The following is a 267277-nucleotide window of genomic DNA, read 5'->3' on the forward strand; positions in this document are numbered from 1 at the left end:
CCGAATAGAACTGACAGTCCAGAGAGAAACCCCACCTGACTGAACGGGGAGAGAACAGCCTTTTCAAAAAGGAGTCCCGGGACGACTGGACGTCCACATGCAAGACAATGAACAGGGCCCCTTCCTCACATCATGTGCAAAGCCCAATTCAGAAGGTGCCACAGATCAAAATGCAAGAACAAACTATAATGTTCCTAGTAAAGGGGCACCCGGGAGGCTCAGTGATTGAGCATCTGCCTTTGGTTCAGGTTGTGACCCGGGGTCCTGGGATCAAGTCCCACATCGGGGACTCGATTTTTCTGCAGAGTCATTTGCATCTGGTACTACTTCTGAACACACTTTTTTTTTTTTTAACGCATTAGTCATTGCTGTAAATCTTTTCCCTAACTAAGCCTATTCCTGTTTTCTATCAGTTTGGTATCTTATTAACTCATATTTCAATTCCTATTTCTAGAGTCCACGTTTTCGTGGCACCCCGCAGGGAGCCTGCTTCTCCCTCTACCTGTGTCTCTCCCTTTCTCGGTGTGTCTCTCACGAATAAATAAATAAAATCTTTTTTTAAAAAAGAGTCCTAATAAAAATCACAGGGATAAATCTGTATGACCTGATATTAGGTCATAAATACGATACCAAAAGAGTAAGTTATTTTTTAAAAATTGGTAAGTTGGACTTCAATCAAAACATTTGTGCCTCAAGGGACACTGTCACTATCAAAAAAAAAAAAAAACAGTGAAGAGTTAACCTGCAGAATTGAGGAGGGTATTTGCAAATCACACATCGGATAGAGGTCTACTACACAGAGTGTATAAAGCACTCTCACGACTCAAAAATGTAGAATAATAGTAACCCAATCAAAAAAGGAGGAAAGGGCTGGGTACACATTTCTCCAAAGAAGATATGCAAAGGGCCAAAGAGTGTATAAAAGATGCTCGACATCACTGGAATGAAAGGAGTGCAACTCGAAGCCACTGTGAGGTAGCTCATTGCATCCCCTGGGGCCACTAAGATTTAACAGGACAGACAGCAGCAAGTGTTGGGGAGGAGGTGGAGAAAGTGAACCCTCATACACCGCTGGTGGGAAATGTGACATGATGCCTCCTTTTTGGAAAATATTGTAGCAGTTCCTCAAAATGTTAAACATAGAGTTACATAAACCCAGGGATTCCACTTCTAGACATGTGCCCAAGAACGCTGCAAACATTTTCCCACCTGGCGTCCACAGTGCACACAGATATTCTTGGCGGCATTAGTCACAGTGGCCAACAAGGCGAAAACAGCATGTTTGTCCCTGATGGGTGGGTAAACACGGCGTGGTCCGTCCACACAATGGAATATTTGTTAGTTAGAAAGAATAAGGAAGGAAGTCCTGATAACGTGCCACAGCGTGGGTGAACCTTGAGAATATTGGCAAGTGAAACAAGTCAGCCGCAAAGGGCCACGTGTTGTGATTCCATTCATAGCAAATGCCCAGAATAGGTGAATCCATAGAAACCAAATGTAGATGAGTGGTTGCCAGGGGCCGGGGAGGAGGGAGTGGAGAGGGACTGGTGAAGGGTACAGTGCTGCTTTGGGAGGTGACAAAAATACTCTGAAATCTGTAGTGATGGTCGTGCAATTCTGTGGTATACAGAAAGTCCCCGGCTGGTATACTTTAAAAGAGTAAATTTTATGATAATGAATACGATATGAATTTAATGTGAATTACATCTCAATAAAGCTGTTATTTAAAAGAAAACGTGGACTCTAGAAATAGGAATTGAAATATGAGTTAATAAGATACCAAACTGATAGAAAACAGGAATAGGCTTAGTTAGGGAAAAGATTTACAGCAATGACTAATGCATTAAAAAAAATTAAAAGTGCGTCCAGAAGTAGTACCAGATGCAAATGACTCTGCAGAAAAATCGAGTCGATGCCTGGAAGGAAGGCTTGGGGGGCTGGCCCATGATGCAGGAGGGCAGAACAAAGCACCAAAAGCAGCGAGGAAGGAGATGCTGAACACACATAGGACGCACACGTGGGGGGAGAGATGAAAACACAGAAGAGAAGTGCCATGGTGCTGGGAGCCCACGGGAGGACGCTGTCCTGGGAGCAGACAGACAGACAAACCTGCACTTTGGTGGACACTGCATATCTCTGTTATAATCGATGGTAAGATTCTAACACCTGAGTCAAACCGGGCAATTGTGACTAAATTTGCAGATAAAGATTCCTTTTAAAAATCCAGGAGGAAAAATAGGTTTCTTTTCACAAATAAGTAGCAGTTGGGCCTCACTTGCCTTTCACAACAGGAAATACCAGGAAATACTAGAAAACAATGGAGCAGAGACTCCAGAGTTAAAAAGGACACTTTGTGACTCAAAATTCTATACCCAGCTGAGGTGTCAGAGCCCACATCCACTGGCATAGAATGTGTCTAGGTCATCAACAAAGCAATCAAGGAAAGTCCCTCAAATATTAGACGTCATGGCATCCAAGACGGGCATGTGGTGTTAAAACCACGTCATCAAACAAATCTGAATGATTGTATAAATTAGATGCACCTGCCACATATAATTCTTGGAAGTGAGAACAGTGATTATACAAAAAAAAAAAAAAAAAACAAAAAAAAACAGCCTGGTGACATTGTAAGGGGGGAAACACACAGAAGACAGAAGGAGAGGTAAAGGAATATAAACGTACCAGTTTCCTCCATTTATCTAGGGAAGATCAATAAATACATTTCATTCTTGATGTTGATATTTAAGCAATATATGCTTTTCTCTTCTCTAGAGAAAAAACGAGCCCTGTAATTGAATCAATAAGCAATACACAAAAAAAAAGCTGTGTATGAAATTGAAAATGTTATTCAAGAATTACCTCTCACAGGGTACCGGACCCGGACATTTTACGCGCGAGGCTCTCAGATCGTCATGGAGCAGATCATTTCCATGCCACATAAATGTTTCCAGAGAACACAAGAAGATGTCATGCATCCCGGGAATTCATTTCACAGAGCGAGCGTATCCTAGAGACCCGAGCGAGGAAACGAAAGGCAGGTATCCATTATGAATACGGATGCCAAAAACTGGACCCGACCCACCACTTTAGGATGTTAAAGCTGGGGCACGGGCGTCCCCGGGCAGGAGTCTGCAACACTGTGATCGTTGTGTCTACTCACCGCAAGTGTAAACGGAGGAGAAAAGCGCTCTGCACATGTCAGTAGATGCTGCAAAGACGCTCACCAAAACTTTTAAATAAACTAATAAAACATTTTTTCAGTTATATTTTTTATTTTTTATATATTTTTATTGGAGTTCGGTTTGCCAACATCTAGTATAACACCCAGTGCTCATCCCATCAAGTGCCCCCCTCAGTGCCCATCACCCAGTCACCCCATCGCCCTGCCTACCTCCCCTTCCACTACCCCTTGTTCATTTCCCAGAGTTAGGAGGCTCTCATGTTCCATCTCCCTCTCTGACTTTTCCCATTCAGTTCCCCTCCTTTCCCCTATAATCCCTCTACTATTTTCTATAGTCCCTGTATGAGTGAAACCATATGATTGCCCTTCTCTAATCGACTTACTTTACTCAGCATAAACTAATAAAACTTATCCAAATATGATTAAAAACATCTACCCAAGGGCACCTGGGGGGGACTCCGTGGTTGAGCATCTGACTTCGGCTCACGTGGTGACCCCAGGGTCCCGGGATTGAGTCCCACATCGGGCTCCCCGCAGAGAGCCTGCTTCTCCCTCTGCCTGTGTCTCTGCCTTTCTCTATGTGTCTCTTATGAATAAATACATTTTATAAAGAAGTCGACTGAAACCACAAAGCATAGGCAAAACCCAACAGTCCATGAGGGGTGGCATTCCCTCTGAAACCAGGGAGAAGACAAGGCGGCTCACTGTGCCAGCGTTTCCCCAACCCCACAGCAAAATAAGAAAAAGGGGGAGAGGATCTATCTATCTATCTATCTATCTATCTATCTATCTATCTATCATCTGTCAAAGGTAAAGTTGACACAATTCAAACATGCCTATCTGAAAAAAAAGAAAAGATTCTGAAAATACGCAAATTTATAAAATTCCATTAACACAAGTATAAAAAGCAATAGTTTCCCTACATGCCAGCATTAACGGGGCAAACATGAAAAAAGAATCCTATTCATAACAGTAAAACGGAGTATCTAGAAATCAACCTTACAAAAACTGTCAGGCTCCGATGATTAAAGCCACAGGCCAACGAGGTGCCGTAAGAATGGATTTGAACCAGTGAGTGAAGCTAGCGCACTCCGTGTCGGAGGATCGATGTTAAGCCGATGTGCGCCCTCGCCGAACTAATACATGAATTTGATGCAACTCATGCAAAATTCCAATAGAATTATTTATGTAGGATTGATTATCAGGGCCACCTAGAATAACAAAAAGCAAGAAAAGGCATGGAAATTTTTTTAACAGAATAGTAACCTGGATGCCCACGGGACCCCTCACGTGGAAAGATGGCTGCAATAAACACAGGGGTGAGGCCCGAGGGGCTAGAATGGGGAGACCCCGAGGTGCGCCCACCCCGTCTGGACCGTCAGCACACGAGAGCCCGGCGCCCGGACTGGAGGGGCGGCCGCAGGGATGGGGAGCCCAGCCTGCCTGGCCGCCCAGCCGCGCCTGCTTCCACCCGCGCGGCTCCGGGACCCCGAGCAGCGTACCCGACTCCTCTGTGCTCTCATTTCTTCATCAGTGAAATGAGGATGTGATGCTCCGTGAGGACTCAGGGAGGTAATACGTGTAAAGCCCTCACGGGGTCCTGGCACACGCTAAGTTCTGACATGACTTCACTAACTAGGTGGTGGCGCGGCCCGGGCTCCTTGGGTGTGGCGCGGGATTCCCAACCTCGAGGCTCTGGGCCCCACGCCGGTGCAGAAAGGACTCAAAAGTAAGATCTTTTAAAGAAAAAGAATTTATTAAGGAAATTTATTAGGAAAGTTAGTTAATGGGGGGGGAGGGCTGTGAATGAGACCCAGCCACGTTCACACCACACACCCACGGAAGGGGCAGATGGGACACAGAGTTAAGTTAGGAAATATAGTTGTGAAGTCACTCGAGTGTAGACAGATCTATGGTCTTCGGGGAGTAAACCGTTTCTAACCTGAGAGAGAGAAAGGGGCGGCGGGGGGGAGGAGAGAGGGAGAGACGGAAGGTGTAGGACCATAAATGCCCACCTCGGGACACAAGCCCTCGACGGCGAGGAGCTCGGTGCGAGCTCGAGACAAACGGGAGGATAAAGCATCTACACAGGTGCATCTACACATCTACACCTTTCAACTTAAGGCGAAAAGAAACAGGTGAGAGCACAATCGTTTCTGGCAGGAGTTCCTACGCTCTCCATCCTATGCGACCCTTCAGAGAACAAAAACAGGACAACTACAATGTCTGCAATAAATGTCATTTCCTTTTTACATTAAAAAGTATTTTCTAAGGGACAGAGTCTCCTCATTAGAGCTACAGAACCCACACGAATACCAGAGAATGCATCGTCTCTAGTCCCGCGGGAGGATCCGCCTGAACACAAGCACCGCCGTGTCCTGCCGGGATCGCCATCTCGCCTTTGCACACGGCTGCCACTTCACCAGAGTGGGGGGGACATGCTGGGGGGCTGAGCCTCACTGTGGGGCCTGGGGGGTCTGAGCCTCACCCTGGGGGGGCTGGGGGGCTGAGCCTCACTCTGGGGGGGCATATGCTGGGGGGCTGAGCCTCACTGTGGAGCTGGGGGGCTGAGCCTCACCCTGGGGGGCTGGGGGGCTGAGTCTCAATGTGAGGGGTGATGAGGGGCTGAGCCTCACTGTGGGGGGCCTGGGGGGCTGAGCCTCACCCTGGGGGTGCTGAGGGGCTGAGCCTCAATGTGAGGGGGGCTGGGGGGCTGAACCTCAATGTGAGGGGGGCTGGGGGGCTGAGCCTCACCCTGGGGGTGCTGAGGGGCTGAGCCTCACTGTAGGGGGCTGGGGGGCTGAACCTCACTGTGGGGCCTGGGGGTCTGAGACTCACTGTGAGGGAGCCTGAGGAGCTGAGCCTCACTCTGGGGGGGGCACATGCTGGGAGGCTGAGCCTCATTTGGGGGGCTGGGAGGCTGAGCCTCACTGTGGGGGGGCCTGAGGGGCTGAGCCTCACTCTGGGGGGGGCACATGCTGGGAGGCTGAGCCTCACTTGGGGGGCTGGGGGGCTGAGCCTCACTGTGGGGGGGGCTGAGGGGCTGAGCCTCACTCTGGGGGGGCACATGCTGGGGGGCTGAGCCTCACTGTGGGGGGCCTGGGGGGCTGAGCCTCACTCTGGGGGGGCACATGCTGGGGGGCTGAGCCTCACTTGGGGGGCTGGGGGGCTGAGCCTCACTGTGGGGGGGGCCTGAGGGGCTGAGCCTCACTCTGTGGGGGGCACATGCTGGGGGGCTGAGCCTCACTTGGGGAGCTGGGGGGCTGAGCCTCACTGTGGGGGGGGCCTGAGGGGCTGAGCCTCACTCTGTGGGGGGCACATGCTGGGGGGCTGAGCCTCACTTGGGGGCCTGGGGGGCTGAGCCTCACTGTGGGGGGGCCTGAGCGGCTGAGCCTCACTCTGGGGGGGCACATGCTGGGGGGCTGAGCCTCACTTGGGGGGCTGGGGGGCTGAGCCTCACTGTGGGGGGGCCTGAGCGGCTGAGCCTCACTCTGGGGGGGCACATGCTGGGGGGCTGAGCCTCACTTGGGGGGCTGGGGGGCTGAGCCTCACTGTGGGGGGGGCCTGAGGGGCTGAGCCTCACTCTGTGGGGGGCACATGCTGGGGGGCTGAGCCTCACTTGGGGGCCTGGGGGGCTGAGCCTCACTGTGGGGGGGGCCTGAGCGGCTGAGCCTCACTCTGGGGGGGGCACATGCTGGGGGGCTGAGCCTCACTTGGGGGGCTGGGGGGCTGAGCCTCACTCTGGGGGGGCACATGCTGGGGGGCTGAGCCTCACTTGGGGGGCTGGGGGGCTGAGCCTCACTGTGGGGGGGGCCTGAGGGGCTGAGCCTCACTCTGTGGGGGGCACATGCTGGGGGGCTGAGCCTCACTTGGGGGCCTGGGGGGCTGAGCCTCACTGTGGGGGGGCCTGAGCGGCTGAGCCTCACTCTGGGGGGGCACATGCTGGGGGGCTGAGCCTCACTTGGGGGGCTGGGGGGCTGAGCCTCACTGTGGGGGGGGCCTGAGGGGCTGAGCCTCACTCTGTGGGGGGCACATGCTGGGGGGCTGAGCCTCACTTGGGGGCCTGGGGGGCTGAGCCTCACTGTGGGGGGGCCTGAGCGGCTGAGCCTCACTCTGGGGGGGGCACATGCTGGGGGGCTGAGCCTCACTTGGGGGGCTGGGGGCTGAGCCTCACTGTGGGGGGGGCCTGAGGGGCTGAGCCTCACTCTGGGGGGGGCACATGCTGGGGGGCTGAGCCTCACTTGGGGGGCTGGGGGACTGAGCCTCACTGTGGGGGGGCCTGAGGGGCTGAGCCTCACTCTGGGGGGGGACACATGCTGGGGGGCTGAGCCTCACTTGGGGGGCTGGGGGGTTGAGCCTCACTGTGGGGGGGGCCTGAGGGGCTGAGCCTCACCGTGGAGGGGGCTGGGGGGCTGAGCCGCACTGTGCAGGGCTGAGCCTCACAGGGTGGGGGGCTGCTGGGGGTCCGAGCCTCGCTGGGGTGCTGCCGGGTGGGAAGCCCCGTCCCTGCGGGCGGCCAGCTGACTGCAATCGCCTGCAGGAATTATGAGGCACTAAAACTCTGACACCACCTTCCTTAGGAAGAATTGCGACAAGAAGGAGAAATGGCACAACATGAATCCAGTCTCTCCAGCGCGACGGCCGGACCTTGACAGTTGATCTAGAGCCGCGGTGATTTATCCCGAGACGCCGACCCCAAAGTCAAGTGTGCACCCAGACGATCCAGACGGTGCCGTCAGACCAGGGGCTCGGGGGAGCCGCGCCCTTGACAGGACGTGAAGGGGTTTGCAAACCACCAGACAGGAGCCACCGCCCAGCGTCTCCTCCGCGAAACCGAGCCGTGGGAGCGGTTTGCTTCTAGTGCCTTCCGTGCGCACCCCCAGGCCCGCCCTTCCCCGCCTCCCTCATCCTCCGGCCACGGCTCCTGCAGACATGAGGTTGGAGCAGCGATAACCCCGTAGCAGGTGCCTCCCCAAGTGTCTCAGCACAACACCCTAAGGCAAACGGTGCTGTGCACCCCGAAACCAAACTCCCCAGGACCCGCTTGCCACAGGTGGCCCCACGTCTAGCACCGCCCTGCCAGGCTCCGGAGCCCAGGAAGCAGAGGGCTGGGGACGCGCTCAGAGCCCTGGGTCCGGGGGTGGCAGAAAGAAGCCCCCATGCCCACCAGCCCCACGGTGGGGTGCACCCCCGCCTGCCCACAGACACCCTGCCTCCTCCCTCTGCCTCCCGCCACACCCCTGCTCTGGACTCCCCATGTCGGGGCCGGTGTCTGCAGGGTGACAGCGACCAGAGGCAGAGGGGCGCTCGGGGATGACCGGTGCCCTCACCCCCACCCTCACGGGGCCAGGCGCAGGGTGCTGTCCCACCACCAAAGAGAGGCACCGTGTGGACTCCAGGGGGGCAGCAGGAGGGGGCAGGGAGGGCGGGTGCGACAAGAAGACTGAGCTTCCCTTGCCCCTCCGCCCCCCGAACACGCAGGCTTGGCCACATTTGTGCACCTGTGAAGCTCTCCGCGTGCGGGATCTGCCGCTGCTCGTTCCCAGTGCTCCCGCGGACCTCTCCGGGCGGGGGTTGTTGGGGTCAGAGAGGGCAGGTGTGCAGGTGAGGCGGGCGTGCAGGTGAGGCAGGCCTGCAGGTCAGAGGGCGGACATGAGGTAGGGCAGAGGTCACACAGGTGCGGGGCCCCCAGCGTGGATCAGAGGGCGAGGGCATGCAGGTGGGGAGAGGCAGGTCACGGAGCGAGGTCGCGCAGGTCGGGGCCGCGTAGGTCGGGCACCCCGAATCACAGGAGCGGGGCATAGGAACGGGCAAAGGGGAAAGGAGGGCCCTCGGGTTTCCAGGCGACCAGACGCATGAGGAGCTGGATGGGCTGGAGACGCGCTGCGGGGAGGTCACAACGCTATTTGCCTCGAGACGTGACTCTTCTCATTTGGCTGGAGCAGCCGGCTCGGGACAGGACACGGATGGGCGGTTACCAGCGGCGGAGAGGACATCAGGGCGCGCGTCCCCAGCTGCTGGCCTGCCTGGGAGCTATTGGCAGCAGGCAGACTCCCGGCGTGGAGGACGAGTGAGGGTCCGAGGTCCACGGGCGCGCGGGTGGGCACTGCCGGGGGCGCAGGGCACCGGGCTCCGCGGCCGAGCAGGGGGCGCCGGGGGGGCCGGCGGCCTCACCTCATCCTCGCGGGGAAAGCCCTCCTGCTGGAAGGCCATCGACAGGGTTCCAAAGGCCCGCCGCCCGGGTGGGGACCTGCGGGGACACGGGCCTCGCGAGCACCCGGACGGAGGCCCGGGCAGACAGCTGCGGGGGTTCGAGGGACCTGGCGACAGACGCCGCCCGTCACAAGCGGAACGGGGCTCTGGGGCCTGACATCTGCCGCCGCGCCCGTGATGCCCCCCGCGGGGCCCCGCGCCGCGCAGCACACGTGAAACACGCGCTTTGCAGAACGGTTTTATTCGGGTTTCTCCGCGGAGCACACACTGTTTCTCAGCTTCTGCAATTTCTTCCGTCTCTGGGAAGGCAAAAATCATCCCTCTGCAGAATTGGTTTTTGATTTGCTGCTGTTTACCTGACAGGGAGCATTTCCCAGGAAGAAATAGCGCTCTGCTCGGGGCCCGGCATCGGCCTCTCTCCTAAATTCCAAACCATCTGCTCGCCTGGGCCCCGTGGAGACCATCCGGAGAGCAGACATCACTCCAGCCCGGAACAAGTCCCCCGGCAGCTCAGACAGCGCCTGGAGAAACCGGGGGGTGGGGGGGCTGCTGCCCGGGGGCGGCGGGACAGACGTCAGCCGGGTGCGGGGGCCGCGGAGGCCTCTCAGAGGGCTCTCGGAGGAGGCGGCACCCCGTGGGTTCCAGGGCCCCAGCAGGCCTGCAGCCGGTGGTCGAGGGCAGCTGCGTCCGTCCCTGGGAGCGACCTCGGGCTGCCCCCACCCCTCCAGGGCCTGCGGGTCCCGGCCCCCAGGGAAGAAGCCGAGCGCTCAGGGGGCCCCAGGACGATGCCTCCACGAGCCGCGCCAGATGAGCTCGGGATGGGGCGTCCGGGGCACAGCGGTCAGCGGGCCCTCCGCCCGCCAGAGGCCAAAGGTCTGGGCCGTGGGCATGCGGGGGGCCGGGGGCCCGGTCTGCAGAGTCGGGACCCTCCCTCTCCGTCCACGGGGCAGCTCACCGAGAGGCCCCCGGGGACGGGGCTGCATCTCTGAACTGTCAACAGCACAAGCACAGATTCGTTTTGTGCGTGATGTTATTTATTTTGGATGGCGTAAAGAGGTTTAATAAATCATACATATTTATTCGCTAACAAATCAGATTTATTACAAAAATAAAATACCGTGAAATCAGAAGAAAGCCACCCGGTGTGTGCTGGTCCGGGTGGCCTCTGCGGGCACCTCCCCTGTGCACACGTGGCCCCAGGGTGAGCAGGGCCGGGCCTGCGGGTTCACGTTCTGGCTGGGGACGGAGGCGCTGGACACAGATGAGTGGACGGGACAGGGTCACCGTACCTCAGAGGATAAGAGCCATGGAAAAAGCAGGAAGAACTGGTGAGGTCAGAGACTCACAGGTCCCTACGGGTTTCTGTCGCCGCCCTAACGAAGTGCCACCAACGGAGCAGCGTGGCCACGGAACACGTTAGCCTGGAACGCGGGTCAGAAACGTGGCCCAGGCTCCAGACCCCCACAGGGCCCGTGGGTGGGGCTGGGCCCGAGGGCTGTCTCCCTGGCCGCCGCTCCCAGCCCCCAGGGGTCGTCACCATCGCCCAGCCCGAGGCCCCTTCCCTTTCTCCCCATCAAAGCCAGCAGGTCAGGGTGAGCCCTGTGTCGTAGGGCATCTCTGACTCACCCTCCTGCCCCCTTCCCTCTTCCAAGAAACGCGATGACCTCCTGTCTGCCCTCGGCCGAGCCCTTGAGCCACACATGGGTCAGTGTGAGAAGTGGGGCACGGCGTCTCGGGGTCCTGCACGTGCCCTCCGTGTGCCCTCTGCGTACCTCAGCGTGCCTGCACGAGCTCTCCGGGAGCCCTCCGTGTGCCTCCGTGTGCCTCCGTGTGCCCTCCACGTGCCCTCTGTGAATCCTCCGTAAGTCCTCCATGTGCCTCCACGTGCCTCCATATGCCCTCCACGTGCCCTCGTGAGCCCTCTGCATTCCTTCCACGTACCCTCCACATGCCTCCACGCACCCTCCACGCACCCTCCACACACCCTCCACACACCTTCCGCATGCCCTCCACATGTCCTCCACGTGCCTCCATGCACCCTCTGCGTGCCCTCCGCGTGCCCTCCACGTGCCTGCATGTGCCCTCCATGTGCCCTCTATGCACCCTCCACATGCCCTCCGCATGCCCTCCGCATGCCCTCTGTGAGCCCTCCACATGCCCTCCATGTGTCTCCGTGTGCCCTCCACATGCCTCCACGTGCCCTCCATGCACCCTCCACGCACCCTCCGCGTGCCCTCCATGCACCCTCCACGTGCCCTCTGCGTGCCCTCCACATGCCTTCCGCAGCAGCCACCCTCCTCGGGCTTGGGGAAGGGCTCCTGCAGGCCCCGTGCTGCCTGGACTAGGACGTGGCGCTGAGACAGAGCAGCGATGTGCAAACTGGGAGGGTGTCCCCGGCGGAGGGGCAGCGAGTGCCCGGCCCCCGGGGCAGGAGGAGCCAGGCCTGGCCCAGGGGTCCCACCGGCCAGCAAGCTGGGCACCCCGGGGGGGCTGGGGCAGTGTGGGGTGGGCCCCGTGTGGGGGCCCCCCGGCTGTGTGGAAAGGGCAGTCGGAACCATTAAAAATTTTAAGCACGAGAGTGACATGATCTGATTTATATTTTTTAAAGATCACTCTGTTATTTGACATTTGAAATGATATTTGAGATGTGTCTTGAGAGTACAGGTAGGATTTAGACAGATGAGGGGGTGAGATGTGTGCTCCAGGTAGAGAGCTGGGCTGCTGGGCTGCAGGCGGACACACGTGGAGACAAGAGAGTGTGTGTGTGATGGAAGGGCAGCGGGGAGGAGGGGAGGGCAGGTCAGGGAGGACGGAGACCCGGAGAGGAGGGGAGGGCAGGGCCGGGAGGACGGAGGACCCCAGGGAGGAGGGGAGGGCAGGGCGGAGAGGATGGGAACCCCAGGGAGGAGAGGAGGGCAGGTCAGGGAGGACGGAGACCCCAGGGAGGAGGGGAGGGCGGGGCGTGGAGGGCCAGAGACCCTCGGAAGGGGTCTTGGGAGCAGCGCAGGACCCCTGGTCAGGCCCAGGGCGCAGCCGGGCGTCCCCTGCTCCTTAACAAGTGGTCGAGAGCCGGAGGCGCCCAGCGGCAGCTTCCTTCCAGCATCCTTAGATGCCGTTAAAGAATCAATCCTCCGAATAGGGCTGTGTGTGGCAGGTCAGACCCGGAGCCGTGGCGACCAGCCCACCTGGGCACACCTGCTCAGGGCTGGCCCACCCTAGCCCGTGGGGTCCCTGCCTAAGCACAGGAGTCCGTGGTCACTCGTGCTCTTGGAAACCCTGCAGGAACCAAGCCCTTGGCTCCCCCACTTGTCTGCTTTCCTTGGTTCCAGCACAGGCTCCCCCACCTCAGGACAGCAGGGGCCTGCAGGGCGGCAGCCAGCGCTCAGGGCGGAGGGGGTCCTGCCGGCTGGTGGGGGCTGCACCTTGGCTGCGGCGGGGACCCCAGGACGGGAGGCCCCTGAGTCGGTGGGAGACAGCGCCGCTCACCCAGGTCCCACCTCTGCGGGAACCAAAGTGTGCGCCCCGCCCGGGGTGGAACCCTGTATCCCGGACGCAACCAGGAAAACGGGAAACAAACGAGAGCACGGCCTCTGCGTCCTTAAGTCCTGCCCTCGGAGCGCCCTTAGTACTGACTTCACGCGCAGCCCTCCGATCCCCCAGAATCACAGCCAACGGGCCCCGCGACCCCCACCTCATTTGGGGAGAAACCCCCCGCTGTGACCCACAGGCCTGTGCACGCTCCTCAGGGCCGCTCAAGCCTTGGGTTACACGAGCCTCGGATCCAGTGAACCTCCCGGGAGGCTCTGCTCCTGCCTGGCTGGCCAGGTCCGCACGGGGTTTGTCAGGGAGGGAGGAGGGGAAATGACTGTCGGGGGAGCCAGTCCTTAGCGGACAGAGGAAGTCTGGCGTCCTGTCCTCCAGATACACAGGCCACACCAGAGCCCCCGAGGCCAGGTCCTGGGCCGGGACGTGGGGCCCTCGCCCTGCCGGCCACGCGGGCAGCTCCAACGGGCCTCCTGCCCGGGAAGCGGGGCGGCTCGCTGTCCCCTGGGCGCCTGGCCCCTTGTCCTGGGCTCTGAAGGAGCGTCCGGAGCAGACGCTGTGCTTCTGGTTCCAACCCCGCTCATCCACGACCCCGCGCGGCAGCCGTCCGTCCTCCACGCCACCCGCAGCAGGCACCAGGCGGGCTAGGGTGGGAGCACCCGGCCCTGCCGCAGGGAGGAGGTGGGAGGGCCCAGAGCCGATGAGCACACGCCTGGGCCTGAGTCGGAAGGGAAGCGCGCAGCTGCCAGGAAGGAAAAGCGGGAAGCAAACAGCGGGCGGGGTCCGTGGGCCGGGACACGTCACTCGTGAGCGGGGCAGAGGCAGCAGGTGCAGAAGCCTGCAGGACGCAGCCGAGCTCTCAGCCCCGAAGCTGTCGCGGGGACCCGCGGGGTCAGGATCCGGGCAGACACTCGAGGAACGGAGGCGGGGGCGGGGGGACGTCTGTGCACCCGCGTTCGTACCAGCGTTGGTCCGAGAGCAAATGGTGGAAGCGACTGAAGCGCCCGTTAGGGACGTAAAGGAAATGTGGTCCATCGCACAGGGGAGGACGGCTCGGCCCTAGACGGAAGGAGATCCTGGCCCCCGCCACCGGCATGCACCCTCAGGACAGGACGCCAAGTGACCAAGCCATTCCCAGAACGACAAGCGCTGCTAACGCGGCTCACACCAGGTCCCCGGGGCCGTGGGACTCAGAGAGACGCAGAGGGGACGGCGGTGCAGGGGGCTGGGGACAGAGGTCGGGGAGTTCGGGGTCATGGGGACGGGGTTCCCTTCCGCAGGACGAAGTGTCGGGGGCGACCGCCCAGCCCTGGGGACAGGCCTGGGCCACGGAGCGTCCTGCGAAGAGGAAAAGGAAAGGCGGGCCAGCTCTTCCCCAGACAGCGGGCTCGTGCTCCTGGGCCCTGGCTGCACGGCGCGCCCGACACACAACCACCGCAGGACGGAGGCCGCCCCTTGGTCACCGAGTTCCCCCGTTTCCTCCCGCACAAAGGTGGGGGGAACCCCAACCCCCCGTGGGCCGAAGGGAGACGCGCACCAAGCCCCCGCCGCCTGCCCTCACAGTAGAGGAGAGCGAGGGGTCCCGGTGATGCCCCTGTGGCCCCGGCTGCCGTGTGGACCCCGACATGGGGCCACAGGCCTATGGGGACCACAGCCGCCGCCTCGGAGCCATGCACGGAGCAGCCCACGGGTGCACGGCCCCCTCATCCGCTCGCCGTCCGGGACCGTCACCGAGGCAGGTGTGAAGGGCCCCCTGTTCGTGGCACTTTTTAAAAAAAGGAATCTGACTGAGGAAGATGCGCAAACGGCCGGGAGGCACGTGAGGGGTCCTCGCTGTCCCCAGCCCGCAGAGAGATGCAAATCGCAGCCACACCCACGGGGACAGCTTTCTCGCAGACCGAGGGAAATAACAAGCTTGTCGAGGGTGTGCGACGCTCGGACCCGCGCATGCCCTGGAGGGAACAGAGGTGGCGCGGCCACTGCAGGACACGCTGCGGCAGGTGTGCCTGTGCGACTGCGTGTGTCCCCAGCAGACGTGCCCTCACACGTCCACGCAAGAGCTTGCACGCCAGTGTGGGTGGCCGCACCATCCACGGCACCCCCCGCGTGGGGACGACTCAAACATTAACATCCAGGGGCGAAGTGCTCAACCAGACCTGCTGTGTGTGCCCAGCGCAGTTGTATTTGGTAACAAAACAGGACCAGGTGCCAATACGTGTTACAACACGGATGATCCGTGAACACGTGATGCTGAGGAAACGAGGCCCGTCACACAAGGAGGCCACTCGGTGGCTTCATTTATATAAAATGTCAAAAAAAAAAAAAAAAAGAGAGAGAGAGAGAGAGAGGCAACTATTTAGAGACCAAAAGTAGATTCACCCTGAATTGCCAGGGGCTGGGTCAGGCTGGGGAGTGAGCGTAAAAGGTGAGCGGTTGCTTTTCAGGGTGACGACAGCGTCCCAAAATGAGATGGTGGGGCTGGTGGGACAGTTCTGCGAACACACTAACATTCACTGATGTGGACACCTGGAACAGGTGAGTTTTCCGACGTGCAAGCTGTGTCTCGGGAAAGCCATTTTTAAAGGCGACCTTAAGCGGGGGCTCCGGAGCCTGCCCGCTGGGCGCAGCCCCCCTCGCATAAGCACGGCACACCTGTGCGCCCCTCCCGTCGCATGACAGCCTACGGGGTGGCGGCAAAAAACAGAAGAGCAAAACACACAAAACCAAAGTCGTGAAACCCACATATTTCCTGAGATCATCAAGAGCTTCTGGAGAGAGCGCCGAGCTCTGCGGAGTCCTCAGGTCCCAGCTTCCTTCCTCACCGACGATTTTCTTTCCTTCTCGGCTGCCGTGTGGATTGTGTGTTTTGTGGGAGGAGAGAAATAAGCGAGAGCCCAGGGTCCCGGGGGGCTCAGCGGTTGAGCATCTGGCTTCGGCCCAGGGCGTGACCTCGGGGTCCCGGGATCGAGTCCCCATCGTGCTCCCTGCAGGGAGGCTGCTTCTCCCTCGGCCTGGGTCTCTGCCTCTCTCTGTGTGTCTCATGGATACATAAATAAAGTCTTTAAAAAAAAAAAAAAAGGAAGTTAGAGCCCAAATCGTGCCATTGGTCGACAGGAGGGAGGGAACCAATGAGGCCTGGCCTCCTCCCGAGTCAGGGCCCGGCCCCGGAAGGCCATGCATCTCCATGTGCTGCGCTGTCACTGAGACGGAACAGAAGAAAAGGTGGCAAATTGGTGCTTCCAGAGGCAGGTGGCCCCGATCACAGACACGGCGCAGCGCTCAGTGGTGACTACGCTCGCTAGGGGCTCCTCCGGCCCCGTGAGTCCGAGCTGGTCCTCGCCCCCGCATCCCCGGGCTCACATGCTCACGGAAGCACACACGCGCACCCATGTCCACATACCAGCACACACACACACCCATGCCCACACCAGCACACACGCACGCCCACGCACACACCAGCACACACGTGCACCCATGTCCACACACCAGCACACACACACCCATGCACACTAGCACATGAGTGTGCACAGCAACACACCAGCATATATGCATTCCATGTACACTAGCACACAAGTGTGCAAGGAGCATACCAACACCCATGTGCACATGCACACATACTAATGTGCACATACCCCCCCACAAACCCATGCACACATACCAACACATGAGTGCATAGGAACACACCAGTACACACGGATGCCCATGCACACATTAGCACACAAGTGTGCGAAGAACACACCAGCACACAGGCATACCAGCACACACGCACACCCACACACCAGCACCCACATGCCCATGCACACACACGCCAGTGTGCACACACTAGCCCACTGCACACTTGATTTCCCTGCTGGTGGCCGGTGGCCGCGGGTGGGACTTTGTAGCCCATCAGGGAACAGAGACAGACGACCGCCGTGGGGTTAACGGGCCAGGCCCCTCCCCTCGCTGCTGAGGCGGGACCACGCGAACCGGCTGCCTCCCACCCGGGACTCACGAGCCCTGCCACAGGGCACATTGCTGGGCCAACGCGAAGGGAGGCCGCAGCCCTCTGCATCAGGCCGCGCCTGGAGCCGTCGGAGCTCGTCAGGAGCCCATCTTCAGGTCCCAAAACAGAAAATGGTCCACATGGAGGGAAGCTTGTATAAAGGGCCCCACACGAGAGCGGAATCATACACCAAGTTCTGTCCAGTGAGGAGCGTGGGCTCCGGAGCCCGGAGACCTGGATTCAGAGGTTAACCCCAGCTTTGCCGACCGTGCGGCGTGGCTCTCCTCAGGCAAGCCCCCGTTACTCGCCCCGCTTCTCTCCCTCGACCCTAACAGTGTCAGGGAAGTACCCAGTTGTGGACTCGCCGAGATAAGTGACTAAATTGGGTACAACTCGTGCAGTCTCCAGGACAACTCCTATCACACTGAGGTGCCCAGCGCACATCCCTCCGCGTCCTTTGCAACAACGTGCAGCTGGCTGGAGAATGAAACCCTAAAGGAACAAGGGGTCTGTCCCCACAGGAGAGCCGCTGTGGGGTCCCGTCTGCTCCCACGTCCCCGGGGGCCCTCCGTCCCCAGCCTCTCACGACACAGGACTCAAGTCCCCACGGACAGGGACACAGGAGAGACCGGAGCAGGCAGGAGGCCAGGCTGGGCGTCCGCGGCGGCGGGTCCGGCCAGGGAACAGCCAGGCTGCATTTAGAAAAAAGTGGCAGACATAGTAGAAAACGGGGAAAAAAAACGTTTCATTTTATTTTAGATTTTATATTTTCAAAATGTGCCAAGGAAATGAAAGAAGAAAAGAGAGAAGAGGAAAAGGTTCACACTGAGAAATAATTAGATGGGGGCGCCTGGGTGGCTCCGTCAGTTGAGCATCCGACTCTTGATTTCAGCTCAGGTCGTGATCTCAGGGTCGTGAGGTCGAGCCCTGCGTCGGGTTCCATGCTGGGCGTGCGGCCTGCTTAGGGTCCTCCCTCTCCCTCCGTCCCTACCCTCCACCCTCTCTAAAAAAGAAAGAAAGAAAGAAACGAGGAAAGAAGGAAGGAAGGAAAAAGAGAGAGGGAAAGAAAGAAAGAAAGAAAGAAAGAAAGAAAGAAAGAAAGAAAGAAAGAAAGAAAGAAAGAAAGAAAGAAAGAAAGAAAGAAAGAAAGAATTAGAGAATTGGATGAAATAAACGTTATGGCATAGAGAAGGCCGAGGTCTTGAGGGGACATCAGAAAACAGACCAGACGGTGACGTCCGAGGGCGCTGCTCTGGCGGCCTCGGAGCTGAGCGGCCGTGGGAGGAGCAGGTGCGGAGCCGGCGAGGGCAGAAGGGGCAGCGGTGGGGAGACCCCGGGAGAACAGGGGCCGGGCAGAGCCCGGGTCCGTGAGCTCGCCGTGCCTGGGGCCGGGGCCGCGAAGGCAGGTCGCGCAGCCTCGCAGGCGGTGGAGCCCGGGCTGGAACCCCTCTGCCCCCCAGGGCTGTGCAGCGCGTGCTGGAAAGGGAAACGCGTCTGTCCACCCTGCTTCCCCTGTGAACAGAGGCCGCTGTGGGGAACGGCGCACGCCCAGGCCGCACGCCCAGCACGGCCTGGGCTCGTTCACTCACTCATTCATTCATTCATTCATTCATTCATTCATTCATTCATTCATTCATTCAGATGTACCTGGACACTTCTCTGGGAGTCACTTAGCTGGACAGGGTGGGACAGGGTGACCAGGCTACTCGCCCTGTGCCCAGAGCTTACCTGGGGAAGGCGGAGTCAGGCTGCCACGTGGAAATCCGGGCACTACCGCACTAGGTCATGGCTGTGGGCAACTATGCAAACCTGTCTCCACCGAGGACGGGGACGGTAGGGACCCCTTGGGACTATGCGAGGGGTAGAAGAGATCGGGTCCGGGAAGGGCTCCCAGCAGGGGCAGGCAGGTCGAGAGTGTCACCAACGCACCTGTCATCCTCGTGGACGTGTGACGGTGAAGACGGGGAAGCTTCCCCGGTATCTCTCCTCTGACCTCTGACCTATGTCCCTGCTTCTCACTTGCGCTCCCCCAGGCCCGGGGCTTCGTCACCTATTTATACCGCGTGGCCTTACGCCCAGGGCGCTCGCTCAGCAGCCGCGTCCTCAGTGAATCGAGGCCCCACAGAGACAGGTGGACACACACACCGTGAAGCTCCGGTGCGTGGAGCTGAGCCAGCGCCGCCCCACGGGGACCTCGGCATCACCCCCCGGCGTCCTCTGAGCCCTGGCCCTGACCTCTGTGCTAGGAGAGGGCAGGCGTCAGCAGCCTGGTTAGATCTCCACTCCGTTTCCATCTGGAAGCATGTCCTCCGTTCTGCTGATTTATGTCGCCCAGCTCTGTCAAGTCGCCCATGACCTTGGTCGCAGGGACTCAATCTCTCAAAGGCTGACTTGGATTTATCGTGAGAAACGTCCCTGCCTAGGAATTGCCTTACCGCCCTGCGCAGGAAGGTCAACGGCCCCACGTCCCCGTCCCACGCCGGCGCCTCTGTGCCACGGGCCGAGCCAGCGGGGTCCTCTGAACCCCAGCATCCCGGGGTGCAGAGCGTGAGTGGCACCAGCCCCCCTCGCTACTGAGAAACCTCGGGTCCCTCCAGGGGCGTCATCACCTGCCACAGGAGGCCAGAGGGTGACCAGGAGTAACCCGGGTGAGCCTCCTGGCGGGACCCCACGAGCACCTGCTGCCAGAGGATGCGGGGGCCCCTTCCCGGGGTACAGACCTCCCCGGAGCCGAGACCTCGTGTCCCTGGATCTCTAAGCCAGACGGACAGGAGCAGGGGCCGCCGGCGGGCATCTGGAGCTGGATGCGCTGGGACGCTCACATCTTCTCCATTTTCTCTGCAAATACCGCAGACGATGGCGAATCCCTGCAGCAGCCGTGCTCCTGCCCCCTCCTCCCGCGGCCGTCGGGGCCGCCCTCGCCTCAGAGCAGAGCTGAGCGCCCCGTTACCACCACCGGGACTGGGACGTGGGGTGGCTCCAATGCCGGCCAGCACCCCGTGAGCCTGGGCCCCGGGCACCCCCGACCGTCTGTCACGCGGTGGTGCAGCTGCGGGATGGAGGGAGGCGGCCAGCCAGGGAGCAGGTGCGGGTTCTGTGGTTCCAGCTCCGAGCGCGCGGGGCAGGGCCGCCCCGGAGATGCTAATGAGGAGGACCATGGGGAGGACTATGGGGAGGATCACGGGAAGGATCACAGGGAGCATCATGGGGAGCATCACAGGGAGGACTATGGGGAGCATCACGGGGAGGATCACGGGGAGGACTATGAGGAGGCTTATAGGGAGCATCACGGAGAGGATCACAGGGAGGACTACGGGGAGGATCACAGGGACGACTATGGGGATCATCATGGGGAGGACTACAGGGATCATCACAGGGAGGACTATGGGGAGGAACACAGGGAGCATCACAGAGATCATCACAGGGGGGTCCAGAGGAGCCGGTGGCCAGGATGTGGGAGTCCCTCCCTGAGTCCCGCTCCAGGGCGGGCAAGGCCGGCATCACCCCAGCGCTGCGGCCCCACATGGGCTCTAACATCCGGCTCCCTCCACTGGGCTCTTCCAGGGTTCGATTCCGCCTCCTGGATTTTTGCAGACTCGGTGCGTGTCCTTCCCTCCTGTCCCAACAGTGGCCGCGCCCCCTCTCGCGGGACCCTCGTGCAGCACCCGCACCTGGGGTGGAGGCCACGGAGGGAGATGCAGGCTTCCCGGAACCTGGGTACCCCCTCTGTGCCGCCCCAGGCGGGCACGTGACCCACCGGCACAGGCACCTGCAGCTGGTACACACAGGGGTCCCGAAAACGGCTCTTCTTCCTCACACCGGGTTTGGCCCCCATGCCCGGGGCTGCTGGGGGGTGTCTGACTGCCAGTGCCCCCTGCTCCCGGCCTCCCAGCCCTGCTTGTCCCCCCGCGACGCCAGCCTGGCCTTCGGGGCAACCTCAGAGGACACCTTCCCAGGCAGCGGCCCCACGACCTCCTCCCCCCACGGCCCGGGTCGCGGCAAGGGCCCGGCGCCCTGGTCCACACAGAATCCTGTCCGAGCAACCTGCAAACGTGATTTTTCCCGACCGGGCCCCGCTGTCAACCCTCCCCACGCTCTAGCTCACCCACTTGTTCATGTTTTTAATGCAACAGATGTAGGCCCAGTTACGCTTTATAAGATCCGAGTAACCGCTGGGGCCCGAGCCACCCGGTGGCAGCCATGGGAGGGTGAGAAGCCGGACCCGGGGCGCCAGTCGCAGCCCCCGCTGTGTTGTTTCCAGGGGTTTCCAGGGGTGGCCAGTGGCCCGCAGAGACTCACCTTAGAGCGTCTGAAGGCCCCGCGCACAGGGGGGGCTTGAACGAGTGGATGAGAACGGGGTGCACGGCGCTTTCAATGATTAATAATTGAGTGGCCCTCAAGTACTAGGAAAAACTCTTGTTCTCTTGAGTAACCTAATTCCTACTGTTTACTTACTTAGCAAACCTTTAAATATTTTAAATTTCAATAAAAGTAATGAGCACACACGTTTAACATAGAAAATAGTAGAAGGGAGAATGGGGGAGAGGGGAAGGGGAGGGCGGAGGGGAAAGAGAGACCCCGGCCCTGGCCCGCCCCCCTGCTCTGGCTCTGGCGGCAGCTCCCCCCAGCACCCCCCACCTCCAGAACGGTAGTGCGGCCCCCGCGCAGGTGAAGCCGCGACGGCCCGCGCGCAGCCCTGTCTGACCTCGGCGGTGGCCGGTGGCCTGTGGCTTCCCCGCGCCACCGAGGGCGGCATCCTCGTGCCCCCGCTGCTCCCTCGCCGCCGCCTCCGACGCTGACAGCGACGCTTCACCTTGTTAAGGTTGGTACCGCCACCTTCTATTTTTACTCATAATTGAGTCTCCTGTGCTTTGTCTACAGTCTAGAAAGTTGAAAACCAATTAACCTGAATTAGTTAGCATAGCTCATCGCTGTACCGGATAAGCCCCACGTAAAACGGGGTAATCACCATCTTTGTTTCCTGGGTCCGTGCAAGTGGAGGTAGACGGTCCATGAACAGACCCTGGGGCCCCAGGTGGCTCTCGGGGCCGCTGCCATCCTGACCATGTGACCTGCTCAGCCCTCCCGGTCCAGCCGGGGGGCCGGGGGGATGCGGAGGGGCCCGTGCAGGTGCGCTCACTCCCCTGGTCACCTGGACGCCCCGAGCGGCCGGCGCTGGGGGGCTGCTGTGGTGGGCAGCTCCGCCCGGGCCCCCCGGCTCTCTGGCATCAGACCCCCATACCGTGGACCCTATGGCTTCCTCGTTCTTGGTGTGCTCCCCATTCCCCACCCCCAGTACCTCCAGAAGAAAGGACTTAGCTTAGTCAACGCTGGTCGACAGCTGGCTGCACGAGGTGACCGGTGGCGCGGGCAGGGTGGGCACAGGGGGCCCCGGCCCGGGCAGGGGGATGGCGCTCTCTGCACTCCCGCACTTACCTCCTGCACTAGTGTTTTCCCCGATTGGAAAGGTAAGGAAGGGGCCTTGGGACCCCGCTGAACCTACAAATGCCTGGTGGGGGGGCTCTGGTTCCTGAGAGTCTGACGACCGCATCGCCGCTGCCCGCCAGGACACTGGCGCACTCTGCTTTTCAAGACCGAGTGCTTAATTTTAACGTCTTTGTAGCCGAATCTTTTTTTGTTTGTTTGTTTCATTAAATAATTCTTCAGTGTCTCTGCACCTGGTGTCGTGTGTCTCTCGGCAGAGACAGCGCCGGGTTCCACCTGCACGGGCCTCCTCCCGCCCCGCCGCCCGCGTTCCCGCTTCCCCTTTGGAGATTTCCGCTCACTGGACATCGATTCTCTGTGTTGATGCAGTTCTTTCACTTTTCTTTTATAGTGTCTCTCATTTGCTCTACTTTCTAGAAATTTTCCCCAACTTTATCCTTTTTTATTGACTTTTCTTTTTAATTTCGGCAAGCACACGTCAGGTTTCCAGGAGCCGTCTGGAGGCACAAGTGTTCCCTTCTACAGCGCACCGTTCACGTCTCGTGACTGTGTCGTACCCAGACCTCTTGAGGTACTTACTGGGGTTTTTAAGTCTTTTCCTAAATTGTCTGTGTTTCTTCATATGTCATTTGTGTCCTGCTTATTTATTTTGGGTTTTCTTAGACGCTTCCATTTAAGAGCGAGACTCAATAGCCCAGAGGTCTGTGGGCTGTCAATGGGCAAATGCTGCGTTAGGGGGTGAGCGGAGGCCCAATCACACAGCCGCCCGGGACCCCCCAGGGCAGCCGGGTCAGGAGCGGCGCCCAGCCCGGCCCCCACAGCACCCACACCCGCAGGCTCCGCCCGGCAGCGCACCCCCTCCACCCGCACCCTCACTGCGCTGTTGAAACTCCTCATCTGACTTCCACTCGCTCCACTTCGTTGTTGTGAAGAGACCGAAGTGGGAGGAGCAAGATCCGAGGCGGGTCAGGCCCCCGGACCCTGCAGGCCTGCCTGTGTCCCGGGACCGGATTGGCCGAGCCACGCCGGCAGGGCCGAGGGGGGTCGGTCCAGGCGAAGGCACGGGGTGGGGGACTCAGGGCAGAGACTGCTCACGGCCGGGGCACGTGGCCCAGGGAGGCGGGGAGGGACTGCGCAACGCGAGCGCTGCCTCTGTAGCCGGCCCCGCCAGTACTGGGGCTTGTCCCTGCTTCCCGATGGAGAAACCTGGGGGGCTGCATCCGTTGTGCAAGAACCCGTATGTGGGGGAAGGTCTCGGCCCCTCGGCCCCTCCCCGCTCCGCAGGAGGGCCGGTGGTGTTTCCGCACCAGGCAGGTGAGGCCTACGGGACGGTGAGCCTGACTCAGGACACTGTCGTGCCCGCGGTGGCCCGTGCTGCATAGCGTGCTGCCCGGGGACATTTCCACCCCTGGGACACCGCCGCTGCCCTTCGCTCCCCTGACACGGGGGTGCCGGCCCCCGGTGCAGGCCTCGGCCCCGAGAGGCACGAACGCCTTTTGGTTTCTGTTGGTTGAGGGTCAGATGATTTGAGCTCCTCCAACGATAAACCAAGCCCCGTGTGGCACATGCAGAGTTTGCCCCGCTGAGTGCAAGTCCGCAGAGGGCACCGTGCGGCCGCAACGGGCGGGAGCCGGCGCACCGAGGGCTCTCACACGGCGGTCAGCGGTGCAACCAGGACCTGACCATGTGTCTGTCTGGATCCAGGTCACGGCTCTTCTAAGCACCTGGAGCTGTCCCCAAGTACCAGTCGCCGCAGCTCGCATCTATGACGCCCGTACCGTGTGGGTACGACATAGCCACACGCCGACCATGTGCCTGCCGCGTAAGGATCATGCTGTCATCACACACCTGCCGCACAACGTCCACGCCACTTCCGTGCAACGACCATGTGAGGACCACGCGAGGACCACGTGCCCACGTGCCCACCACTCTCCTGTGGTGCAGCTAGCACGCAGCCACCCCCAAGCTGCCGCCGTGTCACTACCCTTCTACCCTCACAGCGTCGGCTGCGGCAGCGGAGGAGCCTGCTGCGGACGGAGCGCCACCGAGAGCATGGACGGCGTCCAGGCCTGCGTGCCACCCGCTGCCCAGGACACGTGTCTTGCAAACCAGTAGGAGCTGCTGTGACGTGTCCCAGGGCATGGCAATCGGAGGCGATGCCCTAGAGGCTTGGAAGCTCCTCATTAGAGCCCTGAGGATGCTCCTGCCCACGGTCCTCCGGCATCTGCGTCACTCCGCGAGAGGAGGCCGTCACAGCACCGGGACTGGACGCCTGAAGATGCTTCAGATGCTCGAGATGCGACGATCTGCTGGCAGGCCCAGCCACGCGTGTCTCACGTGCGGACAGACGCGCCCGCAGAGAGCCTCCGCTGCTGTGCTGCCGGCATACGCTCTGCTCGAAGCCCTTGGCTGATGGGACTTTGCCAGGGCCTCATCTATTTTGACAAATGCTTCCTTATCACGTCTCTGATTCGGCATGAAAGTCCTACGGTTCCCTTCAGGGGGAGTTGAACAGTTCTTCAGCGAAGATTTATGGAGTCCTCGCCACATCCCTGCCACGCTCGGAGAGCAGAGACAGCGAGGCCGCCTCTCCAGACCAGGACGGCGAGGCGGAGGCGCCTTGGCCGAGCCGCGAGAGCGACACGCACACACAAGCACGCACAAAGGGGAGCGGGAGACCCCAACGGGGCCGGGCTTTGCATCCGGGCCGACAGCCTGGCTGTGCGATTTGCCGCGGTCCTGCAGGGTGTCCTTGCAGAGGGACACTGATGACGGAGAGGGCGCCATCCCCGTGCGTTACGTCTTACAGCCAGGGTGAACCTATGACTGCATCAAAATAATAAAGGGGGGGGGCAGACTTCCCTGCCTTCCCAGGGATCCAGGCCCCCTCGGCCTGGCGGGGCCTGCAGGTGGGTGCACGAGGAGCCCCCGGGGCACCGGGTGGCCCCAGCTCCTTGCCCCCAGCACCAGGTCGGAGGCACCCCCGCCCGGGAACGCCCTCCACAAAGTGTCGTGTGTCTCAGCTGCTCCGCATCTAACCACTCAGGTGAACGACCCCCCTCATTTTTACCACCTGGTCTCTTAAAGGAGCTTCCAAACGTTTCAACCATCTCGCAAATCAAATCGTGGGCAGAGCAGGCTTCCCCACGGTGACCCTCCTTGCTTAATTAAACCACATCTAACAAGTGACAGAGACAGGCCGAGTGTGCCGCTTCCCAGAACACTGTGCCAGGGAGTCCTGTCGCCGGCGCGCGCTCTCCCCAAGCACACTTGCCGCCGCGGCGCCTCGGCTGCGTCCTGGCGGCTGTCATGGGCACGAGGCCTACCCAAGGACACCCCGGTAATCAGGAGGGAAGGCGGCAACTGGTAGGCTGAGGCAGCGTGCTTTCTAATTATCTGCAGATCTCAATTGCAGAAATGATAGTTGTGTTCCGTCAAAGTTAAGGGATGATTAATAATTTCTCTGTGTACTTGGCAGAGTGGTGCTCAAGATTATGATGATAATGATGCCTTGTCTTTATACACTTTCTTTCCTCCAAAGAGTTCAAAATCTTCCAGAGATTGCTTCAATTTATCTTTCAGCATTGCTGCGAGAAGAAAAGAGTAACACCAGTGGGTCAAATTAATGCACGCCAGCGGGTAGGGGCTAAGACGGGATCAGAGACGGGAAATCATTCATTAAAAGTCCAGCACGTTCCTCGATGGTCAAGCCAGGCAGAGAGTCTAATTGCCCCTTAAAGATGGTATTTGTCAGCGTGATAAACTCTCACGGCCGTTGCAGACTTGGTGTGACTTCAACCAGGGAAATCTTAGTGCTGCTCACATCACAGCCCGGGGTGGGCCGGGCACCCGCCACAGGCGCATCCTCTGCACACGGTGACTCGGGGACCCGGGGCTTCTCCAGCCTGCGGCTCAACCGGAACGGCCACAGAGGCCATGCTGGCCCTCGGCGCTCAGCTAGCTGCAGGGAGGCCGGACGGACAGCCCAGGGCCTGCACGGGGAGCACGGACAGTCAGCCCGAGGACAGTATGGGGAGCATGGGCAGACAGCCCGGGGCCCCCACAGGGAGCATGGACAGATAGCCTGGGGCCCTCACGGGGAGTATGGACGGACAGCCCGAGGACAGCACGGGGAGCATGACGGTCAGCCCTAGGACAGCACAGGGAGCACAGACAGTCAGCCTGAGGACCACACCGGAGGGGTCCAGGCAAGGGCTGCACGCAGTATGGCTCAGAGCTGCACGCACGTGGGGTCAGTCGTGTGGCCACAGCCCACAGCAAGGGGGGCTCCAAGTGCAGAGGACGCCTGAGCACGGCCGAGCCTCTGAACCTAGAACCACGCTCCACTGTCCTCTCCGTGTTTGCGCTCTACCCGCCCTCTTCACAGGGACGGCGGAGGAGAATAAAATAAAACTGTCCCATGCCAACCAACCCAGCACTCCAAGGATTAGGAGAAGCTACACCGGGCACCGCCCAGACTCTTGTTTTATCTTCCCTTCTCTCTGTCTTAAAAAAGGAAACCAATCACCTCTGGTGTCAGCCACGATGGAGCGGATGCACCACAAGCCACCTCCAGGGATTACAGCTAATGCTCTGGACAGAAGGCCACACGCCGGCATCCGAGGACCCTGACAAGGACCCTGACAAGCCCACAGCAGTGGGAAGACGGGAAAGGGCAGGTGAAACCGGACAAATGACCAGTGTGGTCCTGAGCTTCTGGGTTTTCCTCCATTTCCTATCAGGCTGGCTTCAGGCAGTCTGGGCCTCTGAACCACGCGGGAAGCAGGACAGAGAAGGCCGAAGGAACCCCGCTCTCTGGCCAGAGGACATGAAGAGGGGCCTCGGAGAGCCAGAGGGTGCTGGGGGCAGGTCGAGGGGATCCTCTTCCTTCATGTCCTCCCCTGGCTTTGCTGCAAAGCCACCGCCCACCACGAGGCTGCGGCCCCGGCCGGGCTGTAGGCTCCTCAAATGCCCAGGGAAAAGCAAAACAAAATAAAAAACACTTCTCTTGTGGAGAAGCAGGAAATCAGGCCTCTGAGTTCCAAAGAATTTAGGGAAATCCTGCTTATTCTTTCTTTTTTTCTCTTGCCACCTTGCCCCCAAAGCCAGCCCAGTTATACGAGATCACAATACAGTGCACGGAGGGGAGGACAAATCTAAAACTCGGGGAAGCCGGAACCATCCAGCCCGAGGACTGGGAAGTGCCACTGTGGTCCAGAGCACGTTGGGGACACCCTGAGGGAGGCAGTTCAAGAAGAAGAGCCACCAAGGACCCACGTGAGCCAACATGAGCTCCAGGCCTACTTCCCAGCCGTGCCGCGTGGAACAAATCCAAGGAATCACAGCAAAGGCTCGGAAGGCTGAGCTGACATTGAAACCACTTCCCGCAGATGGTGGGACAGGACTCACAGTCTGAACCTTATTCTCTACAATCTAAGCAAAGGTTCCTCAGCCTATGCACTGTCGATATTTTGGACTGAACAATTATCTGGGGGGAAGGTGGCTGTCCTGTGCACTGTAGGGGCTTTAACAGCATCCCTGGCCTCTACCCACCAGATGCCAGGAGCACTCCAGACATCACCAAATGTCCTCTGTGGGGCAAAATCCCACCCAACTGAGAACCACTAATTTAAACAGAACTAGAGGCACCTGAATGGTTAAGCATCCGACTCTTGATCTCAACTCAGGTATTGATCTCAGGGCCGTGAGTTCAAGCCCCAAGTTGGGCTCCATACTGGGTGTGGGGCCTACATAAATAAATAAGTGAGTAAATAAATAAAAAAAAACAACAACAGAATACCTCACAACATAAAATTCAATATATCCAGGATATAATTCAAAATTATTCAACGTACTAAAATCAGGAAAATACGACCAACTTTGGAGAGTAAAGACAATCAGCACATGCCAACTTTGAGAGGATCCAGCAGCAGTTATAGCCGTGGTCTATGAGAGCAAGGGGAACACTTGAGACAAAGGGGAAAACAGATGTCTCAGCAGAGAAGGAGACACTATGCAAAACAACAAAAAAAAAAAAAGAGAGGATGCTTTAGAACTGAAAAATAAGATCTTCGAAGTGAAAGTAAACATCACCAGGAAGATTCAACAGTAGAATGCAAATGGCAAAATGAGTCCGAGAGCCTGAATACAGATCCTCGTAAACTATTCCACCTGCAGAACGGAGAGGAAAGCAGACACGGGAAGAAAGGGCAGAGCCCCCAAAACCTGGGGGCACGATCAACCCCCCAACAAAGAAAACTCCAGAACACTTTATTGGCAAACGCGATCGAACATTCTACCAAATGGGCTCCACGAAACTGCTTCCTAAAAAAGAGAAGCAGGAACACCTGTCAACCCATTCCAAGAGGCCAGCATTATTCTGATGCCAACCCCAGACTGTGACGTTACAATAAAAGAGCAGACCAATATCCCTCGTGAGCACAGACATGAAAGTCCTCCAGAAAACTTTAGCAAATAAATTTTAGTAAAGATAACAAATCATAAGCAAGCAGCTTTATCCCAGGGTGTGAGGCTGGTCAGCATCTGAAAATCCATCAACGTGACTCCCCACATCGACACACCACAGAAGCGCTACATAATCACATCTATAGATACAGGAAAAGCATTCAACAAAATTCAATATCCAGTCATGATAAAAACTCTCAGATAAACAGGAAGAGAAGGGGACTTCTTCAATTTGATATATGGTATCTCTACTTAATGGCCAAAGACCAAATGACTCACTCCCTGGGATCAGGAACAAAGCAAGCACGTCACCTCCCAGCCCTTCTTTTCAACTGGGGTCCGTGGCCCCCAGAGAGATGGGGTAAGATACAGAAATAAAAGGCATACAGAATGGAAAGGGAGATATAAAACTGTCTCCATTTTGCATAGAATATGATTGTCCACCTGGAAAACCCCAAGTGTCCTACAAAAACAAAGAAAGCTCCAAGAACTAGTGAGTTAGGCACATGTAGTATTAGTGAAAAGATAAATACACAGATCAGAATAGAGAATCTGGTACCCTTGCACAAAAATGTTCAAATGACTTTTCAAAAAATTGCAAAAGCAACCCAAAGGATCACCTTTTCAACAAGTGGTGCTTGTTTATTGATATGCATATGTGACAAAAGAAGCCTCATTATACCTCTCGTAGCACAAGAAAATTAATTCAAGTGAGTCACAGGCATGACTGTAAGAGGTAGATCTGTAAAGGTTTTAAGTGAAAAATAGGAGAAAACCTTTTAGACTTTGGGTTAGGCTATTAGATTTTAGATATGACATCAGGAGCATGATCCATAAAAAAAAATAATAGATTAGACATCAGCACAATTAAAACTTTTTTGCTCTGTGGAAGACACTGTTAAGAGAATTTTTTAAAAAGCCACCAACTGGGAACAAATATTTGCAAATCAAACACCTGACAAAGGACTTACATCCAGAAGATATAAAGAACTCTCAAAACTCAAAAATAAGAAAACATACAACCCGATTTTTTTTTAATGGACAAAAATGTGAACAGATGCTTCACCAAAGAAGATTTATGGATGGAAAATACAGACATGAAAAGCCAGCCAACATCATTAGTCATCAGGGAAATGCAACGTAAAACCACAATTGGATAGCCTGTCCACCGACCACAGTGGCTGAATTTAAATGACAGATCGCACACACGCTGCCAAGGATGGAGGTCATCTGGGACTCGGATAACTCTGCTAGTGAGATGCACCATAGGAGAGCCACCTGAGGAAGCGGCTTGGCAGTTTCTCGCAAAGTTAAACATACATTTACCACACGGCCTAGAATCCTCCTTCACAGCAAGTGAGTAATGCGGGCTATGATTGCACAGAACCCGTATAAGATGCTTATAACAGATGTAGTCACACTCACCGAAATAAGGAAAAATCCAAATATCCATCGGTGGTGCTGTCCTTGTACACAGCGGAGTACCTCTCAGCACTGACAAGGGGTGGATGCAGCTCCGATGCATCACGCTAAGTGGAAGGCGCCCAACCAAGAGGCTACGGGCTGATGCCATTTATGTGACGTTCTGGAAGAGCATAGGGACGAAGGTCAGATGAGCAGTTGTTGGAGTGGAGTAGGAGAGACTGACTCCAGGGGGATGCATCAGGACGTCAGGAGGATGATGGACTCTGCAAGGTGATTGTATAGGAGCCACACAGCTATGCATTTGTCAAAAACCAGTGGACTGTGTGCTAAAAAAAAAAAAAAAAAAAAAAAAAAGTATATTCAAACATTAAAAACTAGATTTAAAAAAAAAAGAAAACAGGTTTTAAGAGGTCCACGTGTAAGCAACAATAAACTGCCTATGAAAACCCAAAGAGGAGCTCCTGTGCATGCACATGGTCACAGAAGGGCTCGTGCAGGGGAAACACTCCAGAAGCCATACAAATGCAGTAAGTGGAGGGAAGGTCTCTGTGAGGGGGACACTTCAGAAGACTTACAGAGTAAGAGGAGGGAAGGGGAGAAGCGTATAAGCGGTCAGGTCAGCTGGAGAGAGCCTAGTTTGTGGGTGGACGGGTAGTGAGGAGCCAGCGTGCCGGGTGGGGAGTGGCCCCATGGACACAGCGGGCGGGGGTGGGGGGTGAGGCTGGGTTTAGGCCAAGACGTGAAGGGCCCTGGAGCCCGACATCTCCCTTCGCTTGACCTCTGAACCTACCAAATTCTCTTGCTCTTTCTCCGTCCAGACTTAGGTGGAAGCTCGAGATGTGCTTCCCTTACTGTGACCGCAGAGTCTGTCTCCTCGCAGCTGAATGCCATCTGCAGAAAGTTTTAGTGGCAGTTACGACATAACAACAGGAAAATGACCCTTTACGAATACGTTACCCACCACACATGTAGCTCAAGTCTCCTGCCGTCAGGGAAGCAGAACTTCGGGAACCCAACCAAGGGCCTCCTGGGTCCCCAGGCATCCCTCCCCCACGTTGTGACTTAGCCACAACCACAACCCTCCACCAAGGACCAATATGAGAACCATCCGTCCTCGCCAAATACCTCTTTTTTGGGGAAACGGGTTCAGTAGATTGTCTGCCATGCTGCTCCAAGACCATTTCAGAAGAATGTGGTGCCAAGAACTAGAATTTAGTCCCGAGAGTAAGTTCACTTGTGCAAATGGATCGGTTTGTGTCTGTGCTTTTGTTTCTTTCCCTCTATTGTGTAGTCTGCTGAAAGATGAAGCCTCTTGTCTGAAAGGGAAAAGTAAGTCCATGTTGTTATCCCTCTGAACGAGCGGCCTTAGCCAGAGAGCACAGGCGAGAAAGCTGAACGCCAACCCCAGCCTGCTCGGACCCAGAAGGGAGGTCCCAGCCCAGGTACCTGCGCCATAGCAGGGGGACTGTCAGGGCGGAGCAGCGAGTGAGCGCCAGCTCTCAGCCCTCCAGGGAGCTGCCCAGCAGGGACGTGTGGTTCAGCCAGTTCCAACGAGTAGAAAGGTAATGGTCCGGACCAAGCAACGGCCTATGGCCTCAGAAGGCCCCGGAGCTGGCCGGCTGCCACCAGCCATGCAGGGGGCTTGCCCATGGGTTCCAGGTGGCCCTCCAGTCCTTTCGATCCTAAGGGTCTCATGCAGAGATATGGCGACCAAACCAAGCTTCTGTGACACAAGCAAGTGTAGTCCCCTGCTATTGAGCCACTTTATCAAATATCCTGAGCATGAAAGGGAGAGGCCATGCAGTTGTCATGGGGCTGGGGGCGGGGGTTGTGGAGGGGAACGGGCTGCAAAGGGAAGCTGTCCCCAGCACCCCTCAAACACCTGCCCTCCCAGGGTATGCCGAGACAACCACACCGTCTGCTGGGAATCTGGACCTCCTACCCTCTTCACAGCTTCTCGTGTCTGCTCGTGCCCCCAGTGCCCCCCGTGTGCGTGATCACTCACTTTACAAGCCGCCGCAAGTGCCCACGTGGGGCATAGGAATGAAAGGCGGACAGACAAGAGAGACATAGAAAAGAAAGACGCAGGGAGGGCCGTCGTAGGCCTCTCCATAAGCACAGAACTGGTAACGTACCAGGGAGACACCAGCACGTTTCTGCAAGATGTCACTCGAGTTAGGGCGTCCGTGGGAGTACGGCGCCTCCCACCAGCCTGGTAAAAGCACCCCTCACGTGGGGCTTCCTCGCCTCCAGCCGCCCCGCAGCAAGGTTTCAATGCTGCACCCGGTGCAGTGCTGCGGGTGAGCCCATTCCCGGCCTATGTGTACACGCGACACCAGACCACACGGCCTCGAACGACAGGGAAAATGCTGCCAACCCTCATGAATACGTCTTGCAATTCAGCCCACGTCTTGCCACACGTGGGTCTTACTTCGGGAAGCCTCAATGTTAGTTCTTAAAAGGCCGTCCCCCCCCGCTGTGTCACCCTTGCACCCACCCCGCCAGGCACCCGGAGGACGATGAACCGCCGCCCCCTCGGGGCACCTTCCTGGCCATCAGCGTGCCGGGGTGGGCGCTCGGACGTGACGAGTCTCAGGGACAAGCAGGCGGCCGGTCCCCTTGCCTACGACAGGCAACGGGAGTGACGGGCGAAGTGCTGCTTGTGCGGAGCCCGGGTCCTGCCTGGTGCCACTCCAAATGCGCCGCGAGCACAGGAGCTTAATTTATCGTCGTTGGCAGCTTCAGTGACCGCCGCGCAATCCGTGGCCAAGGTCAGCCGCCCCTCACTCTGCACTCTCCCGGGCGTGCTCCGTGCACTGAGGCTTCGCTCCTTGGCGGGTCCCAAGGCAGCAAATTAGAATCCCCTTTCCTGTATAACAAGAAAAAAAATGAGCTTATTACACAGAAGGAAACAGAAATAAATGAGAATTCTCCGTCTTCCTCACAGAAGGGGGGGGGAAGGAGCGAGGCTGTGGCCCACGCGTGAGAACAAGGCCCGCGGATCTAGTTCTCTGGTCCGAATCCGGAAAGGGGGCGCGAAGCCTTGGCGCTGGCGGCTGGGGCGAGGGTGCCGGCCGGCTGCCCTCCAGGGCTCCTGCTCGCGGGCACGTAAATCTGGCAGCTTATTGACCCCGCTCGTTGGCGTCTGGCGAAGCTTGGCGGTGATCGCGATGGCAACGGCCAGCGTGGGCCTCGGGCGGGAGGGGCCACAGGCTGCGGCTCTGCCCGGAACACGATCCTGGGGCATCTCGTCAACCGGGAGAGCAGGTGGGTGCGGGCGAGCCTGGAGACCGGTGGGCCTCCCTTCATCCCCACGCCCGCCGCCCTTCCACGACCCGCCGCCCCAGACCCACGCCGCGTTTCCCCTTTATTTCCACAAATCCACCCGCGGAGACCAACCCAGTTACCCGTGACTGGCAGAACAGCCCCCTGGCGAGTCCCGTTTTCCCAGGGTTCGGCGTGCACGCGCCCGAGAACCCCGTCGTTCGGCAGTCCGGGCCGCCGTCTGCCCGGGCGGGTCCCCGACTCTCCCGAGCAGGGGCCCTTCTGCCCCAAGGAGCAACGTTCCAAGGGAAGGGTTTTGGGAAACGGCAGACGGGCGTCGAGCGGAGCGTCTCCTGCTTACAGGGGGTCGGTCGGGCACGTTGGCCACCGGCTGCGGACACGTGGACACACGGTGTGAAGGGGGACGTTCCAAAGAGCTCGGTGGGCTGGGCGGCCGGGGCCCTGCAGCCCTGCGGCCCACCACACCTCCCTCGTGGGCTCGGGGGCCCGCGGGCTGCGCCCGTCTCTGGAGGAGGTGATTTAATTGTCCAGGCTCCCGTCCAGAGCTCGACAGGATGACTGCTTTATGGCACCCTATAACGGATGCCACCCCACACTGCGATACATCACTGCGCCAGCCGCCCCGCGCCCCGCGCCCTAGTGGGCTTTTATACACGTTCAGTGCCTTCCCTCGCCGAGACGACCCCGGCAAGCCAGAGCTCAAATGAGGCAGTAACTCACCACCTTTCCTCGGTCTAATATTTCAAAAGCGGCGTGTGTTAACGGTTTTTAAACAAGGAGGCAGGAAGGTCACGCAGACCCTGCCCCCCACGGGGTCTGGGACGCGGCCTGGCCCCCTGGAAGGCACCTGCCCCGGAGGCCCCGGCTCCTCCTCGGCTCCTCCCGCCTCTGCTGCTCCCCTGAGGTCAGGTCCGTGCTCACTGGAAGGGCACACGTGCCTGCACACACTCCGTCCCCACCAGGGCTCTCAACCTCCGGGGCGTGGGTGCTCCAGGCATCAGCCTGGGACCTTCCTGATGCTGCGGGGACTCGCCTGTGCTGCAAGCAGGCCCGAGGCGGCTGGGGGAGCGGAGCCCTGGGGCTCCGGGCCCCAATTCCTCCCCCACCACCACTGGGGGGTGCAGGGTCCCCACACCCCAATTCTGCACCAGGGTGTGAACCCCCCTCACTGGCATCGCTCCCCTGCGGTTCTGAATGAGCAGACTGCCCTGTGGGCTCTTCCAGGGCAGGGCGATGCTTTAGTTGCTCTCTACGCCCAGGGCTTGGCACACACAGCAATCGGGCAGGAAGAGGAAACGAAGGGCATCCAACCTGGAAACGAAGAGGGGGAAGTGGTCTCCGTTCCCCAATGACGTGGTATTATACAGAGAAAACCCTGAGGACCCGACCCCACACCTGCTGGAACTGTAAGTTCAGGGACACTGGAATACGAAGTCAACAGACAAAATCAACTGGATTTCTTTCTCTACAACAGAAACAAACTACCTAACAAGGAAATTAGGAGGACAGTCTCATTTACAACAGCATCAAAAAGGATAAAAACACTTAGGAATAGGTTTGACCAAGGAGCTAAAAGCTCAGTGCACAGAAAACTAGAAGACGTTGATGGCAGAAATGGAAGAAGAAGACACAAATAAATAGACGTACTGTGTGTGAACCGGAAGACTTGGTAGCGTAAAAATGTGTATACTACCCGAAACAACCTACAGATTTGATGGACTCCCTCTAAAAAAAAAAAAAAAAAAAATCACACCTCCTCATTTAAAATCACTACCCACAAAAAGTGATCAAAGTGGAGCGATGCCGGTATTGAAAATACGCACCCCACACTCAAAAGGGAGCCTGCTTGAGATTCTCTCTCCCTCTGGCCCTCCCCTCCACGTGTTCATGTGCACGTGTGCTCACTTGAATAAATAATTAAAATCTTTTTTAAAAAATATTTTATTTATTTATTCATGAGAGACACAGAGAGAGAAAGGCAGAGACACAGGCAGAGGGAGAAGCAGGCTCCATGCAGGGAGCCTGACGTGAGACTCGATCCCGGGACTCTGGGGTCATGACCTGAGCCCAAGGCAGACGCCCAACTGCTGAGCCACCCAGGTGCCCCCCAAAAATAAATCTTTTTTTAAAAAAATACATAAAACATTGGGATAAAAATAAATCCAAATGCGTATGGTCGACTAATGTTTGGCAGAGTCTCCAAAGATACACAAAGGGTAACGGATGGTGTCTTCAATGAATGGTGGTGGGAGAACTGGATATTCCCGTGCAGAAGAACGAAACTGGACTTTTGCCTCACACCACTCACAGAAATTAACTCGAAATGAACCGAAAATTTAAATGTAAGACCCGAAATTGTAAAAATCCTAGAAGAAAACATAGGGAAGAAGATCTTTGATATCAGTTTTGGCGATGTTGTGTTTTTTTTTTTTTCTTTTTTAATATGACCCCACACAAAGGCAACACAAGCAAAAATAAACAAACGGTATGACATCGCACTTTATACAATTAAATCCTCTGTGCCACGCAGGAAACCATCCTCAAGATGAAAAGGCAGCGTCCGGGGCGGGACCGCGTACCTGAGAAAGGACCGCCCTTTGGAACACACGAGCCCCTCGCACAGCTGACAGCCACCAAGCACGCGGGCAACACGAGACATAGACGACTGGATTTAAAGCTCAGCCAAGAAGACACACGCCTGCCCCGCGGGCACGCGCAGGCTGCTCACCGTCACTCATGGTCAGGGAAACGCCATCGGGCACCCCCCACCTCAGGATGGCCGTTACCCGAAAGACAAAGGCTCCCGGCGTTGGCAAGGAACCTCACCCCGTGTGCCGTTGGTGGGGGTGCAAACGGGCATCGCCACTGCGGGAGAGGACACGGGGCTCCTCAAAAAGTGAAACGCAGGAACAGCCCTCGATCCAGCAGGCCCCCTCTGGGTGCGCATCGCCCCGGGGGAGCGCAGGTCGGGTCTTGACGGATCTGCCCTCCCAGGTGCCGAGCAGCGTGACTGGCGGCGCGGTGGCTCCATGGCCAAGACGCACGGCGCTCCACGGCACAATCGCGTCCAGGCCCCCAAAGCAAGAAGGCAATCCCACCATGTGACAATACAGAGTGACCTGGAGGACATCACGCTGATTGATATGAGCCAGACCCCGAAACTCAGATGGTGTAGGATCTCACTTATACGGGGGATCTAAAATACACCCACGGTGACAGGAGAGCGGTTGCTGCGGACGTGGGGTCACTGTGACAGGCCTCAGGACTCCTCTGGGAGCAGAGGCCTTTCAGGAGCCCTCACGGGTGACAGTCATCTAGATGGATGCGTTCCGTCCTCAAGGACGCTGAACGAGATGCCCTCCTGCGTCAGCAAAGAGCCTCAGCCTGGAGTTCCTCCTGCGGGTGTCTAGGAAGGCAGGTGCTCCCGTCGCCACAGGCTTGCCACCCATGGGTTTGCCACCCTCGGTGGACAGGGCAGCTGCTCAGGGTCTGCTCCCTGGAGCACCCTGGCCCCCAGGATGGACAGTGCGGCCGCTCAGGGGTCTGCTCCCTGGAGCACCCTGGCCACTGGCCACCGGGATGGATGGGGTGGACAGGGTGGCTGCTCGGGGTCTGCTCCCTCGAGCACCCTGGCCCCAGGCAGAGGCCGTCACACCATCCCCAGAGGCTCCACCTGCCCCCGGGGAACACAGAGACCATGTGCTCACTGCAGCCCCCGCGACCGGCCGGGACCCTTACGTAGGCCCGGTTTCTGCGGGCGACGGCAGCAGGTGCAGGGGCGCGGCAAGTCCCGGGGGCAGCGGCAGCAGGAAGCAGCGCGTGGCCCAGCAGCCTCCCTGTGTCCCACTTCACTGGGGCGGCTCCTCATCTGGCGGCTCTTCCTCGTCCTGTATTTCCTGTAATACCTCCCACGCGACACGGCCGTGGGGAGGACCCTCCTGGGCGCCCAGTGGCCACCGCCCAGGACACCTGGCCGTGAGGGACGATAGTCTGGTGCCCCCCGGGGGCTCAGCTGCAGCAAAGCACACTCTGCTGTTCACCAGGGTGGACACGCCCTGAACTCCGCGCCCCTGTGGCACGGACAAGCTCAGGGCCTCTGTCTGGGTCCCGGGCCCGGCAGGCGGCAGCAGGTCTAGGCCGTGTCACAGAGTCACAGAGGCCCGGTGAGCCCGCCAGCAGAGGACCGGGTGGGGGTGGCCCAGGATGCCCCTGCCCCCAGGCGCCCGCACAGGGAGACTCGCGCGTCACCCCGCAGAGTCAGCCCTGCACACCCTCGCTTCCCCACATCTTGCACGCGGGTTTCTCACGTGTCCACAGTGGGTGGGCAGCGAGCTCACGACGATGCCCAGTACTGCCCGCCCCGGCCCGGCCGGTGTCACTCCGTCATCCTGCCCCGACACGCTGGTCCCCCGGGAGGCAGGGCGCAGCCACAAGGACACCGCTCTGCTGGGCGCCCAGCCCCATGGGGACCGGCGCCCGGAGGACGTCCCCTGCCTGACCACAGCTTGGTGCCCGTCTGTCTGTGCTCAGAGGTGCCTGGAGCAGGACACCCGCTGAGCGGGCCTGAGGCTGCCGCCCAGGTCAGGCCGCAGAGCCGGAGCACCAGGCCTGTGGGAAGCAGGAGCGGAGTGAAGGCTCGACTGAGTGTGGCCCCGGCTGGGGGCCTCCTATGCCGTCCCCCTCCCCGTGTGTCCCCACAGAGGCCATGACCCGCAGGCTCCCGCTCATCCAGGGGCCCAACCCCGGCCCGTGCTCAGCCGTCCCATTCCAGGCACCGTGCGATGCTCAGGGGGTGGGCGACAGATGGGTCCCCGAGGCTGACGCCCGCCCCGTGCACAGGGTGCTCCCAGGCTGGGGAGGCGGGGACCGCTGCAAGGTCACCCAGAGGCATTCTGGAGTTGGCGACGGGGTGAGCCCAGGGGTGTGGCCGGCTTGTGCCTGGACCCGCGGGTGGGCTGCACCAGGGACGCCCCCCCATGCGCTCGCGGCCCCGCAGCTGTCCTGCTCGGTGTGACAAAGCGTGAAACACATGAGCGCTTCCCACGGCCGGGGTGTCTCCCGGACAGAAACACGTGCATGCGCACCGCCGCTTCCACGCAAACCTGACCTGCGGCTCCTCTGCGGTGACCAGGACAAGGTGGCCACCCGCACACCCTGCGGCGGTCAGGCCCAGGGGGGCCCGAGAGGCGGCGGCCCTGGCTGCGCTAACTGGGCGACCGGGCCGGGCTAAGGTGCAGGGCCGCACACAGCTGGCAGAGCTCCGGGTCGCTGGCTCCTCCCCCGTTGCACACAAAGGCCCAAGCGGGACGGGCTGGGTGGTGGTGCCTGGGGCAGCAGTGGACACACAGAGTGGACTGGGGCGGGCACCCTGGGTGGGCCGAGCACACTCACAACAGCCCGGAGGCGCCCTGGGTCCGGGGACCACGGAGCCACCGCGTGTCATAGCCCCGGCCGTCGTGAGTGTGATCGGCCCACCCAGGGTGCCTGCCCCACAGCTGGGCCTGCGGCTCCACGGCTCACGCGGCAGCCTCCTGGGTCAACTCCCCAGAGCCCGAGGTACTAACAGCGCACACGTGCCGCTGCCCACATGTCCTGTGCACTAGCAACACACTCGGCCCACGGGACGGCGGGGCCTGAGTCCAGGGAGCACAGGAGCCGCGCTGCCCCGATCTGCACATTTCCTCCCAGAGCGTTCCAGGTGCTACGGGCAGCTCGTGGGTGCTTCTTGTCCCCCCCCCCGGAAGCTGCATCTGTCCCTCGGCCCTCCCTCCCGCCGACCGGGGCACACTCAGAACACAGCGACCCAGGGAAAGCTTGTGGGCTTCGTCTGAGATGCCCATGCACCAAGTGCCTGAGCCAGGCGAAGCACGCTCCCCTCCCCGCAGGGCCCACCTCCCCTCCCCCCTCCCTCTGACCCACGTGTCCTCCCCTCCCCCTGGGGCCCACCTCCCTTCCCCCTCCCCTCCCCCCGGGGGCTCACCTGTCCACCCCTCCCCCCTCCTCCCTCTGGCCCACCTGTCCTCCTCCCCCCACTTCCCCTGGGCCCACAGAGGAGGCCCAGGCTAGAGTCCATGTGCTGGGTTCAGGGTCACCTGGCAGTGGGGGTCACACCTCGACGTGGGATTTCCCGAGTGGGAGCGTGCTGCTGGGTGACCGGACGCGTGGATGCAGCTCCCAGGGACAAGAGTCCAATGCCATCGGCATAACATGAGCAGGACCCAGTAGGGAGCAGCACGCGGGACTGGGTGCCCAGGCTGACGGGCCACCTGGTCACTGCCGAGGTCCGCGCATAGTCGGGTCAGCCCAGGATGCAGGGTGCAGGGGCCCGTCTGCCCGTCAGCGCCCCTCTGGGCGGGGACACGGAACATGCACAGAGACCAGGCGACAAGGTGCGTGGGGCAGAGTCTTGAAAGAACGAGCCAGGACTCCGTGTAGCACAGCCTTGCTTGTTTTATTTTCAATCTCAAGAGAAAAATGAGTTAATGTTATATAAACAAAGATTTTTTTCTTTCTAATGAAACTCCCAACACCCTTAAACAGATTAGAGAAAGCCGAAGCCAGGAAGACGTGGACGCCGGGAAGGGCGGCTCACGCCCGGCACAGGTGAGGACGGTGCCCGCCTCCGGGAGGGGTGACGTTGCACAGGGTGGGCTGTGCAGTCGGCAGGAGCGCCCTGGTGTTAACGCCCACCCGCCCGCCTGAGAGGCAGGCGACCTGGTTCTCCCCACAGGGACCCGCTGGAAAGCGACCTCCAAAGAGCTGCACGTGTTCAGGGACCTGCCAGGAGGTGCATCAGGACGGGCCTAGAGCAGTATGTGATACTTGAGCGCCCGGGGCACCCTGTTGATGACGAGCCTCCCGTCGTAACTCAGGGAGGCAAACAGCCAGGGGTCGGCGGAGGACCAGTCCACGGCATACACGCTGTCCTCGTGCTCCTCGTAGGTGGCGATGACGCTGTCCTGCGGCGGCTCCTGACTCCTGCAAGGCACCAGAGACACGCGTGAGCGAGGCGGGGGCGGCCTGCAGGGGCCGGGGCCTCACTCCCCGCACCGGGCGGGCGATGGGAGGAACCAGGGCAGGCGCGCTGGGCCGCCAGGCTGCTCCGGCACCTGCACACAGACGCTCACAGGGCCGCGGGGCACGGGCCTCCACCGCGGCGTAGGGGTGAAGAGCAGGCGTCGGGAACCTCCCGGGGACGCCGAGGTTCGGGGGGCAGGGGGTGGTGACCACAAACACCCACGAGGGCTGAATAAAGAGTGACGAGAAGCAGAAAGGGCCCTGGGGACGGCCAGCGTGACCCCAGGACAGCGGGTCCCGCCGGCGGGGCAGGAAGGGGCTCCTGGGCCTGGCCTCAGGCTTCGTAGCGTGCTCGGCCGGGACTCCCGTGTCACCTCCCTTTAAACTGGAGTGACCGCGCTCCTTCCCCAGGAACCCTGACCCGATGGTGCATCACATGTGACACCGCGCATGATGGGAGGAGCGCAGACCTGGCCCCTGGGCACTGACGGGCCATCACAGGCTGTCCCCCGAGCGGCCACACCAAGACCCACCCCGAGGGCAGGAGCCATTTCTCCCCGTGGCACTTTGTTCCCGTCTCACAGAAAGCATCTACTCGGTCCCCACTCTGTGCTCCCGGACCCTGCGCAGGCCCCTCCGTGTCCAGCTCTGCGTGCCATCGACCTCCTCCCGCGACGTGGACCCGCCGTGCCCACTGGGGCTGCGTTACAGACACCACGTGAGGATCCTCTTGAGGATTCGTTCTCCGGAGTTTGGCAGGTCACGCGGACAGACCATGGGAGCAGGACCATGGGGACACGGGGGTGTCACCGCACCTGCCAGCCTCCCCACCTCAGGCGCGTCCCTGAGGCCACCTGTGTGGAGGGCAGCACCCCTGGGCCACACGGCGCCAGCTGCCCCCCGGCGAGGAGCCAGAGCCCATGACCCCGACGGCACGGCGGTCGGCAGGTGTTTGCACCAAGACGGCCGCAACCGTGTTCCCAGACTGCAGATCCACGTGCTTGAACGGAAACCAAACGAGGACAGAGATGTCTTCTCAAAAGTGAAGCGGGGCTCAGCTGAGGTGGGGGAAGAACCTCAGAACGGATGGGGGAGGCCTGCTGCCTGTCGGCTTCAACCGTTCCCCCACCCGGGGCTGACCCCGCTGCACGCAGCTCCCCCTCACCAGCAGGCGTCTACTCAGAACACAACAGTCCCCTTCCATGTCGCTGACAGACGACACGGCTGCCCCCCCTCGCCCCGGCGCCCAGGAGCCACAGCCACACTCCGTCGCGCCTGGCCTGGGGCACCCCGGCTCTGCACCAACCAGGAGCGGGCCCCCAGGAATCCAGCGGTCTCGGGGGCGCACACCGGCTGAAGAGCTAGCCCCCGAGCAGACGCAGCTGCGATGGGAGACCGCGCGTCCAAGAGGCGCGACTGCTGGGACACGCACCGAGGTCTCCCACGTTCCCTGAGGAACCTCAGGCTGCAATGGGCTGGGGCCGAAGGTGCTCACCTGGAGTCCGTGCCCCGCCACGGGGAGGGCCGCCGGCCAACGACGGAAGCACACGTCTCAGACCCAAGCCCACGGAGAGGGTGTCGACGATGACCTGTCGCTCCAGGGACTACCAAGCCCTCACTGCCACCGAAGGGCACATCTAACCACGAGTGACCGCCCCTCCCCTCTCCCGTACGGCGTCCGACGAGAGTGGACAGACACTGAGTGGGTCGACGCAACACAGCGTGAGCTCCCCTAATGCAACCCCCATGCCCCCGCCGCGGTGCCGACGTCCCCAGAACCAGGGCCCCCTGACCCCCATCCGGACCGCTTCTGGCGAGAGCCACCTGGACCGCGAGGTAGGAGGAGGAGCCCCCTCCGCCAGGAGCACGCGCCCTTACTTCTCCTCCGGACGGCGCTCCTCCTGGTCACTCAGGTCATCGTCGTCCACCAGGTGGCCGAAGGGCTCGGAGGAGATGGACACCATGTTGGTCAGGATGACTCTGCTGTCGCTGCTGCCCGTGAGCACAAGCTGGTCGTGCGAGTGGTTGTAGCGGACGTTCCACACCCTGGGAGGCAAGGAGGCAGTTCCAGCGGCAGGCGGGCCTTCCTGGACGGGGCACCCTCGGGCTGGCCGGGCCTGCCCTGACACGAGGACGTTCCCAGCAGAGGGCCAGGCCCACTGCGTGCTCCTCTCCAGCCTTCCTTTAAGGCCCGGCACCCAGACACGAGAGCAAGCGGACGTGCAAACCTCACAGGGGGAGGAGGGCCTGCTGCTCAAAACGCCCCCTGGGCTTTCCGAAGTCCTAACGGCAACAACTGCCCCAGAAGCAAAGGACACATTAGAGAGGACCCAGCGCATGGAGCCAAACCCCAGGGCGACTTCCAGCACCAGCTGCCGCGGGGCCGGGGTGCGCTCTGGGTTTGGGCCACCGCACACACTCCCAGGGAGCGCAGCGAGCTGAGCGGAGGCCCGGGGGTGGGGGCGGGGGTGGGGGTGCAGGCGCCTCTCCTCGGGCTGCGGCAATCGCAGAAACCTACCGACTTGGGCAGAACCGTACCCTGGCAGGCCGGGTTTTTAAATGTCCCGATCCCAGAAACAACATGGTTTCTGGTAAGTAATTCAAAGAAATCAGGGACACAGACCCGAAGAAGTCACCTGTCCTGTGAGGTGCCCACCCTGGCCTGAGCAAGCGCTCCTGACGGTACTTCAGTTCCTACTCCTCTAGGACTTTCTTACACACACACGTGTTCACATGCACATAAGAACAGGGACACACGCCCACGCACAAACCAGCATGCTCACGCCCTCACAAGCACACGTGCACACAAGCCTGCACTTACACACACACACACGTCTCACTGGAAAGAAAGCTAGCCTGTACGGGCACGCAGGTCTGGAGCAGACCCCTCACTAACTCAGCACCAAGTACCTGGCACATGGTAAACACGAAATAGTGAGCAAGGACGGCTCTCGGGCACCGTCCGCCCCCGCAGAGCTGTCCCCATCTCCTCCTCACGGCGTGGGTATCACAGCCTGACTTAACCCGTCCGCTACCAACGCGCATCAGGGCGCTCTCCAGCTCCCCAGCCTGGCAAACAATGCCTCCTGAACATCTGTGCACGCTGCGTGTGCATATTAGAACTGGTACTATTTCAAGAGAACACAGGATGCAATGTTTTTTCTTCTTTTCCTATGTTTATAAATCATAAACATTCGGATTTGGGATTAGTGTTTCTTTAGGAAAAATAAAACTGGGTTGATTGAATGATTCACAGCAGCACAAACTAAGCTGGTCTGTGCCTTTCCAAATGGGAAAGGAATTAGCAAAATAAATTCTAAGACCCCCCTACCCTGGACCAGCATGCAAAGAAGTCCGTACCAGTGGGAGTGCTCCTCCAGGGTCTTGACGGGCTCGGTGACATTTCGGGTGTCCCAGAACTTGACCTTGCAGTCGTCCCCGCAGCTGGCTAGGTAGTACTGCTTGTTGGGGTTGAAGTCCAGGTCCCGCACCAGCTGCCCGTGGGCGTTCTCTATGCAGTATATCTGGCTGCGGGAGAGAGCGAGAGGCACGCACAGGACGTGCAGCGGTCAGGACAACTCCACCCACGGACTGGCCCAACTCCCGTTCCCCAGGGCACGCCGGCCTCGGGGGACTGCGAGTTGGGCCACGGCCGTGCAGGCTGAGGCTCCTGGGTTTGATGGTGGGTGCCGGGGGGCCTGCTACCTTCCACCCCCGTGCCTCTCCCAGGGCCCAGGCTTCTCCAGGAGCACACCTGTGATCCCTGCAAGCTGCAGAGGCAATGCTGCTTCATGGCTGTCACAGACGTGACTTGGCACTTCGAGAAGAGAGCAAGTCGGCGGGACTGTGACAGCCATGAGGGCTGGGGACAGACTCGAGAGAGCTGACCGAGTTCTAGAACACGGAGAGAGGGAAGCAGAAGGTCGGTGGCAGGCCAGGAGTACAGTGCTGCTGGTGTCGGGAGACGTGGACAGAGGGAAGGAAGAAAACACTGGAAAAGCAATCAGAACCAACGACGGAGACGGCGTGTGTCATGGCTGGGCTGCCTTCACCCGTTCACGGCACCTCGCGGTGCCAACACTGGAGGCGCCTCCACCATGGCCCAGCGCAACACAGGAGACGCAGGGCGGTGTTAAAACCAGTCACATGGCTGCTTTGGTGTGTGTGTGCGCCCATATGCACACAAGCACTCTGTACACATCTTCCATACACATGTGCAAACACAAGGCACAGATACACACAAATGTGTGCATCCACTCCTGTGCACACACACGCACAGATGCACACACATCTGCACACCTTACATACACGTATGTGCACACAAAGCATACATACACACAGACGTTTGCATCCACACTTGTGCACGCACTTGTGCACAGGCACATATGCACAAGCATACACACCTACACACATCTTACGTATGTGTAATACCCCCATACACACGTGCAAAGACAAGGCACAGATACACACAAACGTGTGCATCCACTCCTGTGCACACACACAGATGCACAAGCACACACATCTGCACACACCAGTACACACACATGCACACAGACATGTGTGCATCCACACCTGTGCACGTACTCATGTGCACACACAAGCACAGATGCACCAAAAGCACACATGCACACACACATGTGCGGATGGACCCAACGGAACCTTGACCTCCACAGCTCCAAGCTCAAAAGATGTACAATGAGAACATTCCGTCAACTAGATCCTTCTGTTGTCAGAGAGACAAAACCAGAGGGGCCAGGCACCCCCGTGAGGCTGGACACTGGCTGGACCTGAACATCCCCGCCCCCGGTCGGGAGGGGGCAAGGCCATGGCTGCCTGCACTGCTCCCCCTGGTGTGGGCCCCCGGCCTGGTCTCCCCGGCTTCCGTGCGGTGGTGAGCCAGTGGGTGGCCCTGCTCCTTGTTATCAGCGTGCACACGTGAGAGTCGTGCTGTGTGCAGCTGCTCTGCCCTCGAGGTGGGTAAACTCCCTTCCACCTTCTCCCATGCTGGACTCCTTTGACCCCAAACCACTGCAAATCTTGAAACGGTTTTTATATCCTGCACCTTACCAATACCCTAAAACTTCTTCCTAAAATAAGATACCCCAAACCTGAAGACCTGCCATGTGAAACGGGCAGATGTATAAAACTACAACCCCGCAGGCCCAGGGACACCGGGCGGACAGTCCCACGAGCACGGAGCACCGCCCAAGGGTTTTCTGTGTGCCCTGGTGGCAGTGATTTTAACACGAAAGCACATGTTCCAGAAGCAACATTAAAAGCACCCTGGTTAAGTAAAACCCAAAGTCATCCTCAAAAGGAGAAATAACTGTCAGCAAGGGGTCATCCCGGACAGACCCAGGGGAGCGGAGGTGCCACCGCCCAGAGCCACCTGTCATCTTTGTGTGCCATCTGCAGTGTCCTGTCTTTAGATATTGAAATTCCTCCCATCCTTTAGAGAACAATGCAGAGGGAAAGATGGCCTCGGGACCACAGAAGCGGGTCTGCACTGGCACGTTCCTCGGGCTCGTCGCCCTCGGCTCTCAGCTCTGGGCTTCTGGCCGTGAAACCCCCCACACACACCCCTCAAGCAGACACACACACCCTGAGGAAGGAGGGACTGATTATTTATTAGCTGCTGAGTTTCCAGAGGGGCCGCAGACCTAAATTTAAAGTCGCCCCCCCCCCGCCCTGAAGGCAGTACACGTTACTTCGTGACGTCCGTCTCTGCAGCTCGGTGATAAATTACAGCGTGCTGAGGGGTAAACTGTATCTTAAGAACGATTGCACGGCTCCCGTTGCCATGGCAACAGATGTGCACACCATCACTCCTTTGCCTATCAAACCACACCTGGAACAGAAAAATCGCTCTTATTTGTTCCATTAGAACTGCTGGCTGCTGCGCATAATGACTTACATGACAAACTACGCTTACCCGAGAGGTGTGTATCTTAAAGGCACAGAATCGGTCACAGGCCAGTCCTCTAACTTAACCTGGGGGCTGTGCCTGGCCACCTGCGCTCGCCGATCACAGGGAGCGAGAGCCCGGCCGTCCCCCTCACTGCAAAGTGCCACCACTGAAGGGACAACCACACGGAACAGTAAACCACCAGCTCACCAACGCCGTCCACCCCGGGGGTCTGCTGGCTCCGGCCGGGCCAGAGAAACGGAACGAGATGTGTGCCTTCCTGCCCAAAACCAGACCAACTGGGACACGCCAGGTGCCCCCAGATGCATCTGCCTCGGAACCGCCCCCTCAGGGATGGAGAGGGGCCGAGACGGGAGGCAGCGCCTGGGCCCGCCTGCAGCCCACGCCCATCACTGACCTCATGCTCCGCGTGTCCCACCCTCGGATGGTCGTGTCGTTCGCCGTGGCCACCTGGGTGCCAGTGTGGTGAGGGCTCCACCGTCCCGAGGTGAACTTCAGCTGTCCCTTCCCTTCCAGGGACGCCGAACTGGCCAGCTGGGAATTGGATGGTGTTTTGAGGGAAGAAGGAAAAAACAGTAATGTTTAAGAGGACATCCTATACTCACAGGATATTATTGAAAATAATTACTGAAAATAATTAAGCAGCTCCGTCTTTGTTTCCTTCCCTTAAAAGGCAAAAATGTTAGAACCTTATTTGGAAAAAAACCCCTTAAAACTGAGTACAGCAAAAATAGAAAGCGTATTAATAGTGCCTGCATTGAACGTGGCCTGCCAGGGTGTGCGCCCAGATCAGCTGACGCTCCGACCTGAAGGCAGCGCCACCCAACCACTCAGACACCTGGCTTCACCCAAAGGCACACAGGGCCGGCGGGGTGCCCTGCTCAGATGCTGCCCTCAGGACGCTGGCCTCCGGCTCCTTCCCCTGGGGGTCTGACAAGACCTCGTGAGACCCACTGGGGCTGTCTTGGGGCAGCACCACCGTGTCCCAAGAGATGAGGGCTCCTGACGGCGAGTGGGGGGGAAGGGCCTCCTGCCCCTCGTGTCCTGCCCACGCGCCCACTGGCCCACGTGGCACTTTACGCACAAAGACGCATCACGGTGGCCACATCACTATTCCAATTTTGAGGCCGACTGCGCACTCAGGGACTTCTGAGGGCAGGGGGACGGTACAGGCCTTTGTCCGCAGCAATGCCACGCATCCCCGCGGCGTCACCTCACTCAGGCTACCTTGAACACCAGCCTCATCCTTTGGGGCACTGGCAGGGCCGAGGGAGTCGGTGGGGACAGTGAGCATTCCCTGGGACCAGCCCGGGTCCTGCTGCCCATCTCAACGCTTTATCAGGGCCCCTGGAGCACAGGTCAGGGCAAGACCCCAGGCTGGAAGAGGGCAGGCGTGGGGCGGCCCCCTAGACTCTGCGGGCAGTTCAAGAGGATTTGAGCTGAGCCTCAGGGAGAGAGCACCTGTTTCCTGTCTGGCGAGACCGGCCCAGGTAAGAAATGTGACAGAGCAGAGGAGGATCTGTGAGACCGACTCCTCCAGATCCCCTCATTCTAGGAAGCAGCGTGGCAACAGCCACCCACCCGGGACACGCTCCCCTGCCCCACGCAGGAGGCGCTGCCCCTCTCTGCAAGGTTTCCTGGCTCAACGTGTCCCAGAAAATCTTTCTCCAAAAAAACAGCATTTTCCTGCCTTACTGATGAGGCATATCATGCAGACGATGAATCTCAGGGACCCTCATGCCCTCACTAAGCTCCTCCTGGCTGCACGGGGGCCGAGAGGCCCAGGGTTCAGCAGCAGGAAAGAGGTGAGGTGCGTGAGGACGACACGCCGCCGGCAGCCGATGCTGGCATGCCCTGGGGGCCTCCGAGCAGAGGGAGCCAAGCGTGCCTTCCTGGGAATCGGAGGGGCCCTCCCAGGTGCCCGCAGCCACCTGCTCCGGGGCCGCCCTCGCCCCCCACCTGACGAGTCCCAGGAAGTCAGGTGTGCCTCCTCGGAAAAGCGGGGACCTTTGGTTTATACTTCACCCCAGTGAGGGACCCTGTTCTGCCCTCACATGAGCAAGTTCCACTTACTAATCCTGTCTCCACAGGAAGTTAAAGCGTCATTTCCGTCCCACGCAAGAAATGGGTACTGCGTCCCTGCTCAGGGGGATGCGCGCTAGCGAGGGCGACAGTGCAAAGCAGAGGAGCGACTGGCCCCGCACTCTGGGGACCGGGGGCCTGGCGGGGATCAGGTCACACCACTAGAGGGCACGGTGGCACCCAGGGACCAGCTGACCCCACGGAGGCCTGGGGTGTGCCTGGGATGGGAAGGGTCAGAAACGGAAGGGACAGCGGCTGGGGACAGAGGCAGAGGCCAGGAGTGCAAACCTCTCGTCCCAGGGCCTCCCCAGGCCAACCGTAGCAGGGCCAAGGGAAAGCTGCTGGTGCCCAGGAGTGCCAGGCTGAGCAGGTGCCATGAGTTCCTGGCAGGCCACAGAGAGCCACCATGGGCATCAGCGTGGGGCAGGCCCAGAGGACAAGACCTGAGGCCAGCCCCTCAGTGGCGACAAGAGGGGCAGAGGGGCCGCGGGAACAGGAAGGAGGCCTCTGGTGAGCCGGGACCTCAGGGCGTCTGGGGGAGAGGTCAGACGTGCACTGAGGACTCCGACACCAGGGCCCCCACACCTCACTCCTGCACCCGTCCACACCCACTCGGAGCTTCTTGGGCACCCTCTGGACCGGCGTCCTCACGGTCCCCAGGCAGGGACAGGGCACCCAGAGCTCCAGGGCATGACATGCCACAAGCAGACACCCACACAAGGCCACGCTGACCCTGAGACTCATGGCAGAATTCTTGGGGAGGGACGTGGCCTGGCTCAGCCTGTCCCGTGTCACCATGACCAGTCGGGCAGGTGGGGTGACAAGAACACAGGGACTGTGTGGTCCCCGCACGCCAGGGTCAGGACAGCGCACCACCCTGATGAAGGACGTGGCTCTGCCCTCTCTTGCTCTCCGGCCATCTCAGCGGCCCAGGCTCCAGGATCCGAGCAGAGCACAAGGCACGTGGGTCTGTGGCAGGTGGTCCCGCGCGGAGCCCACGGGGACCCCACAGGGCGCGCAGGCCACTGTGCCAGAGCTGCCACCAGCAAGCCACAGGGGAGGACAGAGAACTGCCGGCAAGAGATTCACGATGGGGACCCGCGCCTGAGCCACACGACGGTGTGCAAGAACAAGCGGGCAGGAGGCGAAGACGAACGGCCCCAAGAGCAGCGACGAGCACACGTTCCTGAGGAGCCCTGTGACCTCAGACGCTGAAAAGGGCTCTAAAACCATGTTAGAGACACGCGGTGAGCTCACACTTGGCTTTCACCGGCCGAACTCGTTTTCACCTCCACACACACAGCATAGCTAAGAAATATTTTCATGGTTCCCTGTAGGGAAAAAAATTAAGTCACACAAGAGTTCTACGGGTGCAATTTCACTTTTCTGAAGATGGCATCAGGTCAGGTCAGTGGGAACGTGACACGGTTGGACGCCTAATCTAACTAGTCAGCGCTCGGTGTTCTCGGTCATCCGTTAAACCAGCTGACTCATCATCAAACTCCTCAGAAAGGTGGAGACATAGGCTGTGCCTTCATAAGTTTATTTTTTTTTTAATTTTTATTTATTTATGATAGTCACAGAGAGAGAGAGAGAGAGGCAGAGACACAGGCAGAGGGAGAAGCAGGCTCCATGCACCGGGAGCCCGATGTGGGATTCGATCCCGGGTCTCCAGGATCGCGCCCTGGGCCAAAGGCAGGCGCCAAACCGCTGCGCCACCCAGGGATCCCGGCTGTGCCTTCAGAAGACACGTCACGCGTGTTCGGCGGAGCAACTCTCCTGCGAGGCTGGCGAGGGGAAGCGCCACGACGTCACCCTGAACGGGGAACACCTGTGCTCTCAGCATTTATGTCACCCCCAACTCCCCCAGGACTCCCCTGGAGAAGGGAGATCAGCAAACTGACCGGCGCTTCTGCCTCCAGAGCCCACCCCACAGAAAGTCTCCCAGACGCCAGCTCGTGGACTATTCCAGGTTTCGGGAGCAAGTTGGTAACTCATCGATCCACCGACCAACCAGCAGCCGGCTGCGCAGGCATCCGCAAGCACATGGAGGGCCCGGGCCACACTGAGTACGGCAGAGGGAGAGGCCGGCGGAGGGTGGGTGAGCCTGCCCCCATCACACCCACCTGCTGCACAGGTGCGCACGCTCCACGGGAGGTACCACCACTGGTCATCAGCTACTGTGCAGCCCTGACCTGCCGGAGTCACTGCAGACATGCGACATACGTGCCGACAGCTGAGCTCCCAAGTACAGAGATTCACTAACTGCAAACAAACAGCAGCCAGCCTGCGGCCAGGCCACAGGGAGACGCAAGCAGGGAAGGCAGCCCAGAGAAAACACAGCGGTCCAGCTGCAGCAGCCAGAGGAGGGTGTGGTGAGGTTTGGGGACCCAGGACGGGCTCTGGGGCTGCACAGGCTGAGTCAGTGAAGGACGGCAGTGAAGCATTTCTACAGACACCAAGAGGGGTGTCACATAACAGGAAGGTGAGGCGGTGCAGGCCGGGGTGGTCAGAGCTGGGATGGCCTTGGGACGGTCCGTGGCAGGCGGGTGGGCAGCACCCAGGTCCTCACGGCCTGCGGGACCCCTTCCTGGGTATCGGCCTCAGAGCAGCAGAGCCCTCCGTGCTGAGGGGTGTCCTGAGGTGACACTGTCTGAGGTGCTCCCTGTCCCACTGGCTTTGATGAGGCCGGCCGCCATGATCAGGAGCCCATGTGCCGGGAGCCGAGAGGCCTCTGGCCTGCGGGCCAACCACGTCCTGCCACAACCTCGTCCTGAGCTTGGGGCAAGAAGACACCCCCGGTCGAGCCCTCAGATGAGCCCCGGCTGCTGACACCCGCACCACAGCCACAGGGGACATAGGAGGGGGCCTGGCTCCCAGCCCCTGGCGTCCTCACGGGGACTGCCCTGACGAGGGGGCCACGGGGGCAGCCACCTTTGTGGTCCTCTGTTAGAGAGGGATAAGGGACACAAGCGCCAACCAGAGGTCAGGGGAGACCGCAGGTGAATCCCAGCTGACTCCACAGCCGGGAAATCCAAGACCCGGAGAGGGTGGGCGGCTAGCCTGGGCCGCACAGCCGGTGGGGCAGGAGCAGGACCCGCCTCCTGCTTCGACTCCTGGGCTCACTGCAGCGCATGATCTGCCTGGGTGGTGGCAGCCCCGTGCCCACCCGGAGGGAGACCGCGCCACTGCCGTTGAAGGCCTGCTTCGGGCAGCCGGCAGGGTGTGCGCGCTCAGGTCAGGCAGCCGCGTGACACGGAGGGAGGGCTCAGCAAGAACTCCAGAGGGGGCACTGCACACCGTAACCTGGTTTTCAGCGTTGAAGAGAAATATCTGGTGCTTCCCAGCCCATGAGGAAGGACTAAAGCCACCCCACGAACTTATCTGAAGGGAGCGAACTAACAGCAAATATGAACTCTAACCAACAAAATGCTGCTCCTCCTGCGGTCACGAGCCGCGGACGTGGGCGTATGGCTTCCGAAGACCAAAGCGGCGCTCCCTGCACCCAAGACCCGGGCCGACAACAGTGCCAGCGGGCAGAGGGAACGCAGCAGAGAGGTGCGCGCTGCCCACCACCACCGACAGCGGAGCGGCGGCTGGGCAGTCAGGAGGGCGGCAATGGGGAGGAAGAGCAGGCACAGCTCTCAGGGCGCAAGAGACACGACGCAGTCACCCAGCAAGCGGCACGGCCTGCGGGGGCCACGCTCACACGACGGCCGTGGCCACTGCCCGAGCCCCTGTGCCCCGCCGGGCTCTGCACACCCACGAGCTCTGCCCTCCTGGGCCCCAGACATGGGGACGCCGCCGGCCTCTCTCAGGCTGGAAATCCCAGCACCAGCTTTGACCGTGACGACTGCCCAGAGCCAGAGCCCCTGCGCGGCTTCCCAGTGACCTGACCAGTGACCCAGTCCCTTTGAGCCTGGCTTCCCTCCTGCAATGCGCTCGTGAGGTGGAGCTCGTTAAGAACCTGCCCCGTGGGGCCAAGCACCTGCCCAGTACCGGGAGCCCTGGTCTGTGCTCGGGGTCCACAGAAGGCATGGGGCGTGTCGTCCGGGGCGCAGGGCAAGGCACGAGCATTGATGGTGCGGTGGTGGGAGTGGATTCAGCAGCACAGCACAGCCCATCGCTGCCCTCGGCTGCGGAACAGAAAGGAGAAGCGCCACCTGTCGGGGGTCAGGGCCAGCCGGGGCAGGACCCTGGCTGCCGGGGCGTGTGCGGACAGGCGCCCGGGCCACGGGGGTGGGCGTTCCCGGCTCCTGAGTGTGGCCCCAGGAAAGCCTAGCAGGTCCCCCGCCCCTCCGCAGACTCGGTTCCCCCAGAGGAAGCGTTCCAGGCTCCACAGAGCTGGCCTCCTGGAAGCCAGAGCCTTCCTGTCCTTACAAAACGCACACAGGGCATCAGGTGCCAGCCCTGGTGAGAGAATTTGAGGTCATTTTACATTTATTATTAGCTTATTTCCAACTGGACTCTATTTGTAGGAAGAACAGAATGAAAAGGGCTTTGCCCCCTTTGCTGCCCCAGAGCCTAAGCTCTTTGCAGAGGAAGACGTGTGTCCTGCGCCCGTAACTGTGGCCTGACTTCAGTGCCACACTCGAAACGGGAAAGGTCCTGAGGCAGATTTAAATTTTTTGACCAAGCTGGAGGAGAATATACCCAACACCTGGTCACGCCACTTAGACGCCGGTGATCTGCTGGAGAGAGATCTAATTATAGCTGATCTCTGGCGCGGGGGAAATTCTCTTATGAGAAAGAACAAAGGAGAAGAACTTGGAAGCGCTGCCACGATGACAGCACCTGTGTCCGTCCCGTGTCGGGTGTGACCCTCCCCTCTGGGGGAAGGTTTCATTAGGAAGCGCACAGGGGTCGCTGTCTGGTGCCTCAGGTTCTCCCCTCTGGACCTCGGGCCTTTGTACTGGGATCCTGTTGACCTGACCTTCATTCCTCTCTGTCCGCGGAGTCCCTCCCTCCACTGCTGGCTTCCTCCCTCCACCCACTCGTCTGCCCGTCCGTCCAACGGGCACTGAGATGCTGTCCTACTTTATGGACGTGGAATCCGGTCCTGACTTTCCAGATGAGGACACAGAGGTGTGGACACGCCACTTGTCCAAGGTCACCTGGGTGTGAGTGGCAGGAACGGGACCTGATGTCGAGGCTCAGAAGGCTGCCTGGACTCCCGCCACGGAGTCGTGGCCTTCAGCTTCCCCGCCCCCCCCCCCCAGGCCCCGGGACTGCCGCGGCTGCCTTCACCACAGCCGCCGGCCTGTGCCTGTCCCAGCCTGTCGAGGCAAAGCCCGCAAGCTGAAATGAAATCACCTCTGTGCTGTGGGCCCCAACACTGGAAGATGTTCGAACCCTGGAAAGCCGAGGCCGTGTGTCCACGTTCAGAGCCCGGCCCCACCGAGGGGCACGTATCACATCTCCACGGCAGCTGCGTCCCCTTAAACTCACTGAGTTTGCCAAACGCACTGTTCACTCTCATGCACTGCTGCTAGAAAGAAGCTTTTGAGAGCTTGAGAAGTGCATGTCTGCCAGACACCAACGCCCAGCCTGTTCTGTGCGGGGTGACTTTTTCCAAGATCTAATGGAAGACGATTCCTGTTGTCTCTGATTTGTGTAAAGTCAAAAGCTATATGTAGCTTTTATGCTACATTGAGATACGCAATACTCTGTATTTTCTTGAAAATCACATTTTTTTTTTTAAATGACTACCCTGAGGCATCAACTCCAGTGGCTGCTGTCCGAAACCCAGGGCTCGAGGGGTTCTCTTTACTGTCAGCGAGGCAGCAGTGCTCAAATATTTGGAAGTTCTTTTTATGAGACTCACCAGAAAGCCAGCTTTCAGAGTTTTAACCTGTTTTCTGTGGACCAGTTTCACAAAGCTTGGTCAACCATCCTATTTACTAGGTTCAGCTCCAAATAAATGCTGACTGTTTGCAACACTCCCATGCACCCTCACAGACCAAATGTGACTGGCGGTGAAGACAGGCCGGGGCCGAGGCTCGGGCCAGCGACGTGCAGCACACACCTGCGGGGCCACAGCAGCCCTTCGCACGGCAGGGGAGCGCGGTCAGGGGTGCAGCCCTGAATCTATTCCTGCGACCGTGCCACCTCCAGGACGTCCCCTGGGCCTTCGGGCCTAACTTTTTCTCAGCTATCAAGCAAGGGCGTCGAGTTCTGTGACACCGAGATCTGGTCCTTATGTGGATTGCTTTACATCAGCGAGGGACCAAGGTCTGTCAGCGACCGGCTGAGCCCCGTCACAGCTGCAAAGGCACAGTGTGGATGCCTGGGGCTCCACGCATCCCCCTGCCCTGTCCTCAACGCTGGCATCTGCACATGCTGAGTGAGCACATGCACGTGGATGTGGCCCACACGCCCCAGACGGGGAAAGAGCGGCCACGTCAGCGAAGATCACGGACATCAGGTGAGGTCAGGGAGGACGAGCCCGGCCCGGCGGGCCCATCGAGTGCAGCAAACGTCCCCTCTGGTGGGGATGCGCAGGTGAGGCAGGGTCGTCTCTGCTCCCTTCTTTCGATTTTGCCGTGAACCAGTTAAACTGCTCTAAATAATAAAGTCTATTTAAAAAAAGATGAAAACCTTTCAGCAGGCGAGAGGCCTTGCTGAGCAGATGGGACAGGGAGGAAGGGGACACTCGCGTGGGGTGGAGCGACCACGTCATGTGACACTCACGCTAGCGCCACAACAGGCCCTCCAGCCCCGGGCAGGAGAACAGGTTCCCAGGGGCCGGCCAGACGCGGCCTCGCCATTGCTGGGCACTAGGCAGGCGTCCGGGTCCAGCCCTTCGTCCCAGGCCGCCAGACTAAGCACAGAGATACGCGAGTGAGTGAGCCTCCTTCTCCCATCGGGGCCACGTGTGGAGACAGCAGCCGGGCATGAGGCGTGGTCACCGTGTGGCAGGTGACAACCAGGCTCCCAGGAGGGAGGTGACACGGAGCCAGCCCTGCATCCGCCCAGCCTCCCCCCCCACCCCGGTCCCCAAGAACAAACGCATGTTTTCTATTTCAGGCACAGCGGACGTGCCCTGAGCTGCCACCGCTAGCTCCTCCCCCGTATGTGCAGCCCTTGCCATAGGTTTTAAACCTCAGATTGGAACATTTCTGAAAGAACGCCGTGTCCTTGAAGCCCATTCCGCTCCTTCTGAGAAGCGTTCCTGAACGCCGGTACCGCCGGGCAGGTGCCGCCCCGGGTTCATCCTTGAGAAGCCCCCACCCTGACGCGCGGCCAGAAGGAGGAGGACAGCCAACTCTCAAGGCACCCATCTTCCTTTTGCTCTGCTGCTCGCTGCACCTGGAAAGCTATTTATTTCCGCAGCTACTGAGAGCTGCTGGGCCCCAGAGATGGATGAGTACACTCCAAAACAGCGAGGCATCCCCTCTGCCTTCATCGGGGCCGGGACCCCACGCAACCTCCCCCTGCAGACCTCCCCTGGGCTCTGCTAATGATTATAAATGGCAAAGAACCTCCGATTTAATTGCAAAAGGTAATGATGCAGCGAGCATAAGATTAGATTCACCACAGAAGGCAATATCCTCCAACAATAAAAAAAAAAAAAAAAAAAAAATGGAGGAGCTGGGTGTGAAGATGGCCGGAATCGATAGGAAGGTTTCGGTATTAAATACCACGGCAGAGGGTCGCAAAGTGGTATTGACAGAAGTGCTGACGGCAGATAAAAACGAAGGAGAGAAAACTAAATTGGTCTCTGCAGAAAATAAGTTACAGATTAATCACCCTACCATAAAATCATTCTGAGATGGCCGAGGGTCTGGAGCGGCGCCCCCGTCTGATTACGGATGGGCTGCTGGACGTGGTGCAGCACCGTGGCTCGGCCCCTCCGCGGCCTCTCCCCGGGCAGGGCGCACCAGGTGCCCATGGACCCCCGCCATCAGCTCCCCCAGCATCTCCTGCACCCGCACTCCGGCAGGAAAGTACTGCTCCCTTCCTGTCTCTGGTCTCTGGGTACACGGAGCACCTGCGAGAGGCGGGGGGCGGGGGGTGCACAGGAGGGGTCAGGAGGGGCCTTGCTGCCAACTGAGACTCAGACTCCATGGCACACGCCCAGGACGGGCAGCGCCATCTCCCTAGACCCACAGCCCACCCGGAGCAGCAGCCCAGGCACCGGGTTACCTTCAAGTTTCCTGTTCTGCTCTAAAATCTGGGTGAGAGTGGCATTCTACTCCACGATACAGAAATATGTCTTTTTAAAAAAATAAAAACCATGATTTTCCCCTTAAATATTACTTAGGCACTACGAAAACAGACCAGCTCTTCATCCCACACTGAAGGCTAGGAGACCACCCTTCTGACCACACGGAGTTTTAGAACTTGAACACGGAAGTTCAAGTAATAAACTCTTTATTCTAAAGAGTCTGACTTTGATGCCATGTGCTGCTGATGATAAATCACTATTAGCGCCATCTCCACCGCCTACCCGAGAATTTATTTGCGTTGTAACATAAAGGAGCTAAAGACGTGTCATGGGAACAAAGCAATGTCAGACGGGCCCCACTATAGAATCTGTGCACAGACCCTGCTCTGGTCCCTCCTGCCACGCGTGGCCGCAGAACCGGGGACACCATAACCTCGTCATGTCAAGTCTCTAGATTGTTCTCTCTAAAGGTGTTACTTTGACATAAACAAATGCGATGAAACCATGAACACAATATAAAAAAATCACATTTTAAGAGAGAAAATTTTAGGGAATCAACATGTACCATATATACTAATCAGAATGTTTATTCTAACGGACAAAGTATTGGAGGTGATGAATACTTGAAGGCACAACTGATTCCAAAGAAAGTCAGCGTGAAACACTCAATGGTGTGAGGATGTGCGGCCCCGTGGGGAGCGGTGAGGGGCCTGCCACTCCCATCTGTGGAAACGGAGCCCCGAGGGTGACATGCAGGTCGCCGCGGCTCAGGCAGGGAGATGCTCTGTGCTGCCCAGCCCGCTCACAACCACATGCACGGGGTGTGACTGTGACCACGGTACGGTGTGCACTTGTGAGCGAGGGGAAGGTCAGCTGACGGGCCACGGGGGGGGGGGGGGGGAGTGTCACAGGCCATGGGGTCACAGGCCACAGCAGGGGGCTCACAGGCCACGGGGGTCAGAGGCCGAGGACCACCGTCATTTTCAACTCACACAGAAATTTGAAAGCAGCTCACCAGCACCGAGAAATTAGTATTTTATGACAGCTCCTACCTAAAAGGTTATTTTAACCAGACTGCAAATCTGTCCATTGAAGAGACAATACACTTGTTCGGCGTCTAAACGAGACAATATCCTTCGGGAGATCCCACTGCCTCTTGTGGACAAATATGGCCAAAAGGTGGGGTTTTGTCAGCCTTGGGTCCTGTGTCCTGTTCTGTGCGGGGCCCAGGGCCCGACCTCGGACAGCTCACTGAGGGGCCAATCATGCAGGCCCCCGATTGGTGCTTCTGTCCGTTCACTAACCACGTCATAATCTATGTCAAAATCCTAAGCATACACCAACCGCCTTCTGAACTCAGCCAAAAGGTTCAATCAAAAAAACACAAAAGCTGAAAACTGTATGCTGGTCACTCACCACGGCCTGGCTGGAGCTTTCCTGCAGGTCCCACAGCAGGATGTGGTTGTCCGCCAGAGAGATGACCCTCTTCCCGTCCCCCGTGGGCTCCCACGTGACACTGCAAGGAAGAGGAGGCCCCATTAGTACAGAGGCTGGAGGTGCCCTGTCTCCGCGGCTGTGTGCTGTTGCACGCACCCCTCACGAGCAGCTAGGCTCTCCGGAGCCCACGGGCAAGGCCCACACCCGCCACGGCAGCGGGTGTGTGCGGCGCGGCGTCCTCTCCCGATGAATGCCCGCGTCCTCCTGACTCAGCTGCGGCCACCTGGTTAGGTTAGGAGGTTGGGAGGTTAGGAGGCTGGGCCTTCGGGTGCTCGGGGTTACAGGGGGTGGTGAGGGCGGGCCCGTGACGGGACTGGCACACTCGTGTTCCCTCTCTCCCTCGCTGCTGCTGCGGCTGCCTCCTCTCCCGCCAGGTGAGCACACAGTGGGAAGGCAGCGTCTGCGAGCCGTGAAGGGGGTCCTCACCAGAGCACGGCCATGCTGAAGCCCCGACGTCAGACTTCCGGGCCCCAGAACCGTGACAAATAAGGTCTGTTGTTTCAGGCCCAGCCAGCGGTGCTCTGTGGTGGCCACAGGAGCCAACGTGTCTTCCCGGGGACCGAGGGACACAGAGCTGACCAACGGTGCCAATGGGACGGGATGCGGCCTGCTGGGGGGCCGGGTTTCATGGTGGCTCCACGTGGACGCTGCCATTTGGGGCAGAGTGCCTACAGCTTTCGTAGCCCGAGGACGCAGCCGACGGTCTGACGGCGGTGGGAGAGGGCCCGTGTCTGCCCTGCCTGTGGCATCAGGTCTCTTCCCCTGTGTCGGCCAATCTGAGCCCCGGTTCCCTGTCACTGTGCCAAAGCCACCCCACCCAACACAATGCATGTCTGAGTAACTAGTGGAAAACCACAAATACCTGCAGAAAAGCCACGGCGATCAGAGGATTTCAGCGTGGCCCCAGGTGTGCGTTTGTCTTCACTGACAAATTCCCCAAGGGCTACAAAGGGAAGACTCCTGCTCACATACGGTAAGGGAGGGGGTGGACTGCAGACCCCAGTAAACACCACACTGCTTCTCCTCCTAACAGAAACAACACCGACGGGGGGCGTCCTCGGGCGCCCCCGCCTCATGCCATCATCCCAGGACCGTCCGCGGAGCTAGGAATACTTTCAATCACAACATTAGTATCATTCAAAACCACAATTTCCTTCTCCTCTGTCGTTCAGGAAACGCTCGTGAAGTTCATGGCGCTGTGACCACAGGTGCAGCCGTCCTCTAGCAGACGGAGCTCAGCGTCTTTCCTGATAACAACAGTGAAAAATGCACAATATCCAGTACATAAAACTAAAACCCAAGAGCTGGAAGAGGCACCAAGAAATCCGGTTCTGGAATCTGCTGCTCCTACTTTGGTAAGATAATGGCTAATCCCAGCTGTGAAGATCCTCCCTTACAGCAAGACGACCAGACCTCTCCTGGTAGCACATTTCCACGGGTAAACCTGTGCGGAGTTCACAGGCTGACTGTGAAGACCAAGGGCCACTGCAAGCCGGGAAGGAAGGCTGAGACCAGGCCGCCCCGACAGCTCACACTCATTCCCCACAGTGGGGAGGCCACACGCCCGCCACCAGGGTGCCAGGGAGGGGGGGTCCTGCTGAGCAGCATCTGTCTGGCTTGCAGAAGGCCACCTTCCCCCCGTGTCCTCCACACAGCAGAAAGGGAGCCCGCGTGCGTCTCCCAAGGCCCTGATCCCACTGTGCGCGCTCCCCGCTCAGGCCCTAATCACCACCAGACCACCTCCCCGTACCGCCACGCTGGGGATCAGGGCTTCAGCAGACGAACTGGTGGGCAGAGTCCACAGCACGACGTATCAGGAGCAGCACGCGCGGCACGGCCTACGAGGAGCTCCTCACGGATCTCACTCATAACTGACACACGCCCCCGCCCCACCCCAGCACACCCGCAGACAGAAGCCAGGACGGGGAGAAGCTGCGCGGCCGTGGGGGGGCCCCAGGGGCAGGAACACCCAATCTGGTGTTTGCAAGGCTACAGGTTGAAAGGCGATGACACAGATATGGGGACTTTTTAACAGACACCCCAGAAAGCCAGAGATCCCGGGGAACCGACAAATCACAGGACAAGAATTAGCCAATCTGATGCCAAGACTGACTACCTAATTATGGCGGTTTCTCCGACCAGGCCGAGGGATTCTGGAGAGCAGACCCAGTCTGCTCGAGGTCGCTCATCCTCCCTGCAGGGGCCAGCGATGCCCAAGGCGCACGGCCCGTGACGGGTACTTGCTCATGGGGTCCCAGGAAGAGTGAAGAGCCAGGGAAGAGCGGAGGTGCCGCCTAAAAACGTGAGATCATTTCCAAGTACGTTCAGCTACTGGCCAGTGCTTGAGGTGGAAAACTCCACCAGCCCTAAGATGAGGAAGCCCTTTCAAGGCATCTGAACAACCAAGATCCCTCCACTAAAGCCCACATGCTTATTTTATGCTCTAAACTGCATCATCTCTTGAGCCCGTACTCAGACCTCCCCTTCCCCTCCATGTGCCCACCCTTCTAACCTGGTTGCTCACAATGTCCAAACTACAGAACAAATGCGTGGGCCCTCGAGCAGCAGGCCATCTGAGGAGGGAACACAGCTAACAGGGCACATGGTAGAAACTGGATCCCCACCGCGGAGGGGAGGGGGGAAGGAGAGGGGAGGGAGGAGGGCGGGGAGAATAAGGGAAGAGAGGGGAGAGGAGGGAGAAGGGGAGAGTAAGGGAAGAGGAAGGGAGGAGGAGGAAAGAAGGGAGAGGAGGGGAGGGAGGAGGGAGGGGGAGAATGAGGAGGGGAGATGGAAGAGAGAGGAGGGAGAGAGAGGAAGGGGAGGGAGGAGGGAGGAAGGAGAGAGGGAGGAGGGAGGGAGGAGGGATGGAAGGGAGAGGAAAGGGGAGGGAGGGGGAGCGAGGGGGAGGGAGGGGGAGGGAGGAGGGAGAAGGAGAGAAGGGGCTGGAGACACACAGGAATTTTCAGGAGGATCAATCCCAGAACTGCAGAGAAGGCTGTGTGGAAAGCCACAGGCTCCTTCTGGAACCCAAACCCAACAGCAACAGGATGTCATGAGGAAGCGCGAGCATCAGGGAAGGTCCCCCCGAAGATGTCCCCTCAGGCCTTGGCCTGGCTCTGCTCTGGGGCATGGGGGGGCCAGGGGTGGGAATGGGAGGTGTGAAGAGGGAGCAGGGCTGTCCTGTGGGAAACAGCGGCTCGCCCCCCTTCCCGCCACATCCACACGGGCCAGGCCTCCATCCGCCGCTGTGCGGGCCCAGGGAGCCTCGCTGGGGAGGACCCTGTACGCGTGTCGCTCATCTCACCAAAGGACACAATCAAGTGAATTCCAAGTAGCCCCACAAGTAACTTTTTACACCTAAAAAGGAAAAACACATGAGAATTCCAAAAGAAGCTTAAGAAGCCTTACGGCACCCATGAGGTAAGAGCAGTGTGCGTCAGGAAACGGCCAGCCCACGGGTCCCCACAGGTGGAGGGTTTGTCTTCAGGAACGCTGTCCTGCCACCTGTGCAGGCCGGTGGCCAGGCCGCACGCCGAGGCACAGACGAAGCCCCGGCCCAGGCCGGGGCGCGCACGACGTGCTCCTGCCCGAGCTCATGAAACCAGCTGCCAGGAGAGGCCCGCCGCGCTTCCAGAACAACAGCTGCAGGGGGTTCTCTGTGCCCAGAGGAGGAAGGGCCAGGCCCACAGCATTCTGGCTCCACGGCGCCGTGTCTCGGCCTCGGCGGAGCTCAACTCCCAAGGTCTGAAGTCGGCCACACTGCGATCCTCTGGATCCCGGACACCCAAGGCCGCGGGAGGCTTATTCCCCTGCAGCACCAGGACCAAAGCTGGAAGGAGCAAGTCACTTCAGTACAACAGACTGTCCGCACATGAGGATGAGAGAGGCGGGCCTCTGGAGGCAGAGGGGGCTCGGCTGAAACAGCACCCCTCCAGGAGCCGGTCAGATCCCAGCCCTCCACCCGCCCCCATCCTGGGGCAGCAGCGGCCCCGGTCACGCACGTCCACCTCCCGGCCAGACTACAAACTGTGCTGAGCCCAGGCTCACACGGCGCTACGTGCCAAGCAGCCAGCACACTCCGACCCTCGCAGGAGAGGCACTTAATAAGGAGGCGTTGCAAGAAAGACGGAATGAAGAATTAATTACACTTCCTCTCAGGCTGTGTCCAGTGCACCTTAAAATCATAAAAAATAAAATCGGAAAAAGATTCTATTTATCAAGTACACTCAGTGAAGATTGGTCCATCCTGGAGCCCACTGAGAGGGTTTGCTACTTAGTCTCAAAAGGACCTCATCAAGAAGAGGTCTTGCTTGTTCTCTGACCCTCTCCTGAGGCCTGCTGAGGACGCGTGAGCCGAAGGAGCAGGGAAGGTCCCCTCCACCCTGCCCTGCCCTGCCCTCCTCCTGCGCCCCCTCCAGGCCGTGAGCCACGGGGCATCGCTCCTGGCCGCTCAAACCGAGCCTGACGTGCCTAGGCTGCCCCCGCGGCCCCCTGCCTCCCCCGGGGCAGCTCTGCCTGCGAGGTCACACAGGCCTAAACTCCACACACCCGCTGCACCCCCGCTTCTCATTCCCAGGGGTTCCAAGCCCACCGTGAGCAAAATCTTGGGAGTAACTTTTTTACGACCATCCTTCTCAAATTCTATGTAAAAAAGCAATCAAGCTTGTTGAATTTTATTTTTGACATCTGACTTCTTGCTTTATACCAATCTGCCCCAGTTTGCCCTTGACGTCCTGATTTTCTGACAGCGCTGGCCTGGAAACGCGGTCTCCCAGGTTCCTGCTTGCCCGACCGACTCTGCACAGCCACCTGAGAACGCGGCCCACCTCCGGGCCTGTGCTTGCTTCCCGGCATCAAAATAGGGAGACGTGACGAGGTCTTGTTCTCACAGAAACAACACCCAGACAGTTTTAGTTCATACCAGTGACATTTTGAATGTGGGTCACCTGCCACGTTTACACGAATACTGTTGGATTTGGGTTTTGAGCTCCTGTCTGTCCAACTGCCTGTTTCTGACCATCCGGGGAACAGCCATCGAGAAGAGCTGCAGCACAGCGTGCACACGGCCCAGCAGGCCAGTCCGCCGTGCAAGACAGGGAGGGGTCAACACAACACGACATGCATGCGCGCCTCCCACCACGGCCATCGCGCCCACAAACGCTGCTCCAGAATGCCTCCTCCCACCACACACAGACCCCGACTGGGCAAGCGCGACACCTAACACAATGGCCAGCCCCCAAAGTCAGGCCCGACCCCAGCCTCAGATGCCCCAATCCGTACAGCTACGACACCCGAGCCTTGTGGCCCAGAAGAACCCCCACCTGCATCTGGAAGGTCGACTCGCCTGCTCCGGGGGTTGCCGGGAATCCTAGCCGACCAGGGTCCCTCAAACAGGGCTGCAATCCTCCAAGGGCAGGAAGTTCAGGACACGGTGAAGTGGCACACCCGCCCTAGTATGTTTTCAGGGTAAATGGCATCTTGTGAAAACTCGTATTATGATGCATTAAATGTGGGGGGGGGGGTCATGATGTAAAATTACCTTTTTCTGGTTTTGAAATTTGGAGAATGCTGCTTCAGATCACTAACGCTGGTCTTTTTCAGTAATCTCAAGCATTTGGGGTAGAATTTCCTCTAAAGTGCACGGCCTTCTTACCTTTTCAGTAGTGCACCCAACACACAGCCTGTCTGGCACGGTGGCACGTCCCCGTTCCTCTGGGGACAGAGCTGGTGCCCCGTGGGAAATGGCCCTACGTCCTTGGTCTTTTATATGACAGCTGAGTGTGCAACACTGCTGGCAGCTGTCTACTGCCCTCCTGGCTGCGGCGTATGCCCTGCCAGCACCTGCCTCACGCTCCCTTTGAACTCAGCTTGAGCAGCACACACACTCACGACTAACAGGTTCAATAGTCAACAGCCCTGTGTGGATGCAGAAAGCACTCTCCTCTGAATAAAACACATGACGCCGTAGCCCCTGCCTTCCTGAACTCCTAATTTAAGCTGTACTATGTTATATTCTACTTTAAAGCCACAGATGCTCAAAAAAATTAATAAAGTCATAGACGCTCATTAAAAATGTTTAAGCTTTGCAGAAGTGAAAGTCTCTTTTACTGCCACCCAGTGAAAATAACTACGATCAATAACAGACATGTCACATCCAGGTCTTTGCTGTGCACAGGCTGACGTGGATGATATGACCACCAGTGGCACTTACAGAAATGCAAACATGCAGATATTACTCTGTAATGTGCTGCCTTACTTACAACATGTGCTGGGTAACTTTCCACGTCAAATAAATGTAATTCTAGCCAAAGGTCATACAAAATTCTATCATAGGGATACCTGCAATTTTTAGCCTCTTTGCGCTCTGACTGCCTCATCTGTCCAGCGGAGGTAACAGTAGTGCGCCAGCGTGAGAGGTTAAGCGGAGACCAACAGGACAATATTTAGGGCAGCCCCCCCAAAGCAGGTGTTCACTGAGCCTCGATATGCAGTCAGATCTGCACTTCTTACAGTGGGCGTGGTGCTACCCTCCGGAGGCTTCTGGGGACGTGTGGGGAGCACTTTCGGTTTTCACAGAGACTGGGAGGGCAGTAGGCTGGTAGGCGAGAACCAAGGGTGCCAGGCATCCCATAACACGTAACAGCATTCCACGGCAAAGACCGTCCCACCCCCAATGCCAACAGCCTTGCTTTGAAAAACCATCAAACCCTACTTGGAAAGTTGGCTGGAATATTAAAATCACCACCTTTACAAGCACCAGAAGAAGTCCGTCAAGATTTACGTTAAGAAAAATCTTCAGGGGATTCCTGGGTGGCTCAGCAGTTTGGCGCCTGCCTTTGGCCCAGGGCGCGATCCTGGAGTCCCAGGATCGAGTCCCGCGTTGGGCTCCCTGCATGGAGCCTGCCTCTCCCTCTGCCTGTGTCTCTGCCTCTCTCTGTCCCTGTGTGTATCATAAATCAATCAATCAATCAATCAAGGGAACCCTAGGTGGCGCAGCGGTTTGGCGCCTGCCTTTGGCCCAGGGTGCGATCCGGGAGACCCGGGATCGAATCCCACATCGGACTCCCGGTGCATGGAGCCTGATTCTCCCTCTGCCTGTGTCTCTGCCTCTCTCTCTCTGTGACTATCATAAATAAATAAAAATTTAAAAAAAAATCAGTCAATCAACCTTTAAGACAAATCTTCAGAAGACGTTAGAAACTCAAATCCGTACCTCTCCTGCAGGGCCACGGAGCTCGATCGTGCTTCGCTGTCCCACCCACTTCATACCTGGTGGCTGGGGTCCTGAGTTACCAGTGTTGCCTTCTGTGGCACCTGGGTTTTCCTCTGATGATCGTCCACAAGTCAGCCAGGCATTATGCCGTTTCCCCTGGAGGTCTGAGAACATTCTGAAGCTCCCAGAATTACTGCCATGTGCACCATGATCAGCCACGGAGGAGGCCTCCCCACATTCTCGTTCCCTCGCTCTGCCTCTCTACATCCTGTCCGCACAGGCCCCCATGACACCCAGAAAAGGTCTGATGTGGGGCCTGGCTGCCTCGGCCTGCCCTCCAGCCCCAGGGAGCACACTGGGGGCAGTGGGACGCAGGGAGCACATCAAAGACCCCGAGGATGACCCAGGGGAGGGCAGGGAACCTAAAGTCAATAGGTCAGAAAAAGATGACAGTTAAGACAGATGCCAACCTGTTCCAAAGGTTGTTCCTCTAGTTCTAGATCTCTCTCACACACACATATATGTGCCCCACACGTGCACACCCCCTCACAGCCCCCCCACGCACACTGCACACATGCATACCTCTACACATACACGTCCCCCATGTGCATACCCCTACGCAGCCCCCGTACACACACACCACATACATGCACATGTGCATAGCTGTGCATACACACATGCCCCACACATGCACATGTGAACGCCTGTGCATACACACACACCACACACATGCACATGTACACACCCCTACAGATGCCCAAGTGCACACGTGCACACCCCTACACACACACATCCATGTGCACACTCCTACACAGCCCCCATACACACACACACCACATGCACATGTGCATACATACATGTCCCACACATGCACACGTACGCACCCCTACACTGATGCCACAGATGTGCACACCACACACATGCACACCCACATACACACCTCCCACATGTGAACATACGTCCTAACATACACACAAACCACACACTCCCCCACACATTGCACATACACACACAGCCCCCCCCCACTGCATATGCACACACACCCCCCCAGGTGAGCTGGAACTAAGGCCTTTACTTGGAGTGTAACACAAGACACACATGTGAGCAGAGCTCAGCAGCCTCAGTGGCGTGAGGAAGAAGTGCCCCACGTGGAGCGCTGACTCTGAATAACTACAGGACGTGCAATAAGCTATGCCTTTGACATTTGCCATTTACGTCTGAGAGGATTTGAATATGTAATCTCTGATTTACAGGACATGAAAAAGAAAGGGAACAAATCTGCCTTCTCCATGCTGCAAGAGTTAATCTCGCCGCACTCCGCGCTCGTCTGGACGCCCCGGAGACTCCCGGAGCAAAGCGGGGAAGGAAGGAACAGGTACTTGAGGCGAGTGTGAGGAGCTCCGACGCTCCCACTTTCTTATCGCACCGGGGAAAGGCCGAGATGGAGGCGAGAAGGCCTGGGGACCGTGCCGCGGGGGTGGTGCCAGGACGTCAGGCCAGAGCGGCGCCAGGTCACCATGACGCTGGAGAAAAACGCCCCCCTCCCCCGCCACACACGGACAGAGGGCGGCAACAAGCTGCCGTCAGACAGGAAACAGGACAGGCGCGTCTACACGTAGAAACAAATCTAATTGACTTTCTTGGCCGTGAGGCAGGTGACCAGACGCCCTGACTCGCCGCCGGCCACACGCGGTTCCTGCCGGTGTCCCCTGCCCTCCGAAGCTTCCTCTCCCCCCGCCCTCACGATCGCCTCTCAGCCGGTCCTGCACACCCCCGTCCCCGTGAGGACACAGTCTCGGGCCCTTCCTGAGGAACAGGCCGTCCAAGGCATGTCGGCGAAACGGGGGCAAGCAGACCCCCCATCACACGTGGCCGAGGCGCTGTGAGGCCCCTGCTCCCGCTCCTCGTATTTCGTTATCTGTCCTGGGTGATGCATCAGGAAGTACCTGTTGTGGGTTTATAGGGAGCAGTCCCCAAAATCATCAGTGTGTGCCTCTAAGAATACACACCCTGGGATAACCGGAGCACGCGCAGTGCAATAAAAAGAGAAATTCTATTTTATCATGGATCATCACCATGAAACTGGTGCCATAAATGAAAGAAAATAACCTAGAATTTCTGCCATACTTGCTATTCCAAACTAAGAAGTTTATTTCTCTGTTCATAAAATCATCCCTTTTCCTGCTTTATCACACCCTGCCAGTGAATTTGAGAGGACGTAAAATTACATTAACAAGTGGAGAACACAGTAGCATCTACCTAATGTAAGTGTGCAATATCCCTTCATAATCACGGGGAGGAAAACACAAGAAAAGGGCTGCTTCTGTAAATAAACCCAAATAAAAAATCTACACTTCTGGGAGGCAGTTAACAAGGACCATAATGGCAGGAATGATGGTTCTAATTTGGCAGGTTTCATGCTGATCAAACAAAATACATGCTTCTCTTCCTCAGATTAGTGATTCCAAATGAATGATTCACACTCTGCATTCTGGCACCTGGGGGGAGGACAGCTCGAAGGACACTAGGAATTCTTTTTTTTCTTTTTTTTTTTTTTTTAATTTTTATTTATTTATGATAGTCACACAGAGAGAGAGAGAGAGAGAGAGGCAGAGACACAGGCAGAGGGAGAAGCAGGCTCCATGCACCAGGAGCCCGACGTGGGATTCGATCCAGGGTCTCCCGGATCGCGCCCTGGGCCAAAGGCAGGCGCCAAACCGCTGCGCCACCCAGGGATCCCGACACTAGGAATTCTTAAAACCACCTCACTATAAACTTAATAATTTAAACCCAGAGCGACTCCCTGCCCTATCTCTGCCGCTGCCGGGGCTGGGACACGGGGGTGCCGGCCCCCCAGGACATGACGCCCGCAGCTGGAAGACACGCTTCCACGCACAATCACAGCCATGTGGAGACCGAGCTCCCACTGCATCCTGGAACGCGTCAGGTTTGTTACGTTAGTGGAAAAGGGAAACCCTCAAGAAGGAAGCTACCTAGTAAGTCGCTGGTCACAAGTGAAAATTGAAAATCCCATTAAAACAACACATGGTGCGCCAGGTTAGGCACCTCTTTTCCAACGGAGACTGGGCAACCTGGCTCACTTCTGCCTGCTGGCAAACCCACAGGACACCCCACGACAGCCCTTCCCAGTGCCGCAGAGATCGGGGGAAGGAGGCTTCAGGCCGCACTGCGATGTCAGGGAGGCCCACCCCGTGTACACGTGGGCTCTCGGGGCCCAGCGCCCTGGCACCCCGAGGGGTGCGCTCCCGCCTTGGCCCGGGGTGCTGTGGGGCTGCCGTGGTTATGAGAAGGCCGTGCTTACCCTGATGTCCCTCACCTGGACATACTCCTAGCGCCGTCAGTAAACCCCACAGCTGTGGTCGCACACAGCAGAGCAGGCCAGGCCTCGGGGAGAGGCTGTTGGTCCCACACGTTCCTCGTGTGGAGCTGACATCAGCAGTTACAGCCTGAGCCGCTGCCCCGTGCCGTGTGGCCCAACAGAAGCACGCACCCTGACACGGGGGCCCCAGAATGGACCCAGAAATGGCCAGGGGCCCATTCACTGCGTGTGGGGACTAATAATCACCCAGAGCTGCGCTCCTGAGAATCCTCCCCTGCGGGAGCTGGTCAAGGTCCGTGTGCTCCTCCCTGGGGTGGACGTTGGGTGGGACACACTGCCTGGCCCTCCCTGAGGGAGGCTCCGTGCCAGGTCAGCCTGGCCTGGCCTGCATCCCAGAGAGAGCTGTGGGGCCCAGCGGGGGCCTGACTGTCCTGTGTGTGACGGGTTCTCGCCAGCCCCGAGGGCCCCGCTAACTGAGCCCCAGGTTCACGGGTCTGTCCCTCCAAGGCCACCCAACACTGGCCACAGGGGCCGGCACACCCACCACACATCTCCTCCCAGGACCTGGAGAGGAGTGAGAGCCGAACAGCGCGGGGACACGGCTCCCACCCGGGTGCTCAAGCAACGGCACATCCAAACCCGTGCCCTGTCTTCCCAGGAAGTTCAAAGTTCACTTTAAAAAAAAAAAAAAAAGTACATTTAGAGGCTCCTGGGTGGCTCAGAGGGTTAAGATCTGCCTTGGGCTCAGGTCATGATCTTGGGGTCCTGGGATCAAGTCCCGGATCAGGCTCCCTGCTCAGCGGGGAGTCAGCTTCTCCCTCTGCCTCTGCCCCTGCCCATGTGATGTGCACGTGCGTGGTGCTCTCTCTCTGCCCCCCCCCCCGACTATCTAACTTGAATAAATAAATAAAATCTTTAAAATAAATAAATAAAAGGAGACTTCGTAATAAAACTGTCTCCCCAAATTCCAAGAGTGGTTTGGGTGTTTCTTCTTCTTTTTGATCTACATTTCTTCCTTCCTCTCCAACCCCATTTTTCAAACAGTGGAAAATGTTTAAGATTTTCACACATGTAGTTAGTACTCCTTGATGTTTGAACTTTTTAAATCATTTAGACCTCTCGTTTAAATACAAACAGACCTCAATGCTCCCTTCTAACCTTGCCCCTTGGACACCCTGCTGCCCAGAGTCATCTCACGCGCTCTGGGAGGCAGCGGCTAGCTCACAAGAGGATCACAAGGAACACACTTGGAACCACGTCCTCACGGAGGCCTGGACTGAAATTGTAGAAAGGACACAAATGTCCCTTATACGTAACTATACTTGCTGCACTTCCGACTTCCGTCCTGTGAACCCCCCGTGAGAGCTGTAGCCGCACATTGTGCTTTGCTATTTTTTCACCACATCCCTGACCCGGAATCTGAACAGCGTCAGAGGTGGTGAGAGAGTCCGTGACCCATGACGACCGTGCTCGGTGCACGGTGGGCACGTGAGCAAACCTGAAAGAGGGAGGCATCTTCACGGTGCCCTAGGCCACCGCACACAAGGAGGCTGCGCACCTCACTCTGGGCCTCCTTAGAAGCCAACAGAAGTTAGCAGTGAGCCAGTAACCAGGGAAGCAACTCGGACCTCGGTACACCTCGCTGCATAAACCCGACAAGCACGGACATAAATCTTATGATATCAGAAATCTGCAATCCTCAACTGTCACGGTCATGGAGAACTCTCCATCACGGCGGCCCGAAAAACCGTGTCCCAAGATCTCATGATCGTAAACAGGCCTTGGGACCTATCCTACAGGCCGCTTCTGGGAGGGCTCAAGGGTACCTGGCAGGTGTGTCACGCTGAACTAGAGAAAGAAACACAAAGGGAGAGATGAGGCCAAACCACCTCAGGAATTGGCAGCCTCACACTCTCCTGCCCCTACACCCCCGCACCCCCCCCCCCCCCCCCGCCCCGTCGTCTTCCTGCTAAGAGCGCGCCCGCCTCCCGGGGCTCGGCCGCCTGGCGTGTCCCCGTGACAGTGACCTCCACCTGCCTGCAGAGGCGTCCTTCCCCAGGGGGCAGCTCTGGACGCATAGGTCAGCCGGTCGCCGGTCGCTGGTGCCTCAGGACCCTGGGGGCTGCACTATCAGTCACTCCCTGGCCAACCCCGAACGCTTCTGGTGACTGAGTTTAGCGACTTCTCCTCCCAAGGACGCGTTTGTTGTCCGTGAAACCAGGTGGTGGTGTGACTCCTGCTGAGCACCCCTCGGGGGGCCGAGCGCGCCAGGAATTCACCAGAGCCCCTACCATCTGCCTGGGCCTCTGCCCGCCAGCAGGGAGCGTCCGTCTACAGCGACGGGCTTATTCGGGGTTCGGCAGCAGGGGCGGGCGGGGGCCCCTTCGGGGCAGGGCCAAGGGGAGCAGCAGAGTCGCCCATGTGGCTCAGCAGCCCTGAGCCAGCAGCGATGACGCTGCAGCCCCACACCCGGGAAATCTGCCCCCTGCCCCGCCTGGGCTCCCAGAGACGCCACGAGCAGGACCAGGGCGTGGGGGGCCCGGGCGCTGCCCTCCCTTCGCTGGAACTCTGCAAACGCTGACCCCAGCCCTGAGCTGCCGGTCTAGTCGCCGAGGCACGGAGACCCCTCACATCACGGAGGACGACCGCATACAGGCCAGGGGAGCCGTGAAGAGCCACCCTCCCCTACCCCGGACGTGAGAGAGGGCCAGCTCCGTGCGTGCTGTGGGGCTCCCGCCTTCACCTCATATCTGTAACACAGTGTGGTGGGCCTGCTCCGTGTGGTGGGCCTCCTCCTGCCCCAGACGAACCCGCAGCAGCTAACACACACAGCCTGAGGGCTGATGGGGTGACACACGGTGACGACGGCGAAGGCAGCCCCAAGGGGCCTCTCCCTCCAAGTGCCACGCGGAGGGGAAGAGGGCCAAGATGTCACCCGACTCCCTGAGAATGAGGGGCACACCACCCAGTGTGGGAGACACCTCGGCATCTCATGGTGCGGAGCGGGAAAGCCCACCAGGGGCCCCTCGTCACCACGAGGCACCGCAGACGGGAGGCTGGCTGTGTCACACCCACGGCACGCGGGCCGAAGTCTGCCAGAAGAGAAAGGGGCTTTATTATTTGCAAAATGAAGAACACCCCTGGAAAGCATAATTTCTTTATGTTTGTCATCCTCAAAGGACTAGCGGGGAGAGGTGTGAACGTTCTCAAAGCGTATTCTGATGGAGGTGTATCTGTACTCCCAGCCACAGACACAACGTGCAAACCGCAGTGCGACAACCACAAGGGGCTCCTTCTGCTCCTGCATTCAGCAGGGAGGCAGTTCTGGGCAATGGGCGGTGTTCTGGGCTCGGCTGCCCGGCTCTGAACCCCCACTACTCTGCTGGGAAGGAAAGGCTGGGTGCAGGCTCCCAGGCCCTCTCTGCGGTGGTCCCTACTTTATGGGGTGGTGCAGGGGGACACAGTGCCCGCCGAGCTCAGGAGGGCCCACTCTTGGTCCAGGCTCCCTCACACGGCACCTGCCACCTGACCAGGCCCCCGTGCGGAGGAAGCTCCGTGACAGAAGCGAGATCGCACACGGCCAGAGCCAGGCGTGGTCAGGCCTCTACACAAGATGCAAGAGGGTGTGAGGGCAGTGAGTATTTTCGAATGGTTAAGGAGGCCCTCTCCGAAGACGTGGTCCCGAACCAAGAAGCTGACAGCTCCTTACTCGATGCCGAAGCTACGAGGAGGCCCCTCCAGGCTCCGCTTGGGACCTGCATCCCCACAGTGTGAATCTGAGAAAATCAGCAAGAACGGATTGTCGCCGTGCTCGTATTACGTACCCTAACAAGTACAGAAGGTGCCGCGTCTCCACAGAGATCCTGCCACAGAGCCATGGTAACAGCTGTGAAGCATTTCCTTCTTCTCAGGAATCTTCACTCACAGTTGAGAGAAATGAGTGACCTTCCAGCAGCAACCCTGTGCAGCCTCGGAGCAGGTGAGCACCAGAGCCGGGGCGAGGGGCCTCCCCAGCCCACACGCCGTCCCCCTCCAGGGCTGGGAGCTCAAAGCAAACACACTGGGCCACAGGGCCTCCCAGGCCCTTCAGGGGAAGGCCGGCCTCCCGGGCCCTGCCCACCCCTGCGTGGCAGAGGGCTGAGACAGGGGCGTGGGGCCACATACGCTGGGGCCCAGATGCTCCAGGGCCCAGGAAGCCAGGTGGCCCCGAGGACAGGAGCCCCCAGGACGCAGCCATAGCCCCACACACTGAATTGTGTAGTGTTCCAGAAACCCTCCCTCAGCCAGCAGCGGAGCCGATGCCCAGCACGGGTCTGGGAGCCCCTCTCCTGCAACTGCTCTCAGCCCCAACCACAAAGGAAAGCAGGCAAACTAAAGTACCAGTTGCCTCACGTTGACCTCAAACAGCACCCTTCACCTTCATGTATTCACCACACTTAAATTTCCAAAAGTCAAATTCCCTGATAAGAAGACATCACTAAAGACGTAAAAAAAAAAAAAAAAAAAAAAAAAAAAAACCACACACAAAAACAAACAAAAAAACCCCATGCATGATAACCCCAAAGGCCAACAAGGATGCAGAGAGGGGTCCTCACACATCGCTGGCGGGAGCGTCAAATGCACAGCTACTCTGGACAAGGCTCAGGCGGTTTGTAAAAACAAGGTGCCCCAAGAACGGCCCTCGGGGGCATCCTGCCGAGAGGTAGAAACCCACATTCATGCGGACACATGTACATTCCTGCTCAGAGCAGCATTATTCATAACATCCAAACTCGGGGGAACCCAGCTGCCCTTCAACAGGCGAGCGGCCACACAAACTGTAGTCTGTCTTCTTGGGCTACCACACAGAAGAAAGAAGCCACTGATGGACACATGTGACAACCAGGATGGACCTCCGGGGAATCACACTGCGTGCACAAAGCCACTATCAAAGCTTCCGGAGTGGACGGTTGCTTTCATGAACTTTCTCAAAATGACAAGTCTACCGGAAGGAGCACAGACGGACGCTTGCCGGGGATTAAGGGAGGGGCGTGGGGAGGAGTGGACGATGGTCATGAACAGGTGGCAGGAGAGATCCCGGTTCTGCACGTTGACCACACCACTGGCTGCACAGACACACGTGATGACACAGCAGAGAACTCGATGTACATACGCCGTGGGTCATATCAACACCCCATCCCCAGGGGTGACCCTGCAAGGAGCTATGCAGTGTCACCACTGGGGGAGATGGGTGATGGGCACACGGGATCTGTGTGCAATGTTCCTACAGCTGCGTGTGGATCACAGCCACCTCACAGGGAAAAGGTCGACAAACACGTACAGTGATATAATGGATAACAAAAGAAATTCAAGAGATGCTTTGAACAATGGCAGCAAATTTAGAAGAGGGCAGCCTCCCAATGTGAATTGAAGGAAGACTGTTTCTCTGGACGTGTTTAAAGATCAACAATTACTTCCTAACAATTTCCCCTTTCACAAGGGTACAATTCCAAGGATGGTACTCGTGGGGTAAGATCATCGGAGTGTGTAACAGGGGTGCCATCACGAGGATGTGGTCATGGGGGTGTGATCATACGGGGTCACAGGGATGCAATTATGGGGATGTGATCACAGGGGTGTGATCATGATCATAGAGGGCCAAAAGGGTGTGGGATCAAGGGGATGTGGTCACAGGGGTCAAGGGGATGTGGTCACAGGGGTGCAATCACAAGGGTGCAGTTATGGGGCCATGATCATGGGGGGGATCATAGGGGTATGGATCATGATCAAAGGAGGTCAAACAGGTATGGTCACAAGGAGTCAAGGGGATGCGGTCAAGGGGGTGCAATCACAAGGGTGTAATCATAGGGGTGCAGTTATAGGGGTGTGATCATAGGGGGTCAGAGGGATGCAGTTATGGGGGTATGATCACAGGGGTGTGATCATGATCGCAGAGGGCCAAAGGGGTGTGGTCACAGGGGTCAAGGGGATGCGGTCACAGGGTTGCAATCAAAAGGGTGCAGTTATGGGGCTGTGATCAGGGGTGTGGTCAGGGGGTGCAATCATGATCATGGGGTCAAGGGGGTGTGGTCATGGGGGTCAAGAGGATGGGATCAAGGGGTGCAATCACAAGGGTGTCATCACAGGGGTGCAGTTACAGGGTTGTGATCATGGGCGTGTGTTCACAGATGTGCAATCACAGGGGTGTGAATACCAGGGGTCATAGGGTGTGATCAGAGGGGTGTGGTCACAAGGGTGTGATCATGGGGCTCCGGTTATAGGGGTGCGGTCACAGGGGGTCACAGCATTGAGGTCATGGGGGTGTGGTGATAGCAGTGTGACCCAGACTTAACATCTCACTGACATCCATCTCCCGATATCACACACAGACAGGTGTGACCTCTCCTCTATGGAAGAATTGATGGGAGTATCTGAACCGAGGTGGGAGCTGGGCAAGCAGACCAACAGCCGCTCTCCTAGCTCCTCTGAGCTCAGCCCATCTGTGCACTCGCCAAAGGCACTGATGCCATCTGCATATATCAACCTCCCCAAAGTCACTGCTGGCCTGCACTGTGTCTTCCTTGCCCGCCCTGTGCCAGTGTATCTGTGGCACTCACGCACACGCCTGTGTGCACAGTCATGCACACATGTGCATGTGTCTGCCAAAACTGAAGCACGAGCTCTAGTTGTGCTGCCACGTCCAGACTCACTGTGCACTCTTGCAAGCCCTCGTGAGAGCCGCAGGGCTCCTCTGTGCAGCTCCTTTCTCGGCAGATGGGGTCTGACACTGCTGTCAGAAGAACCAAGCATGATCCGGCAGGAGCCTGGCACCCATGAAGACACACCGCCTGCATACGAGCACACAAGGCCTTCCAAAGCCACAAATGGCACCAACCTAGAGCTCTGCTCCCTTGGCCGCTCCGAGATCTGCCACTGACAATGGCAGCCGGCATCAGCCCCAGCTGCACGTCTCAGCTCCTGGGCAAATCCCTCTTCAATTCATTACCCTTTCCTCGAGGGGCCCACGGCACACAGTTCATAATGATCTCAGTGCATGCCACAGCCTGCCCTGTGTCGCTCAGGTGTGTACAGTGTGAGTCTCCCCAGAGATCACGCAGGGCTCCTTGAGGTCGGGTCCCAACCCATCACCTTGGCATCCCTAGAGCCTGGCAGGTGTGTGCAGCAGGTGCTTAATAAATACGTGTTGGATTAAACTTCTTTAATTGGTAGGTCTGGCCAAAACAGAACAGGGTACACAGAGGATACAGCTTTCTCACATGTGAGCGAGCACACACACGGAGGTGTTACTGCATTAAGTAAATAATAATGCCCACTATAAACACCCATACCAAAGTTATGCTCCCACGGTCCCTTCTAGAAAGCATGGCCTTTTGAATTCGCCAAGGCTCCAGGGCTCTGGGGAGGCTCCCCTGGGGTTTGGAGGCGAGGACCACTAGGCCTCCGCCATAACACGGGGGTGGCAACAGGCTGGGCAGCCCTGATGAGCGATGGTGGCACGTCCATCCCCCTGTGCTGCACATGACCCGTGGAGGAAACAGACACAAGAATAAAGGTGTGGAGGGCTGGGGGGTACAGCACATCGTCACCCAGTCTACAAGGGAAGAAATCATACGCCTTCAGCCTAAAGTAACAAATCAATGTACACTCAGGATAGCTGGATGAAAGTGTATTTACGAAGCTAAAAAGCAAGAAAACACTTAAGTGCTCTGCAGCGCCCGAGCTCGCCATCACTCTGGCAGGTACCTGGCAGCAACAGTGTAGATGAAGAGGACACCTGCACACAGGCTCCTTCACAACGCATGCAATCGGGTTTCTGGAATGTGTCTAGTAAGGAGAACAACTGGGACAGTGAAGCCAGAAGGAAAGAAAGCCATTTGTACCATCCTTTCACAAGCAAGCAAGGTTCCGAGCGTGTGCCATGGCCCCTGCACGACTCCCACGGTCAAACCTGCAGGCTTGTTCTGGGCGTATGAAATATGCAGAGCCCTACCAGGCCATGCTGCCGTGGGCCGTGTTGTCAAGGTGACAGAGCAGCTCCAGGGTGTGCGCGGTGCTTGATGAATCGTCAGGGGACTCGTGGCTGCCCGGCTCCAGCTCCTTTGGCATCCTCCACACGGCCGCACACGTCAGGACTTTGCTGTCTGAAGCTAAGCAACAGAGGGTAATGTCAACAGAGCGTGGTATATGGCCACATCCCAGACAGCACACCACACCCACACAAGCGCAGGGGCAGGACACACCCGCTCTTCAAGTATTTAGAACCGCAGGCAGCACAGAGCAAGCGGAGCGAGGGGCATGGACGCGTGCACGGTCCGCCGCAGAAAGGCACAGCTCCCCGGGAACACCCACCTAACCCCTGCACCTCCTTGTTTTAAAACCATCATTCTGCTTCAAGCGGAAGTTTAATTTTTCTCAAAATCAATTTCCTTCCATTCCTCCCCAACGGTGTTCCCAAACAGGGAGCACAGGGAGGGGGTGCGAGTGCTAAAGTCCCAAACAGTGGGAGTGTGGCTTGGGTCTGCGGTGGGTATCGAACGATCTTCCCCTCTCCCCTCAGACATAGGAGAGCACCTCACCCAGGTACTCAGCCCCCAGAGGGGGTGCCCCTGGACCCCAGGGCGCTACGGTGATGGGCGTGTGGGACCCCCACCCTGGAGCACACATGGCATTGCTCCTGCTGGGCCCTGGCTCTCCAGGCAGAGAGCAGCCCAGAGCCCGAGGGCACCGTGAGGACACAGCACCTCCTACGGACAACGGTGGTGCTCACTGCCCGCCCCTCCGAGTCCTGACATTTGATTTCCAAGATGCTCCAGGAAGCTGCGTCTTCGCAGAGCACTGTGAAATGCCACTTCGTGGATAAGGAAACCAAGCTTGGGTAAGACCAGGGACACCTGCTTTCAGGGAACATGCCAGGCACCTGGTCTCTGCCCCTCTACGCTATTTTTCAATAAGATAAAAACACAAATAAGACACCCCCAAAATCAAATTTAACATTATGTGATAAAAACTTAATCATAAATTCCTAAATAGGGATCCCTGGGTGGCGCAGTGGTTTGGCGCCTGCCTTTGGCCCAGGGCGCGATCCTGGAGACCTGGGATCGAATCCCACGTCGGGCTCCCTGCATGGAGCCTGCTTCTCCCTCTGCCTGTGTCTCTGCCTATCTGTCTCTCTCTGTGTAACTATCATGAATAAATAAATAAAATCTTTAAAAATAAATAAATTAATTAATTAAATAAATAAATAAATTCCTAAATATAAATCCTTTCAAATGTGTTTTCCATTTAGTTCCAAACTGCATACGTGCGAAACACCTTCCCTTTTAAAGGACTATAATGCACGATGCTAAAACAAGGAACGGGTTTCAACACTAAAGCACGGCTGACATCCAGTGAGGACCATAAAGGAAATGCAGAACGAGGAGAACCCCGCACGCACAGTGCTTCCCAAGTGAAATAAGAACACGAGGGGGCCGCACCCACACTGGGGAGTGTCCCACTTATCAGTTCTGTCTTCCTTCAATCCCAACACCAGCTGTCAGCCAGGCAGCGCGTCAGTGGACTCGACGGGCGATGCCTGACTCCACGGGCAGTCTGGTTACCATCGTCGCCCATGCTTGGAGCACCGGGGGGCGGCTCGGGGGGACGGCTGGGGTTCCCACCAGGGCTCTCCAACCCCAGTCTCGGTGCTCATTTCACATACTGCTGCTGAGCCATATATATATACATTTCACGTCAACCTTCCTGTTTCACCGAGGAAAACGCAATGCACCCTGGCTTTTCTACATGAGAAACTAATTTTCTTGTGGAACCCACCTCCCAGGCACATGGCCTTTCTGCAGAGCTGCGAGGCTGCAGTGGCTCTCCTAAAACACAAGGATACCTGACTGATGAGAGAGCTGGCAACTCTTGAGGCAGAAGGAGGAAATGAAGGCTGAAACAGGCACAGAGGACGGGAGTCTCCCTAAATGAGAGAAAGACGACCTACCTCACCTGCAAAGGTGATGGAGCTACCAGTGTGAGAAGCCAGTGTGGCGTCTCTGCGGGAGGGCGGAAGGGCCCCACCCTGCCTAGGGGAGATGCGCTGGTGGCAGAGACCCACAGAACAAATCCTTCTCCGGTGTCAGGAAGGTCAGTCTTTCCCTCAACTCCCTGCTCACCCAGCAAACACAGCAGGCAGTGGGGAGACAGTAAATGCTTTCCCCCTGAGAAGACTAATCAGACAAGAATGCTCTGTAGGGCTGCTTAGTTAGCGACATACTGAGGTCCTGACTACTTCGTACAGCAACGAAAAAATAAAGCCATAAGAACAGGAGAAGAAATGAAAACACCACTACTTGTTCATGATGTGTCTAGAACACAAGACAATGCACACCCTACTGTTAGAAACAAAACAGGGAATTTAGCAAAACTGCTGAACACCAAGGTGATATATAAAATTAACTGGACATCCATAGATTAGCAATAAAAACTTAGAAAAATTCTAAAAGCATTTACAATCACATTAAAAACAAATCAAGTACTCGATAACATCTCAAACTAAAGAGGTACAAGACCTACACGTGGCAAAATGGAAACCACCACTGAAAGAAGGTAAAGGCTAACACGCAGAGGGCTATCCCATGTTCACAGCCTGGAAGCTTCACTGCTGTAAAGGGTCCATGAACCTTAATTCAAGCTCCAAAAGTTTTTTTTGTTTTTTTGTTTTTTTTTGGTAGAAGCCAACAACCTGCTTTTGAAGTTCTAAAGTTTACATGGAAACGAGAACTGCCCACACGGAGAAGAACAAAATGTGCAGATTTACTAATCTGGGACGAATTTGGTGTTCGTACACAGATAAATAGAGTCCAGAGAAAGAAAATGCAACCTAGAAGGAGACCTTACGAGGATGGTCAGCTGACTTACAACAAAAATGCCACTGCACTGGAGTAGACACAAGATGCTCTTTGTAGTAAAAGATGCCACATCGATTGTATATTCGTGTGAAAAATGAACTTGCAGCCTACCTCATAACATACACAGAAACCAACTCTAGACAGACTTAAGATCAAAACGTGAAAGATGAAAGAAGACCAACTTTTCCTACATTACATAGTGGAATATCCTCACAACTTTGGGATAAGCAAGATTTCCTAAACAGGACAGAATAAAACACTAACCATAACAGAAAAGACTGATAACATAGATCACATTAAAATTAAGAACTTCCATCCACCAAAACACACTGAACTTCACAAAATAAAAAACTTTTGATCTTGGGCAGCCCGGGCGGCTCAGCGGTTCAGCAACGCCTTCAGCCCAGGGTGTGGTCCTGGGGACCCAGGATCGGGTCCCACATCGGGCTCCCTGCATGGAGCCTGCTTCTCACTCTGCCTGTGTCTCTGCCTCTCTCTCTCTGTGTCTCTCATGAATAAATAAATAAAATCTTGAAAAAAAAATAAATAAAACTTCTGGTCTTAAAAAGATACCATGGAAAAATAAAGCAAGGGGCGCCTGGGTGGCTCAGTCAGTTAAGTGTCTGCCTTTGGCTCAGGTCCTGATCTCCGGATCCTGGGATGGAACACCCCCCAGTTGGTCTCCCTGCCCACTGAGGGGCCTGCTTCTCCCTCTCCCTTTGTCCCTCCCCTCTTACCTGTGTGCATTCTCTCCCTCTCTCAATTAAGTAAAATCTTTTAAAAAAAGAAAAAAATGAAGCAAAACTGGAAGAAAGTATTCATAATACATATATCTGACAAAGGGCTTGTATCGAGAATAAAGAGCTCTTAGAATTTAATAAGACAAATAACCCAATTTTTAAAAATGGCAGAAGATGGAATCAGACACTTCACAAAGAAAACACGAACCAAAAAAAAAGAAAAAAGAAAAAGAAAACACGAACCGTCAGCAATCACCAGAAAGGACGCTCAACATCAACAGTAACTGGGGAAATGCAAAATAAAACCCAAACGAGCAGCACCACACACCTACTAGAATGACTAAACTTTAAAAAGATCAACAATACCAAGTATTGGCAAAGATGTAGAACTGGATCTCTTGCAGATTGCTGGAAATAGCGTAACATAGTACAGCATTTTGGAAAACGCTTTGGCAGCTGAGCATTCACTTACCAGACAACCCAATAATTCTACTCTCAGGACGGGCCGTCACAGAGTGTGACTTGTTGATAACGGGCTTTGTGGCCACTCCTGATTTCGGCAGCTACGCCTGGCCCCACAGCAATAGCGGCCTGGAGATGGTATGTGACGGCCAGAAGTCAGGGGTAGCAATTATCATAATGACCAACAAGGCAGCGTGCCAGCCAAGGGAAGGCCAACTGGCCGAGCTGTGGCGACAGATAACAAGAGACAGCATTCCTAGGAGCAAAACAGATGGTCCCTCAACAGAGCACTGCCGCCTGATACAGGCATGCATACATACATACAAATTCCAAAGAAAGCAAGAATGGATGAGTAGGAGGCTGAGGCGAGTCACCCCATTACAAGTCATTATCCCCTACCTAGCTCTGGTCTGAGGTTTCAGACCTAAATCCACTTACAGAAAATATGGCCAGATCCCCAGAAATCAGGAACCCATAACATCAGGGCAAGCAAGCACCCACGGGGATGATGACCCCAGTGTGCCCTCAAAAGGACTTACTGCCACTTACATGGTGGTCATAGACTGGGCAACAGGTGCGACCCAACAGTTGGGAGGTCTACTGAACGCAAGGTCTGAGACCCAAAATGTCACATCTCCAATGAGGGTGGGGACGTTAAGGGGCCAGGTAAATGAAGTCCTAGACAAGGCCCGGTCTCAACAGACCTCCTGGGCAGACCCAGCCAGTGCACATTTCCATGGTCCATGAGTGTAAAATGGAACGTACACCGATGCCCTGCCCCATCACAAATGGTGGAGATGTGTGCCTATGTTAAGGATCAAGGGTATGGAAGTGCCATCTAGCCTCTGCACAAAGTCAGTGGGTCCTGGGGAGGACTGGGGCTCCTCTAAGCTCAACAGAGCGGGCTCCCTGCTCACAGCTGCAGTGTCAGACGTGAGTCTCTATTAGAGGAGCTCCACCAGCCTCAGGTATGTGAGGGAGACACTGCTCTCCAAGCGCCTTTCTTCCTATGCCAATGAAGACAGAGGACTGGAAACCATCCACGTTTCTATGAAGAGAAAAACTGCACATGGTTTTGCGGCAGAGCTGTTAGTGCTCCTACTTGCTATCCTAACACACTCCAAAGGCATCCGGACACCTCACAGAACCTTGCACGAAGCCATGACAGTGATGGCATCGCACCACGTGCAGCTGACCCAGCAAGCAAGTGCGAGATACCCCATGGAGACTCAGGACCTGGCAACCTGGTGAGGTCTGAAGTCCAGTATTCTGGAGAAGTGGCATCCTACATCCACAAAGGAGGAGGCTCAATGGCCGAGGGCCTCTATCCCAGAGGCTGCATGCTCTGCATCTAGGAACAACGGGCCAGCCCAGATGCTTGGTAACCTGGCAGGCTGCCGGTTCAGTGGGAGTTAGGGCCCAAGGGCTCAGCAGCAGGGCAGGCTAAAGACACATGACCTGGTGGACGTGTGAAAGGGGTCAGTGATAGAAATGGTACAGCAGTGGCTTCCTGGGGAGAACCTCCAGGTTCCAGAGAATCACATGCATTTTGTAAAAACTGCTGTGGCCATGCTTCTGGGCCCTGACAGGTAGACCAGAGGGCACCAAGGGACCACGTGTCACTCACTCCAGAGCCCTGCCATACTCACCAGGACACAGGCAGGCAGGCCAGGCCCACAGGGCACAGAACAACTCCACAGACCATACACCCCTACATGGTTTTGTGTCCCCAACAGGAGAGCACATCGGCCTGGGGAGCTCGTACTCCTACATGGTAGTGTGTCCTCAACATGGGAACACACCGGCCTACAGAGCTGGTACTTCTACGTGGTTCTATATCCTCAACATGAGAATGCACTGGCCTGAAGAGCTGGTCCTTCTACATGGTTCTATGTCCTCAACGTGAGAATACACTGGCCTGAGGCGCTGTTTTTTCTACATGGTTCTGTGTCCTCACCACAAGAACGGACAGCCCTGGGGAGCTAGTTCTTCTACATAGGTAAGTGTCCGCACCATGAGAATGCATTAGCCTGGGGAGCTGGAATGAGAGCAGGGCTGAATCCACTTGCTCTTCCCCTAGGACCCACAGGCCTTTCCTGTGTCCCTAACTATGGGCTTTGCAGGGCTGAAGGTCCTAATTCCCATGGTGGGGGTGGGGGTGGGGTGTGTTCTTCTCAGGGGCAGAGCAGGGTTCCCCTCAAACCAGAAGTGACAATGGCCAATGTGACACTGAGGTTTTGTGAGTGTTTGTGAGGCAGCAATAAGCGGACTTAAAAAACCACCTAGCCACCAGCTATCATCACCTGTGTGTGCACTTGCCTCCATTTGGTAGCGAGATGACAAAGTCAAGTTAAATACAGGCACTGCCCACAGTGACGCCAAATAACCAAATGGTGAAATAATACAAGAACAAGATTCAGGTCAAGTGCTGCAGGGAAGAGACACACCTTCCAGAGGGAGGAGATTATTTAGCCGCTGCCCCAGTGGGGACTGGGGTACAAGGAAATGGATGTAAGGCACTGCACTGGGAGGACTGGGGGACCAGTGGCTTTGGAGGACAGAGAGAGGCCAAGCATTCAATGTGGGACACAGTAAAATGAATGAAAGCCCTAAGAAATGAGGTCTGATGCCCTACTGAGAGGGACCGGGAAGGGTCTGAAAGGCTAGCTGAGGAGTGTGGAGCACCTGCTCTAGATAACAGGGTGGAGGCGACAACTTTGAATGAGGACCACAAGTGCCTGGCAGAGAGAGCACACGTTCCATCAATGCCAAGAAACGAGGCCCAGCGCCGTGCCTGAGAGCAGAGGATCTGGTGCCGGCGTGTATGATGGACTGAATCAGGAACGAGGCCAGCAGCCGAGTCTGGAGCACTACACGGGTAAGAAGGGGAAGGGTCCCAAAACCACCAGGTAGACAGCTGGCAAAGATGGCCCTTCACTTCCATTCTAGAAGCCCTGAATAAGCACTCCCGTGTGCCGCTCCCATGGTGGTGGGGAGGGGCACCGCCTCGAGACCTGCCAGGGGCCAAAAGGGGCCACGCGGCCCAAGGACACTATGGTGCAGGGCGCTTGGACCTCCTTCCTTTGCACTGCCCACGGGGCCGGAGTTGATAGTGAATGAAGGCGCGCCAGGATGGGCAACTGAGGGAGCTGCCCCCACTGCTGGGGACGTGCGACAGGACAGGGAGGTGGGGGGTTGGGGCACTCCCACCAGCAGGCCACACCTGAACGACCGAGCACAATGACAACGCCAACTCTGGCGGCAGCGTACAAGGTCACATAAGACAAAAAGAAATCTGTGCTAGCTATGCTTGTAAAATGCAAAGAATCAAACATTTTTCTGAAAATTGGTGTATTGAGGAAATTTCTAGCAACAAAAAAAGAAATTTGTCTAGATTTTCTGAAAGATCATAAAATTCTGTTACCAGAATTTACTATGAAAATGTGATGGTTCAAGGTGAGTCCAAAGCTACTTACTGAGAAACGTAACCCCTAGAAGTCAGTCATCCTGAGAAAGACCAGGAGGTGACATCGTGGGCACCCAGGGCACCGGCCAACATCACCCACCAGAGAAATGAGCCAAGCTGCAGAAGCTGCTGAATAAAGAGTGCGCTTCACGTCCAAGGAACGCGGTAGGCATTATCAGAAACTCTCCAAATCCTCAGAAGCAGATGAAATTGAAGGTAAACAGTACTGAGTAAGAAATGCTGGAGTTTGCCCATCGAGACATGCAAATTGGTTCTGAAACTCGGAGGATTTCCATATCTGCAGGAGTCTCAACAGAGCATTCAACACAAATCCAGCAGCTATCAAAGAACGAAGGTGCTGTTAAGAAGGAAAGCCCGATCTTTAGAAGGAAACGCTGTAATAACCAGCAAGTAGCCCACTTCCGCCCTGGGTGTCAGTCCGTCCTGAGCGGAGGTCCTGCGGCGCCCGGAACCACCGGGAGCCCCCGAGGGCAGGCCCACGCGCCCATGGCGCAGGCACGGAGCACGCCGCCCCGTGAGCAAGAGGGGAAGGCCCGCCCCTCACCCCGTGAACAAGGACACCGGGGCCCGCGAAGTTAAGCGGGTGTCAGCAGCGCCAGGGTCAGAGAGGCAAGGCGGCGACCCGACCCGTCAACAGTCCACGGCTTCGGCAGAGAAGATACGGAGCTGTGTCCTGAAGGCCAGCTGGACGCCCGAGCCTGTGTTTCCCACGGAACACGCGAGCCCCAGGCACTTAATGAGATAAAAAGATAATCGGGGCCAATGAATGGAGGAGCGGCCCGAGGCTGCCCGCTGTGCCCGCTGAGTGTGCCGCGCTGTCAGGGATTACCGAGTCCGGGCTTAGAGCAATTCAAAGGAGCTTAGGTCCTTTGTAAGCCTGAATAGCCGCTCCAGCCAGCTCAGCCAAAGGGCGAGCAGCACCCCGGCTGGGGACATAATCTGATCCCCAGCCGGAGGGAGGAGGCTCTGGCGGCCGCGCGGAGCGTGATGCGGTGGGCGCACTCGCAACCCGACGGCTATTTTTAGACTTCGACCAGCGCTGCGTCTGGCGCAGGCCTAGCAGGATGAATGAGGAGCCATCCAGCTCCGCTAAGCAGTCACCCCGGACAGGGGGAGCTCGGCGTGCACACCACTAAGCCGCAGAGCTGTGCCCAAATGCGGTTCTCCCCTGGCCTTCACATGCCGTAGGGCACGCCGGGTACAAATCCTAGACCCTGGTGACAGTGAGGCTGGCACCTCCCCTCCCGGCACTGGTGCCCCGAGAAGCTCTGAGGGTGGTGCAGGGGCAGCGACGAGCTCCCTGACTGCAAGGACAAGGGTGGAGGGGGCAGGAGAACTGATCTCCAGAGACAAGGTGGGCACAGCAATGAAGGGCCGGTTGGAGCATGTTAGCCCAGGTGGCCGTCGGGTAGCAGGGAAGGGAGAAGAGACCCAGCCAGGCACCCCAGCACCCCCTGATCTATGTGACTGGCACGACTTGGCCGGAGCAGAAACCCACCGGGAGCCACCAGTGAAGAGCCCCCCACCTCTCACTCAGTGCTCGACCAAAGACAGGTTCACAGACTCAGAGCCCCTGCTCTTCGGGGGACCCAGCCCCCCATCCCCAGGCTTCCCTATAACACTGCTGCACAATAAACAAGGTTGTCAGGGGCGCCTTGGGCTCAGGTCATGACCCTGGGCTCCTGGGATCAAGTCCCCGCTGGGCTCCCTGCTCAAAGGGGAGTCTGCTTCTCCCTGTCCCTCTGTCCGTCCCCCTGCTCATGCTCTCTCCCAAATCCATAAATAATAAATAACAAATAAATAAAATCTTTTTAAAAAGCAAATAAAAACAAAAACAAACAAAAAATCCCAAGGTTTTCCTCTAAGCTTCCCTAGAAAAAGCCATGCCAGGAGGTCTAGGACAGTGGCACCACGGGACAGGGACAGAAGGGCCCAGACCTGCAAGAGCCCATGCCAGACCCAAGGGGTCCCACCGGCCAACAGCCAGACCTACAGACGCATGGCCCCAGTCCACCTCAGAGAGCCGGCGGGCTGCAGCGATCGCCCGGTTCCCGAACGTGTCGAGGGAAGGGGCAGGCAGGCACGGCAGGAGCCGATAATGACGGGAAGCACAACGGAAGCCCCTGGAGGTCCCCTTCCCTATCAAAACAGTCACCAAAGACAGCACTGTTCACGGGTGGGAACGGAGGGCTCGGAGCACCATCAAAGTCTTGAAAGATGCCAGCCTGCTGATTTTTATCAGGTCCCATCAGGTCCCCAGGCAGGCCCGCGTAGCAGGCAGTTCTTGGAGGACGACAGTGGATTATGACAGTCTTCAGCAGGCAGTGACGCCAACTGCTGCTATTTCTGATGCGCTGGTGCCACAGACACAGAACAATGTAGCCCCTGGCTTCAGAGTGATGGATCTGGAAGGAGTATTTTCTCCCAGAACCAGTGTGGAGGGATCGCCAGCAGCCAGGTCCCGCCCCCAGCAGGACAACAGCTGCCCAGCAAGCCCACGTTGGCACTCCCCACAGGAAACTCATCCAGAGTGGGCACACCTTGGCCCAAATCCGGCCCCACCTGTGTCTGCAGGGCCCGGAAGCCAAGGACAGTGTAAGAGCAAGGGAATGCACGGCCCACAGAGCCTGCCATCCTTGCACCCCAGCCCTCTGCAGGCAACACTCACCGCCCTTCCTGGCTCAGAGCATGCTTGTAGCCCGTGTGCGCCCTGCACACCCTGCTGTGAGAAGCCACGGGGCTCCACTGCAATGGGGTCCCACGAGCAGTGTCTGTGAGGGTGTCGAGGGAGCTCAGCCCCTGAACAGGCCCCAGAGCCTCGTCTCTCCACGACCCTGCTGCCTCCACCCGACAACAAGCTTCCTATGTGCTCTGACACAACCCACTGCGAGGCTTCCTGCCCACATAGCTCAGTGTGTGAGGCCTCACACTCGGCCTGGCATTCTGGTACTTTCCACAGGCCCCTGCATGGCCCCTCTGCACCCGGCCCTGGCCCCTCGGTTCTCACTCCCTCCACACTCCAGGGCACACCACACTCTGCTGTGACTGCTGTGACCACCTGACACCAAGGGGGGCCTACTGCCTACCGGGTACTACACAGCTGCTCCACTGGCCACAGCTGCAGGCTGAGCCACATCTTCCCCAACACAGTCTGCACGGCCCCTCCCCTGCCATCCAGCGGCCTGAGCCTTGCCTTGTCCAGCACAGTCTGAGCCCGTGTACTTCCTTTCTTGGGTTCCCTGGGTCCTAGGGCACCAATCAGGAATGAGTCAGTCTTCCATCATAATAATTCCTTAAACCAAACTGCCCTGGTTTCCACCTCATGACCCAAATGGTACACGATGACCCCATGGAAACGCTGCATCACAGGGAGAGTGAGAGGGACGTGCATGGGCTGAGGAGAAAGTCTGTGGAACCCCAGTGCCACCGCCTCGGTGATACCCCAACGGTCCAGCGATCGGGACCACACTGGGGTATCCTTGCCACGAGGAGGCCCAACTTTGGATGGCCTTTTTGAATCTCGGAGGTAACAGAGGACATGCTGACCATGGGGCTCTAACCTCGCCACCCGTCAGGCTGACACCTAAGTGGAGCTTGAACGGAGAGACGTGCTGCTGTGGGTCCTGGCATGGGGCCCCGCTGGAGTTCGCAGGTCCAGGCCAAACACAACCACCATGCGGAGCCTCAGGCGAGCCCCAGAGCAGAGTCACAGGCTGCCAAGCGGTGCCTGCTTACATGTGGCATCACGCTGTTGTCAGGAAACAGCTCGTGGCTGGCTCCGGGACGCTGGTGGGCAGGAGTGGACCACCTGATTGTGGGAGGCAAATACTGTGCGCCGAGTCCTGTACATCACAGAATGGGTGTCATCTGATCCACCACAGCATACGGAGAGGCAGATGCAGCCAACATCGAGTGGGAATTTTGTGCATTCCATACAAAATCGGGTCCAAGCAGGTCCCAAAGGCACAGCAGGCTCCTAATCTGGTGGCTGTATTGCCTCTACTCGGGATAATCCTGATCCCAGGGGAGGAACACTCGCCCTTGGCTTAGAGACTGCTCTGCCCAGACACGGCGCCAACGGGAAGCACCGTATGCAGCAGTGTGTGAAAGGAGACAAAGCCTGAGCAGATGCCTGACAGTCCACGCTGCCCAGGTAGGTGGACGGTCAGAGCACATCACACCCACATCTCAACAGTGGCTTCCATCCTGGCCATGAGATCAGGCTTGGCAAGAAGAGAACAAAATCAAAACAAGGAAGGTATGCAGGTGGACTGCTGAGAAGTAGCAGAGTGTGCATCTACCTGCTCACATGGTCACTCGCCCCAGCGTCTCAACTACAAGGGAGGCTCCAAGAAGACCTACTGCAGGGATGCTGGCCGTTCCCCGACTCCCCAGCGGAGCATGTGCTGCCGGGGGCCTCCTTTAAGCAGCCAGGTTCCTAGAACATCACCACGGGCAGGGTGTGGGCTGCCTCCTGTCGCAGAAGATCCATGTCATGCCAGCAGCCCCTTGTTGCCTGAACTCCCCATCTGCTGTATGGAATGCCCTCTTTCTGAAACACCTGGTGTGTGGCTTCTTGATCCTGACGGATAAACTCACCCTGATATCCAAAAGGACGTGGTATCATTCACTGACGAGCAATCCAGAAAAAATACTGTTGTGCTGCTCCTGAGATGCCCAGGAGAGGCCCAGGTAACAGGGCCACAGGCGGCCTGATGTTTATGTGGAGAGCCCAGGAAGGAAGTAAAGGGTTTAAGATTATTTTTCTCATGGGGCGCAAGGGCAGCTCAGTTGGTTGAGCATCCAACTCTTATTTTCAGCTCAGGTCATGATCTCAGGGTCGTGAGATCAGGCCCCGTGTCAGGATCCACGCTGAGGGCGGAGTCTGCTTGAGATTCTCTCCGCCGCTCCCCCAGGCAGTGCATGAGCACATGCACTTGCACTCCCTTTCTCTCAAATAAACAAATCTTAAAAAAAAAAAAAAAGTGTTATTTTTCAGTTCTGCTGTTTTTCAACATTTCCTTTCATTTATCAACTTCACAGATTCTGGGACTTCTGATTCTAACAATACAGCTAATTAAGTATCCTGGAAAAAAAATTATACTTCTATAGAACACTTATCTGTATTTTTAAATGCATAGTTGTGCTTTCAGGAAATTGAAACAACATGACCAGGAGCAAAAACTAAAGCTGTTGTGGAAGCCACAAAGGTAAACGATGGCTGCCCTCTCCCTATCTGTGTCCACTGGGAATCTACAGGCCACACAGTCAGCGGGACATAGGCATGAGGCCCAGCAAAGGGTGAGGACTGGGACTGGGACCTTGGCAAAAGTGTGGATTCCAGAAGGGCCACTTTCTCATCAAAAGACAGAGCTGGGATAGAGACATCAAGGACGCGTGTTATCTCAGCCATGGCTCTGAGCAGACGGCATCTACCTGGGAATCTGCACCCTGCCCTGGTCCTCGCAGAAGTCCGGGCTTGAATTTACACCTTGAATTTACACCACGAAATCCTAGGCCAAGAATCTAACTACAAGTCCTCCTGGGTGTCTTCCAGATGGTGCAAACTCTAGAAGAAGGTACCCCCAGGCCAGGCCCTCAGGACTCAGAGCAGCCCAACAAGGGCTGGTAATAAAACAGGATGAAACTCACAGTGACAAGAGTGCCTGAGTGAGAGCTGGCCAGAAGAAGGAACCTAGAGTGAGGGTCCCAGTGACTTCAGACAGTAGGAGCTTTAAAATAGAAAGAAAGAAAGAAAGAAAGAAAGAAAGAAAGAAAGAAAGAAAGAAAGAAAGAAAGAAAGAAAGAAAGAAAGAAGAAAGAAAGAAAGAAAGAAAGAAAGAAAGAAAGAAAGAAAGAAAGGAAGGAAGGAAGGAAGGAAGGAAGGAAGGAAGGAAGGAAGGAAGGAAGGAAAGAAAGAAAGAAAGAAAGAAAGAAAGAAAGAAAGAAAGAAAGAAAGAAAGAAGAAAGGAAAGGAAGGAAGGAAGGAAGGAAGGAAGGAAGGAAGGAAGGAAGGAAGGAAGGAAGGAAGGAAGGAAAAGAAAGAGAAGGAAGGAAGAGAAGAGAAAAAGAAAAGAAAAGAAAAGAAAGAAAAGAAAAAAGAAAAGAAAAAAGAAAAGAAAAGAAAAGAAAAGAAAAGAAAAGAAAAGAAAAGAAAAAGAAAAAGAAAAAGAAAAAGAAAAAGAAAAGGAAAAAGAAAAGAAAAAGAAAGCAAGCTGGAGTCAAAAATGTGATCAAGCAAAAAAGACCACCAACCAAAATTCACCAGGAATATTTTTTAAAGAACCAAATAAAATGTCTAGAAATAACACCTGTAACTGTTGAAATAAGCATCTGAGCTGGCAATGTTGCAGCAGATCAGAAACATCTGGAAGAACTGAGCACGTGGAATGAAGGTGAGAAGGGAGTGCCCAGAGGGGAGCACACAGACACCCAGAGGTGGAGACGTGGCGGGCACGGCCCCGGGGCCCAAGAGTAGGCGGAGACTGGAGGAGAGGTCAGGGGGTCAGGTCCACGGAATCTAGAAGGATTCTGGAGTCGGACAGCTTAACAGTATCTGAGTTCTTTCTTCAATGTACTGAAACTAGAACTGGACACTGCAGATGACGTTTTATGGGAACAATCTATGTAAGAAGGTGACACAGAAGCAGAAGCCTCAGCACAGTGAACAGGCCTCGACCCGATGTCAGGGACAGATGGCATTACAATGGTAAGGAGTGAGGGGCGGCTGGAACGTGTGGCAAGTGTCACACTACCTGCCTGTCTCCAAGGGCTTCCCACGAGCTAACCTGTTCATCTGCCTCATGGCCTTACAAAGCGGGGCCACCCCCGCACCCAGGCACTTTTATGGTGTCTCTCCTTCTCTAAAAAAGATTTTATTTATTTATTTATTTTCAAAAGACAAATGGAGTGTGAGCAGGGAAGGGGCAGAGGGAGACGGAGAATCTCAAGCAGACCCCACGCTGAGCAGGAAGCCAGACGCAGGCCTTGATCCCACAACCCTGAGATCATGACCTAAGCAGAAATCGAGTTGGGCGCTTGATCAATGGAGCCACCCAGGGGTCCCTAGTTTCCCTCCTTTGTAATTAACTGACCAAAGTGCACAGGACGGGTAAGGTCCTTCCTGGGGCTCCGAGGAGACAGAGTGGCCTGTGCAGGTGTGCAGGGTCACCTGGGTCGGCTCTGCCACCAGGCAGGCCCTGCCCCATGTCCCCACCCACCTTCAACTGGCCGTATGACCTTAGAGAAGTAACCCACCTTCCCTGAGCGCCAACACCTCTGGAGCCTCCGGGACTGCAGCAAGGATGACGGGCGGCTGAAGACAAAGCATTCTGGGGGTTGGCATGACACAGACAATGGCACCTCTTCTCCCTTGTTCTGGGTGTGAATGCAAGTGTCTGTCGCTCCCTGCAGGACAGGCCCACCAGCTAGGGGTGGAGCCAGCTAAGCACAGACCTATGAGGTCGATGCAAACGCCCGGCGTCCCAGAGCGCAGCCCAGCACCCTGCCCTCCGTCAGGATTGCTGAGAATCCCAGCAGCATCTGCACCTGTAGCAGGACTTGCCCAGCCCCACCCCTGTGTCCCCGAGGTCCTGCAGATGGATATCCCAGGACCCAAGGCCCCATGTTGCCCACAGCCACTGGGCCACCAGGGTAGCTGCTGAAACTTCCCCCAAGGGACCGCTTCTCCGCAGGTGCCTGGCAGGGACACGCCTGCACTCACAGCCAGCTCCCAGCGAGGCTGCCCACAGCACCATCCCCTCCGTCCTCAGCCCTGCCCAGCAGGACGCACAGCACTGGCACCGTGGCAGGACGCAGCCCAGGAGACAGCCAGGCCGAGCCCATACTCTGCATCCTGACCGCACACCAGGGCTGGGCCGGGGCTGCTCCGCCAGTGGCCCCGCTCAGGGCTGCCTCTCTGAGGAGATGCTGGGCTCTACCTGGGACCTGGGTCACCTTTTGACCACCTGAGAGGTCTGTTCATCTCAGAACCCAACTACACAGAGCCCCGGCTCTTTCCAGCTACCGACACTCGGGAGCTGTGGCTCTGCGCCCGCACTGAGGGCTGCCAGGATGGGGTGCCGGCCCGGCATGCCGCCCAGCCTTACTCCCCGACGGCCTTGCCGCCAAGCACGCGGAGCGCCCTGGCACCTACCGCAGAACTCTTCGCTGATACGCCCATTAACTTGCACTCCGCATGCAGCCACTCATTTTTCGGAACTACAAAAAGGCAACAGTGACACTCACTTGGCATCCCAGCGCTTGCTTTCTGGACAGGGACCATCCACATTCCCATTAAAACAGAGAACACGGTGATTCATCAGCATTAGCTGGAGCAAAAATGGCAGGCACCACCTTCAGCGATGGTTTCTAAAACCACTATTATAAACTACTCTGGCAGCCACTCATGTCAGAAATTAATTAACACCCCCCAAAAACGCCCTCATACCTTCATTCTTCGATAACGCCATGATTTCCTGATGGATGTGTTTAGGTTTCTACTATGTGCCCCAGGCTCAAACATCAAAAACCCCCTCGTAACAATACCGGTCCACGCGGTTTCTACCCTGAAATACTCAGCTTGTCGGTAAGCGCTGGGCACGGGGGGTGTGCACACGCGGAGCCCGGACAGGCCGTGCTGAGACTGACCTGCGGCTCCGAGCCACGGCCTCGGCTCAGTCTGAGCGAGTGGGACGCGGGGGCCCGCTCCGGGGCTCTGAGGACCAAGGACACGGAAACAGAGTATTCACGACACACCCATGAAGCACGGGGGAGCTGTGTGATAAAGGGAGCACAAGAGGCCGCGGGACAGGGCACCCCCGCGCAGTAGCCTACAACCTGCAGACAGCTGGGTGTACAGGCGACACGGCCACAGCAGCACCCCGTGTGCACGCAGCACGGGCCCATCACACGCGGCCCATGGGCGTGGTCATGACGCATGGTGTCCACCCGGACCCGCCTCCCAGGTGTCCTAGGGCCGCCGGTCTGCAGGGAGCTTGCTGTGAGGACAGGGGCGGGGGGACAGGCTGTGACTCACTCTGCACAGTCCATCCTGGCTCACGCTTTTCTAGAACTACCCTCAACAGGAAAGGCAAGTGCCGTGCTCCTCTTTTCTTGCTGGTCTTTGGTGGGTTCGGGGGAGGTAATGAGGGAGAACTCGGCCTTAATTCCAGTCCTTTCTCTTCCCACATTATCTGCCCTGTGTGGCAAGCTCCCCTTCATACATTCTGCTACCACAGCATCTGCCCAGCGCCCTTCTCCCCCATACCCACGTTCTGTGCCTCGATCACCCGTGTCCCCTGCCGCACACAGGCCGGCCCGCCAACCTGCATCCCTCTTGTCCCTGTGCTGCCCCACGCTGCACCTCACAGGCCATCCTGCGGCTCAGTCAGACGGAGCAGTCGCCAGGCCACGGATGGATGGACCACTGGAATCAGCGCCAGGACAGCCGGGCTGCAGCGGCCGACTCCCTAGCGCACCTGCCTGGTGCAGTATGCTCGCTGGGGACGTCATATGCTCACTGTGGAAGTCGGCTTGCCTTTTCAAGTCCAGGCAAACGCCCCATCTGACTTTACTGTGGGCAAGCACACCCTCGTGGGCGGCCACCTAACATGGCTCGAATGCAACAAGCGCTCAGCGGGGCTTCCTCCAGCCCAAGGTGAGTCTGGCCCAGCTCCGTGCCAGGGCCAGAGTGCTAAGGTCGCATGCTCCCTGCTGTCTGCAACAGCCTCTGGGCTCCAGCTCACTGCAGCCCCACGGGGTGCCCCCAAGTCACTCCTAGGAGCCACCTGCATGGTGGCCACCATCCCCTTGCCTTGGCCCCTTCTCCCTGGTTCGTGCACGCTCTGTCACTTTTCTCCTGTGCCAGGCACTGTGCACGGCTGTGGGGGCTGCTTCCTACACGAGGAGCCCTGCAGAGGGGACAGGTAGGGCCAGTGTCCCCGCATATGCCCCCCACGCAACAACCCAGAGGATGTGGGTCCTCTCCCCTGTGTGTGCCTGTGACCCCTCATCGCTAGAGCAGTTGGCTTACACTAATTGGTATGAAACCCACCCAACTTGAAAACTTGGGAAAGGACCTTTGTCTACTGTGCCCACAAGTGCCCTCCAGCTGGCGGTGGTCCTGCTCCTGACGTCCTGTCCACCAGGAGGAGGGAGTGTCTGTGGACATCACCAGCCCTGGAGGCCAGCCTGGAGGCAGAAAGGACAGAGTAAAGAGCAATTCTAAGAAAAGGAGATCATTATGAAACAGACCCAGGACTGGCCCCCAGGGAAGTATCTTCTTTATGAAAAGGAAAAACAAAATGAGGAGAAAGGCAAGTGGAAGGGAGTAGTTCGAGTTCAAGAAAAAAATGAGGGTTCAGAAACCGAGTCATCTGCTCCAAACACTCGCTGTGAGCCCCCAGTGCCCGTGAGGACCCAGTACGCGTGCTGCTGACCGCAGTGAGCGTGACCCCTCTTGCGCCTCATGGAGGTTCTTGATAGGCGGCCAATTCAAGAACAGGAGCCGATCTCATGAAGTCACAATGTGCGGGTGGAAGGATTCCTAATTTCACCTGTCCAACACCCCAAATTAAAACCCAATTCCGAAACAAATTACCTTAATTTCCCATATCTTTCCATAAGTAATTATGATTATTTCAAACTCCTACAGATGGATCAGGAAAAGAGAAAAAAAAACAACAAATGCTCTTAACAGAAATGGGAGATTAAAACCGAAGCCTGTATGAAACGTGCAGAGCCCCCGAATTAAACACCAAAGGATCTTGTACTAATTAAATTGAGTCGGTGTCAGATGGAAAGGCCAAATTCAAACACTGGAACGCTTTAAAAGGTGAAGTGCTTAAAAATGGGAATTTCGTATTCAATATTGCAAAAGAGCTGACCAGCATCGTATCATCATATGGAGGCATCCAGCCCAGTCAGCTAAGTTAGTCAGTTCATGGAAATCCGCGGGCAAAGGCCACGAGCGCCATGGTCGGGTGAGCCCGCCGGCCGGGCACAAGTGCTCGAGGCCCCCACGCCCACGCTGGAGCCCCCTCCCCACGGAGCCTTCAAGGGGCTCCAGGCCCGCCCTGCAGCAGCCCGCATGGCCCAGCCGGGGACACGGCTGCGGGCTGCTCCTGGCCACACGTCCTTTCACCCTGGGCAAAGCAAGGGAACCCATTCTCTGCGCCTTTTGTCTGGAGCAAACGTGAAACCTGACGGCCGCCAACGGCTGGGCGTTCCCTCCCTCCCGCTCATCTTGCGCACACCCACGCACACCTACACATGCCCCGAGCTGCGGTCCCTGACTACGTAGTCCCCTCGTTCATTCCCTCGTGTTTAACCTTGAAACCCGGTTGCAAATGCTCCGACATCAGAGCCTACAGACGGTGGCGGGCACAGCGCCGGCTCCTGGCGGGTGTGCGCTTTGATGGGCTCGGGGGCAGAGCCAGCTGGCTGCGAGACGCCGTTGCCCGGGGAACGGCCACTGAAGTGTGTGCTCGCGTGGGCACGGAGGCTCTCTGCAGCCGCCACGGCCGCCACTGTGCGCGGGGAAGCCCAGCTGGTGCCCATTAATGCTCTCGGTGTGGCAGGGACGAGGAGCCAGTTCCAGAAGCCCGACTCTTCCACTGTCAGACAGGCTGATCTCACGGCCTCCCTAATGAATGCAGCACCCCGCACCCACCCTCACACAACGCTGGGCGTACGGGGGAGACGCATCTCGACGATGCGCCCCAATTAAACAACGCCGGTCGGCTAAACACGAGGACACAGCCCTGTAGGCCACGGGATGATCCGCCCTCTCACCTACTGTGAGCTCCTCTTTCCTCTCTTCGTTTCACTGAAAATGGTGAAGACGCAGGAAGAGGGTGGGTGAACTCTGAAAGACGCATTTTAAACATCTGTTTGATCAACAATCTTTCTCAAATGCATAGGGCAACTACTTTGAAATTCTGGATCTCCCCATGAAATGCAAAAAACCCAAGTTACGTGGGGGGCTTAATGACATCTTCTGTACTTACACATTTTGCATCTGACAACCTCCAGGTGCTCAGGTGTCTACAAATACCAAGGGCTGAGGGTGGCCCGAGGGGGCAGTCTTCACACAACGGGTGCTGCAGGCTCCAGACGGGGGCCTGGCACACGGTGTCCCAGAGTACCACCCTCTGCTCCATACCTGACACAGCCATGGAAGGGTTCTCCACATGGAGCCACGGGAGCCTGCGACAGGAAAACAGACCCCGGAGCTGGAAGACACGAGTTTGAAGCCCAGATCTGACTCAGGTGCTCTGCGACCCTGGAGAAGTGTTTTCCCATCAACAGCATGGGAATAACACCTCCTCCATGAGCGAGCCTGAGCGGGTGAAGATCTAGGAGCCACCAGGAATCACCAAGTGCGAGCTCGCAGCTCCCGTCCCCCGGGGTGTGGACGCCGGGTGGTGCTGTGCCAGCATGCACGCTGGCATGTCGGCCTGTACTCCGTCTTCCTTGCCCTGTCTGCAGGGCCTGTCATCACACACTGCCCCTTTCTATGCTGGGTCCGGGAACCCTGGGCTCCGCTGAGCCCTGCCCCTGCCTGCTCCCCTCTGCACCCCCTCCATGCCTCTCTGGGTTCCCTGTCTTACCCTCCCGAGCGAGTGGCCGTCTTCAGTACTGCTCATGGAGATCTGGCTTCCCTTCCTCTGAGCAGCCTTTGTGCCCTTGCTGGCTAGGTGCTACACCAGTGACGTGTGTCACCTCTGGGTGGAACCCTCCTGAGCCCCCCACTGCAGGAGACACCCTCGGGGATGGCTTCCCTCAGCCCAGGCAGCAGGATGAGGAGATAAAAGCAGGGCCTGGCCACCTGTAGGTAAGTGTGGCCTGGGCGCAGAGGGCTGCAGGGGAGGCAGATGGGGTGGGACATAGAGTCCCCGCAACTCAGGCAGGAAGAGACCAAGGGGCGGCGAGGCTGCCTGAAGATACGTAGAGACCCAGTGAGTCCTCCTGGGTAAATCTTTCCAGAAGGAAAACTCAGACAAGGACAAAAGATGTATGTGCAGATTCCCATCACAGCTTTGTGTGTAAGAGCAAAGTATTAAAAATAAATATCAGCCAAAGACGAACTGGTCAAATGCACAGGGACTCTTCACCCCACCGAAAACGACCCTGGGAAAGACCACCGCGGCTCCCATCCAGTGGGCCTGCCGACAGTCCTCCTAGGGCGGCATGTCCTGGCCCCAGGCTGCCAGCCTCCTGTCCGTCTGCCCATGTGCCAAACCCCAGGAGGTCACCGCCTTCTGTCCAGAACTGCTCTAAATGAGCTTCCGAGTTCCAAAGGAGAAAGGCCGCTGCCGAGCACACGGAGATGGGTGTGTGGCGGTGGAGGGAAGGCCCAGCTTCTGCGATCACACACACATGGCCACGCTCTCAGCGGCTGGCCGCTCTTGCTTCTCTCGCCGAGGAGCCCAGTGTCACGGCATGAGGAAGCCACCAGCCACGGCGAGAGGACTAGCTGCTGCTGCTCAAGCCTCCCCCCCCAACAGCCAGCTTCAACCACGACCCTCAGGAGTAACAAGCCTTCCCAGGACCCCGGCTCCATCCTTCCAGACCCACCAGACCCGCCAGCCAGGTGCAGGCACTGGGAAGCAGGGAGGGGCTGACCCTGCCATGCCCTGCCAGATTCCTGACCTGAGAACCCACGCACGTCAGAAAAGAGGGCTTTTTCTCAAAGAGTCAACCTATTTATAAGGCAAAAGGTATCTTACAACTGCTGCCATGAGGACAGCCACATCGCGCTGCTGATACTGGAAGTGCTCCACCGTGACTTGGCCACCACGTATCTCCAGTTGGCAGATGCTAAATGTCAGAAAGCCCAGGAGAGGCACAGCAGAAGCAGGGCCAGCTTAGGAGGCCGTCCTGCCGGCTGTGTCCCAGAGACATGGGGAGACCGCGGGTGAGGGACAGCCAGGTGCTCAAATCTGGGGGTGTGGGGGGCAGTCAAGCGGTCAGCGTGCATGTGTCCTGACATGTATTGTCTTCACCTCAGGGACGGGGGAAGCAGTTTTGTAAGCACATATGAAGGTGTGAAGGTGGCGTGGCCTCGGGGCTGGGGTGCCCTAGACTGCCTCGTGCCTCACGGAGCGCCCTGCAGAACACAAGCACCAGAACCCCCTGACCACACACCAGCTGTTTCTGTGTCCGTCTGCCCAGCAGCCCCGCAGCTAGGGGATCGATCCCCATGTAGACGGGAGAGTCGAGGCTCAGGGCACACCCACAGTGAGGAGCGGATCCAGCCTAGACCTCCAAGCAGATGCAGCTTGGCCTCCAAGACCAAGTTCGGGACACCATGCTCCACGGCCTCGGCTCTGGGCCTGCTCAAGAGGGTGTGGGTGCAGAGGCCACCGAGTGAAGATGCACTGACCTGCTTCCCCTGAGATGTAAACTCCATGTGGGCAGGGGTCCAGGTGACCTAACTGCTGTTGTAGTTACATCGAGACACCTGCCCAGTGTATGGCACATACCTGATGACGTCTGCTGGGTGGAGGGAAGACAGATGCTGATGCACTGGTGCTGTGGCCCCCTCCAGCATGAGACAGCTCCCCACACACTCACTGAGTGCCCATCTGTGGTCAGGCCCTCTGCCTTCCTAAGGGGAAGAGGACGTGTGGGGAAGGCGTGAAGGGCTTGTCCCTCCCCCACCCGGCTCCCCGCCCTGGCTCTGTCCTAACCTGCCCCTGCTGATGCTCTGCTGCACTCTCCTCACGCTCACACCACTCCTCAGTCTTATTTTTCTCTTCACCAAGAACCATTCAGAGTGACCTGGACAGGTTGCTGTGTGTGTGGTCACCGACAGGTGCATGTGAACTCCAAAGGGCCTGCTCCGCGGCCACTGGGAACTGAGGCTCTCCGTAGAGTGTGGTCCTCCTCTCACATCCTCAGGCTGCTGCGTGTCTGATGTGGACTGAGAATCCGGGGAGATGAATGCAGTGAGGAGTCAGCGCCCCCCGGGTGGGTGGGCAGGCTGCACGTGACCCTGAAACACTGCTTTTATTCCCTCAACGGACAGCCAGGGATGGGATTTTTCAACTTCTACTCCAACAGAGCTCCTCTAAAACACAGATCACTATCTCATCAGAAAACAAAAAAGGAATTCAAACGCTGAATTTTAAGTGTATTCTGGGGCCCGTTTGCTAGTTTCAGAGAATTCATTTAAATCACCTAACTCCTCGGAAAGTTACCACAGGACAGACAGACAGACTGTCATATGCCAAATGTCATAGCTGAGGAAGGGTCCTCCACCGTTTGGTTGGCTCGGGGGTCGGGAAAGTTCTTCTGCTCTCTGCCTGGCAGTAGCAAGCAAACAGCAGCCTCAGCGATGGAGGAAGAGTATAATAAGAAACAAAAAGTCCTCGCCATCACAAAGCCAGGCCACCACGCGGGCCCAGAAAGCACAGATGCGGGCTGGAATCTGTTGCTAAGCAACCGGGCCTGTTCCCCCCACCTCCCTAGGCCCTCAGGTGTCTGCGGGTAGACCTGTCAGCCAGGAAGGCGGCCACTTGACTCGAGTGCAAGCGTGCAGATCCCAGCGGACAAAACCGACCTTGCAACTGTCTCGGAGCAAAGCTGCGGCCCCGAGAGCATGGCCAGACTGCAGCATGGCCAGGGCACACATTCGACAGATGCGTCGAATGCTAAACACGTAACCAGGGAGGCTGAGCCGAGGGGAGGGGGCTGATCCACAGGACTCCAGCCCACGGCCATGCTTCCCAGGACGGCCCCGGGACTCCTGGCCTGTAGTCACAGCCTGCAGCGGCAAGGGCGGCCCGGCCCTCCCAGGGTGGGGACACGGCGGCCACCCTCCCACCTGCCAGGGCACAGGCACTTTCCCGGGGCTCCTCCGGTGACGAGCCCGTGAAACCCAGGGCTCGCGCAGCACCTGGCTTTCTGGAGTTCTCATCAGCACCTCTGTGTCCTCGGCAACGCAACGGCCCCACCGCTCCGGACAAGAGGGACAAGGGCCATGCCCACTCCCTGGCGATCTCCCACGTCCTTCCTCGCCTGGGCCTCCCTTTCCTCAGTGACCCCTCTGTCACTATGCCCCTCTATCTGGGTCTTCTCCCCAAGTACAGCCCTATAGCAAAGACGCCGCCTTCCAGCGTTCTCTGTCTGCAGACAGGGTGGGCAATGAGACCCGGGACCCCAAGCTGCCTGGCAGCCAGCAGCAGGACCCGAGAGCGGGTGTGGCGGGAGCAGGGCTGGCCGGCCACAGTGACCCAGGTCCTCCCCTCCCCGGCCTGCACAAGCTCCCCCTTCTCTGTCCTGTCCCCATACGTGCCCCTCCACGCTGAAGCCCCCGTGGTGCCTCCTGCCCTCAGCCAGGCGCCCACTGCCCAGCCCGCGGATCCCGCGTCCCTCCCCAGGGACACAGCACGCCTATGCCGGTGCAAGCACAGTGGACATTCCTGTGCCCACAGTCCTGCCTTCCCTGCCCTGTGGCCCCCAGGCCTTTGTCCTGTGTGCTCCCGCAGGCCCGGAATGGCCAGCTGAAACCCCTCCCTGTGCACCCCTACACTCACTACCTCCTGGGGACCAGGGTCTGCGGGCCCCGCCGCGACCCAGACACCTCCTGCCTCACCCGCCCGCGCCCGCTTTTTGCTCACGGACGCTGGGGGTCACTGGCCGGCCTCCTCGCTGTCTGCCCCATGCCAGCTCCTCCTCCAGGGAGGCCACCCCTGGACCTCGGCACAGTGCACGCACACAGGCACACACCCAGTGATTACACACCCATCCTCAGTCACACACACGGTGTATGTGAACACACGCTCATACTTGGCACATGTGCACACTCACAGCAAATACACCCCCACTCACATGCGCTCCATGCACTTCCTCACACACACTTGGTAGGTGTACACACGGTTACCATGCACTCACACACACACACACACCTGGCATGTGCACACATGCAGCTCTTGCATGTACAGTATCTCAATCACACTCAGGCTCAGTACACGCACACACCCTCACATACAGCAAGGATATGCACTCATACACACAGTGCATGCGTGCACACACCCACACACAGTGTGTGCATTCATATGCAACACTTACACAAACCCTCACAGCACATGCACATACACGAGACATTATATACACACACGTGGCACATGCACAGAGCCTCACACACAGCATGTGCACACACATAGCTCTTGCACATACACTACCTCAATCACAGTCAGGCTCAGTACATGCACACACTCACACATGGTATACACACACCCTTCCACACAGCAAGTGCACACTCACACACGTGGCACATGCACAGAGCCTCACACATAGCATGTGCACACCCTCGCATACTCGTGGCACATGGACACACCCGCGCTCTCTCATTCCTGATCTACCCTCCCTGGATGCTCAAATTTCACTTCGTCAAAAGAGGCTGCCCCAACCAGTCAGTGCCCAGCACTCACTCTCTATGCCTTTAACTGGCTTTAGTTTGTCCTCATAACACTTTCTCTACCAGAAACCATATTTACATTTATGCATTGCTCATCTTCAAATGCAGCCCCGTGAGGGCACCCGTCTGGCTCACTGCTGTACCCCCAGGTCCACAACAGTGCCTGGTGCGCTGTAAATGCTCAGTGACAGATGCTGAATGAGTAATTACGACATGTCATATAAGGAACACAAAAAATTGTAAGAGATGCGAGACTTTTTTAAATGCAAAAGGATACAAAATCATGATCCCTTTTTAAAGGTGCTATTTTCCCACTAAAATGTGAAGGGAGTTTGGGTACAGAGGTTATAATTTGGGTAATTGAATGTTCCCAGGAACCACAGTCAAGAGAAAATCTCTCCCCCTAAGACTCGGCCACAGCAATCAACCACAGCTTACACTTACTCAGGAACATTTCCTAAAGGTTCTTAATCCCAACTCTGGCTTTGTACTGAATGTCAGGTGTCCCAGGCCTCCCACGGAGGAAAGCGATGTGAGTAGGATGGGGGAGGGGGAACAGAAGGAGGAGAACAGAAAGCCCTTGAAGGGCAGGGCAGGCGTGTGCGGGCGGGCGGCAGGGCAGCAGTCCCTCCAGCAGCACAGTGAGCGGGGGTCGTGAATCCTCTGGGTCCTCCTCTGGCAGCCAGACTAATCACCATCCAATCACACATGTCAGCAGGTACAGACGTGTTTCTGTCTGCCTGAACAAAGCAGGAAGGACACAGAGAAAACCTATTGTACCCCCTAGTGCTACAGGCAGGCAGAGACAGCAGGTGACCTTCTCCACACTCCAGGAGCCAAGCCCTAGTTTGCTCAACAGGAAGTGGAACAGCTGTAAACTTCAGCTTCTCCCCAAGTTCCTAAGAGATTCCTCAGTTCCTGCATCAACCAGGACACCTGATGGACCTGAAACCAGGTCTCCACACTGCAGAAACACACCTCTGGCCACATCTGAGTGCCAGCCCTCACCTGGGTATGAGCCCCTCCTACCTGAGCACCAGCCTCCACCTGGACATGAGACCCCCCGCCACCTGAGTGCCAGCTTCCACCTGGACATGAGACCCCGCCCCACCTGAGCACCTGCCAGCCCCCACCTGGACGTGAGCACCCCCCCACCTGAGCACCAGCCTCCACCTGGACATGAGACCCTCCCCACCTGAGCACCAGCCTCCACCTGCACAGGAGACCCCACCTGAACACCAGCCTCTACCTGAGTACCAGCTTCCACCTGGAAGCTTCCACCACTCAGAGCCAGCCACCCCTCTGGATGTGAACCCCCACCTGAGCGCCAGCTCCCACCTGAGCACCAGTGCCCACAGCAGTGGGGGATGGCTAAGGGTGGGAAGAGACTGCGCAGAGGAGAATCACAGTCACACCCAGTATTACACAGTCACTTGGAGGTCAAGAATTCAATTTTTTTGTAATTAGGATTCACATCAATGCAAAATGGGATGCCATCTTATGTGAATAGTACACAGTTCATTACATACCTGAATGCCTTCTCTGTATCAGATTCTGCTAGGCATTGAATATTTATAATTTATAACCTATCTGCTTTCAAAAAGGATCTAGGAAAGATGGCTGCTCGCTAAATGCATTATGATGTAGATCAGGATTATATTATAAAAATAAGTTACATCGTATTTTTAAAACTTTTTATATAAATACTTGTTAAGACAATAGTTTTAAAAGCAATCAGCACACATGTATGTTTAGTAGGTAACGTATTTATAACATACATGGGTGACACAATGAGAGAGTAAGTCTAAGAAGCTGTAGCACGTACTTTCCAAACCTTCTCTCATTTAATGGACACATCAGCTCTATAACGTACTATGCTTCTACATCACGTGTCATCATTTATAAACAGCAAAACCAGTGTTTTTGAGCATCAGCCATGTTCTGGATCTTCTTGGAGAGTCCATTTGGGGATCACATGGCCGACCACAGTGTCCCACAGCTAGTAAGAGGCAGTCCCAATTCGGGTGGAACTCTGCTGGACTCCAAAGCCTATCTGCACCCTCGCCTTAGGGCCATCACAGGGTCACCATCCCGGGTACCCACTGGGGGACAACACGGTGGCCTGAGGCCCATTGTGTCCTGCTCTCCAAAGGTCTTAAGTCAACAGTGTCAATTCTGACCACCTGCTAAAATCACTCAAGGATAGTCTAAAACTCCTAATGTCAGTGCCTTATGCAAAACATTGAATTCAAGGTGAGGCCCAGGGAAGGGGACTTCTACAAGCAGCTCGGGTAATCCCAGCATGCAGCCAGTTTGACGACCTGTCATTTACATGATGTCAATGGTTTGTCATCCTGAGATGAGCTCTGTAACCCATTCATCCAGTGAAGGTCACATGCCTAGTATGTTCCATATGCCTTGTGCCATCCACAATGGTGATGGTGACTGCCAAGGCTCCGATTCAGGGCTGGCCCACGATGTGCACCTCATGAATGAATCTCTTTAACCTCCCCACAATCTTCCCAAGCAGCTACTAGGAGCCCTCTTTTACAAATGCTGACCCTATGCCTCAGAGAACCTACGAACTGCCTCAAGGTCACACAGATTCACAGAGAGCTGAGACTCAAAGCAGGTGCATCTGATCCTAATGTCTGCATCCCTGCACTTACTCCCAAAGCACCTGGGCTCCTTGGATGGACAGATAAGGACCTCCCAAAACAGCCCTCAGCCCTCAGCTGCACAGCCTGTGCAAGAGGATGACACTAGCGAGTGGGAGACGGCAACATGGGGTGCTGTGGTCTGAATGCACCTTGAATGTCGGTGCCCCACTCACATGGGAAACCCTTAGCCCTCCGGAGATGGTACCCCTGACTCACATGGGAAACCCTAACCTCCCAGAGACGGTGCCCCTGACTCACGTGGGAGACCCTAATACCCTGGAGACGGTGCCAGGAGGTGAGACCTTTGGGAGGGCAGGGCTGCATCTCACGTTGGGATCCAAGGCCGCGTACAGGACACCCAGGGCACTCCCCACCCCTTCACCAACTGAGCTCAGCCACCTATGACCCAGGAAGCAGCCGTCACCAGACACTCACTGGGCCTTGATTTGGACTCCAGCCTCAGACCGTGAGAAGCACAGGCCTGCTGTTACAGCAGCCCGAACAGTTACAGTGAAGACTCCACTCTTACCAAAATAATAAATATGAGGCAGTGATGGGTGGGCCATTGTTTTGTCAGAAACACTAAAACTATTTATAAATAAACCTCTGTGGCCAGGTCTAGAAAAAAACTGCCATTAGTTGGAGAAAAAATGGGAATCACTTTTTCACATCAAACAAAATAAGCCATGCTAAACCAACAGCATAGAACCTTCCAGTTCACACACAGGCCTCCAGGCTAATGAGCACCATGCTCTAGACTGTGGGAGCCTTCTCAAGTCTTCTGGGCTCCTCTCGTCCCCCGCATTCCCTCCCAGATCATCCTGAAGACACTGTCACAACCTATAGGCTGCTGGTGGGCTCTGCCCAAGGACTCTGGCTCAGGGCACTCTGGCCGTCACAGGAGGCTCGCCCCTGGCCCCTGCCCTCAGGACCACCAAGACCGCTGGCCCCTGCCCCCAGGACCACCGAGACCAGTGGCCTACACCCCAGGACCCCTGAGTGGAGCATGGTGAAGGGCACCGTGAGGGGTGTGGTGGCCTGGGTCGGTGGGGCACCTGGAGGGCCTGTGCTCAGCCTGCTGAAGGTGGCCCTGACTTCTCGAATCACGGCAAGGCTGCATGCTCCAGGGGCAGCTGACGCCTCCAGTGGAGTTTGAGACCCGTGTGGGCTCAGAGAAGGGAGGCAGACGGAGGGCCTGCTGGAAAGCCTGGGGGTCCAGGACCCATGTGCACCTCAACTCCATACACTGCACCCGGCGCTCGCTGTGGCATCCTGCCAGGGGCACCCTCTTGGGACGCTCTAGCAAACCCACCCACCCAGGTGAGAAATGGGCTGTTACCTATGGCAGCGACCAAGTCCTCAACCTCATTATGGGCAACTTGGACTCCACCCGATGTTGTCATTTGATGTGGCATGAGGCTACCAGCAAAGCCACGAGACAAGATGCTCAACAAGATGCATCTCCCTGCCACTGAATGCAGTACAGCAGTGGCCGATGGACGTCATGGTCGCCAACACTTGAACAAGTATCAACCTTAATAATTCCTTGATGATATCCAAAGTGCACCTGAGATTTTCACTCCTCCACTTTAAAAGTGTAATACACAGGCGCGCCCGGAGGGCTCGGTTGGTGGAGCGTCTGACGCTTGATTTCATCCCAGGTCATGATCTCAGGGTCGTGAGATCGAGCCCCGCGTTGGGCTCCCTGCTCAGTGAGGAGTCTGCTTGTCCCTCTCCTTCTGCTCCAGCCCCTGCTTGCTCTCTCCTTCTCGAATAAATAAATTAAATATTTTTTAAAATTTAGTAAATAATTATATATAATAAACACAAGTATTTTTTAAATAATAAGCAAAAATGAATTTTGTTGTACAATAGTAATTGTTTGCCCTGGGTCTAGGACCAACTGCAAGAGATTATTATACCCGCATGACTATTTTCAACCAGCTCAGTGACCTTCTTGACAGGAGTTTGTCCCAGACCTTGATGCGACCCTGCCCTCCTGCCCCTGCACACTCACATCCTCCCCCTGCACACCCATCTCAGCTGCCTGGGTCTGAGCCTCTCACAGCCTTGACCCACCATCCTTCCCATCCAGCCTGGGAGCTGACTTTGTCCCTACTTCAGAGGAAGCCTTCAGCCTCTCCCAGCATCAGCAGGTGGGCAGGTGGTGCCCACGAGAATACATCTCTCGGGGCGTTCCCGTGTGGTAGTGCAACACCTCTCTTTGCCCGTGATCCTGACATGAGCACTAGGGGACTTTACTCGTCCCTTGTGGCTCCAGGGTCTGGGCCAGGGTGGCCCATGCTGGGAGCTCATCATGCAGGTGTGGTGGCAAAGGAAAGACCAGGAGAGTTGGCATGAAGAAACACTCCGCGCGACGTGTGGACAAACAGGGCACGTGAACACGGACGGTAGGGTGCCAAGAGAGGAGGTAAGGCGAGGCTGGAGGAGAGCGGCTGGCCTGAGCATCGGGTGCTGTGAGACGCAGGCCCCAGACCCACAGGCGCGGAGGGGCCCCGAGTGCCACTAGCCTCCCCGTGCTCGTCTGCTAGTGCAGAGATCCCTGCCTGTGTCACACGCTTACTGAGACGGAAGCTGCCGCAGGGCCTGGCAAATACGAACTGTTTCATAAACAATAAAAGAAGGGATCTAGGCTCGCTGGCTACTCAAGTCTCTCCTATGTCGGGCAGTGCCCTGTTGTGTGGTGAGTGGAGTTTTGGGCTTCTCAGTGTTGAGCCTCTGGACGGACCCCCGGTCCAGCCTCACGCACCTGAGGAAGCACAGACTTTCTCCTGGATCCTAGTCCAGGGACAGCAAACTCCTGCCGTGCAGTGCCAGGCGGTACGGGGTTTTGGCTTTGTGGGCCACGTGGTCCCTGTCACAATGACTCCAGACTGTCACGTCAACAGAAAGCAGCCACGACATGGTGTGGCAATAAAACTATCGGAAAACCGGCAGTGGGCCAGAGTTAGCCCATTAATTGTGCGGTTTACTATCATCCTAATTATATTAGTTTTATTTTTAAGTAGACCCAGAGCAAACCCTTCATGTATTTGCTCATTCACTGAATTCAACAAATATTTTTTTAGTGCTTACTACGTGCCAGGCCCTTTTGAACACATGGGGCAGAGTGGTGGGCAACGCTGATGCATTGGCCATTTCAGATGGCAGTGACTCGGGGAGGACTTTCTAGTGTCTCGCTCCATTTGCTCTCTGTTCCCCTCATCCCCTAACAGATGCTATTGGCAGAGATCGCCAGCCCTGGTCTTAGCCTCTCTATAGACCGGGATTCCCCACAACATGAAAATGTGGGTGCATGGCTTTAAAGAGAAGGTTTGTAAATCACTGGTTTAGACTAGGTGTCACCGTTTTACGGATGGCTGGGTGTGTGGCACAGAATCCAGTCTTGTTGACGTCAGATTACATCTACTGCTTCCCCTGGATCTGTCAGGCCTATCGCCGCGTCACAGGAGGTTACACTCATTTGAAGGGACGTATGGCTCCCAGTACTACCGTCGAACCCACAGTCTTCACAGTGTTTGCAAACTGGTTCTGGAACAATGGTTCCCCCCCCGCTGACATTCGAGGGCCATGACAAGTACATTTCTGCGTCCTCCACATAACCTTGCAAACTCCTTAATCTGTTCCATCGGGAACACTCTCAGATGTCCCAGCTGCTTGACATGGTGACTACATAATGGGGCTGCTTCCCCCAGGATGCTCTCTCTCTGTCCCCTGCAGGGAAAGGGACCCCATACAAACATGCCAACCACAGTGACATGGGCGGCCCCTGCCTTCTGTCCTGAGGTCCCCATGAATGTGTCCCGTGCAAAGCAGTGCACTGCTCTGGGGCAGCCTCAGTTAGAGCCAGGCCTGCCTGTCCTCACAGAGGACGTCATCAAAACCAGTGCACCTCGCTCCCTCCTCTGCTGGACCCCAGGTCTGCCCTCTGGAGTCAGGAAGAGAAGGCAATCCTCTTCTGAACAGCCCTTCCCTGCAGTGAAACCCCACTTCGGCGCCACCAGCACCACCATGTCTCCCAGCATCAGTGAGGCCCAGACACACAGACGTTTGGAAGTGCGGGTTCTCACTGTTCCAGAAGACGGAATGGCAGGCTGAGTGTGTGGAGTGGCCTGGCCGGGAGTCTGGGTGCCTGGAAGCCCTGGCAGCTACACTGCAACCTCATCGGCGTCTTCCCCACGTTACAGTCACGAGTCTTGCTGTGCTCAAAAGGCCCCGGAAGCTTCTCTGCAAGAGCCCCAATGTGGCGCTTTGCCCTGAGACAGCTCTGGATGGACATCGGTTCCTTCCCATGTGGCGCTTTGCCCTGAGACAGCTCTGGATGGACATCGGTTCCTAAAACAGATGCTTAGGTGCCTGCGATGGTCTAGGACCGTCCTCCCCTCAGACTCTCTGATGTGTGTGTGTGTTCTAACTACTTCTTATGGATGGAGGTCAGATGCACTTTGTGTATCGGCCTAAATACCTTATTGGCAGCCCTGCTTGCCAACACCAATTTCCATGAAAAATAAATCAACGAGAAACAAAAACAAGCTATATGTCATCCACTTCTTTCAGGACTAAGGTAGAAAGTCCCTATCACATCAACATCTGACCATCAACAGGGTGTTTATAAACCAGTTGTCACCCAAGCACTTTTTCTATAAAAATACGTTAGGTCGTGAATTGCAAACAACGAAAGAGTGAACAAAGCCTATGAACCCCAAAATGCAGTGGCAGCTCCTGCAGACTCCTCCCAAAACTTTCATTTGTACATCCTTCATTGTAAGACCTTGTTCTTTAGGGCACACCTGAGTTTTCAAAACAGTCCAAAATCTCAGAATCCAGCCTGCTGAACAAGAGAGGTAATCACACAGGACACAGTAATCAGGAGCTAGAAACTATTGTATAAAGTCAGCAGAAAGGTTTTCTTAGCAATGAACCTGACTTCTAAAGCCACTCCCAAGTGGGGTTCCAGAATGTCCTGAGCATGGTGGTGTGTCCTGGGACAAGCAGAGGCCAGCGCTCACTGGGAGGTGCACGACCTACTCCCTCTGTTTAAAAGGATACAACCGGCCTTGCTTTTCGAGCACCTTCCTCAACAATCACAGAGGCAGGTGTTCTAATTCTGCAGAGAACTAACTGGGAGGACAGCCACTTGAATGTTGAGTGTCGGGGACTCTCCTAGGGCCAGTTGCTGAGTCAGAGGACAGACCTACTCTGCCCTGCTGAGCCAGGCCAAGTGCCGAGGAATCCGTAATCACCCAGGGGCTCACCATGGCCGGTGCTATCGCTCCAATAAACACATCTCAACCATGTTAGCTTAAAAACAAAACAAGAGGGCAGCCCGGTGGCTCAGTGGTTTAGCACCGCCTTTGGCTCAGGGCCTGATCCTGGGGTCCCGGGATCAAGTCCCACGTCGGGCTCCCTGCATGGAGCCTGCTTCTCCCTCTGCCTATGTCTCTGCCTCTCTCTCTCTCTGTGTCTCTCATGAATAAACAAAATCTTAAAAAAAAAATAATAACGTTGGGGAAGTATTTCTGGTCTAACAACATTGCAGTGATGATTCCAACCTCTTACTTTCAATTCAAAGATTGACCAAATGTAAGCTTGGAGTGATAAAATGACGTGACAGGATAAAAATAAACTTACAAAGTGGCAAAGTATGATTAATAACCTTTGAAATCTTTGGACACAAATTCACAATTTAAAATATCATCGATGTTGGATGTGATAGGTGTTTCCTTTAGGAACACAGGACGAACAGAAACGCAGAGGCTCGCGTCTGAACCCCTCGCTCTGATACAGGGTGAAGAGGTCAGGAGAGAGCAGCACCCCAATTAGGATTTAACAGGACCACCCCCGGAGGCCCCGAGGGAGGCGAGACCGCCACACATAACAAAGCGGAACCCAAGAGGACTTTTTAATAGGCCTCCTGAGTCTACACAGACTGCCGCAAAATCTCCAGAGTAGAAAGGAACTCAAAAATCCCCGCACAGCATATCCCCACAGTGACTGGGGGTGGGGTGGGGGGGGGTGGGATTCTAGGTTCAGCTGCTGGAAAACTTCTTGGACCCGATCCATTGAACTTCCCTGGACGTGATCAGCTCAGAGCTTGACCAGGTGGCTGGTGGCCAGCGTCTGGCGTCTCAGCACATGGCCTGAGTCCTACAGGAAAGCTCTGGCTGACAGTCTGCGACGCCTCCAGAAGCACAGTGGTACAGTCGTCTAGAAGCAAAGGGAAAGCTCATCTTTAAAGCAGAGAAAAAAATAAAAATAAAAATAAAAATTGGGGAATTTTTTCCTTGGTTATTTCTAGAAGGATCTCCGTTCAAGTCACTCAGAGAAAACAAAGCCCAGACACACCCAGTCTTCCTGTGTCCGCCTCACTGCAGACACTGTTTGTACAAGCGGAGGTCCAGGCCACCCTGTGCGGAGCGCGTCCCTCAGCAGCACTGTGCCCACAGCACCCGCCCACGTCATGTCTCCGCACCACATGCTGGTGATTCCCGCCATAGCTCAAACTCTTTCACTACTGTATTTGTTTTTTTGGTTTTTTTTTTTACTTTTTTTTTTTTCACTACTGTGTTTGTTACAATGATCTGTGACCAGTGATTACAGCGCTGGGAGCTCAAGGGGTGGTCAGCAGGTTTTAGCAGTGAAGGGTTTTTAAATTAAGGTATGTGCTCTTTCCTAGACATGCTGCTGTCACAACGCGTATCGGACCACGGTACAGTGTAAACAGAACTTGGGAAACCAAGCAAGTCATCCGACCGGCTGGACGGAGATCCTCACTCTCCCGGAGTGTGGAGAAGGGCACCCGCAATGTCCCCAGGGCGCACCTGGACGGAACCGTGCAGTGACCACTCAACGGTGGTCTAGAAACTTCCTGAGAAATCACAAGGCCTCCCTCCCCTCGATGAGAGACCCGGAACTCTGTCAGGCCACCTCGCTGTTCCTCCCCGCAAGTTTTTCTCGTTTTGTCCCTCAGCCTCCTCCTGTGTGACTTCTCACGGCCCCGACCTGCACGGCAGGCTGATCCTGAATGAGCTGGGAACGACGACACGTGATATGCAGGTCGGTGACCATGAGACGCATCAGTGAGCAGAAGGCGTGTGCCCTGTCCAGGCGGTCGCCGTCAGGGAAGCTCAGCAGGTCCCCCGGCCCTCAAGGACTCATTAAACCTCTGAGTCCCGCCCGCAGAGCACCCGCCACGGGCCAGTGTCACCTTGGAAAGGAACCGGACAGTGTCCACCCTGCCCACCCAAGCGCACGCTCCTGGAAGGCCAGGCTGACCTCTGCCTGGGGGGCCCTGGCACATGGAGGCCCCGGCACATGGAGGCCCAGCGGCCAGGCCTGCGCCAGGGGTGAGCGGGACGTGCAGCCTGCCCGCACTGGGGTCAACGGGAAGGGAGCACAGGGGACGTGGGCGAGGACAGCACGGTGGGCCGGCACCTGCACGCCGCTTGGCTTGGGGTCTCAGCCCAACCGCTCTGCCACGCCTCGCGTGTCCACAGCAGCTGCCTCTGCTCAGCGAAAGAGGTGCTCCGAGGGCTCGGGCAGGAGCAAGTGTCCGTCACACAGGAGAGCGGGGCTGGAAAGTGCACCAAGGCACGGGCCTGACCCAGCACCCAGAAGGCTGCCCCATGGCTGCCGCCGCTGCCCTAGGCCTCGGGTGTGTTCCTGGCGTGCCAGGAACTTGTGACGACCTGGAAGCCACCTGCGAGGCTGCCACCGTGACCCCCGATGCCCCCAAGCCATCTGCAGCCACGGTGGGAGACCCCACTGTCCAGTGTGGCCAGCTCTAATAGGCAGCACCTGGGTCATATGCGAGCTCCTCGTCACAGGGAAACTGCAAATTTGACTTCTTATTTCCATAATGGGGTAATAACCTAGGAATTTTCCCCCCAAATATAGGAAGGCTATTCAAAAGATGATGAGCAGCCACAAAAAAAGTCAGCTGTCCACGATGTGACTTCTGAGTTTCCCCCCAGACACAATGAAAACAACGTACAACATGATTAATATCATGGCCTCAGAATCCCAGAGAAGCTTCGCCCTCTGCTGGCTAACGGTGCCATTCCGTCATGTGATCCGACAACAGCTTTTATTCTATTTCAAAACAGTACAACTTTAGCCAAACAGAAACACAGCTATAATAAATAAAAACAAGTATAAAGCCCAAATAGTTTTTTGCTTATTTTTAAATAGAAGATTTTTTAAATCTTATATAATCACATAGGATTAAATAATGGAGATTAATTAACAATAAAGTTCATAAAACCCCATCAATCAAATCTGTGATTCACAACAAAGCAAAAATAAACTATTGGGACTATACCAAAATAAAAAGCTTTTACACAGCAAAGAAAACCATCAACAAAATAAAAAGGCAACCTGCTGAATGGGAGACGATAGCTGCAAACAATATACCCAATAAGGGGTTAATAGCCCAACTATATAAAGAACCTCTGCAGCTCAACGCCAAAAAAACAAATAATCCAATTAAAAATATTCAGAGGACCTGAATAGACTTTTCCAAAGAAGACGTACAGATGGCCAGACATAGGAAAAGATGCTCAACAACACCCATCATCAGGGAAATACAAATCAAAACCATAATGAGATATTACCTCACACCTGTCAAATGGCTAGAATCAAAAAGACAAGAAACAAGAGGTGTTGTTGAGGATGTGGAGAAAAAGGAGCCCTTGCGCACTGTTGGTGGGAATGCAAACTGATGTAGCCACTCTGGAAAAGAGTATGGAGGGTCCTCAAAAAATTAAAACATAGAACCACCATACAACCCATTAATTCCACTACTAGGTATTTACCCAAAGAAAATGAAAACACTAATTTGAAAAGATACATGCACCTCTGAATGTTTATGGCAGCATTGTCCATAACAGCCAAGAAATGGATGCAGCCCAAGTGTTCATCGATAGATGAATGGATAAAGAAGATGTGGTGTGTGTATACAGTGGAGTATTACTCAGTCATAAAAAAGAATGAGATCTTGCCATCTGCAACAACATGGATGGATCTAGAAGGCATTATGCCGAGTGAAATAAATCAGAGAAAGACAAATAACCATGTGATTTCACTCTTGTGGAATCTAAAAAACAAATAAACAAACAAACAAAAAGCAGAAACAGACCCATAAAGACAGATAATAAACTGACAGTTGCCAGAGGGGCGGAGGGTAGGGGTAGAGTCACAATGGGGAAGGGCAGTGGGAGGGTCAGGGCTCCAGGGAGAGAGTGAAGAAGTCATGGGGATGGAAGGCAAAGCACATGGAGAATGACAGACGGTACTGTAACATTGTGTGGGGACAGGTGGCGGCCACACTTGTGGTGAGCACAGTGTAAGGTACAGGGAAGCTGAATCACAATGTGACACACCTAAAACTATTGTAACATTGGGTGTGAACTATACTCAAACTTGTAAAAATGGTTAAAAGAGTGTGGTTCACAAAAACACTAAAATGTCAAAAATGAAGACTTCTGAAATGCCATATTTTGTCTAACCTGTAACAGCCCTGACATAAGGAAATGTATACTGTCCCCAAGCACCAAAGGAAGGACATAACCCATATGGCTGAAGAAACCCCAGGGCATGAGGACAGGTGACACAGCAGGTACAGCAAGGCTGGCAAGGCCCCGGGGAAGAGCCGGTTGTGCAGCAGGGCACGGGTCAGGACAAAGCGGCATTGGGATGGACCCCGGAGCTCCTCAGAATCGCCTGCCCCACCAGGCCAAGCAAAGTTATTTCACTGTCTGTGATTTGACTTTCCATTCCCATCCCATCCCCTATCCACAACGGGGGCCCCAGTCTCAGGCCTAGCCTCTCCCAGGGACAAGAAGGGAAGAGGGGAAGGAGAAGACACCAGGTGGACAATTAACAAGGCAATCTTTCCTCCCTGCTTCTGTCACCGCTGATAACACCAACACTGTCCATCCCACGACCAGGCTGAACCCAATCCAGTAGCTCTGGCCCATGCATCTCCTTTATTTCAGTATCCAGGCAGTCTTCTATGTGTCTGCCATGCCCACGTCCTGTGGGCCCCATTCCTACTGAGGGGTAGGTGGAAGCCCTAGAGGCATCACGAATGAAGCACACCAGGACACACCGCGAGGGCCCCCAAAATCAGCCGTGGAACAACATGGAAGTGAGACAAGACCCTCTCCCCAAACCTGGACAGGGTAAGTGCCTCCCAGAACAAGATCCAGAGGTTCCCAAGTGCCAGGAAAACCAGAATCTGAGTGAGAAAAGGCAGCACCAAGATGAATCCGTATCGGCAGTATTTGACAGGGTTTTAAGGCAGCCAGTAAGAAAAATGCCACAACGGGCAAGTGTTACTCAAAACCAAAAAGAAAAGACAACAAAAAAGAAAACCTCACCAGTGGGATAGAAGATATGGAACCAAATGGAAATCTGTAACTGAAAAATACAGTAACCAAAATGTAAAACCTCAGTGGATGGGTTCAACAGCAGAATGAATATGACAGAGGAAAGAATCCATGATTTTGAAGACAGAACAATAGAAAATAGCTCGATTACCAGAGAGAAAACAGAGTAAACAAACAAACAGACTCTGAAAGCTGAAAGCGGAGGAGCCAACACTCACAACCAAGAGGTCACAGGGCAGGTCAGGGACAGCAGGGCTGCGAGACACCTGCAGAAACACAGGCTGCAAACTCCCAGGTTTGGTAAAAGACACTGCATCCAGATTCAAGAAACCGAGAAAATCCCAAACAGGGTAACCCCAGAGAAAGCCTTCCTGAGACGTGTCATAATTAGACACGTGGAAACAGGAGACACGGGAAGAGTGGGCGCATCATAGATGACCCTTCCCGACAGGACCACTGACGCTGTGATGGCAACTGTCCCATCAGGGGGCGTGGCGGCCACAGGAGGGGGCGCGAGGTTGTCCAGATGCCAGAAGTAGTAAGCTGCCCAAGGTGAGTTCTGTGGGCAGTGAAAACACCCTTTGGGAAGGAGGGGGGGATGAAGACATTCTCAGAAGGAGAACTGAGTGAATTTGCCACCAGCAGCCCCAGCCTCACATTGTGACTGGAGAAGGCCTCCCACTGCGGAACGGAAATTAGAACGGGTAAAAATCAGTGTGATGGACTATCCTTCTCCTCATGGTTCTTAAATTGTATTTGATGGCTGATGAAAAACCGTGACCCAGCACTGAGGGAAGACCGCAGGAGGACACAGGCCAAGGACACCAGCCCTGCGACACCCTGGCCGGGGGATCCTAGCCTCCAGAACGGTGGGGAAATTCATTCCCATTGTTTGAGCAAGAGAGAAAACATAATGTGTGTATATACACACGCACGTATACACACACATACATATGCATATGTATATAAAACACCACATCTGATGACCAATGAATATGGAGAAAACACTTCAGATAATTGTATTTTAAAGGTGGAAAGGGCAAAGGGACCTAATTACTTAAAGGTTCTATACGTCTTTCAACGTAGATTTGATACATGATATATGTGGATTGTAATACACTACACTACAGCAAACACTAAGTTGACAGCAGTATATTCAAAAACACTGCACATAAATCAAAATGAAATTTTATGAAATGTTCAAGAGAAGCAAGAGCAATGATCAATGGAGAGAAGAGACAAATAAGATGGTGGCCTTCAGCCCTGACATACCAATAATTTAAATGTAAATGATCTAAGTAGGTCAATTAAAAGACAAAGATGAGCAGAATGAACAAAACAAAAACACACACACATACAACCCAACTCCATACTGTGTACAAAACAAGTCAACCTCCAAAGCATGGTCCAGAGCACTGCGCCCAAAAGAGGCAGGGAGGGGAATGCGCACGGCGGCTGCCTGCCCAGGACCAGGGACGGGCCCCCAAAGGACAGACAGCTCCTGTGGGGGTGAGGCTTTAACTCACCAGCTCACACCTCCCTGCTCTTCTGATAACACCTGTGCTCCTTACTAGCAAGAGGGGAATCGTGATGGAGATGTGAGAGCAAACCAGGAGAGTCAGGAAAGGCCCGGCAACGTGGGTAAGAGCTTTGTGTAGACACGTCGTTGGAGGAGTCTGCTCCCTTGAACTGGACCTAACATGTGTGGCTCCAAGTCCTCACGACTGCAGCTTGCACGGAGGGCAGGAAGCTCCCTGTGACCCTTTACACTGCAATGTTCTGGCTCTCGCACAGCTCCTCTAGAGACAGGAGCAGCCAGCTGCCACCCCGGTAGGTAGGTGATGGTATCCACGGCGGGCAGGGGTCAAGCGGCACATCCCCAGCTTCTGTCCGAAAGCAGGGATGAGGAGCCATTTAGATATTAGGAGCACGTCCTTGGTACAGAACTAAGGTCAGGAAACAGCATTTCAGGGATCACTGAAGGCTGACTACAGCACATAGATGTTTGCTGTGTCTTCTTCTCTAGAACCTAAAGAACATAAATGGTTTCCAAAGAACAGGATATTTAAGATATTGCAAAAACTTCGTCTTTTAATGTTTTCGTTAGAACAGAAACATCAGTAAGTCTTCAAAGGCTTCTAAAAGCTTTGATAATTTAAAAATAAAAAGTTCATCTGAACTTTACAGTAAGTTTGTATCACAGTACACGTAACATACAAGGTCTTTAGGGCACGGTCGTACTTGGGGAGGATACCTCTCCTACCTCACGCATATTTAAGATCATTTTTTTTAATCTATTAAACTTTGGTACTATAAGTTTTTATGCCTCGTACAATCCTAAATTTTTTATGCTTCTTTCCCCCAAAACATCAGGCTTTTTTTTCAAATAAACAAATCAGTCTAAGTTTTCCACACATAGGAGAAATCATCACAGGGTAGGGGGTGGGAATGGTAGATTTCTCTCGGAAATTTGATTCTGATATGTTATCTTGGAGATCCCGAGCAAATGAATTCCTCTGAACCTCTATTTCCTTATCTATAAAATGGGGAATATGAAGATGTCTACACTCAGATTACCAGAAATACCACATCGAAATAGCCTGACAAGTAAAAAAAAAAAAAAAAGAAATAGCCTGACAAGTGTTTTGAAAATTGCAGAGCAGCATGTGATCTAACCAGGTCACCATCTGTGTTCAGGCGGAAGCATCTCCAGCACCAGAAGTGTCCGGACCTTAGATGCTTCAGTAGCTGAGAGACCAGGAACAGAACAGGATTTTATTCTCCTTGCTCTTATGTTTTACACTCCCAGATTAATCTGGTTTCCAAAAGTTATGGATAAGATTTTCAGAAACAGACTAACTACTGGCGTGCCTGAGTGGCTCACGCAGTTAAGCCTCTGACTCTTGACCTCCGCTCAGGTCTTGATCTAGGGGTCATGAGTTCAAGCCCCGTGTTGGGTTCCGTGCTGGGCTTGGAGCCTATATAAAAACAAAATAAAACAAAACACTAATTATTAATTCCTTATCTTTTAGCAACCCTTCCCTACATGCAGTTTGCTACTTTTTTAGATAATTTTTTTTTCTTTTTTAGATAAATTACCTGGGCTTTGTAACTAACATAGATTTTTACAGAAAGCCTATACTGGTTTGGAAATCTATGTAGATCTCATCCTGATGCCATTCCATCCAAGACCAGCTCCTATAAACAGTCAAGGCATCTGTTATAAATAAGACATTACAGTAAGATTCTTCATAGATTCTTTCTTCAAAATCAAATGTAGAACTCATGCAGAGACCCCAAACTCCTGAATTCTTCAAAGTATCATCAACTTCTTATGAAAGCATCTTGCCAATCCTGATGTAGGTCAGTAACCAAAGGCACGAGTTACTGAATGTGGCAAACCCAACACACTTTCAACAATTTAGGGATAACGGAAAGGATTTGTTTTCACAGGTTAGAAAACATTTTTTAAAAGTAATTATAAACAGTGTTCTTTTCCTTTGGGCGGGGAGGGGGGTGGTTAAGTACAAACAAACCCAAGAGGGCAAGAACTTGGAACCGTCCACACTCAGAACACACAGGAGGCAGTCGAGTACTTCAAACCCAGAAGCGAACCAACATTCCCCAAGAACAGTCTGTGTCTCTTTCTTCCACGCACTTAAGTCAACAGACGCTGAGACTCGGGGGTGGGGGGGAGGCACCTGCTACCAACCCCCATTTTACCACCTCCGCTTAGAACATGGGCACAACGTGGGATCTGCAGGTATGCAGGGCTGGACGGGGTTTGAAGGACAGTCACAGAAGCCCGAGCCATTGGCATCTGCTGCACACTCCAGGAACAGAACAAATTGGGGGGGGGGGGTCTCCTGTGTCTCTGGATGACAGACGGCTGCAGCTCCTCACCCTGCTGCTCTCACTGGCTGGCCCAAAAACAGTGCTCCCCCCCGTCAGACAGCTGAAGACAGCGCTCTCAAGTGGGCCCCTCTCCCTCCACGAAGCAAACTGAGGCCACCCTCTCTCTGTGGCAGAGACTGCGGCATCCCAGGTGTGCCCTGACGTCTCGTCCCACCAACCCCAGCCGCCACGCCCCAGTCAACAAAGGCGACCTTTGCTGACTTCTGGGGGGCTGTGGTGTAAAACAGTTTCCTGGAAAAGAAAACCACTAGTCTGGCCACGTCCTCCCTAAGGAGAGAAAGCTTACTTCCAAAGTGTGTGGTTCATTTTTTGGATCCAATTACAGGACTTTGTGGAGATCTTCTTAAAAATGCTCTATGATATTCCAAGTCCAGTTTCCCTAGATCCTCCCAAAAGCTAACTTCTGCCATTCAGGGCTTGCTCATCCTTTTCAGCGCGCATTTCCAACACACCACAAGCTTCGAGCTTTGCCCCGGCAAAGGGTGAGAGTCCCAGAGGATCACTGGGCAGGGGCCGTGACAACCCAGGGCAGACACCAAGGCAGGTACCCAGAGAAGAGCGCACGGCCTGCTGCCCACCTGCCGTCCAGGCCCAAAGGCACCTCGGTAATCGAGGTTCCTCCGTCACGGGACCTGCCAAGCAGCATGCACTGCTCCCAGCCCCTCTGCTGCCACCTCGTGTGACCTTCACGTGCCTGGGAGGTTAAGGCCAAGCATGTGTTTCCAGGGGAGGCCTGTGGCGGGGCCGGGGGCACTGGCCCCACGTTACACAGAACCAAGCAAGCTCCACAAGCTGATCGGCCAGGGTGCCGAGGGAGACAGCTCCAGCAGGCCAGACGGGCAACTGAGGTCCATTCCCTGCTCCGTCTTCCTGGGCAACTCCTTGCAAAGACCTTGTCTAACGACGCCCGGGAGAGGCTCCCTGCTGGTGACCTGCCAAGTGCCTGGGACAGATGGCAGGAAATGCCCGAGGGGCATTGGGGTCTCCTGTTCACCTCAACTCTCACGGCCTCATTCCTCACCTGCCCCGCCCCTGGTCTCCCCAGAGCCGGGGGGGTCCTCACAAGGGTGTGGAGTCTCGGGAGGCTTGTTTCTGCCTACATACTCAGACCCAAAGCATGTGCTCCACCTGACATCCAGGTGGAATGATGTACGGGTCATTCTGGAACAAAGGATGATTCACAAACCTGCACCTTCACTTTCAGGTTTCCAAAGTAACACACTGTTCTTACACGCGGTTCCACTTTTCCCACAACACTGCCACACGAGATGACGTTGCTTCCTTGCGGATCGACCCCAACCTTTAACCCTGACTTCCTAAAACCTCTGAGGTTACAGCGGCTGCTGGTGGTTGGGGGTGGAGGGGAGATTTAAGTTTTGCTACTCAGCCTTCTTTGTTGTTAGAATTTTTCAGCAGGTATGTGATCACGTCTACAAAAACCTGTTTTTATGTAAACCAAAAATAAGATAAAAGCCCAAACATCAGGCCTCTTAAGAGCCCTTCCCGGGTGAGAGCCAGAGCAGCTCCTGCACGACTGGAGCCCGGCCTAAGCAGTGCCTCAGCCTCAGCGGCACAGGCCATGCCCACGTGGTCAGCAACCTGGGCGCACGGGTGACGCCCCCCGCAGGGCTGTCCCGCGAGTGCGCAGACGGGCACTCTGACCTCCAACTCCAGTCAGAGGCGGGCAGAAGGGCAGATGAGATGGTGCCCCTGCGAGAAGCAGCCCAGCCGTGAGACGCGGCTCCCGGTGCAGCCTGAGAGGGAGAAGGGCCAGGACCCCTGCCATTCCCTGCGCTATGTGGACAGCGGCACCTGCCTCAGTGACTGCCGCTACATCTCTGGTGTCCCAGGCTTAAGAACGTTCTAGATGGTTAGAGCTGCTTCGCCCACCGCCTCTGTCAAGCTGACAGCCACCTCCTCTTGACGACCCAGCGTCACTCCGGGTGGATGACACCTAAGCCTCCTGTGCCGTCCGTCAAGGGCTGCCAGACTGAAGAGTAAAAATAGTTCGCAGAGGGCGTAATTACACTAAAAATTACTCCTTATGTGTGTGAAATTCAAGTTTACTGAGGTGTCCTGCGTTTTCTCCGTCAGCCCTAGTTCTGCCGCACTCTCATCTGGGCCTCACCACAGATCTGGAAGAGAGGCAAACATGGCCCACCTGCCCAGGGGGCCAGCGACCCGGTGAGTCTCTCAAGTGCCCAGAGCCAGAGCCCGCCCGGCTCTACCTGCAGGGGCCAGACAAGCAGGGGTGCTGGGCCCAGAGACGGGAGGGCGCAGCGGGTGCCACAGGGTCCCCGCAGGCAGACACTTACCTGCGGGCAGAAGGTTTAAGGCGGGGAGCTGAGCATGAAAGGCAGCCGGAGAACCACAGAAGCGAGTGGGGGGCCCACCTGGGAGGCGGCGTGGGGAAGAGCGCGCAGGAGACAAGCACTCGGGACCAGCCCCTCACAGGACTCACATCGTCCCATCCCCGTAGTTGCAGTTCCACAGACGCAGGCCGAGCCTGAGAGGGTCTTCAGCACTCAGGGCCCACGCTGAGCTTCCTCCGCGGCCCACGGGGGAGCAGGGAGGGCTGCTGAGCAGCACAGCACCCAGCCCGGATCTGTTTTGAGGGGAAAGAGCCGGAGGGGTGGAATCTAAGCACGGAGATGAGACGGGAAGGCCCAGCTGGGCGTGCGGAGAAGGCAAGGGCGGGAAGCAGGCTCCCGGTGGGAGTGCGGGAGGAGGAGGGGGGGCTGAGACCTTCACCCTCACCCCGGGGTCAGCCGCCTCCCACCCCCACCCCCAGCCCCACGAGGCCCCAGGGACCCCGCGGGCTGAACCACGCCTGACCGCTGGGGCCCAGGAGGGCTCACTGGCGGGAGGCGCTCTGCTGGTCCTCTGCAGCAGAGCCGGGTGGGCCAGCATTCGGGGCACGGGGCCCACGCACCGGCCATCTGCCACACGGCTGGTGCTCCGTCAGCGCTTCGCGTTCTCATTTCCCGAGGACTCCATGCTGCCACGATCTACCGGCTTCCTGACGCATCACCTTCCTCTGCTGGAAAGCGCAACCTGGCCCTGACGTGGGACACTCTCCCGCAGATGCGGGGTGCCATGGGGAGCCGCGGGGGCGCCACACTGACTCCCGCGGCCAGTAACAGCAGCTGCCGCCCAGTCGCCCTCCCACGGGGCCACAAGAGGAGCCAAGCAGATCGCCAGTGATAGAGACAACTTCTAAAGAATCATAGCCTACCAACCCTATGCCACATCTGTTTACCTTTATTCTCCCATCCTGGGCCCACACTTTTTATTTTTAAATACTTTCTTCTGTCTTCCTGAAACGTTACCAGAGCACTGAGAAGGGTTTTCTCATTTTTGTAGTACTTGCGCTGTTTTTTAAAGGCTATTTTCACACAGTTTTACATCTGGCGAATCACAGGACCACAGAAGACGAGCATGACCTGGACGGAAGGAGCAGAAGCCGCAGCAGGGCAATCTCCCGGGCCCTGGGCACCCCCTCCTGTTCCTCGGTGATCTTTTGAAAATACAAGTCTGATCTCAAACCCCCCTGGCTCTGGGGTGGATATCTCCCTCCAAACTGCCCTTTGCGAGCCTCTGGCCACGCCCGCTCCGACCTACCCTAGCCCGCCCTGAGATGCTGCTGCCTGGCAGTCCTGCTCTCTGCAGGGCCAGCCAACGAGCATGCTCACCACCCCCGCCTGGCACTTCAGCTGCTGCTTGCAGGCCTGGGCTGCTCTGGCTACGTGGCCCCACCACTACGCCCCCCCAGGGCCTCCAACAAAGCAGGCTGCACACACAGAGCAGCTGATCCTCTGTAACACGCCCGTGGCCGCACCCCAGGCCTCCCTGCAGGGCCACCCGTCTCCCAAAGGTCCTTGGGCCAGATCTCCCCTGCCACACCCTGCTGCCCACACTCTCCAATCACAGCCCAGTCTCAACAGTAAGCGATTCAAAATGCCTCAGCGAAATAGATGGCGGGCCCCCAAGGTCTTAAAAACACAAAAGCGAAGCGTGTGCCACCTCACCAGGGAACTGGGTCGTGAAACGCCAAGAATGTATCGAGTGATGACAGGCAGGTTACCTGACATTTGGTCTGAGAACCTGATCGAGATGGAACCCCCTCCGCAAACCTCTTGCATAAATAAATGAATCAATCAATCAAATAATCCACGGCTGTTACGGGCTGAATTGTGGCCCGTGAAATTTACATGCGAGGCCATAACCCCCAGTATCTCAGAACGTGACTGTATTTGGGGACACAGCCTTTAAGTTAAATGCGGCCATCTGGGTGGGCTCTAATCCAATAGCTGATGTCCTGGCAGGAAGCGGAGGCGAAGACACAGAGGGACACCACGTGAGGGCACCAGGAGAAGGTGGCCATCCGCAAAACAAGGAGACAGGCCACGGAGAAGCCAAGCCTGCTCACTCCTCAGTCGTGGACTTCCAGCCTCCAGGGCTGGGAGAGAATACACGTCTGTTGTCTGGGCCCCTCAGTCTGGGGCACCTGCCACGGTGACCCGAGGAGACTAAGACAACAGCGAGACGCCTCTGTGCAAGGGGCATGGCCCTGAGACACAAGCATCCTGGGTCCGGGTCCTGGCCTCCCCGGGCCACGGCCTCTGCTGCCACAGGGGTGGGGGGAGGAGGGTGCGGCGGGGGCAGGGCACACACCACTAGCCTGGGGAAGAACAAAGCGAGGAACGTATCTGGGGTGGCGGGAGGAATCTGGCACAGTGTTTCGTACAGTGTTACTGGAAAAAATGAATTCAAATTGAGCTTTGTGTAAGCACCCCCTCGTGGCTTGAAACCTGGAGAAAGGACATAAAGGAAGCGCACTGATAAATGACGGAACGTTACTGTGAGGAGGTGTCCGGCGGGTGCTCTGGGGATCAAGTCTTATTTAACATCTTCATTAGTGATCTGGAAGGAGCAGTAAACAGCACATTAATTAAATTTCCAGATGATACTAAATTTGGAGGTGCTACAGAAAGTCAATGAGGACGGCGATACGACACAGATGGGATCCAAAGAGGTTAGTTAGGAGTGGAGACACAATACAGGATAAAAATCTCAAAAAAAAAAAAAAAAGAAGAAGAAGCTAATTAAAAACATGCCCCGTGTTCTGGAATTCTAGCTCCTGTAAGATAACGGCCTAGGAACAGCGCAGGCGTCCTTGTGGTCTGAGCTCTGCCCACTCGAGCCCTCGTGTTGGAAGCCAGGAGTCCCGGGGACTCCGCAAGGCTCAGAGGGCCCCTGGCAATCAGAATTCTCCCGACCTGCTGTTCACAGCTCGGAAGCTCACACACACTTGGTAACACGGCAGCATGAATCCGCAAAAGCCTGGGTTTTTGTGCAAACCCAGGCTGCGCGGATACCTCTGAGGACGTCTGCGGCTCCCGCACCCGCGCCTGGAAAGACAGGAGGCCCCGGTGGCAGGCACCCTGCGCCTACGGGAACACGCCGGGGACAGGAAGGCAACGGGACCAGCGCCGGCCACACCGCAGCGGGGTCTGTAAACGTACCTGGACGTCCGAAGGGGTGAAGGGCCTGCGCCTAACACCTGCCGTCTCGTGGCCGCTCAGCTCCAGCACCTGCCTGGCACCACACACACGGCTCCCAGGTGGCCCGGGCGAGCCCTAACCTCGCAACGAAGGGGAGAGAAGGGCTGCGGCCCAGACGCCCGCGACCAGCACGCTGCCAGCCTGCAGGCACCACACTCCTCCCGGGCCCGGAGGAGACGCCCGTAACAGAGCCCAGCAGCGCAGGTGCTGCCCCGTGCCCATGGCCGGGAACAAGCGCCGGGCCCAGCGCGGGACGGCTAAACAGATTACACGCACCCCCGCACACACACACACACTCACACTCACACACACACTGAAACAGGGCTGTGCCGTACACACCCGACCTTCCGTCTGTCGCGTGGACGGGCGTTACAGTAACGAATGAGTCACAGGGAGAAAGGCAACTGCCCCAGGATCTCACACGCGAATCCGACACAAAAGAGCCGTGGGCGCACCACAGGGCGCTGCCGGGGGGCGGCGGGGGGGTGAGGAGCGGGGCCGAGGCTGGGCTCCCTCACGGGGCAGAACCCGCGCCGCCAGGGCCCACGTGCTCGGCGCCGCCCGCGAAGTGCCCAGGTGCGTCCTGGGAGCTCGCCGCGGAGCCGCGCGGGTGGGTCGGGGCTCCCGGGCGGAGGGGCAGCCCGGGTCCTGAGGACTCTTGCGGGCTTTACTACTGCGGTGCGTGTCACTGCCACCCCAACACCCTGCGCAAACATTTTAAATAAACGTACAGACTAGATAATCCACATAAGGCACGTGGCCCGCGGCCGGGGCCCAAGCCTCCGTGATGAAGCCCCTCCGCCGTCTCCACGCTCACGGCGCCTCTGGGCGCGGGCGGCCGCGGGGACCACGGCGGGAGGACCAGGGCCCGCGAGACACCCCCACCCCGCGCAGGCCTCTCCGTGGCTCCCCTACGCCCCCGGCTCCTCGCGCTCCACGCGCACAGCACACACATCACGCTCTCCACACTCACAGCACACGCCTTGTGCTCTCCACACACCCCACACACACAGCACACGCTCCACACTTGCCACGTACCCTCAGTAGTCAGCACACACTCCTCACACTCTCCACACCCCAACACACATTCAGCACATAACACAAACCACGCAGCCTCAACAAACATTCACGCTCGACTCCACGCACACCCACGCGCACGGCGCACACCCCACCGCAGGCCCATCTGGGCTCCCGCCTCCAGAACGAGCTCCTCGGCAGCACCTCAGCGCGCCGGCCCTGCTCTCGTTCGTCCCGGGCACGCGGGGGCACACCACACGTTTAAGCGTTAACGTGGAACACAGAACGCTTCCGTTTCCGAAATGCTGTCCCGGGGATGCGTGACAGTGGGAGGCAGGCAGCGGCCGCCAGGTGCTCTCACGGCCCCGCCGCGCCACCCCGCCCCGGGCCTGCAGGGCTCCCCGGACGGGCTCCCCGGGGCAGCGGTCCCGCGACACCCTCCCCCTCTTCCTCTCCCGTTCCCGCGCCCCGGGACCCCGGAAGACCTAGCTGTCGCCTGCCCCGACCGAGCGTGCGCGTGTGCACCGAGGCGGCGGCGGCCCCTCTCTCCCGATCTGTGCGGAGGGTACCAAGGAAGTGGTCACCAGAGACAGACGGTTGTGTGCCTCGGAAATGACGGGACTTGTGGTCACGCGCCTCCCGGGCCCGGCACTCCAGTTGGCTCCCGGCCTGACAATGGCCCCGAAGGCCGCGGTTGTCCCCGGCTCCCAGGCGCCGGCCCTCGCGGACTCGCGGCCATTTGCTCAGAATTATGGTCTCTCACAGAGAGGCCTTCGAAGAATTCCTTTCCAAGGAAAAGCTGCTTCCTCCCTTAGCTTATTTTCATAAGAGAACCGCTTAAAGTCAAAAAATGCAATTTTCTAATCTGATGCAGAGATAAACGGGAAATTGCAGCTTTAAACAGAAACCCCAGTGTTCTGGTCCGCTGCTACCAGAAAGCCCTGGGCTGCGGGCTCTGGGGAGCCCCGGGAACCGTCCAGGGCCGCCCCTCAACTCCACACAGCGGGACAGGCGGCAGACCTCGAACCAGGTGGGCTCAGAACACCACCTGCAGGCTCCCCACCAAGGCGGTGGCCCCCGGAACCCAAGGAGCTGAGGCCGCTCCCAACTCGCTCCTTGGGGAAACCTCCGCCCAGCCCCCCGACGCACCTGGGCCGTGCTTCGTAGTGTCCTCCTAAGAGCCCAAAGGATACTGGTTCCTCTTTAAGATTAGCTGTTCTCACAGGCCATTATCAGAGCATCCATGCCTCACGGAGCAGAGGCCAAGCCCCGACCACGGAGCAGCCCACGGCAGGGCGCGGCCCGGGCTGGGATTCTGGGATTCTGAGCCACCGCCCCGCCCCGTTCCTCGCCCCCCTACTGCTCAGTGTGCTGCCTTGGCCTCGGGACTGGCGTGGAGGTCAGGCTGCACACACGTGGGAAGGATCTAAAAGTGGTTTGAAGCCGAGCTAACCAAACCGGCTCCCGTCAGCACCGTCTCTACATCTGCCCTGTGGGACGCAGTTCTGCTGCCTGGTACCCGGTGTCTCATCTCTCTGTCCTCAACTTTCCGTGCTACGTCTTGAGTACAACAGAAATTCAAGCAATCAATCACAATAATTTTAAAATGTGGAATGACTACAAATGCCTAAAGCTGGAGATTCTTAGTTAAATCCATCTGTGACCTCGGAATGAACTAGTAGGATCGAAAACAGCCCTACTGTGCACCGAACTCCAACTGACAGGCTGTCTGGACCAGTGAGGACACCACCGGGGGCCATAACCCAGGGCCCAGAGGAAGTGACCCAGGAAGTGATCCACATCACGGCCACTGTTACTGTAGCAGCTGCAGATGACAGAGGGACAGTTTGGCCACAATGACTAGTTTAAACACAAGTCCTCACTGTCACCACATCAAATCTGTAAATTAAAAGCAGCAAACGTCATTCACACGCAGGAACAATAAATCCCGCATAACCTCCGGCTCTTGCAGGGATTCTGAAATTGACAGATAAGCTACATTACGCCATGGTTCCTTTCTGTGCTTAAAAAAAGAAAAAAAAAGAAAAGAAAAAAAAATCAAGAAATCAAAACAAAACCCTGGCCACAGATGACCACAAATAGTCTCTGGGAATGACACAATCTCATCCCACCATTGCGAGGATTCCATATGACATGTCAGGAAGCCTGGAATGGCAAGTGCTCTGCCTAAGAGAGGTCAGAGAGCCAGAATCCTGCCCCAGATACAGTGGCCAGGAAGGAGTCATCATTTTCTACCAGAAGCAACATTAATAACATCACCTAGTAGCACACTTGAACACTGTCCTGATCTGGGCCCCACATCAACAAAGCTGGAAAGAAAACCAAAGCTCAAACTCTTCTGCAGACCAGCTGACAGATGAGAAGGTCACAGCTCAAGGCTCAGGATACTGACCAAGGCCATCCTGGATGACCTAGTAAGAAGCCCCAGTATGGATCGCCAAGAAGACCCTGCTTGGGCCTGGTGCACCACCCTGGCTCATTCATGAGTCGGACAGGAAGTTATCCACAGATGTTAGGGAATCTCAGAGAGAGAGAGGGAGAGGGAGGAAGGGAGGGAGGGGGAGAGGGGCAGAGGGGCAGGGAGGGAGAGGGGGGGAGAGAGAGAGAGAGAGAGAGAGAGAGAGGATGTGCAAAAGGAAGCTGGGTCTCAGGAAAGGAACACCACCTGACCTACTTAGGGCCCTTTGGATTTGGCAAAGGGAAGTGAAGGCAGAAGCCAGGACCATGGGATGTGTGCAGGGGAAGGGCCAGTGTCACAAGGCTTTCGTGTCATACTTGAGGCTTCAGCCCCCCGCCCCCACCCCACCCGCCCCTCAGCACAGAGCCTTCACTGGGCCACGCCAACGCCAGCAGGAACATGGGAAGACGCTCTAGACTGTCATGTGTTGGCCTAACAGATCCGAGGACATTATCAGAAGCCTCGTGTGGTGTTAAGGGGTCCATGTAAACATTGCATTCCACTCCAGAACATACCTATGTTCATTTTAGGCTAAAAGTAATGCTTTCATTACTTAAACAGAATAAACATTCCAGAAAGACATACCACATTCATCCTGTACCCTCCAGGGCCCCTGGCATCTACCTCTGATGGTTCCTTACCCCAAATTAAGAAGCTCCCACAGTGATGGGAGTGGGAAGGATGGAGTGGGAAGCTGTGAGCCTCAACGAAGTCTGTGCTAAGGATGACTCTGAGGAGCTCTGGGGACTATGTGCCCAAGGGCTCCTATGGCAGCTAACCACCAACACAAAGGAGGCCACAGCTGCAGCGAGGCCCAGGCACTGCCACCCATCACTCCTGGTATGAAACTGTCAGGGTTAGGACACTCTCAGGACAGTCCCCCAAGTCCTGCTCTAAGCTGGGGCCTCGGGGATGCAGCTCCTTCTCCTGCTCCAACCTGGGGCCACCGTGGGCATGGATGCTGCTCTAACATACATCACCTGACATTTCCCCAACTCCTGTCTTTCAAATAATGGTGTAGCTCAGACTGTGCCCATTTTATAGATGGAAACCCCAAAGGTCACCTGACAGGTCCAGGATCACAGAGCTGGGAAACAGCAGGGCAGCAAACTCGCCTGACCCGGGCTCTTTCCACTGCCCATGTCCCAAGTGGCCGAGCTGCCTCTGCTGGCCGCCGTGGTCCCTGCTCCCCTGTAATGGAGAACTACTGGGAAGTAACTGGAACTATATGGCAGAAATCACCAGACCACTCTGTATTTGGTTCCTTTTTCAATTTTTCACTCTGACATTAGGCCTAATTCACAAACTACTGCATGAGCTGTGCAAAGCAGCACCTGTGTCTAGTATAAGGTGGAGGACGTGGGGCAGAGGGGACGCCGGTCTCCTTCCTCCCAGGATGCTGTCCCCCCTCGGAGCACAGAGAAAATTCAGCATTATCTTGGCCGGGCCTCCTCCCACCTCCTCACTCACTGCATCTCAGCACGCTCTGTCCTAGGAAGCCTACTACGTCTCATCAAACCTCACTGAGACTAGTATTTCAATTCTACTTAAATTAACCAATTCAACCCATAAGTATTTTCTGAGCAGCTATTACATAGCTATATAACTGATCTTCCAAACTGAGCCACTTTTTTTCCCTAATAGTTCATTTTTAAGTAATCTCTACACCCGGACATGGGGCTCGAACTCCCAACAGCACACTCCACAAACTGAGCAGGCCAGGAGCTCCAACACTGATCACTTTGAAGGGAAGAGTGTGCTGACCAGGAGGGCACAGGACAGGAGGCGTAGACCTCACCGGCTCAGGAGGCTGCAGGCACAGAGGTGAACGGGGCACATGTGCTGGGGCCTTTGGGTATCCACTGCCAGCAAGAGGCCCCACGAACACAGGCCGGAATGTCATGCCAGCGCCCCTGAGTCGTGAGTCCAGCCGGAGGCCGGGATAGGAGAGGAGAGCTTCCGTGAGGAGGCACTTTCGGGGGCAATGGGAGCTCAGGATATGTGGGAGGGAGAGCATAAGCCGGTGAGGCATGGGAAGGCAGAGGCTCGGGGGGCCCTGGGGAGACACGGAGATGCCCCCTCCAAAGGACATTTGCACCTGGGATCCGGCCATGCTCCCTGCTGCTTCCGGGGGCCTCGAGGGTTCCCCCCCCGCCCCCCCCCCCCCCCCCCCCCCCGCTGCCCAGCAGCCTGGGGACCGGGGCCGGGGACTGAGCTCAGTACTTGCCAGGGTAGGAACACCCATCCACCCGGGGCACCTTAGTGAGATGCCAGCTGTGAACCCCATTCTACCTTTTCAAGCAAGGTCTTCATGTCTGGGACGGTATTTAGAAAAACATCTGAGAAATGCAGGAAAGCTTTTCAGAAGGCATCAGGCTAGGACACAGCCAACGGGTACCCAGGAGGGGATGGTGGTGGGAGGGACCAGAGTGACAAGGAGGGCACAGAGGAGGACGCTGGTGCCCCCTGCTGCCCAAGAAGGGGCCAAAGGGAGCAGTGAGCAAGCACACACACAGGCACACCCACACACCCCAGACACACACACACAGGCACACACGACAGACAGGATGCACAGACACATACAACAGACATGGCACACACACACAGATGCACCCGACAGGATGCACATGACAGATGTAGCAGACACAGGACAGACACGACACACATGCAGGCACACATGACATATATAACAGACACAGGACACACACGTGCAGGACACACGCAGGCACACTGGACACATGTAACAGACACAACAGACACAGTGGCATAAGTAGACACACAAAAACAGACACACACTCATTCAGAAAAAAGGAAATTAAAGTGGCAAAGTCACAGTTTTTAAACAGCCAACCTATGAAGTTCATCTGACGCACAGACTTTTCTCAAGGAACCTCTAGTGCACCCGCCTGAGGACAGGAGGGCTGACGCCCCAGAGAAGCCCCTGGGGAGGTAGAGCCAGGTGGGGAGGGAGGCAGTCTGAACACCTGCAGCTTGGAGGCAAAGCAGCAGAGAACACGCGCCCGCCTTGCCGCGATGACCACGACGCCTTGGGACGAAGGCTTTCCTTCCGGAGGACACGCTGGCCTATGTCCCGAGGGGCCCCCTCGCCTGTCCCCACCCCTGCTCCATACCCAGCTGGCCCTGTGCTCCACTGCGGCACAGACGCCCAGCCCCGCCAGGCTCTGGAGCCCCGATGAAACGGCCTCCATCCTCCCACATGCCCTCGTGTTGCCTCTGCGGTGACGCATTTCTTGTGAAACTATCAGAAAGAAAAGCTAGAGTTGGGTTTTTTTAAATCTTCATTAGGCAGAAAAAGTTCCAGAAGAGTTCAGTGTCCATCCAACCCTGCCCCCAGCACCCAGACTCCAAGGTTCTCATCATCATCCCAGGTGACGGCTAAAATCACATTGTCATCTGCTCCTTGCACGACACAGATGTCAGCTAGCCCATGTGGGTGCAGAGTCTGGTCTGAAAGAGTCTGCATGTTTAGATTGCCAACAAGAAGCTCGGCCTGCACGTAGCAGCTACTTCGGTTGTGCGAGGGGAACTGAATCCTGCTGCTTACCATCCCTCCTGAGTAGAACAATGGAAGGTACGGAGGGAGCTCTTCTCATCTGCATTTTCAGAAATGAGCTGTGAGTTGGGGCACCCGGTGGCTCAGTCGGTTGAGCGTCTGACTCTTGGTTTCAGCTCAGGTCCTGCTCTCAGGGTCAGGGGATCAAGTCCCGCGTCAGGCTCTGCACCCAGCACAGTCTGCTTGGGATTCTCTTTCTCCCTCTCCCTCTGCCCTCCTCCGCCCCACGCGTGCTTTCTCTCCAAGATGAACAAATGAATCTTTTTTAAAAAATGAGCTGTAAGTTAATCCAATTCTCCACATTCACATACAAGGCCATCGTGATGTCCCAGGGTGTGTGTGTGTGCAGAGCACCAGAGTTCCACCGCAGTGCAGACTTCATCAATGTGCAGACATTTTTTTAGCCTATTATCATATATGGATATAATTTAGACACGGTTGTTCATAGAAAACACAACTTCCTAGATTTCTCAAGAAGAGGCCACCACTCAAAGGGGACTCCACATCTTAGGATGCCAAAGCCCACGTCTCCATGGGTCCTCCCTCCTTTCCCCCAATGAGATCCACGGAGAAGGGTTTCTAGACTCATGTGAACAGGGACACGATAACAGCTTTAAGTGAGGACAAGTCTCTGCTAGAAGCAGGTCCCTATTAGAGGTTCTGGGAGGTTGGTGCCTGGACCTGCTCCACCACCACCCATCGGCCCTCCTTCCTACTCCCCACCCTCCCTGCCCCTGGCAGCCCCCTCCTCGGGGGGGGGGGGGGGAGGGCACAACTCAGGGTGTGAGACACACAGCTCAGAGGCTCCTGGGCTTTCGATTAAAGGATGCTACTACCACTGTCTAAAATATGGTGCAAACCCATGGAAACAAGGATGGGCCACAGCAGAGCGGGGACACGCACAAGAGGGGCAGCAGGGCAGCCAGGACACCTGTGTCTATGCAGTGCTCACAAACATGAGCCAGACGATGAGCAGGATGGGGAGTACGTGCTGACACCCGCACACGGCCCTCAGCAGCCCAGACACTGAGACATGGAGAGCAGGACACAACACAAATTCGCGGGAAGATAAAGAGCAAAGTGGACTTGTGGTCTTCACACAAAGATCCACTGAAGCAATGGTGATGACCTGATTCCTATCCTAACCCACATCAGTGAGGCTCTGGGTCTAACCCACATCTAAGGAGCCGCAGGGCAGAAGCCTCAAATTGGTGGGGAGCTCGGTGTAAAGGACAGACCATAAGTGTCTGGGTACAAACGTGTGCAGTCGCTCTGCAGCCTTCTGTGCACGAAGTCAGCGTGGTGAGCACAGATCCTTGCTCCAAGTTCTTCGACGGGTGTTTGAACTGGACCGGCTGGGCCTAATCCCGGGACCAGAACTTGCACAGACAGCCTGGTGTGGATCAGATGTGGACTGGAGAGGGGCAGGGAGGGCGAGGAGGGGCGGGGAATAGCAGGGCAGCTCCTTCCCGGTGAGGGGAGAAAGAAGGTGCTCCCGGCACCTCCCCACCTCCCCATCTCACCCCCTCCCCACTTCACCCAGGCAAAGAGCCTGCGCTGCAGGCCTGGAATGTGTTAAGTCCTGCCTGTGAGCAGGAAAAGCTGAGCTTTGCCATGAAACAGTCATCTTTGTCCCCAGAAAGGCTGACCTGGGAGGCAAGCCTGGCACAGGGGGCTGACCACCATGGAGGAGCAGTGGCAGGGGGTGCGGATCCTGACGAGGACCTGAGATGCAGGTGGCCCGATGACGTGCTCCCCTCCACCCCACCCCCGAGCTGTGGACAAACAGGGCAAGACCAGCACTTCAAGCCACAGCCACTCACAGCCCCGGGGACCGAGCACAGGGTCAGCAGACAGCCAGCAAGCCCCCACCAAGGCCGGGACACAGCGGCGCCAGGACCTCCCAGGCCGGGTCGCCCCAGATGGTGGGGAATGTATTTGTGGCGCTTCCCCACGCAGCCTACAGAAGGATACTGAACCCAGTGCCAAGCCAGGGGACACAGTCTTCGAGAATCTGAACAGCCTGTTAGAAGCCACGGGCACACAGAGGATGCTGCCAGTGAAGGTTCAGAGGGAGGGGAATGTTCTGGAAACAGGAGGGAGGGTCCCTGTTAGGAGGTGGCAGAAACAGAAGCGGGGCAGCGGGCTGGGTGGACCAAGGGTCCCGCGTGGAGAGCGAGGTGGCGCTTGGCCTGTGTCTGGCTGTAGATTGTGGAAGGTGACAGAAGGAACAAGGGAGTCACCGTGAGAACAAAGGAACCCAGATGTGAGACTTGAGGGCTTTGACGTGCTCAGCCCCACTGGCAGGAACACCGGCTAACACTCAGAGACTTGCTGCTGGAAAGCGCCGCAGAGAGAATAGGCTAAACCCTCAAGACCAACAGGCCAGGGTGCAGGGACAGGAAGTTCCAGCTGGAGGGTCAGACAGAGGCTGGGCAGAGAGGGAGAGGGTCTTCTCCCCCCGGCAAGCACCAGGGGAGACAAGAGACCATCTCAGGAAGACCTGGGGGTACGGCTTGGTGTATGGACTGCAGAACCTGCCTCACAAGACCCTGCCAGCCTGCACCAGACACAGGTGGCTACGTGGCCCACATGTGCCCGCAGGGGTGAGCTGGTGGTGTCCCTGGCTGCACCTGCCAGCTGCCCCATGAAGGACAAAGGAGGGCCGGCGGGCAGGGCTGAGATGGACCTGGGGCCACTGCAGGCCCTCCAGTGGCGTCTGCCCTAGGAATGGCCATGGCCAGTGGCTCCTCTGACCTCCCATTCTCCTGTTTGAACATTATGTAAGCAGCTATCACCCCACACCTGTCCCAGAGCCATGTGACGGGCAGATGACTTCATAGCTTCACGGGTCAGCAGGTGAGGAAAGAACGTGCGGCAGGCAGTGACCCCAATGGCACATTATACCCAGAAGCCAGATGCATGCCTGGAGCTGACCCAAGGCTGCTGCTGCCCTTGTGGCCAAGAATCCAGAGGTGACAAGTATGTTCTGCATAGATGAGGTCGTGGCCCCTGGGGAAGCAGGTGCCGCTCACATATGCAGGGGCCCGGATGTCACCCCTAGCGCGACACCTTTTTGCAATCTGCTCCTATGAGTACAGGCAAGACCCGTGACCGACCTGCTTCTGACAGGATATGAGAAAGGTGGTGGGATGTCACTCCTGTCATTCCGCCGTGTTCTATGGCAAAGGTAAAATTCAGGTCAGCTGATCTTAAGTTCATCTAAAGGGAAATTGGTCACAAAAGTTTGAAAGTCACTTTTCCAGAAGAGGACCAACTGCACTTTCATTTGCAGACCTCTGGCTATCTCTACCTAAGGAAGGCTGCCAAGCTCCCCTGTTGGGGGTGAAGGCGGCAGCAGCAGCACCAGGGGGATGGGGGATGGCAGACCCGCAGCCATGTGGCCTGACATGCAGTACGGGATGCCGTCCAGCACAGGGAGGCGACGCAAACCACCATCAGCAAGGGCGCTGGGTCGTGGGGGCAGGTAAGTGTGAAGGCTGTTGCGTCCCAGATACGCTACTGGCAGCACCGCCTCCGTCCCTGTAGGCTGCATGGGGCAACCTTGCCCCGCCCCACACTGCGCTGCTGGGGGCATGGCAAGTCCGAGCGGGCTCCCAGGGAGGCTGTTCCCAGCCAGCGAAGGCGCCAGTCCACGCTAGGAATAACAGGAGTAAGAGGTAAAGAACACAAGGGGCTGGGGGCAGCGGGAAGACCTTTCAGAAAACAACTTTTCTGCCTTTAACAGCGTTAAAAACATAAAGATTAGGCGTGACGTGAACTAGAAAGCCACAGAGGGAGAATCCCGGGGAGCAGCGTCTCAGCACGGGTTCCTAGCAGCAGGGCACCAGGCCGCCCAGAGCAGACAGACAGCCGTACACACAAGGCTGAGGCCAGGGCAGGAGAGAGGAGACGGCAGGCGGCGCCTGTGGGCAGACGCGCACAACACCCAGACGTACCTGGTGTGCGGAAGACCGAAGGAAACATTTTAGAGACGACCTGGCACAAAACAGACTTTATTCCGGCTTACAGAGAAAGATGCAATGGGGGATCTTTCCCCAAAGCCAGAACTTGAACACCAGTTATGGACAATGACAGAGAGAGGAGGAAGGAGGAAGACGCGCGGCCTGCCGGGCACTGGGTTGACACAAACGTCACGAGCCCCAGAGCCAAAAAGCACAGGTGGCAGATATTTATTAGAAGCATGGACTCCCAACACGCCTGTGCGCTGCACGCAGGGTGGGGTTACTGAAGAGCACCATCCCACACTCTCGTTACCCTGTAACTGTTACCATGCACACGTACACACAAATCGCTGCCCTCCGAGGGGCCCAGCTAACTAACACAGGAGGACACTGACCTCTGTCGTTTGAGAGCCTCCAGCATATCAGTCCCCAGCCCCGAGAGGTCAATGTGCCTGGAACAGCTCTGAGCCCGGCTTCCAGTCTCAGGCTGCGGGTCATATTCCCTGCAGCAAAGCGTCCACCTACAGCATCACGGCTTCCCTGTGAGTGCAGCACCTCTGCCCATCACTAACCCCGTAAGTCATGCGCTGACCCAGTGGCCACGTAAGCCCCAGGTTGCAGGTGCATAGAAACCCCGAGAACACTCACGTTTGTTGTAGCAGGTGGCCAGCACGCCTCTGTCCGCAGGACTGGTGCTGATGTGCCAGATCTCGCCCACCTGATGGAGGAGGACGTTTTTGTTGATAATGTTGTTTTCATCATCAAAATCTATGATGTGGATCTACAAATACAATGAAAAAGAACATCAGGACCTCACTTCCCATGTGCCTGAGTTAAACAGAGTGACTACAAAGAATAATCACATGCATCTTTAACATCTTTAATTAACTGTTACTGTTACCACACTGATGGTAGATACACTTCTGTGAGCTCACCTCCCTGTGTTCTTCTCAAAAGACAAGTCTGAAATCCCCACAGAGTAATTGGCTGGCACCAGGGCCAGAGTTGTCAAGGGTTGTGCCTAGGAGCCTAGAGCCTCTGAGGCCCGTGCATGGCTGTGGGGCACAAGGAGCGGTGCGAACAGAGCTGTGAGAACAGCACGCAGCCCAGGCCAGGAAGGAGCCTCGGTGAGGATGGTTACCCGTGGACGGTGGACTGCGGCAGCTTCTCCTCTACCTCTTTGTGGTATTTGTGATTTTGTGGGATTAATATGCATTACTTTGCAATCAGAACAAACAATAAATGCTGTTTTAAAAATGTTTCCATGAGACAGAACATGAGAGACTCCTAACTCTGGGAAACAAACAAGGAGTGGTGGAAAGGGAGGTGGGCGGGGGGTGGGGTGACTGGGTGACGGGCACTGAGGGGGACACTTGGAGGGATGAGCAATGGGTGTTATGCTATATGTTGGCAAATTGAACTCCAATAAAAAATAAAAACTAAAAATAAATATAAAAATGTTTCCATGACACCCAGAAGCCTCTTTGTGCCATGCGTGGCCCAGTGGGCCTGGTGCCTGTCTTCACTGCTTCCTCTTATGCCCAGTGTTAACAGAACAATAATCACCGGTCCCTGGAAGGGATAGCTCTGGACTCAGGATTCAAACCCCACATGGACACCGCAAGCCTGTGTGACTGTGCGTCCGTGCAACACTGAAGATAAAGATTACAAGAAACACCACGGTGAAGCCAGTGCACGCTCGGGCCTCCCCTCGCCTCTGCAGGAAGAGATGAATAACCATTCCTGTTACTTTTATTTCTAAAACTTCTTTCAGGAGCACCTGGGTGGCTCAGTGGTTGAGCATCTGACTTGGGCTCAGGTCGTGACCCCGGGGTCCTGGGATCGAATCCCACATCCAACTCCCTGCAGGGAGCCTGCTCCTCCCTCTGCCTCTCTGTGTGTCTCTCAAGAATAAATAAATAAAACCTTCAAATAAATAAATACATAAATAAAACTGCTGCCTGAGCGGCTCCGTCAGTGAAGCGTCTGTCTTCTGCTCAGGTCAGCATCTCGGGGTCCTGAGATTGAGCCTGGCATTGGCATCAGACTCCCTGTTCAGCAGGAGTCTGACTGTCCCTCTGCCCCTGCCCCTGTCCCTCCCCTGTGTGACCACCCTCTCTCCCTGTCTCTCAAATAATTTTTTTAAATAAATAAATAAATAAAACTGCTTTTGGTAAGTTTTTCCCTCCACATGAGAGAATTTTACCTGTAAATATTTTCTCCCTCCATGGACATGTTACACATTTAAAAAAGCCATCAATAATTACTAAATAATTGATTCCTGAGAAAAATCTTTGGCAGTACTTACTAAGGTTAAACATGCACATGTCCTACGTCCGTACCTACTGCTGGCTCTATACCCAGCTGACACATGGGCAAAGGACACGCACCAAAGAGCTCACGGCAGCTTCGTTCATGATGCTGCACCAAGAGCGGTGCACAGCCCAGATGTCCATCTACAGTGGGACGGGAAAGTAAGCGGTGGCATATCTGTAAAACAGGCCGCAGGGGCTGTCAGTGATGGTGGTGGCGGTCCTGCAGGCATGGGGTGGGTGTCAGTGTGTGCATGAGTGTGTAAAAGGTGTCAGACTGGCTACTTTAGACACATGGAGTGTGGGCACATTACACCTTACACACAAATCCACTAGAGTGAGTATAACCACAAAATTCAAAAGTGAGAAAAAATCATTCTTTATTGTATCTCATGACATTAACATTTAAAATAAGAATTCTGTGAGGCTGATTGAATGGTGACAACGCACCCTGGGAAGGCTGTGGTAAAATCGGTACACATCGTACATTTGAATAATTCTTTCTAAAGATTTATTATAACCTGTAAATAGAAACTACATAAATGTTGAAATTGATATAATTTGATTTCTTAAAACCTGTCCCAGAGAATGAATGAACAACAAGAAAATTATGGAGTATTATATAGTTTTAAAAATCATGAAAAAGACGGGGCAGGGCACCTGGGTGGCTCAGTCAATGGAGTGTCTGACTCTTGGTCTGGGCTCAGGTCATGATCTCAGGGTCATGGGATCTCAGCGGGGAGTCTGCTACTCCCTCTCCCTCTGCCCCTCCTCCCCACATGTACACACTCTCTTTCAAATAAATAAAATCTTCTTTAAAAATCATGATAAAGAGCAATTATAAATACCAAAAATACTATGAAAGCATTAAAGTTTACAAGCAGAATATAAAATGGCACGCAATTATATAAAAGTCAATGTGAACACAGACTACTAGGCAATATACAAAATCTGGAATAACTTTTGTGTTGTTAGGGTAATGAGTAAATGTTTTTCTTCATTATTTGACAGATTTCCTACTTATCTGGAAATCCATTAGGACTGAAAACATGAATGAATGCGCTGAAATGCACTTCTTTCCTGTTCCCTCCTTTTCTGTGCCTCTGCCGTGCACTAAAGGGCCAGGAGCCCCACACGGTGACACCACCAGAGCTCTGGCGTCAGAATTCCCGTGTGCTGGCTCCATCTGCCCACCCCAAAGCAAGCCTGCTGTCCCCTGCACTGACCCCCAGCGCCCTGCGCCCCAGCCTCTTCCCGCTGGCCCAGGACCCCTGGCTGCTGGGCTCTGCTGCCCAGCGCCCCCACCCCTGCTCCAGGCCGTGCTCACCTGGGGAAGGGCCTTCCCTCTCACAACCTTGCCAGGACACCCTTCCGTCACCAAGAACATGCTGTCCACAGGCTCCAAGGCCTGACCCAAAGTTCCTCTAGGCTCCTTTCTACACCTCCGGGCACACGGACAGAGCAGGAAGGAGGGCCAAGCCCAAGACCCCCCCCAAGTCCTCCTCTCCTAGTCTGACACGCACTGATACTACGGCCCTTAACCTTCATCTGCAAGCCTGACAGTCTAAGGTTCTTCCACGTAGCATCACTCACAGTGGGTTCGTGGGCAGGCCCACAGAACACATCTTCATGAAATGTTATGTTCAGGAAGGACTGTAAGACGCCAGGACAATGAAGAGATGGGTCATAACAGCCAAGAGGTACATGGGCCAGGCACGGTGCTATTCGACGCACATGATTTCTACTAATCCTTAACAGAGCCACGTGCACCATTAGCCACAGTCCACAGGTAGAGGAACCCAGGCCTCAAAGGTGAAGCCGGGTGTCTCATTCAGTTAGAAACAGCATTCCAGAGCAGGTGCTCTGAAGCCCCAGGCCATCCGGGGTGCACGGAGGCTCCCCACTCTCCCCTGGGCTTTGCAGCAGGTGAGCAGAAATCAGCTTCTGACTTCAGAGGAGATCAAGGCTCCAACTGTCTGTCCTCAGGGCACGACCCACTCCCCAGCTTACGCTGGACACACAAAGAAATACAAGGAGGAATACATTTATGCAGCTCCAGCCCAGTTATGAAGACAATCCCAAGACAACACTGTAACTCGTGAGTGCAAAAGATTATAGGGGCACAGAAGGAAGACCAATGAACACTGGCTAAGAGGGCCGGGCAGACGTGGTCATCTGGGTAGCGCTTCATCTTCACTTGATGTGCTTCACACCATATCTGAGTTTTTTAAATGTTTTAACAGCTTATAATGAAGACCAAACTCATCTATTTTGAATTACCATTATTAAATCTTTTACAGTCGGGTTTACTAGTGCAGGGTTACAGGCCCAGATGACTCTCTATATAAGAAGTTAGGAGGAAGAGTCATAAAATTCGTTAGGAAGCCCATAAAGATGTTCACGCTCGTCATCTTCCTGGAGAATCGGGCCTTAGAGAAGGGTGTCCCTTGTCCCTTGCCCACAGACCCTGGCTCCTCTGTGGCCTGGAGCCAGACTGGAGCCTGTCACTCCAGGCCATTGTACAGTCTCTCCACTTCATCTCTCCTCCTGAACTGAAGGTAAACAAATTCTTATGAATTTTTTTAAAAGAAAAAAATTTAATAATGGATAAAATTAGAAATAAAAACTTAAAAGCTCCCTTCTTAGGGAAAGCTAAGAATCCAGCGGCTTGGCTTAGCCACAGGCACGTCGTACTGTCGCTGGCTTTGGCCCATGAGCCATCAGGATAGATGGGTCCAGCCACCAGGATAAAGGACTGGGCTCGCCACCCTCAGCAGACTGTCATCCACAGAAAACGAATAGGCCGCCTCCAGGCAGGTCCTTAAGAAGCACACAGGACACCGCAGGTGGCTAGAGGCCTGAGAGAGCAAGTGGTTCGGATGGCCTCGTACCTCCGTGCTCTCTCCTCGTGGCTCTAGTCAGCACCCCTGAAACTCCGTCTCAGCATAGTCCGTTCAGCCTCAGGGGATACACGGGATGCCCAAGCGTCTGGGATCCGAGGACCTGCTTCCAGGCTTGATTATGCCACTTCCTGGCCACTTCACCCTGAGGAAGTCACTCGTTCTGAGTTCTTGCTTCAGCTTAAGTATATTTAGGAAAATGGATTTCTAGGATTGCTTTCTTCTAACTGAAACATCTAGTGATCCTTTAGCTAAGACTTTAAGTGACAAGTCCAAAGAGCTGGAGGGTATTATGCTGAGTGAAATAAGTCAATCGGAGAAGGACAAACATTATATGGTCTCATTCATTTGGGGAATATAAAAAACAGTCAAAGGGAATAAAGGGGAAAGGAGAAAAAATGAGTGGGAAATATCAGAAAGGGAGACGGAACATGAAAGACTCGTAACTCTGGGAAACGAGCTAGGGGTGGTGGAAGGGGAGGTGGGCGGGTGGTGGGGGTGACTGGGTGACAGGCACTGAGGTGGGCACTTGATGGGATGAGCACTGGGTGTTATTCTATATGTTGGCAAATTGAACACCAATAAAAAATAAATTCATAAAAAAAAAAAAGTTAACATCAAACATGCTGCACTTTCCCCAATACCTAATACGCCCACATGGCCACCATTTACCTGTCTGTATTATGTCTATCCTGAAGCTAATAAACCCCAGTATATGAACATCCTTCTCCGTGAAGCCAAAGCATGCCTGGCAGCCAGGAGAGAGGGAGGGAGGGGGAGAGAGAGAGAGAGAGAGAGAAAGTGAGAGAGACAGGGAGGGAGGGAGGGAGGGAGGGAAAGTGAGAGAGGAGGGAGGGAGAGAGAGAAAGGAAGAAAGGAAAGAAGGAAAGAAGGCAGGCAGGCAGACCTGCGTTCTACACCCTCTTGGCACCCAGTGAGGGCATTCCCTAGAAAAGCAGTGTCCTAGTCCATGTGGGCTGCTGCAACAAATCCTACCAACTGGGTGGCTTATAGACAAGAGAAATTTATTACTGCCAGATCTGGAGGCTGGAAGTCTGAGAGCAGGGTGCCAGCATGATCGGGTCTAGTGACAGCCGTCGTCCTGGATCAGATGGCCACCCTCTCGCTGTGTCCTCCTGTGGTAGAAGGGGTAGGACGCTTTGGGTCAATCCCATCCATGGCAGCTCCACTGTCATGACCTAAGCACCTTCCACAGGCCCTACCCCCTCACACCATCACCTGGGGGGTTAGGTTCCAACCTATGAATCTGGGGGAAACAAACATCCAGACCATAACAAGCGGACAAGATGGAAGCCTTTCATAGCATCTGCTCCAGGGCTGGGGAAAAAGCTGGAACCTAAACAGGTCACCGCAATACCTCCTGCTGTGTTTTTATTATATGCTTTTAGATATAAATCCAACAACTAAAAAGACATAGAGAACTCTATGTTTCAAAAAGAAATTCTGAGGTGTAATCAATAATGGGAAGAAGGGGTGTGGAGCAGGGAGACGGGGTTCGGTTAGTCTAGGCTGGGGCTGAGATCCTCAATGTCTAACAAAGGCCCAGGTGACTCTCAGGGTCACTGAGGACAAGCTTGCAGGCAGCAGGGCTCATGAGCAAAGCTGTCCTTACTCAAAACACAAACAAAAAAATGGAGTTTACAAATTAAAAACAAAAAGGAAAAAAATCGATCCAGGCGATGAAGCCACTGAGTGTCACTCCCTTCAGGGATCCGCCTTTCCACGGCCCGTGCTGAGAGAGAACAAGTCTGCGTGCTTGTCACCCTGGCACTCATCTCCCAGGTAGCAAAAGACAAAGGAAATCTTTGGGAAAAGCACAGCAGAGAAGCAAATCAACTCCTTCAACCTGGAATCCCTTGTTTTGAGTCTCTGCGTAAAGTGCCCCCACTGGAGGCTCCCAGGTGGCCCAGTCTGTTGGGCGTCTGTCTCGGCCCAGGACGTGATCCTGGGGCCCTGGGATCAAGTCTCACATCAGGCTTCCTGCTTAACAGGGTGTCTGCTTCTCCCTCTGCCCCTCCCTGCTTGTGCTTGCTCTTTTTCTCTCTTGAATAAATAAAATCATTAAAATATAAATAAATACATACATACATACATACATAAAATCCCCCACTGGACAGCCAGTGAGCACGTGCCCTCTGTGGAAAGAACCCCACCTTCCCATGAAGGAGAATCCAGAAAGATGAAAGACTCCACGCACACTCATCCTGCTCCCAACACGGAACCCCGTGCAAACTACGGACAGAAAGTAAAGCAGTTCATCTGACAAAAAAAGGCCAGCAACTGTGACAGCTCCAAAAACTTTCAGAAAATAGCACAGCTGAATTAATTGGGACTGATTCAGGGACTGGCACTTTCTAGGGAATTAATGACTGCCCAGGAGCTGATGGCCCCAGGCAAAGCCAGAAGCCATTAACCCTCACCAGCCAGCCAGCAGCCAGCCCACCAGAGGCCTGTGAGCAGGACCCCCCAAGCCCCCCACACCCCCCACCCCACCTCCGCCTGGGCGGCCTGATCTGGGGCCGCCCCCATTACCAGCACCAGCAGAGCCCCCAGCACCAGCACCATCTGTGTGGGTATCTGCGGGGAAGCAAGCAGGACGCCCTTAGTTCGCAACCCTGACCACCTATGCTGCAGGGCAAGGGGCAGGAGGCGGAAGGGGAACAGCTGTGTTTCTGCCACATTCCAGCTCGCTCATCTGTGAAAACCCTCACAACTGTGCAGGGCCAACCCCCCACCTGCCTAGAAATGGGGTCGATGACATGCGTCCAATGAAGTCACAGGTGTGAGACTCATCCCCACCCAGTCCTAAGCAGCTCCCCCACTTCCCCATCCTGCAGGTGAGTGTGTCTCTGACCCTTGGCCGACGGGCCGCCCCTGGGGCACAGGCCCCACTTCGCTGGCCTATCCCAACACCTGGCTGTGGAGCCGGCCACCCCCAGCGTCAGCAGACAAGCAGGAGGGGCCGCAGGAGCCGGGGTGCAGAGGGGCCAGTTGTCATCACTGGCAAATGCACCAGGTAATCATGTTATAACCAGAACATTAGTGGGCAGGGCGCCTGGGCAGCTCAGGGAGAGGAGTGCCCGACTCTAGGTTTCAGCTCAGGTCAGAATCTCAGGGTCATAGAATCAAGCCCTGCTTCTGGCTCCACACTCCATGGGGAGGGAGTCAGCTTGAGACTCTCCCTCTCCCTCTCCCTCTCCCTCTCCTCTTCCCCACCCCCCACATGGACTCTCTAATAAATAAGCCTTTAATAATAATAATAATAATAATAATAATAATAATAATATCATCATCATTGGGAAGCAGAGGAAGGACGGTACTGCTTCTAGAGAGCAGCAGGATGGGGAATGCTGTGCTCACGCCTCCCGGGGTTGGGGGGTGGGTCCTCTTGGCAGCCCCGGCTGGCAGCCAGCCTCTGAAGACACACGTGCTGCGTGTGAGGGGAACCAAGCCCATCACGCAGGAGAGAACACAGGTTGTACAGAGGAGGAACATGCACAGGACATGTGAGCAGAGCACGTCATGTGTGAGGGGAACACGCACACGCACACGCATGCTGTGAGCGAGGGCCCATTAGGCACCCCCTCCCTCAAGCGAGCAGCAGCCCCCAGACTGCACGAGTCCCTCTTCCCTGAGAGACAGCCACTGGAAACCATTTTCATAAATAAACCATTCTCACCTGACATTCTTCCAGAAGAAAAGTGACACACACACATGGTCAGAAAAATGAAAATTACCTCACAAATGTTTGCATTACCAAAGGTAACCAGGGTCAAAGTGTGAGGCTTTTTGACCTGTTTCCTCCTAGTCTTCACTGTACATAGACACTCAATTTTGTACTTTATCCACAGCTGTTCTACTTGAGGTATAACTGATGTGACATAACATTAGTTGACATATATGCCTAATGATTCAATGCTTGTGTCTACTGAAAAATGATTTACTTTTCTAACATAATTGCGATCACACAATATATACTATTTTAACATTTCTCTGAATCGTCTAACGATTCTTAAATTACGAACCATACCAAAAAAAAAAAAATTACGAACCATACGAGTTTTATAATTTAATGAGCGCAGTCAATGACAACCACTGCACCATGAGGAACCAGGTTCAATCAGATCCAACCAGGAGAATCTGCCAGCATAGACAGCAGCTTCAACCAAACTAACACGGGCACATTTTGTTTGCTTCTAATTGTTTTGCAATTATTTGTACCATTACAATAATATTCCTTGCATATAAAGCCTTCCCTATGTTTTGGGTATAGGAAATGAGGGTTAAGTAATATAAACATTTATTTATAAAGCTCTTATTATATGTCACCAAATCAGTTGCCAAAATGATTACGCCAATTTAAAATCCCTTGTCAGCAATACGAGGGTGGCAAGTTCACTACACACACCCAGCACCAAACACTCTTTCACAGCTATGTTAAAGCTACTCCCCTGTGTGACAGTGGTACCTGGGCAGAGGCCCTGCACCAGGTCACGTGGCCTTTGGTGCTTTTCCCCAGGATCCAACAGTACACATCTTCGCAACATCCTCAGCGTCTGTGAGGTACAGAAAGCGGGCCGCTTTATCTCTATCTCAGTGATGAGGAAAATGAAGTCCAGCAAGGTTAATCCTGTGTGTCAAGGTCATATGTGTGCGTCAAGTCATGAACTGAACGCTGATCTGTGAGCAGACAACACTCTCTACGACAGTGGCCTGAACAGCCACTCCAGGTGCTGGAGCGGGTAGCAGCAAAAGCCTAGAACTTGATGGTTTACAGGCCCACCCAGGCTCAGCTGGGAAGAATGCTGTCAGCACCTCGCATGGCCACCCACTGGCCCGGGTAGAAGCAGGGGTGCCGACCACGTCCCCTGGACTGCTTCCCAATCACTTACACAGCAAACCCTTCATAACTACAAACAAAAACTATGACAGTGATGCTACACAAAGTTTAAATTATTGAACTCAGTTATTACATACAGTTGGATATTTAAATCCCAATGCAATTTTATTTTGTTTGTGTGGCACTGATTTTCTCAAATGTTACTTGAAAAATCAAGAGCAAAATGGTTATAAAACTAAGAATAGTCTTAGTAATTAACATGTATACATATGTCAAAAATAGTTACCTGATTATCATATTTAAGAGACTGCGTCCCAACCAAAAACCGAATGGCATCTGTTTCTGCAGTCTGAGGTGTTAGAGCACGTGCCTGCGGGACGAAGGAAAATGCACACATGTTTATGAAGTTAGATTTCACAGTTAGAGATTAAAAAGGCAGTTACCTCCTCTACTGCTGCTGGAGTATCAATTAGTACAAAGTGCCCGCCACACAACTTAGAAACGTCTATGCAAAGCCTTTATCTGTTTATACTTTATGACACAACAATTCCATTCAAATGTAAATGGAAACAATTATAAATGAGCATAAAAAATAAGCAATAAAGATATAAATGGTATTTTTAATAAAACCATAATTTTCAACAGAAATAGATTGATAAAACAAATCATCCTTCACCAGAACAGCAGAAAACGGCTCCCAGCAACAGCAAGGCAGCCTCCAGCAGAGGATAACTATACAAACTACACAAGATACTCTGAATTTGTTTCAAGGTCTCAGAAGCTACCACAGTGGTGAATGAATGCCCAGATCTTGGAAAGGAAGGAGGCTTAGAAACACAAGCCTGACCTCTGCGCTCCTCCTTCAGCTGGAGGTATCTGTCGTCTGGAAACTGTTGCTAGCAGCTGACACTGAGGAAAACCTCTGACAGGCTCATGGGTGGAGGGTACAGACGAAGCACAGGGCCCACCACAGAGAAAGGCCAGCGAAGCACTACGTACTGGGTCAGGGACCCGTAGGGCACAGGCCAGAAGTGAAGGTGAACTAGAAGGAGGTCAATCTGCACAGAATAATGCTCCAGGTCATCTTGGTCCATGACTGGATTTTAAGTGATCTGAGCAGACTGGTGCTCCAGAGCCAGCCAGCTACCCGCCAGAAGTAACAGTAAACCCTCTGGAGGAAGACAAAGACATCCAAAGTTTCCATTGTTTTTTTCCCACGATGTCAAACACTCAATCAAAAATCACTGGTCATAAAACAAGTCAAAATAATATGATCAAAAGCCAAACAACAAACAACAAAAAGAGGCCTGCCAAGCATTCAGATGATCAGGTTCTCTGGGAAACAAGCTGTAAAACATCAAGCTTTGTGCACAGATTTGCTAGGAACACTCTTGGAAACGACACCATGGAAGAAGCAGGAGTGAAGGCATGAAGGAAGCAAGACTGTGCAGAGGACACAGAGGGACCGCAATGCCATGGGGAGGCTGGAGATGGGGTGGCCCCCCAGAGTGGAGCCGTCATGGCCAGGCCCTTCTGCTACCCAGCCCCCACCCCCATCCATCAGTCATTAGAGGCAGGCTGTCCCTGGAGAGGGGTGTGACTTAGGACAATGTGGCTCTGTTCAGCTGAGGGCAAACTCTAAAGCAGGACCCACTTAGAGCTATCAGCCACTCATAATCCCAGAATCTGCTGGACTTCTGGAAAGAGAAATCTGGGTGGTGCACCACAGCAGGAATTACAATACCTAGGCTACATAGGTTCAATAATTAAAAGACAAAATAATTTCAAGTGAAGAGTCTGAGGCCTAAAGAGGAAAACTGGTTACTATTAGTGTTGTGACTAGTATTTCAGGCTTACAAAATCAAACCTGGCTCTCTTGCAATACAACCAGTAACTGCCTAGATCAAGTCCCTATATCCCTATAGCTCATGCTTTGATGCCTAGGGGAAGCAGAATAAGGACCCCCCTAAAGTGTCCACATCCCTATTCCAATCCCCACAACCTGTGCATACGTTTACTTATATGGCAAAGAGACTTTGCATGTGTGATAAGGTTAAGGATCTTGAAATGGAGAGATTATCCTGAATTATCTAGTCACATGGGTCCTTAAAAGCAGAAAACCTTTTGTGGCTGTCAGCAGAGAGATCTAGCAGAAGAGAGAACCAGAGGGGCGCCTGGGTGGCTCAGTCGGTTACGCATCTGCCTTGGGCTCAGGTCGTGATCTCAGGGTCCTGGGATCAAGTCCCATATCGGGCTCCCTGCTCAGTGGAGAGTCTGCTTCTCCCTCTCCCTCTGCTCCTCCCCCTTACTTGTGTGCTTTCTCTCTCTCAAAATAAATTTTTAAATCTTTAAAAAAGAGAGAGAGAACCAGAGAACCAAGAGGTGTTAGCATGAGAGGGACACAGAAAGCCTACGAAGGGTGCAAGCAGCTGGGAGGATGGGGGCAGCTGCTGCGGACTTTGGAGATGGAGGGACTCCATGGACTGAGAAGGCGAGGTAACAGATCGTCCCCTGAGGCTCCAGGTCCCTGCCCCACCAAAGCCTGGATTTAAGCCCAGTGAGGCCCATATTGGGCTTCGGAACTACAGAATGGTAAGGTAGGAAGTGCTGTTCTTTTAAACCATTAAATTGGCACTGACTTGTTATGGCAGCAATGGGAAATGGCTATCGCCCTGCACAGTTCACTACATGGGCCACTGTCCACATGCTCTCTTCCCACCTGCAGCTAGAAACAGGCATAACACCCCGCTTCCTCCTCTATAACATCTAATTCCTATGTGTTTTTCTCAATTTCTTGATTCATTCATTTTAACACAGGGTAAGAGAAACAGTATAGCAGTTGTCCTAACCGTTCAGTCTGTCTGGTTTAGACTTGGTTTCCATGACTGGGGTGAACCACAAGACCTTCTGAGTGTCCTCTACCAAAAGGTCTGGAGACAACGATTTCAAGTCATGCTCTCAGAAAATGCAATCACAGCACCTATGGCCCCACACCTCCTCACAAAAACGTCAACTGTTTTGTGTTCCTGGCACAGAAACATCAACTATCAGAATACATTTCGGTAACACCAAGAAAATACACATCCAGAGCAGTGTTCACATTATTAGATATTCTAGCCAATGGGCCTACAACCTCTTTGACAAACTAGAGTCTTAGACCTCTTTGCAAAACTGATTAATTCTTTGTGAATCTATATACTTTCTGCCAAAAATGTGCATATCTACTATTAGAATTTTGCACATTAATACCAGCAAATTAACAGACCCCCTGAATCCTATATAATTTGAACACCACTTGGTTAGAGAAAAATGGTGAGGAAGCGTCTACATCATCACAGAGACAAAACCCCGGCTGCTCCAAAGGCAGAACTCAAGTCAACAGAGGGGATGCAGGACTGGCTCCACCTTCAAACAAGAATGCTAAGACTCAGATACAGGGACATACCATCACCTCAACAGAAAAAGCCTGAAAGTCTCCAAAACAGGGCCCAGAAAAGGATTTATCTGAGAGGAAATGATGACTTTACATGAAGACTTGTTTATGCTTCAAGTCAGCAATACCGAGCCGACTACACAACCCCTGCCCAGTGGCCATGCTGTGGCAGGTCCCACAGATGGGAAGTGACCCGTCCTGCCCTCAGGAAACTCACTGGTGCAGGCAGCAGACAAGGCCCAAAACCAAGCAGGTGGGAAAGGACCGTGCACCAGAGCCGGCCCAGACCACAAGACAGCAAATCCACATTTATCAAAACACAGCCAGGAGCTCAAGTCCAGGCAGAAAACAGGACCTAACACCATCACCGTAAAACAGAAGATACCAGAAAGAAGTAAATTGTATCAGGCCATTGGACGGAACGGAAGGGCAACTTGGGGCCGCAGAGGCTGCTGTGTGTGTAACAACCCAGCATCCAACCTGCTTCATTCTAAAGTAATTTACGGAGCCCAGAACTGCAGCCCCGCGCAGGGCTGACGGTGAGAGTGCGAGGAAATAAAGTCTAAGAGATCATCGGTTTCAGACACAAAAGCTACCGTGGTTTAGAGAAGACCCTTCTTTCTTAAAAACCTAAAGAGGAGGGGGCTCCTGGGTGGCTCAGTCAGTTGGGCATCCGACTCTTGAATTCAGTTCAGGTCATGATCTCAGGGCCATGAGATGGAGCCCGCGTTGGGCTCAGTGCTCAAGATTCTCTCTCCCTCTGCCCCTCCCCCGGCTTGCAAGTACACACACTCTCGCCAAAATAAATCAATAAAAATAAAAAACTGAAGAAAATTATTCTGACAAAAAAATCTAAACTGAATCTTTAAAAATTACAGTGAAATCTTAAAAACATTTAATCTAAGATCTTGGGATGCCTGTGGCTCAGAGGTTGAGCATCTGCCTTCGGCCCAGGGCATGATCCTGGGGTCCCAGGATCAAGTCCTGCATCGGACTCCCTGCGTAGGGCCTGCTTCTCTGCCTGTGTCTCTGCCTCTCTCTGTGTGTTTCTCATGAGTAATGGATAAAATCTTTAAAAATAATAATAATCTAAGATCTTTTTAGTACATTAGGTAAAATTATAATAATAATTTAACTCTGGCCAATTGGGTAACATATGTATATCCATCCGTAATTCTGGTCCTTTGATGAAGTGAATGATCAAATGACCTTCCTAAGTCTACTCATAATGATGACTTTGAGGTACTCCAATGACCTCATTATTATAAGATCAAATTTTAGGGTGTAAGATGTCACAAAACAGCTCCATGTATTTTACCTTGCTTCATCTCCATATTCAATGAAGGAGACCCAAAGTCAGGAGGGATAATATTATTCCTACTTAGAAGACAAAAACACTGAGGACCAGAGAGGTTAAGTGACTTAGTCACAATCACAAAGCTCCTAGAGAAGAACCACCCTGACCTGTAGCCTTGAGTCTGGTTATTTACTGTTATGGTGACGCAGGGACCTGGCAACACAAGTAAGATATGTATATATGAGATTGAAGGTAGAGTATGGGTCACGTTATTATCATCCCATGACCTGTTCCCAAAAGAAAGGCCACGGTGCTTTCCTGACACAGCTCTTTCCCTCTATCTCACCGTGTAGTGAGCCAACGCAGGACAACTGGAGATGCTGTCAGTGGGGCAGGGCCATGGGAGCACTGGAAAGTTCTACTCCATGACAGGCGCAAATCCTAGAATCTCCTGGTACCGCCAAGTACCCAGAACTCCCTTGGGAAATTCAAGATTGTAGTCATGTGTTTACTAATCTGAGCAAGTAAACACTTCCTCTAGTTAGTGTCCAGCCTGCTTCCTCACCTGAAATGCCCCTACCCCCCTAACCCCCCCTCCACGAGCACACCTCGGGCAAGGTCAAGGTGCTGCTGGACGCTAGCAGGTGGGGCAGGACCTGTGCTTCAAGCCGCAGAGACCTGGTAGGTTTAACCTGCTACACCAGTGGTCTCCCCCCGGAAATGGCATGTTTATAGAGAGCTGCCTCTAGTTCATCAAGACGACCCTGCCCGCCTGCCCGCCTGCCCGGAGATGGAGGCGCCCCTGCCTGCCCACCTGCCCAGAGGAAAGGGGCGTCCCTGCCCGCCTGCCCGGAGATGGGGGCACCCCTGCTGCCTGCCTGCAGCACAAAACATTGAGCAGTCCACTCTCTTTTTCTGTCACTCTCTTCTCTGGCTTCTTCCCCTCAACTGGGAAAACCCAGTCACAAGTCCCCTCATCCTTTGAAAATATCTTCCACCTTGACTCATCTGCTTCTCCAGCTGCTGCCAGACCTCCACTCTTCCCGTCGCTGATGGTGGCGTAGACAGGGAAAGCCCTCGTCGACTCTGACCGACTGCCCCCCTTCTGACAACCTGGCCCCGCTGCACCACCCTGCAGCACTGGTCTCGTGGTTCCAGGCATTGCAGCCGCCAGACACCCCTGACACAGGGCCGCTCTGTCCCTTGGCCCCCAAGGACCCAGTACATCACCACCCATCCCCCTGCTCTCGCTGTGGCTTTGTGCCCACACTTCCTTCTAGCAAACGCCCCTCCCCGCCCGCGCCCGGAGATGGGGGACCTCCTGCTGCCTGCCTGCAGCACTGTCACCAGGTCCGTGGTGGAGCCCCCGGCACCGCTCTGTCAACTGCACTGACCTGAGGCCCCTCCCCAGGCCTGCGCTTCTGGCCATCAGCCCCTCGCCGCACCCCCTCCTGCCTACCAGGCCTATGACATGGGAACCCTGAACCCCACATCCTGCCTTCTCTCCAGACACACCGCCACCCCTCCCCACACCTTGCTTGAACTACATTTTCACAACCTCTTACTCAACTTTCCAGACATGAGTCTTTATTCCAGTTCACCCTCCCCTTCCCATCTCAACAAGTCAAATCGGGACCTCAGGTTTCCGAGCAGTAGGTTAATGTCTTCATTTCACTCTTCCAAACCCTAGGGAATTACACAAAAGCAAGGAGAATAAAAGCAGAAACAGCGACTATCTTCAATGAAACTCGGAAACATCTATAATCCAAACACACACCATAAGAACAAAGACTCAAACGCAGAGGTGAGAGCTGAGAAGGGTCTGAAGAGTGCGCGGGCAGCGACACCCCCCAAGAAGACAGGTGCACAGGTGTCAGTGCAGGCACTGCAGGGATGGGACGGCAGGACAGGCACACGGCTGGTGGCAGGGCTTGTGCCTGGGCTTTGGCAAGAGTCAGAGCAGGCCGGGCAGCCAGGCAATCCCGCCTGGAAGCACGCTGGCCCCACGGAGTGGAGGGGGTGCCGCACTGTGGGGAGCCCACCCGGGCCACCATCTTCACCAGGGATGAATGAGGGCTGCAGAATTCACCCACAAACCAAAGCCTGGGCTGCAGGAATTCCTGCCAGCCTGGGGCTCGGGCCTGGCCCGACTCCACATACAGATCCCATGGCAGCTGGACAGGAAGGCTCGCCATGAGAGCCCAGGATCAAAGGAGCCCAGGAGCCCTGCGAGGATACCACCAGGAGGGACAGCCAGGCAAGGACAGAGGGAAAAGACCTCAGAAGATGCACACGTGCTGGCCGCACGCTGCCACAGGCCGCCACAGAAGAGCCGGAGTTCATGCTATGCACACCAGCACACAGCTGTAAACCTAACAGAGCAATCAGCCTTCAAGGAGAGAGAAAAAAAGAATAGAAAAGTAAACGGGGGAAAAAATCAAGGCACGGCTGGGAGACGATAGGGCAGGACAACCAGAGGCAAGGCCAGGGAAGAGCGAAGCCGCCACAGGAGGGGCCCCCACACGCAGCAGGGGATGGGAGCAGGGCTGAGAAAGAGTCCAGAGAGTGTCAGGTAACAAAAGACATCAAGTTCAAAACCATGAGATACCCAGAAAACAGTAAAGTCAAGAAGTCAATGTTCAGAAGAAAATTCGTGGTCTAAATGCTTCCATTAATAAAAAAGAATGAAAACAAATAAAGTAGGCACACGACTGAGGAGTCTTAGAAGAACACCCGACGCGGTGCCCCCACACTGGCCTCCGGGAGGGAGGGCTGCCGGGCTTGGGTTTGGCTCCTTCCCCGCCGTGTTCCACGGCGGAGAGTAATGCCTGGCACGCAGTAGACCATCGGTACCTGGCAACCAAATAAACGCATTTCCTAGGAAAACACAAATTACCACACCTAACCTCAAAAGAAGAAATCAGAACAGCTAGTGACCACAGATCCAAAAGCCAGTGTCGGGAGAGTGCCCGAGGCTCGGGAACAGGCAAGGTGGACACGCCCAAGCCACCTCAATGGGCCACAGCGGGTCTGCCAAAGGACCAACGAAGAACCAACGGCCCTCCCAACCAGAGAAGGTCTTCTTTTTTTTTTTTTTTTTAAGATTTATTTAGGTATTTGAGAGAGAGAGAGAGAGAGAGAGAGAGAGGAGGGGCAGAGGGAGAGAATATCCAAGCAGACTCCCACTGAACGTAGAGCCTGACACGGGGCCTGATGCCATGACCCTGAGATCAGGGCCTAAGCCGAAACCAAGAGCCGGACACTTAAACTACTGAGCCCCCCAGGGCCCCGAGGAGGTCTTCTCAAGGCCAAAAGTTTCTAAGAAACAAGCGTGCAGGAGAAAAATCATCTTGTTTGTAGAGACTTTTGAAATGTCATAAAGAACTACGGTCCTGTTAACTGAGAATTACAGATTCAACTCAAACCCAGAAAGCTGATCGCTCCTGCCCTGACGCTGAGAATGCGTGTGAAGCCATCTGTAGTCTCACTTATACTATTTCAAATTCAAACAATATTGGAGAAACATCTGAAACAAAAATTATGATCATTAATAGATAATAACGTATACAATATTCAAATAAACAACAAATCTATAAAGCGTAACTGTATAACCTTTGTGTTGAAGTGCGAGACCGTTCAGATGCAGGGTCTTAGTACCGAGTTCAGAAGCAGCCAGTCCATTTCCCATCTGACCACGGTTATGGTATGTCCTATAAAATAACTCCCCTCCCCTTCAGAAAAGAGCCCTAAAACTCGGCCAAGGAGCGGTAGTAGTATTTCTTGTCTTAATGTAAATAGACTTCCGTCATCATCTTGCAAGTAAGCATGATAGGATCAGCACACCCTGGGTTGTCTAGGCTCGCAACAGAAACACAGTACAGAAGGATGAAGACTGGGAAGAGGAATACCCAGAAGAGGAACCAGAGCTGTACCAGCAGTGCCGAGCCAGCAAGCACAGCATTGACCGGGAAATTCGGGATACGCATGTACAAAAATAAGGATTAAACTTAAAATTCTCGGTGGCTCAGTGGGCTAAGCATCTGCCTTTGGCTCAGGTCACAATCTCAAGGTCCTGGGATCGAGCCCCATATCAGGCTCTCTGCTCAGAGGAGCCGTCTGCTTCCTTCTCTGCTTCTCCCCCTGCTTGTGAACACTTCCTGTTTCTCTATTAAATAAATAAGCGCCACCTGTGTGGCTCAGTGGCTGAGCATCTGCCTTCAGCTCAGGGCGTGACCCAAGGTCCCGGGATTAGTCCCATATCAGGTGTTCCGCAGAGAGCCTGCTTCTCCCTCTGCCTGTGTCTCTGCCTCTCTATCTCTATGTCTCGAATGAATGAATGAATGAACAAATAAAATCTTTTTTGAAAAACCTAAAATTCAAATTGTTCTTGGGCAAACATCCTGAAAAGCTGCCTAAACAAGTCTAAATCAAGAAAAATACACACAAGTCTTTATATCCTAACTTCAACATTCTCTGTATCTTGACTTCGATGCTTTAAATTAATTGTATGTTTACTAATGATCCATTGATGTGAGTTCACAGGCTGCTAAGTCCCGTCCAGTCCAATCTTCTGCCCAATGCAAGAACGCTCTCAGGACATACCTCCTAACTCCCAGACAGACATGCTCCTCAAAAACCGTACGCTGACCACCTAGTACCACAAATGAATTCCACACTTCCAGCAGGGATGTCAAGACCTCCTCCTGCCCAATCCTATCAGAATCTCATTTATTCTTTCCTATAATGATACATCTCCAGCTTCAATACACCAACAAGCAGCCCAGGGAGCCCGGGCAGTGCAGAATCTGATTCTACAGGTCTGCCTCCGGGTGACACGGCTGCCGCTGGCTGGGGACACTCTGAGCTGCATGGTCTACACAGCCTTCCCGACTTGGCCGTCGGAACTCCCCAGTCTCCATGGCCACAGAATCGGTTTCACGTTGTGGAACAGACTTTACAGGCCAGACCTTCCCACCTCTTCTGCCATAGCAGAAGGGTGGAATGGGGCTAAGTCAGTATTCACCCCAACACGGTGGGATGTGAACTGTGACTCTCAGAACCACCACGGAGGAAGCCCCACCATGTTACAGGCCTCAAGGGCGGGCCGTGAGGACCAGGCTCTAGGACTCATCAAGGTAGCTCCCCAGCACCGGGAAAAACGGGAGCAGCTAACACTGCCTGTGAGGCTCCCGGGCCGGCATCCAGGGGATGAGGATGCCCTTGCCCATTCCATCCCATCCCAGATCGCCTTCCCCCTCTCCCCACATCTGCAAGCTGGAGCACAGACCACCTCTCCAGAACCAAGAAGGAAAGAGAGCGAGGGTATCAAGTGAGGGAGCGACAAGGAGCCATGACCATCAGTAAGGCTACGAGCCTGAGGCACCAGTGGGTCTCACAGCAAACTAGCCCAGAGCGACATGCACTTAGGTACCCAGAGTCGTGCAAACACACAGATCCCATCGAGGAAAAAAATCAGATGCATAAATACACATGTGTACATATGCAAGTTACATAAAGACACAGAAATTACATACACACACGTACATACATATCCAACGTGAGCCACATAGTTTGGAGGAAGAAAAAAATATTATAAAAAGAAAAGCGAGTGAGTGAGCTGGAACATGTCTGAGGTTTCTATGTCCATAACATAAACAAACAAATGATAATAAAAACCAAGCATCAAAATCGTCTCCACAAAACATGAGAGACACCTAACTCTGGGAAACGAACAAAGGGTAGTGGAAAAGGAGGTGGGGGGGGGGGTAGGGGTGACTGGGTGACGGGCACTGAGGGGGGCACTTGGTGGGATGATCACTGGGTGTTATGCTACATGTTGGCAAATTAAACTCCAATAAATAAATAAACAAACAAACAAACAAACAACTCAAAAAAACAAAATCGTCTCCAGATTGCACTCCGCATGGCTGAGCTCTCCAGGCTTCCCCTAAGTCCTGCTATATCCCAGGAAAACATTCTCCTATATTCCTTTTAACTACATAAGCAAAAGCATGACAGTCGGTTGAAGAGCAGTGGAACGTCAGCCGCCTGACCCCTCTCAGATGACCCACGTGCCGGGGCAGGCGGTGTGGCCTGCACACCGGCTGCAGTCTTGCTCACAGGCAGCTTGCACACGGGGCTGAGACTGCCTCGCTCCCAGCTGCCAGTCACCTCGACTTCACCTTGACCGATAAAGTGACTTAGCCAACAGGTCTTATGCACCTGCTGGGAGACAGAAATGAGACGAGTCCTCTCTGAGCCCTGTGGCCCTCTGAGAGGAAGGTGAGGTCTGCACTTGAATGTCGCCTCTGGCCTCTGCTACAGAGGTCAAAGGACCTGAACATGGAGGTGCCAGGTGTCTTGTTCTGAATAAAAGGCCCCAGAGAGCAAAGAGACCTTTGAGCAGGAAGGATCCAGGCCTGAGCCCAATACTCTAACAGCTGTAAGAGGTCTCTCTAAACCACGGAGCCCTCTGCTTTAAAATGGAAAAGAACAAGCCCAGGGATCCAAGGACTGTGTGACAATTATGCGGCCCTGTCAGATGACTAGCACATACTACCTACTCAACTAAAGTCTAATGAAAAGTAAACACAAAAACCCCCACATGATGAAAGGGAGTCCACCTGAAGCAAAGGAGGAGGGGGGCACCGGGACAGATGTCTTCAGGAAAATGGAAGAGCAGAACAGACGGCCACCGTTCCCACAGACAACCAGACTGCGCAGGACAGGTGCAGCAGCTGCCAAGCATCAACACTCACCATAAGACACAGGAACAATGAAACAAATGGAAAAAGGAAGCACTTCACAACAGGGAAAAATGGAAAGCTGTACAAGAAGAAAAAAAAAAGAAATCACAGTACCCTTCTTGAATAAGCAGCTAAAAATATTTATATAACTAGAAAGATGAAGACCCTAGGGGTGCCTGAGTGGCTCAGTTGGTGAAGCATCTGCCTTGGGCTCAGGCCATGATCCCGGGGTCCTGGGATCGAGTCCCATATTGGGCTCCCTGCTCAGCGGGGAGTCTGCTTCTCCTTCTCCCTCTGCTGCTCCCCTTGCTTATGCACACACTCTCTCTCTCTCTCTCTGTCAAATAAATAAAAACTTAAAAAAAAAAAAAAAAAGAAGACCCTCAATATAGATTTGGCAAGAATTGTGATAGAACTACATGAGCCTAAAGAAAGACAAGGGAGAGCATAGAAAAAGCTAAAAACCCTCAGGTAACAGGACATCCAGTCACCACATAATATCCAAGAAATAAAAGCAAGTGGGCAAAGACAAGACACAGTTTTAAGTTGAATGTGGTTGTCAGGGAATCAGATAAGATAGAAAAGGCGCGTTTAGGGCCTGCAGATCTTAATCAGATTTTCAGCAATTTGACATCTTAAAATACTAATAAGAATTACTTGGATTTTCTTAATTTTAAATAACAAAATCATAAAAAATCAAGCTACTTTTTATGAGCTAAAAGATGTTAATTACATGATACCATAATGTCCCATAAACAGAAACGTGCTCAGCATTTCTATTTTAATGACCCCTGTATGGCACTCTTCTGCCTTTTATTTGCCATAGTAGGACCTCATTTTACCCTCAAGCCTCATTACCTCAGTCAAGGGTCAACAATCAGATCCCCATGTTCTTCTTCTTTTTTTTTTTTTTTTAAGATTGTATTTATTTGACAGACAGAGAGCACAAGCTGGGGGAACAGCAAGCAGATGGAGAGGGAGAACGAGAAACATCCTCCCCATGGAGCAGGGATCCCGACATGGGCCTCGATCCCAGGACCCCAGGATCATGACCTGAGCAGAAGGCAGGCGCTTAACCAACTGAGCCCCCCAGGCGCCCCTTCTGTTTACTGTAGTAATGAATTCTTCGAATCCAACAATATCAAGGTCCACAAGCTGTCCAAAATAAAGGGTAAAAATCTGCTACTTCTTTTAAGATAAAGGAGATATTCAGATAAAACATTTGATGCCGGAGGCAAAGATCCACTCCTTGATATTAATCTCAGGAAATGACATTTGTCATCTCAAGGATCCAACAATGAAGATCAAAACCTCTGGGTTATTTAGAAGATTTAATGAGACAGACGGTATTGGGTACACTGGAGGCAAACACACACTTTAGGAAGCACGAGGTCAGGAGCCCTCCATCTCCCCATATGCCCCCACACACCTGCCCACACGAGCACCTTGTCCAGGAGAAGGCAGGGCAACTTTGTGGTTCAGGGGCCCTGAGGCTGGCTTGGGTTTGAGGCTTCCCTAGATTAGAGTCCCAAGTCTCACCTGCTGGCCAGACGGGCTATGCCCACACCACAGCATCCACAGGCAGGACTGAAAGAGTGAGATACGCCTGGGGACATCTCAAAAGCTGCTGTTGAGGCACAGTCCTGGGTGACCGAGCCTGTGGGCAAACCCCGTAACACAGCTCATCCTCACAGGACACTGATACCGCCTTATAGGGACTGATCCATGAGAACTTTGTCTCATGGTAATAATTAGAACATTTCCTGAATGCTTATTAGGTGCCAGGCGCTGTGCTAAGTGCTTGAAATCACTGTATGAACTCATTTAACTTTCCTAAGGCCACAGGGGATCCAGGTTCGTTTTCCCATTTTATTGGCAAGGAATCTGAAGCCCAAAGTTACATAGACAGGAAGTGGTGAAGCCAGGACTGAAAGATTTTAGTTATGAGAGGGAGAGAGAGAGAGGGAGAGCACACACATGAGCAGGGCAGGGGCGAGGAGGGAGAATCTCGAGCAGACTCCCCCACAATCGGGTTATCAGGTCCTTCACGAGGCGGTGCTCTGGGCTTCTGGTCTCCGCATCTGTCCGTAGGCGCCTTCAGGTCCTCGGAAGAGCTGAGGCCAACCCAGGGCCGCCCCCCCACCCCCTCGGTGCACAGCCCTCCGGGTGCCCCCATCCACCCCCACCCACTGCACGTGCACGCCCGCGCCAGCGCTCACCCGGCCGTGTGCTGAGCACCTGCCGGGCAGGGCGCCCGGGGAGCAGGCCGCGCGCACAGAACAGGACAGACACGGGACGACAGCGGAGGGCGAGGGCCCGCCTCCCCCAGGACGGTCACCCAGCGGCGGCCACGGGAGGCCTCAACGTTAGGGGAAGCTGGGTGAGGGGTGCGAGACAACTTTCCCGTTATCCCTGCAACTCCTGTCCAAGTTACACCCCACCTCCCCCTCCTCCTCCCCCACCCTCAACACCCACACAGGCGGGGCCGGCCTCAGGGAGGCCTCCAGGAACCCAGCGCAGGAGGAAACCTACACAGGCAGGAACCAGGGTGGGCGCGGCCCAGCAGCCCCCAGCCAGGAGGGGGGAGGGGGAGGGGGGAGGGGGGAGGGGGGCCCAGGCCAGAGAGAGGAGGGGGCAGGGGAGGGGGGGAGGAGGGGGAGGAGGGGAGTGAGGGGCAAGGCCCCAGAGAGGAGGGGCGGGGGCGGGGGGGGGGGCGTGGAGGAGGGGCAGAGGGGAGGTGGAGGAGGGGAGAAGGGGACAGGGGAGGGGAGAAGGGGATCTGTGAGGGGGGCCAGGGAGCCAGGGGCCAAGGCCCAGGAGAGGAGGGGCAGAGGGGGGTGCAGGAGGGGAGGAGGGGACAGGGGAGGGGGGAGGGGGGACGAGGGGATGGGGGGCGCCGAGGCACGGGAGAGGAGGGGCAGATGGGAAGGGAGAGGAGGGAGGAGGGAGGAGGGGGTGGGGGTGGAGGCCGCGGGAGAGGAGGAGCGGGGGGGGGGGCGGAGGAGGGGAGGAGGGGACGGGGGGGGGGGCCGAGGCCCGGGAGAGGAGGAGAGGGGAGAGAGGAGGGGAGAGGGGAGGGGGGAGGGGAGAGGGGAGGGGGGAGGGGGGAGGGGGAGCGGAGGCCGCGGGGGCAGAGCTGCGGCGGGGGGGGGCGCCCCAGCGGGGGGGACGTGGGCACCGGCGCCCACCGCCCCGCACCCGCCCGGGGCCCACCCGGCGCCCAGCTCGGTGCCGCCCCGCGCCCGGCCCGCGCCCGCCTCGGTGCCCGCCCCGCCCCACGCAGGCCCGCGGGCCCGCCGGGGACGCACCTGGAACTCCAGCCCGTAGATGACCGGCGCGTCGTCCTCCATGCCGCGGCCGCCCCGCGCGCCAGGCCTGTCGGTCCGGCGGGCGCGCCCCTAGCTCAGCGCCCATTCATTCCCCCGCGCCCCCCGCGCCGACCGGGAGCCTTTCGGGCCCAGCGCGGCTCCCGTCGGCCTCACTTCCTGTTTTCCTGCTGCGTCATCGGGACGCTCCTCCGCGGCGGCCAATGACAGCGGCGCCCGGCGCGTGCGCATGCCCACTTGACTGCATCCGGGGCCTCCACCTTGCGGGCCGCGGGTGGAGCGCGGGCGGGGAGGGGCGGAGCGGGGGTCGGGGATGGAGGGCGGCGGCGGGGCGCTGGGGAGCCGGGCGGCCGGTGGGCGGGCGGGCGTCCGTCCTCCGCCGCGCTCCCCGGGGCCAGCGGTTTGCTGGCCGTGGTGCTCGGCGGCGCCAGGCGGACCGCGGTCCCGGCGCCGCCCTGGAGCTGTCCGCCCGGACCCCGAGCCGAGCGTAGCGCGCGCACTTGAGAAATGCCAGGCCGCAGACCTCACCTGAGGGCACCGACGTGAAGGCTGGGGAGCGGGGTGCGCGCCCGAGCTCCGCGCGGATCCCCGAGGCCGGGCCGAAGCTCGCGCGGGCGGCAGGCAGCCAGCACCCAGGGGGCGGAGCGGGGGCTGGGAAGACCCGGGGCGCCCGGGCCCTCGGGGCGGCCGTGGGGGACCCGCGTACACCGCTCTCCCGAGCTGCCTTCCCGGGCGGTGTCCCGACACGCGGAGTCCCAGGACGCCGCAGCACAGCGCGCTTCGCCAGGCCGAGCCCCGCTGCTTTCCAAGACCACCCCCCTCACCGACTGTGCGGCCCTGGAACTTTCCCTTCAGCCCCTGATCCATCTTCACGACGAATGGCCCGGGTCCGAACGACGTACATGCAAAAGATGCCCAACGTCGCTGATCATCAGGAAGAAGCCGATCAAAACCACAGTGAGCTGTCACCTCGCACCTGTCAGGATTGCTAGTCTCGAAAGTCAAAAAGACAGCAAGCGTTGGCAGGAAACGGAGGAATTGAAGCCTTATACGCTGTGGATGGGAACGCAAACTGGTGCAGCCACCGTGGACAGCAGTGTGCAGGATCCTCGAAAAGTTAAAAAATGGAACTACCGTGTGGTCTAGCAATCCCTCGTCCGGGAGTCAAAGGAAGCAAAGTCACCGTGTCAAAGAAACGTCTGCACACTCATGTCCATTGCAGCTTTATTCACAGTAACACGGAGGCAACCTAGGTGTCCATAGATCCAGGAGCGGATGGACAGTGTGGCACAAGTGGGTGCCCCCTCCACACACACATACACAGAATGGAATATTATTTAGCCTTAAAAAAAAGGAAATCCTGCCATTGGAGACAATATGGATGAATCTGCAGGACATTCTGTTAAGTGAAATAAGCCAAACACAGAAAGACAAATACTGCATGAGTATACATACATACAAAATACAGAAAACAAACAAAACAAATATGTTTGGACTCATTGTAGGAGCACTGGTGCTTACCAGAGGCTGGGGGTGCAGGGATAGGAGAGAGAGTGATCAAAGCATACAACTTTTCAATTATAAGGTGAATACGTTATGCAGACCTGATGTACAGAACGATGACTACGTTTAATAATAAGATATCCTATCCTTGAAATTCTAGAGAGTATGTCTCAAGTGTTTTCATCACATACCCACAAAAAAGATAACTGACTGGGACCGTGGTTATGGAATTTGCTCCATTGTGGTATTCATTTCACAATGTATACCTGGGTCAAAACATTCTATTGTAAACCTCGAATATATAGTGTATATGTCAAAAAGAAAAAAATGTAATCACTGCTGAAAAGAAGACAGAAATGGGTTTTCCCTGCTGTGTCCTAGTGCCCTGCCAGTCACAGCTAAGCTTCAGCAGATACCTGTTGGGAGAATACAGTGAATACAGTGAAATCAAGGGAGCAGAGGCACGGCTGGAGCATCCGATTCACTGCCTCCAATTGCCTGAGGTCAAGTTGTGGCGCTAGGAGAATGCAGTCTTCCTCCTCCTGGATTAAATCTACCCACATATGATAGGTACTATTACTGCCATCTTTATGGTTAGTGTTGTTACACAAGTCGTACAGGTGCACAGAAGGAAAAGTAGAGAATACCGATAGGCATAAACGTTCCAAGTAGTATTTTTGGGTGCTTTGGCTACCACCTGCCCCTAGGAGGCCACCTAGCCCCGCCCATCGCCCCGCCCCATGCCCCTAGGGGCGCAGGCCCCGCCCACCACCGCTCGAACCGGAAGCGCGCTGGGCGGCCGGCTCGCACTGGGCATGCGCGGAAGCCGTCCGCACGTCCGGCGCGCGCAGGCGCCCAAGCCCCAGGCAGCGCCGGGTCCAGTTTTCCCTTCCGGTTTCCATCCACCTTCTCCGCGGAGTCCTGTTCCCGCTGCAGGTGACCCGCTCCCCAACCCCCGGGGGCAGGGGGCAGGTGAGACTCAGGGCCTGGAATGGGGGGGGCTGGTCGTCCGTAAGCGCAGCCCCGCCGCCCTGACCCCCGCCCCTCCCGGGGGACGCTCCTCCCTGGGTCCCCGCCTGGGTCGGGGCTCGTCCCTGGGTCCCCCCCGGGGTGGGGGCTCGTCCCTGGGGCTGTGCCGCGGGGAGGGAGGGTCCCCCCGTGTGTGCAGCCTGAGCTCCTGGGGGCTCGTCCCTGGGTCCCCTCTGAGGGTAGGAGGGCTCGTCCCCTGGAGTCTCCCCGCGGGTGCTGCCCCCTGACATCTCCGGGGAGCCCTCGTGCCCGTGGGGCCGCAGCACTCAGTGAGCGGCTGCCCCTGGATTGCTGTCCTGTCGCCAGATGTGACCTGCCCGGCCCAGCCCTGGGTTGGGACAGTGAGTGCTGCTGTTGGTGTGGAAGTGGATGTTGCCTGTCACCCCCCGTCCTGACCCTTCCAGAGCAGTAGGGTGTGTACTTGTGAAGCCTGAAAACACTTACTTTAAAAGAAGAGAGAGGCTGAGACGCGTGTGTGCCTCTCGCTTGACCACAAACGTTCAGCCCAGTGGCACTGGACTAGCTTCCACCCTCCGTGGCTGCCGGAAGATGCCGTGTCCTTGTATGCGAGTACTCTCCTCCTGGCTTCTTTCCATGAATTCGGGACAGTGCAGAGTGACCCCTGAGCCCAGCCCACCGTGTGGGGCGGCAGCGGGAGAGCGGAGTGCCGGGAGGGACATTTAGTGAAGGCAGGGTCTTCACTGTGTCCTCACGTCCTGAGATGTCCCACGGGATCCTCCCGAGTCCAAGGCAGCGAGTCACCTCTGTGCTTCCTTATTAAAGTCATCGTTCCTGTACTGTACAAGTAGCTCCGTGGGGTTTGGACGTGCCCTGTGCAGTGGTTCCTGTTGAATATGACCCCAGTTTACAGACTGGGAAAGCAAGGTGAAGAGATTAAGTCATTTTTCAAAGGTCACTTATAGCAGTGAAGCCAAGACACAAGCAGTAATTCACAGCTTGCGTTCAGTCCTCTAGTCTAACTCACCTCCGCTGCTCTGGACCATGATCCGTCCTAGCAGCCTTCCAAGGAGACAAAAGGCAGAAACCTGCCGGCATCAAATACTGACAGCATGCCTTTGGCCCCATCATTTGGTTTTCTCTGCATAATGGAGGTAATAGTGGTACTTTATAAGTTGGTCCTGAGGATTAAGTAAAATAATTAGTGTCAAGTGCTTGATCTGTAGTGGGTGTTCTTTACATGGGGGCTTTTGTAAGTATATGCTAGTTAGATTTCCACAACATGGCATATGTTTTCATGGAAATAGGGTTTACATTATTGCAATCTGGTAAAAGATTTATAATTCCAGCCTCACGTCCAGAAAGGGAACCTGAACGACTGTAGTTTGAATTGTTCTTAGTGAATTGTTCTTAATGAAATTCCAGTTCTCAAATAATCACCTAAAGTCAGTACTTAAGAACAGTCGTAAGGTGGGACACCTGGGTGGCTCAGTCGGTTAAGCATCTGACTCTTGATTTCAGCTCAGGTCATGATATCAGAGTTGTAGGATTGAGCCCCGGTAGGGCTCCATACTGGGCATGCAGCCTGCTTGAGATTCTCTCTCTTCCTCTCCTTCTGCTCCCCCAACCCTGCTCATTTGTATTTTTGCTCTCTCTCTCTCTCTCTCTCTCTCTCTTTGTGTGTGTGTCTCAAAAACAAAAACAAGGGGCACCTGGATGGCTCAGTGGTTTAACATCTGCCTTCGGCTCAGGGTGTGTCTGGGGTCCAGGGATCAAGTCCCACATCAGACTCCCCACAGGGAGCCTGCTTCTCCCTCTGCCTGTGTCTCTGCCTCTCTCTGTGTCTCTCATGTCATGAATAAATAGATAAAATCTTTTTAAAAATAATCATAAAGTATTAAGGACATCATGCAAAGCCCACTCACCTGAACATAATGTCCACTCTCTCTGCTAGCATTTTGATGCTAACATAAGCTAAAAATTATGTCTATGATTTAATAAAATGATTAAGCTGATAATTGAAATAATGATTTATATTTCACAGGAATCAAAAACAAATACATGTGCTTTTCCCTTTTTTAATGTGAAATATAAAGACCACATGTAGCATTCATGGAAGACGTAACGATCAAATGCAAACCTTACCCAGTCTGCCCACCAGCAGAAGAAATGGACAGTTGCCAATGGCTTGTTCATGTGTCCCTCCCTAATCAAACCTTCTCTTGCCACCACCTCCAGCCCTCTCCCCAAATGAATTGCGTATTATCATCACCTTGCTTTTGCACTTGTATTCCTACAACAGTATATTTAATTTACAAGGTTTTGAACCTTATGCAGAAAATCATGCTGCTTATTTTTCTACTCATTCTTTGTTGCAAAATTAGATTTGTGAGGTTCAAACACTGATGTGTTAAATATAGCACGGTTGATTTGTTTTACACTTGATGCTCCATTTTTAATATACTATTTATTGTGTCTATGGGCCCATAGACACAATATGGGCTTGTTTCCGGGTTTGTTTGTTTGTTGTTTTTTTTTTTAAATCTTTGGGAGAGGACAGGTATTTTATTTAAAGTTGCTGTTTATAAGCATTCACGGTTCTAGCTTATGGTACCATGTGAGGAGTTCCTCTGTGATACATAGGTCATAGAACTGTTTATTGTCTTAACCAGTACTCTTGAGAGCTCAAAGAGGTACTTAATTTTACAGTAACCGTGGGTGTGCAATGGAAGTGTCCTAGAAAAATTAAAATGTATGGCTTGAGTCACAGGAAACATGCTTGTGGAATGTGTGTCCCTCTCAGCCTGTTCAGATCTTTGGCCTATTTTTCTGTTGCGTCATTTATTATCCTGTTGAGTTACAGGAATGTTTTATGTATTCTTGATATTAAGAAATCTGACAGTACCAAGTGTAGGTGAATGTGTTGAGCAAGAATACTTTCGCACTGCTACTACGTATGTAAATTGGTACAAATACTTAGGAAGGCAATTTGACGTTTTCTAGTAAAGATGAAGAGATGGATTCTCTATGACCCAACATACACACAATGTTTGATAACGTGCTAAACAAATTTACACGTGTACACCAGGAGACATGTACAAGAATATTCTCGATGGCACCATTTGTACTATCAGAAACCTAAAAATACCTCAGGAGTCCATCAGTGGTAGAGGGAAAATTAAGCCAAAAACTGAAAAATCTAAGTAATGTGTTAAGGAAGTAAATATGTGGAAAATTAAAGAAAAACAAGAGTATGACAAATTTCAGGATAGTACCCCAAAGGGGGTGGGAAGTAAATATTAGAGTGTCTCGGTCACTTGTTATAAATACTGTTTTGTATCCACTCAAAATTTGTTAAAAGCTTTTTATAGAAATTGCACCTTTAGAAGAGAAGGGGAAGACTACAAGAAAAGAACCTTCTAAGGTCTCCTGCTGAGAAAAGAAAATGTATACGTGAACTCTTCCTTTCTGTCCAGGATCTCTCCATCCTCCCAGCACCGTATTTCTTTTTGCCTCGTGTACGTGTGTTAACTACCTGGCTTTATCTGTGTGTCACTCCCTGGAACACGGGAGTACCGAGTTACCCTGGGACCTAAGATGCTGAAACATGCCCTGAGTAATGGCTCCTGGTTTGCAAGCCATTTCAACACACCCCTTTGGCCGTGGTTTTTAATAAATATGTAGCTTATATTCAGAAATTGAGATCAGGGCACCTGCTGAGCTCAGTCGGTTGAGCGTCTGCCTTCGGCTCAGGTCATGATCTCAGGGTCCTGGGATCGAGCACCACATCCCGCTCTGCACTCAGCAGGGAGCGTGCTTCTCCCTCTCCCTCTGCCCCACCCCAGTTGCCTGTTTTCTCTCTCTCTCTTGAATAAATAAATATATTTTTTAAAAGAAATTATGATTAATAATATAATTTTTACTCTGGAGTGGACAGGATCTTTGTAAACTTTATCACTAGGAAACATTGATTTTTCTAATTCAGTTTGGATTAGAAACAAAGTTTCTGAAGAAAATCAAAACATTGTTACAAACAAGCATTGATGTGAAAGAATGTTGATTTTTGCTTCCCTTTCTTCCTTTCAGAAGATTGTTACTTTAGAAACATTTTAGGTAAATTGGTAAACAATTGGCTGTGTCAGAGTTTTATCCTTTGCCTAGTTGCTCTGCAGAAAAGTTACATTTCTACTCTTGATAAAGTTCTCTCAGAACTCCCTAGGAAATGTCATTTCTAAAAATCTGCCTATTTCATAGACTTTTTTTAAAAAAAAATCAGTTTCAATTTGTTTCTTTAATTACTGCTGAAGCAGTTGTTTCTTGCTATAAGTATCCAATCCACATAATGAGTGGATCTTGCATAGTGATTCGCTTTCTCTTATTCCAGTGTCTTGTGGGAAGTAGCTCAGCGTTGTCTGTGGACAGTCTTTCCTACGATATCCCCATTTTTGTCTGTCTCTGTAGCTAATACACATAAGTTAACTTTGGCAGTTATTTCTGTTTAAGAGTAGAACTTTCTCCACCTTTCCCTGTATGTAAAGAAAACACTCTGATTTAGCCAGTTCTGATATTCTTTACCTTTTCCTGTAATTGTATCAGACCTTTTCTTATATCCTACATTATTCTACAATTAACCATTAGTGTAGCATTGGAATTTCTGGAATTACAATCTGAACTGTGTTTTTTGTTTTGTTTTTTTGTTTTGTTTTGTTTTTCTTCTGAGAGGGGCTCAGAACCAGCAGTTGACCCAGCTGTGGTGACTGACATCTCCCAGGTACCAGGCACTGTGCTAGGGGCTGGGATAGTTCAGTCCTCATGAGGGTTAGTCAGGAAGGACCAAACTCCATTCCTGGAAGTGTCATTTACCACCAGTAAGGTTTTTTTTAAGATTTTATTTATTAAAGAGAGAAAGCATGAGTGAGGGAAGGAGCAGAGGGAGAAGTAGACTCCCCACTAAGCAGGGAGCCCAATGCAGAAATTGGTCCCAGGACCCTGAGATAATGACCTGAGCCAAAGGCAGACACATCACCAACTGAGCCACCCAGGCACCCCTACTAGTGATTTTATTCTTTTAAATATTTTAGTTTTTAGTAATCTCTGCACACAACATGGGGCTCAAGCCCACAACCCCAAGATCAAGAGTCATATGCTCTATGGACTGAGCCAGCCAGATGCCGCACTACCAATGATTTTGGATGAATTCCATCACTGCTCTGATTCTCAGTGTCCCCTTCTGTATATTAGGGCACTGATGGCATCTCGTTCAGCTACCATAGAGGTGAAATGAAGTCGTGCTTGTTCTTATGGCTTTCCTGCCCAACCTCTGTTTGCTATACAGAGAGGACCCAGGGGAAATCCCTACATGTGATGCCACATCCATTTTTTGATGTTCCCTAAGCAGCCTTCAATCCGCCTTGCTGTGAGACATTACCAGAAGGAGCTTTTGTTCCTTCTTCATTTCAGGTTTGACTCATTTATAGCTAATCAAATGAATATATAACAAATGAAAAATTAGTAACTGACTCTGCTGGACAAGAAACTCCTCTACTTTATCTACATTAAAGTCATCTTGTTTTTAGATTTCAGGATGACTAGGCTATAAAAAGGAAGGACAGCTAATTTGGAATACTGTGAAAGCGTTGACAAAAATACTCTCATCTAGAGACCAGTTAAGATAGTTTTTAAAGGTCAAGAAGGCATTTTTTTTCCCCAGAAAAACCCTCATCCTAATTGGACTTTGTTCATTGTTAAGAATAGAACTATACAGTAGGTTTTGCTCAAAAAGTTCTTCAAGTAAAGGAGCACCTTTTCTTTAGAGTTCAAACTCCTTGTTTCATTCTGTGGCCTCTACCATCCAGCGTGCACCTAGCGATTCAGCTTTAACCAGCCCTGGTTTCCCTGCTTACTAGCAGCACAGCTTTGAGCAAGCTACATGACCTCCCTGAGCATCAGCTTCCTCGTCTGCAAGATGAAGGAAATGATAGCAGTTGTATCACAGGGTTGTTCTGAGGACCAAGTAGGAACATATATGTAAGACCCTTACCATAGTGCCGAGGACAATGCATCGTAATAATTGATCTGGTTTGCTGTCATTAGCAGGGGTGAGCATGCCCCCCCCCCCCCCGCCCGCCGTGAGTGGGCCTTTGTCAGTGTACAGTTTTTCTTTCTCTTCCATTCAGATAGATGGTGTCCCAGGGAGGATTAGGAGATTATTACAGGTTGGAGTGTCTTGGGGAGGCCTCATGGAAGAGAGGGTCTATAAGTGAGTCAAAAAGAACAAGTAGGGTTTAAAAGGCTGGAGACCTCAGCCCTGTTAGGATGGCTAGGATCAGCCAGGAAATAAGTGTCATCAAGAATGTGGAGAAATTAAAACCCTTGTGGACTGTTGCAGGGAATGTAAAATGGTGCAATGACTGTTTTCCATAAAACAGTTTTTTGGTCACTCAAAGCATTAAAAATAGAAGTGTTTGATTCAGCAATCCTACTTCTGGGTACATACCCAGAAGAATTAAAAGTAAGAACTCAGACATTTGTACACATGTGTTCACAGCAGCAGTCAGAGTAGCCAAAGGGTGGAAGCAACACAAGTGTTCATCAGTGGATGAATGTGTAAACAAAATGTTGTATGTATCTACAACGGAATATTATTCAGCCTTAAAAAAGAAGGAAATTCTGACAGGCTGTAACATCAGTGAACTTTGAAGGCAATATGCTAAATGAAGTAAGCCAGCCACAAAAGGGCAAATACCATAGTGTCCCACTCTTGTGAAGTACCTAAAGTAGTCACATTCATGGAGTTATAAAGTAGAAGGCAGTCATCGGCTGGCGGTGGGGACAGGGGTGCTGGGAAGTCATCGTTTATGGATACGGTGTTTCAGTTTTGCAAGATGGGAAGCGTTCTGAGGATGGGTGGTGGATGGTTGCACAACGATATGAATGCACTGGATGCAGCTTAATTGTAAACTCAGAAATGATTAAGATGGTTCTGTTACGTGTCTTTTACCATGATCAACCGATCAGTGGGTACCTGGAGAAATGGAGTCTTTTGAAATTTGAAGTTTTTGAATATATAACTGGAAAACATTTTTTAATAGACTTCATTTTTTGGAGCAGCTGTCAGTTCACTGCAAAATTGCACAGAAGGTTCAGAGATCTCCCGCATATCTTTGACTCTTCCGCCAAGCAGGACATCTGTTACCATCACTAAACTTGCATTGACATGTCATTATCATACAAAGTCCACAGTCCACATTCGGGTTCGCTCTGGGTGTTGTGTGTTCCGTGAGTTTGGGCAAATGTATAATGATGTGTATCCACCATTTGCTTCTTAAATTTAAGAAACGGTTTTAACAGGAAGGTTAAATCAGCTCAACAGTAAGATAGAAAACTGATGGGATTGGTTCATATCTGTCTTTGCTGCAGGGGACCATGGAGAACGCTAATGGCACCGAGCAGAGCGGGACTGAGGACTCGCATCCAGCCCAGGAGCAAGCTGGGAGCACCACTCTGCAGGAAGAACCGGAGCAGCTGCTTTATCATGAGGAAACCATTGACCTCGGTGGAGACGAGTTCGGGTCTGAAGAGAATGAAACTATATCGGAAGATTCTAACAACTTTGTGGATAAGCTTAATGAGCACATGATGGAGAGCGTCCTCATCTCTGACTCCCCTAACAATAGCGAAGACGACACAGGTGACCTCGGCTGCTTGCAGGATGTAGTGGAGCCTGCAGAAGGCAACTCAGGTCCCAGACTGGAAAGCCTTGTGGATGAAGGAGCAGTGGACACCCTGAGCAACAACAGTGCGAGTGACGGGGAGGGGGTGTCTAAAGACATCTCTGACACGACCCCCGACTCTGAGCACAAAGAAGTCAAAAGTGTGCCCGCCTTGGGAGAGGAGGGTGCAGAGGACCTGGGCCCAAGGGATGAGAGCAGCCACCCAGAGGGACCAGGGGGCGCACCCCCTGCGAGGCAGTCCCCTCCCGCCGAGGAGCCCGTCCCAGTGTGCACTATTTTCAGCCACTCGCTTCCTGCCCGCTCCCAGCCACCTCTGCTCCTGCGGGACGGCTTCGAGTCCCAGATGGTGAAGTCCCCGAGCTTCAGTGGTGCCAGTGACACGGTGGCCAAAACCCCTCCCCAGGCAGTCCAGCCAAGCCCCAGCCTAAGTAAATTTTTTGGCGATCCGACCAACACTAATTCGTTGGCCTCAGACTTTTTCGATTCATTCACAACTTCTACTTTCATCTCCGTCAGTAACCCCAATGCCGGTTCTTCAGTTCCAGAAAAACTGTCTTCACTCTCGACCCCGGTGGGTGAGAGATCCCCAAGTGTTGCCGAGCCTTCTCACTCCCCGGGGATCGAAAAATCAGAATCCAGTATTTGCACAGCTTCCCTAGAAATTCCTCAGTCTCCAAAACCGTTTTCACAGATCCAGGCTGTGTTTGCAGGGAGCGAGGACCCCTTTGCCACAGCCCTGAGCATGAGCGAGATGGACCGCAGAAGCGATGCCTGGCTCCCTGGGGAGGGGACCAGGGACGTCCTGATTTCATTAGCAACCCAGCAGTACAGCACGGTGTTTGTAGACAAGGAGAGCCTCACCATGCCAGGCCTCAAGTTTGACAACATCCAGGTAGGTGCAGGACATCTGTAGAGGGGCGCTTGCGGCAGGATGCCTCAGGGGCCTCTTCGAGTTCCTCTCCGTCTCTTTCTCTTTTCCCTCACTCCCACCCCCCTCCCTCATATGTATGTCACATAAATACCTTTCAAGGACTGAAAATTTCTCATTTTGAACTCTGTGTTACGTCACTGGTTAATTTGGAACTCTGTTGATTTCCCTGATGTGATGATTTAAGGCACTAATCAGTCTTAGAAGTAACTGTCAGCCAGGTAGATAGTTACATCATACTTCTTTGATGTAGCTGCGAGCTTCTCATGGTTAGGTTGTTTGTGACATTTAACCTTCAACAAAAGATTACCTTTTTTTTTAAATCTGGGGAGTGTATTTGTTTAGCATATTATATCCCCAATGTAGAAAGAGTTTTTATAGACTCATTAAGAAAAATATGGATGGCCCCACAAAGTAACGAATCACAGAAATATTTCAGTGTTCTGTATAATAAATAACATAGAAAAGTTTAGTCTCGCAATCAGAGATGGTACGATTATCTCCATTTTCCATTATCTAATTAGGCATTTCATTCATGATTATTTCTCGCTTGCTAAAGCTTGGGAAAATAGCCTGCCTCAGGCAGCCCTGATGGAACCATAAATCAGTACAAACTTTTTTAAGTAAAATTTTTAAATCAACATCCAAATGTGCATATTATTTGATCCAGAAATCCCAGTCTTAGGAATTTTTTTTTTTAAGAGTTTATTTATTTATTCATGAGAATACACAGAGAGGAGAGAGAGAGAGGCAGAGACACAGGCAGAGGGAGAAGCAGGCTCCATGCAGGGAGCCCAAAGCAGGACTCGATCCAGGGTTTCCAGGATCACGCCTGGGGCTAAAGGCAACACTAAACCACTGAGCCACCCGGGCTGCCCAGGAATTTTTTTTATAAGGAAATAATGTCACTGGTATACAAATACCCAGCTTTTGGGATGCCTGTCAGAGTGTGGTTTATTATTGCAAAGCATCTAAAATAACCCAAAAGCCCATTGTCAGGAGGCTGTTTGAATACATTTGACTCCTCTTTAGGATGAAATATTTACATAGATATTAGCAATAATGATACAACGGCACCTGGGTGGCTCAGTCAGTTAAGTGTCTGCCTTTGGCTACAATCGGGATCTCAGGGTCCTGGGATTGAGCCTGGCATTGGCATCGGGCACCCTGCTCAGGGAGGAGTCTGTTTCTCCTCCTCCCTCTACCCCTCCTCTTCCTCCTCCCCTGCTCATGCACTGTCTTGCATGTGCACTCTCTCTTTCTCTCAAATAAATAAAATCTTTTTAAAAATAATAATAAATCTTTAAAAATAATGATAGAGCAGAATTTTTAATGAGGTTCATACTGTTAAATTTGAAAAACTGGATACGAGATGGCATCTGGCACACAGTACAGTAAGAACGTATATAAGTATGTGTAACACGTACCTATAAAATGAGTTCGTCCGATGTCGGCCACAGGTAGGATCATTAGTTGTCACACGGCTCAGTGTGTGTGCGTGGGCCCGCTCCAGCCCGGCTGCTGGCCTTGGGGCCTGCGCACGTCTGCCCTCCTGGAACTGTCTCCAGCAGCCCTCTCTGGTAAGCACATGGCCGGCCCTGCACACATGTGGCTGGTCAGGAAGCCCAGGGCGTGGGATGCATGGTGTGGCATTGGTGGACTTGTGAACCCTGGGAGAAGGGCCACGCCAGAGATGTGCAGCCGTTAGCTCTCTTCTAGGGATCTAGAAATTGGACCCTGTAGGCTTTGGATGGCAGTCTTGACCGAGTATTGAGGTACCAAACGCACATTTACTGTGCGGGTACTGTTCACCAGGCATTGTGCGGAGCTTACTTCTCCATTCTCTTAAGAGGAATGTACTGAACATAAGCTTACTTTTGCAGGATCTTGTTAAAGAATTCCAGTTATAGACTCTGAGTTTGGGGGATACTTGGACGTGCAGGATTTGATCTGTATACTCACAGATTCCTCCCCCACCATTCCCAGGCCCTGTCTGGATCCACTATACCTGGGGTGGGGGCGTTTGCTCTTCTGCTTCAGGTTTCTTCCCTCCTCCTCCCCCTTCCCCTTGTGGGGGACTTTGTGCTCTGCTGCTAAGTTCCTGGAACCTCAGTGGGACTGGCCTTTTGGCCCTTCCTTTCCAAACTATCTGTTGTTTGCAGTTTGCTTCTCCTACTGATTGTAATTCAGGGGAAAATTGAAGGTTTCCATGGAAATGACTTCACCTAGGGGTTCTGGGGTACATTGGGAAACATGTAGAGGTGCTTCGCTCCAATTGCCAAGAGGTCTGGGGTGAGCACATGGATGAGGCCAAGAATGCTAAATAGCCTGCAGGCTGGTTATTGTCGGACCAGAAAAATCGTGCTGGCCCAAATGGCAGTCATTCTTGGATCAGGAAACACAAGCCCTGGAGGTCGGGACCGGTTTCCCCTGGAGTGAATCAAATACAGAGCCCCTGTCATAGGTCCTCCCTTGCTGCCAAGCTTACCTCCACAGTTCCACGTGTCTACCCGTGAGGAAGTCAGGACCCTACACCAGTCAGCAAGGGTTACGGAGCTTCTGCCATCTGGGCACGGCGTGGAGAGGCCACCAGGACCTGAGGAGAGCACGGGGAGCCCTCCAGAGCCAGGGCAGAGTGCAAGGAGCCCTCCAGGGCCAGAGCAGAGTGCAGGGAGCCCTCCAGGGCCAGGACAGAGTGCAGGGAGCCCTCCAGGACCAGGGCTGAGTATGGGGAGCCCTCCAGGGCCAGGGCAGAGTGCAGGGAGCCCTCCAGGGCCAGGGCTGAGTACTGGGAGCCCTCCAGAGCCAGGACAAAGTGCAGGGAGCCCTCCAGGGTCAAGGGTAGAGTTCAGGGAGCCGTCCAGGGCACAGCGTTCCTTCTTTTCTTTTCCTTTTCTGTCCTTGGAGATGTTTTCCATACCTCCTGCAGTTCCCAGTAATTGTTTTTGGGAACCTCATGGCAAATTGAAATTTGAACGGAGAATAGTTCCCAGAATACCTCTGGCTCTCCCACACCTGTGTCTCTTCCTTAGTATATTATCCTTCAAAGACCCTTTCATTCCCAAGACAGAAAAGAAAATATATGGTTAACCTTGAACGGACATGCTGTGTTTGTTTGCCCGAAGATATAAGGTTGGTTTCTCAATTAACTTTCTGTGCACACCAAGTGTTTAAAACCATCTTGGATTTGCCTTTTAATAAGCTCCTCCTTTGCCGCTGTTATTACTGCAGAATTGTTCATAATCAGCTTTCTAAAACACTTACATTTGATTTTTTTTTCCAAATTGCCTAATTAAAAATTACCTTCCTGAGGGATAAAACTTGAAAAGATTTTAATTTGTTTCTTTATGAGATGACATCTGTGGCAGTCGAAGCTAAGGTAGAAGCCTAAAGGTGAACGTGTAACACCTCTGTACTCGAGTGGCATCAGAAGGAGGACACAGCGTTTGCAGCTTATTACAGCTGCACATGATCTCTGTTCTCAAAAAAGTAAATGGAAAGTTTGTGGGGAAATGGTAGTTTAGAAATTCTCAGAATGGAAGTAGACAAACATTTGTATGATGCTTGTTCACTTAAGAGAGAGAAGAAAAAGGCAATAAATAAAATAGAAGCAGCAGAATTTCAGTGGTAAAGGTAACTGGGCGGTGAAGGGGAAGGAGATGCCCATGGCGGGCATCAGAATACTCCAGCCTGTGCTGTGGGACTAGAAACTGGCGCATGGACGTGGAGACTGGATCCTCCCACCTCCCTTTCTCATTCTCTTCCCCACTTCTTGCCTTCTCCTTCCCGCAATTTGGATCTCACAGGAATCTCCTCAGGGAAACCCAAACAATCCATGTGACCATTTTCCTGGGCCATTGCAGGTCCTGTGTCAGGAACCTCCAGGAAGCCAAAGGCCTACCTGTTCCTGCAGGGCTACCAGCTACAGATTTTCTCAGTTTTAATTAGTCTGCAAAAAGCATTTATTTCATCTTCACTTTTAAAGGTTATTTTTTTCTGGATATGCAATATGTTTACAGTGTAAAATTCAAGGTTTGTTTTTTTTCCATTCATCGTGTTAAAAATGCCCTTCCATCATGTTTTGGATGTGAAGTTTATAAAAATCTTTATTTTTGCTTTTCTGTGCCCATTGTACATGTTTTCCGCTGGTTTCTTTTAAGATTCCCAACTCTGTCTCCTCACCTCAGCAAGCTTGCCACGCTCTGCTTGGGACTCTTCACACTGTGCTCCAAATGTGCCTTTGAGTTCAAGAGTTCAAGTCCTCTGTCCCCTTATCTCAGACCCCAGCCCTCTTCTGTGTCTGAACACAATCGCTTCATCCCTTTTCTCACACTAGGACAGTCCAGTCTCAGTCACTCTGTAACAGACAGAAGCAGAAGTCACCGCCGCTACTTTTGTTCACCACCCTTGCAAAGGGTTCCTGAGCTCCTTTTGCTGAACTGAATTAAACCATGGGAGTGAGCCAGGGAAGTCGGGGGGAGGCCAGCCCAGGCCATTTTGTGGCGGCCTCACACTGTTTTTTCCCTGTTGAAGCATTCTCTCAAATTCTGATTTGTTTGGGCCTCACAAGAAAAGAGGGTTAGATTTGGTTTTGTTTTTACAGCTTCATGGAAATATAATTCACATGCCATACAGTTCACACATTCAACCTACAATTCACTGGTTTTTAGCATTTTGACAGAATTGTGTAACCATCACCATAGTCAAATCTTAGAATGTTTTTATCTCCCCAAAAGAAGCCCCAACCCCTTCAGACTCACTTCCCATCTCCCCCTCCCACAGCTCCAGGCAAGCACTAATCTCTGTCTGTGGAGTCTCCTATTCTAGGCATTAACTGCAAATGCAGTCATGCAACGTGTGGTCTTGCATGTCTGGCCTCTGTTACTTAGGATAAAGTTCTCAGGAGTCATCCATTTCGTAGCATGCATCAGTACATCGCTACTTGTTATTGTCAAATAATACTCCTGTTTATGACTTTCACATTTTACTTACCATTTATCCCTTGATGGACATTTGATTTATTTCTACTTTTTGGCTGTTGTGAATGATGCTGCTTATGAATATTCACGAACAAGTTTTTGAGTGGTCAAGTTTCCACTTCTCTTGGGTACATACCTCAGAGTGGAACTCCTGGGTTACATAGCAACTCTGGGGGTCACTTTTTCTTACAAAGATTAATTTATTTAAGAGAGAGAGCATGTGTGCACATGTGCAGGAGCAGGGGAGGGGCTGAGGGAGAGAATCTCAGGCAGACTCCCCGATGAGCGCAGAGCCTGATGCAAGGCTCCATCCCAGGACCCTGAGATCATGACCTGAGCCAAAACCAAGAGTCGGACACTTAACCGACTGAATCACCCAGGCGCCCCTGGGGTTCACATTTTAAGGACTGTCCAGACTATCTTCCAAATGGCACCATTTTACATTCCACCAGACGGGGGTTTTGCTTTGTTTTTGTTTATTTGATGTGTTTGTTCGGGTGGTTTTGCTTACCCTGGGAGAGAGCAAACACTGGAGCTTCTCCGTAGGAGCCGTGGCAGAGAGCAGAAAGCGCCTTGTGTGCTGGGTCAGGCGCAGGGGCTGCCGTCTCTTCAGCACCACTGCCCCACAACCATTGTGTCTTCCGGTTTCCCAGACAGTAAAGCTTATATGCTATGAATCAGCTGCTCTGGTTTCCGTTTTGTCTTTGTCCATTAAAATCAAGAAGGGACTGCGGAACTGTCCCCACACTGCAGGGGGGTGGCAGCCCACAGCCATCTGTGAGCTGAGATCAGCCACTTGCTCTTGCATAAACACGTCTGACGGGTGAGAGGCAGACATCCTCCCCATTGCCTGCCCGAGTCCTGGCTCATTCCCCTGCCATCTCCCCACATTTCCTGCTCTGGCTTTGGATGCGCTGGTCCCTCACCTAAGAGTTTGCTGATTTGAAGGGCCCAAGGGTTCCAGGTGGGTGCCATCCCAGGTGCAGCAGCATACCTCTCAGAAAAATGCTGTCATGGGGGGGGATGTTTGATCTCCTCTCTCCAGTGGCCATCAGAGGATGGGCAGGTAGGTGCCATGGCCCCTGTGCCGTAATCACCTCCAGCTTAGTGACACATTTTATCACATCCCTGGGCTTTCATAGGTGAGATGTTTCTTAGTCATGCACACGCTCATGTATCAGGAACTTCCATGCTAACGAAATTGTTAACCAACAGAGAATTTTAAGGGCAAAAGATTTTTGCAGAGTCGTCTAATTAACAGAATGTTGCAAGGATGGAGAAGTTAAATTGGTCCTCCCTCTGCTGCATCGAGATGTGATTTTGCCCTTTCCCTGTTCGCAGCTCCTCCCACTCAGATAAAGCCCTTTGTCTGGTAGGAGTTGCATTCCTGCAAAGCTTTATGGAGCCATATGGCTGAGCTCTTTTTATTCTGCCCTTTAATTGTCCCCCCTAGACCAGTTAGCCCTTCTGTGGCTCCAGCATTTGAAGCACTTCACCTCACTCTGAAAGCAAAAACATCATAAAGCTGCTGTTTCTCAGTTTTCGCTGCCCTGTAAGTGAGAGGTGTGGCTCAACCTCTTAGCCAGAACCAGACTGGTGACCTGGAACCCCCCCCTGCCAAGGCCACTGCTCCCCCTTTATCAGTGGAAGGGAAGCCGCAGCCCCCCACAGTACCTTTCAGCCTCTCCTGCATGCACCGTCCACCTGGTGGTGCTTTTTAAGTGTCCCCACTCTGGACGATAACAAAAGATTAGCTTTGCCTATGTGTATGCCAAGGGTAGGAAACAATAGGAAGGGACCTGGGGTGTTGTGAAATGTGCAGGGAACACACCCACACTTATTTTCTGTCTGTCCTCTCTGGCTGTGTATGTGTTCAGTGGCCCCTGCAGGATTAGCACTCACTGGCCTGCAGCTGAAAGCAGACCCTTTGCTCACGGGGATGGAGAGGTTTTTCATTCACCAGCACCGCCCACCCCCCCCCCACCCCCCCAGGTTGGATTTCTCCCTGGCCATTGCAGCCATCGGTAATCCAGCCTCTCCTGGCACCTTGCCCTCTGCCCTCACCCTTCCATCATCCCTTTATGTTCTGTTCCACTTTTTTTTTTTTTATCTAGGCATAATTAACACATCATATACCAATTTCAAGTGTGTAGTTGAATACATTGCAAAATAGTCACCACGTAGTTAACATCCCTCACCTTACATAGTTACAGAATTACTTTTCTCCTGACAATAACTTTTAGGATATACTCTTTTAGCAAGTTCCAGATATGCACCTCAGTATTATTATGGTTGCACTGCTGTACATTAATCCCCAGGACTGATTTACTTGATAAGTGAAAGGTTGCATCTTTTGACCACCTTTCCCGTTTGGGCCACCACCACTTCCCACCCCTGCCTCTGGCTGCCACCAGTGTATTCTCTGCGCCTGTGAGCTTGTTTGGCTTTTTGGGTTTTGCTTTTTTAAGATTCCATCTAGAAGTGAGATCCTACAGGATTTGTCTTTGTCTGGCTTACTTCATTTAGCATAACGCCCTCAGGATCCATCCACATTGAAACCAATGACCAGATTTCATTCTTTTCTCTCTCTCTTTTTTTTATTATTTGTTTATTTATTCCTTCTTTTCTCATGGCTGAATAATATAGCACTGTGTGTGTAGGCTAGTCCTCCTTTATCCGTTCACCCGTGCATGGACACTTAGCCGGTCTCCACGTCCTGACTGTGAACACGGGGGTGCAGACATCTTTTCAAGTAAATGTTGTTATTCCCTTGCATTAAGTTCTCAGAGGTAGAAGTGCAAGATCGTAGGGTGGCTCTGTGCTGACCCTCTGCGAACCTTCATCCGGTCCCACCACAGCTGCCCCATCCTTGTTCTTGGCAGCCATGCGGGGGCCTCCTCATCCACAGCCTCTCCAGCGGCCTTCCCTTCTGCACTGTGGGGCCTGCCCTGCTGTCTCTATGGCCCCGACTGCAGACTGCAGGGCATCTAACCTGGGGAGTCAGACTGTGGAGCAGGAGGCCCGTGTGTACCCACAGCCTGGCCGAGGACCTGCGGGGGTGGACAGTGCTTCTCTCCCCACCGCAGCACCCCCCCGCCCCGACCATGGGCAGGAGTAGCATACTGGTGGCCTCAGAGCCAGGGGCCACCCAGAGCTCCCCACCCCACCCCATCCCCTCCCCAGCTTGCTGTGTCTCTCATATAAGCCTGGTCCAAGTGGTGGTAATCCACCCCTTCTCTGAAAGAAGAAAGAGCAATTCTAAAATACACATTTTATTAAAGGTTGTGATGTTGGAGCATCTGGGCAATTGAAGTTTTACTATACTGTAACCACATTTTAACCTCCGTATACCAATGGAGAAAAAAATTTCATTTAGTTACAGGTTCTGGTTTGCTGAGTTTAATTAACATTTTATTGTCTTGACGTATTTTTCTTACATTCCTTCAAGGGGGATGCAGTTAAAGACCTGATGCTTCGCTTCCTGGGTGAGAGAGCCGCGGCAAAGAGACAGGTCTTAAATGCCGAGTCCGTAGAGCAGACTTTTGTTGGGTTGAAACAGCTCATCGTAAGTAATGAAGTGTTTGATTTCAATATTGTTTTTTTTTATAAGTGCTGCCTTTTTTCATAGTATTTTCCTTACAGTTAATTACTTTGAATGTATTTTCTAAAGCCCTTGCATGTAAATAAAATTTTGTTGAATTAGATACCAATGCTGTGCAGCAGAAAAGCATATTAGCATACTTTGAATTTAAGGTCAATTAGTTTAAAACCCATTATTTTATTTTATTTTTGTTTATTTTTTAAAGATTTTATTTATTTATTCATGAGAGACACAGAGAGAGAGGCAGAGACACAGGCAGAGGGAGAAGCAGGCTCCCTGAAGGGAGCTCGATGTGAGACTCGATCCTGAAACTCCGGGATCACATCCTGAGCTGAAGGCAGACATTTAACCACTGAGCCACCCAGATGTCCCAAAAATCCATTATTTTAAATGATCAAGTTTCTTGAAGCAGAATATACTTTGATTAAAGATGCTCCATCAAATGCAATAACTAAAGATAAGTAATTTTTTATGTTGGTTTTTTTTTTTTTTAATACTCTGTTTTCTCCACTTGGTATAAAAGGTTTATTATTGAGTGGGTGGGTACACCAAAAATGCATACAGAAGTCTTTGTTCTGCACTTCTACATTCAAGAGTAAATGTGACTATCTAGGTAGAGATGCATTCTCAAATACTGATAGGAAAATATTAAAAGGCATAAAATATTAATAGGAAACTCTGAACTGCAGGCATGTTAACACGAATGGGTAGATGTTTCTGGTGGTCTTTGAACCCCTGGAAACTGTACACCCCCACAATTGCATTTTCCTTGGTACCTTTTTTTTTTTTTTTTAAAGATTGTATTTATTTATTCATAAGAAACACAGAGAGGAGAGAGAGAGAGAGAGAGGCAGAGACACAGAGGGAGAAGCAGGCTCCACGCAGGGAGCCCAACTCAGGACTCGATCCCAGGTCCCCAGGATCACACCCTGGGCCGAAGTCAGCGCTAAACCCCTGAGCCACCCAGGCTACCCCTCCTTGGTACCTTTTATCCTATTTACAGAAGTATGTGTCCTCAGAAAAGTAACTAAGAATCACTTGTTTAGGTGGTTAGCAGATATTTTACACATAAAGCAACTAATGTTTAGGGGTGCCTGGGTGCCTCAGCCAGTTGAGCGTCCAACTCTTGATTTTGGCTGAGGTCATGATCCCAGGGTCCTGAGATTGAACCCCATATCAGAATCCCTACTCAGCAGAGAGTCTGCTTCTCCTTCTCCCTCTGCTGCACCCCATGCATTCTCTCTTTCTAAAATAAATAAGATTTTTTTTAAAAGCAATTAAAGGTTAATTTTTATAGTAAATGTGAATCAAATGTTTCATTGGGTTTCTTTTACTGAAGTGATCCTGGAATTATTGCTATAACTAAGGAGCTTTGGGAAGGAAAGAGATAGAGATAGCCTGGCTGTTTGTTTGTTTTTATTTTTTATTGGAGTTCAATTTGCCAACATATAGCATAACACCCAGTGCTCATCCCAGCAAGTGCCCCACTCAGTGCCTGTTTGTTTGTTTTTAAAACTTTATTTTTTTTAAGTCATGTCCACACCAGTGTGGGTCTCGAACTCACAACCTGAGATCAAGAGTTGCATGTGCTGCTTATTGAGCCAGCCAGGCGCCTGGAGATAGTCTATTTCTTTTCTTTTTTTTTTTTTTTTAAGAATTTTTATTTATTTATTCATAGAGACAGAGAGAGAGAGGCAGAGACACAGGCAGAGGGAGAAGCAGGCTCCATACAGGGAGCCCGATATGGGACTCGATCCCGGGTCTCCAGGATCATACCCTGGGCTGCAGGCGGCACCAAACCGCTGCGCCACCGGGTCTGCCCGAGATAGTCTATTTCTAAAAGGGACAGGAAACAACTAGTTTTTAAATATTTGTATACTTAATCATTTGTTAATGAAGGGATAGGTCTTAACAAGTGCACATTTCCGTGGCTACACAGCATGGAAACTCATCACATAATAGACTCTTGCACTGTCGGGAGGGTAATTGTCATTGCCTTGAAGCAGCTGCTGTGATCCATCATCATTAGGCTAGGCTGCGCGGGGGGGGCGGGGGGGGGGGTCACTTTGTAGTGACCAGTCGATTTTTATTTTTTTAATTTTTATTTTTCTGAAGTAAATTCTACTCCATACATGGGACTCGATCTCAGGACTCTAACATCAAGGGTCTCACGCTGTCCCAGCTGAGCCAGCCAGGCACCCCTATAATGACCAGTTAAAAAGTACACACAGAGCCACATACATTCATGGTAACTGAATTGTTCCCACAGGCGATCCTTTTACCTTCTTTAATTGTTCATGGTGTTAATAAATATAGAAAGGGGCTTGGGGCTTTTTTTCATATTGAAAATACATATCACCAGGAGAGATTTTATTAGAGCCCAACATGGAGACCTATTTAAGGTGGAAAATGTATTTATAAAAAAAGTTGTAAATACATGCCCTGGTGTTTTAATTATGTCCTAAAATAATTCCTGTCCTCTTTAAGATTAGGAAAGAGTCTTGAAATGTATTTTCCCAAATAATGTCAGAGCATTCTAAGATTGTAATTTACAGGGAAATGAATGTCATAGCCTGTAGAGGAGGATGTTTTAATCACTTTAATGGTATCATATATAGAGTTAATGATTCCTTTTGAGTTGTAGATGGGGAAAAGTTATGTACATAGCATTAGTTACTTGAGTGACTTTTATTGGACTGTTTTTCTCATCTTTTGGAAGTCATCGTATGCCTGTGTTCATTTTTTCAAATAGAGTTATACTTATTTCCTAATGTAAGAAAAGTAATGTTTAAGTTTAGATCTTTTTCTCATACCAAAATAACTTTATTATCAGAGTTCTACATGTCATCTACAGTAATTATGAGATTTTCATAAGACTTTTCTCTAGCATTTAAAGTTTTATAGGGTATGCTTTAAATTGTAATTATAAAAATAATTTCTTCACCAAACACTTTTGACATCTAATATCAAAACGGAGGAGAATAAGCAGGAAGAGGACTAGGAAGTGGAAAAGAATGGAATAAAACAGCAAAAAGCACTCTGAGAAAACACATAATTACAATTTCACATGGGCAGCATGTCGTCAAAAGCTCCAGGTCCCAGGTTGCTGAGGTGACACCCCACTGTTTTGAAGGACGGAGTAGCAGCCCTTAGAACTCAGCACTGTGTTGGGTCGTCCTGGCCTGTCCTTTAAAGAGTCTCCTTCATCCACTCCCTCAGACCTCCTACCGGGCTCACCAGTCAGGCCGCCCAGAGCTGTGCGGGATTCCAGAAAGAGGAGCGAGTACAGGCCAGCCCTGGTCTCCTCTGGCCTTTTTCTGTTAACAGAGGCGTCCTGGGCCTGCTAGGTCCTTGTCACCCCTGGGGCAAGTCCAAAGAATGAAAAAGAACATCAGAAAACTGGAGGCCATGCCCTTTGGAGGCTGGAGAAATAAACTGCGGGCATGCGTACACACACACACACACACACACACACACACACGCCTGCTTGACATGCACTAATAGGGATGTGTCCCCAGACCTTCGACATGGATGCTCGGGTGAGGACAGACACTGGGAAAGGGTGACAGTAGAATGGGAACCACGTATCTGCCATGGCACCTGGGTGGGAGCCAAAGGCGGGTCAGGGAAATGACAAGGGCTCTGCGCTCCTGACACAGAGGTACCAGTGGGACAGGACAGAGCCCAAAACACACACTTACGTGGAAAGAACAATGTTACAGGTTACTCGGGAAAGGAGGAACTAATAAGTGATGGTACAGAATTAATGGGATATTCAAATGGGAAAAGTTAAAAAGATCTCTGTCTCTTAGCACACACAAAAATAAATTCCAAATAAATTAAAACAAGTATTTTTAAATTCCAGAAATAGAGTAGACTCTTAATGACTCGTGGTAGAAAAACATTTCTTAAATGTTTCAGGGAGAAATGAATGAATTTGACTACTTTAAAAGTTAAAACTCATATGCAACAAAAACACTGTAAACACTATTAAAAAGTGAGCCACAAGAGTGCCTGGGTGGCACATTTAAGCATCTGCCTTTGGTTCAGGTCATGATCTCAGATTCCTGACATGGAGCTCTGCATTGGGCTCCTTGCTCAACGGGAAGTCTGCATCTCCCTCTCCCTCTACTTAGGCTCACTCGCGCCCTCTCTCTCTCCCTCTCTCTCTCTCTGAAATAAATAAATAAAATCTTTAAAAAACAAAAAAAAAAAAAAAGTGAGTTAAAGAATAAGAGATTTAAAATACGCATTAACGCCTTCCAAAAATGAGTAACAAAAACAACCAAGTAGAAAAATGGGCACATGTTATGAAGAGGCCTTTCAGGAAACCAGATACCTGCAGACGTGGAAACAGCGCTCATCCTCAGTGGGAATCACAGAAATGTGCGGTACATTTTAGCCACATGAGCATGGCCTGGGTGAAGCAGTGTGCCTCCTGGTGGGAGAGGGAGCTAGAACACCTGCTCTGCGCCACCCTCCACCCAGCATTTCCACCTGCAATTCCATGCTTTAGAAAAACTCTTGTACTGGTGCATGAAAGGACTGGTTCATGTTTGTTGCTGTATTGTTTGCATTAGCCAAAAATTTTATTGGAAAACCTTAGTGTTGAGCAAGAAAAAAAAAAAAAAAGTTATGTTACATAGTCAGTTAAATCCTTTGGAACAGTTGAAATACATGAAGGAGAACCTCATTCAGCAGTGTGAGTAAATGTTCAGAACAGTGTTGAGCAATCAAAGCAACGTGCAAGGGCTGCTGTAACGTGCCAGCTTGTGTCAGTGCTTGAAAATGAGCTGATAATCCCTAAGCCACAGCTCTGCAAGCCAGGGGAGCCCGGAAAACCTAGTTATTTTTGGCAGCAAAATCTGACCTGACCAGGCTCATTTGGTGCCTACCTCCTATCCCCCACCCTGCACCCTGCTCTCCAGGGAAGAGTAAGCACAGGGAGCTCCCTCCAGGTGGGGCAGCCCCTTGTGGCCTCAGCTCCCCTGCAGGCCCGTCTCCTCCTACCTGGGCGTCTCTCCATCCCTTCTTGGACCTCCTGGCCTTGCCCACACCTGTGCAGGTAGCCCCTCTCCAAACTCTTTGGGAAGCTCTGGGAGCCGTCAGGGGCGTCCCATTGCTGCCAGGCTCCTGGTGGAGAAGAGTCGTGCTCTTCGTTGGTCCTGCAGTGTCAACAAAAATATCCCAGCCTGGAAATCTTTTTGGTTGTATTTGTTTTTAAGTTTGTTTGTTTGTTTGTTTGTTTGTGAGAGACACAGAAAAGGAGTGAGCATGAGCAGGGGGGAGGGGCGGGGAGAGGGAGAAGCAAACTCCCCGCTGAGCAGGGAGCCGGACAGGGGCCTGGCTCCCAGGTCCCAGGATCATGACCTGAGCCAAAGGCAGGCACTGCACAGACTCAGCCACCCAGGCGCCCCTGAAATCTTTTTGAATTACCGAAGGAAATTTGAATCATACACAAAGAACTACTTTTGTATCCTCTTATCAGGAAATAGAGAATTACTTGGAGAAACATAAATTGTAAATGGTAAACTTGTCTGACAACTTGTTTGTGTTCTGTTTAAATTGTGATGTGAGGAAAATCTCTGCTAGCATGTGTGACCCCCAAACAGGAGATAATCCAAATCCAGCCTAGTTTCTAAAGGAGCCTCGCTGTGTCACCCACAGCTGGTCCTGGCTCACAGGGAGCCTGAGGAGCTGAATACGCTCTGAGCCCATCCGGCCCCTTCCTCTCTCCTAGGCTCCTTGTTCTCAAGGAGCCACCAGGAAGGGCAGAGAGGCACCCCAACCCCCACCACCTGCTGTGCCTAATTGTCTTGAGAAATTAGGTCATCCTGACTCCTGGAATATTGGCTGTCAGGTTAGTGTCAGTTTGTTGAGGTGTTGCTGCATGTCCTTTATAGACCATCAGCACCCATCAGCAGGTGACCTAGCCCAGTACAGAGCAGCAGCTGTCCCCGTGCGTCTTCTGTACTCACTCACCTGCGCGAGAATTGTATGGGGAGAAATCGTAATAGGAACATTAGTATTTCTGCTCCCTCTTTGCATTTAGGAAAGAAGCCACTTTTTAAAGACTTCCATTTACTGAGAAATGAATGATTAAGACGATAGCTTTTGGCTTCATTTTTAGTAATTGTGATCTGGTTTGAGATATAGAAAACACGTCTTAGTATATGAAATCATAGCAAGAGTTGAGGCTTTTTATATGACACATTTTATTATTTTTAATCATTTATGGAGCACTTCATATTCACAGAGTACTTGCAAACAATTTTATTACACGTTTAAATGTTTTATTAGCGTGGGTATCTGTACATAGTGTTCATAAAATAAGATAGAGTCTTTACTGTGTAATAAATGTTTGTTTCAAAAATATATAAATACTCATGATCAGATTTTCTCATTTGTATATTTTTGCACCCACACAGATTTTGTGTGTCTCTGAGGTCTGTCAAATAGATCACATCGGAGCTCACAGGGGATGGTGGAGTGTCAGGCAGCTCCTATCTATGACAGCTAAAGCCGCCCCCCACCCCCCAGGACAGAGTCTCTTTCCTCATGCTCTCGCAGCCGTACTTCATGACTTATACCTCCATACTTGATTTTTTTAAAGTTTTATTTCAACAAGCATTGGTTTGGTTCCTGCATGAAGCATGGTTCAAGGTCATAGGTCATAGGTCCGTCCTCTGCGGGACGGAGGCAGATGTGCACACCATCCGTGTCTAGATAGCCACCACATGCTGGCCTTGTCTGTGTGTTGTCCCCACGTGGCCTGTCGTCTGATTCACAAACCTCTGGTCCCTCCTTTTACAAACAGCATGTTCTTAATTCAGAAAAATGGAGAAGAAATTGTATAACCACTGTCGGTTAACATTTTGAGTGTGTGTGTGTATATAGTATGTCCACATGTGAATATGAAAGCTTGCATATGTGTTTGTATATATACTAGACAAAACCTCATTCATAATTTTGTATCTTTTTAACATCATGTCTTAAGCCTTATCCAATATTAAAAGGTCTTTGCGAATATTTTTTATTGCATAATCTGACGCTGTTATAAATAACCTTGGAACAAACCGGCTTGTACAGAAATCTTTTCTTTGTATGTGATTATCTCTTTAGTATAAATGCTGAGAGAACAACTAGCAGGTCAGCGTATGGGCAGTTTTGAGGCTATTTATACATACTATTTTTCAGAAAGATTATACCTGTGTACATTTACCAGCAGTGTGCAAACACCCTTGCTTTAGTGTCCCCTTGTCTGCCCGAACTTAGATGTTTAAGAATTTTATTTTCTCATTTCTTAGGCAGACAGTGGCATGTACTGCCTTTTTTTTTCTGCTAGTAAAAATAAAAAGTTATAATTTACATCTCTTTAATTATTAGCATAGGGTTTTTTTTTACTACTTTTTTTTATAGTTCTGTGAATTTACTATTTCACCATCTTTTGAGGGAATGTAGATGTAGGTACAGTACTGAAGAAACACAAAAGTATGCCCTCGCCAAGACCCTTGCCCCCGGAGCTCAGCTAGAGGAGATGGGACATGACCACAGTTAACGTGAACATGGACCAGCAGGCTGTCCTTGCTGCGTTTGCAGAATGGACGAGGCAGACTGTCCTCCAGAGAATGCTTCTTAACCTTTTCTCATCGTCAATCCCGAGGAGCATTTTCTCCCTTGTTTCCTGATTGCTCACCCACACACTCAGCCCCCAGTGAAATAGAATACTCAAGAGTAAGATCTTGTTGGGTAGGGTTAATACTTGGAGGGCCAAGGATGCCTGGGTGGCTCAGTGGTGAGCACCTGCCTTTGGCTCAGTGTGTGACCCTGGGGTCCTGGGATCGAGTCCTGCATCGGGCTTCCCACAGGGAGCCTGCTTCTCCCTCTGCCTGTGTCTCTGCCTCTCTCTCTGTGTCTCGGATGAATAAATAAATAAAATCTTTTTAAAAATAAATAAATATTTGGAAGGCCAATAATCATTGTTATCCAAGAAGCAAATTTCATCCCCTTTGGGGGCTGTGGCTGCCCCAAGAATGAGTATGTTGGAGAATTAGGAATAGGAGGGCTCACTGTGGGCAAGAGAGGCATCCCGAAGCTTGGGTCTGAACCAGGTCGGAGGTGATCGTCTTTGCAGCCGTTCCTAGCTGGAGGTCAGAGGATGAGCAGGTGTGACAGGGGTGAGCACAGACCGCTGACCGGAGAAGAGGTCATGAGGAGCCAGAGCAGGTCCAGCTTCCTCACAGACACAGTGTGCCCTTGTTGCCACTTCTAGGGTGGCCAGCTGACGTCACAAGGGGGGCTGAGGCACGGTTAAAGTCACCTACCTGAGGTCACCTAGGTGGTAGGAGCTAAAGGGTGTCTTCCTGCTTATCTTCTTACCCAGCCTTTACCTCACCTGGTGATGCCGGGTCCCTGCAGATGAACTGGTCGGACACTGAGCCTGCTGGAGAAGTCCCACATCCAGACCTAGTGCAGGTGGTGACACCTAACACGGTCGTCTGCTTCCAGGGGACCTTGAGCGTCGTGGGCCACCCGGCCCTCCAGGCGTCTGCTGGCTGCCAGTACCGTTTTAGGCTGTCTCTGCTGCTTTCAAGCCCCCCCACTGGAGCTAGATGAGTGGCCCCTCGCCCCAGCTTACAGCGAAACCTTCCCTGACTCCCGGGACCTCGTGCTGTCGATGATCCGTTCTTTCCAGTGTGCCGTCAGCCTTTCCCCAACGAGAGCCTTTTCTTGCTTTCTCCCACACTGGAGCGTTGGTTTAAGCAGGCACACAACAAGCACCTGTTCTCTCCCCCTCCTCCACCACCCTCCTTAGCTCAGAGACTCAGACGTCCCAGGGTCACCTGGCTCATTGGTCCCCTCCTCGTCTTCCACCTGTTTCATTCAGACTTCCCATCCCGTCTCCCCAACGGACCAGCTCCCAGCAAGGCCGCCAAGGATCTGCTGTCCCCTCCCATCCCACCCACACACTCCCTCAGGCGCACCTCTTCACATGTCACACCCACACAGTAGCTGCTTGTTTTTCTTTTCCTCTTGAACAGCTCAAAGGCCCCTCAACATTGTTGGCATCCAATCTCAGATTCTGAGCTCTGACCCTTTCCAGCCTTCCCTGTCTCTGGGACTGGCCCCCCGCCACCGCCATCTGGCTGCATGTCAGGCTCTCGGATCCATCCTGCCACCGTGCTCTCCATGGTCCCCACATCACATCGTCACATCTTCACCCGATCTTATTCCCCTGCTGTGCCTGCCCCCCACGCTGGTACAGGTGGCCTGCAGCTGTGCTTTTCAGGCTTGGCCTGGAAGGGACTGGTGTTTAACTGTTCAGTCTTCAGACTGAAACTTCTGTAAAATTCAATCTAAATTAATTATGTGAAAGACATGTACCAAGTACCAGCCCAGCTTTTGTTATTACATCAGATATCCTATCAAGCTGCTGTAGAAGTTTCTGCTTCTTGGCCTTTCTCATTGAGGACCAGTCATAAGCCACTGAGGTGACGTTGTCCACAGTCTCCCTGGATGTGGCACTGGCCAGGTGGGGGACGGCACATGGGAGTGTCTCAGGCCCTGGGGCCACCCCGTCTTCGGGCAGCTACTTAGCTCTGCTGTGACCGCCCACCTCCATCATGGGAGCATAGAACCAGCCTCAGACCGGGAAGGAAGCTCGGCCCCACAACTGTGTCTGTGTGCAGACACGTGCTGGGCGGATCCAGCCTGCGGGCCACACACACACTGTCAGCTCCAGGCCCGGACGACGGCTCTCCTGACACATGCTTCATCCTCACGGGAGACTGATGTTTCTAGAATATGAGCAGGACACGTTGCCTGTGCTCTTGGAGCCTCTGCAGGGACAGGACTGCCCCAGTCCTTCCCTGCCCCACCTCCCTCACCCTCACCCTCACCACCTCCCCTGGACCACACTGGCCTTCTCTCTGCTGTCCCCTGTGCCCCCGAGGCTGCCACCCCAGGGTTTTTGCCCCCTGGAGCTCCTGTTCTGCCCTCCTCACTCGGTCTCTTACCCATCTTCAGCTGAAGTCCCGGCAGTCCGGGAAGACTGCCCTGAGCACTCAGATATAATGCCACCAGCAGGAAAGCCCAGTGTGTGACATAGGTGGTTGGGAAAAGAGCAATAATTAATTACCCCAGCATACAGGATCTGCTTAGATATGTACATAGACTGGGTGGCCCAGTCAGTGCAGTGTCTGCCTTCGGCTCAGGTCATGATCCTGGGGTCCTGGAATGGGGCCCCAGGTCAGCCTTCCTGCTCAGCGGGGCATCTGCTGCTCCACCTGCTTGTGCTGTCATGCTCACTTTCTCGGTCTTTGTCAAATAATTAAAAAAATTTTTTTAAAGATATATACATAGATTTGGTTCCAACTTGGCCGAATAACTTTTACTCTCACCTTTTCACATTCACAATTCAAGAATGTCCGTAGCTCCACTTAGGATCATTGTCCAGAAGTCAGAGCACCTGCCTTGGCCCGCGCAACAGGAAGTTCCCTCACGGGGCCTGCAGGGCTACTGTCAGGAGAAGCCAGGGATGGATCTCCACCCAGGGGCCCTCAGCAGCAGCGCCTGTCCTCTCTGGGTCCTTACTTAGGGTCTTCCGGGCAGCGCAGGGTGCCAGCAGGAGCAGCGTGTGCCTGAGTTCGTACCTAAGAGAGGGGGGCAGTGCGCTCCAGGGTCTGGGTGAAGCAGGACCATGCCATTCCCTTGCCCAAAGCCCTTCCATGGCTCCCCATGCTCTCAGGATGCATCCAGATCTCTCGTGGCCTGAGGCCTGTCTTGCTGACATTCCCGCCCTTATCCTCAGCCTGCCTGCTCCCGGCCGTTTGCCCGCCACCTGGCTGATTGCCGTCCCTCACGCACACTGGCTCACTCAGGCAGCTCCCCCGAGGCCAGGAGGGTCCACCCCCTTCTTGACCTCTCTGTTCCCCCTTCACATCTGGGCTCCAGTAGCTTTCCATTCCCTGAGGTTAAGTCTGGCCGCCTGGTGACGCACACTCCCATGGCCTCTTGTTCAAAAAGCACTGTGAGTACACGCAAAATTATTTCACTCATCTTTGAAAAAAAATGTTTCGTATCTGCCTTCCTTGCTAGATCGTGAGATGAGTGCATGCAAGGAGGTGTGTCCCTCCACCACTTTGCCCTCCGAGCCTGACACGGTCCCCACCATGTGTTGGCCACACCCGTGAACATGTGCATCTGCAGCGTCCACAGGGAGTTAGTGCCTGGCTTGCCAAGGAGGTGGGTCAGGAGCTTCTCCTTCTCACCTCTTAGAAGGCTGCAGCGTTCTCTCCGAAGTTTTCACGTCATTTCCCTGGTGGCGCCGTGTCTGTTGTATCAGGGCAAAAGGGTAAACTCAGCAAGTCCAACTTGATCAGCCAGCGTGTCTGGATAGGCCGTCTTTTTTTTATATTGGTAAAGTAGGATTATGCCAAGCATTTGAAACCGCTTATTTTATTGTCACACAGATCTTACAGATACAAATGAATATATCCGGCATATAGCATAGAATTAAATTATGATTTTAAATTCATGGAAATTACAAAACAAAGCTCTCTGGCTGAAAAAGGAAAGCAGTCTTTTAGATTTAAGGGTTGGCTCATACCAACAAGAATCGATGGCATGGACAGCAGGTGTTAGAGAAGGCTGTTGAGTCACTGGCCTCTGCCTCTGAAACTAATAATACGCTGTATGTTAATTAATTGAATTAGAAAATAAAAATTAGAAAAGTTTTAGAAAAGAATTCTTGTCCCTATGTTCCATCAGTTGCTAAATTCTGATGTTTTTAGGATTTGCTCGTGTCAAACAGCATCTCCTGTACACCGCAGAGGCCGTTGTTGCCAGCAGTGGCAGGAGCTGGGTCCGGTGTGGCAGGTGCCACATGTAGGGGTGGCTGTGCTTGGTGACACGTCCTGCTGTGTCTTACAGAGCTGCAAAAACTGGAGGGCAGCGGTTGACCTGTGCGGGCGCCTTCTCACCGCCCACGGCCAAGGCTACGGCAAGAGCGGGCTGCCCACCAGCCACACGGCAGACTCGTTGCAGGTACAGTTCCCATGGTTTGGTCATCATGTGGGGACAAGGAAGGGACGTGACCTTTCATGCCATTAAGAACAACATGAGGACAAAAAAAATGGATTTTCTTAACCCAAATGTAACGTCAGCGTGAGCCTATGTCCGTCTGCCTCTCCCACTTCCGGCGCTGCCTCTGCACCCAGACCCCCCTTCCCCCCAGGCCACTCGGAGCTGACTGCCCACCTGCATCTCACTGTCCTCTCTTGGCCTCCTCCCGTGGCCATTCCGTGGCCTTCAGTGCCCGCCCCAGACACGGCTCCAGCCTCAGCCCGCCCTGCCCACCCTGCTCTCCCTCCCCCTGACCCACATCCACCTCCCCTTCACCCACACTCCTGCCCCCTGGATCCCATTCTCCTGCTCAACAAGGTTGTCAGGTAAAGCTGAATCAGACAAAATCATTTACATCATTTTTATTAAGCTCAAGAGTATTTTTATAGACGTGCAAGTAGGCAAATGTGCTAAGAAACACAGGATAACCTAGTTTGGATGTACTGGAAGTCAGGCTCTGCTACCAGAGGAGTGGGGAACAGGAATTTCCGAACTAGACATACGTAGGTAATCCATTGTTTCAATTATATTTTGTGTTTTAGCTTTGGTTTGTGAGGCTGGCACTGCTGGTGAAGCTGGGCCTTTTCCAGAATGCCGAGATGGAGTTTGAGCCCTTTGGAAATCTAGACCAGCCAGATCTGTATTACGAGTACTACCCTCACGTATACCCTGGGCGAAGGGGTAAGGCATTGCTTGTCGTATTTATGCCTTTGCCTGTATTTTGCTTTGCTTTACTTTGCGTCACACAAAATAAGCATCCTCAGTTTTCCTAATATATCCGGTCTGGAAAAATCAAGTGAGTAGCCTAGCAACGACCCTGACTTACAGACCTCACTGAGTTTTCTAAACACGCTTACCCGGACATCCCCACTGGTACAGCCGTTCGTTCTCTAACAGCCGTGTCTCAGGCACCTGCCGTGGGACAGCAGTGGGGTTTGCTGTAAGACCTGGGTAATGGTTTTTATTCAGAATTTTTGACTGTGCTGCAGTGTAAACAACATAATCCTCATCATGACGTACTACAGGTACACAGAGAAGCAAACCCACACGTTCTTGCAACAATACCGTGTGCCGTTGTCTACCAGTCTCTGCCCTGATATAACTTACATAAGACACTGGTTACAGTCCCCATAGAATGTTCAAAAAATTACATCAGCATCTCACTTGGTTAACACGAGCAGTAGGTAAACACATGACCCGAGAAGACTAGAAGTAAAACACAGTTCTCAGCTTCTTTTTGTGTTTTTCCTTACAACGCAGATCCTGTTTCTGTGGAGGGGACACAGAGAAGGAGCAAGCTTTCTGTATCCCTGGAGCTTCCTCCTTGATGGTGTTTACCCTCCAACAGGAGTGAGAAGAGCCAGACCACATGACCTGGGCTTGCCCAGACTCGAAGGAGGTTTCTAGCACAGGGTACTCTTGCACCTTTTAGCCTCACTAGTATTATTAGTCCTGTTTCTTCCTTCTAAGAGAACTTACCCCTCATAGAAGAGAAACAAATGGAAAAGATAGGTTTTAATACCCAAAGCCGGGCAGAAATCAGACCAGTTGGCTTGACCATGTTGGCTCAACAGAGTGGAAGTACAGCAGCCAGGCTGGAGTAGACTCGGAGTCAGAAAGGGAAGGAGACAGCAGAGCCCCCATCCCGAACTTGTAAAACTTCTCCCCAGCCTGTGGCCCGTCAGGTCCGGGGTAGGGACAGAGGGAAGCGGGGAGCTGCTGGCAGCAGTTTGGGAGGATAGCCCTGGCCACCTGGTGTTGCCACAGGTGGAAGAAGTGGGTCAGGAGCCGCCCAGGTCAGGTCTCTGAGTGTGTTTGCTCCCTCGCTCCAACTCTAGGAAAGCCCCAGGGGTGGGGGGCTCTGTTGGTGGGAGCCCAGCTGTGGGGGAGCCCCACGTCCTCCTGTGCACTGGAAATTCAGGCCATGGTGTTCAGAGGGTACAGCTTTCTCCTGGGTACTCGGGATCCTTCTCTAGCTCACCAGTGAACTGTGTCCTTTTGGTCTGCACATTCCAGCCATTGGAGCTCCCTCCCCTTCCTGGAAGGTGATGAGCAGACTTCACCCCAGAAGGGAGTGAGCCTCTGTGGTCACTCCAGATAGCTCTAAGAGTAAGGGCAGTGCCCAAGCGGGACGTTTGGGAATATTTCTGCTTGATAAATCGTGCCTAGAGGCTTTGGAAATCAAGACCGGGCAGGATATTCTCATATTTCTTATGAGGAACAGCTATGGTTTCCCTTCAACATAAAAATAATATTTCTTCCCAGTCCACCTGACTGCAGTGGAGCATGTCCCGCAACCCTGCCCCTGTTGCATGATCATGCTGCCAGCTCTGGGGATTGGCAGCTGGTGTCAATAAGTATCTCAGTCCACAGCAGACAAAACTCGACTTTGGGTCCACAGGCCCATGCCTCGGTAGCTCCAAACGACCAGATACCCTAAAGCACACAACTTCACAGATACTCTCGTTTTGGTCCCTTTGAGACCCATGAGAATTGTAGATTCAGGATGATAGTGTATACATCAGCTGCTCCTGGATTTACCGCGGGCGTTCAAGAACGATAAGAGGCAGGAAGGCAGCTATTTCCTGTGGTGGCCACTGAACACCTTCCGCTCCTCACTACTTCCACCCCGTTCCTCTGTGGACACTGCACCCACTGGTGCGCCGTATTTGGTGTTGCCATCCCCCGTACTTTAGTCCTGGAGACTCTGCCCCTCTTCATCTGCCTTTCAGGAGTACGCCTTGGTGGAGGTGGTACCGAGTCTCCTGTAAAATGAAGCATGAGATCCGGGCAGGTGCAGCACTCCCTGTCATCCTTAGCCTCAATTTTGAGGATGTATTTTCCCAAAGACACACAAACAAGAAAGCATGCTTCTGATTCCGCCTGAAATTAAATTGCACTGGGATCCAGATAAAGAGACGACAGTAGCCATGCATCATTAAGCAGCTAATTTAAATTATGAAATAGACATAAATCATACATACACTTTAGCTGTAGTGTGTTAACATTCATCCACAGTGATATGCTGAATGTTTACTAATTTTTCTTCTCATTTTGTGATGTAACAAGCATAAATGTAAGATTTTGATTCATTCATTTCATTTTAGCTTGCAGTATATAAGCAAAGCAAGTCATTAAGATGTGCTTTAAAGAGGAGGCTATGACAATATAAACAAATAAATAACTTTTATGAATGAGCTTTAATATATTCTATTTAAATATTGGGCATAATTTTTACCCATTCACAATATTCATAGCAAAACATATAATGAATCATGAGTAAAAATCATGAAGCACTTTGTTTTGTTTTTTAAGTTTTCATCTGGAAAAGGAACAGCATTGTGGTCTGATACATATCTCCAGCATGTCTCACAGTTTCATAGTGTCTGCCTGTCTCAAGGGTGGAAACTCAGCACTTTTTTTTTTTTTTATAATATTTTATTTATTCATGAGAGACACAGAGAGAGAGGCAGAGACATAGAGGGAGAAGCAGGCTCCCTGCGAGGAGCTCAATGCAGGACTCAATCCCAGGACCCTGGGATCATGCCCTCAGCCAACCACTGAGCCACCCAGGTGCCCTGAAACTAAGCAATTCTTATAATCAGTTTGAATTCTCCCTCTTGCTCAGAAGACGGAACAGCAGCGAGTGCTGCGCTGCCCCAGGCTGAACCCTGTCCCTCCGTCTCTGTCTTCTGCACCTCCCCTGCTCTTACTGCTTCCTCCCTTGTGAGGCCGTACGTCTGTCCCTGTCCCGCAGAGCCCCAGAGGCTGGGTTAGGAGCTGCTTGCATCAGGCTCTTGCCGACTTCCAACAGTGGAGGGAGAAGCAATTGTTCAGAGTCAGACTCTGTGTTCAGCAGTGAAGCAGTGGATCATGAACAGATTTGACACATTAGGGTCACACTTGGCCACCGAGTTCTCCCTGCACTTGTCACCAGGTATGGGAAACTCTGAGGATCAGTGCTGCTGGTGAGGGTAGAAGATGTCAAAACAAGAAGGAAAACTGAGCTCCATGGTGACACCATGTGGCCTCTGTGTCCAGGGGAGAAAAGAAGAAAGATCAGCATATTGCAGGGTTCTTTCTTACTTGTAGTTCTCTGATTTTGAGACAGAAGTCCCCTAGTCGTGAATTCTGTGTCTGGTACTCGAGATGCCATCCTTGCTTCGCGGGAACCGAATGTGTCTCGGGCACACTGGTTTGTGCAGGTGGCATGTTTGGGTTTTCTGGGTCACGTGCATCCTATTCATCCCTATTCTCACCCGCTTCTGTCCCCGGGAAACCCTGTCTGGAGATGCCTCCTGCTTGAATCCTCCTTACTCTTCTCTCAACCAAAAAAAAAAAAAAATTTTAAGATTTTATTTATTTATTCATGAGAGACACAGAGAGGCAGAGACACAGGCAGAGGGAGAAGCAGGCTCCATGCAGAGAGCCCGATGTGGGACTCGATCCCGGGTCTCCAGGATCACACCTCCGGCTAAAGGCAGCGCTAAACCACTGAGCCACCCAGGCTCCCCTTCACTCAACCAAAATTGAACATTTATTTTTAATTGAAGTTCGATTTGCCAACATAAAGTAAAACACCCAGTGCTCGTCCCTAAATTTAACATCTTTTAAACACAAAAAAGAATTTTATTAAACACTCAATAAATATTGGGCAGCCCAGGTGGCTCAGCAGTTTAATAAAATTTAATAAAACTTTATTGTCTGGTAGACTTTAAATGCACCTAATGGCACATCTGTCTTCTTTGGGCTTCTTCGTCCCAGTTAACGTTAATTGTTTGCACACACGTCCATGGGGATGGACACGAGGGACCCTTCTGGCTCTGGGCTGTGACGCACACCTCAGTCAGGAGCAACCATCCTTTTTTGGGTCTCTCTGCATGTGTTCTTGGATTTCTCTAAGACATACATTGAGCGTGCCATTGCCTGGTTGCATGACATTTGTATTTTCAATTTTATTTTTTTGAGGTTTTATTTATGTGACAGAGACAGAGAGTACATGCAGGGGGAGCAGGAGAGAGAGAGCAGACTTCCCACTGAGCAGGAACCCTGATGCAGGACTTTATCCCAGGACCCTGAGATCACTACCTGAGCCCAAGGCAGATGTTCACCGACTGAGCCACCAGGTGCCCCTATATTTTCAATGTTATAAGAAACAGTGAAGTTTCTTTCCAAAGCAGCTATCGTAGACACCCCCAATACCAGTGTCTTCGAGTTTCTGTTTCCCAACCTGTGACTCAATCAATTCTGGTCAGACTTCTCTCTGGAGGGTCTGAAATTCTAACCTCATGTTCTCACTTAATGCGTCTGAGTGAAGTGCCTTTGTATGTGAAGGTGGGTATTGGAATTTCCTCTCCGGGGCTCACTGTCAGGATCTTTGCTTGTGTTCCCGTTGGGTTATTTCTTATACTGATTTGTGGCAGTTCTTTACATATTTCTAGCATTTTATATTTTGTCTTTTATAAATCTTGCAAGTATCTTCTCCTGGGAGTGTTATTTCTAACCCTTAAAAAATATAATTAAAATTTACCAACATAACCTTTTTTGTGTGCAGCCTATCCCATTTTAGGATTGTGCTCACCTTGCTTCCTCGTGTCATATCAGAAATAGTAAGTGGAGACTGAGCACGCCAGTGTCATTGGAGCGGTGCCCTGCCGGCTAGAACGGATGAAGCACCTACCATCCAGATGTCTGAAACATTTCCTTGCTGAGCTCCAGTGCACCATTGCTGTGACCACCCCGTGGGCGTAGAAGTAGCTTTATGAGGAGGATTAGTAGAAAGGGAGCGTGTATAGCACCTAACGTGCCTCTGTGCCTCTGGAAGGCCATGCGGAGCGCCGCAGGTTCTGTGTCAAGGGCACTGGCACAGACCATTCCTCCCATGTGCCTCAATGTACCTGGGCCCCTGGCTTCCCTGCCACCTTAGCCTTCTGTAACGGGTGCAAGACGGGATGCAGAGTTGCTGGCCACGTGATCTTTCACCCTGTAGACAGACACCCTGTGAACTCCCTGCACACCCCAGGGAGCAGTCAGCCCCCTTTGGAGGAAATGACAACGGGGTTGTTGGCACCAGCCTTTTGCCAAAATTAAACAATGTCTTTGTTTTTGTCCATCTTTAATGTTGATAGCTATAGAATTACCGTTCAGTGTTAGGGCCTTAGCGTACCTTTCCAAACACTACACACTGTTTTCCTCTTGAGAGTCATTCTTCGTATGCCTGTAATCGCCTTCTCTCCTTAATTTGCTTTTAATTAAATTATACTTATTTTGTAATTGTTAATTCTAGAACAAATTGCTTTTCCCTCTGAAGGGTTTGTATTCAAGAGACTTGTAGACGGGGCTGTATCTGCGGATAATATAACCACGTCATTCATGGTGTCTTTCTATTAACGTCTTGCTTTGGTGTGGCCTCTTTGTCACAGTTGATGAACCAGTATCAATCCATGATTGTTGACAACCGTGGATCGTTTACATTTGGGTTCATGCTCTGTGTTATACATATTCATTGTTATTTTTATCTTCACCAACAATGAAATATGCATTCCTGAGAGGTGTTTGTATCCATTCATTTAGATTTGGCCTCTTGTGGGACAGTGAGATTTTCCAGATCTCACCACCATCTTTTTAATCTGCTGTTTGGATTTCTCTCTCTTGTTGGAAAGAAAGAGCCACGATGAAAGCAGGCAGGTAAACCTTCCATAGCACTGTGGGTTTCAAAGTACTTCTCAACATTAAAGATTTCACTCGACTTTCTCTGCATCTAGAGGAAAACTTTGAAGCCAAAGGTGGGAAATAAGGTATATTTTGATCCCCCTCAGTGTGGCGTTTAAGACCTGCAGCGGCTCCTCTAACACCGAGGTCAGGTCTGTGTGCTGAGTGCAAGCCATTACAGTTCCTTATAATGCTATCATATGAAATCGTGCTTCAAGACTCAATCCTTACGATTACCAAGTCAAAACTAAAACTAATGAGGCAGACACCTGAATTGGATGCCAAGTCTCTGTCCCCTTCCTTCATCTCTCCAGCCCTCTGAAAATAAAGGTAAATTGTCACTGGTCTTTCGTCCCTTCCTATCTTCCCTCCAGAATCGTGAAGTTCACATTTCTAGCTCCCAATCTGAATTTGGAGCCTTTTTTTTTTTTTTTTTTTTGATACATAACCATACATGATCGTTCAGGATTCATTGTTAAGCCTGTTTCAAATGTCTTATTTTGTTTTCTGTGACAAAATTAGTTCACCCCTCACAGTTCACATCTTCTGCTTAGGGTACATTTCCAGTTTACGCCAAAGCTCCTGAGCATTTATCATTTGAAGCATATTTTCCTCATTCTGAATGAGCTAGTTACTGATCTTTGTGCTTTTCACTTTGCTTGCAGTTTTAGTGAACTTTGGCATTTCCAGCCTTCCTAGAACAAATCGTTATAGACATGGAAATGTTCCAGTTGGGGTTCCATTCATGAGAACACCCAGCTGAAGGCCTCTCCTAAACCCATCTCACCCCGTAACTGCTGCGGTGGTGGACCCAGATCGCACACAGCCCGACCCCTGTGTAGACGCTGTGGTCAGTGGGGTGTTGGTCCGTGCCTCATGGCAGTGTAATGGAACGGCACTGGATTTCCTGCTTAAATAATAAATCACCTAGTATGCTTTAGGATGTGCTCTGTATGGTTGTGGGGCTTTTTGTAATTTAAAATGCAGCATTTTAAAGATTTTATTTATTCATGAAAGACACAGAGAGAGAGAGAGAGAGAGAGGCAGAGGGAGAAGCAGGCCCCATGCAGGGAGCCCGATGTGGGACTCGATCCCGGGGCTCCAGGGTCACACCCTGGGCTGCAGGCAGCGCTAAACCGCTGAGCCACCTGGGCTGCCTTAAAATGCAGCATTGGGGACACCTGGGGGGCTCAGTGGGTTAGGCGTCTGCCTTTGGCTCAGGTCATGACCACAGGGTCCTGGGATCGAGTTCTGCGTCAGGCTCCCTGCTCCAAGGGGAGTCTCTTTCTCCCTCTCCCTCGGCTCCTTCCCCATTTGTACACGTGCTCTCAAATAAATGAGTAAGTAATCTTTTTAAAAAAATAAATGCAGTATTGAGGTTACAGGCAGTTCTGTTGAGGATTGTTTTATGGCAAAGGTGAGGGGCACCATGTTCTTTGTCAGACATAGTCATCCAGTGACCTGTGTCCCAATAACCGAGCAGTGAAAGGAGAGGCACCAATGATGGGACTCCTCCTGGAGGTGGCAGAGAATGGAGAAAGACGAGCAGCAGAGCAGAGGGAGATGTCGAGGGAAAAAGGTAGAGAGGTAATCCCCGCCGAGGGCCCAGCACAACTCGGAAGTGAGGCAGAAGTGCCCAGGCAAAGGTCCTTTAAATGTGTGCTGTTAACACAGGGCAGAGGATCCAAGCAGTCCCTGTAGGTGCTCCCTGCTGGACGCCTGCGCAGCTGGGCCTGTCGGCACCATGGCCATGTTCCAGAACCCCACCCCATCCCAGGAAGACACGGTTCGCCCAGCACACACAGCAGATGAGAGATGTTCCATCTCCTGTACACAGAGGAGTTAAAGTTCCTCCGCTTGTCTCTGTTTTCTGTGCCCAGCATGAAGCCTGCTTCACTTCTGGTGCTTTCCTCTCGGACTCTGCTGGCAGCGTGTGCTCACTGCACTGCGGGGACCGTAGGAAATGATTAATGAGAATGCCTCTACCCACCTAGATTTAGGTAGGTCATGACTCTATGTGGGAATCTTCCAGAAAAACAGACCGTCTGGGAATTATCCGTCCTTGCAGACTTTGACTAGCCCTTTATCTCAAGGCGCACTCTCCCTGCAGGAGAGAGGGTTCTGGGCTAGTGTGAAAGCCGGCACGTTTCAGCTAGTTTGGCACTGCTCAGCCTTGGGGACTCCACAGAGTCTTGATGTCATGCACAGGGAGGCTGGATCTGGCCAGACAAATGGAATCAAGGTAAAGGTACTTTATATGCGTGTCTGTAAAACAAACAACACTGAGTCGATAGCATTAGGGAAGGCCTGAGTCCCGTCCAAGCTGTTGCTGTCTGCGCATTCTGAAGACGTGGAGTGGCTTACCTAGAGACAGTGCCCCCCCCCCCCCCAATCTTGTATGCGCAGGCCTGGTCTTGCATTTGGCACCTCAACCTGCTGAGTAAACGTTTGTCCGCTTACGGTAGTGTGCTCAAGCTGGAATGGATCAGCAGTGTTTCTCCAGCGGCTGCTTTTTCGTGTTTTGTCTTTATAAACACTTTGAGTGTATTTTTTTCCTAAGAAGGAGCCTTTTTTTTTTTCCCTTGAATAGTTCCATTTTTCTCCTTCCCTGGAGGCTGGGAGGCATATGCTTCATATGCTTTCCTTTTAATTTTTTTAAAGCTATGTGAGACCTTTCCAGTGGTGCCAAGAGAGGATGAAGGCTTTTCCTTCTTGATCCAGCTTCCAAATCTGTCTGAGAAAGTCCCAGGTGGAGACAGTGTGCTTGGTAAGGAAGGCACACACAGGCCCTCACCTGCCCGCTTTCTGTGTTCAGCCGTCGGGTCGGGCCGAAACTCCCAGATTTAAGCCATGTTGAGTGTCACCTGCCGCTGGCGTCTGTCCTGCGTCCACGCTGCCCGGGGCTCCCTGCCAGCAGTGTGGTGCGGTGTGCTGCGAGGGGCTGGGGCTTGGCAGGTGTGGGCGAGCCAGGAACAGGGATGTCCGCCGGCTGATGCGAGGGAGCGGCACAGCCAGCACGAGAGACAGCAGGGCCCTCTCGGCCACAGAGCCCCAAGCACATTCCTTCAGGTTTCTGTTTCCTGTCTGGATGGGAGAACCGGTGAACAGAGGAGCAGATGGCCTGATGGCAACGAGGATCTGGGAGTTCTGTGGAGTCATTGCCTTTAACTGTTATATCAGGGTGAGGGAGGATGCATTAATATTTCTAAAATTAACATGCTGAAATTTTTTTGAACAAAAGAGTTTTTGTTCCACTAGTATTAGTTTTGTGATTTTATTCATGGCCCCACGTTCAAGGAAGACATGGGTAAATTTTGTCTTTTCCTCTCCTGAAAAGCCACTGTAGGAGCTGCTGTGCACACCTGAGTCTGAAGGGAGCCAAGAAACCCCACGTGGGGGGGCAGGAGGAAGGTGCACCGTGGGTCCCCTCTGCCCGCACTGGATCACCTCTACCCATGCTGGGTCCCCTGTGCCCACACCAGCTCCATGCAGAGGGGCGGATGTGGGGACGAGCCTAGCCCAGGCTCAGTTTCTGCACTCTCTCGTCCCCTACCCCCCGCCTCATCTCTGAACACCCATATTTGTTGTAGAAAGAGCAGGCGATAGGACACAACATGCAACTAAGGAGGGAGACTTCTGTTGTGCCTCACATGATGGATATTGTAATACTGGCTGCCAGCTTTAATTTGACCCTAATGAACCAGGCTGTGCCTGTTGAGACACACTCAGACAAATATAAATCGTGACTTGACAGCCTTGGAGTTAGTACACTTTAATCTCATGTCAGCGAGGTAAGGGTTCAGAGTAGGGCTGCTCCAGCTTACCTGTGCACTCAGGTCCCCCGGGCCTTGTCGCAGGCGGGTTCTGGCGCAGTGGTCTGTGTGAGGCCCCGGTCCGCAGCTGGGGGAAGGACCACTCTGAGAGGTGGGGTTCCCTGTATTTCCCCATAGTCTGTCGGGGTTCCTATTAGCTTAGAGCCCCCCTTTGTTTGTCTCATTTTCAAAATCTGTGGCTAGCTCCCTCTACCTATCTGTATAACTTTATGCAATTAACTGAAATCATTTTAGTCTACTTTTCATCTCTTTCAGCTAAAAGTAAATGTTTCATTTGAAGCTGTGAACTTTGCAGCTACTCAAACCATATAGAAAAATTATATTTTTATAACATTCATCAAACTACAGACTACTTTTCTGTGGTTTAACTATGAAGCTGACTGCATGCTTCACCGGTGGCACGCCACAAGCTCATGTGCAAAATAGTGGGTACTTAGAAGGTATTTTCTGTAGAATTAAACCTATACCTAGTTAGGCCCTTAGGTCAGCCCACAAAAGCCTGTTTAACCATTAAGTGCACCTTGAACAGAGTACTGATATTACTCTTTCAACTATAACTAGCTACCATATTTAGTTATTTCTAAGAAAAAATATTTTTAATTCCAATTTGAGATCCCCAAAACACAGTCTTTTTTTTTTTTCCCTCCCCTTAAGGAATGGATCTAATTTTGTCTTTTTTCCTGTGGCTTTCTACATACCCCATCAGTGTTTATTAAAAATTATATTTTCCTTTCAATGATTTGGGGATACTGTCTCTCTTATACAGTAAATTCTGGGTGCAGTTGGGCTTCTCTTTTCTTCATAATATTTGTTTTTTAGGATCCCTTCAGGTTTACAGAAAAGTTGAACACATAATACAGAGAGTTCCATATACCTTCTCTTTTGCATACAGTTTTTATTAATATCTTATATTTTGATTATTAACATTTGTTAACATCTTGCATTTGTGTGGGACATTTGTTATAATAGAGTGCTATATTATTATTAAAATCCATCATTTAGAACTCACTCCAGGTGTTGTACATTCTTTGAGTCTGGACAAATGGATAATGACATGTATATACCCTTAGAATATCTGCAAGGTAGTTTCACTGCCTTAACATCATCTTTCCTCCACCCCCCACCTGCCACCCCCTACCCCACCCCAGGAAACCACTGATCCTTTTACTGTCCTCATAGCTTTGCATCTCCCAGGTTGTCTTATTGTTGCAATCATCTTATATGTAGCCTTTTCATGCTGGCTTCTTCTACACAGCAATGTGTGTTTAGGATTCCTCGCAGTCTTTTGTGATTTGGTAGCATGTTTCTTTTTATTGCCGAAAAATATTCAGTTGTCTGGATGTACCACAGTTTGTTCATTCACCTATCAAAAGACATCCTGGCTGCTTCTGGTTTTTGGCAATTATGAATAAAGTTCCCGTCAACATTCTCATTCAGGGTTCTGTTTGGACATAAATTTTAAAGTTACTGGATAGATACCTAGGAGCACTACTGCTGGATTATATGGTAAACCTGTGTTTAGTTTCATAATAAATGGCCAGGCTCTCTTCCAGAGCAGTTGTATCATTTTGCATTTTCACCAGTATATGGTGTTGTCGGCTTCCTGGATTTCAACCATTCTGATGGGTATCTGCTGATATTATGGCATTGTTGTTTTAATTGGTTTGCAGCTCCCTAATGACATATGTATGATAGGAAACATTTTCCATGATTATTTGTCATCTGTATACCTTTGTCGAAGTACCTGTTCAGATTGTTGTCCATTTATTAATTGAGTTGTTTTCTTACTGTTGATTTTTTTTTTTAAGAGCTCTTTGTATCTTTTGGATACAAATCTCTTATCAGAAGTGTGTTTTGCCAATATTTTATCCCAGACTTTGGCTTATCTTCTTGTTCTCTTGACATCATCTTTCACAGAGCAGTTTTTAATTTTAATGAGTCCATTTTTTTTTTCTTTCATGGATCATGTTTTTGGCTTTGTATCTAAAAAGTTATCTCTAAACCCAAGTCACTTAAATTTTCTTTATGTTCTGTTCTAGAAGTTTTAACAGTTTTGCATTTTACGTTTAGATATTGCCCATTTTGAGTTAAATTTTGTGAAGGATGGAAGGTCTGTGTTAAGATTGACCCCCCCCCCCCCCGGCCTCCCCGCACATACATGTCTAGTCATCCCAGCACCATTTGCTGAAGGAACTGCCCTTTCTCCATTGACTTACCCTTACTTCTTTGTCAAAGATCAGTTGACTATATTTATGAGGCCTATTTCTGGGCTTTCTGTTATGTTTCATTGCTATATTTATTTTGTTCTTTTGCTACTGTCACAGTCTTTGTTACAGTAGCTGTATATAAGTCTAAAGTTGGGTGGTGTCTGTTCTCCAACTTTGCCCATGTCTTCAATGTTGTATTGGATATTTACAATCTTTTGCCTCTCCACATAAACCTGGGAATCACTATGTCAGTGTCCACAAAATAACATGGGGGTTTTGATTGTGATTTGAAGCTGTAGATCAAGTTCTGAGAACTGACAAGTGTGGAGTCTTCCTGTCAGTTCACATGGAGCATCTTTCCACTTTTTCATGTCTTTTTTGATTCTTTCACTAGAGCCTTACAGTTTTCCTCATATAGCCTTTGTACATATTTTGCCAGATTTATATCTTACTATTTCATTTATGTTAGTGCTAACATAAATAATATTGTGTTTTAGGTAAATGGTATTGTGTTTTCAATTTCAAATTTCAGTTCTTCATTGCTGGTGTGGTAAGTCAAACCCAGTTGACTTCTGCAGATTAACTTCGTGTCCTGTTCTTTTTTTTTTTTTTAAGATTTTATTTATTTATTCATGAAAGACACACAGAGAGAAAGGCAGAGATATAGGCAGAGGGAGAAGCAGACTCCAGGCAGGGAGCCTGATGTGGGACTCGATCCTGAGACCACATCTCAAATGCGTTTTCTGCATCTATTGGTACACTATATCACTTTTCTTGCTTAGCCTCTTTAATGTGATGAGTTACATTGATTTTTGAGTGTTGGATCAGCCTTTCATACCTGGAATAAATACCACTTGGTCATAACATATAATTCTTTTTATACACCTTTGGGTTTAATTTGCTAATTTTTTGTTGGATTAAATGTAGTTGGATTTGATTTGCTAATTTTGTTGAGAATGTTTATATCTGCATTCCTGAACCATGCTGGTCTATAGTTTTCTTTTCCCATAATGTCTTTGTCTACTTTTGTTACTAGGGTATTGCTAACCTCATAGAATAAATAAGGAAATATCTCCTGTATTTCTATTGCCTGAAAGAGATCATAAAGCATTGATATCATTTCTTCCTTAAATGTCTGGTAAAGTTCACCAGTGAAACCATCTGGGCCTGGTGCCTTCTGTCTTGAAAGGTTATTTCTTGATTTAACTTTTTTTTTAATATTTTATTTATTTATTCATGAGAAACACAGAGAGGCAGAAATACAGGCAGAGGGAGAAGCAGGCTCCATGCAGGGAGCCTGATGTGGGACTCGATCCAGGGTCTCCAGGATCAGGCCCTGAGCTGAAGGTGGCACTAAACCGCTGAGCTCACCCGGGCTGCCCCGTTTTGTTTTTCTGTTTGTTTTTTGTTTTGTTTTTTTTCTGGGCTGCCCCTTGATTTAACTTTTTAAATAGATATTGGCCCATTCAGATTATCTCTTCCTCTTTGTGTGATTTTTTGCTAAGTTGTGTCTTTCAAGGAATTGGTCCATTTCATCTAGGTGACAAAATTTGTGGATATAGAGTTGTTTTAAATATTTCTTTATTGGGGCAGCCGGGTGGTTCAGTGGGTTAGCGCCGCCTTCAGCCCAGGGTGTGATCCTGGAGACCCAGGATCAAGTCCCGCGTTGGGCTCCCTGCATAGAGCCTGCTTCTCCCTCTACTTGTGTCTCTGCCACTCTCTCTCTCTCTCGCTCTCGCTCTCGCTCTCGCTCTCTCTCTCTGTGTGTCTCAAATAAATAAATAAATAAAAATAAATAAATAAATAAATAAATAAATAAATAAATAAATCTTTTTTAAAAAATTCCTTTATTTTCCTTTTAATATCCATGTGGTCAGTAGTGATGACCCCCCTTTTATTTCTAATATTAGTAATTCATGTCTTCTCTCTTATATCTTTGTTAGCCTGATTAGAAGTTTATCAATTTTACTAAATTTGTCAAAAACCAACGTTGAGTTTGGTTGGTTTTCCCTGTTGATTGATTTTAAAATCTTCTTTCTTTTCAAATATATTCATATAATGCTGTAAAATTCCCTCTTAGCACTGCTTTTGCAGCATCTCACAAATTTTGATAAGTTGTGTTTTCACTCTCATTTAGCTCCACGTGATTTTGCATGTCCTTTTAAATGTGGGAACTTCCTCTGGTGTGTAGACATTTGCCAGAATATGTAGCAAACTACTCCCTACCACCTCATCATGTATCCAGTTCATTTATAAATTGGGTTTGAGAACATGCAGTAGACAGTTTGTTTTTGTGCTTATTTTACAGAACCTACAGAGTTCTCAAGATATTCTCTCTCTGCAGGTGAATTCTCACCCACATGGGAATGATCATTGCCTATTGTTTACTTGATATGAAGGGGTGGAAATGACACAGCTAATCCATGGCCTACCATGTTAGCATAGTCCCATAGTTAGTGATGCTCATGTCAAGACACTTTTCTTTCTAGGAAGTAGAAACAACTCCTTCCAGAGTGTAGACTCAATCATCCATCCTCTTTTTTTTTCATTTTTTTTTTATCCATCCTCTTTAAACATAGGAATTATTTAGTATCCCTAAAAAAAAAAAAAAAATCAGACATTTAAAATTCAATAATTGTCATCTTTCTTTCCTCTGGACTTACAGTCACCGTAGAACCTATTTTTTGTGGAGTTCCTTATTTGTGACCCCTGTAGATCTTTCTTCCATCTTTATTAAAGACCATAGAGCATCATACCATTTCAAGGTGAGAAGGAGCTCAGTTGAGAAGCCATCTTAGTGTGGTACGTGACAGACTCTCCCTGTTGATTAATGGTCAGGCAGGTGGGCAGACCCAGGCACAGAGAGGGAGTCACTTGCAGGTGTCACACAACTTGTTTTCTAACCATCTTCCAAACTGTATCTAAATACTTGACGCCTCCAGTCTGTTTTGAAAAGCCCTCTTCTGACTCTTCAGGATCACCCTGTGTTGTCATGTTCAAATCCATTACCTCACTTATGACAGGCTGTTTGCAATTTTTTTTAGGCTGTTTGCAATTTTGATGGTTTATATGTACTTCCTGTATTTACTGTATGTCAAATTCCAAATCCTATGGAAGGAGCATGATATTAATAAAAAGATTCCCTTGTTCTGAGGGACAATGCAGCCACATCCAGATACTGTGTATAAGTTCATTTCAGGTGCAGCCCTTCTTCAGAGAACTGCTCTCATTCCCCCTCAGCACACTGATGGAGTGTTCCCTGCCAGGCGAGCCTGGAGGGTGGAGTTTCCAAGTCCAGCTCCCTTACCTTCTGTGGGGGCACCTCTGACGAAGAGAGCCTTTGCTGCAGAGCCACACACACGCATGTGTTCACACGCACACACACACACATACACATTGCCGAATCAGGCAAAGCTCCATCCTAGGGACCTGGACCTGAGACGCACCTTTGCTCACTTTCCTTCGCTGGTCCTGCATCAGCCACATTCTTACTTGCTTGCAGAGCCTCCTTTGAGGGTCTCCTTCTAGGTACCCCAACATAAGCGACCTTTTATTTGAGCTTGTCATACCAAAAAAAATATTTTAAAAACCCATGAGTGTTCTGTGGTTTCTTTTATTGGAGGAGGAAGCAGTCGCTAGTTGGAGCACAGCTATGGAAACAGTAGTGACATCACCTTTCTCCTTTGATAGTTGTCTAGAACATATGTATTTATGGCTTTACTTCATAACTGACACCTTTGCATACCTTAGCAACAAATGAAGAGCTTCTGTCCTCCCTTCCTCTGGGACATCAGCAGTTCCCTCCTTCAGGTGTGTTAAGTATGAAAGTGTGCTGAGTTATAGCATACTAACTCCACTTTGACTTCCATTCTAGGCTCCATGGTCCCATTTTCAATGCGGATCTTACATGCAGAGCTTCAGCAATACCTGGGGAATCCACAGGAGTCCTTGGATCGACTGCACAAAGTGAAGGCCGTCTGCAGCAAGGTAACGACAGCTCCATGGTAACCTGTTCTGTCCTCCTTCCTGAAGAAGAGAGGACACCCTTACTCCCCCTTCCCTCAGGGGAGCGCACCGCATTACCTTCTACCCAGCCCGCCCCAACCACTGCCATCACCACTTCCCCCAGAAGGGCAGGGTCATCCAGTGCATCATGACCATGGTATTCTCTGTTCTCACTAAAATTGTTTTTGGGGGCAGTGGATGTTTTTTGGCAAAGCTTGCAGCCTGAAATAATTCATTTATAGTTTTTATTATTCTAGAGGAATAATTGATGTACAATATTGTATCCGTTTCGGGCGTACCACATAGTGATTCAGGATTCATATACATGTTGAAATCGTCACAATAGGTCTGGTTACCACCTGTCACCATATAAAGTTGTAACAATATTATTGGCTGCATTCCCCATGCTGTACATTATGTCCCTGTATCTTACTTACTATATACCCGCAAGTGTGTCCCTCTTAATCCCCCCTCCCTTTGGCAACCACCAGTTCATTCTGTCCCTGAGTCTGTTTCTGTTTTGTTGTTTAGATTCCACACGTATTCCATACAGTATTTATCTTTGACTTATTCCACTTAGCGTAATAGCCTGTGGAGCCATCCCTATTGTCACAAATGGCAAGATCCCATTCTTTATCGGCTGAGTAGTATTCCACTGTATATATGTACCACACCTTTTTTACCCAATAGCTCATAGATGGGCATTTAGATTGCCTCCATATTGATTATTGTAAGTAATCTTGAAATGAACAGAGGTACAGATATCTTTCTGAATTTGTGTTTTCATTTTCCTCAGATAATTACCCAGAAGTAAATTGCTGGATCATAGGTAATTCTATTTGTAATTTTTTTGAAGAACCTCCATATTGCTTTCCAGAGGGACTGCACCAGAGTACATTCCCTCCAGCAATGCACAGGGTCCCCCTTTCTCTACATCCTCACCAACTCTTGTTATTTCTTGTCTTTGATACTAGCCATTCTGAGAGGTGTGAGAGAATTCCTCATTATGGTTTCGATTTGCATTTCCACGATGGTTAGGAATGTTGACCTTTTCATGTGCCCATTGGCCATCCATGTCTTCTTTAGAAAAAGGTCTATTCAGGCCCTCTGCCTGGTTGGGTTTTTTTATATTGAGTTTTTGAGCACTTTATATATTTTGGATATCAGATATGTCATTTGCAAATGTCTTCTATTCAGTACGTTGCTTTTCTGTTTTGTTGGCTGAATTCCTTTGCTGTGCAAAAACGTTTTAGTCTGATATAGTCTCATTTGTTTATTTTTGCTCTTGTTTTTGTTCTTAAGGAGAAAGATCAAAAAAAAAATCACTAAAACCGGTGTCAGCTTTCTGCCTATGTTTTATTCTAGGAGTTTTATGGTTTCAGGTTTTATGTTTAAGTCTTTGCTCCATTTTGAATTCATTGCTGTGTGTGGTATAAGAAAGTGATCTGGTTTCATTCTTCTGCATGTGGCTGTGCAGTCTTCCAAACATTTATTGAAGAGACTGTCCTTTCCCCATTGCATATTCTTGTGTCTTTTGTCAGAGACCAATTAACCATAAAAGTGTGGGTTTATTTCTCAGCTCTCTATCCTGTTTTAATCCATGTCTCTTTTTGTGCCAGTACCATACTGTTTTGATTATTACAGCTTCTAGAATAGTTTGAAACTAGAGAATGTGATGCCTCCAGCTTTGTTATTCTTTCTCAAGACTGCTTTGGCTATTCAGGGTCTTTTATGGTTTCATACAAATTGTAAGATTGTTCTAGCTCTGTGACACATGCCATTGGTGTCTGGATAGGGATTGCGTTGAATCTGCAGACTGCTTCAGGTATTTTAACAGCATTCTTCCTGTCAGCACAGAATATCGTTCCATTTATTTACATCGTCTTCAGTTTCTTTCATCAGCATCTTCCAGTTTTCAGAATACAGGGCTTTCACCTTGGCTAGATTTACTCCTAGATATTTTATTCTTTTTGATGCAGTTGTAAATGGGATTATATTCTTAATTTTTCTTTCTGAAGTTTGGTATTATTGTACACAGATGCAACAGATTTCTTTATATTGATTTTGTATCCTGCAAATTTAATGAATTCATTTATTGGGGTCTAATAGTTTTTGGGTGGATGCTTTAGGGTTTTCTATACATGGTATGTCATCTGTGAATAGTGACAGTTTTACTTCCTTTCTCATTTGGATGCCTTTTTTTTTTTTTTAAGATTTTATTTATTCATGAGAGACACACAGAGAGACACAGAGACACAGAGGAAGAAGCAGGCTCCCTGTGGGAAGCCCGATGTGGGACTCAATCCCAGGACCCTGGGGTCACGCCCTGAGCCAAAGGCAGACACTCAACCACTGAGCTACCCAGGCGTCCCTGGATGCCTTTTATTTCGTGTCTGATGGCTGCAGCTAGGATTTCCAATAATATGTTGAATAAAAGTGTCACAGTGGGCAGCCTTCACTTTTTCCTGATCTCAGAGGAAACGCTTCCAATATTTTAGCATTGAGTATGTTAGCTGTGGGCCTGTCATATCTGGTTTTCATCATGTTGAGGTACATTCCCTCTGTATCCACTTCACTGAGAGCCTTTATCATAAACAGACATTATGTCAGATGCCTTTTCTGCATCTATGGGGATATCATAGGATTTTTATTCCTTATTTTGTTATTGTGATTTATTACATTGATTTTGGGATATTGAACCATCCTTGTATACCTGGAAAATATCCCACTTGATCACGGTGTTTGATCTTTTATTATATAGTTGAAATCAGTTTGCTAATACTTTGTTAAGGGTTTTGGCATCTGTATTCATCAAAGATGTTAGCCAGAGATTTTCTTTTCCTTTTTTGTCCCTAGTGTCTTTGTCTAGTTTTGATTATCAGGGTAATTCTGGCCTCGTAGAATGAGCTTAGAAGTGTTCCTTCCTCTTCAGTTTTATGGAATAGTTTGAGAAGAATAGGTATTAACTCTTTTTAAAATATTGTGTAGGGGATCCCTGGGTGGCTCAGTGGTTTAGCGCCTGCTTTCGGCCCGGGGTGTGATCCTGGAGACCCGGGATCGAGTCCCACGTTGGACTTCCTGCATGGAGCCTGCTTCTCCCTCTGCCTGTGTCTCTGCCTCTCTCTCTGCCTTTCTCTCTCTCTCTCTCTCATGAAAAAATAAAATCTTTAAAAAATAAAAATAAAAAATAAAAATAAAATGTTGTGTAGACTCCACTTGTGAAGCCATCTGAGCCTAGAGTTTTGTTTGGTGGGAGTTTTTTGATTACTGATTCAATTTCATTACTAGTAATGGGTCTGTACAGATTTGCTATTTTTTGCTTATTCAGTCTTAGAGGAGTGTATATGTTTCTAGGAATTTATCCATTTCATCTAGGTTGTCCAGTTTGTTGGCATGTAATTCTTCCTTACTATTATTGGTAAATTAAAAGCAAGGAAATATTCTCTTGTGTAAAAATCGTATGCCCTTAAATGTAGCAGGCCATTCACAGGTCCTGCAAATACTGTAAGCATCTATCTCCTTTATTACTGAGGCACTGGGGCAATATTTAAAGAGCTAATGGTTTAAAATGTTCCAGAATCAAAGCAAATTATATTGTATAATGACAACTGTCATTTGTAATACTGACTCCAAAGGCGGATAAGGTTCAGAAGTGCTTTCTGAATTGTTCCTGGTTGTAAAGTAACAATTATATGGAAGGTACCAAGCTGCATCAACAGAAGATCAAATTATTCCATTCAGTAATATTAGCAGGAAATAAGAGATTTAGAGTCTGCATCTCCAGGCTGTGGACCACCCCACCTCCCAGATCTCTCATCCCTGGGATGGAAGTAAAGTGCCTTTCCTGCCTGCTGTGCAGTGCTGCTGGACAAGTTGAGTGAAGTCATGTCTGTGGAGGGCTTGCAGAACTGTAACAACAAGCAGTTAGGAGCAGCAGCATGTCACAGCTCTTTTTTAAATGAGGTTATATTTGTTGAGTTCCTCCTTTCCATTTCCAGTTATTCTGTTTTTATTTTAAGATTTTATTTATTTATTCATGAGAGGCACAGAGAGAGGCAGAGACACAGGCAGAGGGAGAAGCAGGCTCCCTGCAGGGAACCCACTGCGGGACATGATCCCAGGACCCCCGGGGTCACACTGTGAGCCAAAAGCAGAAGCTCAACCCCTGAGCCACCCAGGCGCCTCCATTTCCAGCTATTCTTGATGGAAGTTCTGTGGAAGTTCTCCACAGAAGAAGGTGGTATCCTCAGGACCCGCAGCAGGGAGGTAGTGGGTTCCTCCCTGCACAGATGGACCTCACTCAAGCATAGGCAGGTGTCCTGGGCACCTTACACCCTCGAGCTGTGTACCAACTTCTGGTTCCTAGAACTCCAGAGATCAACAGAAACCCTGTTTTCCTATACACTGATCAGTTGACAGGGAAATTGCATTAACTGACATTTTTTTTTTATTCTAGCACTTTTTTCCTTGAACCTTGAAAGAGTTAAGATATAATTATTTTCAGAAATAAGAAACACATAACTTGTTAATGAGAAATGTGAAGTTAGTGATTTTCCACACTGTACACAGATGATTTGCCTCCATATCACTTCAGGGCATTTTATGTACTTGAGAGGGAATTCTAAGGGTTCTAGGGACTTGAGGGTGGGAGAGAAACAGGAGTTCTGCAGGTTCGTTTTCCCGGCAGTGAGGCATCATGTATCTTCACTATTGAGTCCCTTAAGCACGGGATGCAGGGTAATGATGGGAGGGGAAGGCAGGTCTTCTGCCACCACTGCTCTAGGCTCCTTGTACTCGTTGTACTAAACACATTGTGTTTGCTGGAAACCAGTCTCTGGTCCTAAGCATTTTTCAATTATAGCTTATTTAATCCTTACACACCTATGTAAGGATTAAAACCCTATGACTAGGGGTTCCATTACCCCACTTACAGCTGAGCGACCTGAGGAGGCACAGAGAGGCTGACTTGCCCGTGATCACATAATTTGACCCAAGTTGTCCAGCTGTGGGGTCTGTGCTCAAAATCAAAACCTGCCCTCCCTGTGCCATGTCCCAGTTGAAATGAGAAAGGCCTAAGATCTTCCTCCCCATGCCAGCATCTCTGCTCCGTCCAGTAGGAACACGTCTCACTGTGATCGAAATGCCCTCTCGCACAGACCTATCCCCAGAGAGGGGATCATGCCTGTGCTCTGTTGGACTGGGCCCCTCCTCAGACTCAGGTGGTTTCATCCCAAAGTGGCCAAGTGATGACAGCTGACAGCATGGGCATGAGAGGTAAAGCAGGTGTAGTGCAATCATACTACGGGAACATTTCTTGTAGGCTGACACGCTTGGAGGAGACAAGGCAGAAATAGTGCAGGGACCCGCTGCCAGTGTGCATGTGACTTGAGTCTCTCGGGTGCCACCTGCTTCTCACCGTGGGAGCATCCCACCACGCATCACGGAATTGCACTGTGTACCAGTAGATGTTTCTCTTATGGCGTGACCCAGATGTAAGCCTATCCTTCTCCTGGTGCCTAATTGATGAAATGGCAGGTGGTCCTTATTCTGGAAGAAAGACAAGCAGTTGGTTGTGGAAGATAGTGTGTTGGTCTCTGGCCAAAAGGATGTTCATGGCTAATTTCAACATGTAATTTCTATGTGTTCCTTATGTGCCAGCTTAAAATTTGGCCCCACCTCCAAAGAGAGGCAACCTCATGTCACATGACTGGCTGGCGCTAAAGAGAGAAAGGGAGAGGGCATGCCGGGGCCTGCAGAGCCCTCAGGTCTCTTTGCCGTCACCCCAGCAGATAAGCAGGTTCCCCACAGAGCTCTCTGTCCCGTGTGTTTTAATGCTTGCATGGTGCCTGTTGGTCACCAAGGTCATTTTCGCAGCCTGGAGGTCAGCAGTGGTTGTGGAGTGAAATGCTTGGGAAGGGCTGAATGTGGAGCAGGAAGGTTGTCATCCCTTGGGAAGAAAGTCAGCTGAGGCGCGTCAGGCTGCTCAGAGCACGCTCCCATTTGTGCCAATAATACACTCTGAGCCATGCAGTCTGATAGTTGCCACAAGAGCAGGTTCAGTCCCAGCATGATTTCCCAAACAAGAAGTGACAGCCTTCTGTGGCAGCCGCAGTGAGGCGTGGCAGGCAGGAGCAGCCGGGGGTCATGGGGAGAAGTCACCTGCTACCATGGCCTCCTCAGCCCGGTTGGGCCTGCGAGTCCTGTCACCCGCCCTCTTGGGGGACATGCCAAGATAGAGGTCTCCCCCTGATTGCACTCTGTGCCACTTTAACCCCAGAAGGAGGGCACCAGATGTGGGTGTCCCAGGACCGGCCAGGCCTAGGGGTCAAGGCTTGATGTGGTTTCCACAAGGTTACCTCAGCCCCACAGCCACAACATGGAATGTTGGTGACATAATGCTAATTTTCCAGGCCAGCCTACAGACTTAGAGTTGCAGTATGGTCTGAGTGAAGTGAATCACATCCACCGAAGGGAAGCCACAGCATCTTGTGAGCTGTGTGGGTGGCAGGAACACAGGCCGTTTTGTTCTTTTTTATTTTCTGTCTTTTATTAGTTATGTTAGCACATATTAGTTTTATAATCAGACTTTTTTTTTCTATTGAAAAGAGCTAAACGATCCTGCAGGAGAAAGGGAGGTAAGGTAAGGCAGTGGGGCACCCGGGGACAGGACGGGGAGCCAGAGCAGCGCAGGAAGCAACGCCAGCTCTGGAGTTCCCAGTGTCCGCAAGCCAGTTGTTGCTCAGAAGAGTCTCGGGCTTTTCGTCATAGGGAACATTCCCCAGATGATGGTTATAGACTGTATCCGACCAGTAAGCCTGAGCTTGGGTCGTGGCCGTGAATTTTAGCACAGGCCCAGCTTCCCTTCTGATCTTTATGACGTGATCCCAGGGAACAGTTTTCCCAGCTGTCTCTGAAGTCGAGGCTGGCAAGAGCCTGTGTGGTAAAGTAGGAACTGTTTGGTTCAGTTTAACTGTCAATGAGGAGTGACATGTGCCTCGATTTAAAACAAATTGGCCGTGCTACCAGGCCTTGGAAACGGTGACCATGGTCCGAGCAGCAGGTGCCTCCGTCCTGCGGGCCCTGCTTCTCTGGCTTCTCTGCAGCCTGCCTCTGCCACCAGCCCCAAGAGGCCTTTAAAGAGGCCTGGAAAGAGCCAGGAGAACACCTCCCCAGCGCCATGTGCATTAGTAGATCCTGATATACTAATGATGCCAAATAATGATGCCAAAGGAGCTCCCAGTGTGGGTCCGTCGCTGATACGGACACACCGGGTGTGGTTTTGAGTCCAGCTCCATCCCTCCCACGACCCAGCAGCCTCCGCCCATTCCAGGCTGGCCTGGCGGAGGGTAGCTTGTAAAAGAAGTGCTACATTAGAGACCCCCACAGCTGAAGGAGCCAGAGGGTAAGAGCATGTGTGGCACCCTGGAAAAGAAGTACCTTTAGCGGCGTCCATACGGCTTGTTCCCTGCTGATGATTGCTGATAAGGCAGTGGTGAAAGCTTTGTTTCTGGGAAGGGTTAATATCCTTTAGTTAAAAATGGAGCCGGGGGCAGCTGTTGTCAGCCTTCACTGGCCAGCTCCCCAGGGAAGCGCTCAAGGAGGCTGGTCATCGGCACGCGGACGACGTCTGGGCGCTGCCAGGCCTCACCTGACCCACACAGCGCACGTGCCCTGCCTTGCTGCTCCAGCAGAGAGCAAATTGTCTGTGGCTTAATCAGATGAGATGGGAGTGATTGGCAAGTGGAGAGAGGTAATTGAGTGATTGGAGACGGCTCCTGCTTCCTGGCTCGAGGCGGCATCTCTGCCCTTTGCCATTGACGCTCAGGCTTCTGGGCCCGTGCATGCTCAGAGTGCACAAGCAGGAGACGACAGTAGGGCCCAGGACTTTCTAGAGAAATCCGAGCCCCTCTAGGGCGGGCCTGCTGTCACTTTGGTCTGGACTCAAGTAGGTTTTTAGTTGAGTCTTTGGTCCTTGAATTAGGGCCAGCCACCAGTTGTTTGTACATAGGATACTTTGTGCATAAAACCCATTCCCCAAAAGAACCCCATGCCACCTGTAATCCGTGGCAGCCCACCAAAGAGAGAGGTAGGAGGCTCCTTCCCCAGGGCTTTCCTACAAGCTGTGGTCCCAAGAGTGTCACCTGAAGCTCATCAGAAGTACGGGCTTTGGGATCACAGCAGAGGCATACAAATCAGAACCTAGATGCCAAAGTCGTGTATGGTCTGGTGCCCATGAACTTACAGGATCTGGAGGCAGGTGTAAATGGGGTGCTCCCTGCAGGCCAGGGGGTGCATCCTGCCTTGCTTGTTGTGGAGAGCAGACCCAGGAGTGCTTGCCAGTGTCTGACCTGGACGTGGGCCTCGGTCATGTTGTCAGGGACAGAGGGATGGAGAAGGGAAGTGGGACCTTACCACGGTTGCAGACAAGACCGTTCAGGCTTCGGGTAGGCAGTGTTTGTGTCACTTTCCTTCACAGAACTACCACCTTAGAGGTAAGCACACTAGGACTGTACAGTCTGTGCACGGCATCAGAGGGGCAGGGGCTCCCGCTTTCTTTCCTTGGGCATTTCTCCTCCTATAGCCTCCCCGGAGTGGCCCGCCCCTCTCCCTTCCTCAGTCACTGCTCCAACACAGTGTCCTGTGATTCGGCCCAGGAGGCAGATGCAGGGCCCCAGAGGTGGGTTCTCAGCAGCCACAGGGATGCAGTGGCATGAGGCCAACCCATGGGCCCGTGCATGCTTGCCCTCATGGCATCTGCTGCCCGCCTCTGCAGGACTCCTCCTCACCAGCTCTGTTCCTGTGGTTGGTTTTACGCTTCCCCCGCGTCCCACCCAGTGACCCTGGGGGTGGGCCCTAGGGACCGGGAGGATGCCTGCCACCTGCTCCTCTCAGTAACTGCTGCCCTGTCTCCTGCCCTGCCCACCCTCCGCCCCAGCCAAGATTAATTCAATGGTACCATCAAGACTTCCTTCCCTGGTCAGTTTCTGTGTTCATGTTCCTTTATCAGAAGACAGATTAGCTAAGAAGCGTCACTAGATGACCTTTACTATCGTGGTTTTGAACCCAGTGCATCCAGAGTCCGCGAGTGGCCCAGGCCTCTGTAACTGCAGGGAATCCTGCAGGTGCAGAGAGGCCCAGCTCACCCTCCTTGCTGGGACCCAACACGGGAAAGCCCAGAGCCGGTTCCTCACGGGCGAGCCACTGGGGGAGACGTTAACTGGCAGGACAGTCCGATGAACAGAAGGATTTCTTCCCACAAGCACATGCCCTGAAGGCAGTAGCAACAGGACTGGGATACAGACTTTCTTCAATTAACACTTCGGTTTTCTCCCTAGCAAAGTCTGTAGTCTCCACGCTTTGCTCTCCTCGTCCTGCCACTCAAAAAACCCATCCACTGCCCAGATTCCAGTGGAAACAGCCTTTTTTCTTTTCAAGAAAGGCCAAAACACAAAAGAAGCAGCCCAAAGTTATTAACCAAACAACGGAAACCATGTAAAGTGACAGTTGCTCAGAATATATATTTGATACGTTTCAAGAGGCCACATCCCTCATGGTGCCCTGGAGGAATAAGACTGATGTTTTCACAGAAGTTAATAATCAGCCTCGTGTGTAACATACTTGATGCTTTTCTTTAAAAGAGAAAACAGCTACCCTGTGTCTGATGTCTCTGAGTGCTTTATGAGCATCATAAACCCAACTCCACATCAGCTAGAGGATGGCTTCCCCTCTGCTGCGCCTCCCTGTGTAGGGAATGGCGGTATTTAAAATGTGTCCGTGTGAAACATTCCTTGACAAATTGGCTTTCATACAGAGTAATCTGCTTCTCTTGGAATATATTATGACAAAGTCTAAAAGCAAATTCATTTTTTATGATTTTGTCGTTCTTATTTGGAATTACTGCAGATCCTGACAAATTTGGAGCAAGGCTTAGCTGAAGACGGGAGCATGAGCAGCATCACACAGGAGAACAGACAAGGTCAGTGGCCAGAATTTCCATTAAATAATTATCCAGCGTTGTCAGAAGATTCGCCTTTCTTCTGTCTCAGTCTCCTTTTCCCTTCTTGCTCAGTAATGCCTTGGTCCTTGCATGCATTCGTTGGCAAGCACCGGACCTGGCACTGCTGATGCATGAAGAGCAAACGTGTATGTGGGTCCTGCCCAGGCAGCCCCATCGGGTGCAGAAGACCCGCCTGCACCCCGTGATCCAGAAGCCTTGGGTGGCTTCCACAGTAGGTGGAAGGGTGCTGGGACGGAGAGGAGCCGGACCTTCCTGTGGGAAGGGCGTCCCCAGGGTGGAGGCTACCTGCCAGAGACGCAGCCCAGGAGGCCAGGCTGATGAACTCACCCTTGACCCCAAGCACGGGCTGCTGGGAGCCGACTGCACGTTGAGAAGACCTTCCTGGCAGCGATGTTTTGAGAACATTAGGGATGAACTTCTAATTATGCTTCAAAGCCCAACTCAAATGGCGCCTCCCTGAGAGGCCCCTCACCTGCCGCTCCTTCCCCAAGGCCCGTCGTCTCCTTTCCCCACCAGTCCCACTCTGTCTCACCTCCAGGAGCCTGGCGGTTTCCACCTCTGTGTGCCTGACTCGGAGCGTGCTCTCCTGACCTCTGGCCAGCGTGGGTTATTCTAGCAAGTGTTGGGCTTCCTCTGAAGCTGCTCCGAGTAGACCAATGGGCCTGAGGCAGGCGAGGTGGCCTGGGGAAGGGAACACTGCAGGTAGAGAGCCATGCTGGTGCCCCCAGGACCATGGTGACCCTGGACGGCCCATGAGCATGGGCGTTGCGGGGGGAGGGCAGTAGGGAGAGAACAGCGTGGGCAGGAGATGTTTGGCTTGGGAGCCAACAGCACTGGGCTGCACGTATGCAGCAAGCACAGCGACCTTTGTTTGAGAAATCCCAACCTACAGCCAGAGTTGTAGGGAGTGTGCGCATGTGTGTGCACATCTGTGCATGCACACACATCCCTCTCGGCATTGTAGCTGCAGGTGAGTCTGAGCTGGCCTCACCCTCCGACCTCCCTGGTGTTGTCTGCACGTGGTCACTATTCCTGCAGAAGCAGGTAGGGACTGGATCTCAGGAGGCACTTCCTGGTCCTAAGGGTCAAGATAAACAGATTTCAGGGTAAATAGGGAAGAATTCGCACTTGGAGAAGTCCGTGGGTACGTACACTGCACTTCGCTGAGACAGCCCACCTTTTACGTTCCTCAACAAGATACTGCTCAGAATTTTCCTTTTCACAAAATGATGTTGTAAGCAGTTAGTGTATTTTTAATTGCTAAAAGGCAAAGTGAGTTGAGTTCTTAACTTTGGCAATTAAGTTACCTGTGTTCCGAAGCGTCCAAGGACGAACATAGTTTCCAGGCAGTGCTTAACCCTCAGATAACGTCGGTCAGGGCGCGGCGGGAAGGTCGGATTCTGGAAGTGGGCAGATGAGGGTGAGGCCGGTCAGGCTCCCTCCCCACTCCAGCCCTCAGCTGAACCCTCTGACCCTGCACAGGGACCCCACCACCCTCCTCCCCATCCCACCCTGCTCCTCTGTCCTCCCCACTCCCACCTTCCTCCCCTTCCCACCCTGCTCCTCTCTCCTCCCCACTCCAACCCTCCTCCCCTTCCCGCCCTGCTCCTCTGTCCTCCCCACTCCCACCCTCCTCCCCATCCCACCCTGCTCCTCTGTCCTCCCCACTCCCACCCTCCTCCGTCCTCCCCACTCCCACCCTCCTCCATCCTCCCCACTCCCACCCTCCTCCCCTTCCCGCCCTGCTCCTCTGTCCTCCCCACTCCCACCTTCCTCCCCTTCCCACCCTGCTCCTCTCTCCTCCCCACTCCCAGCCTCCTCCCCATCCCACCCTGCTCTTCTGTCCTCCCCACTCCCACCCTCCTCCCCTTCCCACCCTGCTCCTCTGTCCTCCCCACTCCCACCCTCCTCCCCTTCCCACCCTGCTCCTCTGTCCTCCCCACTCCCACCCTCCTCCCCTTCCCACCCTGCTCCGCTCTCCTCCCCACTCCCAGCCTCCTCCCCATCCCACCCTGCTCCTCTGTCCTCCCCACTCCCACCCTCCTCCCCTTCCCACCCTGCTCCTCTGTCCTCCCCACTCCCACCCTCCTCCTCATCCCACCCTGCTCCTCTGTCCTCCCCACTCCAACCCTCCTCCCCTTCCCGCTCTGCTCCTCTGTCCTCCCCACTCCCAGCCTCCTCCCCATCCCGCCCTGCTCCTCTGTCCTCCCCACTCCCACCCTCCTCCCCATCCCGCCCTGCTCCTCTCTCCTCCCCACTCCAACCCTCCTCCCCATCCTGCCCTGCTCCTCTGTCCTCCCCACTCCCACCCTTCTTCCCACTCCCACCCTGCTCCTCTGCCCTCCCTACTCTCACTGTGCTCCCCATGTCCCCCCACTCCTGCCTTCCTCCTCATCTGCTGTACTCCCACTCTCCCCATTCCCACCGTGCTCCCCTGCCCTCTCCACTCCCACTGTGCTCCCCACAGCCCCCATTATGACCCTCCTTCCCATCCCTCCATGCTCCCCTGGTAGCATATCCACCTTCCTCCTGGGCCACGTGTGTGACCATAAGCCACCACTGGACAGACACCCCCAGGGAGCCGGCTCTGATTCTGCATCATTGCCATCCTCCCTCTCATGTGAGGGTGCTCCTGACCTTTTAGGCAGCATTTCTGTGCCCTTCTCACATTGATGCTCACAGAGCCTGTGAAGGCAGGATTGGAGTTACGGTTTTTCAGTTAAGAGGTTGTGCAGTTAGGGACTGGAGAGGGAGACCTCGGAAAGCAGAGCTGGGCGTGCAGACACCCTGGCGGGTGAGCCAGCTGCCAGCCCTACAGCAGGAGGTGCCACAGCTGGGTGGGACTGTGCCCCCAGGCAGGTGGGCGGCACCTCCTGCAGCTTACCTGGGTAGTGTCTAAGCCCTGGGCAGTGGCTCAAATGTGACCATGCAATCACCTCCCAGGCTGAACCCAAGAGTTGGGTGCTCAACTGACTGCACCACCCAGGCACCCCAATATCTAATGATATTGGGCAGGTTTTTTTCTTTATGAATATATCGGCCATCTAGCTACTCTTTTTTTGAAGATTTTGTTTATTTATTTGAGAGAAAGTGAGAGTGTGTGTGTGCGTGTGATACGGGGGAGAGGAGTAGTGGGAGAGAGAGAATCTCAAGCAGACTCTGCGCTGACCCTGAGATCATGACCTGAGCCAAAATCAAGAGTTGGGTGCTTAATTGACTGAACCACCTATGTGCCCCTATGCTACTCTTTTTTAATGAGATTTTTATTGAAATTTCATGCCTGTTTTTCTACTGGATAGACTGCAGGCGAGCCCATGTGTTCGTTCTCTGAGTGAGGTGCTGGTTGGGCTGTGGGGTCTCCCGTCTGCCCCGAGCAGACCGGTTGCCCTCCTGCTCTTGCCGTGTCACTTCTGCATCCATCCTCCACCCAGAGCCAAGAGCCCTGGCCTGATGCCCGGTTCCCAGCAGCCCCGGGGCCAAGACCATGGCCGAGAGCCAGGATGTGCCTCCGACCTGCGCACGCTCACCACTGCCCCTCTCTTGCAGCCTCCATTCAGCTGTGGAGGTCCCGCCTGGGCCGGGTGATGTGCTCCATGGCAAACTGCCTGCTCCTGATGAAGGTACGTGCGTCCTGAGGAGGGTGTCAGCAGAAGCTGCGGGGGCCCGGCTGGCACACGGGTGCAGGAGTGCCCCGCGGTGGGCGGGAGGCTTTACCGAGCAGAGGGCTGCGTACCACATCGTGCACGGCGTTAGTTTATACTGAAAGACATCTCAGCAGAATATACAGCTTACATTGTCAAGTTCAATTGTTCAACTTGGGTCTCGGTGATTTAATTAAAATCATCATTCATCCTCCCTCGCTCTCGCATAGTTTCCTCTAGATTCCATCCCAGAAAGGTGGCCCTGCCCTCCCCGTGGTAGGGGGCTGTTTTCCCTTGTCCTGACCAGACGTGCTGACCGATGCCCCGTGGCTTCCCCACCCCTGTAAGACCTGCGTCTCAGGGAAGCCACCCGCAGCCTTCTGCCTTGGAGGGCGCAGCTCACACCCCAGGAGGCTGACCTCAGGCGTTGCTCCTTTGTTTCCTCTAGCCTGTTCGTCTCACACAGGCCCTTGCAGCTGAGAGCAGTGTTGGCAGCTCCTCCCTCTGATGGGAACCTGCAGCACAGCCGCCTGGTGACCTGCATGACCTGCATCCCACTGGTGGCGCTGCCAAAGCTGCGGGGTTGGGGGGGGGGGCGGACGGGGCGAGCTGCCAGCCACAGACCTCTGGGCTGTCATGAGACCCAGACCCTGAGTCCCCCACAGGTCAGGCCAAGGTCATTCCTGAGCTCGATCTTCAGCAAAGCCCAGCAGGCAGTTCCTCGGGTGGCGGAGTCCAGCGGCTGGCCCTGGCGTGACAGCCACCTTACACACCCGCCCCTGGCAGCCCTGTGGGAGGGCTGAATTCTCAGCACAGCCCGTGCACACTCAGGAAGAGGACGGGCAGCCTGAACCTGCTTCAGAGCAGCCTGCCCTGGCTGTGCCCATGGCTCCCATCCAGGTGGCTCCAGCAGAGGCGAGACACTGGGGCACAGTGACTCTGCAGCGCCCTTCATGTCCCCAAGCCGTGTTTGAAGCCCCTCCGGCTCTGACATTCCTGCAAGCGCCCGCCCCCCACCCCCAGCGCCCAGGGTGAGGGCAGTGTGGGTGGAGGAGCTCAGAGCATTCCGCCTTCTGTGTGCACATGGGTAGCTCTGACAGGGTGGCAGCCCATGCAGTGACCACAGCGCTCGTGCTCCTGTACCCGAGCCTTGAGCCTGCCCCGGGCACGTGTGTGGGCAGGAGGGCAGTTGTGCCCTCACCCCCACGGCCCTGGCAGCAGGCAGGTCCTTCCCTAGAGCCGGGCCCTGTCCCCTCCTCCCCTCCACAGGCCATGCTCCCAGCTCTGGAACCCACAGGCCAGCCCGCTGCCCTGGGGCCACTGCAGCTGCCGCACTGGCTTCTGCAAACAAAGAGCAAACTGTAAATCTACAGGGCCAACGTCTCATTAATCATGGGGCTAAAACCCCCCAGAGGGAAGTTACCTGTTCCACTGGTAGATTTTTATTTGCATCGCTAAGACACATTAATAGAAGATTATGGGATAAAAGTGCTTTTCTTTGTTGCACTGTGGTGGTAAGAACACCGTCAAGCACCAAATGGAAGTTTCCACCTATATCGTTGGGACTCAAGACAACCTATCATTGTTTCAGAAATGCCTTATGATGAATGCAGTGTAATTTGCAATTTTCAGCTAATCTTTCATTTTCATGAGTTACAAAAAGTGAAAATTGTGCCGTGGAGGCCTGAGTGAGCACGTGCATGCGCCTTCCCTGGCTGTCGGTGAGCACGTGCGGCCTTGGCGTATGCCTTAGCTGTTTGTGAGGCGACACTGAGTTATGTCATCAGCCATTCAGTTATTTTGAATAACGTTCTGTTACGGTGAAAGAAATACTTTTTTATGATGAGAAATCTACTCAGGCGTCTCAGCCCCAGATACCCGCAAGACATGTTGTTGGGCCCAGTGACGTGCATTCTGAGGCCTGGGAGATTTCCTGTCTCACATTTTAAATGCCAGTTCCTTTCCCTAGACCCGTGGTAGTGCTAGGGCGCCCACGCTGGCCGGCTGCTTGGGTATGCCGCTGACCGCCTCAGGTGCGCCGAGGCCCATGTGTCCCTGCCCCACACAGGTGACACCAGCTTCTTCCTGCCTCTGTCACTGCACACAAATCCTTTCTGGCTGCAAACCGTTGTAAATCCAGCTTCACGGCCACCAAACCCACGTAGCTGCTGTAGGAGAAGGGTGAGCGTGGAACTAAAACAGGCCTGTCCTGTAAGCAGTCCCTCGTGGCCTGCCTCGGAGCCAGCCTGCGTGCTCTGCAGTGTGCAGTAAACTCGGAGAGCTCAGCGGAGACATCCTTTTAAGAGGCCGTGTTCCCTTCACTTCCAGTAAATAAACCATTTCAGGTAATGACAGTCCACTTAGGGATGCTTTCCAACACACTCCTGCTCTGCCTCATGTGATAAGAAGCTCCTTGAGCCCGTCCCCAAGGCTGCAGCTGCTCCCATGCCACGTCCCGTCCAGGCAGCAGGAGCGGGCACCTGTCCCCACAGCCGACCTCGTGGCGGCCCCGCAGCCCCTGCTCCTCTGCGGCCTGACCTCTTGCCAGGAAGCCAGCTTTCCCACGTGCTTCCCACGCCTGTGGCTCTGCCCTGGTTTACTCTCCCAGGAGACTCGTGTTTCCACAGATCCGCGGGGATCATTGCTTGGCTTTTTAAAGCTGTCCTTTCCATCTCAAATTATCTTTGGAATTCACCCGGCCTCAAGGGCTGAACCAGAGCCACGAGGCAGTGACATTGGCTTCCATGGACTTGCCAGCCGGAAGTGGGCACTCAGCCGCCCTCCACACCCTGGATCTGGCTCTCCGCGGCGCCAGCTCAGCTGGAAGCGTCAGTAGAGTGAGAGTGAGTGACACACAAGCCAAGATTCGGGGCACAAGGGCTGGCACGCCTCAGTGACACTGCAGCACTAACAAGAACGGCAGGTCTGCCTTCTGTTCGCTCTAAACCAGCAGTAAGGGGTAGGTGTCGCATTACAGCAGGTGACCCCCCCCCACAGAGGTCTGGGGGGCCTGGAGCTCGTGGGCTCTCAGCTGGGGGCCCCGGCCGCCCCAGGGCCACGCCAGCCACCGAGCAGGATGCAGCACTGCCTCCCCACCAGAGTGCCTCTCAGCACATGCTCACACCCACACCCCTGCACATACTTGCTCAGCTTGTGAGTATACGCTCACACATACATGCTCACACCTGCACACTCACCCCTGCACATAGCTGCTCGCTTGCGAGTACATGCTTGCACACACATGCACACGTGCACACACTCACCCCTGCTCATGCTTGTGAGTACGTGCTCATACATACATGTTCACACCCACACATTCACCTCTGCACATGCTTGTGCTTGTGAGTACACGCTTGCACACAGATGCACACACCCCTGCACATACCTGCTCATGCTTGTGAGTATACGCTCACACATACATGCTCACATGTGCACACTCACCCTGCACATACCTGCTTGCAAGTACATGCTTGCAGACACTCACACCTGTACACTCACCCCTGCACATATCTGCTCCTACTTAGCACAGACATGCTCACATTTGCACACTCACTTCTGCACATACCTGTTCCTGCTTGTGAGTACAGGCTTACACACACATGCCCACACTTGCACTCATACCTGTGTGCATACTTTCTCATGCTCATGCTTGCATGCACATACTTGCTCACACATGCTCATGCTTGCGTACCCCTTTGTGCTCACACTTGCTCCTGTGTTCATCCTCACACTTGTGCATACATTCATGTACCCCCTTGGTTTCTCATGCACATGGCTGCATGCATGCACTTGCTCATGCTTGTTCACACACTCATACATGCTTGCTTTCTCACACTTGTGCCTTGCCCCATGCCTCCCACATTCACACACTCGCTGACATGCTCCTGCATGTTCACACACGTGTGCATGCACACATGACACTGGATACAGCGTGGCGCTGCTGTGGGTGGCAGTGATAGACAGCGAGCAGCCACAGGGAAGGAAGGCAGGTGCTGTCAGGGTCCTCCTCGGAGCATCACATCTTGAATAAAATTTGTCTTAATGAGCTTCACTGAAGGGGCCAGACTAGAGTTTTTTCATTCTTTTCGTGCTACACTGGGATTTTACTTGTCACCCATCTTTAACTCCAGCCCCAGTTTGGATCAGACTGAAAATGTGGAGGAATAAAGGAAGTGCTCATGGGTTAGGAAGAATGAGCTAGGAGGGACGTGCGTCTGGAGCCGTGTTTCTCGTCTGTGCTGTAACTCAGGGAAAACACAGCGCCCAACACAAGAGCCTACTCAGTAACCATCACAGTGATCACTGCTGTGCCCTGGAGCCTGGGTTTGTGGGGACCGGAGACAAGCCAAGGGCTGTGTCCAGGTGACTCTGGCAAGTGACTTTCTCACACTGGAGAGAGGTGACTGGGGTCACCACGTGTGAGTGGACAGGGTTTACAGCCCTCTGCATTAGCTGAGTGCCCCCCGCGGGCAGGCTCTGGGCGCAAGGGAGTGCAGATGGTCGGGCCACAGACAGGGCTCCAATGGAGGGGAGGGCGGTGAAGGCACAGCACAGGAGCCAGTGGAACCCGTTCAATGTCCCCCACACACACCTCTGATTCCGGCGGAGTTGCCGCAGCACATGCCAACATCCACTGTGAGCCCCGCCGAGGGTCCTGTGCTGCTCTCAGTGAGGGCATCTGGTGCTGTTTTCTGTGTGTTTGCACTTAAGGACTTTCCCTCAATTTCTAGCGTAGAAAACGTTTAAGATCCTGTTATAAATTTGGTGCGTGTAATTGGCAGATGGTGACAAGATGAAATTCACTGATTCGCTTAATAATTTTGTCAGGAAGAGTGAGTGTTGCCACCTAGATGGTGGGAGCAAGAGGCCCCACAGCGAGAGGAAGGGGTTTCCTGACTCTGGCTTCCAACAGAACTTGGAACCCCGTGTGACGTGTGGTCAGGCAGGCCTGTGCTCACCTCGCGGGCCCGGCTCCCGTGTTGGCGTGCCCCCTCTGCACACGTGAGTCTGCAGGTACTTGAGCTTCTAACTTCGTAAGACAGAGAGTGATCTTCTTAACTCAAAAATGCCCTTCCACTTTTTCTCCCCGTAGGACTATGTGCTGGCTGTGGATGCTTATCACTCAGTTATCCAGTACTACCCAAAGCAGGAGCCACAGCTGCTGAGCGGCATCGGCCGGATCTTCCTCCAGGTAGGGGCCACACTGGGTGCACAGGCTATGGCGCACAGTCCCTGCCTGGGGGGCCCGGGAGTCAGTGCTCATTCTGTATTTACAAAACAGCACAGAGGGCCCCAGGAGGCCCAGTGGGTGAAGCGTCTGCTTTGGCTCAAGTTGTTGTCCTGGGGTCCCGGGACTGAGCCCTGCGTCAGGCTCTGCACTCAGTGGGGATTCCGCATATCCCTCCGCCCCTGCTTGTGCTCGCTCTGTCTCTCTCAGAAAAATAAAATCTTCAAAAAGAAAAAAAAGGAAAAGAAATAGTTTCACATCAAATGTCTCTTAAAGGTTATTTAGGGTAATTCTGGTTTGACGGTATTGGGTATGAAGTCCTTGATGTGATTGGGAAGCCCGACTGCTGAATGTGAATCTACATAGACCTTCATTGGTGACGCCTTGAAACATATTACCTTAGACGTCATCCTGTTGCCCTCAGAAAAGTGCCGATAAAACCATAGAGAATCTTATTAGAACGTGGCTGATAGGGCAGCCCGGGTGGCTCAGTGGTTTAGTGCCGCCTTCGGCCCAGGGCCTCCTGGAGACCTGGATCGAGTCCCATGTCAGCCTGCCTCTCCCTCTGCCTGTGTCTCTGCCTCTCTCTCTCTCTCTCTTCTCTCTCTGTGTCTCTCATGAATAAATAAATAAAATCTTAATAATAAAAAAAAAACAACGTGGCTGATAATAGAGAAACTGGCTGATACTTTGCTGGAAAGAGCACGTGAAGCTGCGTAGACTGTACAGAGGATGTCCAGCTCGAAGCAGTGGCCCCAGCACTGCAGCAGGGGAGGGCACGTCGCTGAAGCCAGGATGTGCCCTCCTGGACTGGCGGGTGGTAGAGGCATGAGCGCCCCTCCTCACCTGGGTCTCCCTGGACGGCGACCCCGCCTTCACACTGAGCCTCGGCGGCCTCTGCTCCCCACACACCGTCAGTCTGTTAGGGTTTCTGCCATAATGTCCCAGAGCCGGGCTTGGGGAAAGGGCGGTGAGCAACAGGCACTCCCTGATGGTCAGGGAAAGGCCAGACGTCTGCGGAGCACCACTCACCCTGAGCGGGCGCCGTGCTAGACCATTCCACCACGGGCGCCCCCTGCCACTTCACACGTTAGCAGGCTAAGGCTTCCCTGTGGGTGGGTGAGGTGAGCCCTCCCGAGGCCCGAGAGGTGAGGAAGAACAAGGGCCCCCTGAGCCCAGAGCTCGGGTTCTCACGGAAGGGTGGTCCTGTCCTCATGCACCCCCGGGTCCATGCACATGCACACCGTCCTCCTCCACACACACACATGCACACACTCCTCCTTCCCCCAGTCATACATACACACACACACACACACACACACATACATACTCCTCCTACACCCCTGGGTCCATGCACATGCACACCGCCCTCCTCCATACACACACACGTGCACACATTCCTACTCCCCAGTCATACACACACACACACACACCTACACCCCCAAGTCCATGCACATGCACACCCTCCTCCACACACACACATTCCTACTCCCCAGTCATACACACACACACACACACACACACACACACACACTCCTACACCCCCAGCCATCCACGCACACACTCCTATACCCCCCGGTCGTCCATGCACACGTGCACACACTCCTTCCTCCTGCACCCGCAGTCCACACACACACGTGCACACACCCCTCCTATACCCCGGGTCATCCATGCACACATGCACACACTCGTCTGACACCTCTGGTCGTCCATGCACACACACCCATCCTCCACATAACACGCACACATGCACACACCCCTCCTACACTCCCAGTGATCCACATACACACGTACACCCCCCCTCCCCACCACACACGTGCACACACCCCTCTTCTCCATGCCACATACACATGCACATGTGCACACATGTCTCCTACTCCTCCCCACCCCCAGCCCATACTGTTCACAGGAGGCAGATGAGACATGCACTAGGGTCCAAGGAGAGTCTGACAGTGAAGGCCCGGGTGCTCAGGGGCCTCTATGTGGGGCTTTTAGGGGCCACTTTCACTAAATAATGGCGTGGATATCCAGGCGCACACTGTAGAGTCTGGAAGACCCGGGTTTCGGTCAGTTCTCGGTGCTCAGCTAGCATGTGAGCCCAGGCAAGCCACTGAACCGTGCACGGTGGATGCTGGTGACCCTCCCCTGGGGTCACCGTGCAGGCAGAGCAGGACAGGCCAAGCAGAGAACACAGTGCTGTGCCTGGAATCTAGTAGGACAAAGTCAGAAATTTCATTTCTGAGTCTCGGTTCACATAATTTGAAGAATATATGCCGGATTTCCATTTAGGAATCCCGAGACCTGAAACACGTCTTGCAGCGGGAGTCGTGGATCCGACCGAGTACCGCGGTCGTGTCAGGCTGGGACTGTGTGAACATTTCCCTGCAGACATTCCTGGCCCCAGCTCGTACAGAGAACTCTCTAGACACAGAAATCCTGGAGAGAAGTACCAGCTTCCACAGTGGGTTTGTGGAAGGTGGCAAACAGTGCAGGGGAAGCTCGTGATCTTCCTCCCTCTCAGGGTGGAGGGAAGTGATGCCTGGTCAGGAATTCCCACCGGGTGAAGACAGGAAGACAGACAAAGGAAGCTGGTTGACCTGACTCCCTGAATCCCAGTCGAGTGGCCAGGGGACCTCATCGCTCAGAAACTGTTTGTCAGACACCTCTCACTGATAGGTTTACCGCTGCCCGAGAACACACCGTCGGAACTCGGTGACTTAGAAAAGGAGACCAAGACTGCGCTACTTCCCACTTGCGGCACGCCTCCGCCAGAGCTCCTCAAGGGGCGACCCGGCATGTGCGCCCGAGGCACGGATCGCCCGGTGGGTCAGCGTGCTCTGCAGCCTCTGGGTCTGAGGGGGAGCCGTGAAGACGGCCGGGCAGGCCTTCCCCGGAGCTCCCGGGCCGAGCGCGGAAGCTGAGGTTCCTGCTGGGACACGGCGCGAGCAGCCAGCCCGGCCGTGAGCCTCCTGCGGCCCATCCTGTGTTCTGCGGTCTGGGGCGCCCTACCCCCTGGGCCGGGGTCCTGCGCCGGCGCAGTTAGCATTCAAAGAGTAAATCTCCCTGGGAGAAAGCACACAACGACCTGAATTCACAGAGAATTTCTAGAGCTTTCTGGCCCCCTGGTTGTGATAAAGAGCAATTCTGAGGGCCCGAGGGCCTAGGCACAGGACTGGCCCCCATCTCTCTCTGCCCAAGTTGGCCGCGCGCTTTGCCCTGACCTGACACCCAGGCCCGGGAGCCCTACCCTGCCCCGAACCCTCACCTGCTTCAGGACACATGCACCCAACTCTCCAGGCCCCAGGCGTGCTCACCACGGAGCCATGGTTGCCCAGCAGGCAGCTGATCCATACCCAGGTTCGGAAACAGCCCCGGCCCGGCCCCTCCGGGCCCCGGGGCACCCAAGCGTGCTTCCTCTCTGCCTCGCCGCCCCCGCAGAGGGGCCCAGGGGCAGGCTGAGCGCTGCGTGTGGTCTCACTGCCTCCGACGCCCCAGGCTGCTGCCCTGGCCTCCTGGAGAATGCTACTCCAGGTGCGGTCAGGACCTGGACCTGAGGGGCGAGCCCATCTCTCACCTTGGCACGTTACCTCCTGTCAGCGCACCCGCAGACCAGGTAACGCCACCTGATCAGAACTCGCGTCCCTGGTCCTGCTCCCATCCCCGTGCATCTTTCTCCTGCGGAGCCTCCTTCAAACATCGCCCTGCACGCAGGTGGGCTGAGCGGCCAGTTAGAGGGAGAGTCGGGTGGAGTAGGAATCTCTGCTCCTAAAGGGACATCGAGGCTGCAAATGCGGCAGGGGACAGCGTGTCCTCTGAGGGAGTTCCTCGCACGATCTAACAAAGAGCAGTGTAATCAGACGACCATGCGTACGAGGAGCATTTATTTACACTCGACAGCCAGTCCCGCGGAGCCAGCCCACTCAGGCTTCCTGGCCTGTGACTTTTCTGTCCTCGCTCCAAGGAGAGCAGGTCCCAGGGTGCTGTCCCTCACAGCAGGAAAGGAGCCTTTTGTGCTCCAGTGAGGTCCAGGAGCCCAGGGCACATGAGCGACCACCTGAGAGCAGGTCCACCACGCTGCAGACCAGGGTCCCTGGGTCCCGGCCAAGAGCTGGGGGCAGACAGTGACCAGGCAGGGAAGCCTCCACCGCGGCGGAGTTCAGGAAGCGCCAGGTAAAAGCAGTCTCCCGGGCAGCGTGGACTAAAGCAGGAAGTGATGCTGTCCTGTGGTGTCGCTAAAGCGGGGCACACCGTGCTCCAGAGGCAGTGGGAAGTGTGGACGCGGGAGCAGGCGGCTTGCTCATTCACCCTGCCTCCTTCCCAGCCAGGCAAAAGGAGATGAGAGCCAAGATCCGCCCCAGGGCTGTCTGCGCTCAGGATGCTTCACGGGGCATGCCGTGGAGAGCACCCGCGGAGGAAGGGAGCCCCGTGAGACAGCAGCAGCTCACGGCACCATCGTACACCCACTAATCTGAGGGCTTGGCCCATCAGGAGCATACCGGTTTGATAAGCTTTAAAGTACGAAAATGTTTTATAGATACAAACATAAAAACTTGAGCTGAATGGTTTTTCCAGATGAATTCCCCACCCGTGTTTCCATAACCGAAGTTGGCCAGCAGGACACAGGAAGGGCCCTGGGGCCTGGCACTGTCTACAGAGTCAGAGGGTCTCCCAGCCTGCGGTGGCAGGACGCCACCTGATGCGGTGGCACCGGAGCTGTGCTTCTGACTGTCCTCTCACCACGCGGCTCCCCACGCGGAACACGGAAGGCTCAGCCAGGGCCTAGGCGGTGATGGCTGTGCTAGGATCTGTGCTGGGGAACAGGTATGAGTCCGGGCGGGGGGCCTGGGCACAAACTGGCCTGGCTCCCAGGGACCTCGCAAGGCCACCGTCTCTGGGACGGGCTGGAGGACAGGAGGAAGCCCCCACAGCACCCCCCGGGAGGCCTCTGTAGTCTCGCTGCAGGAACGTTGTGGCATTTGTCACCGCAGAACCGGCGCCTCTCGGGCGGCTCAGGCAGGCGGGTTTCCCTGGACCCTCACGTTGAGAGGCTCGCAGCCGCAAGCACCTTTCACATATGCTGCTGCCTTCCTTCTTAATGAAAAGGAGTTAAAGACTTTCCTTCTTTTGCTAATCTCTGGCAAATTTCAGATATTTTGGAATTAGCTGTTGTTCCTTGAAGGTTTGAGTAAGTCACTGATGAAATGCTTGGGCCAAGCATGAGTTTTTATTTGTGGCATCGATGCTGATTGCGCTTCCTAACTTATCACTGTTAGTAGCGGGCTTTTATGTTCTAGCCCGAGGGCTCTTCTCTGTTCCCGAGATCAGTTGTGGCACGTCAGCGTCCTGGGACATCACCTGTTTGGGCCACGAGTTCACACATGTTTGCGCGGAGTTCTGTAAACTGCGATGCTCTTTCATGATCGATTTCTTTTCTACCTACAGCGATTTCTCCTTTCACATTTATAATTCTGTTCATGTCTTCTCTTGGCTAATTCATCCACTATTTATCTGGTGTCTTCTTCAAATAATCTGGGTTATTAGGTCTGGGCTTCTTTGCTAGATATTCTGCAATAATTTTAATTGCCTTTTGACATTTGATCTTTAAATGATTGCAACACATAAACATACCAAACCAAACACGTCCTATACCTCAGATTTTCAGTGTGTCAAATATATCTCAATAAATATCCGTTTATATCTCAATATAAACGGTGGCAATAAATACAGACACCAGAGGCCAGAGTGCGAGAGCGGAGCAGTGTGGGAAGCTCGTGGCACAGCCCCCACCCGCCACATCCGCAGGGCTGGGTAAATAGCACTGGCCCCCGTGACTTCATGGAGTTTGCAGCCTGGTCCTCTAAAACGAGGCCCAGGGTAAGGTGGACGGACACACGTTGGAGGTTCAGATGTTCGAACTGGGGACATGGCGTGGAGCCTACAGACTCCAGCTTCTTTGACGTCACCTAGGGAGATGTCTGCAGCGGAGGACTTCAAACTGTGGAGCACAAGAGGGGAAGCAAGCGACAAATGCCATTCTGCCTTCTGTGCGTCTTCTCTTCCTACTAACGTGGCTTGACTTGTGGTTTTGTGTGGGTGCGCATGACCAACTGGGAAAGGTCTGAAGCTCTGTCCTCCGTGCGAGCTCTGTGCTTCGCTGCGGGTTTCCTGGATGCTGGCAGAAGTCAGGGCGCTCCCAGAAGAGAGGCGAGGGGCACTTACTGCTCACAGCAGCAGCAGTATAGTCAGTGTCCTTTCTGTCACCAGACAGCGAGCCCCTCTCTCAGGGTAACGGAGGGGGACCAAGACACCAGCAGCAGCCGCTGGAGGGTAATCCTGAACCGAAGGGACCCGCCTCTGTGCCTCGGGGCGGTGAGCACCCCTGCCCTTTGCTCCACTGGGACACATTCCAGCTTCAAGGCCACACAGGCTTCCAGGAAAACAGTGTGGAGCTCAGAGCAGCCGGTGTCCCCGCTCACACACTGGCTGTCTGCGGCCCCCACCAGGGCCTAAGATCAGGATCTGGATTACAGACCCCCCGTCCCTCTCTCTGTTCTGTAACGTAGAGCTCACTAGCCCCGGGTCCACTTCCCCGAGCTAGCCCTGGAACACTAAGGACATTGTTTCTATATGACCCTTTAGTGAGGTTTGTGCTCTAACAGGATTTTTTATTTTCCATATATTCTCAAGATATTAGGTTAGGTCTCTCATTCTCTTCCTTACACTTTGACGGCAAAAGGAGATCTGAGTCTCTCTGCTTCCCAGAGCCCAGGCTGTGGTGCCTCAGCAGTGGCGGTGCAGGAGATGCCAGCCGTCAGGAGTCAGGGCCGGCCCTCTCCGCGCCAAGGACAGCTAAGGGGCTCCCTCAGGTGTTTCACCAGTCGGAGTGGCTTGGTTTTGTTTTGACAAAAAGTAGAGTTCTGTATTGGATCAGAGTATGACTTTGAAATTTGTGAATGTGATAGTTGCTGTCATTTCACCAGTCACAGCCCAAAAACCTGATTTGGGGCCTGCCTTATTGTACCAAAACACAATGTGCCTTTTTTTTTTTTTCAAGCTTTTTAAATATATTTAAGAATTTTTATTTTTAATTGTCTTTAAATTGCAATGTAGTTAATACACAGTGTTATATTAGTTTCATGTTCACAGTATAGAGATCCGACACTTCCGTACATCCCCTGCTGCTCGCCACAACAGGTGCCTCCTTCATCTGCATCACCGGTTTCCCCCAACCCCCACCCCGCCCACCGCCCCTCTGGTGACCGTCCACATGTCCTCTGTAGTTAACAGTCTGTTTCTGTTTGTCTCTTTTTTCCCTTTGCTCGTTTGTTTTGTTTATTAAATTCCAAATATGAGTGAAATTGTATGTATTTTTCTGACTTACTTCACTAGCATTATACTCTCTAGTTCTATCCATGTCATTGCAAATGGCAAGATTTCATTCTTTTTTGTGGCTGAATAATACTTCCTGTGTACAGACACCACACCTTTATCCACTCATCAGTGGACACTTGGGCTGCTTCCGTGTCTTGGCTACGGCAGGTAATGCTGCTTCTAACATAGTGGTGCATGTATCCCTTCGAATTAGTCTTTTTATGTTCTTTGAGTAAATACCTAGTAGTGCAATTGCTGGGACACGGGGTAGCTCTATTAGCTTTTTGAGGAACCTCTGTACCATTTTCCAGAGTGGCTGCACCAGTTTGCATGCCTACCAGCAGTGCAAGGTTCTCCTTTCTTCACGTCCTCATCAACATTCGTTGTTTCTTGTGTTGTTGATTGTAGCCATTCTGACAGATGTGAGGTGATACCTCATTGTGGTTTGGGTTTGCGTTTCCCTGATGACCAGGGAAGTTGAGCATCTTTTCATGTGTCTGTTGGCCATCTGTGTGTCTTCTTGGGAGAAATGTCTGCTCATGACTTCTTCCAGTTTTTAAATTGGATTATTTGTTTCTTGGGTGTTGCATTCTATAAGTTCCTGATATATTTTGGATACTAACCCTTCCCCACTCAGTAGGTTGCCTTTTAGTTTTGTTGATTGTTTTCTTTGCTGTGCAGAATAGAAGCTTTTTATTTTGATGTAGTCCCACTGGTTTATTTTTGCTTTTGTTTCCCTTGCCTCAGAATACATATCTAGAAAAATGTTGCTATGGCTGATGTCACAGAGGTTATAGTCTTTGTTGTCTTCTAAGATTTTTATGGTTTCAAGTCTCATATTTAGATCTTTAATCCTTGTTTGAATTTATTTTTATGTATGCTGTAGGAGAGTAGTCCAATCTCATTCTTCTGCGTGTTGCTGTCCAGTTTTCCCAACACTGGTTTGTTGAAGAGACTGTCTCCCCACCACCCATTGTATAGTCTTGCTTCCTTTGTTGAAGATTAATTGACCATATAATTGTGGGTTTATTTCTGGATTTTCTGTTTTCTTTCATTGATCTATGTGTCTGTTTTTGTGCCAGTACCATACTGTTTAGATTACTACAGCTTTATAATATAACTTGAAATCTAGAATTGTGATGGCTCCAGCTTTGGTTTTCTTTTTCAAGATTGCTTTGTCTATTCAGGGTCTTTCGTGGTTCCATACAAATTTTAGGATTGTTTGCTCTATCACTGGGGAAAATGCTATTGGTATCACAATAACGATTGCATTAAATCTGTAGATTCCTCAAATGTAGACATTTTAACAATATATGTTCTTCCAATCACTGAGCATGGAATGTCTTTCTTCCATTTCTTTGTGTCATCCTCAGAGACAGATCTTTTTACCTCTTTGGTTAGGTTTATTCCTAGGTATTTTATTATTTTGGGTGCAATTGTAAGTGGGATTGATTTCTTGATTTCTCTTTCTGCTGCTTCATTATTAGTGTATAGGATTGCAGTAGATTTCTACACGTTGATCTTGTATCCTGCAACTTTACTGAATTTGTCAGTAACGGTAGCTTTTTGGTGGAATCTTTAGGGTTTTCTATATATAGTGTCATGTCATCTGCAAATAGTGGGAGCTTTATTTCTTCCTTACCAATTTGGATGCCTTTTATTTCTTTTTCTTATCTGATTGCCGAGGCTAGGACTTCCAGTACTATGTTGAATAGAAGTGGTGAGAGTGAACATTCCTGTTTTGTTCCTGACCTGAGGGGGAAATGTCTCAGCTTTTCCCCATTGAGGATGATACTAGCCGTGGATTTTTCATACATGCCTTCTATTATCTTATGTTGCCTCTAAACCCGCTTGTTGAGGGCTTTTATCATGAATGGATGTTGTACTTTGTCAGTGCTTTTTTGCATTTATTGACGTGATCATACGGTTTTTATCCTTTCTCTTATTGATGGGATGTATCATGTTGATTGATTTACAAATAGTGAACCACCCTTGCATCTCAGGGATAAATCCCTTTTGATTGTGGTAATTTTCTTTTTTTTAATGTGTTGTTGGATTGGGTTTGCTAATAGTTTATTGAGGATTTTACATCTCTGTTCGTCAGGGATGTTGGCCTGTAGTTTTGGTGGTATCTTTATCTGGTTTGGTATCAGGATAATGCTGGCCTTGTAGAATGAATTTGGAAGTTTTTCTTCCTTTTCTAGTTTTTGGAAGAGTTTGAGAAGAATTAAGTATTAACTCTTCTTTATGTGTTTTGTAGAATTCCCTGTGAAGCCATCTGGTCCTGGACTTGTGTTTGTTGGGAGATTTTTAGTTACTGAGTAAATTTCATTGCTGGAAATTGTTTTGTTCAAATTTTCTATTTCTTTCTGCTTCAGTGTTAGTTTATGCTTCTAGGAATTTACCATTTGGTCTCAGTTGTCCAATTTGTTGGCGTATAATTTTTCATAATCTCTTATCATAATTGTATTTTTGTGCTGTTGGTTCTTTCTCATTTGTGATTTTGGGTTTTGTTTTTTTTTAAGATTTTTTATTTTATTTATTAGAGAGAGACCATGTGCAGGGTGGGGGGCAGAGCAGAGGGAGAGGGAGAAGCAGACTCCCTACTGAACAGGGACCCCTTGTAACTTCATTTTCATTTGTTTTCATGTAATTCCTGATTTATTTGATTTCTTGTTTGACCCATTTATTGTTTAGTAGCATGTTATTTAACCTCATGTGTTTGTGGTCTTTACAGATTTTTCTTGTGGTTTCTAGTTTTATAGCATTGAGGTCAGAAAAGATGGACAGTATCTTTGATCTTCTTGAATTTGTTGAGATCGGTTTTGTGGCCTTATACATGATCTGTTCTGGAGACTGTTCCATGTGTACTTGAAAAGAATGTGCTTTCTACTGCTTTTGATGGAATGTTCTGAATATATCTGTTAGATCTCTCTGGTCCAGTGTGTCCTTCAAAGGCACTCTTCTCTTATTCTCTGTTGGAATGATTTGTCCATTGATGTAAATGTGCTGTTAGAGTCCCTACAATTATTACTTATTATCAGTGAGTTTCTTCATGTTTGTTATTAACTGTTTTATATATTTGGTTGCTCCCATACTGGGTGCATAAATATTCACAATTATTATATCTGTTTCTTAGATTGTTCCCTTTATTATTACATATAGAATCTTCCCTTTGTCTCTCTCTCTTAAAGTCTATTTTGTCTTATAAGAGCATTGCTATCCTGGCTTTCTTTTGATATCCATTTGCATGATAAATGCTTTCCCACCCCCTCACTTTCAATCTTCAGGTGTCTTTAGGTCTGAAATGAATCTTGCAGGCAGCATATGGGATAGGTCTGTTTTCATTGTTTTTTGTTTTTTTTACTGTACTCTGTCACCCAGTGTCTTTTGGTTGGAGCCTTAAGTCCATTTACATTCAAAGTAATTATTGATAGATTTGTACTTACTACCATTTTGTTATACTCATTTTGTGGTTGTGTAATTTTTCTCTGATCCTTCTCTTGCTCTCTTTCATGGTTTGTTGACTTTCTTTAATGATATATTTGGAATCTCTTCTCCTTATTCTTTGCACATCTATTACTGGTTTCTGAGTTGTGCTCACCATTACATCTGTAGCCAGCATCTTCTGTGTATGGCAGCCTATGTTAAATTGATGGTCGCTACAGTTTGGGCCCATTCTTTACTCCTCTCCCCCACCACACATAGGTTTTAGGTATATGGTGTGTCACATTTTACATCCTTTTATATTGTGAATCCCTTGACTGACTTTTACAGATATACTTCTTTTTACTGCTTTTGTGTTTTTACTTTTATCACCCTCACTTATGGTTTCTTTCCACTCCAAGAGTCAACCTTTAATATTCATTGCAGGGCTTGTTTAATAGCCATGAATTCCTTTAGTTTTTGTCTGTCTAGGAAAGTCTCCATTTCCCATCCTATTCGGTGTAGGGGCCCTGCTCATCTTCTCTGTGTCGTTCCAATTTTAGCATTCTGCTGCTGAAGTGAGCACTCTTCCACGTTGAATGATAGACTTGCTGGATAGAGTGTTCTCAGCTGCAGGTTTTTCCCTTTCAGCACTTTGAATGTATCATCCCACTCTCCCTTCTGGCTTGGGAAGTTTCTACTGAAAAGTCCCCAATAGCCTGTGGGGTTTCCCTTGTGTGTAACTGTCTTCTTTTATCTTGCTGCTTGTTCTGTCTCTGCTTTTTGACATTTTAATTAGTGTGTATCTGATGTGGACCTCTGTGGGTGGTTGAGAATTCTCAGTGCCTCCTGAATGTGGGAGTCTATTTCCCTCTCCAGATTAGGGAAGTTTTCAGCAGTTATTTCTTCAAGTAAATGTTCTGCCACTTTTTTGCACCCTCTTCTTCTGGGATCTCTGTAATGCAGCTGGTATTACACTTGACAGAGTCATTGAGGTCCTGAAGTCTGTTCTCTCATTTTGCATAATCTTTTTTTCTCTCACTTGCTTAGCTGGATTACTTTCCATAACTCTGTCCTCCAGGTCATTAACTTGCTTGCTCCTCAGCTTCCTCTAACCTGCTATTTATTCCATTTAGTGTATTTTCTATTTCATTTATTGTGTTCTTCATCTCTCATTGGTTCTTTTTATCTCGGTGTTAAGGGTTTCATTGATGTCCTCCATTCTTCTCTCAAGCCCAGTAAGTATCCTTATATCATTAAATTCTCTATAGGGCATACTAATCTCCATTTGGCTCAGGTCTCTTGCTGCAGTTTTGTCCTGTTCTTTCATCTGAGACATACTCCTCCATCTCTTTATTTTGCCGCACTGTCTCTGTTAGGAAAGTCAGCTACGTCTCTTGCTGTTGAAAGTAGTGGGCAGGTTGCATGCTTTCAATGAAGTGGCCCTGGTTCTCTTCCACAGAGGATGCACAGCTGCTGCAGAGCCCAGGCTGGCCAGGGCCACTCTGCAAAGCACCCACGGGCAGGGGCACCATGCCACAAGCTGTGTACACCAGATGGCCCTCTTCCACAGGGGATGGCAGTCACTACAGAGACCAGGGTCAGCTGGGGCCCCTGGGAAGTGTGTACAAGCACGCAGGAGGGGGCAGGGGGCAGTTTTAACAAGTTGTGTGCATCCTCCTAGGGAAGTCAGGGGACACATTGTTGGCAGGGTTGGCACAGGTCCTCTGGGTAAGGGGACCCACAGCATCTGAAGCAGGCCCAGCTGGAGGGGTCAGGGCACAGGGCAAGCAAGCTACACATGAATGCAGGTGCCTCGGTGCTTCCCACACATGCCCCTCGGGAACTCTGAGATCGTTAACTCTCCCTCCTGTACACCGCAGGCATTTCTCAAACCGCTGCTTCTAATATAGATCTCCGTGGGCTGTTTGCTGTGGTGTCCTTTTGAGGGCAGAGTCCCAGCTTCCTGTCATCTCTGGGTTCTCCCAGAGCCAAGCCAGCTGGTTTTTGACGTTCCAGGGTTGACGTCTGGCTGGTTGTAAGAACTTCCAAAAATCAGTCCCTCTGATTTTCAAAGCCAGATGCTCTGAGGATTCATGTTCCCCATCTGGGATCCCTGGTGTGACGGTCTGTTTCAGACCCCTCCCTGCGCCCAAGGCCCCTCTCCCCAGCCAAGCTACCAGGGTGTAACTCCCTACCTCGTCTCTGTCCCTCTTACCCTCTCCTACATGGTGTCTTCTCTGCCTTTAGTTGTAGAGTTTGCTCTGCCTGTGGGTCATTTTCTGGAGTGTTTGCACTGATGTGTTCTCTGGCCGAATCCATGGGCCCAGGTGGACTTAGGACCCTCCTACTCTGCCGCCTGTCTGGAAGTTGTCATTTATTATTTTACTTACTACTAGGATTCCTCTCAAAAGGTACAAATTAAAACCTAAGACTTAATAAGGCAAGTGCATTTTCCTTCCTGACCTACAGGCATGGATGTTCCACTGTATCCTAAGTGGCATTCGCTTTCACCAAACGTAACGATTGGGGAGGTTCCCAGAGTTTCCCCACCTGTGCAAGCATGTCCTCCTCGCCCAGCCCACCAGCAACTCTAGGTGTGGATGTACGTTTACTAGTTGTGTTACCTGAACTGATTAAGTAACTCTGTCCAGGCAGATTGGAGACATAAAAACAGCTGAGAAGTATTTTCAAGACGTGGAGAAAGTAACACAGAAATTGGATGGACTACAAGGCAGGATAATGGTTTTAATGAACAGGTAAGCCTCATGCGACAGTATTTTCTCAGATTTCCTGAGGGCTCAGACTCTCCTTAGTAAAGCCCTCTAGGAACGGCCTCCCAGCCCTGCACCCAGACCTGACCCGGAAGTCCTCTCCATCACCACCAGGACATGTGCTGCTGTCTCCTAGAACTTAAAATCCATTAAGACCGGAAGATGCCTAAGATTTTTCCCCTTGCTGTTGATATTGCCCGTCTGCACACAAATGTGTGTAAATATTTGTTGTTAAGTCTAGGCCCCCTCGTGCCCCCTGCTGCCTTAGTGCCTCTGTTTCTGTGTCCTCATGAGTCAAGCACACTGTGGGGCTGGCTGGGGGCAGAGGTTGACGATGGAGCCCGTGCCCAGGGCAGAGCTCACGCCATCATGCAGGTGTCCTTGGAGAGCAGGAGTCATTGAGGTGACATCGTGACCTCTGACCTAATGAGGGTTTAACTTGGCAGCCAGGACACGGGTGTGGTTCATTCAGCTGCAGCGGCCCCTCCCCAGCACCAGGCTGCTCAGGATTATGCAGGGGGCAGATGGGGCATGTTCCTGTCCGTGCCACCTGGGGAGCTGCCCTGCCCCTCTGGTTAACTGTTTACCTGTCTGTTATGTTCCAGAGCTTTCCTTCACCTTGGTCAGAATAACTTTGCAGAAGCCCACAGATTCTTCACAGAAATCCTCAAGATTGACCCAACAAATGCGGTGGTAAGGCCCCAAAAGAGCCAGGAGCGCACACCGTGAGCCTGTCCTGTGTCCATCCTCATCAGTCCTGGCAGGCGTGGGAGGGTTTCCGACAGAGCCAGCCACAGCCACGCCCACTGCCCCTCATGCACGCAACCAGGGGGACACGTGGGCCCTGGACAGCAGCCGTATCTGACCCCATGCGTGTGTTCCTCTTCCCCAGGCCAACAACAACGCTGCCGTGTGCCTTCTCTACCTGGGCAAACTCAAGGACTCCCTCCGGCAGCTGGAGGCCATGGTCCAGCAGGACCCCCAGCATTACCTGCACGAGAGCGTGCTCTTCAACCTGACCACCATGTATGAGCTGGAGTCCTCCCGCAGCATGCAGAAGAAGCAGTCCCTGCTCCAGGCGGTCGCTGGCAAAGAAGGGGACAGCTTCAACACACAGTGCCTCAAGCTGGCGTAGGGCACTCGCCTTCGGAGCCACCAGGGCCTCTGTAAACCGTGTACACTGGACCTAAGATATTAGCAGGACTGACGGACTCAATAAAATCTTTCACAGGTGCCTGGAAACAGGTCTTCTTTGTCTGGAGCCAGGGTGGAGGTCCAGGCCCTTCTGGCGCCCTGTCAGACTCCACCGAGCTCCGTGCCCACAGCTCTGCCGTGGTTCAGGAGTCCAGGGGGTGAACGTGCTCTGCACACGGTGGGCATAGGCAGCAGTGGCCCAGAGGATGCACTGGGTCCCTTTTGTTTATTCTTGAAAGCTGGGCTGTTTCACGTATTAATTCTGAATATCCTCAGAGACAAGCTGAAAAACATAAGCTCCCTTCTCACCCTGTAAATCTTCTAGTTCATTTGGGCATAAAAGCAGAGAAACACCAAACAGACTGCCATGTGCCTTCCCTCTCATTCCCTCCTCTCACATCCCAGAACTAAACACATCACTTTTATCCATCTGATTCTTTTTCAGCTGATGCCACGCACCGTGGACAGGCCTGGGGATGGTGGAAAAGAAGCCACCGTATTTCTTCTGTGCTTTGTACATCACAGGGAGACGAGAGGAGCTCCTAATGCATAAAACCAGGGAGGCAGGTGGGTCAGGAGGTATTTCTGAACCAAGAACATGTAATATTTACGTGTTCTTTCATCCGGAACGTCAGCACATTTGCTTTAGTATTTACACAGTATTGGGGAGGAGAGTTTTCTCCTCTCCCCTGCTAGGTTCTTTGCTTGGTCTTATAAGAAAATTGACATTATGCAGATTAACAGGACAAAAGTTTAATTATGTACATACAAGGGACCCATAAGAATAGGACACCCAAGGACAGCCAGGCAATAGAGGCTTCTGTGCCTAAAGAGTGAGCTAGGGGCCTGGGGCTTCCACAGGAGAGGAGGAGGATCACGGAGCTGGAACAACAGATCTTGGTCATTAGATGCTTACCCTGCTGAACAGCTAAGTCATGCAGATGAAAGTTGATAGCCGATAAGAACAGCCGCCCCTGCCCCCCCACTCCCACCCCAGCACGGCCTCCTACCCAAACCCTTCTAGGGAGTTAAGGGAGAGGCAAACATTTCTTAAACGTGCTGCATCTTGATGGTCTTCAGCTCAAACTAAATCCACTTGCCAAAGTAGCATATTTGGGGCTCACATACTCTCTCCCTCCCTCAGGCCCACCTTTGAAATTCCTGAGAGTTTTGCAGCCCAGAAATTGAGCTGTAGATTGCTCCAGCCCATGGACCCCGTCTCTTAGTCCTGAGAATTGGTTCTGTTAAGCAGTTGGGTCTGATTTCAGGAGGCAGCTATGCAAGAGGGCTCCCGGGTTAGGCCTGCGTATGAGGAATCAGGTGTTTGATAAGAAGCTTTTCTGTGGGGACAGAAGAAAACAACAGGGCGTAATGACTGGAGCAGACTATAGTCCCCATTTCTGAGCTCCGGAGCTTAGAGCATCTTCATATGCAGTGAAGCCAGGCAGTGGAAATCGGGCAGATGGCCCTAACCTGCAGTGTGAAGTCTCTTTCTGAGTGACTTCAGTGTGAAGCTTTCTGAGTGGCCCACGCAGCAGCAGGCAGAAAGACTGTGCCCACGTGAGCTCATGTGGTTCCTCTGGAGTGCCTGATGGGGTGTCCGGCTGGTTTGCGCAGCTTCAGGAAGAGGGCGGTTTTAGTTCTCAGCAGCTCCAAGTAAGAAAGGCAGGGTGCATTGGAAACATCAATTTGTGGAGAGTTACAGCCAAATATAACAGGAAAACAGAAGAATTTGGGACCTAGTCCAGTTTACGGGTAGAAAACAAAACCTCACAGCCCGTTAACAGCACAGAATCTGCTGGCCACGAAGGCGTACTACTTAAACATGGTGTCTCTCTGCAGCCACCCGGCTTCCATCAAAGACAACTGCAGTGAGACTAAGTCTGTTTTCCAGTTAAGTCTCGTTAGAGTAAACTTAGCCTGGTTATTTACATAGATGCAGAAGAATAGTATCACCATCTAGGCTCTACTAAGTCTGCTTTGCTGGAACTTTCCATAAGGAGTCTTGGATGAACCTCAAAAGCCTCTCCAGGCTAAGAAGCCACACCAAGGACCTGCCATCAGACTTTGTCTGCAATACACACCAGTTTGGGTAAATTCATCTCTTCTCAAGGTCCCCAAAATACCCTGAGGCTCCTGGGTCACCAACCAGGTCAGGCTGCCGGGAACCCTGTGAGCAAGGGGCCACACTGATTTTCCCCAAGGGTCTTTATTGGCTTCAGAAGATCAGCCTTAGCTCTTGAAAGCTGATCATCTCAGTCTTTACATCACTCTCAGGACACTCCAGTCGAAGCCTCGTAACACAGCCAACATTCCCAGTCACGTCCTGTAGCAGGACCGGGTTCTATTGCACTTCCGCACATAGATTGCCACTAAAATGAGAATACGAAGTTTGCAAAATCTGGAGAGATCAGGTGAGGAGAAAAATTGTTTCGTCTCTGCTCACAAAAGGTGTATGTTAAATTGTTAATACCTCAGGAGAAGGTTTCCTCGCATCTGGAAAAACAAAAAGAACAGGTAATGTTTCAAAGCAGACGTCGTAAGGTCATAGTTATCCTCCTAAGTTCACGTGGTTCCATGTGACACTTGTTCTGCTTGAATCTGGTTTTCATTAGTTCTGGAAGTTCCTACCCAGCTCACTTTCCCGACGTAAGGCTGTCAGCAGCCCGCCCTTGCCAGAGTCCTGTCCTTGACTGTCCCTGAGCAGGAGGTGCCTTTGCAGGACTGTGGCGGAGCAGCCAAGTCGAGCACGAGCTCCCTGTCACGGACAAGCTTACGCTGTGGTTAGAGACCCGAGGAGAGTTCCTTATACTGGAATCAACAGAACTGCTCATTTCTGAACATTTTAAGGTAATTGGAATTCTGGCCAGTAAGATTATCCAGGACTACCAGGTTTCTAGTAATTTCATATACTCATAGAACATTTATATTAACACTCACCCACACATGCAACCTAAGGTTTATCATCGTGATCGGACATGCTTTCCATACAAATTCACACACCAGATAAGCCTAATCAGCCTACCCTCAGTCTTTGTGTAAGAGAACCAAGCTTATGAGATGGTCTGGGGGCCCTCTGGGAAACCTCAACACTTCGTCTGAGGCCGATGAAGGCCTTATCTAGAATTTGATTTTCGGAAGTTTATCGAAAATAACACATTTGGACGCTTGACTGAAGAGGGTCACAGACTTCTGTCAAACAGTACTCAGTTCAGGTTGGATTTAGGCAAAAGGTGTCAGAAACCAAAGACCTGGTTAAGGTACAGAACCTTGGCTTCCTGGCAGATGATTTAAAAGTTAAACTTTCCCAGTCTATTGTCAACAGCAAACCTGAAATCCAAAGAAAATTTCATTTTAAGAGCAAAAACCAATCTGTACCCATTCATTTACTTTTAATATTAAAACTAAATTTTAATCTTGGCTTCATCACACATTAAAAGTTCTCTTCAAAGTTTCCTTTTCCACAAACCTGCAGCTTTGTCCTCAACAAAAGTACATCGGGCGCCTGGGTGGTTCAGCGGGTGAAGCGTCTGCCTCCAGCTCAGGTCTTGATGTCAGGATTCTGGGATCGAGTCCTGTGTCGGGCGCCCTGCTCAGTGGGGAGTCTGCTTCTCCCTCTGCCCACTGCTCGTGCTCTAATAAAATCTTTATTAAAAAAAAAGTCCATCTCCGTTCCTCAGACCTCTTTTATCCAAATCACTTTCCTTGCAATGTTTTCCTTGTTCTAGTTGCTTCAGTCGCATTAGAATCTTTTAAGCCTGAGACCCTTCCAGTGAATGGCAATAACCAGTTGTGAACTGTCACGGTATTCTCTAGATCATAGAACGTTCTCAGATTTGCCTAAGACCTAGGCTTCCTTATGTGTATAGTTGTTTCACGTGGCACAAACCCCTAACAGACCCAAGAATCTTTTAGTTCCTCTCTACGAGGAAGCCAAAAGTAGATAAATCCCATCCTCCCTCCCTCAAGTTTGCATCTCAAATCATGACTGAGGTCCTGGAGTAGCTGGGGGTAGAAAATCCACATCTCAAAGGCACAGAGGAAGTCTCCAGAACTCTCCAGGAGGGCTGGGCGTCCAGGGCCGCGTCCACCAGTCCCCTCAGGTCCCGGGTGAGCTCTACCAAAAGGCTTCCCTTCGTGTTCGGAAGGCACGACAAGCTCTCAGCGCTGTCCTCTTCGTACCTGTGAGCGCAGAGCAGAGAAGGGGAGGTCGTGGGACTGGCAAGGAGAGCTGCGATATGAATTGCTTCTAGAGCCACCCTTCTGGTTTCCAAGAGATCTGCAAGAGCGTTACTTCCAATCCCCCAGGGAACAGGGTTGCTGCAGCCTGACAGTCCATGGACTGAGCCACCCCCGACTCCACTCCCTCCAGTTTGCTGCTCTCCCTCCGGTACACGCTCTGATCTTAGCTTTGGGAGAACAGGGCGGCAAAGAACTCAGTAAATAATCCCAGTAGGCTCCGAACATCAGCTGCGGTCACAGGTTCAGTCACACCAGCGGTCTCCCCTCTCATTTTCTGCCCTTTTATCTGCTCATCGCAGGAGGTCACCCGGCTGAGGACTCTGCTTAGGCAATTCTCTCCGTGCGGCCTCTGATGGGCATCCCAATGCCCCGTGGACGGCAGTGGGACACAGCGGGGTGGAAGGAGCTAGGTTCGGGCTGTCTGATGTTTTAGGAACCTTTTCTAAAAAGCTAATGAGAAATTAAAGCTACAGAAGTTCTCTCAGCAAAGTGATTTTGGAATTTTTTTTAAAAGATTTTATTTATTCATGAGAGACACAGAGAGGGAGGCAGAGACACAAGCAGAGGGAAAAGCAGGCTCCATGCAGGAGCCCGACGGACTCGATCCCGGGACCCCGGGGTCACACCCTGGGCCGAAGGTAGGCACTAAGCTGCTGAGCCACCCTGGGATCCCCTGATTTGGGAATTTTAAGTCTTGGAGGCGTCTGCCCACTAATTAGGACAGGCCTCCCATTCTGCTGGATTTGGAAACCTTGCGGCTGAGTGTGCGGCTCCCGAGCTCTGGAGTCCCTCCCGCCCGTGGGCTGCGCCGCCCCCCAGGGCCGGGCCCAGCGTGGGGCCCCTGGCTGCCCCCGCCACTGCAGAGCCCCTCTGGCCCGCCCCCCGCTCTGGCCTCGGCGCCCCTTCAGGCCCAGGGGTAACGGCGGGGCACACAGGCCACCCCCGGCCGGGGACTGAAGCGAGGCCACACTCGGGGTTCCCAGACCGTCGAGGCGGCACCGCTCAGGCCACGAGGCCACGACCACAGCGCTGCCTGGAAGACTCGCACGTTAAGAAAGCTGCAGGCTGCCCTTCGCTAACCTTCGTCCTCCCGCGGCCATCACCCGCGCCCCCGGGTCGGGCCGCACCGTCCTGGACCGCGAGGGGTACAGCAACCAGCGGGCGGGTGTCCTCGAACCTTGGCATCTGCGATGGCGTGGCCCTGCGCTCTGTGCCCCAGGCTCTTCAAATAGGTCCCAGAGGTAAGAGTTCAAACTGCAAACTGGGGGAGCCGCCAGACAGCCGGCGCCGGAACACCTGCCACCGAGGAGGACGCCGCGAAGCCGCGTCTCTGCCATGGGGACCGGCCGCTCTGCGGGGCTGAATCCTTCCAGGTCGCCATGGGGCCACCTCCACGAAGTCCTGTCGGGTCACAAGGCACGAGCCCCCTCTGAACCCCCCCACGTGGCCTCACCATCCTGCATGCGCTGAGAAGCTCATGAGCGTGGCGGCCCAGCTTGGCTCGCGGCAGCCTGGATGGGGAGTGGGCACAGGTGTCCTGGAACGGACCGGACGGTCGACGTGTGGGGCTTCATGGCCACGCGCCGGGCCTAGCACAAGCTCTGCCTTGGCCTGCCTTTGTGTTCAAACCTTTAAGACTATAAACGCCACTTGAAGCTCGCAGGACGTCCAGACCCAGGCCACGGTCCAGGGCTGGCCACGGGGCTGTAGCCTGCAGGCCCAGTTCCAGCTCTAACGACCTGGGAAAACACGGCATGAGAGACGTTGACACAAGCGATGTATGTACGAAAATACGTAGGTTTTAGGAAAGTTACAGGTAGACGGGCACAGGGTCCCGTACTTTCCCTTCTAGATGTCTGAACTTCAAGTTTTTCTATAAAATGAGTGTCTTGCTTTTTCCTATAATCAAAGGGAAGCATCAAAACTGGTAACGGTTTTGCTTTTAAATTGGGATTTAGGGGCACCCAGTCGGTGAGTGTCTGACTCTTGATTTCAGCTCAGATTGTGATCTCGGGGTCGTGGGATCGAGCCGCTCTTCGGGCTCCACACTCAGCACGAGTCAGCAGAAGACCCTCTCCCTCACGTTCTGTCTAAAATAAAATCTTCAGGAATAAAAATAAAGGGCGTTTAAACATCCTGGGGAGAGGGTGATGGGCCCTGCAACGGACACTAGATGGTGATGAAGAGGAGTGAGCTAGACGGCCACCAGCGTGCGACGCGGAAGACTTCGGAGGAACAGGTAGGATGGTAAAACCGCGCGTACAAGGAAACACGTTACAGACACAGAAATCCACACCTCGGTTACAGACCCCGTGCTCAGAAGCGGCTGGAGACGGGCTGGAACCACGCAGCCCACGGAGGGGCCGTCCCAGGGCAGCAGGGGGGGCCGGGGGTCCTGGGAGACCACGTCTGTAAACTTAGTTTTTTAAAAAGATCAAGTAATCTCTGTACCCAACGTGGGGCTCGAACCCACAACCCCGAGATCGAGTCACATGCTCTACTGACAGGCAGCGAGGGGCCCCGGTAAACACCATTTTAAAAGACGCCTTATGTTAAGGTCGAGAACCGGTGGCTTTAGGACCGTGAACCGGGGGGCGAACCAGGGGGCCTCCGAGCTCCCTTGCTGCAGAAACCAAGCTTGTCCCTCCCGGTCCGTGTCACACGGGGACGCTCAGGCCGCCTGTCCCCCGAGCGCCGGCGCAGTGCCAGGGGGCGGTCAGGGCTCCCGCGGCCACACACTGGGCTCCGGGACTGTGCGAGGGTGCGGGGCCCTCCGGGCAGAAAAGTCGTTTCCGTCCCTGACGGGCGCATGTGTGCACCCCCACCCACACGGGTGTGCACCGGCCACTCGCTCCCCCCGCACTCTGCGGAGCCGCAGGGCCCTCCCTGGGCATGGGGACTGCGCAGCGCCCGCCACCGGGAGGCTCGGCCAGGGCTGGATCCCACCCAGGGCGCAGGTCCCCAGCCACTGTCCAGACAGGGTCCTCCCTCCGGGGAGCCGCGGCGGCCCAGCAGCAGCGCCGGATTGACGGCAGCCTCCACGCCGCGGTCCCTGCAGGTGCTCCCCGGGGCCACCCGGAGGCAGACACCGTGGCCCCCATGGGCGGCCCCGCGCCCCCCGCAGCGCAGGCCAAAGCCTCACCCCCACTGGCCCCTTGCCCCACACTCCCCCCACGATGGCCCCCGGACGACACCCCCGCCCCGGGTCCCCCGACCGCGGCCCCCCCAAGCACGAAAGCGTGGCTTGGCCCGGAGACTTCCCGAAGCACTGCCTCTGCCGGGCAGGGCCACCTGGTCACGGAGCTGCGGGTGGCGGGCGGCGCCGGTCAAACCAAGGTCACCAGCTTCTAACCTCTGTGGCTGCTGCTTCCACAGGGGCTCCCTTGGCCTAGGGTGGGCCGCGGACGGGGCGGGGAGGGGGACACGTGCCATGCTGCAGGGCTCTGGGGGGCACTGATGACACAGGGGGCCGTCGCCAGGTGGGACCCGCACTCACAGGACGGGGCTCCTGGAGGCCTGGAGCCGCCACCACTCGCCCTCCCGGGGGCCTGTCCCCCCTTCCTGGGGCCCTGCTAGCCCAGAAAACGGGGTCTTCCTGCCCCCAGGGGGAGCGGGGGACGTGTGTGGCTCCTCCACGGCCACTGCCGGCCTGGGGGGGACACACTGGTCCTCCGGGGAGGTCGTGGCCAGGCCGGTTCCAGGCCCAAACGGGAGGGGACGGCCACTCACTCCGCCCGTGGCCAGGCGGCCTTCCCAACCTGGGGCCTGGGTCTCCGCAGCTCGTGTGGCCAGGACCCCCAGCTCCCCGCCCCCCAGCTCCCTGCCCCCCAGCTCCCCCAGCCTCCCCCAGCTCCCCCAGCCTCCCCCAGCTCCCATCTAGCTCCCCCCTCAGCTCCTAGCTCTGCCCCCCAAGTCCCAGTCCCCCAGCCTCCCCCAGCTCCCCGCCCCCCCCAGCTCCCAGTCCCCAGCTCCCAGTCCCCCAGCCTCCCCCAGCTCCCCCCCAGCTCCCAGCTCCCCCCCAGCTCCCAGCTCCCCCCCAGCTCCTAGTCCCCCAGCTTCCAGCTTCCAATCCCAGCTCCCAGCTCCCCACCAGCTCCCCCCACCTCCCAGTCCCCAGCTCCCAGTCCCCAAGCCCCTGCCCAGGCCCCACCGCCGAGCCACACAAAGCAGATGCAAGTCCTGGTGCGTCCACCCGGCCCCTTCCAGGACGAGGCCCAGCCCGGAGGCGCTGGGATCAGGACAGGGAGAGACCAGGAGCCCCACTAAGGACACACAGGGGGCTGCCACCGGGGACTGAGGCAGAGGCAGAAACACGGAGCACCTGGGGCCCCCATGTGTGGCTCCCAGGACCCGACGGGGCCGCTCTTGTCACGCTCAGGAACCTTCATGAAAGACCACCTGAGGGCAGGACCAGGCCACCCAAGTGGCAGAGGCCAAAGGGTCCGAGGCCAGGGGGACGCCCCCCGCAGAGCCACGAGGAAGGGGTTCTGGTCTGAGGGTTGGGGGGGCACCACGCACAGGACCCCAGGCTACCCTGCACTCGGGGTCAGCCTCGGGATCCCCATAGCCCCCCATGGGTGCCGGGTCCCTGGCGGCTGCCTGCTGGCACCCTGGTCTCCCCCTGCCCCTGCCCCCACCCCACACATGGCGGTGGGAGGAGCCTCCTGCACCCGCGTGCCACTCCCCTTGCCAGGACTCTGCTGGGAAGGTGGGGAACCAGACTGCGGGCTTCCCGAAGCTGCTGCGGCAAACCGCCAGGAGGGGGAGGGAAGCAGCCCCATCTGTCCTCGCGGGGCTGGGGGCTCAGGGGTCTGCAGGCTGGTTCCTTCTGGGGCTCTTGGGGAGCCCCCCTTGCAGCATCAGGGGTGGGGTGACGGCCAAACCTCCACCTGCCACAGCCGCCTCCCTCGGGGGTGTCTCTGTCTCATGGGCCCCCGCATAACTCAGGACGACCACACCCGGACCCCATGGGATCACCCCCACCAAATAAGCGCCTCCGGGGCTCCCCGCTGTCTCCCCGTTCTGCCGATCAGCGCTGGGCACCCCAGGTAGAGCAGGTGTGCAAGGGTGCAGGGGTGCGGGTGTGCAGGGGTGCAGGGGTGTGGGTGTGCAGGGGTGCAGGGGTGCGGGTGTGCCGGGGTGCGGGGGATTTGGGGGTGTGGGTGTGCAGGGGTACAGGGGTGCCGGGGTGCGGGGGTGCAGGGGTGTGGGTGTGCAGGGGTACAGGTATGCGGGTGTGCAGGGGTGCAGGGGTGCCGGTGTGCAGGGGTGCAGGGGTGCCGGTGTGCAGGGGTGCGGGTGTGCAGGGGTGTGGGTGTGCAGGGGTGCAGGGGTGGGGGTGTGCCGGGGTGCGGGGGATTTGGGGGGTGTGGGTGTGCAGGGGTACAGGGGTGCGGGGGTGCAGGTGTGTGGGTGTGCAGGGGTATAGGTATGCGGGTGTGCAGGGGTGCAGGGGTGCCGGTGTGCAGGGGTGCGGGTGTGCAGGGGTGCGGGTGTGCAGGGGTGCAGGGGTGTGGGTGTGCAGGGGTGCAGGGTTGCGGGTGTGCCGGGGTGCGGGGGATTTGGGGGTGTGGGTGTGCAGGGGTACAGGGGTGTGGGTGTGTGGGTGTGCAGGGGTACAGGGGTGCGGGGGTGCAGGTGTGTGGGTGTGCAGGGGTATAGGTATGCGGGTGTGCAGGGGTGCAGGGGTGCCGGTGTGCAGGGGTGTGGGTGTGCAGGGGTGCGGGTGTGCAGGGGTGCGGGTGTGCCGGGGTGCGGGGGATTTGGGGGTGTGGGTGTGCAGGGGTACAGGGGTGCCGGGGTGCGGGGGTGCAGGGGTGTGGGTGTGTGGGTGTGTAGGAGTACAGGTATGCGGGTGTGCAGGGGTGCAGGGGTGCCGGTGTGCAGGGGTGCGGGTGTGCAGGGGTGCGGGTGTGCAGGGGTGCAGGGGGGCAGGGGGCAGGGGTGCGGCGCCGCCTGGGACAGGAGCCGGGGCCGGCAGGGCTCCGTGTGGGTGTGCAGGGTGTGGAAGTGGGGGCGCTGCTGACCTGGCCCGCCCGCGGGATTCGGGGGGCCGTGGCCCGGTGGGCCCGGGGCGGTCGAGAGGCCCCAGCGCTGCTGCCGGCTGTGTGGCGGCGGCAGGTCAGCCTTCCCCAGGCAGCAGGGTGGTCCGCGTCCTCGGGTCACCCGCGCCCCGTCCTGCCGCACACGGTAAGCGCCGGCCGCCGGGATGAACCGACCATGTGCAGGGAATACCGAGGCGCGAGGCAAAGCACCGGATCTCGGGGATCCCAGCAGGCTGCACCCGTGCTCTGGGACAGGGGCGGGGCTCCGGGTCGGGCCAAGCAGGTACAGCATCTTGGGCACGGAGGGGACACTGAACCCCCGGACCGGGCAGGGGCAAGGGCTCCCGCGGGAGGAGCGCCCGGCGACCCCGAGCCAGACCGGCCCCGGGAGGCCGCGCACACAGGCCGCGCCCCCCATGGCCTCGGGTGACCCGGCCCCGCCGCCTGGCGCAGGGTGACCCGGGACTCGGTGGCAGGAGACAGAGAGGGGGAGGCGAGCCAGACGCCCCCAGGTGCACCTGCGCCCCAGCCCCTGGCCCAGCGTAGGCTCCACCTCAGGCCTCGCTGTCCCCCGGGGCCTGGGGCGTCCGCTGGGGCAGCCAGGTGCACGCCCGCGCCCGAGGCCTGGTGGGCAGCCTGGAGGCGGAGGTGCGTGTTCCCACCGACGGAAAGAGGTTCAATTCCCGTTTCCAAAGGGAAGGCCTTTGCTTCTGCGGCTGTGCGTGGGCCCCCCAGCTCAGGTGAAGGCCTAGACCCGGGGGGGCCACAGGGGAGGCCGGGCCTCCGGGAGCGACTGGGGCCTGGGGGCCATGAGGGCGGGTGTCGGGGAAATCAGCAGCTCCGGAACCGTCTCCACTCCCCGTGAGGCCACCCCAGCAGGCGGCCCCTGCGAGAACTCCACGGCACTGACCCCCAGGGGCGCCCGGCCTCCAGGACCGTGGGAACCGAGGAGGCCAGGGGCGCCCTGCGGACCCACCGAGCTTCTCGGGTGTCAAGGCGGCTGCTGAGGGGCACAGGGTACAGCCAGGACCTGCCACCCCCGAGGGCCCCGCATCATCCCACGGGGCTGTCTGCTGAGTGCAGCCAGTGGCCAGGGCGGTGCACTGTGCAAACAGGGCTGCTCCCCTCCCTGGACTCGCCGATCCAGGGGAAGGTACGAGAGGACGATGGGCAGCCCCGGGGTGGGAGGGGTGGTGAGGGCTCCGGGCCCGTGTCATCAGGGCAGCTGGGGGGCACCCCAATCCCCCGGGGCCCGCGGCGGAAGCTCTTCCAGCCTTGTCGCCTACAACCCGAGGCGACAGACACGGCGGGACCGCCGGCGGGACAGAGGGGGCTCATCCCGGGGTGCGCACCGGCCTCTGAGCACCTGCCGCGGCCGCCAGGGGCCCCACACAAGGCGGGAACAGGACGCGCCGTCTCTGCACTCGGGCGGCCGCACCCACCGCCGCTCCGGCTGGGCCGACACCGCGGGGCCGATTTCTCAGACTTCCCGGGGCACCCACAGCCCGGGTCGGAGGGGCACCCGGAAGGCCTGGGGCACCTCAGCCCTGTGCAGCGGTTAGGGGCTGGGTTAGGGACTGGGTTAGGGGCTGGGTCAGGGGCTGGGTTAGGGACTGGGTTAGGGGCTGGGTTAGGGACCAGGTTAGGGGCCGGGTTAGGGGCTGGGTCAGGGGCTAGATTAGGGGCTGGGTTAGGGACCGGGTTAGGGGCTGGGTTAGGAACCAGGTTAGGGGCTGGGTCAGGGGCTGGGTCAGGGGCTGGGTTAGGGACTAGGTTAGGGGCTGGGTTAGGGACCAGGTTAGGGGCCGGGTTAGGGGCTGGGTCAGGGGCTAGATTAGGGGCTGGGTTAGGGACCGGGTTAGGGGCTGGGTTAGGAACCAGGTTAGGGGCCGGGTTAGGAGCTGGGTCAGGGGCTAGGTTAGGGGCTGGATCAGGGGCTGGGTTAGGGACTAGGTTAGGGGCTGGGTTAGGGACCAGGTTAGGGGCCGGGTTAGGGGCTGGGTCAGGGGCTGGGTTAGGGACTAGGTTAGGGGCTGGGTTAGGGACCAGGTTAGGGGCCGGGTTAGGGGCTGGGTCAGGGGCTAGGTTAGGGGCTGGGTCAGGGGCTGGGTTAGGGACTAGGTTAGGGGCTGGGTTAGGGACCAGGTTAGGGGCCGGGTTAGGGGCTGGGTTAGGGACCAGGTTAGGGGCTGGGTTAGGAACCAGGTTAGGGGCCGGGTTAGGAGCTGGGTCAGGGGCTAGGTTAGGGGCTGGATCAGGGGCTGGGTTAGGGACTAGGTTAGGGGCTGGGTTAGGGACCAGGTTAGGGGCCGGGTTAAGGGCTGGGTTAGGGGCTGGGTTAGGGACTAGGTTAGGGGCTGGGTTAGGGACCAGGTTAAGGGCCGGGTTAGGGGCTGGGTTAGGGGCTGGTTCACAGTCAGTCACAGTCACCCACCGGTCACCCACGAGGCCGCAGACAGTCGCCCTGCTCGGGGGGCTGCCCGGCCCTCCCCCCGGGTCCTCCCGGCTCCTCCCGCCCGTGGGGGCGGCTGGGGGCGCCCGTGGGAAGGATGCGCTGAGCGCGGGGGAGCCACGCAGTGGACATGCCGAGGTCTCGGCTGGGGCAGGGCGCGGGCCGGGTTTGCCCCCAGGAAGGGCTGCAGGTGTCTAGGGTCCAACAATGTCGCCCAGGACGCGGCGTAGGCAGCGAGCGTGGGGATCACGGGCACACGCGGGGCGCCTGGTTCACCCACACACCCGAGGTCCCGCGGCGGGCACTGGGGGTGCAGTCGGGGCGCCACCCACTTGTGATTTCGGCCCAGGTCACCATCTCCGGGTTATGGGATCCAGGCCTGTGCAGGGCTCCGTGCGGGGCCTGGGACCTGCTTCAGATTGCGCTTTTTTTTTAATCCCTTAAAAAAGGTCAGTGATGATGTTGGAGAGCGTGGGGGAGGGGGGGCACAAGCACGGACCCCGGGAGCTCCCAAGGGGCAGGGGCAGCGAAGGCCCAGCAGGGCTCCTGAGAACCTCCCAGCCCCACAGGAAACACGGGCCGCGGGGGGCGCGGGGGGCCATGAGGGGCGTGGGGGGGGAGCGGAGGGCCCAAGGGGGCACGAGGGAGGGGTGCGGGGGCGCGGGGATGGCCGTGGCCGGACACCTGCGAAGAGCGGACACGCAGGAGCCTGACAGGCCGGCTCCGAAGCTGGGGGCGGCCGCGGGCTCGTGGCAGGAGCACGGGCAGGGCTGAGCCTAAGTGGGAACTAGGCCAACAGAGAGGCCACTGGCAGCTCGGAGCGCGCACCCTGGCTCCCAGCCCCCCGCCCCCCCCACCCACCCAGCGCCTTCCACAGCAGGGTGCCTGGCAGCCCAGGTGCTGGAGCCCCCACTCTTGATTTCAGCTCAGGTCATCTCAGGGTCGTGGGATGGAGCCCTGGCAGGTCTGCACCGGTTGGCGGGGGGCACCGGTGGGCCTGAGACTTTTCTCTCCGTCACTCCGCACTCTCTCTGATAAATAAACCTTTAAAAAATAATAGGGACGCCTGGGGGGCTCCATGGGTGAGCGTCTGCCTTGGGCTCAGGCCGAGACCCCAGGGCCCCAGGACCGAGTCCCGCATCGGGCTCCCTGCAGGGAGCCTGCTCCTCCCTCTGCCTGTCTCTGCCTGTCTCTCATGAGTAAATAATATGTTTTTTAAAATAAATAAAATAAAAATAGGCGGCATTTGCGAAGTGACAGCACGGAGACCTACCCTGTTCAGCAAGCAGACGGCGGGCCCTAAGCTGGGAAGGACACCGCCCCGAGGACGGCGGAGCCAGGGCTGTTTTCCTGGGAGACTGAGCCCCACGCTCCCTGGGAGGATTCTGGACTCAGAGCTGGGGTGGGCGGGGGGTGACTTTACGAAGAAGGATTGCTCCTCTCGGGCTTCAGCCACCTGCCGGCACAGGAACGCTGCCCTCAGGGGGGCCCCCCACATTCCGGAGGAGCCGGCGAAGCCCGGATGCCCGTTGCCAGCCTCGCACGGCCTGCACACGGTCCCATCCTCAAACTCCGTTCACTGGACCGTCTAAGATGGGAGTTTAATTTGTGCCTCAGACCCAGGGGAGGCAACGAGAGAGGAAGATTTTTAATCCAGTTTTAAAAATCTTTAAAATGGGATCCCTGGGTGGCGCAGCGGTTTGGCGCCTGCCTTTGGCCCAGGGCGCGATCCTGGAGACCCAGGATCGAATCCCACATCAGGCTCCCGGTGCATGGAGCCTGCTTCTCCCTCTGCCTACGCCTCTGCCTCTCTCTCTCTCTCTGTGACTATCATAAATAAATAAAAATTAAAAAAAAAAAAATAAATAAAAAATAAATAAAAATCTTTAAAATAATCTGCCCTTCGGGGTACCTGGGTGGCTCAGGGGTTGGCGTCTACTTTCAGCTCAGGGTGTGACCCCTGGGCCCCGGGATCGAATCCCCATCGGGGTCCCCGCAGGGAGCCTGCTTCTCCCTCTGCCTGTGCCTCTGCCTCTCTGTCTGAGTCTCATGAATAAATAAATAAAATCTTTAAAAAACACACAGAAAAACCCAATCTGCCCTTTAAAACATGAGGTTGGTTTGCGGTCTTCCTATGATTATAACAAATCAGGCAAAATTGTTTCTCAAAATTGTTGAGGAAAAAGATCATGTGCTAGTTTTCCTGTTCAAAGCAAAAGCTTGGTTGTTAAGAATTCACAGGGAAATGAGCCTAGAAATCTCAGCGAACGGACAGTAACGCAGGCACGACGTAAACCCATTAAATGCGCGAACGAACGACCACGACACCGGGTGCGGCGGGGGGACTTTAATGAGGCCGAGTGAGCGCACAATCACGGCCGCTGCTTTATGTGGAACAAGAAGGTGGCCCCCGCGGCTGCGACGCCCCATGACGGCTGCGGGTGCACTGGCCCAGCCACCCGGCCCACCGGGCCGCAGAAGAGCGTCTGGGTCTGGCGGTCCGGCGTCTACAGGGCAGGCTGGCAGCCGCACGTCTGCTTCACACCCAGGTCCGAGGGGCGGCTCCGCTCACAGGGCTCAGGCGACGGGTCCGGCGCGGGCGGCTGCCTGGTGACGACGGCGACCCCGGGAGCGGCGGCCCAGCGCGGGGAAGCCCGGCCCGCGAGGCGAGGCTGCCCGGGCCTAGGCGGTCTGCGCCAGGAACCGCACGTACTGGCCCCGGGCCTCCAGGTGGTCGGCGGGCCGGTTGTACGCCGTCCACACGGGTTGCCCCACGAACAGCCGCATGGCCTTCACGTAGTTCTGGAAGACACAGACACACCGGGCGTGAACAGCGTCCCCCTGTCTGTGCTTGGGGCTCCACGCCTCAGCCACGCGTCGCCGGGGGGAGGCCGAGGCTCGGGCCCCAGTGCCACGTCTCCGCCGCGGGCCCAACCCCACTCGGGAGAAACTGCCGTCTGCGCCCACGGGCACCGACCCACGCCGGGGCTGCGGCCTCGGGACCAGGGGGACAGCGCGCATCGCCCCGCAAAGTACAAACGTGTGGCATACGCTTCAATCCAGTTTTCGCTTCAGGAGCTTAAAGTCGTGTGACAAACGTGTAAGGTCACCGACTCCAGCCGCGTTTCCAACAGGGAGAGAGCGGACGCCACCTGCACGCCCGACGTCGGGGGTCGTCCCCCAGGGACGGCCACGCGGTGACCCCAGAGCACGGCTGGCACCGGGGACACAGGGACGTGCCCTCGGGGCAGAGGACAGACCGGCTGGCGCTCGGCGGGTTGGCGGCCCACTTCCTTTCCCGGGGTCCGCCCCACGGGACGCTGAGCTTACCCGGTGCCCTCGGTCCCAGTTCGGAGTGTGCTTGTACCTTGGTCGGGCCCGCATCACGTCGGAGAAGCCAGAACTCACCCACTTCTGTGCTCACCGCCACCCTCCGCGCGGGGACCGCGCCACCCTGACACCCCAAACCAAAGTGCCCGGAGACGCCCCACAGAGCTGCACCCCTAGACCAACCCGCTGGCGGCTGGCTGGGGTGGCTCACCCGGGACACCCCCACCCCCGCACAGAGCCAGGGCCCCCCGACGTCCACACGGAGGGGCTACGGGCTCAGGGGATCCCCAGCCTCCCCTGGGCCACAGGCTCAGAGCGCCGCCGGCCTCCCCCCGAGCGCCGCGGGGGCCCCAGTTCCAGCGGTCGTGCACCCGCCACCTGCGCCTCACGCACACCCGGCCGACCTTTTCGTCCAGCGTGAAGCGGTGATAAATCCCTGCAGGGAGAGTGATCATGTCTCCCTTTTCCATGAAAATGCGGATCCACTTCTCGTCTTTGTCTCGCACATCGAAGTACCCGCTGCCGTCCAAGATGTAGCGGATCTCCTCATCCACGTGCAGGTGCTCCTCGTAGAACATCCTGAGCTGCGGGCAGGCACACGCGACTCTCAGGCACCATCGTGCAAACGGCACAGGTCCCGGCACCTGCCCGCGCCCTGCAGGCCTAGAGCCAGGGGGACAGGTCCTCGCGACGACACTCGGACTACACGGGGAGCACGGGGAGCACAGGGACACGGGGGCTGGGGCAACGGAAGGACTTGAGAGAATGAGCCCTGACACTCTCCCTCTCTCCCCACTCTCCCCCTCTCCTCTCCCCTATCCCCTCTCCTCCTTCTCTCTCTCTCTCTCTCTCTCTCTCTCTCTCACACACACACACATACACACACACACAAAAATTCATGGCCACGTCCGCTGAAAGGCCTGGACTGGGCCCTGGGGCAGGGACCCCCGAGGAGCCATGAGGACTCACGGCGGGCTTCTAGGCCCGGGCACAGGGGGGCTCCAGGGCCAGGTGGGGGGACGAGACGGCACCGGCCCAGGGGGATGGAGCAAGGACAGAGCACGCAGGAGGATGCCAGGGACGTCAGAAGGAAGGAACCGGTCAGAAAGCCTCCTGCCTGCTCAGCCGGGGGCAACGCGACCATCGGAACCCATCACGGCGGGCAGGGGCTTTGGGCCAGGGAGTAGAGCTGGCATGCGTGAGGCCGCACCGACGCAAACGGAAGGGAAGGGGCAGCCTGTCCCTACACCGGAGCCGGAACTAGAGGACGGCGGACGGGCAGCGTGCCCAGCACCCCGAGGGCGGGACGGCCCAGCCGGGAACCATCCAGGCTCCCTGCAGAGTCACAGTTCGAGAAGAAGCAGCCGGTTTACAACGTAACTCTCCACAAACGTCTTCTTAGTTAAGAGGGAAAAACGGTAACTTCACAGCGACAAACCTGATGAACATGAACCCTAACCAAGCCTCCTGTCACCAGGAGGGTCCCGACACCACGCGCCTCCCAACGGGGCACACTGAGCGATGCAACACCGGCCACGCAGGATTCCCGCCAAACGCATCACCTGACTCTAACCACGAGGGCACCTACACAAACATGACAGAGGTAGAGAGGAAAGGTTTGCTTTAGAGACACGAGAGAGAAGCCCGTATCAGCAAGAGAGTTTTCTTCCAGGAGAGAAGCTATTGTGCAAGCCTACAGGCCACAGAGATAACACAATCACGAACGTCAACAGCACACGAGCCCCTTTGATGTGATAAGAGAAAGCATTCTGGGGCACCTGGGTGGTGTTAAGTGACCGACTCTTTTTTTTTTTTTTTTTTTTATTCATAGAGAGAGAGAGGAGGGGCAGAGACACGGGCACCCTGCACGGAGCCTGCAGAAAACAATGGGGATCCCTGGGTGGCTCAGCAGTTTAGCACCTGCCTTTGGCCCAGGGCATGATCCCGGGTCCCGGGATTGAGTCTCACATTGGCTCCCTGCATGGAGCCTGCTTCTCTCTCTGCCTGTGTCTCTGCTTCTCTATCTCTCTATGCCTCTCATGAATAAATAAAAAATAAAAATAAAAATCTTTAAACTGCAGAAAACAAAAGAAAGAGCAAAAAACCTTGAAAGAAGCCAGAAGAAAATAACCTATAGAAGAACAAGAATAAGAATGACATCAGAATTCTCAGAAACCATGCAAGCAAGCAAGCAAAAAAATCCACCAACCTAGAATTCTATATCTGTTAAGTTATCCCCTAAAACTGACGGAGAAATAAAGGCTTTCTTGGACAAACGAAAACAGGGAATTTGTCACCAGCACACCTTGCCTTGAAAGAATGTTAAAAGAATTTCTTCAAGTGGAGAGGATAACGATATAGGTCTGCAACTCAGATCTACATGAGAAGGAAAAAAGAAGAAGAAATAAAGGTAAAATAAAAGATTTCACATTCCTAATAATAACAGTAACAACACCATGGGTAATTATAACATATGGATAAATGAAATGAAAGACAGCAATGTCATAGAGGATAGGATGGAAGGGTTGGGAACACTTAGTTACAGGATAAATGTGTATTGCGAGCTCTAAGGCAATCACTAAAACATTTTTTTTTAATTATAAGCCAAGAGAAAATGAATCCTATAAAATGCTCAATTAAAACCAGACAAGGCAGGAAAAGGAAAATATTTTTTTAAATAAAGGATAAGTGCTATAAATGTTTAAAATGTACAAATATGGTAGATAATAATCAACAATACCAATAATCCATTTAAAAGACAGACTGTCAGAATAGATTTTAAAAAACACATACACACACAAACCTCCAACTATATGTTGTCTCCAAGAAACCCACTTTTCTTTTCTTTTTTTTTTTTTTTTTGATAGAGCACGCATGTGCACAGGCCCAGAAGTGGGGGAGGGGAGCATCAGGAGAAGGAGAGAGAAAATCTTTTGTTTGGTTTTGTTTTCTCTGTTTCTCAGAGAGAGAGAGCACAGGCAGGCATGAGCGAGGGGAGGGGCAGAGGGAAAGCAAGACTCCCAGCTGAGCAGGAACCCAACTCAGGGCTCAAGCCCAGGATCCCAGGATCATGACCTGAGCCTAAAGCAGATGCTTAACCAACTAAGCCACCCAGGCCCCTCAAGAGATAGAGAATCTGTTTGTTTGTTTGTTTGAAAGATTTTATTTATTTATTCACGAGAGACACAGAGAGCGAGAGAGAGACAGAGAGACAGAGACAGAGAGAGGCAGAGACACAGGCAAAGGGAGAAGAAGGCTCCGTGCAGGGAGCTCGACATGGGACTCGATCCCGGGACCCCAGGATCACGCCCTGGGCCAAAGGCAGCGCTAAACCGCTGAGCCATCCGGGCTGCCTGAGATAATCTTAAGCAGGCTCCACATGCACCCTGCTGGGGCTCAATCTCACGACCCTCAGATCATTAATGGAGCAAAAATCAAGAGTCAGACACTTAACTAACTTCCTGGGTTTCCAGAAAAACCAAGAAACCCAATTTAAAATAAAGACATGGTTCGTGTCCCGGTGGAGTCACCAAATAAATAAATAAATAAATAAATAAATAAATAAATAAATAAAATAAAGACACAAATAGGTTAAAAGCTCAGTTTTGGAGGAAGAGACACCATGTTAACAGTAGTCAAAAGAAAGCCTGGGGAGCTGTGTTGTTTTTCAGACAAGGCAGACTTCAGCACAAGAAAAATCATTAGGGATAAAGGTGATTATCATGTAATAACAAAAGGGTCAAATCTCTAAGATGACATGACAACCTTGAACAGGTATGCGCCTAACAACAAATGTCAAAATCACAAGGCAAAGACTAAGAATGAGAAGAACAGATGAATCCTCTATTTTGTTGGAGATTTCAACACACCCATCAATAAATGTCAGGTTCAACTAGCAGAAAATCAGTAACAGTCACTGAACAGCAGCGCCAATCAACACTCATAGAATACACATTCTCCTCAAGCTCACATGGTACATTCACTAGGATAAACTACTACGTTCTGGCCCATAAAACAGCCTCAATATATTTACAAGGACTCAAGTCTTGCAAAATATATTCTCAGACTACAGTGGAATTAAATTGGAAAGCAACGAAAGTCTCTGGAAAAGTCCCCATGTAAGTGGAAATTAACACATATCAAAAAATCCACAGGGGACAAAGAAGAAATCAAAAAGGAAATTCATTTGGAAATATTCAAAATGAAAATGAAAATGATTCAAAATTTGGGTGATGCCACTTAAAGTAGTACTTAGGGGAAATGTACAGCACTAAATACCTACGTTAAAAGAGAAGGCTGCAAGTCGATGACCTCAGGAACCACGTTAAGAAATTAGAAAAAGGATAGCTCAGCCGGTTGAGCAACCAACTCTTGATTTTGGCTCAGGCTGTGATCTCAGGGTCATGAGATCCAGCCCCACATCTGGCTCCCTGCTCAGTGGGGAGTCTCTCGCCATCGCCCTCTGCCCCTCCTTCCACCTGCATGATCTCTCGCTCTCTCTCAAATAAGTATGTCTTCTTTTAAAAAAGGATAAAAACAAAAAACAAAGAGAAGCTTGTGTTCGATAGGGGTGAATATAACGATTCCCCTCTTCGAAGAATTTAGAGCTCCCTTACCTTTTCTTCATAATTTGGTAGTTTATCCTTGCTTATGGTTATTATGTCCATCCAGGAGTAGTTTCTCTCTTTCCGGATCTTTTCTAATTCTGGATCATTCTCATGTTTGTCAGCATCCAACTATTAGGGTTTAAGCAAGGAAAACGGAGGTCACATTAATGCAAGGAAACTGAAATGTTCCCTTTCTGGATCTCCAATATGATCACATCCCAAATTTATCATCCGGTCCTCTGTCAGTCGCAAATTAACCTTCCTTCCCCCACCTTCCCTATTCCTCAAGGGTTTCCCCATTCTCCAGGACAGCTAAAGATACTGCGTTGTGCTTAATTCTTGCCTCTTTTCTCCCTGGCAATTCTTCCTGGGGGATTCTGTGTCACCGTTCAAGCCCCACTGCCAAGAGCCCAGGCGAAGCGCCCATGCCCAAGCCAGTCCGAAGGCACCAACCCCACCTCCGCTCCAGCCCGTTCCTCCAGCACCAATCCTCTGCAGGTCTAGGGGATCTCTCTAGATCAGCTATTTCCCTGGGCTGAAGTGACGGATACTCTGGAAGCCTACAAATATAACCCAAGTTCATGGGGCAGCCCTGGTGGCTCAGCGGTTTAGCACCGCCTGCAGCCCGGGGTGTGATCCTGGAGACCCAGGATCGAGTCCCACGTCAGGCTCCCTGCATGGAGCCTGCTTCTCCCTCTGCCTGTGTCTCTGCCTCTCTCTCTCCTCTTTGTGTATTCTCGTGAATAAATAAATAAAAATCTTAAAAAAAAAGTTGAATTAAAAAAAATAATAATAATAACCCAAGTTCATTATGGCGGGAAGAGAGGACTTCCATCATGTGGCCCCAGCTGCCTTTTCTACTCCATCTCTACTCCGTTTTTTTTTTTTTTTAATCGACATGCTAAACCAAATACGATCATTTGCTACTCTCCAAAAGATACGTGATGCTTCACATCCCCACACCCTTGCTCCTGACAGCTTCCTATACCTAGACAGCTCCTTCACCATTTTCATTTATGCCAGTTCTATCGATTCTTCAAGGTCCAATTCTAAGATGTTTGTCATGAAGCATTCCCCTAGAACCCCAGCCAGAGATAGGAGTGCAGACCCCCTGCACTCCCATTTCAAACTACTGGCAATGATTTTAGCATACTTTGCATTATGCTGCAATACAATGCACATTTTCTCCCAACTAGGGAATAGCAGACTCCAGGATATCGTGGTCATCAACCCATTAATTTCTACAAAGAGGACTCCCAAAATTATCAAATCCACCTCACGCTGTGCACAGTACTGCTCCACGCCCAAACCACCTTACTTCAAATTGTATATATGAGACAGAGCTTTCTATCACTCTGCCGCGTTCCTGGTAGCACATCTGCAAAAACGCCCCATTTGTACCCACTGGTCAAGAGTAGTTATTATGAAGAAAGTATAAAAACAGCAGGACACCAAAACCACAGGACAAATAAACCACTATTTATTTACACGTTCCATGTCCAACATGGGGCTTGAACTCACCGCCCTGGCATCAGGCGTTGGATGGCACAGACTGTGCCAGCTGGGCACCCCTACACAATTTAATTTTGATAAGCCTTTGACTTACGCAGAACAGATCTAGAAGGTAGGAGAAACTGAGTCTGACCCCGTGGGACAGCTAAAAGACGCCTTTAAAATGTGGTATTTCATCCTCTGGATACATTCACAAGTTGACCAGTATCTTGGTCTTAAACTGTAAAAAGCAGCATGAAACCCCCAAAGTGCAGTAACTGGACTCTCCTGATGGCTCAGACGGCAGATAAATCGATGTCAGTGATGAAACAAAACTTATTTCCCCGTCGTAACAGCCATTATATACCACGTGATTGCCTCAAAGACGGTACCTTCCAGTAGGTTAAGTACTACATCTTAGCCTAGGGAAAGATGAACATTCTAGAAAAACTAACGGGGGCGGCGGGAGGGGCACAGTGTTGAGCAGGCTGCTGCTCACCGGACCCGGAGGCCGCAGGGGGGGCCCCTCCGCAGCAGGTGCGCGCTCGGCAGGTGCAAGGGCGGCCGCCACCCCGGCTCCCAGGGAGCAGCGGAGGGCGCGTTTATACCCCCACCCCCACCCCCACCCCCACCCCCTTCGCTGAATCAAAGATCGCTCGTCTCATTTATTAGGGGGACTTGCTCGTGGTTTTGCTTATATGCTGGACTGCAATTCTCTGCGATCCTAAGTGAACCCACTTGGCGCCGGGGGGCGCAGCGGTTTAGCGCCGCCTGCGGCCCAGGGCGTGACCCCGGAGGCCCGGGATCGAGTCCCGCGTCGGGCTCCCTGCGTGGAGCCTGCTCCTCCCTCCGCCTGGGTCTCTGCCCCCTCCTCCCTCCCTCCCTCTCTCTCTCTAAGTAAGTAAACAAAATCTTTTTTAAAAATGCTAAATGAACCCACTTTTGCTGGTGGAGTAACTGGCAGTGAAAGCGGACGCTACCAAGGGCGCAGCTGGTGCGGGCGGGAGAGCCTGCGGGGGTGCAGCCCCGCACCGGCCCCGCACCGGCCCCGCACCGGGAAGGCCCCTCAAGGCCTGGTTAGAGCGCACAGCAGGGCGGCGGCGGGGCCGAGCGCCCCCAGGCCCCGGGATCCTGGCCGAGCGGGGGCTGGGCCACTCGGGCGCCCCAAGGGAAGAATTCCAGAGTGAGCGGCCCCGCGCGCAGCCCGGGACCCCGGGACCCCGGAGCCCCCCAGCCCCCCGCCCGAGGGCGCACCTGCCGCTGCGGAGGAGGCCTGCGCCCCGCACGGGGGTCGCGGGGGGTCCCCAAGGCCTCCCGCCTGCGCCCCCCCGGGGACTCCACTACCAGCGCGCCCCGCGCAGGCGCCCCGCGGCCCCCCGCGCACCCCCACCGGCCGGACCCCCGGCCCCGCACTGAGCATGCGCACGGCGTGCTGGTCGCCCACATCTCCCGACGCTGCGATTGAGCATGCGCGGCACGCTCCGGGCCCCGCCAACCACCCGGGCGCCCTACTGGGCATGCGCAGTGCCCCTGGCCGGGCCCGGCCAAGGTACCCTCCGGCTGCAGCTTGGGGCTGCGGGCGGCGCGGGGCACCCGAGGGGGGCTGCCCCCGCCCCCGCCCCCGCCCCCGCCCCCGCGTACCTTCCAGTAAAGAACCCCAAGCCGGCGCAGCTGCTCCAGGCCGACTGGGCGGCTGGGCTCTGCGCGGTGGGGCCGCCTCGGGTCGTCGGCTGACTCGTCCATGTACCAGGCCTGCACCATGGCCGGACCGGGGCGCCGCGGGCACGCCCTGCACGCCCCCCAGCCCCGTCTTCGACGCCGTCCCGGCAGCTTCCCGGCCGCTCGCTGCGAGCGGGGGCGGAGGGAGAGCGGGTGCGCGGCGCCCAGAGGGCCCTTATCCCTGCGCGGAGATGGGGCGGGGCCCGGCGGGGCGGGGGCGGGGGGCGGGCGAGGGGCGGGGCTGCGGCGGGGGCGGGGCCAGCGCCTTGCGGTCTCCCTGTGGGGGCGGGGCGGGGGCGGGGCAATGGGCGGGGCTGCGGTGGGGGCGGGGCCAGCGCCCTCGTGGTCTCCCTGTGGGGGCGGAGCCGGGGCGGGGCGAGGGGCGGGGCGAGGGGCGGGGCTGCGGCGGGGGCGGGGCCAGCGCCCCGCGGTGCCCCGGGGGCGGGAGGAGGCGGGCGGTCCTGCTGACCAGAACAACCAGGCGGAGCGAGCAGCCCTGCCCTTAGCTGCACTGTGCGGAGCGGTAGCGTAATGGCACCCCCGGACCCCCGGAGCCCCGGACCCCCGGACCGCAAGCGACGTGGGGCGCAGCGGGGCCTGAAGGCCGTGGTCAGCCCGGGCCCAGGGGTCGCTCGGGGGGGCCCGCGCCCCGCCGTGCCCCGGCCTGCGCAGGTCCACCGGGCTCCCCTCCCCATGTTCCGGCTTCCCCTTCCCAGCCCGTGAATCGATCATCAGTTTAGACGAGGAAGGGCCCGTGTGTCGGGGCGGGTGAGGCCAGGGCGTCCCTCCCGCTGGCCCCGAGCCGCAGGCCCCCGCCGCCCGCCCGCGCTGCGGGCCCAGGACGCCCCCCACGGGCTGCGCATCCTCCCCCGCCCCAGGACGT

The 267277-nt window shown here is 53.7% G+C and overlaps 3 protein-coding genes, 3 long non-coding RNA genes and 1 pseudogene across 20 annotated transcripts; 1 reads left to right on the forward strand and 6 right to left on the reverse strand.

Annotated features, from left to right (window-relative positions):
• Positions 1-17654: 17654 nt before the first annotated feature.
• Positions 17655-23198, reverse strand: LOC118351227 (uncharacterized). Its single transcript, XR_007403252.1, has 2 exons — positions 19643-23198; positions 17655-19531 (listed from the first exon to the last, which is right to left on the reverse strand). It is a non-coding gene; the product is annotated as an uncharacterized LOC118351227 (long non-coding RNA).
• Positions 23199-23238: 40 nt separating this feature from the next.
• On the reverse strand, positions 23239-33121 carry LOC112664917 (uncharacterized). 2 transcript variants are annotated; one of them, XR_003140117.3, is made up of 5 exons: positions 32755-33121; positions 31383-31573; positions 31048-31148; positions 30258-30583; positions 23239-25954 (listed from the first exon to the last, which is right to left on the reverse strand). It is a non-coding gene; the product is annotated as an uncharacterized LOC112664917 (long non-coding RNA). The 2 variants fall into 2 exon arrangements; XR_003140118.3 differs by lacking the exon at positions 32755-33121 and adding an exon at positions 31704-32717.
• Positions 33122-39974: 6853 nt separating this feature from the next.
• Positions 39975-160459, reverse strand: EIPR1 (EARP complex and GARP complex interacting protein 1). Of its 9 annotated transcripts, XM_025454767.3 has the most exons (9): positions 160231-160459; positions 145733-145816; positions 136022-136154; positions 76775-76931; positions 58151-58250; positions 46883-47019; positions 43920-44087; positions 42438-42605; positions 39975-40520 (listed from the first exon to the last, which is right to left on the reverse strand). In XM_025454767.3, the coding sequence occupies exons 1-9, from the start codon at positions 160270-160272 to the stop codon at positions 40346-40348; spliced, it is 1164 nt and encodes a 387-aa protein (XP_025310552.1). In that variant the 5' UTR covers positions 160273-160459; the 3' UTR covers positions 39975-40345. The 9 variants fall into 9 exon arrangements, with proteins under 9 accessions (XP_025310552.1, XP_048951957.1, XP_048951958.1 ...); XM_049096000.1 differs by lacking the exon at positions 145733-145816 and having other exon boundaries at positions 160231-160408; XM_049096001.1 differs by lacking the exons at positions 76775-76931; positions 160231-160459 and adding an exon at positions 98852-98976 and having other exon boundaries at positions 145733-145822.
• Positions 159184-242557, forward strand: TRAPPC12 (trafficking protein particle complex subunit 12). 5 transcript variants are annotated; one of them, XM_025454764.2, is made up of 12 exons: positions 159184-159302; positions 170158-171363; positions 179827-179943; positions 191911-192024; positions 192645-192783; positions 208728-208840; positions 218762-218834; positions 222423-222496; positions 227610-227708; positions 241200-241300; positions 241921-242008; positions 242208-242557. In XM_025454764.2, exons 2-12 carry the CDS (start codon positions 170164-170166, stop codon positions 242448-242450), a joined length of 2361 nt encoding a protein of 786 aa, XP_025310549.1. In that variant the 5' UTR covers positions 159184-159302; positions 170158-170163; the 3' UTR covers positions 242451-242557. The 5 variants fall into 5 exon arrangements, with proteins under 5 accessions (XP_025310549.1, XP_025310550.1, XP_025310547.1 ...); XM_025454765.3 differs by lacking the exon at positions 159184-159302 and adding an exon at positions 162552-162723; XM_025454762.3 differs by lacking the exon at positions 159184-159302 and adding an exon at positions 162552-162687.
• On the reverse strand, positions 218352-220279 carry LOC118351269 (uncharacterized). Its single transcript, XR_004806465.1, has 2 exons — positions 220184-220279; positions 218352-219954 (listed from the first exon to the last, which is right to left on the reverse strand). It is a non-coding gene; the product is annotated as an uncharacterized LOC118351269 (long non-coding RNA).
• On the reverse strand, positions 239031-239126 carry LOC112665122 (U6 spliceosomal RNA; annotated as a pseudogene).
• Positions 242558-257579: 15022 nt separating the features above from the next.
• On the reverse strand, positions 257580-266597 carry ADI1 (acireductone dioxygenase 1). 2 transcript variants are annotated; one of them, XM_025454776.3, is made up of 4 exons: positions 266317-266597; positions 263194-263313; positions 258982-259161; positions 257580-258049 (listed from the first exon to the last, which is right to left on the reverse strand). In XM_025454776.3, exons 1-4 carry the CDS (start codon positions 266434-266436, stop codon positions 257930-257932), a joined length of 540 nt encoding a protein of 179 aa, XP_025310561.1. In that variant the 5' UTR covers positions 266437-266597; the 3' UTR covers positions 257580-257929. The 2 variants fall into 2 exon arrangements, with proteins under 2 accessions (XP_025310561.1, XP_048951962.1); XM_049096005.1 differs by lacking the exon at positions 266317-266597 and adding an exon at positions 265930-266136.
• Positions 266598-267277: the final 680 nt, after the last annotated feature.

Source organism: Canis lupus, chromosome 17 (assembly GCF_003254725.2).
Source record: "Canis lupus dingo isolate Sandy chromosome 17, ASM325472v2, whole genome shotgun sequence".
Lineage (NCBI taxonomy): Eukaryota > Metazoa > Chordata > Mammalia > Carnivora > Canidae > Canis > Canis lupus.

Coding starts and splice junctions, on each gene's coding strand:
- ADI1 (XM_049096005.1), bottom strand. CDS start 266,121: ATGTGGGCGACCAGCACGCCGTGCGCATGCTCAGTGCGGGGCCGGGGG. Junction 263,314..265,929: donor GGCCTCCTCCGCAGCGGCAG/GTGCGCCCTCGG, acceptor AAACCCTAATAG/TTGGATGCTGACAAACATGA. Junction 258,050..258,981: donor GCTTCACGCTGGACGAAAAG/GTCGGCCGGGTG, acceptor TGTGTCTTCCAG/AACTACGTGAAGGCCATGCG.
- EIPR1 (XM_025454767.3), bottom strand. CDS start 160,272: ATGGAGGACGACGCGCCGGTCATCTACGGGCTGGAGTTCCAG. Junction 76,932..136,021: donor GGCCACCTGCTACAACAAAC/GTGAGTGTTCTC, acceptor TCTGTTGCTTAG/CTTCAGACAGCAAAGTCCTG. Junction 44,088..46,882: donor TGGGACACGCGGAGCATGAG/GTCAGTGATGGG, acceptor TCTCTCCCGCAG/CCAGATATACTGCATAGAGA.
- TRAPPC12 (XM_025454761.3), top strand. CDS start 163,851: ATGCCTTTGGCCCCATCATTTGGTTTTCTCTGCATAATGGAG. Junction 192,784..208,727: donor CGTATACCCTGGGCGAAGGG/GTAAGGCATTGC, acceptor CTTCCATTCTAG/GCTCCATGGTCCCATTTTCA. Junction 241,301..241,920: donor ATAATGGTTTTAATGAACAG/GTAAGCCTCATG, acceptor GTTATGTTCCAG/AGCTTTCCTTCACCTTGGTC.